This window comes from Sylvia atricapilla, chromosome 16, assembly GCF_009819655.1.
Source record: "Sylvia atricapilla isolate bSylAtr1 chromosome 16, bSylAtr1.pri, whole genome shotgun sequence".
In the NCBI taxonomy this organism is placed as follows: domain Eukaryota; kingdom Metazoa; phylum Chordata; class Aves; order Passeriformes; family Sylviidae; genus Sylvia; species Sylvia atricapilla.
The window spans coordinates 6,500,129-6,736,981 of NC_089155.1; the positions used below are offsets into that span (position 1 = coordinate 6,500,129).

Genomic DNA, 236,853 nt, shown 5'->3' on the forward strand with positions numbered 1-236,853 from the left:
AATCATGCTCTATTTAACCTACTTGCCCCTAGCAATCAAATCCAAGTGTGTGTTAATTATGTACATAAAATAAGTCTTAAGTATGTCACTAGTCTGCAAGTTTTATTATTAAAGGCCACAATATCCTCATATGACATTAGAGTGGACAGATGCCACAGTTGAGGGGAGTCAAAAATGAACTTGTATGCAACTATTCAACCACACAAAGACCACAGACACTTGGAGTTATTTGCATGTGTATACATTTGTTCAAAACTTAGATCCTGATAGATATTGTAGAATGCCACCAGCATTTCAAATAACAGCCAAAAAATTTCCTTTTTTCTGATGGCCCAAAACCCAGCAAAGGGACTCTGACAAACAAATGCTGCACTGTCTTAAGAAGAGAGCAGCTTGTCTTAAGGTAGGGCTCTCAGTGGAAACTTCAAATGCAGCTGCCTGTGTAATTTAACATATTAAAAGCTGGTCCTCTGTAACTCATGTATAAAAATTAAAAATTCTCTTTAATATTGCTTCTATTTGCAAACATTTGTAAAGCAAATGCAATTTCTAAATAGCAATTCTTTGAAAAGTAAGCTCGTCATTCCTGCTTGTTCCAAGCTCGTTCTTTTAATTGAAAAATGTTACCTATATCTGTTTTTACATTTTGTTTTTTTATTTTAACGGATTATGAAAGTTTACATAATCGTCAAACATCTAAATATTCGTATTTTGTGCAGTTTTTATAAGCACTTGAAAACAATGGTTTTTGAAGTATTTTGATTGTTGAATTATTTAAAGGAAAAACAAGTTCTAGTGCAGAATGACCAGCTTTGCTCTCTAACAAACTTCAGACCTACGAATTGTTCTGTGTTCGTTCTCGAAGGGCAATTTCTACAATTTGAGCACTGGACTAGAGATCTCAATAGATTTGTGTAAAGTGTATCTTATGTTCTCCACCTACTTCTGCATGCAATTTATTGAACTGGGGTCATGGTCTCGACTTGGATGTTTCTATATGATAGATATTTAAAATAAACCTCTTTATACCCACATAAAAAGGACATTTATACACATAGGACAAACAATTATCAAATAATTTAAAAAATTATCTATTTCTACTCACTTGAATACTTACCAATAAAATGCCCTTATTGCATAGAATGGCCAAAAGCTTATTTTCCCCTTTTTTTGTGTGTGTGTGGAAAGGAATGGTAATAAGGCCACAAAATTGGTATTTTCCAGCCCGCAGATGCAAAATTGTGTAGGAGTGCAGCATCCCCTAGCGCTCATTTGTGGGACATTCATTACACGACACCCGGAAAGCCACTTCCCCAGTGAGGTCCCCATGGAACATCAGTCCTTGGAAGTGGTGGGAAAGAGGAGCCTCCTGGGGCAAGATCTTTCTCCATCCACATCAAACCCACATCAACAAATCAACATCCACATCAAATAATTTAATTCATTTAATTAATGACTATAAACAAATACAGAGCATTTGAAATAATCACTGGTTCTCAGTCTGGATGTGTTTTGGCCATGTAAGTCACATTTTTATATTAAATATTGTAGCAAATCTCAGTCAGGGTGGCAGAAAAGACACAGGCTAGAAGCAAACGGGGTTTTGTACGGTGCAGCAGCACACAGAAAATCCTGAATAAACTAAGCCTCCTACCCGAATGCACAAAGCAGTCACACACACATAACTCCAATATACACTAAAAAACCTCATCATATTCATGGTAACACCTCAGAGAGAACAGGTGGGCATGTGGGCCCTCAAAATACACCTCTAATTTCATTCCAAATGATGACTGGATATCTTCAAAGTTTTGTCAATACCCAGTGACATTCAGAATGAGTACTCTTGCACAAAGCATGCAATTTCTTTGAGCTTTGATATGTCAGATTAAAATTCAGTTTCCTACAAAGCTCACTAAAAATAAGAAAGGTCTGTTTGAGTTTTGGACCTACGTTTCATTTACATTCAAGTGAGTGGTTACAATCAGAACGTTTTCTGAACTGAATGTATTCCCTTATTAAAAAATTGAAAATAAAATACTTCTTTCAAGTGGTGTGGGAATGGCAGTGTTAGAGTTTTAGAAGTTAATTTCAAACGGAATAAGAGCTTAAGTCAGAGTGTCTGTGTTTCCTGCAGTAACCCCAAACCAAAAGAGCTAATTTACAATTCTCTTCTCAATTCCCTTCTAAACTTTGTGGTTTATCACATTTGTGGTAGCGATAAAGGTCAGTGATGGCTTAAATTCTTTTTAAATGTTTCATCCCATTTCAGGAGACTTACTGCATCGACATCCAAGCACTATCAGAGGGATATGTTGTCACACAGCTACAAACACACTACCTCAGAAAATATCAACAAAAGCATAATAAATATTACTCAATATTCACTTATGCAGAATAAACATCAGATTCCTGAAAAAAAAAAAAAAACAGACAAGAGAGGCTTATCAAGACAGATTTAAAAAAAAAGAGGAACAACACAAGAGGAAAATAAAAAATGTATTTATAGTTTTAAATATTTCCAGTCCTCCGAGAGAAGGGCCAAGGCCAGGGCTGTGGTAATGCCCCTGCCCTGCTCACAGGATGGGCTGAGGAAGCTCCATTTCCCCCCTCAGGTGTGCAGCCAGGGGCTCTCACCCTCCTGAGGCTGCCCCTCTCTCCAGGCACCTAGAGGAGCACAAGGGGCCAAGCACAGCACAGACCCAGCCCTGCACACAGGGAGGTCACCCAGCTCAAAGCCAGGCACACCAGAAGGTGCCCTGGGGATGCCAGGAATGCCTTTGCCCAGAGGACTCTCCTTGTTCAGCTCCGAGCTCTTCTTCCTCACTCTTGCCTCACCATCCCGCTCTTGAGCTCGAAGCCACTGCTCCTCTTACCTCATCATCCCACGGCTTCTGCCAGTGAAGGGTGACACACGTTCCCCTCTGTGACTCCTGTGTCCCCCAGTGACACGTGGGGCACCCCACCATCTCTACATGCACTTCCAGAGGAAAATTTTACTGATATAAACATGCATGCACACAGTGTTAAAGACATTTCTTACCCCAGGTTTCCTTTGGTAGTGTCAGGTATTCAAGTTCAGGGGACGAAATAATTTAGTAATGGAGAGGTACAACAATAGGAACATCTCAGGTTGGTGCCTGCAGATAAAGACCCTGAACAAAGTAATCCCTGGAGGTTTATACCCTTACGTCTATGTACCCCTCTCCAATGGTGATTTTTGTCTCTGGGGCTCTTCAGAGTCGCTGGATGATGGCCTGTCCCCACCCTGGCTGCAGACACAGGGCCTTTGCTAGGCAAAGGGTGGACACCTGCTCCTGGCTCCAGGTGTTTCCAGCACACAGCATGCAGCTTGCACTGGTACCTTGCACAGCCCCCCACCTGAGCTGGGGGATTTCTCCGCACAGGCACAGAGGTGGAAGGCTCTCCTCACACACACACACAGAGTCTTAACAAAAAGGGAGTTTATTAAGCATTGCAAATGGCATAACTTGCTGTTTACTATGAGAAGAGTAAATAGATGCCAGGAACCAAGCCACAGCCCATTTTAATTCAATTCCTGTCTGTACTGGCAGGCCAGGGCTACATTTCTGAAGATATATTAGAAATAAATCATGAAAAGCTCCATTCAGATGAAGTAAAGCATTGAAAATATGAATTAATCTAGTGTGAGGGCCAACAAAGACTGCCCCAAAGTTTCTACGTGCCTTCCTTGTGCAGAGCAATGCATAAAAGCCAGTTTCTTCTTCCATTCCTGTTAATACTACATTAATTGCTTTTGCTTGGAAATCGATGAGAGAACTTACATTAAAAAACAGTTGAGAAGAGTCAAGAAGAGGGGAAGAAAAACGGGGAGGGAGGTACAGCCCCATACATACCACTATATTTAAATGCTTTTGATGATAAGGGTGGCCAGTTATTGGGGTGAGGGGGTGCACCAGCATCCATAGTTGGCCAGCTCTTTCTCCGGCAGCGTTTCGGGGATGCTGTGGCGCTCTCTGGCGCGGCGCGGCCGGCTCATGCCGCCCGGAGCAGCGGAGCCCGGACACGGGGCAGCTGTGCCAAGGTGGGGCCGCTCCCTTCTCCCGGCCAACAGCTGGCGGAACGACAGGCCACGGTCTTCAGCTGGCCCAAGGGAAGTTTAGGTTACATGTCAGAAAAAATCCTTCACTGGAAGAGTGATTGGGCAATGGAATCATCTGCCCAGAGAGATGGTGGCGTCACCGTCCCTGGACGTGTTTAAAAGAAGACTGGACGTGGCAGTCATTGCCATAGTTTATTTGATGAGGAGGTGTTACGTAATAGGTTGGACCTGATGATCTCAAAAGGTCTTTTCCAACCTTGTTCTTTCCACGATTCTGTGACTCTGTGACTCTGGTTCTGTGACTCTGCTGGGCTGCGTCCGGCGCCGAGCCTGCGCCGGCACCTGCAGTACCGCGATCCGGCCGACAGGCGGCAGCAGCGCAGCGCGGGGCCGGGCCCCGAGCCGGGGTCTGGGGACAGCTCTGAGCCGGGGACTGGGGACAGCTCTGAGCCGGGGTCTGGGGACAGCTCTGAGCCCGGGTCTGGGATAGGGGACAGCTCTGAGCCGGGGTCTGGGGACAGCTCTGAGCCGGGGTCTGGGGACAGCTCTGAGCCCGGGTCTGGGATAGGGGACAGCTCTGAGCCGGGGTCTGGGGACAGCTCTGAGCCCGGGTCTGGGGACAGCTCTGAGCCCGGGTCTGGGGACAGCTCTGAGCCCGGGTCTGGGATAGGGGACAGCTCTGAGCCGGGGTCTGGGGACAGCTCTGAGCCCGGGTCTGGGGACAGCTCTGAGCCCGGGTCTGGGATAGGGGACAGCTCTGAGCCCGGGTCTGGGGACAGCTCTGAGCCCGGGTCTGGGGACAGCTCTGAGCCGGGGTCTGGGGACAGCTCTGAGCCCGGGTCTGGGATAGGGGACAGCTCTGAGCCGGGGTCTGGGATAGGGGACAGCTCTGAGCCGGGGTCTGGGGACAGCTCTGAGCCCGGGTCTGGGGACAGCTCTGAGCCCGGGTCTGGGGACAGCTCTGAGCCGGGGTCTGGGGACAGCTCTGAGCCCGGGTCTGGGGACAGCTCTGAGCCCGGGTCTGGGATAGGGGACAGCTCTGAGCCCGGGTCTGGGGACAGCTCTGAGCCCGGGTCTGGGGACAGCTCTGAGCCGGGGTCTGGGGACAGCTCTGAGCCCGGGTCTGGGGACAGCTCTGAGCCCGGGTCTGGGGACAGCTCTGAGCCGGGGTCTGGGGACAGCTCTGAGCCGGGGTCTGGGGACAGCTCTGAGCCCGGGTCTGGGGACAGCTCTGAGCCCGGGTCTGGGATAGGGGACAGCTCTGAGCCCGGGTCTGGGGACAGCTCTGAGCCCGGGTCTGGGGACAGCTCTGAGCCGGGGTCTGGGATCGGGGACAGCTCTGAGCCCGGGTCTGGGGACAGCTCCGAGCCGGGGTCTGGGGACAGCTCTGAGCCCGGGTCTGGGACTGGGGACAGCTCTGAGCCCGGGTCTGGGGACAGCTCTGAGCCGGGGTCTGGGGACAGCTCTGAGCCCGGGTCTGGGAGAGGGGACAGCTCTGAGCCCAGGTCTGGGGACAGCTCTGAGCCGGGGTCTGGGGACAGCTCTGAGCCCGGGTCTGGGATAGGGGACAGCTCTGAGCCCGGGTCTGGGGACAGCTCTGAGCCCGGGTCTGGGGACAGCTCTGAGCCCGGGTCTGGGATAGGGGACAGCTCTGAGCCGGGGTCTGGGGACAGCTCTGAGCCCGGGTCTGGGGACAGCTCTGAGCCGGGGTCTGGGGACAGCCTCGAGCCGGGGTCTGGGGACAGCTCTGAGCCCGGGTCTGGGGACAGCTCCGAGCCGGGGTCTGGGGACAGCCTCGAGCCGGGGTCTGGGGACAGCTCTAAGCCGGAGTTTGGGATCGGGGCCAGCCCCGGGCCGGGGTTTGGGCAGCATGTGCCGACAGCTGGGGGCTTTGAGCGGGGCTGGATGAGCCTTGGCGGTGATCGAAGGTTTGAGCTGTAGCTTAAAGCTCTTTTATGCAGGGTTTGTTCACGTTCTCCTGTCTGCTCGAGCCTTGTGAAGGTCGGCAGACACGAGCCTGCAGTGCTGGTGGCAGTGCGTGGTCATCCCCTGATGCTGTAGGGCTAGCCCCTGAAGAGAGCCTACAAGAAAGATGGAGAGACACTATTTATAAGAACGTGCAGTGACAGGGCAATGGAGAATGGTTTTAAAGTGAAAGGGAATAGGTTTACATTAGGTATTAGGAAGAAGTTCTTTACGGAGAGGATGGTGACACACTGGCACAGGTGTGAATAGCCCAGTGAAGCTGTGACTATTCAAGGTCAAGTTCCAGCTCCATTCCAATCCTTGTAATTTTCCTTGCAGTCTGCTGATACTGGCAAACTTACCTTGCACTGCTGTGAATATTTAAATTCTCCTAAAACTGCTTTAAATTTGAGTTAGGGATAAACAATGTTTATTTGACAAAAAGCTTTAATCTTTCTTCTAACTATCTGTTTTCCCATTTCCCCAGTTACAGTTCCTGGGGTAGCACTAATTGAGCCTTACTGAAATTGATCTCTGAGCTTTATAATTTGGACAGTTCTCCCACTTCCTCTTCTGTAGCCTTGGTCACTTGGCAACCATCCACCTGGGATAATAACTTGGTGCCTTGTAGCTTTTAAAGGCTAATGCCTCATTACACACAAATATATGTGTGTGTGTCATACTCTGTGTTACAATGTACAGATTTGGCAGTACATGCTAGTGAGATTCTCTCCTAATCACCAGAAGAAATTTGGTTTCTCTTGTTTGGAGATGGAGGCAGCTTTCCCTCAGATCTATTTGATTGGATGACTTTAGTTTGATTATGTTTGTCCAGTGTCTTCGACTCCAGCCATGACAATCTAGAAACCAAGCATGGCATCTTTCTGGTTTAACAAATGCAGGTAAGATTACAAACAGAATCATCTGAAGCAAAGCCAAGATAAAAAACAAGTAACAATAGTGGCAGGGTGCAAGTGGGAGACAGAAATAATGAAAAGTTATCCTGAGTAGTTATCAGAGTTAAGGAGGTTGGACCACTTCCTTGTGTAGGAGATTCAGCTGATACAGGGCTGTGCTAAACTTGTTCACAGATCTTTTGTCTGTTACCTTTTAACATTTGCTCTCATTGGCTGTATCCCTGTAACAAACAGATAAGCTTTGAATTTAATTTTAACGGAGATGCTGTTAAAGTTATGTATGTGCTTTTTTTTTTCCTTTAGTATGGTGGTGGATTTTTCCTCTTTTGTTTTGTTTTGGTTTTTTTTCCCTTAAAGGAAAGGTAGTAAAACATCACCCACCATCATGGTGGGTTAAACTAGAGGGTTAAAATTTTGGAAGCATTAAATACACCACCTTTGACTTTTAGACAGGTAGGATCATCATCTTACACTCACCTACAACATTTTGCAAAAAATACTGGTTTTATTCTGTTTCAGTGTTATTCTACTATTGGATATTCTCTCCAACCCTTATATAAATATACCCCACCAGCACTCTCTGTCTTTGGCTGCCTACAATGTGATGTAGGATGATATTTAATGAGCTTCCAGGAACTGCAGGCCATTATTCAACCACAAGCATATCTGTAGCTGAAAGAGCAGTGCAGACCCTCTCAAACAAAGCTACGGGTACCTGAACTCAGAAACTCCTCTTACAAAAGCCTTTACAGCACTGTTGTTATTATTGGGTAACAATGGAGCAATAGTATACAAAAGAGCACTAATGTATTTACACTCATTCCTGAGGTTTCATCTCACTGTCCTCCTTCCAAAAGTGTTCACAGCACTGAGTTTCATAACTAAAAAGCCACCAGGAAACCCCAAGTACCATTCATGCTTTAACAAGTGAGTGAGCTCGTTTACACTGGTGGCCTTCCATTGGAAATGAGTGCTGCTGTCAGAATGACCAGCACGAAGTCCCTCCAAGTTTAACTTCACTGTGAGAGGTACAGTCCTTAGCCCAGGATCCTCTATAACTTGTCACCTTCTTGAGACACTGTATTTCCCTTGTCTAGAAATAAAATTAAAGCCAGCCTTTTTGCAGAACAGGAGACAAAAGGACCGGGAGCCAAACAATAACATTGCTCAATGACTCCCAGACCTGCGTTCCTGAAGGGCACAAAAGGCAATTCCAAAGTTAGCATGTGGTCACCCAGCAAAAAGAACCCAGGAAACCTGATGACTCCCAAACTGACATCCTTTGTCCTCGGTTGCAGCACAAGTAATCCTGGTTGGACTAGCCAGACATACACATTTTAGCCCTTGTTAAAATGCAGGTATGAAAAACAAGGAGGAAAGACTGACTGAATGAAATCTGCAGGAGAATAAGCATGACTGACTGAAATCAGTTTTGTTTAAAATAAAATCACCTTCCCCTTCTATAAACAGTCTCACATTAAGCTTTGCTATGTTCATTTCACATCAGTAGCTGCTCACAGATGATTGTTTAAAAATTTCAAGAAAACATAAAAGTGTGCACTTACAGAAGAATGTCTAAGGAGAGAGAACTATTTAGGGAAGTGAGGACATGGCAGGCTTGAAATGGCTTGTCTTTCTGAGGCAACACTTTTTTCCCCTTTTGCCCAAAGGAAGGGACTTGGCACACTTTCAATTTCTGCTGTTACACCAATAACTTCTTATTTTGCAGTCCACAACGAAGAAATAACTGTTGAAACAAGTTGGTTTCTCAAAACTAGGCCTGAGTATGAAATTACAGGAAATGTCCTAAACATTTGTGTACAGTGACACATGCACTGCTGTAGTAATATGAGCAACCTGAACAGAGAGAGCGCCAGGAAAATGAGTATTTCTGTTTACGTAAGGCTTAGAAACCCAACTTCAAATACACAACAGAAACTGCAAGGCTTAAAGCCCTGAAGATTTCAAGGCTTCTCAAAAAGCATTTTACATTGAATGGGAAAAAAAAAGCCAGAATCAATTGCAATAGTCAATGTTGTCATTGTTGTTGCCAACAGCAGCAGTTTACAAATGGTGATATATCTGGTACCAGTGACCAGTTCTTTCTGTGTGAAGCCACTGGGTCATGCCAATGGTTATACTGCTAAATACAAAGCATAAACTACTGCAGTATCATTTATAAAGTTATTTGCTAAAAAAAAAATTCCAAAGGGAAACATTTTTATAGGACAAAAGGTCTGACAGTAATGCAGTGGGATGGGACTAAGACACACTTCTTACAGTGCCAGATCATGGCACCTATCTTGCCAGTGTGCCCAGCTGTAAAAAGTGAATTCTACTCACTACAGATACTAAGTTTTAGGAGGAAAAAAAAAAAAAAAAGTGCTCAAGGTAATAAAAAAAAAAAAAAAAAGTGCTGATAGTGTTATGAGTACCCTTGCTATGAAATTATTGTTTTCAGGGACACAGAATGGATACTATCAAAGCTATCACATGTGACCTACCTATGCCCCTTCTCCTCTTTCACAGTTGCAAGTGGCTTTAGACTTTCAAAAGTAAATCCTGTCAAAAATAGTAACCTTCAGCTGTTGAACCTGTCTCATGGTTCTGAGAGCTGCCTCCATTCTCTTGCAACGGGAAGCACTCACCTTCTTGTTAGAGAAGTTTCATTTGCCCAAAAGAAACAAACAAGGCAATGAGACTCAACTCTCTGAAATGAAAATACAGGCTAATCTCTTGCCTTGGAAATAATCCTCAGGAAGTGCCTTTGTTTGTTGTGTTTCTGATTTCTCCCCAAATCTTTTTCATTCTTACTCCAGACTAATAGAGTCTAGTGTGGGACCTAAATGGATTATACTCTATTTTAGCCATAGTCATGCATTCCACACTGACCAAATGCTTTCTTCCTGGAGGAACTCAAAGCAAGCACAGGATGTGCTCATAGCTAAGTAAGATGCCAGGTCACTGGTGACCAGAAATGTCTTCAGTCTGATTTGAAACTGAGCAAAGTTGTGTGGCTGTGAGTAAAGATGAGCTACAGAGGCAGCTCCAATGTACAGTGCTGGGTTCTGCAGAACAGGTTTGTGTAGTTCAGGTTAATTCTATGCCAGTGGCTGGGGAGAAAACCTCCTCCAAACCATAACAGAGTGTTTGTAGCCCAGTATACTATGGACAGGACATGTTTCTTGGAACTCATATATTCCAAAGAATTCTCTTTCAGAGTCAGCATTAGGCACAATTATCCACTAAGGAACTACACCATGACCTCCTAACTCAGTACAGCCCTTCTAAATCTGTAAGTGCCTGTCTGATTGCCCCTGCTGCAAGAAAACAGAATAAGGAAAGGAGTGGAGATGCACAATAGAGCTGTGAGAAGTGCCCAGGAGAAAAGGGACCACTGGGTGACAGACCTGTGGGTGGCAACCAATGCTTCTGAGAGAGATATTCCCTGTCCTACAGTAGTTGCACTCCTGGCAGGGTGTGCCCTGCTCGGCGTCAGGAACAACAGTTGGGATTTTCCAACACTCTGACGCAAAAAAAAACCCCGATGGCATCTTGCTGACTCCTCAGCAGCCTCTGTCCTTGGCAGTTTCCTGCTTTGCAGACTGTTAAGAGTCTCAGCAGTCCACTTCCAAGGGAGCTGGGGAATTGTGGAACGTCTCCTAAAACTTCCTAGTTATGCACAGCCACAGCATGTGGTCCTACCTGATTTCCTGCTGAAAGAAGAGAATGCCTAGCCTTGACTCAAAGGCTCTGTTGATAGAGACGCAAGCACTTGGTCCCAGATGAAGTCTTGCTTTAAATTCTCAGCACAGATTTAACATATCCAAAATTCCACAGCTATTCTGGCAGAGCTGTTGCGGTGCCCAAGGTCACACAACAAACAAGATTTGAAGGCTGGAAAAGTTGCTTTTTACACCTGCAGATGCAACTGGAAAACCTGGAAAAGCTATGGGCGTGTTGTGATTTCTTACACAAGGTTTGCTAACTGCTTTAGAGAGCATCTTGAATTTCAGTGAAGTCATTGAAATACAGTATTTATATATATATGCTGATTCTGTACTTCATTACTCACTATCCTCTCCCTTTTCTTCCTTGATTTGGTCCTTGATTCTCTTAAAGCTTCCATTTCCTTTATCCCAGACCCTTTTTCTCTCCCTCATACTCTTGTCCCTCCCCACCATCCCCAGGTGAGGCATTCCCCCAATAACTTCTTCTGATGACATTTTCTCTGACTTCATTCTCCTCTTCCTCAGTTTTACTCTTCTTCCACCCTAATAAATACCAAACCATCATTCTAGTTCAGTTTTCTCCATCTTTAAGTCACCTTTAGCTTCCTTCACCATTTTCATTTTTTCCTCTTGTAGGGGAATATTTCTTCCATGAATAAGATACCAGAATGTCTGGTTTTCTTCTTCCCCATAGCCTAACTTTCTATCTTTAATTTCTCTATTTCTTTTTTATCTCAAATGTATCAACTTTTCATCTTCCTCTCCACTTCTAGCTGTGCTCCATCCCAGTTCCTGATCTTCTTAATTCTGTTCCTTAGTCTTCCACAATTGTTCGACTTCTCTCTAATAACAATATTTTCTTCCATTTCAAACAATTGTTTCCTTTGAATTTCCAGCTATTGCAGAATTTTCCTTATGGTTACCAGCTCCCTGAGCACCCTATTTACAAATCCTGTGCCAGTTCATTTGATACACTCCAATCCTCTCCTTTAACATTATGGAATTCACACATCAGCTTGTTGTGCAACCTCTCTTCACACAATTTCCAATACACAGTTTTATCCATACACACATCTAAACATCTTGTCCAGGCTTGCTATTTTATATCTTCGTATGATATAATTCCTTTATACAAGATGAACAAAGACTGTCTTGTGGGCTAAGCTGAGCAAATGCTGAACTAACAAACAAAAATGGCATTAATAGAGAATAGATCAGGAAATACTAAAAACCATTGTCACCAATTGATTTATAGTGTATTTTCCCTACAGGATGATGTTTCAATTCTTTTTCATTTATATCAAAAAAGCACAGAGAAGAAACTGAATGATTTTCAGAAACGCACAACATATTCAAACTATTGTATCAGCATGAAAAGAGACTGGAAAGTCTGACATTATAGACAAATACGAAGCTCTGAACAATAAAATGAAGCAAAGCCTTGGATACCTTTTAATCCTGACAATGTAAAAACCAGTCGATCTTAAATGAAGAAAGGGAATGTTTAGAACATTATTTACACAACTCATAATTAGCATGTGAAACATATTGCTCAAAGGTATGGAAACCCAATGAACTCTAATGGGTTCTATAAAGGAGGTGGCTTTTCTCTGTGCACACACAAAAGGAGACATGGCTATTTTCAGGTCAGTTCTGTAACTTCCTTCTTTTGGGAACAAGTGACCAAAAAACTGAAGGTGGGACAGACTTTTCCTTCACAAGATAATGGAGAAAGGCTGTGGGGCTTCCAGGAGATGCTTGTGAACTGGCTTGCACTGGCAGATGCAATATTGGATAGACATTGTGCTACCTTCCCTCTTTCTATGCAAAATATTTTATCACTTCTTTGAAATGAGCAGTTCTTAAGATGAATGTTGCATGCAGTCTGCAGGCTTGTGTGTCACAGCAGTTGGGACATCGGTGACCCTTCATTGTAGGACACAATGTGAAGTGTATTCACTGTGGGCAAGTCAGCCAGAGCAACAGAGCAAACCCAAGGCAAATGAGACTGAATTAGCACTGGATGCAGAATGCTTCACTGCCCTGCTGAGGTGCTCTCTACCCCATGCAGTTCACAATAAGCAATGAGGGGGAAAAGTGTCACTGTCACAGCTTTGACATCAAAATAAATGATCTAAGGGCAGCTCAACTACACACATATGTTATCCCTGACAAATATGCATTCAGGCTGCTCTTAATCTCCATGGAAAAAGAAAATTAACATTTTGACAACCTACCCAGAGGGCCTATCTAAACACTTTTCTTCACTGCCAACATTTTTATGTTTCAGTTCAGTGTCTTCAGTCAAAGACTGAAGTTTTTAAGACCATGACTCCTCGGTTGGCCTCCTCTTTCCATAACCACTTTTCATCTTTTTTAAAATCATCGTATCTTTGCAGTTCTCTCTGTTTTACACTGATCCAGCTTGATCCTTCTATTTTTTTAAGCTCTCCATTCTCTGTAGTCTTGACATTATCCAGCTGAGATTAGCCCTGGGCTAGCATAATGCTTCAGCTGAACAACATTAACAACAGAAAAGAGCATATTTAAAATGTCAATGCTCCAAGGCAGCTTTTAATGGCACTCTAAGCCACTATGCCCTTCCAGTTTGATGGTGATCCATTGAAGCAATGCAGCATTTGTTTTTTTAACAACAAGTTATGCAGTTAACTAACAGAAATCTTGTGTAATCAGTGTTTCCAAAGTGTACTTATGAAAATACCCTGTGGGATCTTGTTGCAAATCCAAGTCAGCATGTGGTGATAGATGACACTTCTTTCTTCTCCTGTGCTGAGCTGATGGGCTCAGCTGATTTCTTGGCAAGTCTTAGCTGGCTGTTATTCATCTAGATGCTAAAAAGTTCATCTCTTTCAGTGTTTTCCAGGATTTTGAATCAAACTAGTTGATGTCAACTGTAATTTCTCAGCTTTTTCATGCCTCTTGCCCCATTTTATACATAGATACTGTGCTTGCCCCTTTTTGATCTTATGAAATTTCCGCCCTTCAAGTTCTTCAAGGTAAGCACTAACATTCCTGAGATTGCTTCAGTCTCTTCTCATCATTGTAGATAAGTGAGATGAAGTAATAATGAAGAGACAAAATACCTTGTTCAAGTCTGTGTAAGTGTAAGGAAACAGAAGTTCCTGTATGTAGAGGGCAGAAGAGAGAAAGAGACATCTGGGATGGATTTGCTAGCACTGATGTGGAAGATGAAGGATTAGCCTGAAACAAAAAGAAATATTACGAGGCCATTTTGACAAATTTGTTTCCTTTGTTCCTATAGAATTTCCTGTATGTGCCTGTAGGAGCATCCAATGAAGATATTTTAACATTTATTGTTCTCTCTCTAGAGGCAGAAACTAGATGAGTAACCACCATTGAAACACAAATCGAAGTCATAATTTGTACTTGCTCCAAAATGAGTGTTTTATTTTACGAGGATGAAGTTTCTCTCCATGCAGGGAGAGTTACTGCTCGAGGTCCACTCATCAAAGCTATTCAATGCTCAGTGGTTTGTCAAGTTACTACTAGCTTACACTACATTTACAGCATTCATACCATTAGTATAATTCACAGAGACTCCAAGGAGGGGCTGACACGAAAGCATCACTGTGGTGATCCCCAAAAAAGGACCGACGAGACAAATGAAAAGTTCTGGGGCTTTTTTATGGACTTATGAGTACACTCATAGGGAGGGGACCATATGAATTTGATTATGAATGTATACTTTTATTGTATGAATACTCAACTTTGGATCATACTGGGAAGAGATATTAATTTATACTGACTCAAAAAACATCCCTTGCCGAGTGATGCATCATTACATGTGAAATTCTGGATTCCAGGCATGCAATTAAATGCTCTGCTTTTCTAAGCATCTCATCAAGCTTCTGGATAAATGGCCTGAATTGCACAAGTCCAATGTCTTAAAACCCATGAGCTAATATAGGGTTACTAGGAAGTTTACATGACCACTGGTATGACTTACCTGCCTCACTCACCCAATGTGAATTATAATTGGTTTGAACATAAGGAGAGGTCTAAAGTTTTCCCTATAAATGCTGCAACACAGCCAGAGCTTGAAGTCTTATCATATAGGTCTACAGTTGTTCACAACAATACAAAGTCCACGACACAGAGGAGCAAAGGAGCATGGCTGGTAAGTTAAAAAACAAAAAAAAAAGTCTCTTTGTTCATATGGAATGGGAAAGTGAATAATGTACCATGTGCTAGCTTTCTCTGTGAGGTTGTTTTGTAAAGGGTTCTGAACTGTTGAAGTACAAAACATTTTGAGAATTATGCATATGTTGTTTCAGCGTTTTTCTTTCCTGAATTTTACAAAAGGCTTAAACAAGCAAAAGAGCATTATCCATCCATTGCTATACTGAAGTTAAATATTAAAATATTAAATATTTTAATAAAATTTGTTAATAAAATTGCAAATAGAGCAGAAGAAGTTATAGCAAACTGCAAACTTTATTTTATGAAATGTAATGAATCAAGAGCAGGTCGCGTATGAACGAATCTTGTGTTAATGGAAATACTCATGCAAAGGATTCGCTACGGACTAAATTTCTTCCTGTAGATCCAGAGCCAGTAATGCCATTTTAACTATTTTTTTAAATTAGCTTCAAAGGCAAAGGCACTTTAAAATGCAAACAAAGCAAGCAGAAAGCCAGCAGTGAAGTCTTAGGAGGAAGGAAATTAAATCAGTACCTTTTAGTAACACTGGCCATGTACCCACTTAGACCTGACTTGCTGGCACCTGTATAAAAATGCATGGAATCACAGAATAGTGTGAGTTGGAAGGGATATTTAAAGGCCATCTGCTCCAGCTCCCTGCCATGAGCAGAGACATTTGCAACTAGATCAGGTTGCTCTGGGCCCCATCCACCCTGACCTTGCATTTTTCCAGGAATGGGGTATCTACCACCTCCCTGGGCAACCTGTGCCAGTGCCTCGCCACTCTCGGTGTTAAAAACTTCTTTCTTGGATCTAATCTAAATTGAGTCCTTCAGTTTAAAACCATTACCTCATGTCCTCTTGCAACAGGACCTGCTAAAATTTGTTCCCAACCTTTTCTAGGTCCCCTTCAAAAATACATAAAAAGAGTCCTGAATTTAAGATGATGTGACTTTACCAATTCTAGGCAGAGCACATGCTGTGCCAGCTTTATGTGACTTAGGCTTGAAAAGCTCAGGAAATTAAAAAAAAAACAACCATCCATAGATGTGGATGGCTCAAGTGCAGAAATTGTGTGCATTGTTTTCCCCTCATGCAGTAAGAGAGGCACAGTCATCCCATTCTCACAGTTCTAGGAGAAGTGATTGCACAAATTCTTGGAACACAAGTGTTTGTCCATATATCTATTATTTGAAATAATTCCTGTTATTGTTTTGACCTTTTGCCAGCATCCCTCACAGCATCTGCTGTTTGCCTGGCCTGATGGTGGTTAATTAATGACTATCTCAGTGCAGCTGCTAAGTGTGATACCATCTATATGTTTATTTGTTTAAGAGCAGAACTGAGACTAGGAGGGAATTTGGTCCATGCAATCAGCATAGGACTGTAGATCCCTTAATTAATCTCCTCCTCTGAGCAGAGAGTAAATAAATGCAGAACACAATTTAATAGATGAAGCTTAAATATTGGGCTGAGTAGAAAAATCCTTATTTTTAACAAAAGAACTATACAGTAAGGTGGACAGTTAAAACCTTCAGGTACAGCAATGGGGAAAAAAACCCACAAAACAATTACTTCTGCATTGTAACACTTCCTTTTAAGCAATGATTTGCCAATAACTTAGAACATTTTAGCAGGACTCTCTCTCAAAACTTCCTCTTGAAATTTCACACAGCAGTCTATCCTTCTCAATGACAATTTTCTTATTGCATGAAACTCAAGAAGCATTTAATGCAGCATTTAACAAACAAACAGGTATTTGCTGATCATGATCAGCACTTGCTTGTGAAAAACCCAGGATCCAAGAAATACCCAAGCCCAGGCTCAGCTGGAGATGTCAGAATTGCATGAAGATGCTCAACTTCATGTACTATTTTTATGTAAAAAAACTGGGAGGGTTTGTCTGCAGATGTGTGTGCACTGCGCTGTTTTCACTCCTTCTCTTCCTCTCTCCCTACCCCTCCCATCCCCTGACACACATCCTGCAGACAGACACACCTTTTTCCCCCAGAAAACCTTTATGCATTTGTGAGCAAGTCTCTAATGGACCTGCTTTAACAGAATCCAGAAGGTGTTGCATAAGGAAAAGGGGAAAATACCACAAAAATTCCTCTAAGTTTGCCTGATTTTTAGATGGTTTTGATAGTCTGCAGCACCACTATTGCTACTAAGGATTTGACAACTTGTTTCATAGTCTCACACTGAAAATAATTATCTCATCTTCTTTCTGTCACTTTTAAGCTTCAGTGTCATTACAATTAAGGTGTGAGTTACACCTGCAAGCATCTTGTTTGTGCATTAGCATTGGGAGCGTCTGCCCGCAGAGTGGGACAACGCGCTGGATTCTCAAAGACAGGAGCAGAGCAGGGCACTGGTGGGGGCCTGCACAGGGGTGTTCTTGGATGATGAGTGAGCAGCAGTAGCTGGAAGTCAAAACTTCCAAATAAAGTCTTTATTCCATTCCAATGGAAGGCTCCCATGTGCAGAAGAGGGAGATGTAGGGAAATACATTTAAATATCATAGGCTGCACATCACGGGTGCTGTGTGACTATGTGGGAGCTGTCAGGAGAGCCCAGCAGGGTCTGTGCACTGCCAGTTGGGCTTATTCCTGTGTCCTGGTCCCATGGCAGTTTTTGAAGGTCACATATCAGTGCATGTCACTCCTATGTCAGTGTCAGCCTCCCTTCTGAACATGCCGTCTCATCTGGAATGAGCTGAGGTCTCAAGAGGAGATCTGAGCCCAGCTAACAGGGTACCCTTCTTACACAGACAATGTGGAAAGTGATTGTGCCAAGCTCTGCCATCTTCAAAGGCAGCTGTTAGCAAACCTCAGGAACAGTCAAGAACTTCAGGAAGGCTTCAGGCTGCAGCAGGCTGCAAGCTTCCATTCCAAATGCCCTTGCATGTGAGTGGAAGAGGGAGACAGAAAATGAGAACTATGTCTTGGACAATCTGTAAAGCTCAGAAGAGATCTTGGCCAAATATTTTACCATATGGACCCGACCATCCTCTATCAGGTGGTTCTTGTCCTGCAAAGTGCTGATGTGAGTCAGTCCACACCAGTGTCCCAGGGACCCGGTTTCTCCCTAGTGTGGGTCACAAAGAAGCATTGCTGTAGAAAGCCACTTGAATTCCTGCATCTAGCATAGCAGGAGTCAGAGTTGCTGATGGAATTTCTTGCTTAGTTTTTCAAAACCAGGATGTGATAAGAGATAGAGTAGCACAGACTTCTCAGGATACTGAATCACAGAATCAGGATCATTTAGGTTGAGAAAGACCTGTAAGATCATTGAGTCCACTGAGGCAGTCCCAGTGAGTCATGGCCATGTGGTTGCAGCATGATGCTGTAGGGATATGTTAGAGAAGAGCTGTGCTCAGAAAGAATATAAGAGCAAATAGACTATTATAGGTACTAATTTCCCATCCTGAACAAAAGCACAATTAATAATAGGCGATATTTTATAAATTTCAAGTATCACTGAGGATTCACATAGAGCTGGTGTGAAAGAAAACATTGCAAAGAAGGAGACAAAGGAGTTTACTGAGGGGAATATCTGTTAACAAATATGTCCTTCGCTGTTTAGTGCTGAAACTCTTAGTCCTATATATTCATTTCTTTAACAGTTACTGAGGTGAGGGAAAGAAACCTGGGTGTTACTGGAAAAGGAAGTTTTGAATTATATGACTGGTGCAGTCTGCAAAAGATGACTCTGATACACCTTCTTCTGGGTACATGAAACAATATACTAAGGTGGTTCATAGCTTCAATTCTCTGAGGTCCAAAAGAGTCTTGTCTTGCTATCCACAGCGTTTCAAGCACCTGCCTGTGCAGTCCCTACATTTACAGCCACCATTCCAGCTCTGCAAACACTGCTTGGGGAGGAAGCTTCCTGGGTCAGATGCATTGTGCTTGACTGCATGTTCTGACTAGTGTTAATATTTCTCATTAATTTAACCCTCATTCTCAACCTTTGCCCATAATCTTTAATCCAAAGGTCCAGTATTATGTATCATTCATCTGTTTTACAAACAAAGCACACCAGAGGCCCGCAAGGCAACTTAGGCAGAGCTGGGAATAAACACCAGGAGCTGACACAACAGCCACAACTTGTTCTTCCTGACACGCTGTCTGCCAGCATAAATGGACTGTTGCTCTTTCTCTTTCAACAGTAACTAACCTTCCTATCAAAGAGAAACAGTTTGTTGTGTATCCAAGGATAGCTGAAATCTTAAATTTATTCTGAAAATTATTTGTGTGATATTTAACAGCATTTAAAATTATGGATAGGAGAGTATGTGTAACATCAAAAAACTCCAATCAAATTCTAACATTTTAAACTTAAGAATTAGTCTTATCACTTTAAAATCACAGTTGGGCTTTGCAAGATATAAAACTACAGTCTCTGTTAAGATTAATATAATTAATGAAGAGAGAGTCAAAGTAGCACTCTGACTTATAGCCAGTTAAAAACTGTTTCTTCTAACAACATCATTTATAAGAAACATGAATAACGTGTCTGTATATGAAATGGGTTGAGCAAGTTCCAATTCTAGATTTTCCAAACCTGATCCAAACCAGAAAACAGAACAATTTGGCTACTGCATACTGAGCCCACATAACTAAAATGATGAATTTGGGAACATGTACAGCTGTGCCGAGTCCAGATGGGTATCACTGAGAGGCATCTCTAAGATGTGCATTGACTTCGTCAAATTTTACAGGTAGTTTCATAAAAGTCTCAGAATTAGTCTATCTCTTTCTTAACATAGTGGAGCCACCTGCAAAGCATAAGCAAAATTTACTCTCCTTGAAGTTAAGTGGAAGATTTTTGGGCATAAATTGGCTTTTCCAGTAGCATGGTCAGAGATGTCTTAAGAAAAAATAGTAGAGCACCAGCTGAAAGCAATGATAGATATTTCATCACAGGTCACAAATATACCTACCTGTTACCACTGTAGTGTGACATGGAGTGCTTGCCTATTGAACAGGGTTAAACAGCAATTATGTGATAAATGAAAAATTGGTTCTTTAAATTTGGCCTTGACTGGACCTGGGGCAGAGACAGTAGTTTGGTCATTGTTTTGCAATTACTACAATGCAGAGAGCGGAAAAAAGGCAACTCCAAAACAACAGATTTAGGGAATTAATTTAAAGAAAAAAGTTCCTGTAAATATTGTTCATTTAAAGTTTTGAAGTATTTAAAATTAAAAATAGTGTTTTGCAAGAAGGAGTTGAGCTATTCCTAGAACTTTAGCACTACAACAGAAAGAAAATGAAGCTAAATGAAGTTCTTGTAACTTTAAATACATTAAGAAACTCTTAACAAGTGGCCAGAATAAATACTGTCCAAGCTTATGTTTAGTTGCAAGGAAACAAGATGAAGACTGAGAGAGGGGGAAAAAAAAAAAAAGAAAAAAAAAAAAAAAAAAAAAAAAAAAAAAAAAAAAGAATAAAAAATGAATCCTCAAATCCCACTGGTCAGATCAAGGCTGGGGGCAAAACTACTCAAGTTCCACCTCCAGAGGAAATATTGCAAACAGACTTTAAAGAAGTGAGAGGTACCAGTCATTCCCTGCACTTCCCAGAAGTACAAGAGGCCATTCAGAGGAAGCTTCAGAAGCTGCACACAGAGGACACACAGATCAGATATGGGCCAAGGTGAGCAAGGGGAAAGCCCATCCTGTGATGCTCTCTGTTACTTTCTTACATCCATACTTCATGTTCAGCTCTGTAATGGACACTGAGATGTCACTACTTCTCTAAGGAGTTTTGATGCAAGAAAAAAAGTAGGAGAAAATTCTTCCGTTGAAAGTCAGGAGAAGGATTTTCACAGGAATTGCATTTTTTCACTTATTATGTGCATGGGAGAAGCAAGCTTATCAGAACGAGATTTGGCAGTACAGGTATATTAACTGATATTCAAATGTTGTGTTTGCAAATAGGAAGGGAAAGTCTGCAGCTATTTGGAGTTGTCAGAAAAGTGCAAATTACATACTGACAGATTTGACACAAGAGAAAAAAGCAAAGCAGAACTTTGGGATGTATCATTGCAAAGGCTGAGGAAAGCCACAATGGGCAAAGAAGGCTGAAAACTGAAGCTAAGGCAGAGAGGATACAAAAATTGGGAGGGTCTGGGGTTTGGTGGTTTTTTGGTTTTTTTTTTTTGGTAGTTTCTTTGTTGCTGTGCTGGGTTTTTTGCTCTCATGCTAATATTTATAGATATGCCAACAGACTATTTTAATAGTGATTATAAAGGGTCTCTTGTTGCTTCTCCAACTCCTGCCTTTCTAAAGGCAAAACTCCCTGAGCCCTCAGCTCGCTCTACAATAGATGTGCTTCACTGCTAAATTTCTGAGGATTATTTTTAATAGTAGGTACGTTCTTGAAAAAATAGTTCATGCTTCTTGCCTCAATACTGTAAAAAACCATGTTCCTCTACATTTAGACTGTGACTGCATTGCTAAAACTACCAACATAGTTATTTCAAGGTTTGTCTGAACTTGATAATATTTAAGATCACACTGTAAAAAAATTGTTACATTAAGAAATCTGGTTGAACATAGGATGATGATTTTTTACTCAATAATGGTGCAGGGTAACAATTTCCCACTCCTAAGCACCAGCACCACACTCTTTCCTATGCTCCCTCTTTGCAGGGGAAGAAAAAATCCTTTTTCTTCTGCATTTCTGCACTTCATTTAAACCATCAAGCCATCTCCTCCTAGAAATCCCTCCACAGGCTCTGATGATGTCAGATCCAAACCAGTCTTGGATGTTTATTCTCTGGCCCCTGACTGAAGCCATAGTTCTCATACAAGAGCATTCTATAGCATATTTTAGGAGTGTTCCCTCTCCAATTCTGCCATCTCTCCCACTGCCAAACGACAGCCCAGTGCCCATCAAGGTGTTCCTGTTAGAGGCTTCCAGCAGTGGCACCTGTGTGACACATAATGGGGCTAGAGACCACATCATGGCTTAAAATGCACAAGTGTATCTCAGCTCAGTCAGGTTTATTTCTCATTCAGAGGCAGCAAGGCTGTGCCTCTGTTAGGGTGAGACCATCTCAGAATGGCAGAATTCATTGACTTCAGCCAGATTTTTATCCAAGTAACTGATAAATATTCAATTCTCTCAGGTTTCTCTCCTCTTAGATGTCTTTCTGATTTTCCTGTACTACAGGATATACTATTGCTTCTATATTTAATTATGCAGGTAACCTCTAACAGCCTACGCAAGATGGAGTCTTTAAAAAAAAATGCTCACATATAAATTATTTCTAATTTTGGTGGAAGTTTCATGTGGGTACCAGTTACCTGTAGAAAGTAATAAGCAATCCTCCAGAGTGTGTTTGTGCACCTTCCTCTTTCAATGTACCCTCAAGCTTTTTTTTCTCTTCTCATTTTTTCATAGCTGCAACGCAGCCAAGTACCAACTGGCATCTGAAAGAAAATGCAAGAGAACACCACACAAGTAAATTTTCCAGTGAAGAACTGATTGTGAGGAGAGGACAGGCCTTCACTATAACCTTCAATGGAACAGAACGGCCTGAGCAAAACTTAATATTCATTGCAGAAACAGGTATGGCCCCCAGCTTCTTTCACAGAGAGAGTAATGCTGCCTCTGGACATTCTTCTGGCCCAATATGCACTACAGAGCAGCAAGACAATGCCTCAGAGACAATGTGTTCATTCACATAGCCATGAAACTGTGTGAGGTGTTTGTTGTATTGCTCCTACCTGAGGCAGCAGCCACAGCTTACTTCACTTGCCAATATTCACCTGAGGGGAGGGTTGGGAGGGTTACATCTCTGCTGAGTTTGTTGACGACTAAATCTCTATTTCAGCAAGGCTGAGGAAAAAAATGTTGTTTGTTTTTCTTGAAAGGTCCAAAACCCTCAAAGGCGACTAAGACCCTGGCCACGTTTGATATCTCCAGCACAGTGAGCAAGGAGGGCTGGAGTGCAGTTCTACAGTCCACCAGCTCCAACTCTGTCAGCATCTCCATTTCCAGCCCACATAATGCTGTCATTGGACGTTACAGGCTGAGTGTTCAAAGTGGCAGCTCCTCTCCAGCAAGTCTTGGCACTTTTGTTTTGCTTTTTAACCCTTGGTCATCAGGTATGAATATGTCGAATTCCCTCTAAAGACCTAAGTTGTTTTTAGCTTCCTTAATATTCGCAGCTTCTCCACTTGATCTTTATTATAGCAGCTGAAAATTGACAACAGCATGTATCAGTGACCAAAAAAAGGTGTCTAACAGTTTCTTAGGACCTTCTGGTACATAAAATCAGCTCTGTAGCATGTACATACTGGAGAGCTCCTTGCTCTAAAATATAAGGTTCTGCTTTTGACAGAGCTTCCCTACTTCTGCACAAGTTTAGATGAGTGTCTCTGGCCTCTGTAGAACCAAGAAAAGAGTCATATTTACCATTTTCTCACAGATTTGGCAGTGTCATACCTCCGTCTTCACTCAGACACCTCCCACCCCTTTCTCTAATTGTAGAAGATCCCGAGTTTCACAATCTGTTTATAGCAGCAAGAACAGTAAAGGGTGGATATCTGCAAGCACTCTTATAGATGGAGAGGGAGACTCCTGAGGTTCTGTTTTACTTTGCCTGCTGTATTTGTACATCTCTCTGCATTGGTTTTTCAGGTGATGATGTGTTCATGCCTAACAAGGCTGAGTGTGAGGAATATGTGCTAGAAGAGTTTGGCATCATTTTTGCAGGCAATAAAAATCATATCAGCGGCTTTGGATGGAACTTCGGCCAGGTAAATGTAGCACTGAAACACTAGAGATTGTTTTTGCATGAACTGGGTTATTTGCTTTTTCCAGTTCATTGCAGACATCTCTGAAGAGCAGGACTCTGGTGTTGCAATCAGCATTTGTGCCAAGCCCTGTTTCACTGATCAATATGAGGACTTGTAATTTACTAGTCCCTGTTCCGCCTCACAAGAGCAGCCAGCAGAAACATTAATATCTTTACTAAGACTACGTAGCCTTACCTTAGTAAAGTATTGTAGCAATGCTGAGAGACATGAAGTTCACTGATTCCAAGTTTTGAAAACTCTGTGAGTTCTGATCTTCAGAGTTAGTTGTGGCACATTTTTATATGGCAATGCTTGGCTAAGCTCTGGAGCACTTCAATCGATGATTTAAAAACTCCATTCAACACTAATATGGCTGTCTGCATCCTGATTTTTAGTAATACGTGTTTTCAAAACACTAATTCATTTCTGTACCGCAGTTTCAAGGAGATATCCTCAATATTTGCCTGTCCATACTGGATCGAAGCTTATACTACAGGCAGGATCCTGTCACTGACGTGTCTCACCGACACAGCCCCAGGTACCTGGGCCGTGTTCTCAGTGCCATGGTAAGCAACATGTCCAAAAAGTGCAAACTACTAAGTGTCCTTTAAAGGTAGTCAGTGAAAGCAAATATGAACACATTTCAGAGAGAATTTTAGGCCACTGTCTGTATGCACCAGACAATATGGGTGGTGAAGTATGGGCTTACATGGTTATCTGATCTGAGCCTGACAGATTTCTCTCCTCTGGGATAGTAGTGATGCTTATCACTTTGATAGCCAGTAGTCAAACTGAAAATATAAGACAGTGGTGGTTGAGGGACCAGTTCCTTGGAGGTCTTTAGTCCAGCCATCCATTTGAAGTGGAACTACTGGGTACTAGATCAGCTCAGCCATAGATTTGCTGGGTTGCTTTGAAACTCTCCAAGGAAGGAGGTTTTGTGGCCTCTGTGGGTGACCAGTCCAGAGCTGCCTTACGCTCCTAATGAGGAATTTATCTCTTATGTCAAATATGATTTCCCTTTCTGCTGTTGCCTCTTGGTATATAAAAGAGAAAGGTTAGTTAGAAAACACATTCAAATGGTTGTAAGCTGGCTTTATATTCCCCCCACCCTCCTTAACCAGACAGAACTAGGCCAGTGCTCTCAACTTCTCCCTGTAGACTGTGCGCTGCAGGACCCCTGACCATCTTGCAGCCCTCCCTCCTGGGTCCTCTTCAGTGTCTCAACATCCCCTTGAACTGAGAGACCCAAAACTAGAGACAGGACTCCTGGCACAGCCTTGCTACGGGGTAATTAAAAGGGGGGTAACAACCTCCCTCAACCCCCAGGTCACACTTTCCCCAATGCAGCCTACTGTGAGCTTTCCCTTTTTGATGAGAGAGCATTGTTGGCTCAAATTCAATATGGCATTTGCTGTAACTCCCAGGCCCCTTTCAAACAGGTTGTAAACTCTGAATTTACCTCATCAAAAATTTCGTGAATGTCTTCTCAGGTCAACGCCAATGATGACCAAGGGGTGGTGCTAGGAAACTGGAGTGGAAAATATGAGGGTGGTAAAAATCCCAGCAGCTGGACAGGAAGTGGTGAAATCCTGCAAAGTTGGAAGAAATCAGGATTCAAACCTGTTAAATATGGACAGTGTTGGGTTTTTGCAGCAGTATTGACTACAGGTATGTTTTATGTCATGCACATGACTGACATTGTACAGATTCTATATAAAGAAGCACTATTAATACTTCCTATATGGAAACCTTTGAAGACATTACTAAATGAAATATTGCTTTCTGACTGTGGTTTTCTCTTCGCTCTTTAGTGCTTAGATGTCTGGGGATTCCCACTCGTACAATTACAAACTTCAGTTCTGCCCATGATGCTGATGGAAATCTGCGTGTGGATGAGTATTATGATGCAGATGGAAATCATTTGGAGAAGGGAGCTGACAGCGTATGGTAAGGCTCAATATTTAATAGTAGAGCTTATCAATGCCTGTAGTGTCTCTAGGTGCAGAGCAAAGATTCCAATGACAAATGCTTTATTTTCTTCAAAATTGCCTTAAAAACTACTACACACACAGAGAGGATTAATAAAAAATACTACAAAATAATACTGCAATACTTGGTGCTTTCACTCTTTCTCAATTAAACAAAGAATTGTGCCAGGGCAGGCAAAATTACAGTTATGATGCCACAGATGACTGAAAATTTGCAATATTGTGCTGGATGTATCAAACAGTGGGGACTTAACCTAGTTTGAAACTATTCTTCAAAGCCAGTTCACATTAAACTGTAAAACTTCAACAGAACCAGCTTTCATGCAGCAGCATCATTTGCAGTGAAAGTAATTTAACTACCGCCTCTATAAAGCACCAAATGCAGTTCAAACAAGCTTTCATTCAGCAAAGAGCAGAAGTAGTCTCTCAGTTTTTATCTTGTTTACTCCCCTTCTTGTTCTGGACCCATTCTATCTGCATGTGACATGTTTAACTGTAGCATTGTACCTAAAGCTAAGACTAAGGAAGTGCATGAGCTCAAAGCTTTTGGAGAAGAACAGGCTCAAGGCATTTTGTATAACTTCACAAATTAGTTTTCTGCCATTTATATTTATTCCACAATGCAATTTTCAGCACCTTTCTTGTAAATGAAGTGAGAGTCAGGGTGGAAGTGTGAGTCTCAGATAAGAACTGTGCAAATAAAGGCATTTAATCCATGTAACTAAGATGGCTGATTAAAGGAGGTGGGCAGGAATCCATAAATACATACTAGTGGATTACTTCTGTGTTCATTCTTCCACACAGGAATTTCCATGTCTGGAATGAAAGCTGGTTTATACGCAACGACTTGGGCCCTTCATACAGTGGATGGCAAGTTCTGGATGCAACTCCCCAAGAACAAAGTGGAGGTACACAAATTTTATTTCAGGAATAGTGTTAAAAATTTATAAAGTCAGCCACTTTTTGAGAGAAGGGAAAAAAGTAAAATCACTGTAAAAGCAATTTGTCAACCTGCACAGAAATAGTTGAAGAAGAAAATAATTCATTGGTTGCATTAGAAAAGCTTCAGATCATCTGTGGATGCCAATAAAGAGACTAGAACTCCAAGAGCAGTTTTTACAGCAATTCCTATATTTCCAATGTAGGTATCAAATGCTACTGAAAATTAAGGGATAATATAAAATAAATCATGTATACTTTCAGAATAAACACAAAATACATTGACTGGCCTTGCACGAGGGTTTATGTGGATGAAAGGGCTTGAATGGGACAGCAGCACTGAGCAATTCAGGAGTCAGTGATAAATATGTCTAATAATCTGCTTACTGTCAAAGATTATGCCTAAATTCCTTCTCCTTGATGCTGTAGGAATTTACCAGTGTGGTCCTGCCTCACGGTACGCCATCAAAGAAGGAGAAGTCGATCTGGACTACGATGTCACATTTGTGTTTGCAGAAGTGAATGCAGACTCTATGTACTGGAATTATGACTCTGCAACTGGAAAGAAAACTTTGATATTCTCTAAGTCTACAGAAATTGGTGCCGCCATCAGTACAAAGGCAGTTGGTAGAGATGATCGTGTAGATGTCACCAATGATTATAAATATGAGGAAGGTAAGTAAAACTACTGTTTTTTCTGGTCACATAGCCTCTTCATTCCCAAAAGTACATACATTTTCAGTTAGGAGTCTCTTAGTGCATTTATAAAGTAGGAGTGGAAATTATACTTGATTTATTTAATTTCTACAGAAAAGAGGAGAAAAAATATTGAGTAAAAAAACCCAACTGTTTTGCCCTTACTGGTATGGAGTTGCTTTGTAGGACCTAAATAAGTCGAAGTATCTCATAATAAAGCATTCACTGTTCCATCTGCCTGTTGCTGACATGCACTGTCTCCCTCTACTTAGTGAGAATTTGGCTACAGCCCATTTATTTGTCTGCAGGATAAAAGGCCTGTTGCAGAAACCTGAGCTGGATCAGCACTTAGGCCCAGGAAAAGCAACTCTTTCAAAGGGTGCAAGAGCACAGCACCTTCTCAGTCCTTCGGGTCCGATCATCCCCATATTATGTTTGTCTTTTTCCTTTGCTCATGAGCAGCTTCTGCTTTTCCTGTTAAACTGTCATTGCCTCAATCCATGAGCTTTCTCCCCTCCTAAGGAAAAGGGGAGTGAGGTGCTGGGTGGATGGTTGGCTGCCAGCCAGACTCAACCCACCACACAGTGCCATCAGCCTTTCCCAACATTTGGGGCTTTCTCCGTGCTAGCAAATAAAAAAAATCACTTTTCTAAATGTCATAGCCACAAAAATGGATAGAAATGGGGAAAGTGAAACTTTAGACTTAAGATCTTATATTTAAAAAAATGTTATTAAAAGGACAAGGGGTGTTGCTGACTGCAGATCCAGAAAATTAGGTATGGCTGTGGAAAACAGAGGGCCTGTTTATCTCTTAGCACAGACACTATGTCCTGGCTAGCTTGTCTCTAGCAGCCATGAAAAATAAGAGATTCATGTTAACTGTTGAGGATAATTTTCATGGTTCTCCCTGGCAGGCTCTGCAAAAGAAAGAGATGTTTTTAAAAAAGCCCGTAAGAAGCTGGGACTTGAGGATAAATTTGATCCTACAGCACCAAAAGTAGAGGAAATTGAACAGAAGCCTGACATCTCCGGAAAATTCAAGGTGGCTGGCTCTTTAGAAGTTGGGAAAGACCTCAACCTACTTCTGGTTCTTGAAAATTTACAATCTGATGCTAAGACTGTAAATGTAAATATGACTGCATGGAGTACTTTGTATACTAGCAGACGAGTTAATCAGATCTGGAAGGACTCCATATCTGTCACTCTGGCCCCGAAGGAAGGTAATTTTTCAAATACCTTTTAATCATAATGGTTTTATCAGTAAATGGGCATTAGAGGCTGGTCAGCTTGAGGGGAAAAGCTCTAACAAACTGGAAAGGTTAAAAGGAAAATACTAATGTTAGGTATGAAGCTCTGTGGGCTTTTAAAAGTGTGTACCAATTCCTTTTTTTTTTTTTCTGTCCAGAAAAACAATTTCCCATTAAGATAAAGTATCCTGAATACCAGCAGCAGTTAACTACAGACAAAACAATCCAGGTCACAGCTTTATGTCATGTAGAAGATGGGATTCAAGTGCTCGTGAAAAGAAACATCACCCTGGACAATCCTGCCATCGACGTACAGGTAAATTCCCTTTGCTGTAACTGCAGTGGTAGAAAAAAGGGAAAGTGAAATTTTTGTGAGCACTTTCTTCCCTGAAAGAAATGTTCTGCTCACATTCTGCCATGGTTCATCACAGCCTCTCATAATATCTCCTCTTCAGATGCCTGAAAAGGCTCAGATAGAAAGAACACTGAGAACCTGCCCTCACAAGCATTTTCTTTGCACAGGTACTTGGTGAAGCAAAGGTGAATAAAGAGGTGGTTGTGGAAGTGGCATTCACCAATCCTATTGACACAGAAGTGAAGGACTGTGTGCTGCAGGTGGAGGGCAGTGACTTGCTCCAAGGAATCCTGGAGTTACGGTGAGTACAAGAAATGTCTCCCTTCTGCTGTCCAAGATACATGAGCAAGAATGTGGGCATGGATGAGTTGGAACTGAACTGTGGGATGAGACATCATCTTCTTCTTGCTGTAACCTGGGAGGCCACTCAGTGTAACTTCTCATAACAAAGCACACAGTGATGACCCAGCTCTTCATCTAGGCTGGGCTTTGGCTCCACGGTTTGGGAGGTCAAATAATTGCTGTCATAATTGGACAGAACTTGTTTTCCTGCCTATCTAGCAGGACCACACACTTCCAGAGAAAAAATTCATGCTTACCCAGGCTGTAAATGTTGCTGAGGCTGTCTATCCTGCTACAGGCCAGATGGGTTGCACCTTCTTGTTGTGATCAAAGGCCAACAACAGGATACACGACTATTTCTGTCCATACTTACTCAAATTACAACATAGATCAACCAAGATTTTTTTTCCACTTTAAATGGACTGCAGGTGCCAATCTGAGTGCACAGCATTGTAAACAAATTATTTTTATATCCGACAGGTAGAAATACATGTAAAAAGCAGATACAGCAGTGTCTCAGCTGGGGGAACAAAAATTAATACTGTTTAGACACAGGTTGAGATCTCAAAGGGTGGGACCTCTGAAAAGCACTAACCCAGGTCTGCTCCATGCTCAGCTTTTCCACACACAGCAGATCACATTTGAGTAGGATAGTTTTTGCAGAACAGACTAAATCATGACAAGCAGCTTTTTCCAAAATGAGAGCTATAGGCGCACTAATTTTCAAGCTCTGCTTTCAGAACTCTACAAAATAATTATCTTAGTAGAGTAATAAACAGAGTCAAGAAACCATTTGATGATGCTCAGGTAGTGATTGAGAAGGCTGGAATAAAATACCTTTTTTTACTATAGATCCAATTTCCCTAGTATCTGCTTTGTGATTTTGCATTTTTCTGCCCTTTTGACTTCAGTATTTTATAACTGAAACAGAAAAAATAAATTTCAAGATGTCCCTCTTTTGTACAAACAAGAAATTGCACAAAAGTTTCAACATATCCTCACAAATGCAGTTATTTCTGGAAAAAAACTGGGATATAGGAACATGCTCTTTAGCTGAAGACACAAACAAACACAAACAAACAAACAGCAATTTAACATTGCCATTTGCACTTGAGCTATTAGGAATGGTTCATCCCATCATTTATAAGCTCTCCTGAGGGAATTTACCAGCCTTGTGTTGTCTATCCTATATAATTTTATCCTCAGGCAAGACAAGACAATATGTCAGGGTGAGGGAAAAACATTAACAAGTTTCCAAGAATTACAAATCACACTAGTGTAAAACATTTTAACTTCCATTTGGAATTTCCTGCACTGTAAGCACTGAGGTTTTCTCGGTGCTATAATCCATTCTAATTCAAGAGTTGGTATTAACATTCTTCATGGTCTCAGATTATTCTTTTGCAATGATTCAGTGACGTGTCTTACACCCTCTATTCTGCATGAAATCTTATCTCACATATTATTATGTCCCCCTTTGTGGGCTTATCTGGGTACTGCATAATGAATTTGTGAGAGTCTTTAATGTATGAATTTATACTTATCAGATAGCCAAGCCATGTGTGGTCTTTTCATGGCCATCTTACTTTGAAGTGATGAGTTCTTACTCCAGGTGGAAGATGATTAGTGAAGAAACTGAAGCATGATGCATAAGCCTGTTTTCAACTTATATTTTCCTCTGTTCCCTTTTTCTTTTTTTTTAGCATACCGCCACTGAAAGCCAGTGAGACATCCAGTACCAAGTTTAAACTTATCCCTTCTGAGGCGGGTTCCAAACATCTACTTGTTAATTTCTCCTGTGATAAATTTGCAGATATCAAGACCTTTAAGATGGTAAAGGTGATTAACTAACATGAAGGTATACAAGGAGTGGTCTGTGTGTGTATAAACTGAACAAAATGTGATAAGCAATCTTGTATAGAAAACAATGAGAGAATCAGCAAAACAAATCTTTACTTCTTCTGATAAAAGGTCACCAACATCATATCACTGCAATATTACATTGTAATTTTAAATAAACTGAGGAATGGTTGATTGTTCTTTTACTGTTGTGGGTATCCATGTTATTAAAAAGAACATTTTACCTTCTACTTAGAGACTCTTTGACTCATGTCTGGCTTTCTTTGGAATTAATTCCTCCTGGCTCCAGATGCCTCTGCACACACATTCATAAACTCATTGTTACATATTGAAAGCCTTATCCAGTGGATTTCCAAAGGAGTGTTTCTCCTTACTGGAACTGTGATGTTACAACACAGTGAGGATGACTTGCACTATTTACGCCATTTAGCTTTGTCTTCTTAGGTAAAAACTCTGTCATGACATTTTCCTTTTATATATGTATATATATATATATATATATTTTTTTTTCCTCTCTAAATCACAGTGACCAACTGAGGCATAGGAAATGTTCAACAGGAATTTGGGTGGTGTCCAGTTTCAGAGCCATTCAACAAACACATTGGGGCAATTGCCCAGCTCTGTACATATTTTATCATGTTGGTATTTTGCACTTGCTGAAAGCTTTCTTTGGGAATAAAAGGTAGGGTAATCTTAAGTCTGAGGGTATTTTGATTTGAGAAGAGTTAGGAATTCTTCACCATAGATTATGTGTCAGGAAGTCATCTCTTAGTTTTGAGTTTAGGACTGGTACAGGCTGAATGATGCATTCCAGTGAAGTAGGTGGAGCCCAGTGAATGACTTGGTTTATGGGCAATAACTGTGTGACAGTAAGTCAAGCTCTGACTGAAAATGACTGTGTAGGCAAAGTGGATGGAAAGCCAAGCTGCTGCTCTGGCACTGTTGGGCCAGGAAGCAATAAAATCTTACTATAAATAAATTAACAAACTCTGTGCCCAAACTTCCACCACACTGAACAGGGTACTGTGACTTGTCACGGGGACTTCTCACTGTTGAGGAGCCCAAGCTCAGATTGGTTATAAAGTCTTTTGTCCTTGTAGCAGCAAAATTGCTTTGGAAGGGCACCTGCAACCACTCTGGTTTCCTGCTGGCAGTCACAGGATGTCAGTACAAGACCACACTGGACATTAAATGGGATGCACTAGAGAGAGGCTGTGCAAGGAGCCCAGAGTAATACCTTCTCTGTTCTCCTGGTGCTCCTCAAGGCTTGCCAGAGCCAAGAGCTCTCATTGTGTAAATCACAGATTCATAGAATGGCTTGGGTTGGAAGGGACCTCAAAGATAATGGTTCCAATCCCCCTGTTCTGGGTAGAGGCACTTTTCAGTGGACCAGGTTGCTCAGAGCCCCATTCAAGCTGGTCTGGAACACTTCCAGGGAGAGGGTAGCCACAGATCCTCTGGGCAACCTATGCCAGGGCCTCAGCTCCCTCAGAGGGAAGAATTTTTTCCTAATATCCAATCTAAACCTACTCTGTGACAGTTTGAAGCCATTCCCCTTTGTGCTGTCCCTCCACACTCTTGTAACTAGTCTCTCTGCAGCTTTCTGGTAGGTTCCCTTCAGGTACTGGCAGGACACAATTAGATCACTCAAAAAACTTCTTTTCTAGGCTGAAGAAATCAAATTCCCTCAGATTTCCTCACAGGAGAGAAGCTCCAGCCCTCTGATCATCTTGGTGGCCTCCTCTGGGCTATGGTAAACCACAGCAGAAGTTCAGGCTCAAGCACAGCCTTGAGTTTAGAATGTATATATACACTTAATGACTTTCTACATCTCCTGTGTGTGTAAAACACCCAGACTGTACTAAAGTCAAGAGAATTTCATGAGCAGAAATGAGAGAAACCTTTAAATCAGACTTTACTCAGCAACATTCCCTGCACATGAAGTTAATGTGTTTAAGTAAAAGACAACTCCAATACAGACTTACGGAAGAGATTCTGCAATGAGGATTTTTAATGGAATTTATACTGCTTTCCTCTTGCTAGCAAAAAGTAGTACCAAGACAATTAAGGTGGATTTAGTTACTCTGGAGATATGAACAGTAGACAAAATTATTAAGAACATAAATGAAATCTAAAAGTTTTTCTCTGAAACTTAGCAAATTGAACTGCAATTCCAAGAGTCTGATACAAGGGGAAAAGAGGGACAAAGCATTTTGAACCATTTTGGATGATGGGTGGGTGGAATTGAGCTAGGAAAACACCTGTGACAACGTTCAGCCATTAGTCACTTAGGAACCATGACTGCTGCATTCCAAAGGGATTGCAACAGCAGCTGCTGCTGCTTTGCTGTGGTGAAGTTGAGACTGGCAGGTGCCAGTTTGGGATGTAGGCCAGTCTGAGAGAGGTTCTGGTGGCTCGGTGAGCACCACTGTGGGCGTGCCTTGCAGAGGTAAAGGAGGTGGTTGCAGCCAAGACAGAAAAAGTGTTCTGAGATTTAATTACGTATGTGAGCAGCAAGGAAGAAGAAAGGAAACAGTCAAATGCCAGTGGGAGCAATGTGTAACATCTGAGGCAATCACTGTAAGTACTGAACGCCTGAACTTAAGAACTGGTCGATGCGGTTTGTCACTAGGGCTGTGTGTGAAGACCGGGTAACATCAGAGGCTTGTGGCTCTTATGGTTTCCAAGGAATATGAATTAAGGAAAAGAGAAAAAGACCAACTGAAGTAGCTCTGGACAGCAATCAACCCCATTTGAGGTGATTCCGGGAACAATTCTTGGCAGCCTGAACATCCTGGAAACTTCCAAGGGAAGGAAGAACCGCTGAATTATAATGTAAGTGGAGATGTGCTGTGCCAGAGGTACTGCTGCCTAATGGGAAAAGCTTTAGTGTTTTTCTTTGGGTTAGGGCTAGCATGACTGTCATATCAGTAAGTACTTTTAGTCTTTGTAATAGGAAAACAAAGTTTCTCAAAAAGGTACAAAGAAGCCTGTCTTGTAAAAACAACCTTAGAAACAGCTGCTGGAGTTAACTTTTGCTATTTCAGTTGGTTTTTCTTTGTCTGTAACTTAAAATTCAGACTAATTAATGTTTAAGTCTACTGAGTGCTAAAACATGATCAGAGGGGCTGCAGAACTTTAAGCAGACAATCCTCTTCAAAACTACATAATTTTATTACTCGTACTCTTTTACAAAGTGCTGGTACAAACCCAAAAATAAATATATTCATAAACCCAAAAAAGAAACATAGTCATGGCTGTTAAAACAGGCTTAAAGTTTGTGCTGACAAAAAGTACTCAAAGTTATTAGTTTGTAAATTCTTTTTGAAATAAAACTTTGGGGAAATATTAATATATGGAGCTAACTTAACACATAAACAGATACTAGTGGGAGCTAATAATTTTATTTGTCAGAGGGTATTGGACATAATATTAGACCAAAAAACCCCCTCTGATACCAACCCACAGCTATTGAACAAACCCAGAAGTGATATTAATCAACATGGAAGTTAAGTCATCAGGAAATGCTCCTTTTTCCTTCAGACAGCTTTTACGTCCCACCACACTCCCCATTTCCTCATCCTTAAAGATAACTTATTCACGGCACACCTATTATCTTTGTAGGAAGTTCTCCTTGTCTTGGGATTCAAGAGCATGCATTTCCTCTGAGTAAATAATTTTGGTATCTCCTCCCATAATTACACCCACGTTGAGTAGGAACTCTGGCATTAGACAGATATATATTATAGGAACTAGTTAATTCGTTTGACAACTTTACAGGTATTAATAACAACTGTTAAGTACCTCTCCCTTCTCTCAAATTTCAGCTGACAGCACGAAAAGATTGCTGGGTTTTTTCTTTTTATGATTGATGTGACTTGGACATCCTTGAAGAACAAAGTAGAAGTTGTATGCAATTCTCATAAGCTGAGGGAATGGCAGGTGAGTTCTGCAAGGCATTTGCTTCCCTTCAGCAGGTATTTTACTCAGGGCTGTTTCTTCAGGATTCATGCCCTGTAGGTATCTTGCTCAGATTTCTTATCTGAAGGTAATTTTATATTATAATTTGACCTTGCACTTCATTTTCAATGTTGTTTTTATTAAGAATTGTTTGAGAATAATTTTTGAGCTAAACAGAGGATATTGGGACAGGGAGGAGAAATTTTCATTACTTCAAAAGGCACCTTTTTTTAAATGTTTTGTCAGAGATGTGTTATGCTTGGTATTAACAAAATTTGTGTAATCCATTCTAATGGAGCTGTGAGCATGGAACCTATAGATGGGAATTCAAAGATACATTAAAACTCTACCAAAGGAAAACAGTAATGAGAGTATCTCTGCTTTTTCAAGTTTAAAATGAAGATAATTATTGAGATGGGCAATTGCAAAGCAGGGCTCTTTCTCATTTAATGCCGGAAAAAACATTTATGAATCAGCTTTGCAGGGAGAGCAGCAGCTAACTGCACTTTGCTGTTGCTCATATATTCATGGTAAAAATTCTCCTTTTCAGCCCATCAATACTTTCTCTCATTACCTCTTTTTTATCTTAAATTACCAGAAAAAAAAATCTTCCTTGAATTTAATGATAACAATTTTTTGCATAAATTAGTTTTACTTTTACCTCCTCTTCAAGGATTAGATGCAAATTGTGGTTTAATATGCAGCTATATTGTTTCAGATCTGACCTAGTATTTCACTGATAAACTCTATGGCATAAACCTAGAAGCTTGTTTGAAGATCTCTATAATAATTTTGCATAGGCATTAATCTATCCTTCCCATCCTATTCTTTTTGTTGTTACTATTGTTTTCTTTTGATTTCACTCTAAAATGGTGGTGGTTATGTGCCCCTATCCTGTCCCCATTCCCCTCACCTCCAACCTCATTGCATTTATGACACTGACTTTACTAAAAATTACTTAGAACAGCCTTCACCAAGGTACTTGCCCTGAGCATTTGTCAAAACTTGAAACACAATGCTCCAGGTGTATTTTGTAGAGTCTCCCAAGGGCAGATATAAACACAGAAGGTGCTTCTCAGCATTCCCAAAGACAGCATAACTACTCAGGTTTGAGCACAGCAACAAAGCAGAGAAGGGAAAAATAATCTACGGGGAATATCATATAAATATTTGCTTGCCAAAAAGGAAAGAGTCAGGAACCACTTTATGGGGTTTAAACCACAGACCATAATAAACAGCATACGTGCAGAAGGACACAATATCCGAGAACTCCAAGCACACTGCAAGAATTCTTCTATGACATGAAGTTACTGCCTACTAGAACAGGAACTTCAGTGGTCCAGTTCTCACTTTGAACAGAGACAAATGGATTGATTTATCAAAAGCTTCAGCATGTCCTCAAATACCTCTTGTTCATCCATATAAGACAGATGATCTCTAACTATGCATTTTTCCTTGCATCGAGGCCAAATGGCATCAGGATCTAAGCAAGAAATTAAGATGTCCTAATTGCCATTCCTGTGATCCTGAAAACATGTATGTTGAAAACACTGCGGGGCTACAAGCCACTTTCTTTGGTGTTGCTTGTCAAATGACACCAATTTGCCCCTGTAAATTTCTTTTTAAGTCCAGTGGTAAAAGAGCATCCAATCTTGTATAGGAAGTACTTAAGTACTCTGTATGAGGGCTCTTTAGCAAAACCCAAGGAAAGATTTCCATTAGTGACCAATAGACTTAATTTAATGGGGCATCTGCTTTTTAGTTGTACTTCCTCCCACAAAAGGTAATTGTTCTTAGTAACCTGTTCATGCCACTAAACAGCAGATGACCTCATGCCAGTTGCTTCTTCATGACTTTTCTTGTGTTTTACAGATCTGACCCCAACACACATCAGCTGGCAGCCATCAGTGAACGCAGCCAACCACCACACTGACAGATATGCCAACACCGAGCTGACTGTGAGGCGAGGACAACCCTTCAACATCACCCTGTACTTCAACAGACCCAGGCAGAATGGGGAGAGCCTAGGATTTGTCACTGAAATAGGTAACATTCCCATGGCTTGATCCATGTGCTCGGAGAACTGTAATCTTTATTTCTCGTAGTTCTATCCTTATTCTATTTCAAGACAGCATTTTTCTGCTTCCATTTTTAATGCCCCAATGTTCTCAGTTTCAAGTGTGAGGTTAATGTTGAAACCATACTCTGGAATGGAAACCAGACAGTCCTTCTCTCTGGCAGGACCATCCCCCTCAGAATCTCATCGCACCAGGGCAGCATTTAACCTCTCTGAGGCGGGGGGCAGTGGCTGGAGTGCTGCCCAAGGACCCAGTGACTCTGCAGCCATGAACTTCACAATATCCAGCCCAGCCAACGCTGTCATTGGGAGATACAACCTCTCCCTCCTGGTCACCTCAGGGAACAGGATTGTCTCCAGATACCTGGGCCAGTTTGTGTTACTCTTCAACCCTTGGTGCCCAGGTAGGTGCCAATGCCTTTGCTCTTGAACACAGCTGACCTTGTTGCTTTCCTACCTGCACAGAGCTGCTCCCTCAAGCTGTCTCTCTTTGGGTTCTACAGAGGCTGCAATCTAAGCTCTGTGCTCAGAGATCTGGTTTCACTACATTAAAAAGCTGCTACCACCACCCCACCCCCTTTGTACCCTAACAAAATGTGCTCTATGGGATTATATCACAGACTTTTTGGGACTGAGTAGATCACTTTTTCTGTAGACAAGGGCTTCTCTGGGCAAGCTCTCCCAGTGTATCGCTGCCCTCTGGTAAAGAATTTCTTCCTAACAGCTAATCTGAATCTCTCCCTTTTTAGGTTGTAACAGATCCCCATTGTCCTATCACTCTCAGCCCATGGAAAGCATTGCTCTCCCTCCTTTTTCGGCCCCATGTAGGCATTGGAAGGCTGCAGTGAGGTCTCCCTGGAGCCATCTGTTCCCAGGCTGAGCACCTCCAGCCTGCCTCCAGAGTAGAGGGCTCCAGACCTCAGAGCAGCTCTGTGGCCTCCTCTGGAGGCTCTAACTGGTCCACATCTTCCTTGCGTTGAGAGCCCCAGAACTGGATGCAGTGCTCCAGGTGGTGTCTCACAAAAGAGAGGGGGGAAATCCCCTCTCTCAACCTGCTGCCCACCCCTCTGTTGGTGCAGCCCAGGATGTGGTGGGCATTCTGGGCAATAAGCACACACTGCTGGCTCCTGTCCAATTCCCATCTTCTTCATTTTGGGTTGAAAATGGACATCTCTTGCTGCTCCAGCTTTTTATCTCTGCATTTCTTCTGCAGCATGCTGAGGTGGCAAATTTCTAACCTCATATTTTGAAACTATGCAATAGTCTAGAAACCAAGGTTAGCCTGAAAACATGACAGCCTAGTGTTAAGAGGACTCCTAGCCATCCCAGTGAGTAAACAGGTTATAAAAGAAAAGTAGCCACAATTATCCACTATTTTTTTCCATGACCATATGTTAGTCAAGAGCCACTAAGAAATGCGTCAATAGCCAAGATGAAAAAAGCTGCTAATTAGCTCAGCAAGTCCTGGAAGACAGAAATAATTATACAAATATGTTCAGGAAACTCAGACCATCTTGGTACAGTCCTGAGGGAAAAAACCTCCCCAGAAATCCCTGGAAATAATTTGTGTGTAACTTGTAATTGATGGAAACCACACTGCAGGGACAGCAATATTTGACAGCTCCTGAACTGGAACACCGGTGTGGCAATGGTACTCAAGAGACTAAACTCTTCACAGATGAAAACAGAAAAATTAAGCTGTGCCCATTACAATTTTAACCTAATGATTTTGCAGAAGAGTTCTCCAGATTTCCCAGATGCAATGGCTACTGACAGATAAAAGGGAGTATCCTTAATGCTGAATGAAGGATGCTGCTGAATAAGTTCTGCAGAGTGCAATAGTTCCCTGATCCTGAAAAACAGGAACAGATTCAGTTTGTGAGTATGTCACCACTATTGTAAGTGTCATAGCAGAAGGGAAATGGGAAATCTATTTTCTTGGCAAAGGATGAATTGTAAATCTGGTCTGTAGATATGGTACCAGGTGGAAGATTAGTCCTTAAGCTGAGGAATACAGAAATTAATTCATTTACTGTAATATCAATAAAGAACTACTTATAAGAAAACAGTCAGGACTAGAGATGAAAGAAAAAATACTGCATTGAAGAAAAGCTACAGGAGAGTGGATCCTTAAGTGTCATCTGAAAAAACAATCAGATCAAATAGTTCATCACTGACTTTGACCTTCTGACATTAAACAGCATTGTCCATGCCCAGATGGGCTGGGACAACTGGCTGACCTTAGAGAGTGGAGAAGGTGAGAAGAAATAAGATATAATAATAGGAAATACAAGACCACACCTCTAGGGAGAAATAACAATTATTTCAGTGACAGACTTATCACTTGGAAATCATGAAGAATGCTTTCACAAGCCTTTCTTAATCAAAGAACAAGAACCAAAGTGAAATGGCCCTGAAAAAGGAAAATGCAATCTTAAGCTGTATAAGAGAAAACAGTTAGTCAGATTTAAATGTTAATGCCATTGGATGAGATGACAAGAATTAAACCATGTTCAGTGAAGGGTTACTAGGATAAATGAACACATGAAAAATCTTCTGGACCAAAAAATAATTTTTAAAAAAATCAGCTTAGCAAGCTATAAACGTTTATTGAGCGCACATAAACCTTAGGGAGAAAAAAAATGTTCTTCAAGTGATTATACAAGGACATTTAGATTGCTCAGAATAATAAACTCACAGGGCTAGAAGGATCTTAGAAAGTCATCTACTCCCATACCAGGGCTATAAGACAGGTTCAGTTCAGCATTTAGGTCATTCCTGAGAAGTCTTGAATTCCTTCTTAATGACCAGCCATTAGGGAAGCTCCAGCACTTCCCATGGCAATTCCCTCCAATAAAACACAAGCCTTTCTATTAGATCTTTATCCTATTAACTAACCAAATCTTTCTTGGTTCAACTTCAGTATATAATTTCTCCTCTTATGTATGATAGACACCAAGAATAGATTTTATCTCCCCCTGCCCTATCCTCTTCACAAGACTTTCTGGAATTTATTGCAATGATTGCCCCATTCCTCACCCCCATTTTCTTCCTACCTTAAATAATTCTGAGTTAATTCATACTTCAGATTTTCAGGAATGTTGAGCATTCTTAGTGCTCCTCCCACTTTTTCCAACTGGTCCACATCTTGAAGTGCAGCACCTGAAACTACACACAGGTCTCCATGTCCATGATACCCCAAAACCTCAGGAATCAACAGTGATGATATGCTTTTTAAAAAGTGTGAACAGCAACCACAAAAATTATTTATATCACATGATACAATTTTTAAAATAAACTGCAATACTTATATTTGCAGGAAGGGAAGGATGGGAAGTTCCTATAGGAAGGTAAAGAAGTTGAATCAAAAAAATAGAAAAGCTGATCTTTTTGTATGTATTTCCTGAAATCCTGAACCTTTCAGAAAATATCTTTAAACATTATAGAATTAAAAGCAGAACTAAGCAGATATTGCTAGCTGAAGAATGACCAAAACAACCTAAATATCTCTGGGAACAAATGCTTTCATGGCAGCTAAATACTGTACCATAAACTTGGAAAAACAATGAGGAAGAATGAACTCCAAGTGAATGGCTAAACAGGTTATCCTAATAACATTCCTGATAGGAATGACTTTGGATCAGGCAAGCAAAGGTCGACATTTAGGAATCTTAAAACAAGACAAACACATCTGGAAAAGAGGGAAAAATGTCATTTGTGTGGTTCTTTTCAAATATCTGTTCCACTTCTAACTACCCTGAGAAGACAGACAAGTTTGGTGAGCTAGCCTGGACTTTTGTCTATCTTTGTCACATAGACACAGTGTGCAGACAGGGGACATTTAGATAATACACAAGGCTACACTAAAAGTAGGGGGAAGAAGTTAAGTAATATAATATGGATCCTTTTTTCACCCCCCACACCTTCCCTGACCATATATAAAACCAGATATTGTCTGCACTGAACTGCACCTATTCATGAAGCTGTAACAATTCCTTTTTGCAGATAGAAGTTTTCTCCTTGCTAAATCAGGACAAAAAATGTTTCTGAAAGGTTGCTGGTATTCTCAGCTTTAAGCCTGCCCAACTTGGTTTTCAGGTGATGATGTCTACATGTCCAATGAAAATGAGAGACAAGAATATGTTCTAAATGAAAATGGAATAATCTTTGTGGGCAATGCAAGGTACATTGAAGCAAGAGGGTGGTATTATGGACAGGTAAGTAACAAGGAATTCGTTTGGACTCTCATTCTGCCTCCTACAGCCTTTGTCTTACCATTATTTGCTGCACAAACCTGGGTGGCCTTACTTGTGGTTTGCTCACAGTGTAGCCCACTGTCCTTATCACCTTTGGGCTGGGATATCTCAGAAAGGAGGAACTGCAGTAAAATCTCCTTTAATTCTGTTTGAGAAACCATCCATTTTCTTAAAAAAACATATCTTATCTGATCACAGTTTCAAGACCTTCTAAACATCTGTCTCACCATGCTTGATCTGAGCCTGTACTACCGTCAGGACCCAGCCATGGATGTGTCACGAAGAGGAGATCCTAAATATGTGGGCCGAGTAATCAGTTCTATGGTAAGACATGGACAACTTAACCCCAACCCCACATGAGTCAGCAGAAAGCACCACTGAGACTCAGCCCCCTGCCCTAAGCAATAGAATGAGCTAGGTAAAGTGCATTACAGACATTTAATTTTGTGCTTTCTGTCTACTGGCCTCTTTTTAGATCAATGGGAATGATAACGACAATGGAGTTCTCCTGGGGAAGTGGCAAGGAAGTTTCCACTCGCATGAGAACCCATCCAGATGGGATGGCAGCGTGGTGATCCTCAAGAAATGGCGTCAGGACAACTACAGGCCTGTTCAGTACGGCCAGTGCTGGGTTTTTGCAGGTGTGATGTGTACAGGTAAGCTGTAAGGATAGAGGACTGGGGTGAAATGAGTCATCTGGGACCTCAGGTTTTATCAAAACCACAAAGCAATAATGTCTACACAAGGAACAGCGCTGTGAAGACCACTAATGCTGAAGAATCACAAAATATTTTGACCTTTTGCTTCTCAGATATTTGTAATCGTTGAGCTAAAGCTGTGTGGGTTCTGTTGCATTTCTTGCTTGTTTGTTTTTTTATAAAATGTATTTCAGTTTTGAGGTGTTTGGGGATTCCAACTCGTTTGGTTTCAAATTTTAACTCTGCCCATGACGTGGATAGAAACCTGAGCATCGATAAGTACTATGACAGCTCTGGAAGGAGTCTTAATATCGGCAAGGATTCCACATGGTAAATATAATTTCTTCCATCTCACCAACAACAATGGAGAAGATCTAGGAAACTTAAAAACATGAGCACTAGTAGCACCAAAGAAACAGAGTGGGCAAAATGTAATGCAACCATCTAAATTAACATTGCAGATATCCATTTGGAAAACAAACAACCAAACAACCAAACAAAACAATTGATTTTCTCCCTCCCTGCCCTGAGGTCTATACCTCAAAAGCAGGCAGTACATCTGTCCTTTGAAAGAGGTACTGTAACTTGACAGTTTGTGTCTCAGTTTAGAGTTCAGAATTTTTTTTAAAAATAATCACTACTCTTCTCCAATTGGAAGTTTGCATGACTCTGTATTATCGTGTTTTTTAGACACTGTTCTTTGTCTCCAGGGATTATCATGTCTGGAATGAAAGTTGGTTCATTCGCCCGGACCTGGGAAGATCGTACAGTGGGTGGCAGGTTTTAGATGCAACTCCACAAGAACAAAGCAGAGGTAACAGCCTAGTTTCTCAGCCTGACTTAAGAATCCTTCTCCAAACTGAGCACAACTAATAAAGTTTAACCTTTTTTTTTTTTCCACCACATCTTAGGCATTTTTCAGTGTGGCCCTGCATCTGTCTTAGCCATCAAAGAAGGTGAAGTAGACCTGGATTACGACACCTTGTTTGTGTACTCAGAGGTGAACGCCGACTGCAACAGATGGATTGTGTATAATGATGGGACTAAGAAAAGAGTTTATTGTGATACTGAAATCATTGGCAGGTCCATCAGCACCAAAGCTGTGGGCAGCAATGGCCGTGTGGATGTCACTGCTAACTACAAATATCCAGAAGGTAGAGGAATTAGCACAAATCATCTCCCATTATTGCCTACTGAATCCTTGGTGCTGGGAAGCTACAATGGGTAATGTGCCCAGTTTAAACATCTCTCCCCTGCCTCAGAAAATATTTCTGCCAGTTCAGATTACTTTCTTTATACAATGGGTGTTATATTTCTGGGTTTATGCATTCAGTAGCTTCCTTATTAAGGGACAACACAAGATATACTTTAGTCTCTTACACAGAAGTGCAAAATTTAATGCATACACAAAACAGAGCTATAAAATACATTTTACTACCCAAGGCAGCCAAACCCTCAGGGATTCATTCCTCAGTGTTTTAGTGCAACCATATTTAATATAGAGGCTGGCTGTCATCAGATCAGCAGGGTATCACTTAGCACACTACTGCATGTTTTGACCAGGGAAAAAGAAATCTCACTCCTGAACAAATACAAATGCATCATGTTTCATTTTAGTGATTTATTCACCTTGTAACGGTATATCCCCTGTGAAAAACCTGAATGGAGGCTTAATGAAGATACAGGGAGCTTTTAGGTATGGCATATTTCTGAGTGCTGCTGATACCCTGTATTGGTCTGAAAACCTTTACACAGAGGAAGTGCATTTACAACAAGAGCTGAATTTTACTTAGTTCTCTGCTTCACCCAGGTTCTGCTGAGGAAAGACGAGTCTATAGAAAGGCTTTGGCTAAAATATTGGGAACAAGTGTCTCAGAAGGACACACAGACTCTCCTGCAGGAAGATCTTCAGAGACAATGAGAAACCCTGGGATTGCTGGGAAATTCAAGCTGGCTGAACCTCCTGTTTTTGGCAAAGACATTAACCTAATCCTGGTCCTCAACAACCTCTCCTCTGACCGCAAGAGTGTGAGGGTGGACATGAGTGCCTCCACCATCCTGTACACAAGGAGAGCAGTGGCAGAGATCCTGAAGGCAGCCACTTCTGTGGAACTTGGTCCTAAACAAGGTAACTTTTAGTGTCCCTAGGGAGCCAATATAGCTCTGTTCCTAGCCACAGGAAGCCAAATAGAAGAAAAAAGCATAAGTATCATACCTATATCAGCTTCGTAGTGCATCCTACTCCTTGCACCTCTTAGTAGCATCATTTATGAGTACATTTTACCTTATTTTTTCCCTCTGAAAATTTTCACTAGTTCAAGCATTAATTGGATGTCTCATTAAATGTTACATAGAAGGCTACACTTATGTTATAGCTCCAGAAGCAGCACTAGGTGTGTGTGTCATGGTTTCTATATGTATATATATGTGCATGTGTGTGTGTGGTGATTATTAAATAGGAACACATCTTTCTCTTAAAAAGTAAAAAATGTCTGATGTGTGCCTTCTGGCACTCAACAGGCAACACATGAAAAGAAATCAACTAGCAAAAACTTTAAAAGTTACAGTGAAACTCTGTCTCTCTTTTGAAGAGTCAAGACTATTGAAATTATTATAGAGATCTTTTTCATCCCCAGGGGCTACAAAGATAAACATTTTTCCCATATACAGCAGAAAAGTTGTAGGACTACCATGAGCAGCTGACCAGGTCACTTGAAAAGGAATTCTGTGAAACTTGACCCAAACTTTCTTCTTGACTGAGGTAAAATAAAGAGGATATAAAGAGGGAATAGAGTGAAATGGTTATACCTCTAATAATAAGAAATACAAAAAGTCAGGGATCCAGTGAAATGCAGATGAGCAGACTCCCTCAGTTTCAGGCCAAAATCCTCTATTCAAAACTGTAAGGGTCAAATGAGTTAAAGCAGGCAAGGATCACCAGAAGAGGGAAATACACAATCAGTCTCACAAGAAGGAAATATAAACAAACTCCACTGCCATCTTTTTTCTCTCGAGTAATTAATTATAACTCGTTTTTCTTTAGCTTGCTTTGAAAATGTAATGGTTCCTAAATATACATCTGAATTCTAGGGAAGCATATCCGGGTAAAGATCCCTTATACTCATTATGGAAAATATCTGACTACTGACAAAAGGATCCAAGTTACTGCTTTGTGTGAAGTCATGCGCACAAACGGGCTGAAGCTGCTGGTGGAGAAGACAATCATTTTAGAGGACACAAACATCATCATTAAGGTGAACTATTTTCTCCATGATGTTTTGAACAGATGCTAAAATGTCCTTCTGGAACTCAGATCTTAAGATGAGAATCTGGGGGTAAATGCATTACTTTTAGGCTGCCATTTCAGATGTTGTTCCAAAATTCCTACTTGGATTGAGAATGCAAGGATGTGAGAGGCCAGTTCTGGACCTTGGCCTGGCATCTGCCCCGTTTTTCAGAACAGCTCTGTTATCTTCTTTTTTTCTTCTTTTTTGCCTTATGTTCCACAGCACTTTTTTCATTCCATGTATTGGCAAGTGCTTGTGCTGTCCTTAAAGAACTTTGCCAAAGTACAGATTTAAACCCTTAATTCTAACCACTGTTAGAGCCAGTTCATATTGGTTTAGCACTTTAATCCTAATCAACAATGTGCCGAAAAAGAAAAAAAAGCCACTCAGCAACCAGATCAGACAGGTTTCATGGGGCATGTCTGTGTAGGCAGGGCTCTATTTCATTGAAATTATGTACAAAATATTGCAGACAGCAGGACAGCCCTTGAGCTAAGCCACATCCAGCTTCAAACCTTAGGAAAGCGAATGTTTGTCAGCTAAATGCCACTTGCAGCTGCACTGAATTCTGACTCCAGGAAAGCATAAAGCAGGGAGTGATCAGAGATGTGTTTTGTCCCTCAGCTCCCCCGGAGGGTTGTGGTGAACAAAGCTGTGTCTCTGGAGATCTCCTACGCCAACCCCCTGCCCGAGCCCGTGAGCCGCTGTGTGCTGCTGGTGACGCTGATGAACCAACAGGTCAAGATAAAGTAAGTGCAAGCTGCAGCCAACACTCACTGATTCCAACATGACCAACAGCATGTCTAATGTCTCAAACAGAAAGAAGGAAAGAAAAAACCCCATACCTTACATGTCTTTTTAATATTTTCTATTTATGAAAACAAAAAATGCCACCAAATAGATATGTGATTCCTTAATCATGTGATGTTTTTTCCACATAGAACTACTTCGACAACTCAAACTTAGTACAATTCAAATTCTTTTTCTTGGGAAAGCAAATGCACATGTCAAATTCTTTTGTCTCTCTGCAGCTTATTCTATAGTTTTGCCTTCTGTTTTTGTTTTCATATAAAGTACCCTGATACTACAAAGATAATTAGGCTAAAGCGAACAAGTCAGGCAAGTCCCTTGGTTCAACCCAAACAAAAAGTTGTTCTGTTCTCCTTTAAAGCAGGAAAAAACTTGCCTTTTCAAAACGTAAAAGCAATTTGTTATTTTTACTCCAGACTCTGCTGCTTTATGTATCAGCTCAGAGTTGAGTAATAGTTTCTACTTCCTAAAGCTCTTTCTATTGTAAAAACAGCCTGACTTGCTTTGACTGTGGAACGATTTGGACTTAATTATCCATAAAAACAAAGAAAAACATTATTCTAGTAAAAGACTAAGCCAATTTAGGCCAAAAGGAGATACAAACCAATGCACAATGGCCATTAGAAAAACCATTATTGCCAAAATGGATATGAACCAAGCAAGCATTGGACAGAGCACTGACCTTCGACATCGGAGTTTTTCTATTCTGAGTTTGTGCTGACTATACAAATTTGCATCCAGCCCTAAAGTGGAGCTGTGATATTGCACCTCTCTTTGCCATAATTCCATCTGAGAATGAAGGAAGATGGTACTGTCCTTTCTCATTCCTTAGTCTACACAAAGCTTCAAACCTTAAGTAATTCTCAAAACCCAAGGCTACGTCTCAAGTAACTGCAGCTCTGTTTCTTGGGAATCACATAAATGACAGTGCAAGCCTGAACTAAATTACATCTTTTCTTTTTCTGTTCTTTTTTTTTCAGTTTGGCACGACTGGCACCAAGGGAGAGATCAAAAATTTATTTTGAGTTCACACCTCGGAGGGTTGGGCCCTTACAGCTGCAAGTAGACTTCTCTTGTGACAAATTTTCACATGTCAAGGGATTTGTAACAATTGCAGTAGCACCCGCATAATGTGATGGAATCAACCTTCCATTTCAGCATAAACACAGCAAGACACTCTCCTCTGTATAGGGACAGTGGTGGCAGAAAGGAACTTTGCACTAAATTTGTGACCTCTTACATTGCAATAGAATCAAGACTGCTTTCATGGTGCTTAACTATTTACTCTCTAATTGTATTTCTCTTTTCTCCCACCTCCTGACAAAAGAAAAAAATGAAGCCCCTTCTTTGTAGAAATAGTTTCACTGTTTTCAAATCTCATTCTGTTAAGCTCCCAGTTTTGACTTTTCCCTCAGATAATTAATACAATTTCCTTTCGACCACATTCTAATTGTCAGCAATAAATAAAAATCATTCTCAACTTTATTGTTTTGTAATGATTTATGTATTCCATGGGGATATTATGAGAAATCACAAGACTGAGGAAGAGTTCTTTTTTCTTCATTTCACAAGCCACTAACCCAGAAGAGTGCAACATTTCCTTCATAATTCACCACATTTCTGTATTTGTGACCCTATAGTTCCATGAATGGGGGGCAAAGCCCAAGAAGGCTGGGAAAAGTGATGCTTGGGGTCCAGGGCAGTATTTGTGTAGCCTGTGGGTACAGGCCTGTCACAGAGTGAAGAACACATGTACATATTCAAAACAGTAATTTAATTCCTAAGCAGCCTGATGGAGTCCCAGGCACCACAAAGCAGGGGGAGGGTGTGGCAGCCCAGCAACAAAGGGTAAATAACTCTTCTTTCTCACCAGTGTAAGGTCACTGAGGACAAGGAACACATTTGTCTTCAAAACGTTCCCCGTGGGTCACTCAGGGGCAGCCCAGACCCCACACTTGTCAGTGTCTGCAAGCTGAAGCATCTTTTGTGGGCTCCCAATCTGGCATCTCCAGGCACCAGTCTCCCCTGAAACCCACCTTTAAGTTGCTGTAAGGCTTCCCTCTTCCTGCAGCCTCTCCAGGGCTGCTGTGACAGGTAATGACTGACCAGGTACAGGAGATGCCAGGTCACCTCAGAGCAGGATGTGGGGCAATCGTGGTGAGCAAACAACTCTGCCAAGCCTGAAGAGTTGTATTTGCTGTATGACTTACAAAAAGTTTAAAGCAGACTTAATAAGCCAAAAGAAAGCTGTCAGGAGTTATGGACATGGGCATTTTTGTCTGATCATATTTCAGAGTCTGAAGGGTCCAGATATAATCACAAATTTTTACAGAAAAAAATCTCCACAAGAAACCATAAAAACCCCTTTTAGATTACCTTTTTTAAAAATATATTGAAACTGCAGGCAATTAATTTGCCTTTTTGGTTCCCGGCAGTCTTGATAAGGAAGTGGAAACAAAACAGGAAACAGACCTAAAAAAAAGATACAAGGCAGAATGTAGAGGTGAGGAAAGTAAGAGGTTATCCCTTCTCCTGACACCACTTACTCCTTCTTACATTCCCATGGAAGTCCACGGCAGTCTGCGACCTACTCTTGGGACAAATTGGCAGGACATGTTTTGAGATAAGCTGTCACACAGGATGAGGGAGGAGAAGGCAAGAGGGAGCTGCAGGAGCAGAGAGTGCCTGTAATTACAGTGGGCAGGGCTCACACCAGAAAAGCAGCTCTGTAGCTTCCTCCAGGGCCCAACCAACCTTGCCATGCCAAACAGCTACAGAGAAACTATGTGCATGTATGATGAACACCAAACTACAAAGAAAAAAATATTAGAAGCAGAGGCAGCCATTAAACACTTCTCTTTACTTAACACAAGTCCCCGACCACAGCTGACTGCACAACAATGCCCATTCACTGGCAAGTTCTGCTTCTTACAGAAGAAATGCAGATTACAGGTAATGCCAGAACCAGGTAATGAGAAGGAAGCATTATTACAATAATGTTGTGGCAAAGACAGAGTGAATTATATGCAGTTATGTGGAAGATCTTTGGACAGAAATCTTAAAAAAAAAAAAAAAAGGAAAAAGTGGGGGGGGAAGCTACTGGCAGTAACATTAATTATTATAAATCTACTTAGACTACACCATGTGCCACATAGCTGTGCTGTACCATAGGTATATTAGTCTACACTTACCCTCTGTACATATGGTCCCCAGAAACCTAAACTGACACAAACCAAACCATCTAAAATTAAGTTGCTTCTGTCTACTTAAGATGGTATTTCCTTCACTGGACCCAATTTCGGGCACTTTCCTCTCTAAAATGCCAGAACTGATTATGATTTTTCCTCAGTCATTCACCAGTTTTACATAAGGATAATTGGATTGAAGATTGTGCAATTAAAGCAGTCATCAGTGGATGCTCACGTAGGATATCACTACAAAAACAGTAGCTACCAACCACAGGTCACACCCAGCTTGTATAAACTCCAGGCTAAGTAGCCAAGTCCAGTCCTGAGCCTTTCATTACTGGTGCTGGTGGAAGAGGATTTAGAATGTTCTTGCACACATTTGTAACCGTAAGCTGAACTACGCACAAGTGTGGAAAAGAAGAAAGAATCCTTATGGCAGGTAAGTTCATCCAGCCTGATGGCTCCAGACATCGCTCTTCCAATCCAGATGGGCAATATTTGCTGAAGGAATGAGATAAATTACATCTAGCTGCTCTCTCAGGAACTTTGCTTTTTTAGGTTAAGTGTATTTATTGGTTTTTCTATTAGAATTTATTTTCTTTTTTCTTTTATTATCATGGGTCTTGAACCTTTTTCTTTCCAGTAACAAAGAAAAGTAGAGTAAGAAAATATTTTTTTCTATCATATCAATTAACTGCTCTATCCAGTGCTTTTGCAGCCACCTAATTAACTACTGGCTAGTGATTGTGGCATCAAACTGCTACATGGAAATCCCAGGCTCCAAGATCAAATGAAGTCTGGCCTCAGCCAGGGCCCTTGGTGGCCTCTGGACTCCCAAGAGGGGCTCTGCCAGCTGAGTGCTGAATGTCTGTCTGGGATTGCACTCACTGTGCTCACTCTCATGCTGACTGCAAGGATCTCGAATTAGACACATGTGCCATGGGATACTCACGCACAGACTCTAGAGTTTAGCCTAAACATGTTCTTCTGTTAGAGCTTCAGACAAAGACAAAGAGAGCCCTGTGTGCAGCATGGTGAGCATCTTCAGCAGTGACCACCAGGCTTTTCCTTCTGAGCATGCTCCCAATGTCTGTCCATTACAGGATGGACACCCAAACAAATTTTTGGCCAATTGTACACTGACAGAATTACAGAAAATAAGTTTTCCTCACAGGCACTGAAAGAAGAAAAAGAAATTATAAGATTGAAATTGAAACTGTGAAGATCAAAACAAGGATAAATTTGAGATTCACTTGGACAAAAGACTGGCATCAAGCTTTACTGTGCTCTTGCCCCATATAGGGAACTTTTCTTTCTGATCTCCTGCACATATTCTCTAGAAATGCTTGTGGAGCCATGAACTTCACAAGGCAAATCAAACTATTGATGCAGTAAATTGTTAGAGCAAACCAATGTTAGCCACTGCCTTCTTTATCTTTCCTGCTTCTGCTCACTTCCCCTCTTCCTCTGTTGGACATCTTGTCCTTGCCTGTGACATTCCACTCTGACAGTCTTTAGCAGCACTGTTTAGGTTCCTCAACATCAGAGCCTCACTAATATCAAGCCCATGGTTCGGTTTCCATGAAATCCTCTATGCATGACATTTTTATTTGCAGGTATGCAAAATGCTCTCAGTTTCCTGCATCCATGCACAGCTCTCAACATGTGGTGTTCCCTGTTCCACAGAGCCTGGGCACTCAGGATACACATGGATAAAGTGCAGCAAGACAAACTGACTCCTTTTCAAACCCTGACTCCAAATGACCTCCAGAAACACCTTCTAAATCACTCTTAAATTAGAGGACTTGATATTAGGAATTATGCTTTCCATAGGTCCCTTTCAATTAAACATGTTTAAGCCAGGAAAATGAAGCGATGATGCAAGCAACACTCTTTCCAGGCATGTCACATGATGTGACCCAAACATCACACTCCTGCCAAATTCCTAAAATGTCTCCAGGTGACACTGAAGCAAGACCCTTAACCGAAAACACTCACACTGCTTATACACACAGACTACAAGAAAGTCACTTGGTCCAGGCCTTTACTGTCTGGCATATACATCGGAAATGCACATTTCTTCCAAAAAGCTGAAAAATTAGTAAAAACGAGAAAAATAAGAAAAAAAGGCCTTTATCAAGCCTTCACAAAAATATAACTGTGTGCTGCAAACATAGCAGAAAACTGAAATCTCCCCTTCTCTATTATTATAGTAGAACTCTATGGATTCTCTCAGACAGGAGCCCATTTCTTGGTTCAGTTAAATGATCGAAATGTTGCTTACAGCACCATTATTCTGCACAGAGTTAACAAGCTCTAGTCAGAGCAGGAGGTTTTCTTCACCTGAAGCTCCTCTAGAATATCATACTGGGAAAGGGCACATTCAAAACACCTGTTTTCATAGGGGACTCTGCATTATTCTGCTTTGTTTTTGTTTGTTATTGTGGGAATTTTTTAATTTACCAAGGAAAGAGAAAGCTTGAAGCTTTTGTAATCTGAGCTTCAGTGCCCCATTTTCATAATTGGGCAACCTATCATGATACAATAGAGCGACCCATAGCACTGCCTCGAGACATGCCACTCCTCTGCTTGTAATCTTTTTCCATCAGAGTGTGAATTAACACCCAGCTTCAAGCTACAAGACTGTAAATTAACTTAGAGACAAGATATGTGAGAAGATAACAAGCAAGTTCCACACTTGAAGATACCAACCTTCTAGCCATCATCTGTGAGGCAGTGTTTCCAGAATCAGCCTTGCATTTCCTCATGAGAGTTTTAATACTTCTTTCTGTAAATCTGTAAAGCTTTATGGGAGTTAGATATCACCACAGGAAAAAGAGAAGGAACACAAGGAATAGAACAGTCTCTTCAGACTTTAACAGTCTTACCTAAAAACAAAACTTTGATTTTTTGTTTAAATCAAAGATTAATTATCTGAATTTTTAATTTTTAATGTTTTTTTCTCATTCTGAAATAACCCTACAGAAAAGGGTTCGTCTTTTACCTGTTTGCCTAATTCACTGGCCTTTTTTCAATTTTTAATAACAATGGATTTTTCTTTTTTCCTATAGCACACAATGCCAGCTCTATATAAATATAATAAAATTAGTACAGTAGACACAATGAAAGGGTGTGCAAGCCTGAAGGAAAACGTTTTTAATTAACATGTCTTGTGTCTTTCTAGCCCTAAAAATAGGAAAAGTCAACTGGCAATCCAAACTAAATAAAGCTGCACACCACACCTCTGATTACAGCAGCACAGAAGTAATCTTGAGGAGAGGGCAGCCCTTCAACATCTCTCTGAACCTCAAAACAACTGCGCAATCTTGGGACAACTTCACCTTTATTGCAAGCACAGGTAATCTTCCCATGACAGTCATCTCATATCCAGGTTACTCCAGCTCCAAAATACTGGTGCCTTACAGGTCTACATGACCCATTCTTGAAAAATTAAGCTTTGTTTGTACTGGTTCACTCAGAATTCCTTGTCCTTTTAGGCTTAGCAGTTCCCATTTTAAAGTTTGATCTATACCTTAAGGCAAGAGACAGTCAAGGTAATAATTAAAAGCAGGAGCCATCCTCATTCCAAGGCCAAGGATGTATCTCTGCTCCTAAGGACATCCCTGCAACACTGCACGTTATCTTCATTCTGGTCCCCACACAGAATTCACCTCTACCTCTCACAAACCACCATTCCCAGTTCATTCATTCTCTCTGGCAGGACCATCTCCAGCAGAATCCCAGCAGACCAAGGCCATATTTACCCTTTCTGAGGAGGGTGCCAGTGGCTGGAGTGCAACCCAAGAGCCCAGTGAGCCTCGCTGCCTGAACTTCACCATCCTCAGCCCAGCCGATGCTGTCATCGGACGATACAAACTCCAGCTCCAGGTCCTTGCTGGGAACAAGGTCTCTTCCAAAGTCCTGGGCCAGTTTGTGCTACTCTTCAATCCCTGGTGTCCAGGTATGCTCTGACATATCACATCCTTCAAATAACTCATTGTTTCAGCCTGGAAATCTGGGTGTCACAGTAAAGTCTGCACCTGATGGTCACAGCTACAGGAAGCTGGTTTTTTGCTCAGCATCAAGGATCAAGTTTTTGTCCCTTCTTCAGCACTGCTAGGCATGAAAGACCCAGACTCTTGCTTGTAGGATAAGAAATCAAAGGGAGTAAATATTCCAAATATTCATTCTAGAATTTTTTTTCCTCTGATTTTTCCTCTGATTCTTACATTCAGTTGTAAAACAAGTTACATGTACCAGTAAGACACATACTGCCCTTATTGAAGGGATAGGAACGCAATCAGTTCCCCTGAAAGGAATTTCATGCTTATTTTACTCCCTTTTTAAATGGTTACAGAGATGTAGCAGAGAGTCCTAAGACTGAATGCATGAGCAGCCTCACCTGACTCCTAGCACTGGCCTCTATTTGAGATTTTCAGTTACAGCAAAACAATTTCCTTCCAGCTATCATGTCTCATTCTGCTTGTAGATGATGATGTCTACATGGCTGATGAAAAGGAACGGCAGGAATATGTTCTGAACGACAGTGGAATCATATTTCAGGGAGTGGAGAAAGATATTCAACAAGAAGCTTGGAACTATGGACAGGTAAACAGCACCATCTCTTCCAGAACTTTCAACACAAGAGTAGTGGGTAAATAGGCTCTAGGGGAGGAAAAAATCATTCTCTCATAGTATAAGAGTTCAATATTCCTCACTCACTTCAGATTTTCCTACAGATATGTATCTCATTTATCATTACATTACAGACAGCAGCATCAGGATCATTTCCCCTGTGTAGCATGTGCTTGTCCATAAATAAAAGAAACAAAGAATAATTTTAGTTTTCTTTTGCCTGCTACACAAACTGGTAAAACTGTACCTGGTATTTTTTGGCCCTTGTAGAGAGCAAAGAAAGCCACTGGGTTTTGCAAAGCCAGTGCATGTAAATATTTATGCTGTCTGTTCAGTAATAGGCAGAAGACACCAAAAGGATACCCCAAATGTACTCAACTGAAACAACTCGTGTTGAAATTTTTGAAAATCAGTTTGGCCCTCCAAGTGTAATCACTGCAAACACAGTCAGAACTGCAGCCCATCTCCAGTCACGCAGCCATCCTGCAACTGCCCAGGCCAGCCAGGACCATTCCTGGCCACTTCATGCCCTCCAACTGCACCAGCATTTGCAGACAGCATTTTTTATTGATCCTCCTGATCCCATGGCTGCTTTTACACTGATAAATGAAACAAGGCAAGAGCTCCTTTCCATCTCAGAGCTCAAGGGCTGTTCCTTGTCTGGCCACTTCCATCCAGCCAAGCACTGGGGCATTCTCCAGGCCCAATCAATGTCTAATCCACAATAATTATTTTTGTGGGTTTCTTTCAGTTCAGATCACCTGATATGAGGTGGAGGCAGCCCACGAGAGTAAAGCTTTCAAAACAGACAGGTGTCTGAAGAGGCAGGGCAGGATGTGGGCGGGTGTGACCCCTGCTGAGCCCAGCCCACAGTGGTCTTGTCTGTGCCACCAGGCCACATAATGTCCTTATGAATGCCAGTGGCCACGGCCCCACACTGTGCTGATCTTTAAAATACTATGGAGAGTTGGCAGCTTAATGGTTATGTTTTCTTCTTGGCTCGATTTTCTTTGACAGTACAGAAAGCACCTCTGTTCTCAACATCTTCCTCCCATCATTGGAGAAAGAAATCAGGTGGGGAGTTCATCCTTGGGTTTTCTTATGAAATTACCCTTACTGTATTGCTTGGTTTGATTCCAGTTTGAAGAGGACATCCTTGATATCTCTCTGGCTGTTCTGGATCGGAGCCTGAGCCACCGTGAGGACCCAGCTGTGGATGTCTCCAAGAGGAACAGCCCTGTCTATGTGAGCAGGGTGATCAGTGCCACGGTAAAGTCATCCAGCACCTACAGCTGGAAATGCACCTACCAACAAAACTCCAATCCACACTCATGTTTGAGCACGAATGCTTCAGTGTTTTATAGGTGTAGCCAAGCAAAAAATGGCTACAAAATAGGTAAAATGGAGGTTTATTCTTCTTCCCAAAAGTTTGCTCGCGACTGAAGGAATGTTTCCAAGAACTTCTGAGGAGCATCAAACCTCAGATGTATTTTCCTAACAGATTTTCAGTTCATTAGATCTTTTCACTAATTTGGAAAGCCTTTGTCTATTCTGAAATCACTTGCTAAGTTTTCCAAACACCAAGAGAAGCACAAAATATTTTGGGAAACCAGTGCTGGTCTGGCTGCATTTAATGTCTGAATTTAGCATTCTTTACTTAAGGGTATTTGTTCAGTGAGGTTTTTATCATTTCCTGCAACAAATAGTTACAACTTCTCAGAACATGCCCATCTTCACAAACATATAACTGCACAACTAGGCAGCTGAAAAGTTTACCATTTTATAAACAATACATGCCTCATCACATGCCTTAGCTGAGATTCCTCCTTTATAGCTGTGATATTTTTCAGCCCTTTGACAGCACTCACTTTAGGCATTCTCAGCTCCAACATAAAGTAAATAACTCTAGTCAGACGTACAAAATTACTGTAAGTACAAATAATTAGAGAAAAAAAAACTTAAAAATAACTTACTGCTTCCTGCTTACCACCACACTTGATACTTAAACAGGGCTCTACAGTGGATGTGCACAAATATATGCAACCACATCTAACAAGTTCGGGCAAGCTGTGAGTGCTATCTGCACATTTGCAACAAATGCACATTGTGTGGATTTCTCAAGGTTTCCATAAATCTCTTGAGAATGTGAAGCAGCCTGAATGCACAGTCTTGCAGAGTAATGACATATAAGGAGGTGAGATCAGTAGATGAAACAGAGAAAACTTAAACAGGTGTCAGTCAGCACGATCAGAACCACTTCTACTGAAAACAAGGCAGTTTTGAATCACCAGATTCTACAATCTGGTCTGGGTTTGATCCAGTTGTTGCCTTTGAGCAGACAAAATTCTATCTCAAATATTCTGTCCCACCACGCAGTCAGTGAGAACAGTGCTACCCACACAGCCTCACTTCTAACCATTTCCTTCTCTCTTTTCCTGTAAATACTTTAATTCTCTCATGAGAAAGACTCTTTCAGGTTAACAGCAATGACGAGAAAGGAGTGGTGGAAGGGAAGTGGAGTGGGAAGTTCCGCTCAGGAACAAACCCCCTGCGCTGGAGCGGGAGTGTGACCATCCTTCGGAAGTGGTACCGCGCCCGGTACCGACCCGTCCGCTACGGCCAGTGCTGGGTCTTTGCAGGAGTCACGTGCACAGGTACACAGGAAGGGATGGAAATGACAGAAATGACACCACAGAGCTGGCTCACTATGAGTTCTGCAGTCTGAGCTTTGTGGCAATAACGTTCAAGCTGTTTCAGCTTTGACAGGGAGAGTGAAAAACCTCTTCTCTCCATGTATGAAGGGTTAATCCTTCAGTTTACAGGTTGCAATAGGCATGCCAGCTTTGTGAGTAATCAAAACAAAAACAAAAACAACCAAAAACAAAGGACCTTTCCAAGCTGGGCTGGTGAGAAGAGCAAGGTTTCTTAATTCAAAGCTAGGATTCAAAGAAAACCAGTAGTCTTTTAACTCCATCTCTTCACAGTGCCAGTTTTCTACTGCTGTATCTTACCTGCTGGTGAGGTAATTTACAATTTAAGAGAGCAAGTTACAATTCTGAGGACCTGGAAAGGGAGCTGCAAGTCAGGAAAATATTTTCATCCTAGCAGTGTCCAGTAAGAGCTGCTCTGAGACACAAGAATCTCTTTGGGGAAAATACAAAGGAAAATGGAGAGATGTATCTCTGTAAGTGGAAAAAGAAATAAGGAACAAACAGAGAAAATGGGAGAGAGAACAGGATGAAGAATCAAAGATTAAAATAAATGGCTGAACCAAACTTATTAAAAAGGACATGACAGCTAAGAATGTCATGTCACTCGACATGTCTTTTAAACAATTTTGCACAATGATTGTGACTTGCATCATAGCTGGAAGGAAGTTTCTGAGGGTTTGCTTCACCACTGAAAATATACACTAAACTGTTCGACCAAGAAAAACACTTTCTAAATGTCTGCAAAATAGGTTTACAGAGCTTGTATGGTATTCTGTATTGCAGTGCTGAGATGCTTGGGAATACCTACTCGTGTTATTACAAACTTCAACTCTGCCCATGACAAGAACCTAAATCTGAGTATTGATAAGTACATTGACGTGTCTGGAAACAACCTGCACTTGAGTGAAGACAGTGTGTGGTAAATATATATATTTCTTAAATATTTCTTCCATTATATTCTCCACTAAGTAAAATATCCAGAATCACGTTCCTGAAAAAACACCCCAACCTCAATGCTCTCAGTGATATAAAACTTCACACCAGACCTTTGGCTTTTTGTTCGGGAATGTCCAATATTAAATTATTGACTCTGAAATGAAGTATTCTCCTTTTAACATTTCTTTTTCATAGCATCCCAACTTTTCTCAGAGGTATAACACAAAAAGCTGGCAAAAAGGGGGAAGCAGGTGCTCATGTAAGGAGTACAGCAGCTGCTCTCTCTACAGAGGAGTTTTCATTCACTTAATTAGGATTATTTCTTGCACTGTACGAATCAGATATTCTGTATTCTACCTCCCTTACAGGAATTTCCATGTCTGGAATGAAAGCTGGTTCATTAGAAGAGACCTTGGCTCTTTTTATGATGGATGGCAGGTTTTGGATGCAACACCCCAGGAAAAAAGCAAAGGTAACACTGTTGTAAATATAAAAAAGCCTGTAGATAGTGTTACTCCTAAGGATTGCCAGGGAAATTTCTGGACAATTCTCTTCTATAGAAACTCTGTAGATGTAGCATTTATTTGGGTGCACAAAAAAAGCAATACCCACATCAGTCTCCAGTAGGAGCTTTTCTGTCAGCCTCTGGATTGCTGACCAGCATAACAATTCTTCCTTTTATAATTTCAATTCTCTGCCTCCACAAAAGCCAGCATATCTTAAGCTCACTTATCTCACCCTTGCTTGTTTTAGCTCCTCACATCACACAGCCCCATTCCTCACTACCAGGTTTAACAAATTCAGTTTCCTGGTTCTTCTCAATGAATACCAGCAGTGCTGATTCCCATCTCTTAAGTCTGACTGTACTTCTGACCCGTCTCACAATCCCTCACACCCTCTCCTCTCTTTTCACCTGACAGCTTTGCATGCAGCCTTGCAGCCTTTGGTGGGTGAGAACATTTCTCACGGCACACATCATCAGAAGCTTTAGCTGTCCCTACCAGCCTCCTCTGCAGCCCCACCTTTAGATAGAAAGTGCATGTGGAATCTCTGCACATGCTGTTACCATATTAGATAGACATGAAAACAGAGTACTTGACCCAAATGTGTCTTTGGAGTGGCTGCCTCTCCCTCCTCTTGTCAGCATGAGGATTTATGTTGCTCAACTTCTCCCTCTCTAACACAGGCATCTATCAGTGTGGTCCTGCCTCCACCAAAGCCATTAAAGAAGGGGATGTGAACCTGGATTATGACAGCCCATTTGTGTTTGCAGCAGTGAATGCTGACTGTGTTACTTGGATTCAATATAGCAAGAAAAGAAAAGAGACAATTTATTCTGATACCAGGAAGATTGGAAAATTTATCAGCACCAAAGCAGTGGGGAGCAATTCCCGTGTGGATGTCACTGCTAATTACAAATATCCAGAAGGTAAATTCTTTATTACAATAGTTTTGCCACTGATGATCAGATGTGAAAAGAAGTAAGGCCTTTGTTGGACTGAGCACTGACTTAATTTCTTTACTTCTAGAGCAAATTGTGAATTTTCCACTATTGGGACTCCTTATCTGCTGATACTGATTCAATTGAAACAATAGCCATTCTGGAGAGCTGTTTGGGGAGAATTTCTGCAAAAGGGTTTTTTCACCCTTCTCAGTTTCAGAGGAGATGGCAAGTACTCTACTTTATGCAGAACTGAGCTCTCCCAGAATTACCTTTCTATTGCCCACAGCTTCTAAGAGGTGCCCATGAACAGCCACCTGGAGCTGATGGGCAGGTTTTACTTCCCAGCCTTCATGGCCATGTACATATATTTGCTTTTGTGCCAAAATTCACATTAAGATTAGACCTCACTTTTTCCTCTTGAGTGTCTTTGCCCTTCTAAGCTTCTCTAAATTTCTGACATCAGCCATGGCTCCACTGCACTGTATCCAGTACATGCACAAGATCTCTGACCATGGTACCCTTCGATGCAGGATCCTTGAAAGAAAGGCAGGTGTACAAGAAAGCACTGAAGCTGCTTGGTGTGAGAAGACCTGGAAAAAGAACTAAAATTCCAAGATCCAGAAGACGATTTTCAAGGTCACAGCCTGCACAACCCCCCAGCATCTCAGGGAAGCTGCTTCTTGACGCATCTCCTGTGATTGGCCAGGACATCCTCCTTACCTTGACACTCAGAAACTTGATCTCAGATTTTAAGACCATAAAGGTTAAACTGAAGGCTTTGGCCATTCTCTACACCAGAAAACCCAAGGCAGAGATTTTGCAGTTGCATAGATCTATTAAACTTGGATCTGAAGAAGGTAATTTTAATTTCATTACAGCTTTTATTACTGTACAAGACATAGTTTTCAGTTGTGGTCAGATCCCATGGAAATAAGAATGGCACAAGAAGTGTATGACCTGCAAACAGTTGGAGGTCAAGGTTATTCAGGGGAAAAGAAACACACATATTTTCCCTGTCTTAAGCATTTGCTTTCAGGCACTGACAAAAAGGACACTGAGCAGGGCGACCTTTTGTCTCACCCAGCACAGCCACTGTTGGTGCTACCTTATTACCTTTTTTGCTGAGATAATAACTAAGAAACATACACTGGAGATTAGTGAGCTGCTAGCTCCCCATAAGCAAAGCATAAAGAAGATCAAAGGGGGAAAAGAAAAGCCTATGACTTTCACAGCAGCAGGACAGCAACCACCAACTGCAGGAAGAGCTGTGCCACCTGCAGAGTGGTCTCTGCTCTGCTTTTATAGGGACAGTGCTGAAAAATGAGACGTAGCACAGATGAAGAGAGCTACCCCCTCAAGATAATACATAGCATGTTAGAACTCATTCCACAGTTCCAGTAGTAAAACTCTTTTCTCAGTATACTGAGTTCCATTGCCTTCCTCCCTGGCAGAGAGAGACTGACTGTGCAAGGCAGAGGTTGAACACCTGCATCTGCAAGGGCATTTAAACCAACCCAATTCTTCTGACCTCTGACCTCTTTGCAGGGAAGGAGCAATAAACCCCAGCTTCAGATAAATAAAAAACACCAGCAGGTATTGCCACATACATCCATCCTTGGATCTGTCCAGGTACCAAACTGTACCTGATCATTTAGTGTTTTATGTAAATGTAAGTAGAAGTCACCCATGAGCATCATTCCTGACTATTTGTGTCAACACCCACAAATGTGCAGCCCCAGGGTGATAAGAGTATTGCTCCTTAAAACACAGGTATGTTACAGATAGCTGGTACTCAGGAAAAAGAGAGGGAAAATTTGTTTCTGTTTCTATTCCAGTGAAAGAGATTTCTTTCAAGATCTCATATTCCCAGTACAAAAACTCTCTGGTGGATGACAGGAAGATCCTAGTGACTGCTGTGTGCCAAATCAAACGGGGAGCTTCGCTTCTAGTTGAGAAGGATATTGTACTCCAGGATCCTTTTCTCACCATCAAGGTAAAAGCTAGTCCCTTCTGTGACCCTTGAGAGATGTGCTGAGAAGCAGCAACTAGAATTCCTACTCCATCTATTCCTCATGGGAAGGAGTATGGGAAGTGAAGTCATGTCTGAGGGTGATTGGATCTTGTTGCTGTACTAATTTGCCATATGATACAAATGAAATACACTAAAAAAAGCAAATCTTTCCATGGCATAGCCATGCTGAGATATTCTTGCCAGTTCTTGTTAACGTGGCACTGATAAAGTTCTCAGTGTTATGACAGTTACTTACAACTTAAGTAAGTTTACCTAAGGAGAGACAGACAACAAACAGACAGACAAAGAAATCTCATCCATATTTAGACCTCCCCTTTTGTTAGAAAAGTCTGATCAATATCTACAGTTTATTTACGAAGACTGATTTTCACCAAAGACACCTTCACTGACCAGTTGATAATGTCTGGGCTGTGAGTCTCTCTATTCAAGGAAAGTTCTTTTAACTGTATCACAGTGTCACTGTCTACCTTCTGCAACACCTCCCAAGTGATTAATTAGAACTGGAGGCTTTCTCTTTTCTCCACTTTTAACTGACTTTTAACAAATGTTGTACAATGAATAAAAAGCAGTTCTTAGTGTACAGGAAAGATCCTATACTATGTTTGCCCAGGGGCAGCCCTGGCTTTGCATGGCCCATCACATCCCCATAAACGAGCTGAACTGGTTTTGGATAGCTGATTTAAATGCTGTATAACACATGGGATCAAATGCTATCTGCTCATCTTACTGTAAATAACATAGAGGGAATATGGTAATGTGCAGAGTCCTTCACGGCCTCCAGACTAGATTAGCTGTCCCAAACCACTCTGTCAGTAGCATACAAGAAAGGTAAGGTCACACACAGAAGTAAAGTGTGTTTTTTTGCAGGTCTGGCAATTTCTGAATATCAGGTTCTAGTGAGACTTCATAAAAAGTCTCTGTGCTGTGCAATGCAAATAACAGAGTCAGTTTATGTAGGGCAGGCACCTGGATTAAATTACTTCAATTCAGCGATTAAGTTTTAAGAAGCATTTATATTTCTGTTGATTGAAATGTCCCTATAAACATGGAGACAGTAACAGAGAAATGCAATTAGGCTGATGGACCTTTTGATTATGTTAACTAATATTACATGATTTACAAATATATACCAGATATACCAATTCCACATTATCTCAGCCAAAATAAGGTAATGAATATGTTTATCTGCTAATTTGCATTCTTTTTCCTGAGACACCGCAATTCACTTCTGTCTCACATCTCCCATGTTCTCCAATCCCAAACCTTTCATTTAGCCTAGTTAAAGCTAATTTAAGGTGCCTTCAGTAGTTAACCATATATGCCAATACTTGTATTTTCATTCTGTTCTCACTCTGATGAGTAACATACTCTGTGTTATACATGAAACCATGCACTGACCTAGTTTAAAAAGGGACTAAATGGTAGATTCTATGGCAGTTTGCTGATTCTTAGCCACACTGGATGGCTCATTTAAGGCTGAACTCTGTTGCCCAAAACTATGTACATGAACTAATTCCTGGCTCCTTCCTGCCCAAGTGATGCTAAGAGGGTAAGTGGTTTGCAATGGGAATGAAAGGAGAAAAGCATTAGGAAGACATGAGACTGATGCTGTGGCTGAGCAGAATGTTCTCTCTCTGTAGGTGCTTGGTCCAGCTGTGGTACACCAGCCTGTCAATGTGGAGGTCACATTCACCAACCCTTTGTCTGAGGAGGTGACAGACTGTGTCCTGAGAGCTGAAGGCAGTGGCCTGCTAAAAGAGCAACTCCGAATCCAGTATGTAAATGCTTCTGGCCGGTAACTTGTCCACTCTGGTGGGAAATCTGGAGTACCAGTGGGTTTTTTAAAAAGATTCTGTTAACCTCATGACTTTCATTTGCACCAGCCTTGGACAAAATGCCACTATGTCAGTACTCTCCATACAGCAGATGGAGTTTTTGCAACTCTTTTGCCAAGATCTGAATTATGGAATGCTCACGGAGTGTAGAGATGGCATACAGTCTTAAATTTGGGTACTCAGAAGACTACATAGCAAGAATTCTTCAGCTGCTTTAACTTACAAATTGCATTTTCTCTTTTAGTGTGGAAAGAATGGCCGCCATGGAGACTTCAACAGTGGAATTTGAAATCATTCCCTACAGGAGTGGCACCAGGCAGCTTCAGGTGGACTTGGTTTGCACCCACTTTTCAGACATTAAGGGATTTGTGATGCTTCATGTGGCTCCTGCTCAGTGATATAACCTGTACAACAGTTCAGTTCTGCATGTTTATGAGGCTGGTACAGAGTTCATGCATTCTTATGACTGGAAGCACAGAAATGAGATTACTCAGCCAAAATAAAGTGATGTAATATGAATGGAAACTAATAAAAAGGTACCACAGAGTATACTGCAAAGACAGTGTCACCTTTCTCATTCTCTAGCCTGCTTTATGGGCCTTCACACATACAATTACTAGTGGGAATCATTACATAATTTAACTTGAAGGACAGGATCAAGTGTGATGGTTTGCAGCATTAGGGCCTGTAGCAGTAATAGCAGCTGGATTTCCAAGGAACATAATTTAAAATCACTGGTTTTATAAGCTTCATGGAATGCAATTTAATTACCACAGAATAATAAAATGGCTTGAGTTGGAAGGAGTCTTAGAGCTCATCTTGTTTTAGCTGCCTGCCATGGGCAGGGATACCTTCCACTGTTCCAGGTTGCTTAGACCCCATCCAACCCGGCCTTGGACACTTCCAGGACTGGGGCAGCCACATTTCTCTTGGCAACCTGTGCCAGTGTCTCATAAACTTCACAGGGCAGAGAGACTTCCTAATATCCAATCTAAACCTACCATCCTCCACCTTAAGGCCAGTCCCTCGTGTCCAATCTCCCTATACCCTTGTGAAAAGTCCCTTTCCAGCCTCCTTTTAAGTCCCTTTTAGGCACTGGAAGGGACTATAAGGTGCTCCTGAAACCTTCCCTTCTCCAGCTTTATATCCACTACATATGTTTTATTCAGCAATAGCTATAGTACTATCCAAGTAGCTGACATACTTAAATTCTAGAATTAAATTTATCATTTAATCTTATTGCTAGAAGGAAAATACAGCAATAAGATACGGCAGCATTACAACAGAACTCTCTCTTTATGACTGAAAAAAATGAGAAGCTACAAAAAATAGAAAAGCAAAAAAAGGACATCAGAAAGACATATGAAAATTAACAGCCACTCATCCTCATCCCACAAATCCGCTTAAAGCAGATCACCATTCATGAGGGAGGCATTGTGCCACCCATATCTAAATCCCTAATGTGCCCATTCACTCCTCGCAAAGTTAACAAGCCAATATAGGAAAGATCTGAATTGCCCTATGACACAATTTGATAGTCAGTAATGTCCAGCAATGCAGGACCAGCTTCCCCCAGAAAGAATGTCCCATGCACACAAACTGACCCTATGACACAGATTAAACTGAGGACTCATTTAAATATTTCTTTGATTTAAAGCCAACAAAATCTTCAAAACATGTAAAGTCCTATTTTATTACATCAATTACAATATTTTGCCACCCAGACATATACTTATAATGGATGTGGAAGCTTGGTAAAACTAGTCAGCCCAGAGAGACTGGAATGAAGGTTGAAAAGGACACACACACAGAGGAATTCAGATTTCTCCAGGCAAAGGAGAGGGGAATAGGTAGCTTCGTACCTACCAATTAAGTCTTGCAGGATCTTGGAGAGTCAGGGTATACAATCCTCCACTAGCCTCAGAAAAGCCTTGAGGTAATGATGGTATTTCAGCAAATCTCATTAAATCTTGCAAGAATGCAGACTGACATAACATTTAACACCGTAGTATAACCAAAACATTCAAATTCTTTCAGTATTCCTTCTTAAATACAATCCAGGCAATTATTTCAGACAGTGTCACACGAGCTTGGAACGACCTCATCCTAATTAACTACCTGTAAAGGAAGCCGGCAGTTCAAAGGGAACCAGCGCTAGAGCCTGTGCCAAGTTCTAAGTTTTGCAACACTCGCTGGGTTTTCACAGTGTCAGCATTTTCATCTGCCCTCAGCAACCACACCCAGCTCAGTTTGAGTGTGAAAATGCAGATCTGGCCAGAGCCATGCAGGAGAAACACATTCTTCCTGCATGAGCCGTGAGACAACTGTTCAATTATGCTAATGATTATTACAGAGAAAAACATGTAAGTGCCTGAAGAAGGATTTAAATTGCTTTTGTGAAACCTACAATCTTTACACAGCTCTTGCTCAGATGTCAATAGGAGTCGGTGGAGTAAAATATGGTTAATTGTCAGTATTTCTCTTTATAAATATGCAGTTTAAATAAGAGCATGCCCAAGAGGCTGACCCAGCCAGTCCTCATTCCAGTCTGATCACTCTAAAAAAATTCCAATGAGCACTCTCTGATATGACACATTCATACCATGAATTGGTCTTGAAACTCACTGAAATCAGCCTCCAGGATGGTGAATATTTCTCCCCATCATTCTGTTCTTCTAAGTTTCTTGATTCAGATTTAAAAAATTCACTAGAAATAGTCAAAATTGCTGGTTTCAAATCACATTGCTCTGCCACCAAAGCCTCACTGCTTTACCTCTTGGTCTTTCCCTCTCCTGTACTCAATGTGGAGGGCACTGCTCACTGTAAAAGACAAAACTAAAGGCAAAGTATAAGCATTTCTTATTGCTCTAAAGCAACAAGAAATTCCCGTTAAAATGAAATTCATGGGTATGCCACATCAAAGCTGAAAATATAGACACACTAAAAGGATGTATGTAATTTTTGATCACTACATTCAGAGAAAGAGCCAGTTATCAACAATGCCGACAAAACGGTTTAAGCCTCTATTTCTAAAGGTAATAAAGTTTTTATGGATTTATGTTTGGACCTCTGAAACAAATATCCTTAGACACTACAAGATAATAAAATAATATCCAGGCAGAATGGACACTTTCAAGGATCTTATTTTCCTTTCAAGGATTATTTTTCCTCAAGATTTGTAGGAGCATGTCAGGGATGCAGTGGATAGAGAAGTGACAAAACCAACTAAATTTAACCAAGTGCTGGATTCTGCACCTGGGATGGGGCATCCCTGGATGTAAGGACAGCCTGGGGACAGGGGGCCCATTTTCACCAGATGGAATGCCAGTACAAACACTTGAGAACTACATGCAGAAGTCTTTTTTGTGTGTTAACCTTCTCCATGGGCCTTTTAAGGCCACTTCAGCGTCATGAAAGACACAAAGGGATGATAAGTAGGTCTCTTTTCAGAGTTGAATGCACAGTATGCAGGAAATCCTACTTGCAGTTGCCAATTTGACCAAGAGATGGTAGTGTGTGTATACAGGCATTACAAGGCAGTAATGATGGGGTAAATACCTCCTTGTATCTAAACCATTCTGATTTAGAGGTTCAAAATTCATACATATACTGCAAAGGTGCATTTAAGAACATTGATCATCTAAAGAAGTAGCTTGGGGTCAATGTTGGAGAGCAGCTCTTACATTGCAAGTGCACCCTGTGCATTGTTTAAAGCCACATTAAGATTTGCATTCCCTACTCTGGGGTCCTCAGTGCACAGCTCCTTGAAGGAATTGTCACTGGCTGTCTCTAAACGCTTTGCATCCCGCTGTGGAACTTCACCTCATCTGTAGCCTGACTTCAGTGTGGTCTGAGAGATAAAAGAGCCTTCAACATCTGCACACCAGATAAGCTGGAAAGGTGGCAACACCATGTCCCACCCTGTACAAAGTAATCAAGCAAACAACTTTGCAAGAGGACAGTTTTTAAGACAGCTGGAGGAAGGAGCCACTGCCCACCAGAGCAAGCAGAAGCTGAATATTTTCATGGTACCCAGAGCCAGCCATGGGCCAAGGTAAGCAAAAATAATTTCTGTTAATTCCAAGCATTTGCCAGCTGTGTGTCAGGAAGAGACAACTGTTCTTGCTCCAAGACAATGTTCATGAGGCTTGTGGAAGAGCTGAGCTTGCAGGACAGGAACCAAGTGCTCTAAAGACTGAAGGAGCTCAGTTTGCATAGCAGACTGCACAAAATGGCACAGCAATCAGAAGCTGGTATTGATGTCTGAGAGGAGTCTGAGAAGCAGTTGAGGCAGACAGGTGAGAGTTTGGAAGCAAAGGTAAATGAATCCTCAGCATAGGGAATGGAGGGTGGGAGGAATTAAGGAGACTACACAACTGAAACAGGGAGATGGCCAAGTGTTTGAGTTCTGGAGCAGGGAAATGGTCCAGGTTCCAGGCAACCTTGAAGAAAGTGACAGTAAGATCCATGAAAAGTCACATGATGGAGAGGGACTCCACACCACTCACTATTCTACAAGACAGACAACAGACATCTTCATCACAGAGAAGAAAATAGATGAGGTCAGAGCTGGCTCCATGAGGCCTGAACTGGTGCAGGGCTTTGAACTGGGACAGCCATGATGGGATTTGAAAGCTGGACCAGAATCATTCACTGAAAACATCACATGGAAAAAAAAATATATGGGGAAAAGAGAAACAAAGCCCAGAATCCAGTAAGAGTCCCCAACAATGACAGAAGGGACAACCACAATGGGAGAAGGTATCGATGCAGAGGACAGGACAAGACAAGACATCAGGAGAGAGCAGACCAGTGAAATCTGCAAAGAGAGCAGTTATGGCTTTAGCACAGGAGCAGTCAATTTAAATAGCAGAGAAATGCTCTAAGGATTTTAAATTTTTTAGCTGCAACAGAGGGAGCAGCATGGATCAGCAAGGGAAGGTAGGTGACAGTAATGTCACATAAGCAGCAACAGTTACAACCTACAGGGCCAAGGATCTTAGTGATGAGCTACTAGCCAAGGTGATAAATAAGGTCAGGATGATCCCAAGGCTGAGATAGAACAGAGAGTAACTCAGTGCTTGAAACTGTGACAATTTCTTCTGTCTTCTGGCACTGGACAGAAGCACACATAAGGTGTAGGAGACAGGAGGAGAAGAAGGAAGATCTTTTTCTGTTTCCTGCATCTCTGGATATAGCATTGTCAACTAATGTGGCACAAAGTAGGAAAACTGGTGTTTGATCCAGCTGTGCATCTGAACCAGCAGTGAAGTTTGCACCAGTGCACTTAATGATGTCAGGTATAAGCAAAGGCGGCTCAACAGTCACTCAACACCAAAACAACCAAGTGAAGGTCCCTACCATTACTGGATAGAAAGTCTCAAAGGCAGGAGGAAATGTCTGAGTAGAGAAACACCTAACCAGCTGTTTGTCTGTCCCAGAATGTGGCTCAGGGCCAAACTCCAGGCAGCTCACAACCCCAAACTCATTCTGTATCTTCTCACAATACAGGTCTGAGCATCCAAAAATCTGATTTCATGATCCCAGAGAATAACAAAAACCACCACACGGAAGAAATCAGCACTGAAAGGCTCATAGTGAGGCGGGGACAGCCATTCACCATCACTGTGAACTTCTCAGCTCCAGTACACAACTACCTGCAGCAGATGAAGAAGACCTTCCTCATTGTACAGACAGGTAATGCCATTACAAACCTACCAGAGCTATGCTCCTCCACCTACCTGAAGAACAGAGCTGGGGACAAAAGCCATCTCCAGAGCTGGGCAGGGGTGCCCAAATTTAAATGTGAGGCCAGTGAACTCTTTATGTAAGGCAAAGTAGAGTCTCCTGCTAGTCACAACCAGATCCCTTCCAGAAGAGACACTGCAGAACAATAACCAATATGGGTTCACTATTCCATGATTTCAGAAAACTCATGAATCTCTTCTGGCTTTTGGGGTTAGGAATGTTCAAACCTAGCTGGCCTGTCACAGATTTTTCTGTTAGAGTGTTTTCTAGTGAGATCCCTGAGAAGGGCAGCAGCTTTCATCCCCAGCTTGTTTTACCATATTGTGAGCACTGGGCTGTCACTTCTGTTACAAGACACTAAATTCCAGGAACAGCAGGTCTGCACCATTCCGGCGATTCCTGGTTTCTACAAATCTATGGAAAGCACATCTCATTTTCAAGCATGGAGGCCTGGGTGCAACACTGACCTTAGCAATAATCAGTAGGCATTAAGCTGCTAAAAGGTCATGACCCTCTCACAAGGAGAGCTATGGCTCCAGAGGCAGACAAGGTCCCTGCAGTCTGCACAGGTGAGGAATAAACACAATGTCTGGAATAAACACAAGCAGATTTCTTTGTCTGCAGGACCACTTTCTTCCAAACCAGATGAAATTCAGGCTGAATTTCCCATCTCCAGCCTGGGAGACCAGAAGCAGTGGAGTGCAGCAGTGGAGGAACAAGACCTGAACTTCTGGACCCTGTGTGTGAACACACCTGCCAATGCCCCCATTGGCCAGTACACTCTACTTTTACGTGCCTCCAAATCCCCTCAATTCCTGGGCTACTTCACCCTTCTTTTTAATCCCTGGTGCCGAGGTAGGTACTCAGAAACAGAAAGGCAGGCTGGGATCAGTCACTTCACAAAAGCAACTTTGGAGCTGTGGCACTGCCTCCGTGGAGGGAGGCTGGGGCTGACTCACTTAGTGCTCCTTCCACTCCTGCCCTGCTCCTCACAGCACCTTAGGAGAGTGGCAGGGGCTCATAAAGCCCAAAATTTCCTGCCTCAGCACTTCTGTCTCTTCCCTGGAGTATTCCACTGCAAGAGCCCTGTCCTTCTGCAAAGGGAAAAGTGTTTGATTAAGTGTTTCCTATAATAGAGATTTTAGGATGACTCAAGACTGTAACTGGTCCAGTTAAGGCCACTGCATCTTTCTTAGTATCAGAACTTATCAGCCTGGATAGCAGAAGAGCCAGTGACTGCACAGCCTGGGTCCAGAGGAACTTTTCAGACAAGGAAACAGAGATGACAATGCAATTCTTCTTTCAGGACAGAATGCCAGGGAATGCTGAAGTGCAGTGGAATCTGCTTGATGCATGAGAGATGCAAGTGCATCTGAGACCAGGAATGCTTAATTCCTGATGTTGTTTTTTTTCCTCAAATCTAGATGATGATGTGTTCTTGGCTAATGAGGTACAGCGGCAGGAGTACATTTTAAACCAAGATGGCATCATCTACCAGGGGACTGAAAATGCAATCCTAGCCCAACCCTGGGACTTCAGCCAGGTAAGCAAGAGGTCCAATATGTCTGTGCTCTCTTCCACCACCAGCAGAAGAAAGGTATATATATCTGGATGCTTTGATGAAAGAGTTCTATCCATCTGCATGTTCTCTGCACCCACTACCTCCTGTGCAGGAGAACAGGGACTTGTGTATGAAGCCTTACAACCTGGTGTACTGGATTATGGCTTCAGCACAGGAGCAATCAATTGAGATAGCAGAGAAATGCTCGATGGATTTTAATTCTTTTAGCTGCACTGTAATTTTAGCTTCATTCTCAGGCTGTTCCCTATAAAGGAATGCATTGATCTGTATCTGAGCTTTGTGTGCCTTCCTTTCATCAACAGATATAAAAACATTTAATGGAACTCAATAATAGTCTCTATATAGCAACTAAAGCAAAAAGAAGATCCTTCCATTTGTCCAAGGCCATCTGACACAGCCAGTGATTAGAGTGGGATTCTATTGCACTTTAGTGCCAGCAGATCATAGAAGTACTCTGAGCCAACCTAGAGAGTGCTCCAGAAAAGCATCAATTTCCCTCAATCAGGGGACAGAGTATCATGCTGATGCATTTCCCACCTTCAACGAAGTTGGAGGTCTGTCCTCAGCTTCCCCTGCAAATCTCTGCTGGAGCCCTCCCTCACAGCCCACCTTACCTAAAACTATCAGCAGAAGGGAGAAACAATCTGCACAGTCACAAACCCTTGTAGGGACTCAAGAGAACAAAAGTTCATGGAGTATTTCCTGAAATGATGTGCGTTTTTTTCAGTTTGAGGAGAATATGGTTGACATCTGCTTCATACTGCTGGCTCAAGGGGAGCACTTCCAAAGAGAAAAGGATCCTGCCCAGCGGAAAAACCCCGTCCATGTCTGCCGAGCAGTTGCTGCCATGGTAAGGAGGGCAGAGAGCAGCCCAGACCCATGCAGGGGAACCTTCTCAAGCCCAGCTCAGGCCAAACCACTGACCTAAGAGGAAGTCTGTTCCAAACAACACCTCCTGCCCATCTCCAGCCTGTCCTGATACACCCTTAGCAGACAAGTAGTGCTGCAGGAGTGTGAGTGCACTTACTGAATAAATCTCAGAGGAGACTGCTGCAGCTGTTCTGCTCAGCCATGACCTTCATGCTTTGCACAAAAAAAGTCCTCTTGGTTTCATCTGCTTTAGGAGTAGCTGCCACAAATATGATCAGGGACCTACCAAAGTGAGACAATTCCTTAATACATCTTTCTCTTCTCCTTCTCCGCAGCTGAACAGCAATGAGTTTAGAAGCCTGACAGAATATGACCCTGGGCAACACTATAATGGGACACCCCCTTCCAAGTGGCTGGGAAGCAGCCCCATCCTCCAGCAGTGGATTGCATCAAAATGCCAGCCCGTCCGCTATGGGAGGTGCTGGGTGTTTGCTGCAGTCCTGTGTTCTGGTACAGTACTGCTATAACTTTCAATCTTTAAGTGACAAGCAGATCTTTAGTATCCTCATCAACACTCAGCATCACTGCCTTTGAGATAAGAGTATCAGTATATCCATTCACTGAAATGAAATCTTATTTCCTGAGGGAGCAATGCCTCTTGCGAAGCCCAAACAGCAGACCTGGTGCCATTCCTAACAGGCCTAGCACCAGAAGATAGGTGCAGAGCCACCCTTAGGGCAGGATGCACAACTGATTCACAGCTCTCTCTTCTGCACAGTTCTGAGGTGCCTGGGAATTCCTACCAGGGTGGTCACTGGCTTTACGTGGGCTCACAACACCAAGAGCAGCCTGAGTGTGGATGAGTATTATGATGAAGATGGGACACTGCTTACACAGGACAAGAGTGCTCGTGTCTGGTAAGAACACATGGCAGGGCCCAAGCAAGAATTTGACACAATATTTGGATGTGGGAAATGAAACACAGGGGGAAGAGGTAACATAGCTGCAAGGAGGTGATGGGAGACAGCTCAGCTGAGACCTTGTCTACAAGACCTGCTCTTGACAAACTGCTGCAACCCAAACTCAAGAGTGCCCTATTTCTAGAGCCCACAAAGGAAGAACAATAGCCCAGTCCAGCTGGAGAAACTCCCCTTGTTTCTCCATACAGGACACTGCTCTCCTTAATATGAACCGAACTCATTCAAGGGAGCATTAACTGGCTTGGTTTAGCACAAGCTGTATCTCAGGGCTCAGTCCCTTGATATAAGCTCATGCTGTCACCTCTTGCAGGACCTTCCACGTCTGGAATGAATGCTGGATGGCTCGGACAGACTTGCTACCAGAGTACAGCGGGTGGCAGGCACTGGATGCCACTTGCCAGGAAAAAGGCAAAGGTAAGACATCAGAGATGGGCTTGAGCAAGAACAGGGGGAAGTGAAGCAGGGGAAAATAAAGCCATTCAATATTCCTCCTTTCCCAGCTTCCAGTGGAAGGATGCAAAAGGACATGAATTCATTCACCCTGTTGTGACTTCAGGCACAGAACTATCATTTATCTGTTTGATTTGTGGACCTCATGTAGCTCTAAGAGCTCTATCACTGCTTCCTAACGGCCTCCCAAACTAAATACTTCACCAGTACAGGTCTAAATTAGGGATGGGTTTAGTTGGGAAAGTATCTGAATCTTAACTAGACCACATTTTCTCTTCAGGCCTATCCTTCTGTGGGCCAGCCCCTGTTCATGCCATCAAGGAAGGAGACACACAAGTTGGTTATGATGTCTGCTACTTCTTTGCTGCCATCAACGCCAAGTGTCATGTCTGGATACACAAAGCAGATGACACCCTCAAGCCAGCTTTTGGTGGCACAAAATACACGGGTAACAACATCAGCACCAAGGCTGTTGGCAGTGAACGCTGTGAGGACATCACACAAAACTACAAGTATCCTGAAGGTATGGGGCAGGCACAGGGCTGAGCACATTCCTTGTCACTATTACAAGTGAGGAGTAAAAGACTAGAGCAGAGCCAAACTAGAGCACCAGGATCATCCACTTCTCACTACTTCCCCCTCTTCACTGGCATTAGAACACCCAATTCTCCCTGTCTACAAAGCCAAAGCAGAGGTCATCACCCAAAGTCCACCCTGCTTAATGGCTTTAAAGTCTCTAGAAGACCAGGTGTTTGTTCACCCAAGCACTTTCATGTCTGGAATGCCTTTTCTGATTTCTGTTACCTCTACACTCTGTACATCCACTTTCCATTACCCCTGCAATACAAATATGGATAGATATATTTCAGACTCCAGCTTTCTGAAAAGGACTGTTGTGCTCTTAGACACTGCATAAATCTCTCCCTCAACAAGCAGCTCCCCCTTCAGAATCTGAGTGCTGTTTCCCTGCCCCAACCCTACCACCCCATCTTAACTGTGGCTTGTTGGCTCCATGGCTGTAGGAGACAACTGCAACTTCTTTATACGTGAGAACATGGAATTGTACCTTAGCAACAGCAACAAAAAAGCAGCTGCCTCTTCTACTCTGAGAGATGTTAGCACCAAGGTGTCTTAAAAACGATGACAACTATTCCCAAGTAGAATATGTCAGGCACATCCAATGAATATCCTGACAGCTGAAGTTGTCAAATTGATCCAACCAGAAGCACAAAAGATTATCTCTCTATGCTCTTAGAAACAGTTATCTACAGTACTACCAGGAGAAATCAATGTCATTCTCCTGATGCTTCTCACTAGTAAACAGAAAGGGAGTACCAAAGTATGAATTTTTTTTGGTTTTGTTTTTGTTTTTTGTTTTTTGTTTGTGACAGGTTCTCTCCAGGAAAGAAAAGTACTTGACAAAGCTTACAGAAATATGAAGGACCTTGAGACAACCAGCAGCAGCAGTAGCACACAGTTTATCTTCACTCCTACTGCTCTGGAAGAGCCAGTCAACCTTTTCATCCACCTCCAGTCAAGCAGTTCTTTGCAACTGGGACAAGATATTACACTTTCCATTCAAGTGTTTAACCACAGTGGTAAAGAAAAGGCTACTCATCTGGTAGCTGGGATCCAGGCTCTGCATTATAATGGTGTGCCTATTGCCCAAGTTTGGAAGGAAGAGTTCCATTTTAACCTCCAAAGCAATTCTGGTAAGGACTCTGCTGAGTGCATTTCAGAAAAATCCTCCTAGCCCGAGGTTTACAAAAGGTTGGCTGAATAGCTGATTCTAGGTGATTTCCTGGAGAGATTGTGGAGTGTCCCTAACTGGAGATATTCCAGAATCAACTGGACACAATCCTGTACTATTTGCCCTGGGATGACCCTGCTTGGGCAGGGAGGTTGGACCAGATGATCCACTGTTGTCCATTCCAACCTCACCCATTCTGTGAAACAAAACACTTTGGCAACATCACCTTAAGAGATTTCCAATCTGCAAATCCACTTGGGGTCACTTAAGCATTTAAATGCTGCAGCTTTTAGTACAATGTTGGGCACAGAACAATCCTAGGTGGCATGCAAGAAAAGGGCAGACTGCACTCATCACCTGTTATTTCACCACTCTGTTCCAGTCAATAACCTGAAGGTCTCTGTGCCTTACACATGGTTTGGAAAAGAGCTGGGAGAGAACCACCTGCTCCGGCTGACTGCTGTGCTGAGAGACGAGGACTCCTACATGTACCTGGCACAGGAAGAAATTAGCATTTGTGAGCCCCCTCTCACCATTGAGGTAAGATTGGGCTGTCTTTCTGCCACTGCAGTAGGGAGAAAACAGCTTTCATAGCCATAAGCAGGAAAACAATTCTGCTGGGTTTAGGGGCTCTCTGAGAAACTAGAGCAGAAGAAATTAGGCTGGACTTTGTCTCTTCTGGCAAATGGCAGCTCAGGCACTGAAAAATTACACATCTCCCTTTAATCATAGAAGAGCATCTCTTCCTTCAGTTTCAGCTCATTTGCTTCTTTCAACAGTTCCCAGAAAAGATAGTCCAGTATGAGCCAAGCACAGTAAAGATCACCCTCCAGAACCCCCTCGTGGAACCCCTGGAGCAGTGTGTGATAGCAGTGGCAGGGCGAGGGCTCATCTACAGACAAAGAAATTACAGGTAAGTGCAAACTGATCCAAGAACAACAAATGGAAAAAGAGACACAATACAAGCAAGAGAAACCCTTGCACAGGAAAGGCTGTCCCTAAAAATAACCAGGCAACAACATGGCAGGAAGATATCATTACCGCATGAAAGCCCCAACATCCCATCCTTTATTTACAGATAATGTGGATGACTTTCACACTGAAAAGGGGGAAAGCCAGCTAAGAGAACTTTCAACAGATGTGTAATACATAAGTTGAAGCCAATACAGCACCTGTGAAAGCTTCAACATCAAAGGCATAGACAGCAAAAGGAAAACCTCCTGCCAACAAAAAGGACAACCAGAGAAATGCCACAAGACTTAGTCAGAAACACACATCAAATAAGCCAACAGTTAGAGGTCACTTAAATGAGCTAGGAAATTTAGAAATTATTTGCTGTTGGGAAATCAATTACTTTTTAGTGACCAACTTGAACATCTTTAAGTGGAGTAAAACTGTACGGCTTGTGACATCTTTCCATTACCCACTCTAAACAATAAAGACAGTGGTGTCTTCCCCTTCTCTGCTCAAGAACCAGGCAAATGTTGACGCAGCCAAGACTCACCAAAGGTCCCCTTCACATGATGAAACCCTACATTTGTCTCAAGAAGCTGCATTAGGACAAAGTCCCTTTAGATGTCTCCATGGAGAGTGTCAACTCTCTTGTCCTATCTCCCTCCCAAACTACTGTTAGATGACAATTTCACGGTGGTAGTTCAAGTAACTGCCAGCTTTCTTCTATTTTATTTTTCTTTCCCTCTTTTTGGCACCACATTCCTATCTAGCAAATGCATATCCTAGACCCAGGAAACTAAAAACATAATGAGTGATTCCTGTATAATCCCTTCTCTCCTTTCAGGTTGGGCTCTGTGCAAGCTAAAAGCACTCAAGAGCTGCAAATCCCATTAACCCCCACCCAAGCAGGGCCCAGAAGACTCACTGCACGTCTTACCTGCCTCCAGCTCCAGAACCTGAAGAGCTACAGAACTACCAACATTGCAGCTGCCTGAGGCCCAGCTCAGAACAGGTCCTGCTGTCCCACCTACAAAAGAGTGGCTGGGATCTGTCCCCTGATCATAGGCAAGCATAGATGTTAACAGTTTAATAAAAGTTACATTTAAAACCATGTCCAATTTTGATTATTTGCTCAAACTCAACTCTCTCCCACCTGCCACTATGCCCACTCTCCAGTTTTAGAAGTTGAACCTTACTGTGACAAAGATGGGCTGAACGTTCAAGCTGATGTTGCAGTTCTCACCACACCTGTGCTGAGCCCACCAGTGCTTAAAGTCTTCTGCCCTACCTGTGACAAAGTAAAGGATATCTTGGAACTTTAAAGTGATGACAGATGTGGCATCTCTAGGGATATATATAGGGGGATATTTGCAGATACTTGACATTGGTAAGGCAGTAAACAATATTTTCTGCTGCTTTTTGAGGAAATTAAAAAGCTTGTTCATTGCTCTCCAAGGTTAAACAGGAAACAGCAACAGTGTAGCACATTTTAAAATTATTCACTGGGCTGCTTGCAAAAGAAGCAAGACTCTTTGATTCTGTATATATCCTTTGTCCTCTGAAGACAGATAAAGCAACTAATGTAAATCTAGCAGTATTTTATTTTTCTCTGAACCCCACAGTAGTTGTAATGTCTGAAGAATGGGGCATGTTAAGATGCAGCATTGTATCATCCCAAGAATCCAAGCAAAATGACACCTTCTGCAATGGCAAAGGGCAATCTCCTGGAGAAGTTCTTCCAAGTGGCAGTAAAGTTCTCTCCTACATTGTTCCCATCATTCTCCAAGCAGTTGAAGAACAGCAAAGTTTACTGGAAATGCAGATGCCAGAGCCAGTGGCAGCAACACATGTAGGCACAGAGGAGTTAAAGCTGACCCTGTGTGAAGTTCTTGACTTTGGTCATGTTGTGGTCTACTGCACCAGTTAGAAACTGCACCCAGCCTTCCTCTGATGGTGGACATACATGGCTTGCCCTGCAAAAGTGAAGCAAATTCTTTAGGGAAGCCTCCTGGGTGTGTTATACATCCAGGCACAACACAGGGGTATTGTGAAGTTCTGAATAGCCACAGCAGTAAAACAGGGCTGCTCTAGTGCCACAGGGCTTTGAGCAAGAAGAACCCACACTCATGTCTGCAGTCCCAAACACAAACTAAGGGAACCACTGTCATCCCTAGCATCTTTGTCTTATTCCCATCCTTTTGTGACTAGATAACATCATCATAGTTCTGAAATGCCAGCATCTACTGTCTAGAAATGAATCATCTTTGACATGAGGCAAAGCAGAGAATACACACTTACAAAATTGTAGCTCATACTCACTTTGCAATCTCTAAGACTTTCTTTAATACTGAGGCCAACTTAGCAGCCTAGAAAGAAACAAAAAGGAAATCAGGTGAGCCAAAGGTGAGGAAAAGTAGGGTCTGAACAGTACTGGAAAATAAAGAGGACTATAGGGATGCACAAGAGCCAAGAATGAATAAAACTGCCATGGAGCCTAATACAGAATGAAGCTATCCATCACTGCCATGCTGGAAGTGTCTCCCAACCTAGTCCGGACTGTGACAGGTAAAAAAACCCAAAAGGCTGTTTTTTAAAGCACACATTAAAACACTTTTTTTTAAAGAAAGATAAGCCTAGTAGAAATTAGTAATTGATATTTTTAAAAAAGTTGCAAGTGACTGATGTTAATGCAATTTGGTCTTAAGTAATTAATTTTTACTCCAAAAAATCAAGCTGCTGGCCAAAGGCATGAAACCAAGATTAAGAATTTAAAAAATCCTAGATATGAGAAGATTTGTACTTAATTTATGATGCTAGGAATGTTTCACAGTTCAGTCCGGTTGCCAGAGCATTGCCCAGTCAAGTTTTGAGTGTTGCCAAAGATGTAGACTCCACCGCTTTTCCAAGCAGTTTGTTGTACTGCTTAAATACACTCACCATAAGAGCTTTTAATTTCATAGATAACTTTATTTGAGCAAGGCTGCACTACCCAAAGAAGAAAGTGCATCTGCAGTACATAGACAGCCTTAGACATCACTTTACTGAGGTTCTATCACTGAAAATCTCTATGGATTATAGTTCAGAGCTGAAGTTTCATGTGGTCATGCTCTTCCCTGAAGAGGGACAGATGAAGAATGTGTTTCCATATGAAGGAAGTTAAGTGTGCAAGAACAAAGGGCACTCTCCATCCCAAAGAAATCATTACTGAGGCAGTCACTAATACCCATCTCTGCCTGAAGTCACTTAACCCCTCCAATTTGATTTCCTCTGACTCCCTACAGCCAGGCCACTGTCCCACATGCAGATACTCAGATATCAGTAGTGCAGATACTCACATTAAGTCGCACAGCCAAAGGGTTCACAGGTGGGTACATGCTCAGTGCCAGCTCATCAACACTAGAACAGAAAAGAGGGGACCGAGGAAGAAATGTTCTGATAGCACAACTCACAGATCCTGGTCAAATCCTGCATCCATCCTGAATGCAGGTCAGGAACAACAGTGAGATGTCAATTGTACCTATGAGATGCTTCCCACTGTCTTCTCAGTGACCTGTGTCCCTCTCACTGTGGAGTGTGATGTGGTCACACCTCCAGCCGCTATGTTCCTCTCCTGACCTACACAACTCTCAACAGCTTAACAGCCTTCCCACCCCACCTGCCTCCACCACATGCTCACAACTCCAACATCATAAAGGTTGTTCCTACTTCCCACTTAAGTCCTCAAAAAAAAGGACTGCTCAAGGGGGAAAAGCAGCATGGGGAGAACCCTCCTTACCTTGGGCTGATCTCATTAGCAATGTCTGCCAGGTCATCCAGCTGTGCAATCTGCTCTGGAGAATCAGCTTTGCCATGGGTTTTCACTGCAGCCAAGACCTTCTTCAGGCAAGCTTTAGAAGCCTTCATTAAGCCCATGCAGGAGCTGAGCAGCTGCCGATCAGCCTCTGACCAGTACGTGTCCCTGTTGCCCCGAAAGCCCAGCTCTTCATCCTCCATGATGTCCCCATAAGGATCCTGCCCTTCCACAAGTGCCTGGGAACACAGAGGCACTGAAAACCCAGAGCCTAACATCAATTCCAGCAACTCCCAGGAGGAAAGGGAAAGCATAATCTAGACATCACATAAATAATTAATAGAGAAATCTCAGTTGCTTAATCCCAAAATGACTGGATTATGATAAACTAACCCACCACTCTAATTGTGCAAACAGCAAGAACCTGGTGAATTCTTATGTGATCCTAAATTGCCTTCTCCATCCCCAGTTCAGGACATGGCTTTATGGAAATCTTATACAAAGCAAACCAGGCTTGAGAATAAAAACCCATTGAAATCCATGCATAAAACAATAATCTACGTCATGTAAGAAAAAATTTATATTAAGGCCTGTATGTAAAGTATTTCTTGTATTCCATCACAAGACCACCATAGAGGGTGGTTGGGCACTGGAACAGGCTCCCCAGAGAAATGGTCACAGCCCCAAACCTGCCAGAGTTCAAGGAGCATTTGGACAACTCTCAGGCACGTGGTGGGATTGCTGGGGTTGTCCTGTGCAAGGCCAGGAGCTGGACTCCATGATCCTTGTGTATCCCTTCCAACTCAGAATATTCTGAGTCTGTGAATGCACCACTGCAAGTTCCTCTAAGGTTTAGGGGCTTCCTTACATTTTCCATCTCCTCCACAGCATCCTTGACCACACCTAGACATGCTGCCAGAGCCGACACAACTGCTGCCTGGTTATCTGCAAAAGCAAAAGGATGAAAATTGTACCATCCCACTGTTTCCAAACAGTTTGCAACAACCTTCATTCTAGGCTTTGCAACCACTGTAGGATCAAACTTCTTGCAGAGCTCAGAGCTGCACTGTTGTCAGGTAAAGAATCTGATCCGGTTTCCAAGCTTATACATATCAAAACCAGCGAAGTTTTTGAGCCATTCTCCATTCAGCCTTCATTGCACCAGCTGGAATGCCCTTGCAAAAGCTATTGATATTCCAAGACAATACGTCCTAGTTCTGCTGCTGTGCATTTACAACACTCACCTCGTGGCAGGTTAGACACTTGCTCACAGGCCTCCCACACACCTCCAGTTGATATCAGCTGTTCCTGAGACAAGCTGAAACAAAACAAAACCATCAAGGTTAGCGTCAGTAACAGCACTGCGCTAGACTGTGGTTTCATTTTCTGCACCAAAGATGGTGCACACCAGCAAAAGTCCTGCTGCAAAGATGCCACCAACCAGCTTGTCACTAGTATGCCATGTCTGTGTAAAGCCCTTGCTGCCTCCTAACAAGTATACCTGTAAATTTTTCTTGCCTTTTCCCCCCAAAATTATCACAAAATCATAGAATCATGCAATTGAAAATTACAACCTCTCCTCTGAGGCATTGAGAATTGTGTCTGTGAGTTGGATCATTCCTTCCACTACTTCAGTGGTAGCATCTCGAACCATCTTCCGAAGAGTAGTACCTGGTTGAGATTGAGAAAGAATAAGAAAGTTGGCACAAAGTCAGCACTGACAGAAAGCAAGTGCTGGAGATGAACACACAGACTGCTCTGTTTGTGTGGATACACTGTATAAATGAAGTTACAAGTATTTTGAAGAAAAGCAAAATGCTTCCCAGTTCCAAAAGAAGTCCAGACAAGGATTTCAACACTTCATAAATTTCAATGTTCAATCCACTACACCACTTTCTACATTATCACTCTCCCACAGATGGAAAACTGCAGCAGCAGACAGAAAAGTACGTCACTCATAAACACGTTCAAAGTCTATGGAATAGCTGATAATGGGATACCATGCTAAGGAAAACTTGCTGATAACAGACCTCATTAGGCTCTGAAACACTGGGTTTCTCTATACAGTGGTGACTGCCTTGCTGTCATTATCTCACCTTGGCCCTTGGGTAGCCAGTAGTACACGGTGGCAACTGCAAGAATGGCATTCTGGACATCCTCACTCAGCTTCCGGCAGTCCTGAAAATGGAGAGGTAAAAGGGTCACCCATGAGTAACACATAGCTGCACTACATTTAGAAACCCTCACAAGCAATCACTGGCTTTCAGACTGCTCTGAGAAAAGGGAAGAATAGCAATGACCAGTCTGCTTAAGAAACAAATACAGCACAAGAAGGCACTGTAAGCAAGCCGTATGCATCTTAATCTGCCTCATGATTTAGTAACAAAACACTCCCTGGTGTGGTGGTCATGCAACAGAGAGGAAAAAGTAACTTACATCATTATTCTGAACTGAAAGTCTTTTATTTTCTCTTCTCCAAACATCTGTATGATAAACTTCTCTCAACTGATAGCAAAAATACTGCATATTCTTTGTTAAACCTGAAGTCTGTATTTTACAACAGTCTGTCTCTATCAGCAACTAGTTGTAGCTGTTAAAGACTATAAGAATATTCTTATTTAGTATGTCTGCCTCCCTTACAGAAATTATTTCTCTGGGCAATTCTTGGATTATATTAATACACTCTACGGTACACAGCCCATTTAGTCAAATGAACCAAGAAATACCTGAAGCTTGTATACACACTGCAATTTCATAGTCTGTCAAGGCTTTCTCTCACCTCTGCAGAAGGTAGTGGAGGCCTCGAGAATGCGAGACTCAGCTTTGTAGCTTCCTGTGACGTTACTTGGAATGTCTGACCTAAGAAAAAAATCCAACGGGAGCAAAAGAAGAGAAAGTAAATGAGGTAAACGATAAAAGAACAGAGGAGCTTGATGAGCAGCAGCTCTGATCCTGCTACTTGCTTACCATTACACTCAAGCCATACAAACACATAAACTAAACCCCACCACAAAGAAAAATTCCCTGGTGCATTTGTGCCATGCATGTTGCTTGCGTCCTGTGTCTGCTTCTTCTCCAATTTTTTTTTTTTTTTTCACTTGGCTGGTAGTGATAGCAAGAACCCCAGCCTGCATCCTGGCTCAGGACCTGCTCACCAGGATGTGCCAGGCGGCTTTAACAGAGACCCTTATAAATCTTCTATGAATAGTTCAATATCGGCCTTTGCTTCGCCACACCTTGGAGTGTTTGGCGACCAGAGTTAGGGTGGTCAGGCAGTGGAACAGGCTGACCTGGGAGGTGGTGGAGTCGCTAACCCGGGGGATGTTTAGGAGGCCGGATTGGCACGGATGTGGTTTAGGGTTTACAGAGGTAGCGCTGGGTTAACGGTTGGATTTGATGATTTTAAAGATCTCTCTCTTCCAACCTTGCCGGGTCCGTGACTCCATGAGTGGAGAGCACGCCCCACAGCTGGGGACCGGCCGGGGATAGCAACCCTGCCCCGGCCCGGCCCCGCGGGTACCCGGCCCCGGCCCCGCCAACTCCCGGCCCGGCCGCGCCGCTCCCCTCCCGTACCTAGCGCGTCCCAGAAGCGCGGCAGCTCGAACGGCTCTCGGCCCTCTCCCGGCTCTCCCTCTGCAACGGCACAGACAGAGCTCAGCCCGCGGGGAGCCGGCCCGGCTCGGCCCGACCCCCGCCCGGCCCCGGCCCCGGCCCCGGCCCGCACCCCGCAGCCGCGCCAGCACCGCCCGCAGCGCCCCGCGCACGTCCCGCAGCGGCTCCCGCGCCTCCATCGCTGCGGGGCGGCCCCGGAGAGCCCCGCGCGTCACGTCCGCTCCGGGAGCGGCTGGAACGGCCCCGGCCCGCCCCGGAGAGACAGCTCCGCCTCACGGAGACCGCGCAGCCCGATAGAGACTGCACAGCCCCACAGAGACCACACAGCCCCACAGAGACAGCTCCGCCCCACAGAGACAGCACAGCCCCACAGAGACAGCTCCGCCTCACGGAGACCGCACAGACCGATAGAGACTGCACAGCCCCGCAGAGACTGCACAGCCCCACAGAGACGGCACAGCTCCGCAGAGAGTGCACAGCCCCACAGAGACCGCACAGCCCCGGAGAGACAGCTCCGCCCCACAGAGACCGCACAGCCCCACAGAGACCGCACAGCCCGATAGAGACTGCACAGCCCCATAGAGACTGCACAGCCCCGCAGAGACCGCACAGCCCCACAGAGACCGCACAGCCCGACAGGGACTGCACAGCCCCACAGGGACACCCCCACCCCACAGAGTCGGCACAGCCCCACCGAAACAGCAGTCTCACAGAGACCACAGAGCCCCACAGAGACAGCTCTGCCCCATAGAGACAGCTGTGCCCCACAGAAACGGCACAGCCTCACAGAGACAGCAGAGCCCGGTTCGCAGCGATAAACACTTTATTAGTGAGCAAGCAAAGGGGAAAGCAACGGGGCTGTGTCCCTGTGTGCGCATTGTAAGGAATAAGAGCTTGACTCAGCCAATATATCAAGCAAGAATCAATTTATTAATTCATTAATTCAAACAATAAAGCAGCTCGCTGGGTTCAATGGAGGTTTCCCCTCCAGCTGCACACCAAATGCTGATTTTTGCTGGTATTTATTGAGCATCTTCATAAAGCACTTCTCAGCAGGGATTTTTTTGTGTGTGTGTGATTTCCTCCCAGTTTCTGTTTGTGAAGTCCTATTTCTATACCCCATTGTGATCAGTTCCTATAGGTGACATCGAATTTTTGTACCCTAAGGTTGTAAATCAGTGATGGTGATGTCCAGTTTTTCCACAATCATACATCAGTGATGGTGAGGCCCAGCTCCTCTTTCCAGGGCCGTAAATCAGTGATGGTGATGTCTAGCTTCCTTACATCTAGCTTCCTTACATTTGTGGTGGTGAGGTCCAGTTTTCCTTTCCAGGGCAGTAAATCAGTGAAGATGATGTCTACCTTCCCTTACCAGGATCACGCATCTGTGATGATGGGGTCCAGTTTTCCTTTCCAGGATCCTCAATTTTTTTAGCTTAAGATAAGCTCACTTCCTTCTTTTATTTAGGTGATTAATACTTCATTTATATTCTAAAGCCATAGTTCAAAACCTCTTATTACAAAGCAGCTCAAAGCTTATAACAATCTTGTTTCAAAGCAAATAATAATATGTATGTATTCTTCCATCCTACATGCTAAAGGCCTAAAAAAAGCCCTTAAAACTTATATTGTGAAAACTTTAAAACTCACATTATTCACTTATCAGCATGCAAAATATTTTTCCAAAAAGCCTCTTTCCACGCTTTTTCCTTTGTTTATCAAACCTCATTTTTATAACTGTCCCAGGGCCTCCTTCCACACATTTCACAGAAACTACAATGGCCATTTTTTTTTTTTTTTAACCTGACACAGAACACCACCTCACATTTCACAGTATTATAAACACATTTTATAAAGTTGGCTTTTCGCAAATATTGGAATGAATAGTATAATTGTACTGTATTGTGTTTTGTTAATGAGAGTTTAGAAAGGCGATGAATGTATTTTCTGATTGTGACATGGTGTGAATAGTGCAAAGACTGGGTTTCTTCTTTGTGACTGTGGTCAGCCTGAAACTGACCAGGCCAAGAATTATGGGGGTCATCACCTTGTGGCCCTGCAGGAAGGCTGCTGAATTTCTGGTTTTTTTTTTATCAAAATAAAACCAGCCAAAACCCATATTACAAAGTGGAGCCACCCACAAATAAAACTATCAAATAAGATGATTGAGGAAACTTGAAACAGAAAAGAATGTTTTAATATCTATTTAATATGTAAAACAGCAAATCCTTAAAAACACAGTAATTAAAAGAAAAGGGTGTGCTTTCTGGTGAGGCACCCCAGCTGGAACATTTGCCCTTATGTCTCCTAATTGTCTATTCTATTTTATTCTTTATTAAACTTATAAATTTTTAAAAGAGAGTGGAACTCGTTTTTCACAACAGCATCTGTGATAAGAAGCGAGGCTCACAGCCTCACTACATCAGCCGGCGAAGGTCCTCGAAGTTGAGCATGTTGTTGGCCACATCGGACCAGGCCGCATGGGTTGCCCCATCCATCTCTGAAGCCAGGCTGTTGCTGCTCTCCAGAGCGTGGTTCATGCCACCGATCACTTCGTGGCATTCAGGGCATGTACTCCTCTGCATTGCCCCCCCACATTCTCCGATTACATAGACATGTCCATTTTTGCACTTGAACCAGTGGCCACGGGGACAACCAATAGCACTGACAATCTGCACCCGCTCAGCTTCAGAAATCCCCAGCCCTGACACAGGCAAGCCATCATTGATCTTCTTCAGGTGAGCCTTCACTGCAGCCTCATCCTTCTCTGTGAATTTTTTTGTCCCTTCCAGTATCTCACGTGCACTGTTAATCTCTGCTGCAATGTCTGTGGACATCATCCTATTTGCTTTGCACCTTGCCAAGAGACTCAGCAAGTAAGTCAGTCTCTGGATCTCAGACTGCAGGTCAGTGAGCTCCTGTTCTGTAAAACTGATGCGTTCCTTATCCAACCACTCTTGCACTTCATCCAGCCTCTTTATCAGCCCCTTCCTTTCATTCTCATCAATTTTGTTCATAGAATCAGTTAGGTCTGCTACACGTTTGTAGAAGTTAAGCAGGTTCTCAATTAGTCCGATACTCTTTGTGCAGAGAGCAGAAGCTTTCAGTTTATTTTCCAGCATCTCATACTTACGGCACAGGTTATTCTTCAGAACAATGTTCTGTGCCAGTGCAGCCTGCAGTCTCTGTCTGTTAGACTCGATTTCCTGTGCTGGGCCTTGGATTTTCTGTTTCACCTGTTCTATCTCCTCCACCTGCCTTTTCACGCTGGAGCCATATCTCAGATTCTTTCTGATGGGTGTCTGACACAAAGGACATACCTTCAGCTTAACAACATCATCATCTTCATCCATATAGTGGTCAAGGCCTTGTGACTCAAAGACATGGCCACAGTCTTCAAGCTGCACAAATCGAGCATCTGGATCATCCTCAAAGCCAAAAAAGATCTGAGTGAGCTCCTTGTGGTCACAAACAAGGCACTTCTTTGGGCAGGGCTCTCCACATAATCCAACACAGGGATGACCACAGGGCAGCATCTTAGCACAGGGCACATTGCAGCGAGGCCTGTTGCACGGCTCAGAGCAAAGGTTGGTACACTGGTAGTGCTGGCACTGCCACTCACATGGCTCAGCACAAGGAACACAGCTTTCCCAACATTTCTTTTTGCATTTACTATGAATACAATAGTTCTGACATTCCCTCTGACAAGGAGGACATTCTGTAGTACAAGGCTCTTGACACTTGTGGGAGCAGATCAACACACGCTTGCATGGCCTATCACATGCCTTATGAAATCTTCCTCCAAAGCAAGTATGACAGGAACCTGAACATACATGACCACATTCCAGTGTGACAGAACACTTACTCTGACATTTCACAGTCTCCTCACATCCCGTCCTAGCGACCCAGCAAGAAACTTTCTGCTTGTGGCCACATTTCAGTGTGGCTGTGACCTTTACAGGACAGTACAGTGTGCATTGCTGCCCACAGGAATTCCTGCATGGGTGTCCACAGTTTAAATTCTTCTGGCAAGGTTCTTGGCACTTAAATTCGCACGGTGGCATATGGCATGGCACCATCTGTGTGTGGCCACACTTAGCAATAGTTTTCTCTACCTTCACCATACATTTTCCACAGGGCTCATAACATGACTTTTGGCAGTGGTGCCCATCTGCACAAATTACCTTTTGACAAGGCTTCAGGCACTGGTAGTCTTTGTGCTCTGGGTCATATGGGTGACATGCCCTTGCGCAAACATGTCCACAATTCAACCTAAACTCACAGGGACGAGTACAGCCTCCCTCTGGGACTCTGTTGAAGTCTTCACCTCTAGATACCTGCGTCTTGGTTTCAGGGTGGTTTTGACAGCAAAGCTCCAATGACTGGCCAATGTGACCATTCTTCTCAAGTGTTTGAATGATCTTGCTCCAGAGAGCAACCTTGCCAAGCATTCTCATGTTTCCAATACAGTAGAGACCTTTCTTAGCTCTGGATAATGCCACACATACTCGATTAGGGATCTGCAAGAATCCAGGTCTCTCTGCTTTGTTGCTTCGCACCAGTGACAGCAGAATAATATCATTCTCCTCTCCCTGGTACTTATCTACTACATGAACCCTCACGCCTTCAAATACCTTTGCTGGCATGAGCCTACGCAGACAGAAGAGCTGTCCAGAGTAAGTAGTGAGAATGGTGATCTGAGATGGTTCATAGCCCTGACACAACAAGTATTTGCACAGTTCCACTACAAAGCGGGCCTCGTGTGGGTTCTGGTGGCTTTTCCCTTCCCGGATCTCTTGTTCAGGAACCTCATGTTCCACAAAGAAGACATTAGTTGAGACACCCTGAAACAAGAGGAAGGATGTCAGAGAAAGAATTCTAGTTTCTGTCACCCCAGCCCGTTTCCATGTCCCTGATTATGCACTGTCAGGAGGACTTTTAAGGAGTTGACTACAGTATGCAGGTACTGTGTACTTAGGTGGTTTCCTCTTAGATCTCCATAGGTTATTAATCAAATTCTCATTTCAGCTTATTGGTAATATTTCAGTATCCTAATATGAAATCAGTTCCTGTGGGTGATTTTATTCTCTATCTTTCCAGAGATGTTTCTACTGTACATCTCCAGGTTACACCAAAGAAAACATGAAGCGTTAGTAACTTCTCAAAGCATATTCATGCTGTGAACAATGTCTTGTTATGGTCCTCTGGGAAAAAGATACTAAGTTACCAATGCACAAGGCTGAGCACTTGCCTAAAACATGCCTCCTCTGTTGCTGTAATGAAAACAAAGCAGCAAGGACGAATTCTTTTTCACCAGAAAAAAATCTAGGAATGCTAGCAGTCTGGTAGTCACTTGCCAGCTCATGCTGGGTAGAACTGACTGCTCACCTGTTCTAAAACACTATTTGCCTTGAGTTAGCAAGGGCTTTAATTTTTTTTAGCTATTAACTGGAATTATTCTACCTGTAAGGAATTATTGTTCTGCCTGCCAAAACCCAGAGACTGAATTTAACAGGAAAGAACAGTTTTTGTAGATCATAGATCTCTGGTTTTCCAAGGTATCCATACAGGCAAAGTGTCCAGTTGAGTAGAATTTAATTCAGTCATCACCTATGTTGGTTATTGTACTAGGTAGGAAGATTCAATTTTGATGCCTCTTTGTATCTCAAGTTTGTTTTAAGGCCAGATGAACCACAAGATTCTCTTGAATAGGTTCTTGTAGAAGAAATAGGGTAAATTTTTGTGGTCTCTGAATTTGTGTGTTTTAGGTGATATGTTTCTTGTTTGTTGGGGTTTTGGTTGGCTGGATTTTGGAGGGGGTTTATTTGGGTTTCTAATTTATTTAACTAAATTGTCTTCTACAAAGACTTGATCTGAATTTCAAGATACCAAAAGATGATCTGCCACCTTCCCAGATAGCTTATTCTAATAATTAAATCTTCGTTATTAATTTTCTCTTGTCTGACTTCAGCATTCTGCTATAGTTTTCAGTATGCTTCATTCATCCAGTTAAAGAACTTTTAACTAATTAGTACTGGGGTTTTTTATAAAGACAGATTTACATAGTCTGAGATACTGTTATGCTACTTCTGCAACTGCCTCCAATCTTTCTCCCAGGGTATCCAATGTCTTGTGCTTCACAGATCCAAGGCCATCAGTGTAGAAGTGTAAACTTGGCTCAGACTTCTGGGAAAATAGTTCAGTTGTGACAGACAGCTGTGAGCAAGTCTGCAGAAAAGGGCTATGCAACATATGCAAGGGAAGATTACAGAGAAATAAATTGTTAATGGTTCAAAGATGCAAGAAAAGCATCAACACAGATATATGAAGTTCTGATTAAGGTGAGAAAATACAAATCAGAAAATAGGGAGTGAGTGTTAAGATGGAAACTCAATACCATTTAGGAAGAAGCAAAGACTGACACTCCTGACTGATACCCAAGGCAAGCATTCTAATGACTTACTAAATTCTGGCTGTTTATTGTGCATGTTAGATAATAAGTGATTACTTTATACTTGTAAGCTGCACAGATTTTCTTTGCAGATGTTGTTTATTGGTAAAATGCCCAAACGGAGAAACCAAGGAAAAAGTGTTGCAGTAATCCTGTCACCTATTTTATGTTGGAGTTTCACATATTATGCTTTAAGTCTTTCATTTAAGATTTCTTCCTAGCTTTCAAACTACACGGTTAATTTGTTCCCCCTTCCATTTTTTAATGTTCTTTTAAAGTGATTGCTATTGGATCCATTTCCACTGTCCATCATCACTAATGTCAGAAGAACTACAAATTACTTACCTAATTCTATATTGCACAATTCCTTGATTCAGGTATAAATTTCAACAACTGAATTCGACCTAAGAATTTGAAATCCTTGAACACTGTATTTTACAGAAACTCATTAAGCTAGTAACAGGGGACAAAAGCAACCACTTGTATTGCTGAGAACTCACTTTTATATTCTCATACTTCAGGACAGAGGGATGGTTCTCCAGCTTCTGGTATATATGAGGACTGATAAGTCGGGCAATTTCAGGGCGCATGCGGTGCTGAAACACAAAACAGTTTTATCAGTCTTGAGGAAGGAGCATCCTATTTCCCTGTCAATATTCTTTTGCTCCACTGTACAAACAGTGGCTGAATACAAGACAAGACTTTTCAATAAGAGACAAGGGAGCACTTCCCAATCCCCACTCTCCCTCACTCCATTGCTGACACCACCACCAACTGCAGGAGTGGTAGTAGCAGAGTATTTTAAAAAAAAATCTCTTGGTAAGATTGTTGTACAATAATGCTGGTTTCAGTGCAAATGTAAGCACATTTATAGATAAAAAAAGCCAGCACTTCACCTTAACTACTAAACTACCAGGTGCCTTTAATACAGGACTGCTGGTGGTAGAATTAACTTCCCTGGGCACCAAAATAGATGATTATAGCAATTCAGCAGGAAGCAGCCTGAGAAGAATTGTGCTGTTTCACTCTGCAAAGTTCTGGAAGTTTCAGTTGCCACAATAAACTGTGTTCCTTACACAAAAACATGAGAATCACTGTGCTGTGCACAATATCACTAAATAATTGAAAATATGCTGGAATTCTTGTCTCTGTCAGTTTGACAGCTCCTACCACTCTTTTCAGAAGTAAGATGGTACATTATTTTAGGCTGCTCTTACAGTAGAAATATAAACCTAAGTGTATTACAAACTTAAAACAACCTAAATACAAATGCCATGAAGATTTTTATAGCTCTTTCTTACTTGGTACTTCAGACAGACAAGGGGAAATCCACTTTGATCAGACGTTCAAAGAGAGAGACTTCAAGGTTGAAGTTCTTGGCCAGGTCATATACATTTGCACTAGGCTGCAACTGAAAGAGAAAGGATAGGAGGTCCATGTTTTGGCATTTTTCCTATGTGTAAGCAGGACTTTTCACTCTCATTTTCTGTGACTGGTCGTTCGCTGAAAGGCCTGGATTCTTGCAGAAGTGCTAAATATCAAAGCTAGATACAGTCACAATCAAAGCACATCTAAAGCTGTATCAGTTAAACACCAGTCCTACAGGAGCTCTATTCTAAAACTACAGGAGACAGGGCCTCTGGTATCTGTGGAAGCTGGGGAGCAACAAGCTTTGGCAATTTTCCCAGTGTTCGGTTCATTAACACAGCAGATAGAGATTTTAGTCATGAAAGTTACCTGCTGGTGATCTCCAATAAGGATGAGGTGCTGGCAGTTTTTACTCAGAGTAGTAATGGTGTGAGCCTCAAGCACCTCTGCTGCCTCTTCTACAACGACAATTCGTGGCTCTATGTACTGCAGGATCCGTCGGTATTTTGCAGCACCTGAGAAAGGACAGAAGACAAACCTCAGGATATAACTACATTGAAGCAGTAAGGCAAGACTTTTCACACAGAGGAGTAGGCTCTCTCAGAAAAGAATGGAATTCTTCTCAAGATTCCCCATTTCAAAACTCAGCTTTTTGAATTTTAAAATAGCACCATACCAGGGATGGATTCTATATGAAGAGTCATTAAGGAAGGCAGGTGGGGATTAGTCCTGTGCCTGCCTTTGTCCTTTTTTCAATGCTCTCTTCAGACAGAAGACACACTCAATACATTGTTCTACACACATAAATAAGCCTAATTTGTCTCTCCAAAGGGGCATACTACAATGACCTTGGCGCTACCACCTCCAGAAGGTGCTGTGGGAATAGCAGCACAGGTATTAGCTGTGCCTTACTAAGACACAACTGGTGCAGTTCCCTTAGAAGAATGCTACTCGAGACAGGGGGAGTGCAAAAGGGCTCAGAAGCTGCTCATACCACTAAATTAACAACTCTCACAACAGCCTTGTTTGCAAAGGAAGTCAGAGATTAAAAAGGCTCCAGACTAATGCAGAGCCTGACCCAGGCTGTGAAGCAGCACATGATTCTAATCTTTCAGCAAAAAGGTTCTTTAAACATGACTGGAAGCAATACAATACTGGTCTGCTTCCCAACTGCTCTGCACCTGTAGTTGTCATCCCCACAATACTGGCATTATTGAGAATGCAGAGATCTTGCTCCAGCTTCTGTTCTTCCAGTCTTTCTGCTGCTGCCTGATACTGCCGTTCATGTTCCAGAATGTGCTCTCGAATAAAACGCTGGTAAGCCTTCAGCCAAAACCTGGGAAGAAAGTGCCATTATACACACTGCAAGGAAAAGAGGATGGTGATCCACAGGTTCTGAGTGGATTCAGTTCAAAACTTCCCCCATGTCTTTTGGGAAGCAGATTACCATCTATACTTAGTCCTGACCATGTACAAATGACATTGCTTCTCATGCAGTACAAGGCGAGTAAGAACAACCATGTTCAAACAAGAAGTTGAACAGATACAGGCAGAAACAACATAGCTTGACACAGCTTGCACACTAGAATGATCCTAGGAAAGACCTGCCTGACAAGCCCTTCAAAATAGCTTTGTCACCTGTAAAGCCTCCAGCGGGAGCTCAGGTCAAGTTGCCACACGTCCTGAATAGCATTGGCCTCTAACTCTGTCATTGCGTCCAGTTTAAGAAGTTCAGCCTTAATCTTCTGCTTAATTTTTCTCCTCTGGCTACGAGTTACCTAAAAAAAAAACCAAAACAAAACAAAATGAACCACAAAACAAAATAAAAAAACAAACCCACAAAAAAACGCAGCCCAAAAAGCAGTTACAGAACAAAGACTCTTTTGTATTAGCATCCCCTTCTTATTCTTTACATAGTCATACTAATGCATGCAGTTACCTCCCACTGCATGGTCTCCTGTTGTAGTTGAGCTGTTCCTTCTTCTTGGTCCAGCTTCATAGCCAACATGACTCTGGCTAGTTCATCAGCAGCTCTGTCATCTTCCTTCTTCCTCCTCCAAGAGTTTGGTATCTTTTCATCCTCAATCACTCTCTCAGCTTCAATCAGGTCAGCCATCTCTGCGATCTCCAAAAGCTCCTCTTCTGCTTCATCTTTCCCCTCCTCCTCTCTTTCCTGCTGATCACCTGTGAGAGTCACCAGTCACATGAAGTATGCCACAGCCACTCTATCAGTGCAGCAATCAGATCACTACATGGAAATTAGGGTTAATCTTTCCACTCCCTCACAGATCACACATCATTCTGTGCCTGTTGAGTAGCAGTGTCTCTTTTCTGGCACACTGCTTAGGTAAACACACACACACCTAAGAGAGCACGCATAGAGCATGTGTGGAGGGTGAGTGTCTTTTTGGTGTTTGGTTTTTTGTTTGGTTTGTTTTACCTGGAATTTCAGCCCAAGTATTCTCTGCAGCATTCTGAGCGAAGGCAGATACACCAAGTCCCAGCCACTCCAGAATCACTGAGTGTTGTGAACCAATGTAGTAAAACTCAGCGTCCTCCTGATACAGGGAAAGTCAAGTCAGCCAGGCCTATTGCACTTTAGAGTCTTAGGATGATGCCAAAGCAGCACCTTACAGCAGTGGGAACTAGGACAAGTCCCCCCAAGGCACCCTCCAGAGCTAGAAAGTCCAAGCAGCCCCAGATCTTCAGAAAGGGTACCCCTCCTCCCCTTCAGTTTAAAAGGCTTTCCTTTGGGTACTTGCATTTTTATATTGCTAAAGATCACTTAAAACCTACGCAGTTTAAAGGAACAAAATTCAAAGCCCCTGCTTGCCCTGCCTGTCTAGACTACTGTCATTTGGCACAGCTTGCTGTTCACTCCCTTACTTTCCAAGTAATCAAATGATGCTGAAAAGATGTATGCTGGGGGAACCTCAGGACCATTAGCAGGAAAGGATGGTGAGCATGCACTGGGACTGCTTGACTCAGAAGACCTCTCTTACCAGAACCTTTATCAGGCTGGCCCAGTGCTGGGGCGCCATGTGCTGTTTCAAGTAGCGCTCATGCAGAACTCCGTACGTCGTGCACTCCAACCGCTTCGCTCCTTCAAGGAGCTTCTCCTCAACATCTTTCATCTCAATCACTATCTACTCACAACAAAGAGAAGGGAGGCAGCGTCACACTCAGAGAAACAAAGTGCACGAACAGCAGGACAAAAAACTGACAGAAGAACGAAGAGGCCTAATTCAGCTTAAAGCAAGGTGAAAGGCCAGGTGTGGGGGAGGTTTATTATGTCCTCCAATGCACAGGCAACCCAGCCTCAGCATCTCCCAGGAGGTCTGTACGTACATTTTCATAGTCCCTGGGGCGGTAGCCTGGGAAGTCCAATCTGTAGGCATGCTTCCTCAGCTCCTTCAAGGTAAATCTCTGCAGGGCTGCACTGCTACTCCTGCCCCCAACACGCACTATGCCATTTCTTTGAAATGAGAGTATTCCTGAGAATGAAAGAGAAGTATTACAACTGAAGGGCCAAGTTCAGTTTTCAGCAAGAGGACAAGAGATAGAAAAAACAACCTTTGACTGCAAATCCTACAGTTGTTTGCTCTGAGGGAAGTTTTTTAATTGTGTATCAATGAGGCTAGAGTCACGAAAAATAATCAAACCAAAATGCAGGTTATTATGCCATACAATGAGCAGAGTAAGAGTTATAGTATAGTTTCTAATTACAGGTTCTAACAACAGAGGTTGCCCAGAGAATTTGTGGATGCACTATCACTTGAAGTGTTCAAGGCCAGGCAGGACAGAGCTTGGAGCACCCTGGTCTGGTGAAAGGTGCCCCTGTCCATGGCAGGTGGGTTGGAACTAGATGATCTTTAAGGTCCTTCCAACCCAAACCATTCTATGATTCTACCATTCTGTGATTCTCCATCCTCCTTGTAGGGACTCTTACCTTCTAAGAACTGATCCAGTGCATGGTTAGTGTAGCAGACTATAAGGATGGGACGCTTCGGTTGAGTGGTTTGCCACACGTGATCATTAGTCAAGAGAGCCTGAACAATCTTCAAACCCACATAAGTCTTCCCTGGAAGACAAGCTCAGAATCAGAATAATACGGGTAATACGCAGTCTATGAGTGCCTTGAAACGTAAACCATCAACAACAGATACAAGACTTCTTTCTAGGCTGCCAATCTGGTCTGCACTAAGAGAACTGACCCCAGCCTTAACTAGCTTACAAATGTAGATAAAGTAGCATGACACTGACTTTCTGGCCTGCAGTTGAGCAAGGCCACAGTCTGCAAGAATGTTACTTTCTGGATAATACACCAGACCTGGACACATCCAGTGTATCCCCCAGCCCATTCTGATACTGGCATCATACATGACATTTGGCTGCACATGAAACATCCTCATACTATTGGAATATGAGCACTGATGCTTGTTAAATTCAGGTACCATTCAAAAAAATTACAGTCAATCTTGTAACACTTTATTCACACAATGGATCATGGCTGAATGCTCTCAAAGCTCTAACATTCTGTGAAGACAAGTAGGAGAGTGCTGCACAGCAAGAGGGACCATGTTATCAAAGGGATTGAAAACTTCTTCACCCCAATACACAAGCACAGCCAACACTGCTGTTGGTGTCTACTTGCATCTAGGTGGGCAAAGATCAGACATGGGTATTTGAGGATATTAACTGCCTCCATAGCTCACACTAACTGGTGACTCAAGCATAAATTAGGCACAGGACAAAAATTCTGGAGACAGTACAACTGGCTTTCTCTGAAGTCAATCTCCCTAGATGGGGGAATCAACAAGAACATCTTAAATTACAGAGCCTTTAAGCAAGTATTTCTCACCAGTTCCAGGAGGTCCTTGGATAATAGCCAGCTCCTTGGTTAGTGCAAGATTCAATGCCTGCATCTGAGACTCATCTAATTTCAAAGCTTCCACTGAAAGCCACTGATTGGGATCTAGAATGCAGACACTCTTCAAGTTATCAAGGCACTTCTCTTCACATGAAGTCTTCACCAAGGGTGCAAGGTTGTAGGCAGTATCCTCTGTCAGGTATGCTGGCTCTTTCACCTGTGTATCACATTCCACAATGTACTTCTGGAATGGGATATCTCCTTCCCTCGTTTTCTGCAGCCCTTCTAACACATGCCGATAGGCCTCAAAGTAGGCAGTTGTCTCTACCATGAGAAAAGAGTCTGAGGGCTGAACCTCTGCCAGCAGTGGCTGGCTCTCTGCATCAAAACGCAGCTCCACAATCCCATTGCCAAGTTCTGCAGCATCACGATTAGAAACAGTAGCAAAAGGAATGTTTCAAAGTGATCCTGGGACATGCAGACTAGGGATCCATATAGCAATCGTTTAGAATTCTGCCACTGTACAAACCTCAGTGGTTCTGTGTCAAACTGGACCTTGTAAGCAATACCAGTTGTAGTACAACGTGGGGCAATAATCCGTGCATCAAAGTACATCCTGATATCATCAAATATTTTCTTTCTCAAATTTCTGTCCTGGAGGTTCTGCAAAACCTCCATGATACCTTCCCTTAAAGGCCTTACAAAGTCTTCTCTCAAAAGTCGGAAGTGGGTGTCAAGATAAATACTGGTGCTTTCATATCTTCCAGAAACAAAATTGGGACGTAGAAAGGTTTCTCATTACCATGTATCTCATCATATGTTGGATAAATGCTCATGATACGATAGCTTTCTTCTTGCCCATCTTGAGACTGCATAAATGTACATTTATCAGCCCTCAGTGTGCCTTCACGTCTCTTCTCCTGCAGATGCTGCATGAGCATCTGGACTTTATCGAGATTCTTCTCTGTCTCTTCTGGAAAGGCCACACCAAAAGCTCTCAGGGAATTTATGGATGCTGTCAAGACTGTCAAGAGAATGGAGATTTTCTGCACAGAGCTGGCTGGGAAAGTACTTATCAGGTGCTGAAGAAGTAGAATGATGTTGTTGATATGCTCAGGGTACTCATGGCGTACAGCAGGAACTACTTCTGTTACCATGTCAGACACATACTGTGGCAGACAGATCTTGAGAAAGTTGGACTCCTTCACAACTCCAAGAATGTGTTGAACACTCTGTCTATCCGTTTGGGAACTGCATGCTTTTCGAAGCACCTGGCAAATGAGCTGAACGAAATTGCGGTTCATAGTTGTTTGGAAAAGAAGTTTCTTCAACCCTGAACTGGAAGCAAGCGTGATGACAACTTCTGAGGGGTCTTTCTCAAGGAGACTTTCAAGGAATTTGTAGCTAATCCTTCTGGCTTGCTGAGGCTGCTCACTGTGGCGAGCACCGCCTGGGGTAGCATTCTGGTAGAAATGAGGATTCTCCCGAGGTTGCATCCTCCTTGTGCTACCTTCACTTGCCCACCCACTCCTCAGACCTCTAGCTCCTCCCTGAGCTTGTCCACCTTGATACCTCCTTCCCCTGCCTCCATTTTCTTGCTCATTCCAGGGTCCTCTGGTTCTCTCATGGCCTTGTCCAAGCTGACACCTTCTTCCTCTGAATGCATTTTCTTGCTCATTCCAGGATCCTCTGCCCCTCTCCTGTGTTTTCCCACCTTGATAGCTCATTCTTCTTCCTTCATTCTCCTGTTTAGTCCAGAATCCTGTGGCTTCACTGTTGGCCTGTTGACCTTGGATTCTTGGTTTATTCTTACTTGACTGTGGAACTTTTGAAATACAACCACCAAACCTCTCTTCTCTTTGCCCAAGTAGAAGAGTATGATTATTGTCTTGGAGGTTTTCCTCTAACTGAGGTGCCTGGCCTGGTACATTATTTGTTCTGTTTCTGCCTCTTCCTATAAAGCCAGTGTCCAAACGAAGTGCACGCCCTTAAAAAAAAGAAAAAAAGAAAAAAAGAAAAGAAAAAGAAAAAAAAAAAAAAAGAAAAAAATAAAAAAAGAAAAAAAATTAAAAAAAAATAAAAAAAACAGATTTAAAAAAAGAGAAAGAAAAAAGAAAAGGGCATGCCTTAATTATAAATCAGCCAAGTTTACATAGCTGTGAACAAAGATGAGTGACCATATTGACCTCCTAGTCAGAATATTTCGAGCATTTGACATCAAGTTAAAAAAATATTGTATTTGCACACAGACTTTCAAATTAGTATCTCATTTGTACCCCTTTTTCTAACTGCTAAGAGAGTGCCACGCTTAGAGTTCATTTGTGCTACGAAAACACTAAAAAACAAGACTTCCCTCCACAGAACTGAAAGCAGAAGTAAGGTGAAAGATTAGTTTTTTACACAGGACAGCACTTCCTCCGGAGTTAGTCATAGGTGAAACAACGAGAGGACGCCATAGCTGACTTGAACTGGCCGTACACAGCACCCGCAAAACAGGGAGCCTCTGGCCGAAATCCAGGAGCAGGATTAGCTCGGAGTAGCCCATAGAGCCTTAGTCAGACTTCCCACAGGACGCTCAGAGAAGAATTGACAGCTAGCAGGAACAAATAGCAAGAGGCTGCTTCAACACATCACCGCATCATGGCCCCAAACAGACTCATAGGGCAAAAAAGGAAGTGGTGAAACAGCCTTGAGAGAAAATTTCGCTGTAGGCAAATTTCGTGTAGGCAGGCAGGGGAGTAGCGGATTCCCCCCTGTACCAGCACCACACCCAGCCCTCCTGCCCTGCATTCCCCGGGGTACGCTCACCTCTCGCCCCACCTCGGCGTGTCGGGCGTGAGGCTCCCGACCAGAGCCCTCCATGGCCCGGGCGGGGCTGCTCCGGCTCTGTTCCAGCTCTGCGGGGCGAGGGCAGCGCTGGGGACCGTGGCGCTCCTGCGGCCGAACACGGGCGATGCTGCTGCGCTGCCCGCACAGCCCGGGAACCGCCGCGTCTGCCCCGACACCCCCTGCGCTTCCCCTTCTAGTTCTCCGCAAAGTTTCACTTTTCAGTTCCCGCAAGTCCCGCCCGGTGGGCAGAGCCCCCGCCCGTCGTCACCGGCGGGCAGCGCCCCGAAACTGGAGCTTCTCCTCCTCTCTCCGGCTCCCGCGGCAAGGGCAAGCGAAGAGAAGGAGAGGGTAAGCGCAAATGACGAAAAACGTACCGCACAACCACTTATCCGGCGGCGGCACGGCCGCTTTCGGTTTCCTTTCCCGGCATTGCGGGGCGGAGGCAGGCGCGGCTCTGCCCACCGGCCCGGCCCCCGGCCCGGCGCACGCGTGTCCCGCGGGTTCCGGCTCGGGGCCATGGCCACGCTGGAGAGCCTGGGCCTGGTGGGCACCATCGCCGAGGGGGACGTGGTGCCCGTGGACTCCGAATCTGACGACTCCGAGGATGAGGAGGTGGGGCGGGCAGGCGGGGAGCCGCGGGCCGGGGCGGTGCGGCGGGGTCGGGCCGCGCTCCTTGCTCACGGGTGTTACCGCAGGAGCAGCCCCGGGCTCCCGGCCCCAGGCGGCGGGGACCCTCCCGCGGGGACTTCAGCGTCGACTTCGTGTTCGCGGAGGCGGAGGCCGGCGGGGAGGATGCCTGGACGGCGGCGCTGCGGCAGCTCCGCGGCAAGGTGAGGCCCGAGGCCGGGATGGAGCTGCGGTGCCAGAGGGCACAGCGCCCGCTGCTCTCCTGGCTCCTCTTACAGCTCTCCTGTTGTGGTTTTCTGCCTAGAAAGCAGCTACGACGCTGGATGAGAAGATTGAGAAAGTGAGACAGAAAGGAGCTTCAGGTCAGGGTCTTTGTCGTTGCTGAAAAGACTGGTATGTGTTTGGCCATACCCTCAGCCACGGTGCTCTGGCTGCAGGTCATCACTTGGGCTCGGTTTGCTTCCATATGTGCTGTGCTGCTGAATGGATGAGGTTGCAGAATTATTAGCGATTAAAGTTATGCAAAACCATGGATTTATGAATGGGATCATAATAACAATCACAGACTCACAAAGGAATGGAGTTTCTTTCTCAACCTTTCTTTCTAAAACATTTTCGTGGGGTTTTTTTTGGGTTTTTTTTTTTTTTTTAGGTAAAGGAAGCTAAACAAGCAAAAGTGAAAGACGAGGATGCAGAAGCTGAAGATGACCAAACCAAAAAGGAGTGTGAAGATTGCAGTAGGGATGAAGAAGATGTGGAGTCTGAGTATTCCCTGGATGATGAAAGTACTTCACAAAAGCAGGTATCAGCAGTATACACTGAAATGGACAAGAATATGACACAGAGTTGGCTCACTGGAGAAAAGTCTGAAGTGAAGTCTTGCTGGGAATGGGCAAGAACCTTTTTATATTTTGTTTGCCTTCTCCATCATTCCTTCTGATTTTAATCAAGGTTATTTTGAATGGTAGCCATAATTGAACTCATCCCTGAACAAGATATTTACTTGGCAATTTTACTCCATTACATTCCTCTGCTTGTTTCTGAGGCTTCTGCCTCAGTATCTGAATTGAGAGCACAAAGTACAGGGTTACAAGGCTAAGATAATTCGCAGCATCTTGTTATGCATTTAGCTGTGCTTACTAATTCCTGTCACATTGTTCTTTCTCTGCAGATAAGGTCAAAGTGAAGGAAAAGAAGAGATCAAAAAGGGAGAAGTGGTAAGTGTTAAAAACTAGTCAAATTCCTCCAGAATTTCTTACTGAGGAATTTGCTTCGGTTAACAAATCGTAGCTCTAAAATCAGCCCAGAGCCCTTTGATAACATGTTGTGTTGCTGCAGGTGTTATACCAGTTTTGTTGTTGTTCCTGTTTCTAGGAAGCAGAGATTTTTTTGAAGATGCCTCTCAATATGATGATAACTTGTCATTCCAGGACATGAATCTTTCACGACCTTTGCTAAAGGTATTCACCTAGTTGATTTATTACATATATTCTGAAGAATGTTATACAGCTTCCTTGCCACCAATTAGAACAAATTCTCATTGCTTTGCAACCTCTCTGACAAGGAAATCATTTGGGAGCTAGTGTGATAGTCTTTTAGGAGCTGTATTATAGATTAATGGAACTATTTTTTGCGTCAATCAAAGATTGAATGTGTTAACACATCTTGAGCAAGACTTGTCACAGCGTGGTTGGAAGGAACCTTGGAGGTCATCTTGTCCAACCCTTGCTCAAGCAGGGCCACCTAGAGTGTTCACCAGGGACGTGTCCAGGTGGCTTGAATAGCTCCAGGGCTGGAGGCTGCAACGTCTCTGGTCCCTTGTGCTGGTGCTTTGTCACCCTTGAGGTTGAAAAATTGGTTCCTGGTGTTTAGAGGGAACTAAACTATTTCAGTTTGTGCCATTTCCTCTGTCTCTGGGCATCACTGAACAGAGCCTGGCTCCATCTTCTTTCCACCCTCCCCTAATAGGTAATAATAATAGGTATTTTTGACATTGACAAGATTCCCCCTTGAGGCTTCTCCAGGATGAGCAGTCCCAGCTCTGTCAACCTTTCCCCAAATGTAAGGGGCTCCCAAGCCATTCATAATCTTCATAGCCTGCTGCTTGTCTCTCCAGTACATCCACGTGTCTTGTAGTGATGAGCCCAGCTCTGGGCACAAGCACTCGAGGTGTGGCCGTACCAGAGACAGAGGTTAATTGCTCTCCCTCCTTTGTAGGCAATCACAGCTCTTGGCTTCAAGCAAACCAACCCCGATTCAGAAGGCTTGTATCCCAGTGGGTCTTCTGGGAAAGGATATTTGTGCTTTTGCTGCCACTGGGACAGGTAGGGGGTTGAACAGGACACTAGGAACAGAGAATTAGCTACTCACAAAAATGGTAACCCTTCCTAATTTTTTCTTCAGGTAAAACTCTCAGATACTGCCTAAATCTCTCCCTCAACAAGCAGCTTCCCCTTCAGAATCTGAGTGCTGTTTCCCCGCCCCAACCCTACCACCCCATCTTACCTGTGGCTTGTTGTCTCCATGGCTGTAGGAGACACTGCAACTTCTTTATATGTGAGAACATGGAATTGTACCTTAGCAACAGCAACAAAAAGCAGCTGCCTCCTCTACTCTGAGAGATGTTAGCACCAAGGTGTCTTAAAAACTATGACAACTATTCCAAGTAGGATATGTCAGGTACATCCAATGAATATCCTGACAGCTGAAGTTGTCAAATTGATCCAACCAGAAGCACAAAGGATATCTCTCTACGCTCTTAGAAACAGTTATCTACAGTACTACCAGGAGAAATCAATGTCATTCTCCTGATGCTTCTCACTAGTAAACAGAAAGGGAGTACCAAAGTATGAATTTTTTGTTTTTGTTTTTGTTTTTTGTTTGTGACAGGTTCTCTCCAGGAAAGAAAAGTACTTGACAAAGCCTACAGAAATATGAAGGACCTTGAGACAACCAGCAGCAGCAGTAGCACACAGTTTATCTTCACTCCTACTGCTCTGGAAGAGCCAGTCAAACCTTTTCATCCACCTCCAGTCAAGTAGTTTCTTTGCAACTGGGACAAGATATTACACTTTCCATTCAAGTGTTTAACCACAGTGGTAAAGAAAAGGCTACTCATCTGGTAGCTGGGATCCAGGCTCTGCATTATAATGGTGTGCCTATTGCCCAAGTCTGGAAGGAAGAGTTCCATTTTAACCTCCAAAGCAATTCTGGTAAAGACTCTCCTGAGTGCATTTCAGAAAATCCTCCTAGCCCGAGGTTTAGAAAAGGTTGGCTGAATAGCTGATTCTAGGTGATTTCCTGGAGAGATTGTGGAGTCTCCCTAATTGAGGTATTCCGGAATCAACTGGACACAATCCTGTACTATTTGCCGTGGGATGACCCTGCTTGGGCAGGGAGATTGGACCAGATGATCCACTATTGTCCATTCCAACCCTCACCCATTCTGTGAAACAAAACACTTTGGCAACATCACCTTAAGAGATTTCCAATCTGCAAATCCACTTGGGGTCACTTAAGCATTTAAATGCTGCAGCTTTTAGTACAATGTTGAGCACAGAACAATCCTAGGTGGCATGCAAGAAAAGGGCAGACTGCACTCATCACCTGTTATTTCATCACTCTGCTCCAGTCAATAACCTGAAGGTCTCTGTGCCTTACACATGGTTTGGAAAAGAGCTGGGAGAGAACCACCTGCTCCGGTTGACTGCTGTGCTGAGAGACGAGGACTCCTACATGTACCTGGCACAGGAAGAAATTAGCATTTGTGAGCCCCCTCTCACCATTGAGGTAAGATTGGGCTGTCTTTCTGTCACTGCAGTAGGGAGAAAACCAGCTTTCATAGTCATAAGCAGCAAAACAATTCTGCTGGGTTCAGGGGCTCTCTGAGAAACTAGAGCAGAAGAATTAGGCTGGGACTTTGTCTCTTCTGGCAAATGGCAGCTCAGGCACTGAAAAATTACACATCTCCCTTTAATCATAGAAGAGCATCTCTTCCTTCAGTTTCAGCTCATTTGCTTCTTTCAACAGTTCCCAGAAAAGATAGTCCAGTATGAGCCAAGCACAGTAAAGATCACCCTCCAGAACCCCCTCGTGGAACCCCTGGAGCAGTGTGTGATAGCAGTGGCAGGGCGAGGGCTCATCTACAGACAAAGAAATTACAGGTAAGTGCAAACTGATCCAAGAACAACAAATGGAAAAGAGACACAATACAAGCAAGAGAAACCCTTTGCACAGGAAAGGCTGTCCCTAAAATAACCAGGCAACAACATGGCAGGAAGATATCATTACCGCATGAAAGCCCCAACATCCCATCCTTTATTTACAGATAATGTGGATGACTTTCACACTGAAAAGGGGAAAAGCCAGCTAAGAGAACTTTCAACAGATGTGTAATACATAAGTTGAAGCCAATACAGCACCTGTGAAAGCTTCAACATCAAAGGCATAGACAGCAAAAGGAAAACCACCTGCCAACAAAAAGGACAACCGAGAAATGCCACAAGACTTAGTCAGAAACACACATCAAATAGCCAACAGTTAGAGGTCACTTAAATGAGCTAGGAAATTTAGAACTTATTTGCTGTGGGAAATCAATTACTTTCTAGTGACCAACTTGAACATCTTTAAGTGGAGCAAAACTGTACGGCTTGTGACATCTTTCCATTACCCACTCTAAACAATAAAGACAGTGGTGTCTTCCCCTTCTCTGCTCAAGAACCAGGCAAATGTTGACGCAGCCAAGACCCACCAAAGGTCCCCTTCACATGATGAACACCCTACATTTGTCTCAAGAAGCTGCATTAGGACAAAGTCCCTTTAGATGTCTCCATGGAGAGTGTCAACTCTCTTGTCCATCTCCCTCCCAACTACTGTTAGATGACAATTTCACGGTGGCAGTTCAAGTAACTGCCAGCTTTCTTCTATTTTATTTTTCTTTCCCTCTTTTTGGCACCACATTCCTGTTTAGCAAAGCCATATCCTAGACCCAGGAAAACTAAAAACATAATGAGTGGATTCCTGTATAATCCCTTCTCTCCTTTCAGGTTGGGTCTGTGCAAGCTAAAGCACTCAAGAGCTGCAAATCCCATTAACCCCCACCCAAGCAGGGCCCAGAAGACTCACTGCACGTCTTACCTGCCTCCAGCTCCTTCCCGAACCTGAAGCGCTACAGAACTACCAACATTGCAGCTGCCTGAGGCCCAGCTCAGAACAGGTCCTGCTGTCCCACCTACCAAAGAGTGGCTGGGATCTGTCCCCTGATCATAGGCAAGCATAGATTTAACAGTTTAATAAAAGTTACATTTAAAACCATGTCCAATTTTGATTATTTGCACAAAACTCAACTCTCTCCCACCTGCCACTATGCCACTCTGCAGTTTTAGAAGTTGAACCTTACTGTGACAAAGATGGGCTGAACGTCAAGCTGATGTTGCAGTTCTCACCACACCTGTGCTGAGCCCCACCAGTGCCTTAAGTCTTCTTGCCCTACCGTGTGACAAAGTAAAGGATATCTTGGAAACTTAAAGTGATGACAGATGTGGCATCTCTAGGGATATATATAGGGGATATTTGCAGATAATTGACATTGGTAAGGCAGTAAACAAGATTTTCTGCTGGCTTTTGAGGAAATTAAAAGCTTACTCATTGCTCTCTAAGGTTAGACAGGAAACAGCAGCAGTGTACACATTTTAAAATTATTCACTGGACTGCTTGCAAAAGAAGCAAGACTCTTTGATTCTGTATACATCCTTTGTCCTCTGAAGACAGAAAGCAACTAATGTAAATCTAGCAGTATTTTATTTTTCTCTGAACCCCACAGTAGTTGTAATGTCTGAAGAATGGGGCACGTTAAGATGCAGCATTGTATCATCCCAAGAATCCAAGCAAAATGACACCTTCTGCAATGGCAAAGGGCAATCTCCTGGAGAAGTTCTTGCAAGTGGCAGTAAAGTTCTCTCCTACATTGTTCCCATCATTCTCCAAGCAGTTGAAGAACAGCAAAGTTCACTGGAAATGCAGATGCTAGAACCAGTGGCAGCAACACATGTAGGCACAGAGGAGTTAAAGCTGACCCTGTGTGAAGTTCTTGACTTTGTTCATGTTGTGGTCTACTGCACAGGTCAGAAACTGCACCCAGCCTTCCTCTGATGGTGGACATACATGGCTTGCCCTGCAAAAGTGAAGCAAATTCTTTAGGGAAGCCTCCTGGGTGTGTTATACATCCAGGCACAACACAGGGGTATGTGAAGTTCTGAATAGCCACAGCAGTAAACAGGGCTGCTCTAGCGCCACAGGGCTTTGAGCAAGAAGAACCCACACTCATGTCTGCAGTCCCAAACACAAACCAAGGGAACCACTGTCATCCCTAGCATCTCTGTCTATTCCCATTCCTTTATGACTAGATAACATCATCATAGTTCTGAAATGCCAGCATCTACTGTCTAGAAATGAGTCATCTTTGACATGAGGCAAAGCAGGGAATACACACTCATAAAACTGTAGCTCATACTCACTTTTCTCTAAGACTTTCTTTAACTGAGGCCAACTTAGCAGCCTAGAAAGAAACAAAAGGGAAATCAGGTGAGCCAAAGGTGAGGAAAAGTAGGGTCTGAACAGTACTGGAAAATAAAGAGGACTATAGGGATGCACAAGAGCCAAGAATGTATAAAACTGCCACGGAGCCTAATACAGAATGAAGCTATCCATCACTGCCATGCTGGAAGTGTCTCCCAACCTACTCCTGGCTGAGACAGGTTAAAAAAAAAAAAAAAGGCTTCTTTTTAAGCACACATTAAAATGCCTTTTTTTAAAAAAAGATAAGCCTAGTAGAAATTAGTTATTGATATTTTTAAAAAAGTTGCAAGTGACTGATTTCAATGCAATTTGGTCTTAAGTAATTAATTTTACTCGAAAACATCAAGCCGCGGGCCAAAGGCATGAACCCAAGATAAAGAATTTAAAAAATCCCAGATATAAGAAGATTTGTACTTAATTTATGATGCAAGGAATGTTTCACAGTTCAGTCAGGTTGCCAGAGCATTGCCCAGTCAAGTTTTGAGTGTTACCAAAGATGTAGACTCCACCACTTTTCCAAGCAGTTTGTTGTACTGCTTAAATACACTCACCGTAAGAGCTTTCAATTTCATAGATAACTTTATTTGAGCAAGACTGCACTACCCAAAGAAGAAAGTGCATCTGCAGTACGTAGACAGCCTTAGACATCACTTTACTGAGGTTCTATCATTGAAAATCGCATGGATTATAGTTCAGAGCTGAATTTTCAAGTGGTCATGCTCTTCCCTGAAGAGGGACAGATGAAGAAGGTGTTCCATATGAAGGAAGTTAAGTGTGCAAGAACAAAGGGCACTCTTCATCCCAAAGAAATCATTACTGAGGCAGTCACTAACACCCTCTCTGCCTGAAGTCACTTAACCCCTCCAATTTGATTTCCTCTCACTCCCTACAGCCAGGCCACTGTCCCACATGCAGATACTCAGATATCAGTAGTGCAGATACTCACATTAAGTCGCACAGCCAAAGGGTTCACAGGTGGGTACATGCTCAGTGCCAGCTCATCAACACTAGAACAGAAAAGAGGGGAGCAGGAAGAAATATTCTGATAGCACAACTCACAGATCCTGGTCAAATCCTGCATCCATCCTGAATGCAGGTCAGGAACAACAGTGAGATGTTAATTGTACCTATGAGATGCTTCCATTGTCTTCTCAGTGACCTGTGTCCCTCTCACCGTGGAGTATGATGTGGTCACACCCCCAGCTTCCTCTCCTGACCTACACAACTCTCAACAGCTTAACAGCCTTCCCATCCCACCTGCCTCCACCACATGCTCACAACTCCAACATCAAAGGTTGTTCCTACTTCCCACTTAAGTCCTCAAAAAAAAGGACTGCTCAAGGGGAAAAGCAGCACGGGGAGAACCCTCCTTACCTTGGGCTGATCTCATTAGCAATGTCTGCCAGGTCATCCAGCTGTGCAATCTGCTCTGGAGAATCAGCTTTGCCATGGGTTTTCACTACAGCCAAGACCTTCTTCAGGCAAGCTTTAGAAGCCTTCATTAAGCCCATGCAGGAGCTGAGCAGCTGCCGGTCAGCCTCTGACCAGTACGTGTCCCTGTTGCCCCGAAAGCCCAGCTCTTCATCCTCCATGATGTCCCCATAAGGATCCTGCCCTTCCACAAGTGCCTGGGAACACAGAGGCACTGAAAACCCAGAGCCTAACATCAATTCCAGCAACTCCCAGGAGGAAAGGGAAAGCATAATCTAGACATCACATAAATAATTAATGGAGAAATCTCACTTGCTTAATCCCAAATGACTGGATTATGAAACTAACTCACCACTCTAACAGTGCAAACAGCAAGAACCTGGTGAATTCTTATGTGATCCTAAATCGCCTTCTCCATCCCCAGTTCAGGACATGGCTTTATGGAAATCTTATACAAAGCAAACCAGGCTTGAGAATAAAAACCCATTGAAATCCATGCATAAAACAATAATCTACGTCATGTAAGAAAAATTTATAGTAAGGCCTGTATGTAAATAATTCCTGTATTCCATCACTAAACCACCATAGAGGGTGGTTGGGCACTGGAACAGGCTCCCCAGAGAAATGGTCACAGCCCCAAACCTGCCAGAGTTCAAGGAGCATTTGGACAACTCTCAGGCACGTGGTGGGATTGCTGGGATTGTCCTGTGCAGGGCCAGGAGCTGGACTCCATGATCCTTGTGTATCCCTTCCAACTCAGAATATTCTGAGTCTGTGAATGCACCACTGCAGGCTCCTCTAAGGTTTAGGGGCTTCCTTACATTTTCCATCTCCTCCACAGCATCCTTGACTACACCTAGACATGCTGCCAGAGCCGACACAACTGCTGCCTGGTTATCTGCAAAAGCAAAAGGATGAAAATTGTACCATCCCACTGTTTCCAAACAGTTTGCAACAACCTTCATTCTAGGCTTGCAACCACTGTAGGATCAAACTTCTTGCAGAGCTCAGAGCTGCACTGTTGTCAGGTAAAGAATCTGATCCGGTTTCCAAGCTTATACATATGAAAACCAGCGAAGTTTTTGAGCCATTCTCCATTCAGCCCTCATTGCCAGCTGGAATGCCCTTGCAAAAGCTATTGATATTCCAAGACAATACATCCTAGTTCTGTTGCTGTGCATTTAACACTCACCTCGTGGCAGGTTAGACACTTGCTCACAGGCCTCCCACACCTCCAGTTGGTATCAGCTGTTCCTGAGACAAGCTGAAACAAAACAAAACCATCAAGGTTAGCATCAGTAACAGCACTGTGCTAGACTGTGGTTTCATTTTCTGCACCAAAGATGGTGCACACCAGCAAAAGTCCTGCTGCAAAGATGCCACCAACCAGCTTGTCACTAGTATGCCATGTCTGTGTAAAGCCCTTGCTGCCTCCTAACAAGTATACCTGTAAATTTTTCTTGCCTTTTCCCCCCAAAATTATCACAAAATCATACAATCGTGCAATTGAAAATTACAACCTTTCCTCTGAGGCATTGAGAATTGTGTCTGTGAGTTGGATCATTCCTTCCACTACTTCAGTGGTAGCATCTCGAACCATCTTCCGAAGAGTAGTACCTGGTTGAGATTGAGAAAGAATAAGAAAGTTGGCACAAAGTCAGCACTGACAGAAAGCAAGTGCTGTAGATGAACACACAGACTGCTCTGTTTGTGTGGATACACTGTATAAATGAAGTTACAAGTATTTTGAAGAAAAGCAAAATGCTTCCCAGTTCCAAAAGAAGTCCGGACAAGTATTTCAAGGCTTTATAAATTTCAATGTTCAATCCTCTACCCCGCTTTCTACATTATCACTCTCCCACAGATGGAAAACTGCAGCAGCAGACAGAAAAGTACGTCACTCAAACACGTTCAAAGTCTATGGAATAGCTGATAATGGGATACCATGCTAAAAAACTTGCTGATAACAGACCTCATTAGGCTCTGAAACACTGGGTTTCTCTATACAGTGGTGACTGCCTTGCTGTCATTATCTCACCTTGGCCCTTGGGTAGCCAGTAGTACACGGTGGCAACTGCAAGAATGGCATTCTGGACATCCTCACTCAGCTTCCGGCAGTCCTGAAAATGGAGAGGTAAAAGGGTCACCCATGAGTAACACATAGCTGCACTACACTTAGAAATCCTCACAAGCAATCACTGGCTTTCAGACTGCTCTGAGAAAAGGGAAGAATAGCAATGACCAGTCTGCTTAAGAAACAAATACAGCACGAGAAGAAGGCACTGTAAGCAAGCTGTATGCATCTTAATCTGCCTCAGGATTTAGTAACAAAACACTCCCTGTGTGTGGTGGTCATGCAACAGAGAGGAAAAAGTAACTTACTGTCCTGGGTTGTAGTTTAGGATGTATTCTATCACCATCTTCAGTTAATGGCCCATCAATGCCTTTTGCATGACTCAGAGATAACTCCCTCCGGGCGTTATCTCTCTCTTTAATGGGCCATGAAGGCTCTCTTCCATGACTCATCATCCCATTGTGAGATGCTCCGCCCATGGGAAGAGCCAAGCATTCTCACCTGGATATAAGCTGGGATTGGGACAGTAGAGGCAGCCCTCTCCCACTGGATTCCCAGAGGACCGGAGCTACCAGACCTTTCTACAAGATTTCTGTTTCAAGAAGACCACCTCGTCTGGACTGCCATCACCCTGATCAGGTTGTATTCTGACTCTGTCACTGGTTTTTCTTTTTGTATTTATTTTATTTTATTCTATTTTATTTTCCTTTTCTTCTCATTAAATTTTATTTCTGACTTAGAGCCTCTTACTTGGTTTGTTTTTAAACCACAACACTTACATCATTATTCTGAACTGAAGGTCTTTTATTTTCTCTTCTCCAAACACCTGTATGATAAACTTCTCTCAACTGATAGCAAAAATATTGCATATTCTTTGTTAAACCTGAAGTCTGTATTTTACAACAGTCTGTCTCTATCAGCAACTAGTTGTAGCTGTTAAAGACTATAAGAATATTCTATTTAGTATGTCTGCCTCCCTTACAGAAATTATTTCTCTGGGCAATTCTTGGATTATATTAATACTCTACGTACACAGCCCATTTAGTCAAATGAACCAAGAAATACCTGAAGCTTGTATACACACTGCAATTTTATAGTCTGTCAAGGCTTTCTCTCACCTCTGCAGAAGGTAGTGGAGGCCTCGAGAATGCGAGACTCAGCTTTGTAGCTTCCTGTGACGTTACTTGGAATGTCTGACCTAAGAAAAAAATCCAACGGGAGCAAAAGAAGAGAAAGTAAATGAGGTAAACGATAAAAGAACAGAGGAGCTTGATGAGCAGCAGCTCTCCTGCTACTTGCTTACCATTACACTCAGCCATACAAACACATAAACTAAACCCCACAAAGAAAAATTCCCTGGTGCATTTGTGCCATGCATGTTATCTGTATCCTGTGTCTGCTTTTTCTCCAACTTTTTTTTTTTTTTTGCTTGGCTGGTAGTGATAGCAAGAACCCAGCCTGCATCCTGGCTCAGGACCTGCTCACCAGGATGTGCCAGGCGGCTTTAACAGAGACCCTTATAATCTTCTATGAACAGTTCAATATCGGCCTTTGCTTCGCCACACCTTGGAGTGTTTGGCGGCCAGAGTTAGGGTGGTCAGGCAGTGGAACAGGTTGACCTGGGAGGTGGTGGAGTCGCTAACCCTGGGGATGTTTAGGAGGCTGGATTTGGCACGGATGTGGTTTAGGGTTTACAGAGGTAGCGCTGGGTTAACGGTTGGACTCGATGATCAAAGATCTCTCACGGACCCCTTGCCGGGTCCGTGACTCCATGAGTGGAGGGCACGCCCCACAGCTGGGGACCGGCCGGGGATAGCAACCCTGCCCCGGCCCGGCCCGCGGGTACCCGGCCCCGGCCCCGCCAACTCCCGGCCCGGCCCGGCCGCTCCCCTCCCGTACCTAGCGCGTCCCAGAAGCGCGGCAGCTCGAACGGCTCTCGGCCCTCTCCCGGCTCTCCCTCTGCAACGGCACAGACAGAGCTCAGCCCGCGGGGAGCCGGCCCGGCTCGGCCCGACCCCCGCCCGGCCCCGGCCCCGGCCCCGGCCCGCACCCGCAGCCGCGCCAGCACCGCCCGCAGCGCCCCGCGCACGTCCCGCAGCGGCTCCCGCGCCTCCATCGCTGCGGGGCGGCCCCGGAGAGCCCCGCGCGTCACGTCCGCTCCGGGAGCGGCTGGAACGGCCCCGGCCCGCCCCGGAGAGACAGCTCCGCCTCACGGAGACCGCGCAGCCCGATAGAGACTGCACAGCCCCACAGAGACCACACAGCCCCACAGAGACAGCTCCGCCCCACAGAGACCGCACCAGACACAGAGACCGCCAGCCCGATAGAGACACTGAACAGCCCACAGAGACAGCTCGCCTCACGGAGACCGCACAGCCCGATAGAGACTGCATAGCCCGATAGAGACTGCACAGCCCCCAGAGAGCTCTCGCCTCACGGAGACCGCACAGCCCCACTGAGACTGCACAGCCCCACAGAGACAGCTCCGCCTCACGGAGAGAACAGCCCCGCAGAGAGTGCCAGCCCGATAGGGACTGCACAGCCCCACAGAGACCGCACAGCCCCACAGAGACTGCACAGCCCCACGAGACTGCACAGCCCCACAGAGACTGCACAGCCACACAGTGACAGCACAGCCCCACAGAGCCGCACAGCCCCACAGAGACCGCTCAGCCCCACAGAGACGCTCCGCCTCACGGAGACCGCACAGCCCCATAGAGACTGCACACCCCACAGAACCCCCACCCCACAGAGTCGGCACGCCCCACCGAAACAGCATCTCACAGAGCCACAGAGCCCCACAGAGACAGCTCTGCCCCATAGAGACAGCTGTGCCCCACAGAAACGGCACAGCCTCACAGAGACAGCAGAGCCCGGTTCGCAGCGATAAACACTTTATTAGTGAGCACAAGGGAAAGCACGGGGCTGTGTCCCTGTGTGCACACTGTAAGCAATAAGAGCTTGACTCAGCCAATATATCAAGCAGAATCAATTTATTAATTCATTAATTCAAACAATAAAATATGAGCAAAGCAGCTTGCTGGGTACAATGGAGGTTTCCCTTCCAGCTGCACCCAAATGCTGATTTTTGCTGGTATTTATTGAGCATCTTCATAAAGCGCTTCTTAGCAGGATTTTTTGTGTGTGTGTGTGATTTCCTCCCAGTTTCTGTTTGTGAAGTCCTATTTCTATACCCCATTGTGATCATTCCTATAGGTGACATCGAAGTTTTGTACCCTAAGGTTGTAAATCAGTGATGGTGATGTCCAGTTTTTCCACATCATACATCAGTGATGGTGAGGCCCAGCTCCTCTTTCCAGGGCCGTAATCAGTGATGGTGATGTCTAGCTTCCTTACATCTAGCTTCCTTGCATTTGTGGTGGTGAGGTCCAGTTTTCCTTTCCAGGGTAAATCAGTGAAGATGATGTCTACCTTCCCTTACCAGGATCACGCATCTGTGATGATGGGTCCAGTTTTCCTTTCCAGGATCCTCAATTTTTAGCTTAAGATAAGCTCACTTCCTTCTTTTATTTAGGTGATTAATACTTCATTTTATTCTAAAGCCATAGTTCAAACCTCTTATTACAAGCAGATCAAAGCTTATAATATTTGTTTCAAGCAATAATATATGTATGTATTCTTCCATCCTACATGCTAAAGGCCTAAAAAAGCCCTTAAAACTATATTGTGAAAACTTTAAAACTCACATTATTCACTTAACAGCATGCAAAATATTTTTCCAAAAGTCTCTTTCCATGCTTTTTCCTTTGTTTGTCAAACTCATTTTTAACTGTCCCAGGGCCTCCTTCCACACATTTCACAAAACTACAATGGCCATTTTTTTTTTTTTTTTTTTTACCTGACACAGAACACCACCTCACATTTCACAGTATTATAAACCATTTTATAAAGTTGGCTTTTCACAAATATTGGAACGAATAGTATATGTATAATTGTACTGTATTGTGTTTTGTTAATGAGTTTAGAAAGGCGATGAATGTATTTTCTGGAATTGCTCAGGCCTCTCTCCAAATATAAGTAATGTCCCCGATCTCGGAGAAACTCTGCCACAGCAAACCATCATTGATCTTCTTCAGGTGAGCCTTCACTGCAGCCTCATCCTTCTCTGTGAATTTTTTTGTCCCTTCCAGTATCTCACGTGCACTGTTAATCTCTGCTGCAATGTCTGTGGACATCATCCTATTTGCTTTGCACCTTGCCAAGAGACTCAGCAAGTAAGTCAGTCTCTGGATCTCAGACTGCAGGTCAGTGAGCTCCTGTTTGTAAAATGATGCGTTCCTTATCCAACCACTCTTGCACTTCATCCAGCCTCTTTATCAGCCCCTTCCTTTCATTCTCATCAATTTTGTTCATAGAATCAGTTAGGTCTGCTACACGTTTGTAGAAGTTAAGCAGGTTCTCAATTAGTCCGATACTCTTTGTGCAGAGAGCAGAAGCTTTCAGTTTATTTTCCAGCATCTCATACTTACGGCATAGGTTATTCTTCAGAACAATGTTCTGTGCCAGTGCAGCCTGCAGTCTCTGTCTGTTAGACTCGATTTCCTGTGCTGGGCCTTGGATTTTCTGTTTCACCTGTTCTATCTCCTCCACCTGCCTTTTCACGCTGGAGCCATATCTCAGATTCTTTCTGATGGGTGTCTGACACAAAGGACATACCTTCAGCTTAACAACATCATCATCTTCATCCATATAGTGGTCAAGGCCTTGTGACTCAAAGACATGGCCACAGTCTTCAAGCTGCACAAATCGAGCATCTGGATCATCCTCAAAGCCAAAAAAGATCTGAGTGAGCTCCTCGTGGTCACAAACAAGGCACTTCTTTGGGCAGGGCTCTCCACATAATCCAACACAGGGATGACCACAGGGCAGCATCTTAGCACAGGGCACATTGCAGCGAGGCCTGTTGCACGGCTCAGAGCAAAGGTTGGTACACTGGTAGTGCTGGCACTGCCACTCACATGGCTCAGCACAAGGAACACAGCTTTCCCAACATTTCTTTTTGCATTTACTATGAATACAATAGTTCTGACATTCCCTCTGACAAGGAGGACATTCTGTAGTACAAGGCTCTTGACACTTGTGGGAGCAGATCAACACACGCTTGCATGGCCTATCACATGCCTTATGAAATCTTCCTCCAAAGCAAGTATGACAGGAACCTGAACATACATGACCACATTCCAGTGTGACAGAACACTTTCTGACATTTCACAGTCTCCTCACATCCTCTAGCCCAGCAAGAAACTTTCTGCTTGTGGCCACATTTCAGTGTGGCTGTGACCTTTACAGGACAGTACAGTGTGCATTGCTGCCCACAGGAATTCCTGCATGGGTGTCCACAGTTTAAATTCTTCTGGCAAGGTTCTTGGCACTTAAATTCGCACGGTGGCATATGGCATGGCACCATCTGTGTGTGGCCACACTTAGCAATAGTTTTCTCTACCTTCACCATACATTTTCCACAGGGCATAACATGACTTTTGGCAGTGGTGCCCATCTGCACAAATTACCTTTTGACAAGGCTTCAGGCACTGGTAGTCTTTGTGCTCTGGGTCATATGGGTGACATGCCCTTGCGCAAACATGTCCACAATTCAACCTAAACTCACAGGGACGAGTACAGCCTCCCTCTGGGACTCTGTTGAAGTCTTCACCTCTAGATACCTGCGTCTTGGTTTCAGGGTGGTTTTGACAGCAAAGCTCCAATGACTGGCCAATGTGACCATTCTTCTCAAGTGTTTGAATGATCTTGCTCCAGAGAGCAACCTTGCCAAGCATTCTCATGTTTCCAATACAGTAGAGACCTTTCTTAGCTCTGGATAATGCCACACATACTCGATTAGGGATCTGCAAGAATCCAGGTCTCTCTGCTTTGTTGCTTCGCACCAGTGACAGCAGAATAATATCATTCTCCTCTCCCTGGTACTTATCTACTACATGAACCCTCACGCCTTCAATACCTTTGCTGGCATGAGCCTACGCAGACAGAAGAGCTGTCCAGAGTAAGTAGTGAGAATGGTGATCTGAGATGGTTCATAGCCCTGACACAACAAGTATTTGCACAGTTCCACTACAAAGCGGGCCTCGTGTGGGTTCTGGTGGCTTTTCCCTTCCCGGATCTCTTGTTCAGGAACCTCATGTTCCACAAAGAAGACATTAGTTGAGACACCCTGAAACAAGAGGAAGGATGTCAGAGAAAGAATTCTAGTTTCTGTCACCCCAGCCGTTTCCATGTCCCTGATTATGCACTGTCAGGAGGACTTTTAAGGAGTTGACTACAGTATGCAGGTACTGTGTACTTAGGTGGTTTCCTCTTAGATCTCCATAGGTTATTAATCAAATTCTCATTTCAGCTTATTGGTAATATTTCAGTATCCTAATATGAAATCAGTTCCTGTGGGTGATTTTATTCTCTATCTTTCCAGAGATGTTTCTACTGTACATCTCCAGGTTACACCAAAGAAAACATGAAGCGTTAGTAACTTCTCAAAGCATATTCATGCTGTGAACAATGTCTTGTTATGGTCCTCTGGGAAAAAGATACTAAGTTACCAATGCACAAGGCTGAGCACTTGCCTAAAACATGCCTCCTCTGTTGCTGTAATGAAAACAAAGCAGCAAGGACGAATTCTTTTTCACCAGAAAAAAATCTAGGAATGCTAGCAGTCCGGTAGTCACTTGCCAGCTCATGCTGGGTAGAACTGACTGCTCACCTGTTCTAAAACACTATTTGCCTTGAGTTAGCAAGGGCTTTAATTTTTTTAGCTATTAACTGGAATTATTCTACCTGTAAGAATTATTGTTCTGCCTGCCAAAACCCAGAGACTGAATTTAACAGGAAAGAACAGTTTTTGTAGATCATAGATCTCTGGTTTTCCAAGGTATCCATACAGGCAAAGTGTCCAGTTGAGTAGAATTTAATTCAGTCATCACCTATGTTGGTTATTGTACTAGGTAGGAAGATTCAATTTTGATGCCTCTTTGTATCTCAAGTTTGTTTTAAGGCCAGATGAACCACAAGATTCTCTTGAATAGGTTCTTGTAGAAGAAATAGGGTAAATTTTTGTGGTCTCTGAATTTGTGTGTTTTAGGTGATATGTTTCTTGTTTGTTGGGGTTTTGGTTGGCTGGATTTTGGAGGGGGTTTATTTGGGTTTCTAATTTATTTAACTAAATTGTCTTCTACAAAGACTTGATCTGAATTTCAAGATACCAAAAGATGATCTGCCACCTTCCCAGATAGCTTATTCTAATAATTAAATCTTCGTTAATTTTCTCTTGTCTGACTTCAGCATTCTGCTATAGTTTTCAGTATGCTTCATTCATCCAGTTAAAGAACTTTTAACTAATTAGTACTGGGGTTTTTTAAAGACAGATTTACATAGTCTGAGATACTGTTATGCTACTTCTGCAACTGCCTCCAATCTTTCTCCCAGGGTATCCAATGTCTTGTGCTTCACAGATCCAAGGCCATCAGTGTAAAGCATAAACTTGGCTCAGACTTCTGGGAAACTAGCTCAGTTGTGACAGACAGCTGTGAGCAAGTCTGCAGAAAAGGGCTATGCAACATATGCAAGGGAAGATTACAGAGAAATAAATTGTTAATGGTTCAAAGATGCAAGAAAAGCATCAACACAGATATATGAAGTTCTGATTAAGGTGAGAAAATACAAATCAGAAAATAGGGAGTGAGTGTTAAGATGGAAACTCAATACCATTTAGGAAGAAGCAAAGACTGACACTCCTGACTGATACCCAAGGCAAGCATTCTAATGACTTACTAAATTCTGGCTGTTTTTGGCATGTTAGATAATAAGTGATTACTTTATACTTGTAAGCTGCACAGATTTTCTTTGCAGATGTTGTTTATTGGTAAAATGCCCAAACGGAGAAACCAAGGAAAAAGTGTTGCAGTAATCCTGTCACCTATTTTACGTTGGAGTTTCACATATTATGCTTTAAGTCTTTCATTTAAGATTTCTTCCTAGCTTTCAAACTACACAGTTAATTTGTTCCCCCTTCCATTTTTTAATGTTCTTTTAAAGTGATTGCTATTGGATCCATTTGCACTGTCCATCATCACTAATGTCAGAAGAACTACAAATTACTTACCTAATTCTATATTGCACAATTCCTTGATTCAGGTATAAATTTCAACAACTGAATTCGACCTAAGAGTTTGAAATCCTTGAACACTGTATTTTACAGAAACTCATTAAGCTAGTAACAGGGGACAAAGCAACCACTTGTATTGCTGAGAACTCACTTTTATATTCTCATATTTCAGGACAGAGGGATGGTTCTCCAGCTTCTGGTATATATGAGGACTGATAAGTCGGGCAATTTCAGGGCGCATGCGGTGCTGAAACACAAAACAGTTTTATCAGTCTTGAGGAAGGAGCATCCTATTTCCCTGTCAATATTCTTTTGCTCCACTGTACAAACAGGCTGAATACAAGACTTTTCAATAAGAGACAAGAAGGGAGCACTTCCCAATCCCCACTCTCCCTCACTCCATTGCTGACACCACCACCAACTGCAGGAGTGGTAGTCAGAGTATTTTAAAAAAAAATCTCTTGGTAAGATTGTTGTACAATAATGCTGGTTTCAGTGCAAATGTAAGCACATTTATAGATAACAAAAGCCAGCACTTCACCTTAACTACTAAACTACCAGGTGCCTTTAATACAGGACTGCTGGTGGTAGAATTAACTTCCCTGGGCACCAAAATAGATGATTATAGCAATTCAGCAGGAAGCAGCCTGAGAATTGTGCTGTTTCACTCTGCAAAGTTCTGGAAGTTTCAGTTGCCACAATAAACTGTGTTCCTTACACAAAAACATGAGAATCACTGTGCTGTGGACAATATCACTAAATAATTGAAAATATGCTGGAATTCTTGTCTCTGTCAGTTTGACAGCTCCTACCACTCTTTTCAGAAGTAAGATGGTACATTATTTTAGGCTGCTCTTACAGTAGAAATATAAACCTAAGTGTATTACAAACTTAAAACAACCTAAATACAAATGCCATGAAGATTTTTATAGCTCTTTCTTACTTGGTACTTCAGACAGACAAAGGGGAAATCCACTTTGATCAGACGTTCAAAGAGAGAGACTTCAAGGTTGAAGTTCTTGGCCAGGTCATATACATTTGCACTAGGCTGCAACTGAAAGAGAAAGGATAGGAGGTCCATGTTTTGGCATTTTTCCTATGTGTAAGCAGGACTTTTCACTCTCATTTTCTGTGACTGGTCGTTCGCTGAAAGGCCTGGATTCTTGCAGAAGTGCTAAATATCAAAGCTAGATACAGTCACAATCAAAGCACATCTAAAGCTGTATCAGTTAAACACCAGTCCTACAGGAGCTCTATTCTAAAACTACAGGAGACAGGGCCTCTGGTATCTGTGGAAGCTGGGGAGCAACAAGCTTTGGCAATTTTCCCAGTGTTCGGTTCATTAACACAGCAGATAGAGATTTTAGTCATGAAAGTTACCTGCTGGTGATCTCCAATAAGGATGAGGTGCTGGCAGTTTTTACTCAGAGTAGTAATGGTGTGAGCCTCAAGCACCTCTGCTGCCTCTTCTACAACGACAATTCGTGGCTCTATGTACTGCAGGATCCGTCGGTATTTTGCAGCACCTGAGAAAGGACAGAAGACAAACCTCAGGATATAACTACATTGAAGCAGTAAGGCAAGACTTTTCACACAGAGGAGTAGGCTCTCTCAGAAAAGAATGGAATTCTTCTCAAGATTCCCCATTTCAAAACTCAGCTTTTTGAATTTTAAAATAGCACCATACCAGGGATGGATTCTATATGAAGAGTCATTAAGGAAGGCAGGTGGGGATTAGTCCTGTGCCTGCCTTTGTCCTTTTTTCAATGCTCTCTTCAGACAGAAGACACACTCAATACATTGTTCTACACACATAAATAAGCCTAATTTGTCTCTCCAAAGGGGCATACTACAATGACCTTGGCGCTACCACCTCCAGAAGGTGCTGTGGGAATAGCAGCACAGGTATTAGCTGTGCCTTACTAAGACACAAGTGGTGCAGTTCCCTTAGAAGAATGCTACTCGAGACAGGGGGAGTGCAAAAGGGCTCAGAAGCTGCTCATACCACTAAATTAACAACTCTCACAACAGCCTTGTTTGCAAAGGAAGTCAGAGATTAAAAAGGCTCCAGACTAATGCAGAGCCTGACCCAGGCTGTGAAGCAGCACATGATTCTAATCTTTCAGCAAAAAGGTTCTTTAAACATGACTGGAAGCAATACAATACTGGTCTGCTTCCCACTGCTCTGCACCTGTAGTTGTCATCCCCACAATACTGGCATTATTGAGAATGCAGAGATCTTGCTCCAGCTTCTGTTCTTCCAGTCTTTCTGCTGCTGCCTGATACTGCCGTTCATGTTCCAGAATGTGCTCTCGAATAAAACGCTGGTAAGCCTTCAGCCAAAACCTGGGAAGAAAGTGCCATTATACACACTGCAAGGAAAAGAGGATGGTGATCCACAGGTTCTGAGTGGATTCAGTTCAAAACTTCCCCCATGTCTTTTGGGAAGCAGATTACCATCTATACTTAGTCCTGACCATGTACAAATGACATTGCTTCTCATGCAGTACAAGGCGAGTAAGAACAACCATGTTCAAACAAGAAGTTGAACAGATACAGGCAGAAACAACATAGCTTGACACAGCTTGCACACTAGAATGATCCTAGGAAAGACCTGCCTGACAAGCCCTTCAAAATAGCTTTGTCACCTGTAAAGCCTCCAGCGGGAGCTCAGGTCAAGTTGCCACACGTCCTGAATAGCATTGGCCTCTACTCTGTCATTGCGTCCAGTTTAAGAAGTTCAGCCTTAATCTTCTGCTTAATTTTTCTCCTCTGGCTACGAGTTACCTAAAAAAAAACCAAAACAAAACAAAATGAACCACAAAACAAAATAAAAAAACAAACCCACAAAAAAACGCAGCCCAAAAAGCAGTTACAGAACAAAGACTCTTTTGTATTAGCATCCCCTTCTTATTCTTTACATAGTCATACTAATGCATGCAGTTACCTCCCACTGCATGGTCTCCTGTTGTAGTTGAGCTGTTCCTTCTTCTTGGTCCAGCTTCATAGCCAACATGACTCTGGCTAGTTCATCAGCAGCTCTGTCATCTTCCTTCTTCCTCCTCCAAGAGTTTGGTATCTTTTCATCCTCAATCACTCTCTCAGCTTCAATCAGGTCAGCCATCTCTGCGATCTCCAAAAGCTCCTCTTCTGCTTCATCTTTCCCCCCTCCTCTCTTTCCTGCTGATCACCTGTGAGAGTCACCAGTCACATGAAGTATGCCACAGCCACTCTATCAGTGCAGCAATCAGATCACTACATGGAAATTAGGTTAATCTTTCCACTCCCTCACAGATCACACATCATTCTGTGCCTGTTGAGTAGCAGTGTCTCTTTTCTGGCACACTGCTTAGGTAAACACACACACCTAAGAGAGCATGCATAGAGCATGTGTGGAGGGTGAGTGTCTTTTTGGTGTTTGGTTTTTTGTTTGGTTTTTTACCTGGAATTTCAGCCCAAGTATTCTCTGCAGCATTCTGAGCGAAGGCAGATACACCAAGTCCCAGCCACTCCAGAATCACTGAGTGTTGTGAACCAATGTAGTAAAACTCAGCGTCCTCCTGATACAGGGAAAGTCAAGTCAGCCAGGCCTATTGCACTTTAGAGTCTTAGGATGATGCCAAAGCAGCACCTTACAGCAGTGGGAACTAGGACAAAGTCCCCCCAAGGCACCCTCCAGAGCTAGAAAGTCCAAGCAGCCCCAGATCTTCAGAAAGGGTACCCCTCCTCCCCTTCAGTTTAAAAGGCTTTCCTTTGGGTACTTGCATTTTTATATTGCTAAAGATCACTTAAAACCTACGCAGTTTAAAGGAACAAAATTCAAAGCCCTGCTTGCCCTGCCTGTCTAGACTACTGTCATTTGGCACAGCTTGCTGTTCACTCCCTTACTTTCCAAGTAATCAAATGATGCTGAAAAGATGTATGCTGGGGAACCTCAGGACCATTAGCAGGAAAGGATGGTGAGCATGCACTGGGACTGCTTGACTCAGAAGACCTCTCTTACCAGAACCTTTATCAGGCTGGCCCAGTGCTGGGGCGCCATGTGCTGTTTCAAGTAGCGCTCATGCAGAACTCCGTACGTCGTGCACTCCAACCGCTTCGCTCCTTCAAGGAGCTTCTCCTCAACATCTTTCATCTCAATCACTATCTACTCACAACAAAGAGAAGGGAGGCAGCGTCACACTCAGAGAAACAAAGTGCACGAACAGCAGGACAAAAAACTGACAGAAGAATGAAGAGGCCTAATTCAGCTTAAAGCAAGGTGAAAGGCCAGGTGTGGGGGAGGTTTATTATGTCCTCCAATGCACAGGCAACCCAGCCTCAGCATCTCCCAGGAGGTCTGTACGTACATTTTCATAGTCCCTGGGGCGGTAGCCTGGGAAGTCCAATCTGTAGGCATGCTTCCTCAGCTCCTTCAAGGTAAATCTCTGCAGGGCTGCACTGCTACTCCTGCCCCCAACACGCACTATGCCATTTCTTTGAAATGAGAGTATTCCTGAGAATGAAAGAGAAGTATTACAACTGAAGGGCCAAGTTCAGTTTTCAGCAAGAGGACAAGATAGAAAAAACAACCTTTGACTGCAAATCCTACAGTTGTTTGCTCTGAGGGAAGTTTTTTAATTGTGTATCAATGAGGCTAGAGTCACGAAAAATAATCAAACCAAAATGCAGGTTATTATGCCATACAATGAGCAGAGTAAGAGTTATAGTATAGTTTCTAATTACAGGTTCTAACAACAGAGGTTGCCCAGAGAATTTGTGGATGCACTATCACTTGAAGTGTTCAAGGCCAGGCAGGACAGAGCTTGGAGCACCCTGGTCTGGTGAAAGGTGCCCCTGTCCATGGCAGGTGGGTTGGAACTAGATGACTTTAAGGTCCTTCCAACCCAAACCATTCTATGATTCTACCATTCTGTGATTCTCCATCCTCCTTGTAGGGACTCTTACCTTCTAAGAACTGATCCAGTGCATGGTTAGTGTAGCAGACTATAAGGATGGGACGCTTCGGTTGAGTGGTTTGCCACACGTGATCATTAGTCAAGAGAGCCTGAACAATCTTCAAACCCACATAAGTCTTCCCTGGAAGACAAGCTCAGAATCAGAATAATACGGGTAATACGCAGTCTATGAGTGCCTTGAAACGTAAACCATCAACAACAGATACAAGACTTCTTTCTAGGCTGCCAATCTGGTCTGCACTAAGAGAACTGACCCCAGCCTTAACTAGCTTACAAAATGTAGATAAAGTAGCATGACACTGACTTTCTGGCCTGCAGTTGAGCAAGGCCACAGTCTGCAAGAATGTTACTTTCTGGATAATACACCAGACCTGGACACATCCAGTGTATCCCCCAGCCCATTCTGATACTGGCATCATACATGACATTTGGCTGCACATGAAACATCCTCATACTATTGGAATATGAGCACTGATGCTTGTTAAATTCAGGTACCATTCAAAAAAATTACAGTCAATCTTAACACTTTATTCACACAATGGATCATGGCTGAATGCTCTCAAAGCTCTAACATTCTGTGAAGACAAGTAGGAGAGTGCTGCACAGCAAGAGGGACCATGTTCTCAAAGGGATTGAAAACTCTTCACCCCAATACACAAGCACAGCCAACACTGCTGTTGATGTCTACTTGCATCTAGGTGGGCAAAGATCAGACATGGGTATTTGAGGATATTAACTGCCTCCATAGCTCACACTAACTGGTGACTCAAGCATAAATTAGGCACAGGACAAAAATTTTGGAGACAGTACAACTGGCTTTCTCTGTCAATCTCCCTAGATGGGGGAATCAACAAGAACATCTTAAATTACAGAGCCTTTAAGCAAGTATTTCTCACCAGTTCCAGGAGGTCCTTGGATAATAGCCAGCTCCTTGGTTAGTGCAAGATTCAATGCCTGCATCTGAGACTCATCTAATTTCAAAGCTTCCAATGAAAGCCACTGATTGGGATCTAGAATGCAGACACTCTTCAAGTTATCAAGGCACTTCTCTTCACATGAAGTCTTCACCAAGGGTGCAAGGTTGTAGGCAGTATCCTCTGTCAGGTATGCTGGCTCTTTCACCTGTGTATCACATTCCACAATGTACTTCTGGAATGGGATATCTCCTTCCCTCGTTTTCTGCAGCCCTTCTAACACATGCCGATAGGCCTCAAAGTAGGCAGTTGTCTCTACCATGAGAAAAGAGTCTGAGGGCTGAACCTCTGCCAGCAGTGGCTGGCTCTCTGCATCAAAACGCTCCACAATCCCATTGCCAAGTTCTGCAGCATCACGATTAGAAACAGTAGCAAAAAGGAATGTTTCAAAGTGATCCTGGGACATGCAGACTAGGGATCCATATAGCAATCGTTTAGAATTCTGCCACTGTACAAACCTCAGTGGTTCTGTGTCAAACTGGACCTTGTAAGCAATACCAGTTGTAGTACAACGTGGGGCAATAATCCGTGCATCAAAGTACATCCTGATATCATCAAATATTTTCTTTCTCAAATTTCTGTCCTGGAGGTTCTGCAAAACCTCCATGATACCTTCCCTTAAAGGCCTTACAAAGTCTTCTCTCAAAAGTCGGAAGTGGGTGTCAAGATAAATACTGGTGCTTTCATATCTTCCAGAAACAAAATTGGGACGTAGAAAAGGTTTCTCATTACCATGTATCTCATCATATGTTGGATAAATGCTCATGATACGATAGCTTTCTTCTTGCCCATCTTGAGACTGCATAAATGTACATTTATCAGCCCTCAGTGTGCCTTCACGTCTCTTCTCCTGCAGATGCTGCATGAGCATCTGGACTTTATCGAGATTCTTCTCTGTCTCTTCTGGAAAGGCCACACCAAAAGCTCTTAGGGAATTTATGGATGCTGTCAAGACTGTCAAGAGAATGGAGATTTTCTGCACAGAGCTGGCTGGGAAAGTACTTATCAGGTGCTGAAGAAGTAAAATGATGTTGTTGATATGCTCAGGGTACTCATGGCGTACAGCAGGAACTACTTCTGTTACCATGTCATCACATACTGTGGCAGACAGATCTTGAGAAAGTTGGACTCCTTCACAACTCCAAGAATGTGCTGACACTCTGTCTATCTGTTTGGGAACTGCATGCTTTTCGAAGCACCTGGCAAATGAGCTGAACGAAATTGCGGTTCATAGTTGTTTGGAAAAGAAGTTTCTTCAACCCTGAACTGGAAGCAAGCGTGATGACAACTTCTGAGGGGTCTTTCTCAAGGAGACTTTCAAGGAATTTGTAGCTAATCCTTCTGGCTTGCTGAGGCTGCTCACTGTGGCGAGCAACGCCAGTGCCTTGGGTAGCATTCTGGTAGAACATGAGATTCTACCCCTGAGTTGCATCCTCCTTGTGCTACTTCATTGTGCCCACCCACTCCTCCGACCCTCTAGCTCCTCCCTGACTTGTCCACCTTGATACCTCCTTCCCCTGCCTCCATTTTCTTGCTCATTCCAGGGTCCTCTGGTTCTCTCATGGCCTTGTCCAAGCTGACACCTTCTCCTCTGAATGCATTTTCTTGCTCATTCCAGGGTCCTCTGCCCCTCTCCTGTGTTTTCCCACCTTGATAGCTCATTCTTCTTCCTTCATTCTCCTGTTTAGTCCAGAATCCTGTGGCTTCACTGTTGGCCTGTTGACCTTGGATTCTTGGTTTATTCTTACTTGACTGTGGAACTTTTGAAATACAACCACCAAACCTCTCTTCTCTTTGCCCAAGTAGAAGAGTATGATTATTGTCTTGGAGGTTTTCCTCTAACTGAGGTGCCTGGCCTGGTACATTATTTGTTCTGTTTCTGCCTCTTCCTATAAAGCCAGTGTCCAAACGAAGTGCACGCCCTTAAAAAAAAAAAAAAAGAAAAAAAAAAGAAAAAAAAAAAAAGAAAAAAAAAAGAAAAAATTAAAAAAAAAAAAAAAAAAAAAAAAAGAAAGAAAAAGAAAAGGGCATGCCTTAATTATAAATCAGCCAAATTTACATAGCTGTGAACAAAGATGAGTGACCATATTGACCTCCTAGTCAGAATATTTCGAGCATTTGACATCAAGTTAAAAAAAATATTGTATTTGCACACAGACTTTCAAATTAGTATCTCATTTGTACCCCTTTTTCTAACTGCTAAAGAGAGTGCCACGCTTAGAGTTCATTTGTGCTACGAAAACACTAAAAAACAAACTTCCCTCCACAGAATGAAAGCAGAAGTAAGGTGAAAGATTAAGTTTTTTACACAGGACAGCACTTCCTCCGGAGTTAGTCATAGGTGAAACAACGAGAGGACGCCATAGCTGACTTGAACTGGCCGTACACAGCACCCGCAAAACAGGGAGCCTCTGGCCGAAATCCAGGAGCAGGATTAGCTCGGAGTAGCCCATAGAGCCTTAGTCAGACTTCCCACAGGACGCTCAGAGAAGAATTGACAGCTAGCAGGAACAAATAGCAAGAGGCTGCTTCAACACATCACCGCATCATGGCCCCAAACAGACTCATAGGGCAAAAAAGGAAGTGGTGAAACAGCCTTGAGAGAAAATTTCGCTGTAGGCAAATTTCGTGTAGGCAGGCAGGGGAGTAGCGGATTCCCCCCTGTACCAGCACCACACCCAGCCCTCCTGCCCTGCATTCCCCGGGGTACGCTCACCTCTCGCCCCACCTCGGGCGTGTCGGGCGTGAGGCTCCCGACCAGAGCCCTCCATGGCCCGGGCGGGGCTGCTCCGGCTCTGTTCCAGCTCTGCGGGGCGAGGGCAGCGCTGGGGACCGTGGCGCTCCTGCGGCCGAACACGGCGATGCTGCTGCGCTGCCCGCACAGCCCGGGAACCGCCGCGTCTGCCCCGACACCCCCCTGCGCTTCCCCTTCTAGTTCTCCGCAAAGTTTCACTTTTCAGTTCCCCGCAAGTCCCGCCCGGTGGGCAGAGCCCCCGCCCGTCGTCACCGGCGGGCAGCGCCCCGAAACTGGAGCTTCTCCTCCTCTCTCCGGCTCCCGCGGCAAGGGCAAGCGAAGAGAAGGAAAGGGTAAGCGCAAATGAGGAAAAACGTACCGCACAACCACTTATCCGGCGGCGGCACGGCCGCTTTCGGTTTCCTTTCCCGGCATTGCGGGGCGGAGGCAGGCGCGGCTCTGCCCACCGGCCCGGCCCCCGGCCCGGCGCACGCGTGTCCCGCGGGTTCCGGCTCAGGGCCATGGCCACGCTGGAGAGCCTGGGCCTGGTGGGCACCATCGCCGAGGGGGACGTGGTGCCCGTGGACTCCGAATCTGACGACTCCGAGGATGAGGAGGTGGGGCGGGCAGGCGGGGAGCCGCGGGCCGGGGCGGTGCGGCGGGGTCGGGCCGCGCTCCTTGCTCACGGGTGTTACCGCAGGCAGCCCCGGGCTCCCGGCCCCAGGCGGCGGGGACCCTCCCGCGGGGACTTCAGCGTCGACTTCGTGTTCGCGGAGGCGGAGGCCGGCGGGGAGGATGCCTGGACGGCGGCGCTGCGGCAGCTCCGCGGCAAGGTGAGGCCCGAGGCCGGGATGGAGCTGCGGTGCCAGAGGGCACAGCGCCCGCTGCTCTCCTGGGCTCCTCTTACAGCTCTCCTGTTGTGGTTTTCTGCCTAGAAAGCAGCTACGACGCTGGATGAGAAGATTGAGAAAGTGAGACAGAAAAGGAAGCTTCAGGTCAGGGTCTTTGTCGTTGCTGAAAAGACTGGTATGTGTTTGGCCATACCCTCAGCCACGGTGCTCTGGCTGCAGGTCATCACTTGGGCTCGGTTTGCTTCCATATGTGCTGTGCTGCTGAATGGATGAGGTTGCAGAATTATTAGCGATTAAAGTTATGCAAAACCATGGATTTATGAATGGGATCATAATAACAATCACAGACTCACAAAGGAATGGAGTTTCTTTCTCAACCTTTCTTTCTAAAACATTTTCGTGGTTTTTTTGTTTGTTTTTTTTTTTTTTAGGAAAGGAAGCTAAACAAGCAAAAGTGAAAGACGAGGATGCAGAAGCTGAAGATGACCAAACCAAAAAGGAGTGTGAAGATTGCAGTAGGGATGAAGATGTGGAGTCTGAGTATTCCCTGGATGATGAAAGTATCTTCACAAAAGCAGGTATCAGCAGTATACACTGAAATGGACAAGAATATGACACAGAGTTGGCTCACTGGAGAAAAGTCTGAAGTGAAGTCTTGCTGGGAATGGGCAAGAACCTTTTATATTTTGTTTGCCTTCTCCATCATTCCTTCTGATTTTAATCAAGGTTATTTTGAATGGTAGCCATAATTGAACTCATCCCTGAACAAGGATATTTACTTGGCAATTTTACTCCATTACATTCCTCTGCTTGTTTCTGAGGCTTCTGCCTCAGTATCTGAATTGAGAGCACAAAGTACAGGGTTACAAGGCTAGATAATTCGCAGCATCTTGTTATGCATTTAGCTGTGCTACTAATTCCTGTCACATTGTTCTTTCTCTGCAGATAAGGTCAAAGTGAAGGAAAAGAAGAGATCAAAAAAGGGAGAAGTGGTAAGTGTTAAAAACTAGTCAAATTCCTCCAGAATTTCTTACTGAGGAATTTGCTTCGGTTAACAAATCGTAGCTCTAAAATCAGCCCAGAGCCCTTTGATAACATGTTGTGTTGCTGCAGGTGTTTATCAGTTTTGTTGTTGTTCCTGTTTCTAGGAAGCAGAGAGATTTTTTGAAGATGCCTCTCAATATGATAACTTGTCATTCCAGGACATGAATCTTTCACGACCTTTGCTAAAGGTATTCACCTAGTTGATTTATTACATATTATTCTGAAGAATGTTATACAGCTTCCTTGCCACCAATTAGAACAAATTTCTCATTGCTTTGCAACCTCTCTGACAAGGAAATCATTTGGGAGCTAGGTGATAGTCTTTTAGGAGCTGTTATTATAGATTAATGGAACTATTTTTGCGTCAATCAAAGATTGAATGTGTTAACACCATCTTGAGCAAGCTTGTCACAGCGTGGTTGGAAGGAACCTTGGAGGTCATCTTGTCCAACCCTTGCTCAAGCAGGGCCACCTAGAGTTGTTCCCCAGGGACGTGTCCAGGTGGCTTTGAATAGCTCCAGGGCTGGAGGCTGCAACGTCTCTGGGTCCCTTGTGCTGGTGCTTTGTCACCCTTGAGGTGAAAAATTGGTTCCTGGTGTTTAGAGGGAACTAAACTATTTCAGTTTGTGCCATTTCCTCTGTCTCTGGGCATCACTGAACAGAGCCTGGCTCCATCTTCTTTCCACCCTCCCCTAATAGGTAATAATAAATAGGTATTTATTGACATTGACAAGATTCCCCCTTGAGGCTTCTCCAGGATGAGCAGTCCCAGCTCTGTCAACCTTTCCCCAAATGTAAGGGGCTCCCAAGCCCTTCATAATCTTCATAGCCTGCTGCTTGTCTCTCCAGTACATCCACGTGTCTTGTAGTGATGAGCCCAGCTCTGGGCACAGCACTCGAGGTGTGGCCGTACCAGAGACAGAGGTTAATTGCTCTCCCTCCTTTGTAGGCAATCACAGCTCTTGGCTTCAAGCAACCAACCCCGATTCAGAAGGCTTGTATCCCAGTGGGTCTTCTGGGAAAGGATATTTGTGCTTTTGCTGCCACTGGGACAGGTAGGGGGTTGAACAGGACACTAGGAACAGAGAATTAGCTACTCACAAAAATTGGTAACCCTTCCTAATTTTTTCTTCAGGTAAAACTCTCAGATACTGCCTAAATCTCTCCCTCAACAAGCAGCTTCCCCTTCAGAATCTGAGTGCTGTTTCCCCGCCCCAACCCTACCACCCCATCTTAACCTGTGGCTTGTTGTCTCCATGGCTGTAGGAGACAACTGCAACTTCTTTATATGTGAGAACATGGAATTGTACCTTAGCAACAGCAACAAAAAAGCAGCTGCCTCCTCTACTCTGAGAGATGTTAGCACCAAGGTGTCTTAAAAACTATGACAACTATTCCCAAGTAGGATATGTCAGGTACATCCAATGAATATCCTGACAGCTGAAGTTGTCAAATTGATCCAACCAGAAGCACAAAAGGATATCTCTCTACGCTCTTAGAAACAGTTATCTACAGTACTACCAGGAGAAATCAATGTCATTCTCCTGATGCTTCTCACTAGTAAACAGAAAGGGAGTACCAAAGTATGAATTTTTTTGTTTTTGTTTTTGTTTTTTGTTTGTGACAGGTTCTCTCCAGGAAAGAAAAGTACTTGACAAAGCCTACAGAAATATGAAGGACCTTGAGACAACCAGCAGCAGCAGTAGCACACAGTTTATCTTCACTCCTACTGCTCTGGAAGAGCCAGTCAACCTTTTCATCCACCTCCAGTCAAGTAGTTCTTTGCAACTGGGACAAGATATTACACTTTCCATTCAAGTGTTTAACCACAGTGGTAAAGAAAAGGCTACTCATCTGGTAGCTGGGATCCAGGCTCTGCATTATAATGGTGTGCCTATTGCCCAAGTTGGAAGGAAGAGTTCCATTTTAACCTCCAAAGCAATTCTGGTAAGACTCTCCTGAGTGCATTTCAGAAAAATCCTCCTAGCCCGAGGTTTAGAAAAGGTTGGCTGAATAGCTGATTCTAGGTGATTTCCTGGAGAGATTGTGGAGTCTCCCTAATTGGAGGTATTCCGAATCAACTGGACACAATCCTGTACTATTTGCCCTGTGGATGACCCTGCTTGGGCAGGGAGATTGGACCAGATGATCCACTATTGTCCATTCCAACCTCACCCATTCTGTGAAACAAAACACTTTGGCAACATCACCTTAAGAGATTTCCAATCTGCAAATCCACTTGGGGTCACTTAAGCATTTAAATGCTGCAGCTTTTAGTACAATGTTGGCACAGAACAATCCTAGGTGGCATGCAAGAAAAGGGCAGACTGCACTCATCACCTGTTATTTCACACTCTGTTCCAGTCAATAACCTGAAGGTCTCTGTGCCTTACACATGGTTTGGAAAAGAGCTGGGAGAGAACCACCTGCTCCGGTTGACTGCTGTGCTGAGAGACGAGGACTCCTACATGTACCTGGCACAGGAAGAAATTAGCATTTGTGAGCCCCCTCCACCATTGAGGTAAGATTGGGCTGTCTTTCTGTCACTGCAGTAGGGAGAAAACAGCTTTCATAGTCATAAGCAGCAAAACAATTCTGCTGGGTTCAGGGGCTCTCTGAGAAACTAGAGCAGAAGAAATTAGGCTGGACTTTGTCTCTTCTGGCAAATGGCAGCTCAGGCACTGAAAAATTACACATCTCCCTTTAATCATAGAAGAGCATCTCTTCCTTCAGTTTCAGCTCATTTGCTTCTTTCAACAGTTCCCAGAAAAGATAGTCCAGTATGAGCCAAGCACAGTAAAGATCACCCTCCAGAACCCCCTCGTGGAACCCCTGGAGCAGTGTGTGATAGCAGTGGCAGGGCGAGGGCTCATCTACAGACAAAGAAATTACAGGTAAGTGCAAACTGATCCAAGAACAACAAATGGAAAAAGAGACACAATACAAGCAAGAGAAACCCTTGCACAGGAAAGGCTGTCCCTAAAAATAACCAGGCAACAACATGGCAGGAAGATATCATTACCGCATGAAAGCCCCAACATCCCATCCTTTATTTACAGATAATGTGGATGACTTTCACACTGAAAAGGGGAAAGCCAGCTAAGAGAACTTTCAACAGATGTGTAATACATAAGTTGAAGCCAATACAGCACCTGTGAAAGCTTCAACATCAAAGGCATAGACAGCAAAAGGAAAACCACCTGCCAACAAAAAGGACAACCAGAGAAATGCCACAAGACTTAGTCAGAAACACACATCAAATAAGCCAACAGTTAGAGGTCACTTAAATGAGCTAGGAAATTTAGAAATTATTTGCTGTTGGGAAATCAATTACTTTAGTGACCAACTTGAACATCTTTAAGTGGAGCAAAACTGTACGGCTTGTGACATCTTTCCATTACCCACTCTAAACAATAAAGACAGTGGTGTCTTCCCCTTCTCTGCTCAAGAACCAGGCAAATGTTGACGCAGCCAAGACCCACCAAAGGTCCCCTTCACATGATGAAACCCTACATTTGTCTCAAGAAGCTGCATTAGGACAAAGTCCCTTTAGATGTCTCCATGGAGAGTGTCAACTCTCTTGTCCTATCTCCCTCCCAAACTACTGTTAGATGACAATTTCACGGTGGCAGTTCAAGTAACTGCCAGCTTTCTTCTATTTTATTTTTCTTTCCCTCTTTTTGGCACCACATTCCTGTTAGCAAATGCATATCCTAGACCCAGGAAACTAAAAACATAATGAGTGATTCCTGTATAATCCCTTCTCTCCTTTCAGGTTGGGTCTGTGCAAGCTAAAAGCACTCAAGAGCTGCAAATCCCATTAACCCCCACCCAAGCAGGGCCCAGAAGACTCACTGCACGTCTTACCTGCCTCCAGCTCCAGAACCTGAAGAGCTACAGAACTACCAACATTGCAGCTGCCTGAGGCCCAGCTCAGAACAGGTCCTGCTGTCCCACCTACAAAAGAGTGGCTGGGATCTGTCCCCTGATCATAGGCAAGCATAGATGTTAACAGTTTAATAAAAGTTACATTTAAAACCATGTCCAATTTTGATTATTTGCACAAACTCAACTCTCTCCCACCTGCCACTATGCCCACTCTCAGTTTTAGAAGTTGAACCTTACTGTGACAAAGATGGGCTGAACGTTCAAGCTGATGTTGCAGTTCTCACCACACCTGTGCTGAGCCCACCAGTGCTTAAAGTCTTCTGCCCTACCTGTGACAAAGTAAAGGATATCTTGGAACTTTAAAGTGATGACAGATGTGGCATCTCTAGGGATATATATAGGGGGATATTTGCAGATACTTGACATTGGTAAGGCAGTAAACAATATTTTCTGCTGCTTTTTGAGGAAATTAAAAAGCTTACTCATTGCTCTCCAAGGTTAAACAGGAAACAGCAGCAGTGTAGCACATTTTAAAATTATTCACTGGGCTGCTTGCAAAAGAAGCAAGACTCTTTGATTCTGTATACATCCTTTGTCCTCTGAAGACAGATAAAGCAACTAATGTAAATCTAGCAGTATTTTATTTTTCTCTGAACCCCACAGTAGTTGTAATGTCTGAAGAATGGGGCACGTTAAGATGCAGCATTGTATCATCCCAAGAATCCAAGCAAAATGACACCTTCTGCAATGGCAAAGGGCAATCTCCTGGAGAAGTTCTTGCAAGTGGCAGTAAAGTTCTCTCCTACATTGTTCCCATCATTCTCCAAGCAGTTGAAGAACAGCAAAGTTCACTGGAAATGCAGATGCTAGCCAGTGGCAGCAACACATGTAGGCACAGAGGAGTTAAAGCTGACCCTGTGTGAAGTTCTTGACTTTGTTCATGTTGTGGTCTACTGCACAGTCAGAAACTGCACCCAGCCTTCCTCTGATGGTGGACATACATGGCTTGCCCTGCAAAAGTGAAGCAAATTCTTTAGGGAAGCCTCCTGGGTGTGTTATACATCCAGGCACAACACAGGGGTATTGTGAAGTTCTGAATAGCCACAGCAGTAAAACAGGGCTGCTCTAGCGCCACAGGGCTTTGAGCAAGAAGAACCCACACTCATGTCTGCAGTCCCAAACACAAACCAAGGGAACCACTGTCATCCCTAGCATCTTGTCTTATTCCCATCCTTTATGACTAGATAACATCATCATAGTTCTGAAATGCCAGCATCTACTGTCTAGAAATGAGTCATCTTTGACATGAGGCAAAGCAGGAATACACACTCATAAAACTGTAGCTCATACTCACTTTCTCTAAGACTTTCTTTAATCTGAGGCCAACTTAGCAGCCTAGAAAGAAACAAAAGGGAAATCAGGTGAGCCAAAGGTGAGGAAAAGTAGGGTCTGAACAGTACTGGAAAATAAAGAGGACTATAGGGATGCACAAGAGCCAAGAATGAATAAAACTGCCACGGAGCCTAATACAGAATGAAGCTATCCATCACTGCCATGCTGGAAGTGTCTCCCAACCTACTCCTGGCTGAGACAGGTAAAAAAAAAAAAAAGGCTTCTTTTTAAAGCACACATTAAAATGCCTTTTTTTAAAAAAGATAAGCCTAGTAGAAATTATTGATATTTTTAAAAAAGTTGCAAGTGACTGATTTCAATGCAATTTGGTCTTAAGTAATTAATTTTTACTCGAAAAATCAAGCGGGCCAAAGGCATGAACCAAGATAAAGAATTTAAAAAATCCCAGATATAAGAAGATTTGTACTTAATTTATGATGCAAGGAATGTTTCACAGTTCAGTCAGGTTGCCAGAGCATTGCCCAGTCAAGTTTTGAGTGTTACCAAAGATGTAGACTCCACCACTTTTCCAAGCAGTTTGTTGTACTGCTTAAATACACTCACCGTAAGAGCTTTCAATTTCATAGATAACTTTATTTGAGCAAGACTGCACTACCCAAAGAAGAAAGTGCATCTGCAGTACGTAGACAGCCTTAGACATCACTTTACTGAGGTTCTATCATGAAAATCGCATGGATTATAGTTCAGAGCTGAATTTTCAAGTGGTCATGCTCTTCCCTGAAGAGGGACAGATGAAGAAGTGTTTCCATATGAAGGAAGTTAAGTGTGCAAGAACAAAGGGCACTCTCATCCCAAAGAAATCATTACTGAGGCAGTCACTAACACCCATCTCTGCCTGAAGTCACTTAACCCCTCCAATTTGATTTCCTCTCACTCCCTACAGCCAGGCCACTGTCCCACATGCAGATACTCAGATATCAGTAGTGCAGATACTCACATTAAGTCGCACAGCCAAAGGGTTCACAGGTGGGTACATGCTCAGTGCCAGCTCATCAACACTAGAACAGAAAAGAGGGGACAAGGAAGAAATATTCTGATAGCACAACTCACAGATCCTGGTCAAATCCTGCATCCATCCTGAATGCAGGTCAGGAACAACAGTGAGATGTTAATTGTACCTATGAGATGCTTCCATTGTCTTCTCAGTGACCTGTGTCCCTCTCACCGTGGAGTGATGTGGTCACACCCCCAGCTTCCTCTCCTGACCTACACAACTCTCAACAGCTTAACAGCCTTCCCACCCACCTGCCTCCACCACATGCTCACAACTCCAACATCATAAAGGTTGTTCCTACTTCCCACTTAAGTCCTCAAAAAAAAGGACTGCTCAAGGGGGAAAAGCAGCACGGGGAGAACCCTCCTTACCTTGGGCTGATCTCATTAGCAATGTCTGCCAGGTCATCCAGCTGTGCAATCTGCTCTGGAGAATCAGCTTTGCCATGGGTTTTCACTACAGCCAAGACCTTCTTCAGGCAAGCTTTAGAAGCCTTCATTAAGCCCATGCAGGAGCTGAGCAGCTGCCGGTCAGCCTCTGACCAGTACGTGTCCCTGTTGCCCCGAAAGCCCAGCTCTTCATCCTCCATGATGTCCCCATAAGGATCCTGCCCTTCCACAAGTGCCTGGGAACACAGAGGCACTGAAAACCCAGAGCCTAACATCAATTCCAGCAACTCCCAGGAGGAAAGGGAAAGCATAATCTAGACATCACATAAATAATTAATGGAGAAATCTCACTTGCTTAATCCCAAAATGACTGGATTATGATAAACTAACTCACCACTCTAACAGTGCAAACAGCAAGAACCTGGTGAATTCTTATGTGATCCTAAATCGCCTTCTCCATCCCCAGTTCAGGACATGGCTTTATGGAAATCTTATACAAAGCAAACCAGGCTTGAGAATAAAAACCCATTGAAATCCATGCATAAAACAATAATCTACGTCATGTAAGAAAAAATTTATAGTAAGGCCTGTATGTAAAATAATTCCTGTATTCCATCACTAAACCACCATAGAGGGTGGTTGGGCACTGGAACAGGCTCCCCAGAGAAATGGTCACAGCCCCAAACCTGCCAGAGTTCAAGGAGCATTTGGACAACTCTCAGGCACGTGGTGGGATTGCTGGGATTGTCCTGTGCAGGGCCAGGAGCTGGACTCCATGATCCTTGTGTATCCCTTCCAACTCAGAATATTCTGAGTCTGTGAATGCACCACTGCAGGCTCCTCTAAGGTTTAGGGGCTTCCTTACATTTTCCATCTCCTCCACAGCATCCTTGACTACACCTAGACATGCTGCCAGAGCCGACACAACTGCTGCCTGGTTATCTGCAAAAGCAAAAGGATGAAAATTGTACCATCCCACTGTTTCCAAACAGTTTGCAACAACCTTCATTCTAGGCTTTGCAACCACTGTAGGATCAAACTTCTTGCAGAGCTCAGAGCTGCACTGTTGTCAGGTAAAGAATCTGATCCGGTTTCCAAGCTTATACATATGAAAACCAGCGAAGTTTTTGAGCCATTCTCCATTCAGCCCTCATTGCACCAGCTGGAATGCCCTTGCAAAAGCTATTGATATTCCAAGACAATACATCCTAGTTCTGTTGCTGTGCATTTACAACACTCACCTCGTGGCAGGTTAGACACTTGCTCACAGGCCTCCCACACACCTCCAGTTGGTATCAGCTGTTCCTGAGACAAGCTGAAACAAAACAAAACCATCAAGGTTAGCATCAGTAACAGCACTGTGCTAGACTGTGGTTTCATTTTCTGCACCAAAGATGGTGCACACCAGCAAAAGTCCTGCTGCAAAGATGCCACCAACCAGCTTGTCACTAGTATGCCATGTCTGTGTAAAGCCCTTGCTGCCTCCTAACAAGTATACCTGTAAATTTTTCTTGCCTTTTCCCCCCAAAATTATCACAAAATCATACAATCGCAATTGAAAATTACAACCTTCCTCTGAGGCATTGAGAATTGTGTCTGTGAGTTGGATCATTCCTTCCACTACTTCAGTGGTAGCATCTCGAACCATCTTCCGAAGAGTAGTACCTGGTTGAGATTGAGAAAGAATAAGAAAGTTGGCACAAAGTCAGCACTGACAGAAAGCAAGTGCTGTAGATGAACACACAGACTGCTCTGTTTGTGTGGATACACTGTATAAATGAAGTTACAAGTATTTTGAAGAAAAGCAAAATGCTTCCCAGTTCCAAAAGAAGTCCGGACAAGTATTTCAAGGCTTTATAAATTTCAATGTTCAATCCTCTACCACCCTTTCTACATTATCACTCTCCCACAGATGGAAAACTGCAGCAGCAGACAGAAAAGTACGTCACTCATAAACACGTTCAAAGTCTATGGAATAGCTGATAATGGGATACCATGCTAAGGAAAACTTGCTGATAACAGACCTCATTAGGCTCTGAAACACTGGGTTTCTCTATACAGTGGTGACTGCCTTGCTGTCATTATCTCACCTTGGCCCTTGGGTAGCCAGTAGTACACGGTGGCAACTGCAAGAATGGCATTCTGGACATCCTCACTCAGCTTCCGGCAGTCCTGAAAATGGAGAGGTAAAAGGGTCACCCATGAGTAACACATAGCTGCACTACACTTAGAAATCCTCACAAGCAATCACTGGCTTTCAGACTGCTCTGAGAAAAGGGAAGAATAGCAATGACCAGTCTGCTTAAGAAACAAATACAGCACGAGAAGAAGGCACTGTAAGCAAGCTGTATGCATCTTAATCTGCCTCAGGATTTAGTAACAAAACACTCCCTGGTGTGGTGGTCATGCAACAGAGAGGAAAAAGTAACTTACTGTCCTGGGTTGTAGTTTAGGATGTATTCTATCACCATCTTCAGTTAATGGCCCATCAATGCCTTTTGCATGACTCAGAGATAACTCCCTCCGGGCGTTATCTCTCTCTTTAATGGGCCATGAAGGCTCTCTTCCATGACTCATCATCCCATTGTGAGATGCTCCGCCCATGGGGAAGAGCCAAGCATTCTCACCTGGATATAAGCTGGGATTTGGGACAGTAGAGGCAGCCCTCTCCCACTGGATTCCCAGAGGACCGGAGCTACCAGACCTTTCTACAAGATTTCTGTTTCAAGAAGACCACCTCGTCTGGACTGTTTCCATCACCCTGATCAGGTTGTATTCTGACTCTGTCACTGGTTTTTTTTTTGTATTTATTTTATTTTATTCTATTTTATTTTCCTTTTCTTCTCATTAAATTTTATTTCTGACTTAGAGCCTCTTACTTGGTTTGTTTTTAAACCACAACACTTACATCATTATTCTGAACTGAAGGTCTTTTATTTTCTCTTCTCCAAACACCTGTATGATAAACTTCTCTCAACTGATAGCAAAAATATTGCATATTCTTTGTTAAACCTGAAGTCTGTATTTTACAACAGTCTGTCTCTATCAGCAACTAGTTGTAGCTGTTAAAGACTATAAGAATATTCTTATTTAGTATGTCTGCCTCCCTTACAGAAATTATTTCTCTGGGCAATTCTTGGATTATATTAATACACTCTACGGTACACAGCCCATTTAGTCAAATGAACCAAGAAATACCTGAAGCTTGTATACACACTGCAATTTTATAGTCTGTCAAGGCTTTCTCTCACCTCTGCAGAAGGTAGTGGAGGCCTCGAGAATGCGAGACTCAGCTTTGTAGCTTCCTGTGACGTTACTTGGAATGTCTGACCTAAGAAAAAAATCCAACGGGAGCAAAAGAAGAGAAAGTAAATGAGGTAAACGATAAAAGAACAGAGGAGCTTGATGAGCAGCAGCTCTGATCCTGCTACTTGCTTACCATTACACTCAAGCCATACAACACATAAACTAAACCCCACCACAAAGAAAAATTCCCTGGTGCATTTGTGCCATGCATGTTATCTGTATCCTGTGTCTGCTTTTTCTCCAACTTTTTTTTTTTTTTTTTGCTTGGCTGGTAGTGATAGCAAGAACCCCAGCCTGCATCCTGGCTCAGGACCTGCTCACCAGGATGTGCCAGGCGGCTTTAACAGAGACCCTTATAAATCTTCTATGAACAGTTCAATATCGGCCTTTGCTTCGCCACACCTTGGAGTGTTTGGCGGCCAGAGTTAGGGTGGTCAGGCAGTGGAACAGGTTGACCTGGGAGGTGGTGGAGTCGCTAACCCTGGGGATGTTTAGGAGGCTGGATTTGGCACGGATGTGGTTTAGGGTTTACAGAGGTAGCGCTGGGTTAACGGTTGGACTCGATGATCTTAAAGATCTCTCACGGACCCCTTGCCGGGTCCGTGACTCCATGAGTGGAGGGCACGCCCCACAGCTGGGGACCGGCCGGGGATAGCAACCCTGCCCCGGCCCGGCCCCGCGGGTACCCGGCCCCGGCCCCGCCAACTCCCGGCCCGGCCCGGCCGCTCCCCTCCCGTACCTAGCGCGTCCCAGAAGCGCGGCAGCTCGAACGGCTCTCGGCCCTCTCCCGTCTCCCTCTGCAACGGCACAGACAGAGCTCAGCCCGCGGGGAGCCGGCCCGGCTCGGCCCGACCCCCGCCCGGCCCCGGCCCCGGCCCCGGCCCGCACCCCGCAGCCGCGCCAGCACCGCCCGCAGCGCCCCGCGCACGTCCCGCAGCGGCTCCCGCGCCTCCATCGCTGCGGGGCGGCCCCGGAGAGCCCCGCGCGTCACGTCCGCTCCGGGAGCGGCTGGAACGGCCCCGGCCCGCCCCGGAGAGACAGCTCCGCCTCACGGAGACCGCGCAGCCCGATAGAGACTGCACAGCCCCACAGAGACCACACAGCCCCACAGAGACAGCTCCGCCCCAGAGACCGCACAGACCCACAGAGACCGCACAGCCCGATAGAGACTGAACAGCCCCACAGAGACAGCTCCGCCTCACGGAGACCGCACAGCCCGATAGAGACTGCATAGCCCGATAGAGACTGCACAGCCCCACAGAGACAGCTCCGCCTCACGGAGACCGCACAGCCCCACTGAGACTGCACAGCCCCACAGAGACAGCTCCGCCTCACGGAGACAGAACAGCCCCGCAGAGAGTGCACAGCCCGATAGGGACTGCACAGCCCCACAGAGACCGCACAGCCCCACAGAGACTGCACAGCCCCACAGAGACTGCACAGCCCCACAGAGACTGCACAGCCACACAGTGACAGCACAGCCCCACAGAGACCGCACAGCCCCACAGAGACCGCTCAGCCCCACAGAGACAGCTCCGCCTCACGGAGACCGCACAGCCCCATAGAGACTGCACACCCCACAGGAACACCCCCACCCCACAGAGTCGGCACAGCCCCACCGAAACAGCAGTCTCACAGAGACCACAGAGCCCCACAGAGACAGCTCTGCCCCATAGAGACAGCTGTGCCCCACAGAAACGGCACAGCCTCACAGACAGCAGAGCCCGGTTCGCAGCGATAAACACTTTATTAGTGAGCAAGCAAAGGGGAAAGCAACGGGGCTGTGTCCCTGTGTGCACACTGTAAGCAATAAGAGCTTGACTCAGCCAATATATCAAGCAAGAATCAATTTATTAATTCATTAATTCAAACAATAAAATATGAGCAAAGCAGCTTGCTGGGTACAATGGAGGTTTCCCTTCCAGCTGCACACCAAATGCTGATTTTTGCTGGTATTTATTGAGCATCTTCATAAAGCGCTTCTTAGCAGGGATTTTTTGTGTGTGTGTGATTTCCTCCCAGTTTCTGTTTGTGAAGTCCTATTTCTATACCCCATTGTGATCAGTTCCTATAGGTGACATCGAAGTTTTGTACCCTAAGGTTGTAAATCAGTGATGGTGATGTCCAGTTTTTCCACAATCATACATCAGTGATGGTGAGGCCCAGCTCCTCTTTCCAGGGCCGTAAATCAGTGATGGTGATGTCTAGCTTCCTTACATCTAGCTTCCTTGCATTTGTGGTGGTGAGGTCCAGTTTTCCTTTCCAGGGCAGTAAATCAGTGAAGATGATGTCTACCTTCCCTTACCAGGATCACGCATCTGTGATGATGGGGTCCAGTTTTCCTTTCCAGGATCCTCAATTTTTAGCTTAAGATAAGCTCACTTCCTTCTTTTATTTAGGTGATTAATACTTCATTTATATTCTAAAGCCATAGTTCAAAACCTCTTATTACAAAGCAGATCAAAGCTTATAAAATTTTGTTTCAAAGCAAATAATAATATGTATGTATTCTTCCATCCTACATGCTAAAGGCCTAAAAAAAGCCCTTAAAACTTATATTGTGAAAACTTTAAAACTCACATTATTCACTTAACAGCATGCAAAATATTTTTCCAAAAAGTCTCTTTCCATGCTTTTTCCTTTGTTTGTCAAACCTCATTTTTATAACTGTCCCAGGGCCTCCTTCCACACATTTCACAAAAACTACAATGGCCATTTTTTTTTTTTTTTTTTTTACCTGACACAGAACACCACCTCACATTTCACAGTATTATAAACACATTTATAAAGTTGGCTTTTCACAAATATTGGAACGAATAGTATATGTATAATTGTACTGTATTGTGTTTTGTTAATGAGAGTTTAGAAAGGCGATGAATGTATTTTCTGGAATTGCTCAGGCCTCTCTCCAAATAAAGTAATGTCCCCGATCTCGGAGAAACTCTGCCACAGCAAACCATCATTGATCTTCTTCAGGTGAGCCTTCACTGCAGCCTCATCCTCCTGTGAATTTTTTTGTCCCTTCCAGTATCTCACGTGCACTGTTAATCTCTGCTGCAATGTCTGTGGACATCATCCTATTTGCTTTGCACCTTGCCAAGAGACTCAGCAAGTAAGTCAGTCTCTGGATCTCAGACTGCAGGTCAGTGAGCTCCTGTTTTGTAAAATTGATGCGTTCCTTATCCAACCACTCTTGCACTTCATCCAGCCTCTTTATCAGCCCCTTCCTTTCATTCTCATCAATTTTGTTCATAGAATCAGTTAGGTCTGCTACACGTTGTAGAAGTTAAGCAGGTTCTCAATTAGTCCGATACTCTTTGTGCAGAGAGCAGAAGCTTTCAGTTTATTTTCCAGCATCTCATACTTACGGCATAGGTTATTCTTCAGAACAATGTTCTGTGCCAGTGCAGCCTGCAGTCTCTGTCTGTTAGACTCAATTTCCTGTGCTGGGCCTTGGATTTTCTGTTTCACCTGTTCTATCTCCTCCACCTGCCTTTTCACGCTGGAGCCATATCTCAGATTCTTTCTGATGGGTGTCTGACACAAAGGACATACCTTCAGCTTAACAACATCATCATCTTCATCCATATAGTGGTCAAGGCCTTGTGACTCAAAGACATGGCCACAGTCTTCAAGCTGCACAAATCGAGCATCTGGATCATCCTCAAAGCCAAAAAAGTCTGAGTGAGCTCCTCGTGGTCACAAACAAGGCACTTCTTTGGGCAGGGCTCTCCACATAATCCAACACAGGGATGACCACAGGGCAGCATCTTAGCACAGGGCACATTGCAGCGAGGCCTGTTGCACGGCTCAGAGCAAAGGTTGGTACACTGGTAGTGCTGGCACTGCCACTCACATGGCTCAGCACAAGGAACACAGCTTTCCCAACATTTCTTTTTGCATTTATTATGAATACAATAGTTCTGACATTCCCTCTGACAAGGAGGACATTCTGTAGCACAAGGCTCTTGACACTTGTGGGAGCAGATCAACACACGCTTGCATGGCCTATCACATGCCTTATGAAATCTTCCTCCAAAGCAAGTATGACAGGAACCTGAACATACATGACCACATTCCAGTGTGACAGAACACTTGGTCTGACATTTCACAGTCTCCTCACATCCTATGCTAGTGACCCAGCAAGAAACTTTCTGCTTGTGACCACATTTCAGTGTGGCTGTGACCTTTACAGGACAGTACAGTGTGCATTGCTGCCCACAGGAATTCCTGCATGGGTGTCCACAGTTTAAATTCTTCTGGCAAGGTTCTTGGCACTTAAGTTCGCACGTGGCATATGGCATGGCACCATCTGTGTGTGGCCACACTTAGCAATAGTTTTCTCTACCTTCACCATACATTTTCCACAGGGCTCATAACATGACTTTTGGCAGTGGTGCCCATCTGCACAAATTACCTTTTGACAAGGCTTCAGGCACCGGTAGTCTTTGTGCTCTGGGTCATATGGGTGACATGCCCTTGCGCAAACATGTCCACAATTCAACCTAAACTCACAGGGACGAGTACAGCCTCCCTCTGGGACTCTGTTGAAGTCTTCACCTCTAGATACCTGCGTCTTGGTTTCAGGGTGGTTTTGACAGCAAAGCTCCAATGACTGGCCAATGTGACCATTCTTCTCAGTGTTTGAATGATCTTGCTCCAGAGAGCAACCTTGCCAAGCATTCTCATGTTTCCAATACAGTAGACCTTTCTTAGCTCTGGATAATGCCACACATACCGATTAGGGATCTGCAAGAATCCAGGTCTCTCTTTGTTGCTCGCACCAGTGACAGCAGAATAATATCATTCTCCTCTCCCTGGTACTTATCTACTACATGAACCCTCACGCCTTCAAATACCTTTGCTGGCATGAGCCTACGCAGACAGAAGAGCTGTCCAGAGTAAGTAGTGAGAATGGTGATCTGAGATGGTTCATAGCCCTGACACAACAAGTATTTGCACAGTTCCACTACAAAGCGGGCCTCGTGTGGGTTCTGGTGGCTTTTCCCTTCCCGGATCTCTTGTTCAGGAACCTCATGTTCCACAAAGAAGACATTAGTTGAGACACCCTGAAACAAGAGGAAGGATGTCAGAGAAAGAATTCTAGTTTCTGTCACCCCAGCCTGTTTCCATGTCCCTGATTATGCACTGTCAGGAGGACTTTTAAGGAGTTGACTACAGTATGCAGGTACTGTGTACTTAGGTGGTTTCCTCTTAGATCTCCATAGGTTATAACAAATTCTCATTTCAGCTTATTGGTAATATTTCAGTATCCTAATATGAAATCAGTTCCTGTGGGATTTTATTCTCTATCTTTCCAGAGATATTTCTACTGTACATCTCCAGGTTACACCAAAGAAAACATGAAGCGTTAGTAACTTCTCAAAGCATATTCATGCTGTGAACAATGTCTTGTTATGGTCCTCTGGGAAAAAGATACTAAGTTACCAATGCACAAGGCTGAGCACTTGCCTAAAACATGCCTCCTCTGTTGCTGTAATGAAAACAAAGCAGCAAGGACGAATTCTTTTTCACCAGAAAAAAATCTAGGAATGCTAGCAGTCCGGTAGTCACTTGCCAGCTCATGCTGGGTAGAACTGACTGCTCACCTGTTCTAAAACACTATTTGCCTTGAGTTAGCAAGGGCTTTAATTTTTTTAGCTATTAACTGGAATTATTCTACCTGTAAGAAATTATTGTTCTGCCTGCCAAAACCCAGAGACTGAATTTAACAGGAAAGAACAGTTTTTGTAGATCATAGATCTCTGGTTTTCCAAGGTATCCATACAGGCAAAGTGTCCAGTTGAGTAGAATTTAATTCAGTCATCACCTATGTTGGTTATTGTACTAGGTAGGAAGATTCAATTTTGATGCCTCTTTGTATCTCAAGTTTGTTTTAAGGCCAGATGAACCACAAGATTCTCTTGAATAGGTTCTTGTAGAAGAAATAGGGTAAATTTTTGTGGTCTCTGAATTTGTGTGTTTTAGGTGATATGTTTCTTGTTTGTTGGGGTTTTGGTTGGCTGGATTTTGGAGGGGGTTTATTTGGGTTTCTAATTTATTTAACTAAATTGTCTTCTACAAAGACTTGATCTGAATTTCAAGATACCAAAATGATCTGCCACCTTCCCAGATAGCTTATTCTAATAATTAAATCTTCGTTATTAATTTTCTCTTGTCTGACTTCAGCATTCTGCTATAGTTTTCAGTATGCTTCATTCATCCAGTTAAAGAACTTTTAACTAATTAGTACTGGGGTTTTTTATAAAGACAGATTTACATAGTCTGAGATACTGTTATGCTACTTCTGCAACTGCCTCCAATCTTTCTCCCAGGGTATCCAATGTCTTGTGCTTCACAGATCCAAGGCCATCAGTGTAAAGCATAAACTTGGCTCAGACTTCTGGGAAACTAGCTCAGTTGTGACAGAGAGCTGTGAGCGTCTGCAGAAAAGGGCTATGCAACATATGCAAGGGAAGATTACAGAGAAATAATTGTTAATGGTTCAAAGATGCAAGAAAAGCATCAACACAGATATATGTTCTGATTAAGGTGAGAAAATACAAATCAGAAATAGGGAGTGAGTGTTAAGATGGAAACTCAATACCATTTAGGAAGAAGCAAAGACTGACACTCCTGACTGATACCCAAGGCAAGCATTCTAATGACTTACTAAATTCTGGCTGTTTTGGCATGTTAGATAATAAGTGATTACTTTATACTTGTAAGCTGCACAGATTTTCTTTGCAGATGTTGTTTATTGGTAAAATGCCCAAACGGAGAAACCAAGGAAAAAGTGTTGCAGTAATCCTGTCACCTATTTTACGCTGGAGTTTCACATATTATGCTTTAAGTCTTTCATTTAAGATTTCTTCCTAGCTTTCAAACTACACAGTTAATTTGTTCCCCCTTCCATTTTTTAATGTTCTTTTAAAGTGATTGCTATTGGATCCATTTGCACTGTCCATCATCACTAATGTCAGAAGAACTACAAATTACTTACCTAATTCTATATTGCACAATTCCTTGATTCAGGTATAAATTTCAACAACTGAATTCGACCTAAGAGTTTGAAATCCTTGAACACTGTATTTTACAGAAACTCATTAAGCTAGTAACAGGGGACAAAAACAACCACTTGTATTGCTGAGAACTCACTTTTATATTCTCATATTTCAGGACAGAGGGATGGTTCTCCAGCTTCTGGTATATATGAGGACTGATAAGTCGGGCAATTTCAGGGCGCATGCGGTGCTGAAACACAAAACAGTTTTATCAGTCTTGAGGAAGGAGCATCTATTTCCCTGTCAATATTCTTTTGCTCCACTGTACAAACACTGGCTGAATACAAGACTTTTCAATAAGAGACAAGAAGGGAGCACTTCCCAATCCCCACTCTCCCTCACTCCATTGCTGACACCACCACCAACTGCAGGAGTGGTAGTAGCAGAGTATTTTAAAAAAAAATCTCTTGGTAAGATTGTTGTACAATAATGCTGGTTTCAGTGCAAATGTAAGCACATTTATAGATAAAAAAAGCCAGCACTTCACCTTAACTACTAAACTACCAGGTGCCTTTAATACAGGACTGCTGGTGGTAGAATTAACTTCCCTGGGCACCAAAATAGATGATTATAGCAATTCAGCAGGAAGCAGCCTGAGAATTGTGCTGTTTCACTCTGCAAAGTTCTGGAAGTTTCAGTTGCCACAATAAACTGTGTTCCTTACACAAAAACATGAGAATCACTGTGCTATGGACAATATCACTAAATAATTGAAAATATGCTGGAATTCTTGTCTCTGTCAGTTTGACAGCTCCTACCACTCTTTTCAGAAGTAAGATGGTACATTATTTTAGGCTGCTCTTACAGTAGAAATATAAACCTAAGTGTATTACAAACTTAAAACAACCTAAATACAAATGCCATGAAGTTTTTTATAGCTCTTTCTTACTTGGTACTTCAGACAGACAAAGGGGAAATCCACTTTGATCAGACGTTCAAAGAGAGAGACTTCAAGGTTGAAGTTCTTGGCCAGGTCATATACATTTGCACTAGGCTGCAACTGAAAGAGAAAGGATAGGAGGTCCATGTTTTGGCATTTTTCCTATGTGTAAGTAGGACTTTTCACTCTCATTTTCTGTGACTGGTCGTTCGCTGAAAGGCCTGGATTCTTGCAGAAGTGCTAAATATCAAAGCTAGATACAGTCACAATCAAAGCACATCTAAAGCTGTATCAGTTAAACACCAGTCCTACAGGAGCTCTATTCTAAAACTACAGGAGACAGGGCCTCTGGTATCTGTGGAAGCTGGGGAGCAACAAGCTTGGCAATTTTCCCAGTGTTCGGTTCATTAACAGCAGATAGAGATTTTAGTCATGAAAGTTACCTGCTGGTGATCTCCAATAAGGATGAGGTGCTGGCAGTTTTTACTCAGAGTAGTAATGGTGTGAGCCTCAAGCACCTCTGCTGCCTCTTCTACAACGACAATTCGTGGCTCTATGTACTGCAGGATCCGTCGGTATTTTGCAGCACCTGAGAAAGGACAGAAGACAAACCTCAGGATATAACTACATTGAAGCAGTAAGGCAAGACTTTTCACAGAGAGGAGTAGGCTCTCTCAGAAAAGAATGGAATTCTTCTCAAGATTCCCCATTTCAAAACTCAGCTTTTTGAATTTTAAAATAGCACCATACCAGGGATGGATTCTATATGAAGAGTCATTAAGGAAGGCAGGTGGGGATTAGTCCTGTGCCTGCCTTTGTCCTTTTTTCAATGCTCTCTTCAGACAGAAGACACACTCAATACATTGTTCTACACACATAAATAAGCCTAATTGTCTCTCCAAAGGGGCATACTACAATGACCTTGGCGCTACCACCTCCAGAAGGTGCTGTGGGAATAGCAGCACAGGTATTAGCTGTGCCTTACTAAGACACAAGTGGTGCAGTTCCCTTAGAAGAATGCTACTCGAGACAGGGGGAGTGCAAAAGGGCTCAGAAGCTGCTCATACCACTAAATTAACAACTCTCACAACAGCCTTGTTTGCAAAGGAAGTCAGAGATTAAAAAGGCTCCAGACTAATGCAGAGCCTGACCCAGGCTGTGAAGCAGCACATGATTCTAATCTTTCAGCAAAAAGGTTCTTTAAAATGACTGGAAGCAATACAATACTGGTCTGCTTCCCAACTGCTCTGCACCTGTAGTTGTCATCCCCACAATACTGGCATTATTGAGAATGCAGAGATCTTGCTCCAGCTTCTGTTCTTCCAGTCTTTCTGCTGCTGCCTGATACTGCCGTTCATGTTCCAGAATGTGCTCTCGAATAAACGCTGGTAAGCCTTCAGCCAAAACCTGGGAAGAAAGTGCCATTATACACACTGCAAGGAAAAGAGGATGGTGATCCACAGGTTCTGAGTGGATTCAGTTCAAAACTTCCCCCATGTCTTTTGGGAAGCAGATTACCATCTATACTTAGTCCTGACCATGTACAAATGACATTGCTTCTCATGCAGTACAAGGCGAGTAAGAACAACCATGTTCAAACAAGAAGTTGAACAGATACAGGCAGAAACAACATAGCTTGACACAGCTTGCACACTAGAATGATCCTAGGAAAGACCTGCCTGACAAGCCCTTCAAAATAGCTTTGTCACCTGTAAAGCCTCCAGCGGGAGCTCAGGTCAAGTTGCCACACGTCCTGAATAGCATTGGCCTCTAACTCTGTCATTGCGTCCAGTTTAAGAAGTTCAGCCTTAATCTTCTGCTTAATTTTTCTCCTCTGGCTACGAGTTACCTAAAAAAAACCAAAACAAAACAAAATGAACCACAAAACAAAAAAAAAACAAACCCACAAAAAAACGCAGCCCAAAAAGCAGTTACAGACAAAGACTCTTTTGTATTAGCATCCCCTTCTTATTCTTTACATAGTCATACTAATGCATGCAGTTACCTCCCACTGCATGGTCTCCTGTTGTAGTTGAGCTGTTCCTTCTTCTTGGTCCAGCTTCATAGCCAACATGACTCTGGCTAGTTCATCAGCAGCTCTGTCATCTTCCTCTTCCTCCTCCAAGAGTTTGGTATCTTTTCATCCTCAATCACTCTCTCAGCTTCAATCAGGTCAGCCATCTCTGCGATCTCCAAAAGCTCCTCTTCTGCTTCATCTTTCCCCTCCTCCTCTCTTTCCTGCTGATCACCTGTGAGAGTCACCAGTCACATGAAGTATGCCACAGCCACTCTATCAGTGCAGCAATCAGATCACTACATGGAAATTAGGTTAATCTTTCCACTCCCTCACAGATCACACATCATTCTGTGCCTGTTGAGTAGCAGTGTCTCTTTTCTGGCACACTGCTTAGGTAAACACACACCACCTAAGAGAGCACGCATAGAGCATGTGGGAGGGTGAGTGTCTTTTTGGTGTTTGGTTTTTTGTTTGGTTTGTTTTACCTGGAATTTCAGCCCAAGTATTCTCTGCAGCATTCTGAGCGAAGGCAGATACACCAAGTCCCAGCCACTCCAGAATCACTGAGTGTTGTGAACCAATGTAGTAAAACTCAGCGTCCTCCTGATACAGGGAAAGTCAAGTCAGCCAGGCCTATTGCACTTTAGAGTCTTAGGATGATGCCAAAGCAGCACCTTACAGCAGTGGGAACTAGGACAAAGTCCCCCCAAGGCACCCTCCAGAGCTAGAAAGTCCAAGCAGCCCCAGATCTTCAGAAAGGGTACCCCTCCTCCCCTTCAGTTTAAAAGGCTTTCCTTTGGGTACTTGCATTTTTATATTGCTAAAGATCACTTAAAACCTACGCAGTTTAAAGGAACAAAATTCAAAGCCCTGTTGCCCTGCCTGTCTAGACTACTGTCATTTGGCACAGCTTGCTGTTCACTCCCTTACTTTCCAAGTAATCAAATGATGCTGAAAAGATGTATGCTGGGGAACCTCAGGACCATTAGCAGGAAAGGATGGTGAGCATGCACTGGGACTGCTTGACTCAGAAGACCTCTCTTACCAGAACCTTTATCAGGCTGGCCCAGTGCTGGGGCGCCATGTGCTGTTTCAAGTAGCGCTCATGCAGAACTCCGTACGTCGTGCACTCCAACCGCTTCGCTCCTTCAAGGAGCTTCTCCTCAACATCTTTCATCTCAATCACTATCTACTCACAACAAAGAGAAGGGAGGCAGCGTCACACTCAGAGAAACAAAGTGCACGAACAGCAGGACAAAAACTGACAGAAGAATGAAGAGGCCTAATTCAGCTTAAAGCAAGGTGAAAGGCCAGGTGTGGGGGAGGTTTTATTATGTCCTCCAATGCACAGGCAACCCAGCCTCAGCATCTCCCAGGAGGTCTGTACGTACATTTTCATAGTCCCTGGGGGTAGCCTGGGAAGTCCAATCTGTAGGCATGCTTCCTCAGCTCCTTCAAGGTAAATCTCTGCAGGGCTGCACTGCTACTCCTGCCCCCAACACGCACTATGCCATTTCTTTGAAATGAGAGTATTCCTGAGAATGAAAGAGAAGTATTACAACTGAAGGGCCAAGTTCAGTTTTCAGCAGAGGACAAGATATAGAAAAACAACCTTTGACTGCAAATCCTACAGTTGTTTGCTCTGAGGGAAGTTTTTTAATTGTGTATCAATGAGGCTAGAGTCACGAAAAATAATCAAACCAAAATGCAGGTTATTATGCCATACAATGAGCAGAGTAAGAGTTATAGTATAGTTTCTAATTACAGGTTCTAACAACAGAGGTTGCCCAGAGAATTTGTGGATGCACTATCACTTGAAGTGTTCAAGGCCAGGCAGGACAGAGCTTGGAGCACCCTGGTCTGGTGAAAGGTGCCCCTGTCCATGGCAGGTGGGTTGGAACTAGATGACTTTAAGGTCCTTCCAACCCAAACCATTCTATGATTCTACCATTCTGTGATTCTCCATCCTCCTTGTAGGGACTCTTACCTTCTAAGAACTGATCCAGTGCATGGTTAGTGTAGCAGACTATAAGGATGGGACGCTTCGGTTGAGTGGTTTGCCACACGTGATCATTAGTCAAGAGAGCCTGAACAATCTTCAAACCCACATAAGTCTTCCCTGGAAGACAAGCTCAGAATCAGAATAATACGGGTAATACGCAGTCTATGAGTGCCTTGAAACGTAAACCATCAACAACAGATACAAGACTTCTTTCTAGGCTGCCAATCTGGTCTGCACTAAGAGAACTGACCCCAGCGTTAACTAGCTTACAAAATGTAGATAAAGTAGCATGACACTGACTTTCTGGCCTGCAGTTGAGCAAGGCCACAGTCTGCAAGAATGTTACTTTTGGATAATACCCAGACCTGGACCATCCAGTGTATCCCCCAGCCCATTCTGATACTGGCATCATACATGACATTTGGCTGCACATGAAACATCCTCTACTATTGGAATATGAGCCACTGATGCTTGTTAAATTCAGGTACCATTCAAAAAAATTACAGTCAATCTGTAACACTTTATTCACACAATGGATCATGGCTGAATGCTCTCAAAGCTCTAACATTCTGTGAAGACAAGTAGGAGAGTGCTGCACAGCAAGAGGGACCATGTTCTCAAAGGGATTGAAAACTTCTTCACCCCAATACACAAGCACAGCCAACACTGCTGTTGTGTCTACTTGCATCTAGGTGGGCAAAGATCAGACATGGGTATTTGAGGATATTAACTGCCTCCATAGCTCACACTAACTGGTGACTCAAGCATAAATTAGGCACAGGACAAAAATTTTGGAGACAGTACAACTGGCTTTCTCTAAAGTCAATCTCCCTAGATGGGGGAATCAACAAGAACATCTTAAATTACAGAGCCTTTAAGCAAGTATTTCTCACCAGTTCCAGGAGGTCCTTGGATAATAGCCAGCTCCTTGGTTAGTGCAAGATTCAATGCCTGCATCTGAGACTCATCTAATTTCAAAGCTTCCATGAAAGCCACTGATTGGGATCTAGAATGCAGACACTCTTCAAGTTATCAAGGCACTTCTCTTCACATGAAGTCTTCACCAAGGGTGCAAGGTTGTAGGCAGTATCCTCTGTCAGGTATGCTGGCTCTTTCACCTGTGTATCACATTCCACAATGTACTTCTGGAATGGGATATCTCCTTCCCTCGTTTTCTGCAGCCCTTCTAACACATGCCGATAGGCCTCAAAGTAGGCAGTTGTCTCTACCATGAGAAAAGAGTCTGAGGGCTGAACCTCTGCCAGCAGTGGCTGGCTCTCTGCATCAAAACGCAGCTCCACAATCCCATTGCCAAGTTCTGCAGCATCACGATTAGAAACAGTAGCAAAAAGGAATGTTTCAAAGTGATCCTGGGACATGCAGACTAGGGATCCATATAGCAATCGTTTAGAATTCTGCCACTGTACAAACCTCAGTGGTTCTGTGTCAAACTGGACCTTGTAAGCAATACCAGTTGTAGTACAACGTGGGGCAATAATCCGTGCATCAAAGTACATCCTGATATCATCAAATATTTTCTTTCTCAAATTTCTGTCCTGGAGGTTCTGCAAAACCTCCATGATACCTTCCCTTAAAGGCCTTACAAAGTCTTCTCTCAAAAGTCGGAAGTGGGTGTCAAGATAAATACTGGTGCTTTCATATCTTCCAGAAACAAAATTGGGACGTAGAAAAGGTTTCTCATTACCATGTATCTCATCATATGTTGGATAAATGCTCATGATACGATAGCTTTCTTCTTGCCCATCTTGAGACTGCATAAATGTACATTTATCAGCCCTCAGTGTGCCTTCACGTCTCTTCTCCTGCAGATGCTGCATGAGCATCTGGACTTTATCGAGATTCTTCTCTGTCTCTTCTGGGAAGTCCACACCAAAAGCTCTCAGGGAATTTATGGATGCTGTCAAGACTGTCAAGAGAATGGAGATTTTCTGCACAGAGCTGGCTGGGAAAGTACTTATCAGGTGCTGAAGAAGTAAATGATGTTGTTGATATGCTCAGGGTACTCATGGCGTACAGCAGGAACTACTTCTGTTACCATGTCAGACACATACTGTGGCAGACAGATCTTGAGAAAGTTGGACTCCTTCACAACTCCAAGAATGTTGAACACTCTGTCTATCGTTTGGGAACTGCATGCTTTTCGAAGCACCTGGCAAATGAGCTGAACGAAATTGCGGTTCATAGTTGTTTGGAAAAGAAGTTTCTTCAACCCTGAACTGGAAGCAAGCGTGATGACAACTTCTGAGGGGTCTTTCTCAAGGAGACTTTCAAGGAATTTGTAGCTAATCCTTCTGGCTTGCTGAGGCTGCTCACCTGTGGCGAGCACCGCCTGGGGTAGCATTCTGGTAGAAATGAGGATTCTCCCGAGGTTGCATCCTCCTTGTGCTACCTTCATTTGCCCACCCACTCCTCAGACCTCTAGCTCCTCCCTGAGCTTGTCCACCTGGATACCTCCTTCCCCTGCCTCCATTTTCTTGCTCATTCCAGGGTCCTCTGGTTCTCTCATGGCCTTGTCCAAGCTGACACCTTCTTCCTCTGAATGCATTTTCTTGCTCATTCCAGGATCCTCTGCCCCTCTCCTGTGTTTTCCCCACCTTGATAGCTCATTCTTCTTCCTTCATTCTCCTGTTTAGTCCAGAATCCTGTGGCTTCACTGTTGGCCTGTTGACCTGGATTCTTGGTTTATTCTTACTTGACTGTGGAACTTTTGAATACAACCACCAAACCTCTCTTCTCTTTGCCCAAGTAGACGAGTACGATTATTGTCTTGGAGGTTTTTCCTCTAACTGAGGTGCCCCTGGCCTGGTACATTATTTGTTCTGTTTCTGCCTCTTCCTATAAAGCCAGTGTCCAAACGAAGTGCACGCCCTTAAAAAAAAAAAAAAAGAAAAAAAAAAAAAAAAGAAAAAAAAAAAGAAAAAAAAAATAAAAAAAAAAGAAAAAATTAAAAAGAAAAAAGAAAAATTAAAAAAAAGAGAAAGAAAAAAGAAAAGGGCATGCCTTAATTATAAATCAGCCAAGTTTACATAGCTGTGAACAAAGATGAGTGACCATATGGACCTCCTAGTCAGAATATTTCGAGCATTTGACATCAAGTTAAAAAAATATTGTATTTGCACACAGACTTTCAAATTAGTATCTCATTTGTACCCCTTTTTCTAACTGCTAAAGAGAGTGCCACGCTTAGAGTTCATTTGTGCTACGAAAACACTAAAAAACAAGACTTCCCTCCACAGAACTGAAAGCAGAAGTAAGGTGAAAGATTAAGTTTTTTACACAGGACAGCACTTCCTCCGGAGTTAGTCATAGGTGAAACACCGAGAGGACGCCATAGCTGACTTGAACTGGCCGTAAACAGCACCCGCAAAACAGGGAGCCTCTGGCCGAAATCCAGGAGCAGGATTAGCTCGGAGTAGCCATAGAGCCTTAGTCAGACTTCCCACAAGGACGCTCAGAGAAGAATTCGACAGCTAGCAGGAACAAATAGCAAGAGGCTGGCCTTCAACACATCACCGCATCATGGCCCCAAACAGACTCATAGGGCAAAAAAGGAAGTGGTGAAACAGCCTTGAGAGAAAATTTCGCTGTAGGCAAATTTCGTGTAGGCAGGCAGGGGAGTAGCGGATTCCCCCTGTACCAGCACCCACACCCAGCCCTCCTGCCCTGCATTCCCCGGGGTACGCTCACCTCTCGCCCCACCTCGGGCGTGTCGGGCGTGAGGCTCCCGACCAGAGCCCTCCATGGCCCGGGCGGGGCTGCTCCGGCTTCTGTTCCAGCTCTGCGGGCGAGGGCAGCGCTGGGGACCGTGGCGCTCCTGCGGCCGAACACGGGCGATGCTGCTGCCGCTGCCCCGCACAGCCCGGGAACCGCCGCGTCTGCCCCGACACCCACATGCGCTTCCCCTTCTAGTTCTCCGCAAAGTTTCACTTTCAGTTCCCCGCAAGTCCCGCCCGGTGGGCAGAGCCCCCGCCCTTCGTCACCGGCGGACAGCGCCCCCGAAAACTGGAGCTTCTCCTCCTCTCTCCGGCTCCCGCGGCAAGGGCCAGCGAAAGAGAAGGAGAGGGTAAGCGCAAATGACGAAAAACGTACCGCACAACCACTTATCCGGCGGCGGCACGGCCGCTTCGGTTTCCTTTCCCGGCATTGCGGGGCGGACGGCAGGCGCGGCTCTGCCCACCGGCCCGGCCCCGGCCCGGCGCACGCGTGTCCCGCGGGTTCCGGCTCGGGGCCATGGCCACGCTGGAGAGCCTGGGCCTGGTGGGCACCATCGCCGAGGGGGACGTGGTGCCCGTGGACTCCGAATCTGACGACTCGAGGATGAGGAGGTGGGGCGGGCAGGCGGGGAGCCGCGGGCCGGGGCGGTGCGGCGGGGTCGGGCCGCGCTCCTTGCTCACGGGTGTTACCGCAGGAGCAGCCCCGGGCTCCCGGCCCCAGGCGGCGGGGACCCTCCCGCGGGGACTTCAGCGTCGACTTCGTGTTCGCGGAGGCGGAGGCCGGCGGGAGGATGCCTGGACGGCGGCGCTGCGGCAGCTCCGCGGCAAGGTGAGGCCCGAGGCCGGGATGGAGCTGCGGTGCCAGAGGGCACAGCGCCCGCTGCTCTCCTGGGCTCCTCTTACAGCTCTCCTGTTGTGGTTTTCTGCCTAGAAGCAGCTACGACGCTGGATGAGAAGATTGAGAAAGTGAGACAGAAAAGGAAGCTTCAGGTCAGGGTCTTTGTCGTTGCTGAAAGACTGGTATGTGTTTGGCCATACCCTCAGCCACGGTGCTCTGGCTGCAGGTCATCACTTGGGCTCGGTTTGCTGCCATGGTGTGCTGTGCTGCTGAATGGATGAGGTTGCAGAATTATTAGCGATTAAAGTTACGCAAAACCATGGATTTATGAATGGGATCATAATAACAATCACAGACTCACAAAGGAATGGAGTTTCTTTCTCAACCTTTCTTTCTAAAACATTTTCGTGGTTTTTTCTTTGTTTTGTTTTGTTTTTTTGGTTTTTTTTTTTAGGAAAGGAAGCTAAACAAGCAAAAGTGAAAGATGAGGATGCAGAAGCTGAAGATGACCAAACCAAAAAGGAGTGTGAAGATTGCAGTAGGGATGAAGAAGATGTGGAGTCTGAGTATTCCCTGGATGATGAAAGTATCTTCACAAAAGCAGGTATCAGCAGTATACACTGAAATGGACAAGAATATGACACAGAGTTGGCTTACTGGAGAAAAGTTCTGAAGTGAAGTCTTGCTGGGAATGGGCAAGAACCTTTTTATATTTTGTTTGCCTTCTCCATCATTCCTTCTGATTTTAATCAAGGTTATTTTGAATGGTAGCCATAATTGAACTCATCCCTGAACAAGGATATTTACTTGGCAATTTTACTCCATTACATTCCTCTGCTTGTTTCTGAGGCTTCTGCCTCAATATCTGAATTGAGAACACAAAGTACAGGGTTACAAGGCTGAGATAATTCACAGCATCTTGTTATGCATTTAGCTGTGCATACTAATTCCTGTCACATTGTTCTTTCTCTGCAGATAAGGTCAAAGTGAAGGAAAAGAAGAGATCAAAAAAGGGAGAAGTGGTAAGTGTTAAAACTAGTCAAATTCCTCCAGAATTTCTTACTGAGGAATTTGCTTCGGTTAACAAATCGTAGCTCTAAAATCAGCCAGAGCCCTTTGATAACATGTTGTGTTGCTGCAGGTGTTATATCAGTTTTGTTGTTGTTCCTGTTTCTAGGAAGCAGAGAGATTTTTTGAAGATGCCTCTCAATATGATGATAACTTGTCATTCCAGGACATGAATCTTTCACGACCTTTGCTAAAGGTATTACCTACTTGTTTATTACATATTATTCTGAAGAATGTTATACAGCTTCCTTGCCACCAATTAGAACAAATTTCTCATTGCTTTGCAACCTCTCTGACAAGGAAATCATTTGGGAGCTGGTGTGATAGTCTTTTAGGAGCTGTTATTATAGATTAATGGGAACTATTTTTTGCGTCAATCAAAGATTGAATGTGTTAACACCATCTTGAGCAAGGCTTGTCACAGCGTGGTTGGAAGGAACCTTGGAGGTCATCTTGTCCAACCCTTGCTCAAGCAGGGCCACCTAGAGTTGTTCCCCAGGGACGTGTCCAGGTGGCTTTGAATAGCTCCAGGGCTGGAGGCTGCAACGTCTCTGGGTCCTTTGTGCTGGTGCTTTGTCACCCTTCAGGTGAAAAATTGGTTCCTGGTGTTTAGAGGGAACTAAACTATTTCAGTTTGTGCCATTTCCTCTGTCTCTGGGCATCACTGAACAGAGCCTGGCTCCATCATCTTTCCACCCTCCCCTAATAGGTAATAATAAATAGGTATTTATTGACATTGACAAGATTCCCCCTTGAGGCTTCTCCAGGATGAGCAGTCCCAGCTCTGTCAACCTTTCCCCAAATGTAAGGGGCTCCCAAGCCCTTCATAATCTTCATAGCCTGCTGCTTGTCTCTCCAGTATGTCCGTGTGTCTTGTAGTGATGAGCCCAGCTCTGGGCACAGCACCTGAGGTGTGGCCGTACCAGAGACAGAGGTTAATTGCTCTCCCTCCTTTGTAGGCAATCACAGCTCTTGGCTTCAAGCAACCAACCCCAATTCAGAAGGCTTGTATCCCAGTGGGTCTTCTGGGAAAGGATATTTGTGCTTGTGCTGCCACTGGGACAGGTAGGGGGTTGAGCAGAGCACTAGGAGCAGAGAATTAGCTATTCAAAAAAATTGATAACCCTTCCCAATTTTTTTTTTCAGGTAAAACAGCTGCCTTCATCTTGCCTGTCCTTGAGCGCCTGATTTACAAACCTCGTCAGGCTCCAATAACACGTGTACTGGTTCTGGTGCCAACACGAGAACTGGGTATTCAGGTGCACTCTGTCACAAAACAGCTGGCACAGTTCAGCAATGTCACGACTTGCCTGGCAGTAGGTGAGTGTTAAGTCACTTACGTGAAGCGTACAGCTCATTGTAAACCACATATTCCATGTATATGGAACTGGGAATTCTGTGTTGTAAAACTGGAGGATGTATGGTTATTATGCTTCTAGTAGATATGTTGTGGTTTAAAATCTTGCTTTCCAATGTTGTGCTGTACTTGTTTACTGGTTTCTGAGAAAGAAAATACAGGGTCATTTCTGGTTTTGGATGTCATTTTATCTGAGCTGCTTCCCATTCCTCAGGCAATTGAAGATTGAAATCCCTGTACTCTGCTGCAGTGTGTTCAAGGACTCAGCAGTCTGTATTCCCTCCCTTTCAGGTGGCCTGGATGTGAAGACTCAGGAAGCTGCACTGCGCTCGGGGCCAGACATTCTTATTGCCACTCCTGGGAGACTGATTGATCATCTCCACAACTGCCCTTCTTTCCACCTGAGCAGTGTTGAGGTGCTGATTTTGGATGAAGCAGACAGGTAGAGTATAGCAGGACAGAAATGAAAAACATGGCAGTTTTCTGCTTTCCTTTTTCCAGGCTATCAGGCTGTCCTTGTTGTCCTGCCTGTCTAATGTTTTTTGGCCAGGCCCAGGTGAAGCTGCCTTACCTTGCTGTTTTTCTTCTATGTAGGATGCTGGATGAATACTTTGAGGAACAGATGAAGGAAATAATCAGGTTGTGTTCCCACCACCGTCAGACAATGCTTTTCTCTGCCACAATGACTGAAGAGGTAAGACAAGCTGCTGAGAAAGGCACTGAGGCAGGAAGTCGAACGAGAGTTTGTCACATCTTTTACCAGAAATCATGTGGACTTTTTTTTCTTAACCTGATTTTTTAGGTGAAAGATCTGGCTTCCGTTTCCCTGAAAAATCCCGTGCGAATTTTTGTGAACAGCAACACAGATGTTGCGCCTTTCCTGCGGCAGGAATTTATCCGGATCAGACCCAACCGGGAGGGGGACCGGGAGGCCATTGTAACAGGTCAGTGATGAGCCAAGGCAAGCTGCAGTCAGTGAGTGACTGTGGAGCAGGCTTCTGAGAGGACTTTCTTTCAGCTCTGCTGACACGGACTTTCCAAGACCACGTGATGCTTTTCACCCAGACCAAGAAGCAAGCTCACCGCATGCACATCCTGCTCGGACTGATGGGCCTGCGGGTTGGGGAGCTTCATGGGAACCTCTCTCAGACCCAGCGGCTGGAATCACTCAGGTATTAGCAGGCTTAGTTAGCCAGCCTAGGCTAAAAAGAAGTTCCCAGTTGGAAGTTTCAGGGTGGAAGTAGATGGCTACATTCATTCCTAATGCGTTTGCTTTCTCTGCTCAGGCGTTTTAAGGATGAGCAGATTGATATCCTGGTGGCTACAGATGTGGCTGCTCGTGGGCTCGATATTGAAGGTGTTAAAACAGTGAGTATTTGAAATGCTGAGCTTTTTAATGAGGCCTTTTATGTTGTTTCCCCACTAACACTATTTCTTACAGGTAATCAATTTTACCATGCCTAACACCATCAAACACTATGTCCACCGTGTGGGTAGGACAGCCAGGGCAGGCAAGGCTGGGCGTTCAGTTTCACTTGTGGGTGAGGAAGAGCGCAAGATGCTGAAGGAGATTGTCAAGACTGCTAAAACAGCAGTGAAAGCCAGAATCCTCCCCCAAGGTATGTGGTACCTTTACTGTGGTAAAGAGCTGGAGAGAGTACACAAGGAATATTGTGGTACAGAGGGACACTAAAGGAGGTACTGAAAAACAAGATGGACTTCACATTAGCTGCCTCTGGTGTTCATATGGTATTGTTTTCAGATGTCATACTGAAATTTCGGGAGAAGATTGAGAATCTAGAGAAAGATATCTATGCAGTTCTCTGCTTGGAGCGTGAGGAACGTGAGATGCAGCAGTCAGAGGCCCAGGTAAGCATTTTTTTTAATATCTGGTGTGGTATAGTCCATTATGAGGTTACCCTAACTTACCCTAACAGACTTAAACTGCCTACTTTAGAAAGGGAAGAGAGGAGTATTTTTTAGCTACCATGAGCTCACATCTCTCCTGAATTATCACAGATCAATAAGGCAAAGAAGCAGCTGGAGACAGGAAAAAAAGAGACTGGTAGTGAGAATTTGGAGCGGAGCTGGTTCCAGACCCGTGAGGAGAGGAAGAAAGAGAAATGTGAGTCATGATGCTGTTGCCATGTTAAATTCTGTAGCTGCAGCTGGCCTCTGTGCTTTAAGTGGTTCTTCATTCTGTTTTTTTTCTCTTTCCAGTGGCTAAAGCCCTGCAGGAATTTGACCTAGCATTACGAGGGAAAAAGAAAAGGAAAAAATTTGTACAGGACACACAGAAAAAAGCCCAAATGACTGTGAGTTCATTTATGGACAAGTGGGACCCTGGGCAGACCATCATAGTTTTCCCTTAGCAAAGCTTCACATCACCAAAACTTGTATTTTATCACCTTTCAGCCAGAGGAAAGGTCACAGTTTGAGATCTTGAAATCTCAAATGTATGCTGAGCGGCTGGCAAAGAGGAATCGCCGAGCAAAGAGAGCCAGAGCCTTGCCAGAAGAGGAACCAGCAGCAGCACCAGCAGGTATACTTTTGTTTAACAGCTTACTTTATGGCACTTACTTTACTAGAAATAGGTCAATTATTCTAGTTTGTATAGAGGGAGGCACTGATCTTTGAAGAAAAGGCCACAAGTGCTGGCCCAGGGTCTGTGGCAGCAGTGATTTGCCTCATATGTAAGCTACTTGATGTGTTCAAGAGTACTGTGATGATGCTGTGGCCTTCCATTTACAACCAGTGTTCTGATTATTATTTGTTAGGTCCCAAGAAGAAGAAAAAAGTGTCTGTGTTTGACGAAGAGCTGACCAACACAAGCAGGAAGGCTCTGAAGCAGTACCGTGCTGGGTAAGGTCTAAGCAGGTCTACATTAGCGCAGACTGGAGTAGATGAGAATTTGTTTGTATCTCTGTACTTCCTCAAGGAAAAGGTTCTGAAATTGAGGCAGGGTTCTTTAGAAAACCACCTGTCCTACTGATACAATTCTGTGACATGTCTGACCTCCTCCCTCCCCTCTCTCTCAAAAGCCCATCATTTGAAGATCGAAAACGCTTGGGTATTGCCCAGCGCAGGAAAGGAGGGAACTTCAAATCCAAGTCCAGGTATAGTTCCCTTGACTTTCTTGTTCAAGTTTTGGGGCTTTTTCTCTGTTTTCTTCTTCATCTTGTGATTGTTTAAAGGTCCTTGCTAAAAGGTGTGTTGGTTCTGCTGTACCCTCTTATTGCAGGTCTGATGCTGGGGGTAATCAAGGATAGTGCCTTTAATAACACATTCCTTGGCTTCTGTCTGGGAGATCATTTTGCCTAGAAAATGCTCAGTGCTGCTCCTCATCTCTTACTGAGAGTTGAGCTGATGGAATAATATAATTTCTGTTGTCTTCTCTTTCAGGTATAAGAGAAAGTAAAGTAAGAACTGTTACCAAATGGGTAATTCCAGATGCACTGTACAGGCCCTGGATTTTGTAGTACTGCACAGAGACAACCTCAGTAAAATTGAAGTTTTTCTTCAAGTTGTGAAATAGCTCTGGGATGTTTGTCAATTACCTTGGTTGAAGACTGTGATAACACCTGTACCAACTCATGAAATAAAGGATTATTTTTCTTTTAATATGTTGACTCTTTTATGGATAGCTAGAACAACTGAGAGCTGGAATATGTTACATCTTTCTAGTTCATATAAGTAACGTTTAAGGCAAAAACTGAACAAAGTTTTGCTCATATACTTCTGTGATGTCAAATAATCAATAGAGCTGAAAAAAGATTCTTTTGGTTTAGAACGCATTTCTATAATAGGAAAAAAAAGTTTTTCAAACTACCTGTCACATAGATGGTTTCTTTTTTACCATCTCCACTTTCCCAATGTGGTTTTTTTTATCAGCCTTGTTAAATTTCATTCCTATGCTTTAATTCCTATAAGGAACACAGACCTTAATGTTAATTTCTGTCTATACAAATTAAGCCTTTTTTCTTCAAGCATGCTCTTCTGGGATGACCAAAGTGGAGCAGTAAAAAGTAATGGCTGCACTCTTGACACAAACAGACCAGCACAACAGTGACTCCTAGTACTAGGTTTTCCAGCTTTATTAAAAAGGGCAAACATTACCAGCAGTAGATATAAAATATACATAACAGAGGTCTGACAGGTGGTACTACTCAGTGTATCCCCTTCCTTGGTCTTCTCCCAGTTCAGAGGTACATTACAGAACTCTCACGGCCTTGGGGGGCGCATGCCAGGTGGAGGTGGTCCTGGGAACAAAGGAAAGAGTTGAAGATAAAAAAAGCAGCAACACGAAAAAAGGACATCTTCCACACGATCAAAGTAGCCCTAGGATCCCTTTCTGGCACTAAAGTATTTATGACAACTAGCAGAGCTTGGGAAACACTGAAGTATGTCACTCTTCAAACATTATGTTACAGCTCCTTAGAGCTCCTAGGCAGCTGGGATAACCTCTGCTCACCTCTCATTCCTGGGGGTGGTGGCCTCATGCCTGGGGGGGGCATTCCCATCGGAGCCCCTCGGCCAGGTGGCATTCCCATGGGTGGGCCCATTGGTGGTCTCATGCCTGGAGGAGGTCCCATCATTCCTTAAAAAACAAGCAGGTAAATCCAGCTGAATATCCAAGGTACTAGCTGGGTATCAGGATATCTTCCATAACATGAGATTTTCATCAGAAAAATTTTTATCACAAATTTTGCGACAAAACAGCCCTACAGAGTAATTCCTACCTGGAGGAGGGGCTCCTCTGCTCATGGGTGGGGGAGGACCCCCACGCCCTGGTGTGTATTGAGTTGGGGCTCCTGCTATGCTGGCAGTGGCTGCTGCAGCAGCAGCTGCAACTGTTCCACGACCCTGGGGTGTCATCACCTGTAGACAAAATAAACAGACTCAGAAAAAATAGCACCTGCTTTATCATAATAACTAAGAAGTAACATTGAAATCCCCCTTCAGAAAATTACATCAGTCTTCTCTTGAAGTCTTACTAAATAACACTACAGCCTGTAATACAATTCAACAGACGCCATTTGAATTATGTGTGAATAGCTGCACTTTTCAACCCCCTCCTTCTGTCATATAGGACAATACCTAGGGAGATTTAGTACCAAAAAAAGCCTCACTAGGCTCAAACTTTGGGGAAACAGAAATTAAAATTACAGTTTTTCAACTACACCAATTTCTTGCATCACACTGGTACCAAAAAATAAAAGCCACACGGGTCATAGTATCTCACCTGTTGGGATGGTCCTCCCACTCCTCTGACAGGTCCAGCTAATCCTGCTGGAGCCTGTGGCATGGGAGCACCAGCTGGTACTCCCCTCCCTGCTGCTCTCCCAACACCAGGTCCTCCAGCAGCTCCAGCGAGGGGTACTCGGGCAATCCCAGTCTGAAAACACAGCCCCCAAAAAGAAAGATTTATCAGAAGTCCTCAGATCCAACAGATGCCCACAGCTTTTCTTTGTACAATTAAATGTCCAAGCCCATAAAGGATTTAGAGCTTCCTGCAGTGAAGTTTTCTGGACCTAGTCACAACAGCATCTCTAAGCCTACAAAAATACAATAGCAGCGCTGCCCTGCAAAGAAGCAAATTTATCAGATTTCCCTTCCATTTTTCTTTAGCTCTCTGCTCAGTCTTACATCTTTTGGAGGTGGTCCTTCAACCGTCATGGACACCAGGTTTTCCCCTCTCAGCAACACAAGACCGAGGACTCGTTTCTCTTCCCGCTCTGGCTGTTTTGAATTTTTAGGTCTGGTGAGAAAAAAAAATTGCAAAACAGAAGGAAAAACAGAATGAATGAATGAATGCTCTCTTTGACCTTACATGAGAATATTACGTTGACTAGACTGCTTCTCCAGAGAGGAGCACATTTTTATACGCCTCAAACTAAGTACACAGGGAAGTTTAAACTGCTACAACTGGCATCACATATGTGGGCTATTAAAAAAGCACTGAAACCAAGTGTCCCGCCGGCCTTGGTAGTTCAGGGATTTGACAAACGAGACTAAAGCCATGACTGTTTTTGCAGGAGCCGGCAGCACACGCTGCCCCATCGCTGTCCCAGCTCTCGCCCCGAGGCCCCACCGCTGGGGAGCCGGGCTGGGGGCACCCCGCACCGCTCACTTGATCTTGCGGAACTCGTCGCAGTCGCAGAGGATGAGGTTCATGTGCTTATCGAAGGCCTTGAACGTGCCGATGAAGACGCGCCCATCCTGCAGGATGCACCGCATGCGGTAGTCGATGTGCTGCAGCATCTTGCTGCTCTTCCCCACCGTCTGCAAGAGAGCGCCGCGTTACCCGCGGGCCGGCCCGGAGCGGAGCTCGCCGCCCCGCCAGCCCCCGGCCCGCTCGGCTCACCATGGTTGCGGCTTTCCGTGCTCCCCCCGCTGCTGCTGCCGCTGCTCCCGCCGCGCTCCCTCGCTCCCCGCTCGCCGCCCGCCCCGGCGGAAGCTGCTACGCGAGGCCGCCGCGACTTCCGCCCGCGCTCGGGGGCCCCGCCCGTTCCGGCGCGCCGCGGCCGCGCTTCCCGGGGCGGGGCGGGCCCGGGGGCGGGCGCTGCGCAGAGGTCCGCGGCCCCGCGCTCGCTGTCGGGGCGGAGGGAGCCGAGCGCGGCCGCGGTGCCCCGCGCCAGCCCGAGCGGCCGCCCTGCATGAGCTCCTGCACACCCGGCCCCTGGCGCTCGCAGCCGCTCCCGGAGGCGGGGCACCGTGGGCACGGGGAGCTGACGTGAGCCCCGCCCGCGGCGGCCCCGGAGGCGAGGAGGGGCGCGGGGACGAGGGACGCTCGGTTAGCGGCATTGACTCGGCTGCCGAGGGGGGTGCGCCGGGGCGGCGGGGCCGGCGGGCGGGTCTCCATGGTCCCCGCGGTCTCCATGGCAGCGCGGCGGGCGCATGACGCGCCCAGGGGCGGTGCCAGCGCCTCGGCGAGGCCGCGGTGGGGCCGGGGGAGCGCGGGCGGCGGGCGAGGGCGTGGGCAGGGAGAGGGGTGAGCAGAGGGATGGGGAGCGCAGCGGTCGGCGGAGCGCCTCGACTCTGCTGCTCCCGCTGCGGTGCCGCGCCCACAGCCCTCACTGCCGGCGGCCCAGGCTCGGCTCGGCTCGGCTCGGCATGGCCCGGCTCGGCTCGGCCCGGCCCGGCTCGGTTCGGCCCGGCTCCCGCGGTGCCCTCCGAGGGGCCGCGCCCGTGCCGAGCAGCCGCCGAGAGCCCGAGGGTCCCGCGGGGGCCGGGGTACAGCGCGGACAGTGCTTATAGCAGGAAAATTGTTCAATGCCTTTAACGGGGTTTTGGGCCAAGCTTCAGGGTTTGCCGCCTGGCTGGCGGCTCTGAGGTCACTTGACTGATTTAAAATAATAAAGCAGTTCTCCTTTTGCTTGTTGCTATCACTTTCTGTCTTTGCCAAGAGATGAGCTCTGCCCGTGCCGTGTTGAAGTGTGCATGACCAGGGCCCATAGGCGTGGTGCTTTACAGCCAAAGTGCAGCCGTGGAAGGCCTTTGGAGGAATGTAGGATTCTAGAGGCAGGGAATCTGAGCCATTTGGTTCTCTGGTTTGTCTAGAGAGGGACGTTTCTCATTGCTTGTTGTGTGAGGTAACATAGAAAACTGCACAGCCGACTAATGGGTTGGGCTCTGCTGTCTCTTACCCTTTCATGCTGCTTGGCCAGGGAATGTGTATTCTCTGCCCACCTGTCCTATTAGTCCCTCTGCCAGCGTCACTTCCAGCTTTAGCTTGGCCGTTTGGTACCATCTGGGGACTTGCTGAGGACTGCCCAGGGTGTTTTGTTGCATCTACAGGTTTCAGAAGCTGCAGCTATTTGCTTGTTGACTGGAGGATTCTACCAGGCAGCTTTTCTTTTTCAGGGAATGTTCTTTCATCCTCCTCATTTTCATTCTGTGTGCAGCACACTTTGTTCTCTATCTGTAATGAAAAGAAGATTGAGTTTGTGAATAGGGAAATTCTGCTTAAAATACTCTAGTTGTTTTAGCTTGCAGCTTCTCAGAAGTCTTTTGAATAGTGTGTTTTTAGTGGCTCTGCTAATTTTTCCTTGCCCTGCAGCTACCCTTAGACCACTGCTTTATATGACAGATCTCACTCTGCAGAAGCAGACTGAATTAATTTTTGATGGATTTTAGCTCTCTCTGCACAAGCTGTGAGACATTGTGTACATGCTGTTGAGAAGAATGTGCCATGAGAGCATGCACATAAGTGACTGATAAACACGATTACACAACATCACAGGTCAGTACTTTTTCACAAGAGCTTCTCAACAATTTTATCAGCTCTATCACTGTTGCACTGCAAAATACCCATTGTAAAACCAAACATCTTGACACCTCTCTTGTCTGCAGATGCACAGTGAAATCTTTTCAAAACATGCTTTTGGCAGACAACCATGTTGAGACTGACCTGAAGTACCCTTTGTATTCATGGTCCAGTCTTCCTTGTCCTGTTCTGGAAAGCTGCTTCTGCTGAACCATCAAGCTGTGTTAGTCCTTCAAAGCATTGTTTGACCAAGACTTTTCTAAAAAGTTTCCTACCTTTTTAAACTTTTAATTTCTGCTTCTCTGGGTTCTCCTTAGCCAAATCACTTTGGTGTTCAACTCTCTGCCTTGGTGGAGATACCTGTGGTGTCTGTTCTGTGTTGCTGCTGTGCAAGGAGAAATACCTTGAAGGTATTTTTCAGAGTCTTGGAGCTCTGTTTCTTTCACTGTGTATTTGCTGTGGCTTGAATACTGATGGGAATAGGAAGCATGGTTGCCAGACATGAGTGGGTGCTCATTTATGGAAGAAATTTGGGGCAGAAATAAGTGTTAAATATCGTGGTGAGTTGCTTTGAATTTGAGAGCCTTTTTTTTTTTTTTTTTTTTTTTTTTTTTAGACATACCAAGGTAGTACAATGCAACTTGGTTGGTCCCTGGTTTTGGTATTGAGGATATCAGGGGAGCTGCAGATAGACTGTATGACCTCTGGGTGCTGTGTGCTTCTGCAGTATTTTTTTCAGGGATGTAACAGGACATTTATATGGTTATTAATGATGTGATTTAGTGGTGGAGTTGGCAGTGTTACGTTTATAGTCAGACTTCATGGCGTAAGGGGTGTATTCCAACCTAAATGTTTGATGATTTGTGCAGGATTTCCCCTTATATCAATGTTTCTGTTTTAATGGGCACTTCCCCTCTCTGAATGAGGTGTGTTCTTTAAATGGGAAAAGACAAGTGAGAGATTTGTAAAGGCTTCTACCTCTAGTAATCTGGACATCTTTGTTTTGGCATATAAAGTGCTGTATTTCCTTGTACTTCTCAGTAGCAACTTGCCATTTGCAGTACAGATAAAGACTATGACTGTGCTGCAAGAGGCTGAAGGGAGAAGTGGTAATTAGATGTTAATTACTCATGCATAATTACTCATGGGTAAATTAGCTTAAAAAGTTGCAAATTCAGTTTAGTACTCAGGGACTAATCTTTGAGCCTTGTCTCTTCACTGTGTATTTGTTGTGTCTTGAAACGCTAAATAGATGTAGATGTTTTCTGGTTGTGACTTGGCTCACTGGTAGGAGGGGTAATTACCTGTTCAGTTATTGCAGGCTGGTTACTGGGGATGTTGTGTGTGTGCTTCTGCACAGGACTGACGTTTCTTAGGCTTTCAGTTTAAGCCATCATAGCCTTTAATTGCTGGAGAACAGTGAGTGGAAATCACACACCATTGGGGAACTGCCTGTCTGTTTCTAGATTTAATACGTGGAAACCTGTATACCCTGCAGGTCTGGGGGTGTCATACAAATTGGGCTCTTTGGGGATTACTGCTTGTATACTGGTAATTGCCCTGATTTGGTGCCCTGAGTCTGCTGCTTTTCCAAGGCCAGCTAATGTGTGCTGCTTATCTGAAAGGCTGGAGATGTTATTTTGAACCTAACTTGATTGGCACTTTTCTGCATGAGATGTGTTTAGCTCTACAGTCAATTAATGAGATTTAAGAAAATATAAGCCACTCTTGGGATTGGTGCTCAAGCAGAAAGAGAAGGCCAGGGGTACTGACTTGTAGCCATCTCTCTGAATTGGGGTAGGCTTTCCAGAGTGTCATGAAATTCTGAATCTAGCTTGCCAGATAATTCCCAGGTGGTGAGTGCTGGTAGAGTGGGCCAAGTCTGGCTGTCATAGGAGTACAGGAGGTCAGGTAATCCAGTTTTTTGGGCACAAACCACTGTGTCTGACAAGTGACTGGGACTAAACCCTGGACACAAGTTTATGCTCTGAAAGGCGGATAAAGGAGTGAAAGGTAGACTTCCAGAGCAAATGCTGAGTTATCTTATTTTCTGTGATGGATGCTCATGTTTTGGATTTATGATATTACAGGAAGGGAATAGGATAAAGATAGCTGCTCTTCTTTGCCTTAGAGCCTGTTTGGGTATCCTGAGTGGAACAAGTTATCTAAGAAATTTGGATGGGGCATGAGTAAACACCAGCCCGTGGGAGGGAGGCTACCTGCAGTCTGTTCCTGCTCTCACCTACAGACAGTAGCTGGGCTTAGGGAGCTGCTGATTTAGTAGTCCTGCAGACTGAGCTGCCAGTACAGACAGTGGGTGGCAGATGGGGCTTTGCTGATCAGTGACTCTCCTCCTTGTGAGTTCCCCAACAAGGTCTCAGAAGTATTTCTCAGGTGATAAAGCTGGGCATGTAATTTCAAAACATGCTGTTTGTGTGAGGCCTTGATCTATGCTAATACTGGGTGTTTTTTGTCTCTGTCAGGCCCAGGAAACTATAAGGCTGAGCTTAGGTGTTTGGAAGCTTGGTGTTAAATCCAGTGTACCAAGTGAAATAGGTTTTAGAGAAGATGCTCACTATCCTTTCTCTTAACAGGTGTGGAGGTGTATGCTGTTGTAAAGGCACCTGCAAGAGTCTGGAGCAATGCCACCACCTTCAGACATTGTGAAAGTGGCTGTTGAGTGGCCAGGTGCCAATGCCCAGCTGCTGGAAATAGATCAGGTGAGACCTGGTAACCAGATGGGGGAGGAAAGGCACCCCAGCGTTGATACTGGAATGTGGGAAGCATAGAAATGGGCAGTATTCCTTTCTGGTTGAGAGGAACACGGCTACTGAGGACTCTCTTTCTGTTCTAGAAAAGGCCTCTTGCATCCATCATCAAGGAGGTCTGTGATGGGTGAGTAGTTCTCTGGGAATCCTTGTGGAGAAAGTCTGTCCTGCTGACAAATCTTGCTGGGTTACTGTGGAAGTCTGCTGCTTGTTAATGTGCTACTAGCACAGTCCATGCTGCCTGCTGCTGGTTTTGGCCATGGAATGGGCTGGGGTTTAAACTGTGAAGAAAAGGATCTCCTGGAAAATGGAGGCCTTCCATTTTTATTCCAGTTCTAAGTGTGTGCATTTGTATGCCCTAGGGTCACTTTCTCTGAGGATTGGCCCATCCTGCTGTTCTTGAAGTGTAGGCCTGTTCAGGTGTTCCACAGAGCTGATTTAGAGTAGGCTGAAGTCCCACATTGTCTTCAAGAGGAGTTTGCTCTCCTCTTTGGGAGACCTAATTTCCCCTGCTAAAGCTTTGCTTGAAAGTTCTTTTGCAACTTCCTGGAATCAAGCTCCATTTCCTAATTGACAGCCAGAAGAAAGAGGACGAAGACACTTAATGTATCCTTCTTCTTCCTCTGCCAGGTGGTCGTTGCCAAACCCCGAGTACTACACACTGCGTTATGCTGATGGTCCTCAGCTGTACATCACAGAGCAGGTCAGTGTGAGAGGCAGCAGTTTGCTGATATCCTGGGTGAGAGTCCAGAATGTCTCATGGAACAATACTGGTACTAATCCTTGAGGAGCAGCATCTCTGCTCTCAGAGAGATTCAGAGTCAAATGGTGCCATCCAACAGAGGAGCTTTGCACTGCTCCCTTTGCATGCTTGTAGGTGTGGGCACTCAGGCACTCCAGCTCAGTACCCTCAGTAGGGTTGTGTGGCATAGGAGCTTCTTTATTTGTGCATACAGATGTGCACTGTAGATCCAGCTGGGTTCTTTCCCCCCCTGACTTTTCTACATTTTAAGTTTGGGTTTTCTTTCAGACTCGCTGTGACATCAAGAATGGAACTATCCTACAGCTGGCCGTCTCCCCGGTAAATGCTTCCTCACCTCTCTCTTTCTCAGTAACTCTCCATGGGTGACAGGCTATTTCTTACCTCTTGGCTTTTCTTTCTCCTTCTCCCCAAATTGCAGGGGGGGTTACCTTTGTTGTGGGCCCTTCCACGCAGTGAGGCACTCACTCTTTGTTTTCCATCCTGGCCATGGTGTGTGTCTTTCCTTTGGATGCTCTGCCCTTTTATAGGACTTCCTGTCAATACATCCACTCTGCAGTTTTAATGCATCTCATAGTTGAGGATGCTGTGAAACACCTGACAAATGCATTCTCAATATGAGTCCACTTGGCATGGTCAGTTAGAAAGCAACAGTTCCAGTGATTTAATGCAAAAAATAAAAATGGAGACAAATTTGATGAAAAGGAAGTTGTTCTGCTGAATTCTAGCTGTTGTGCCCTCGAAAGTCATCTTTTGCAGCTTTCTTTTTCTTTAAATTCTTAAACCTTTTCTTATGCAAGTGTCTTGGCATAGAGCTGAGGTTGAGTAGAGCTGGTACTTGGGCAAAGGGGAATTAAGAAGATATCAGTGATCTGTGTGTGAGAAATCTTTCAGAATGTCTTGTGGATATACAAAATGAGATCATGCTTCTCTTTGAATCTATGAGACTTCTACTCAATATTGCATGTTTTTAATGGTGTTGCTCCATATTTCTATACCCACCTCCACTCACCTCAGCGAGGAGAAAAGCAGACATTTGCTCTACCATGCAAAACAGCATTTTACCTCCTGCTTGGCTGTGACTGTTGCTGAGAGAAGCCTTTTTTTAGCCTGCCTTAGACTTGCTGACTGCAGCTACCGAATGTGACTTTGCTGGTGTCTCTACCCTGGCTCTGCTCTCCCTGCCCACCCATGGGCTTCTGACAGAATGCTGATGCTGGCAGCACTCAGGCTGCAGGTGACTGGTCTGTAACTGGCACCATCCCTCTTTCCTGCCAGTCCAGGGCAGCTCGCAAGCTGATGGAGACGATCCAGTCCCACAGCATGGAAGCGCGGCTGGAAGCCATGAAGGAACTGGCAAAACTTTCAGCAGACATCACCTTTGCCACAGAGTTCATCAACATGGAAGGGATTACAGTGCTGACACGGCTTGTGGAGAGTGGGACCAAGCTTCTATCCCAGTAAGTTTCCTTTATGCCAGGACGCTGGGGGAAGGCAAATAATAGGCTTAGTTTGCTTGCTGAAGTGGCATTAAGCAACTAACCTTATAGCAAATGTTGATCTGTGGAGAAAAAGTCTTTCCAATCATTTGCTAAACCTCATGAAGCAGGAGGCAGTCATGAACTGTAACAGCATTTATAGCTCCTCTTATATATTAGCAACTACTAAGTTTTGGCATTTTTCACCATCTTTCCTTCAGTCTCTTTTATCTTTCTGTCTTGTGGTTATGTATTAAATTTTCTACAGTTCGTGCTGTGCCTTCATTTTATTTCAAGTCAAGTCCCAATATTTAGAGGACAATTAACTTCCCTTTTGTTTTTTTCTTTTTTTTTCTGATGTGAAAATGTGTTTCTTTGATTAGCCAAGTACTGATCCAGGTGGTTGTGAGTCTCTGGTGGCAGAACTAGGGACTTACTGCTGCTAATTTTAATTTGTGCTTTTAACCAAGAAAAATAAAATATCTTTCTACAAAACAGTAAAATTATCTGCATAAATGCATACACTTTATTGCTCCCCCAGTGCCAAAATGTGTTATTAGGAGATCATGGTGGCATTTTTCTCTTACCCAGCTTGAGCAGGCTTTTTTTCTTGCCAGCAGATCTCTTGTAACTGAACTCTTCAATTTCTCAGTTATAGTGAGATGTTGGCTTTCACCCTGACTGCCTTCTTGGAGCTCATGGACCATGGTATTGTCTCCTGGGACATGGTCTCAATAACCTTCATCAAACAGGTGAGTTTGGGTGGAGGGGGTGAGTGGATATTATTTCTTTTTGTGCTTTAATGCATCTTCCAGAAAGAGCAGAAGACTCTGAGAAGCTGAGTCTGAGAGCACAGTGCAGCCCCCTTTCTGAGCCCTGTCTCACTCTCTACAAGGTCTCCTGGGTGGGCAGCAGCTGACCTGCTGGTTGCTGTGGTTTCAGATTGCAGGGTACGTCAGTCAGCCCATGGTGGACGTGTCCATCCTGCAGCGCTCCCTGGCCATCCTGGAGAGCATGGTGCTCAACAGCCAGACCCTGTACCAGAAGATTGCAGAGGAGATCACTGTGGGGCAGCTCATTTCCCACCTGCAAGTGTGAGTGTCCACCCAGCAGTGGTGTGATTGATACCAATTTTGTGACTACTTGTTTATTTCAAAATACATCCTCTTACATTTGGAACACTTAAAGATTCTATATTTTTAAGTATTACCAATATGAGAAATTACTTGCACTTTAGGATTTCTGATGGATTATTTTAAAAGTGAGATCCTAGAAAAATACATTCTGTGTTCTGGAAGCACTTGGGAATATGAGTGTTAAACAAAGATATTTACCTTAAAATAACTGCCCAGGTGTGTTCAGTGCTAGGCCCAAACTTGCATTTCACTAGAACAACTTCCCAAAGGTTTTGCATCCAGCTGTTTGTCACTTCTACCCCTCTTTAAATTGACTCCACTAGACTCTGAAAGCTCATTATCCTCTGGGTTTTGTCCTGCATACTAAGGAAGAAAACAATTGCTTTTCTTGCTTGAAGGGATTAAAAATTCCCTTCATCTCCTTACGCTCTTTCCAAACAAACTGGCAAATTAATATCTGTCTCTTAGGGCTGTTTGTCTAGGTCAGTTCTGCTCTTCATTATAAAAAAGCAGCATGTAGTTGTTAGAGCTTTGAGTAGGTTGGGCTTTTTCTAAAGCTTTTTAATCCTGAACATGTGAAAAAGCTCTGTTTGTGAATGTGATTGATACTCTTTAGTCAGTGGACAGTAGTTTAACCCAATTATAGTGCAAACAAAGTATTGCATCAATGTCACTGTGTGCTTGGAATGTTTATACATTTGAATTTGGTTAACTGAAAAGCTCAGCAAGTTCTTCTGTACACTCCAGCAGCTTTGTTCTGCAAAGAGTGTGTGTTTTTTCAGCTTTATGAGTTCTGGTTTAGTCAAACACGGATTTGGTCCTAACATTGAACACACTTGTGCAGTTTTTTTAAGCAAGTTATCTTTATTCAAGACATAAACTTGTGTGCTTAAGTGCTTCCAGAACACAAATGGTCATTTAAGAAATCATCCATGCAGGGAATATTTTGGAAAGGGAGATCAAGAGTGAGTCAGGATTTGCTGGTGGTTTTCTTGGCAAGACTATCAGGAGGGAACAGTTCATAACAGAGGATATGTTCTGGAAGAACATGACCATGGAAACAAGTCCAAAGGAGATGAGTTAGAAGAGGAGAGACTAACCAAAAAAATAGTTCTGCTTTGTCAAAAAGCAAGCAGTGTGGTAAAAAGAGCAACAAACCCTGAAAAGGAGAGCAAAAGTGAATTACTTGAGTTCAGAGACCTGTGCAGCTGGGAGGCCCAAGGAGAACCTGGATGGTGCATGGAGATTTGTATGTTTGAACAGCAGACTGATCAAAACGAAAAAAAATTGCAAGGGAGCAATAGAAGAAAGAATATGGTTATTATCCAGAGATACGTCAAAGTGAAGAAAATAGATATTTAAGTTAAAAGAAGTATTTGCTTTAGATCTTTTATAGAAAAACCTTTTATTTCTACATGTATAGTTAAATAAATTTTTAAAAATAATTCAAAAAGTATATTCACGCACCCAGATTCATTTAGGTGGCACACTGGACTTCTGTTCATCAGAACAAGAGTGCACTGGATATGGCTGAGATGGAGTTCACTTCCCCGGGGCAGCCCTCACACTGCTGTGCTGTGCACTGAGAGCTGGAAAGGTGTTAATAAAGAACCCAGTTTTTGGTTGCTGCTGAGCAGTGCTCCAGCATCAGAACTGTCTCTCCAGTGTTTCCTCCCCTCATCCACTACCCTTGGGCTGGGCAAGGTCTTGGGAGGGGCCATAGCCAGGGCAGCTGACCATATGACATCTGCTCAGAAGCAAAAGCTAAGAGAAAGGAGGGATGAGGGTCATTTACTGCTATGACATTTTGTGTTCCAAAGCAAAAGTGCTGAAGCCCTGCTTCCCAGGAAGTGCCTGGACATCACCTGCTAATGGGAAGTAGAGAATGAATCTTTTGTTTTCCTTTGCTTCCATGCCCAGCCTTTGCTTATGCTTTTTTAAGCTGCCTTTATATTGAGGTTTTCCCATCCTGTTTTCTCCCCTGCCTTGTCCTGCTGAGGAGGGGAAGGAGGGGAGGGATAGAGTGGCTTGGCAGCCAAGGTCTAACCCCCCAGGAAGAGTTAGAGTACTGCAGGAAACAAACCTGCATTTGATAGAATATCAGGATGAGGACAGAAGAATATAATTGGCATTTAGAAGTTTAGTTTTGTGCTGTTTTGAACATGACAGGTACAACTACATGCTGTGTGTGACCTAGGAAGAGGCTAAGCACCTTTTACCTGAAGAAGTTCTTCAGTGAGCATTATTTCCCCTTAGTTCCATTTGCTTTTGGGGGCTTCCATTGGCATAGGGGAGGAAAATAACTGGCTCCATACAAGTTTCAAGCTGTATCCATGTAGCAGACTGTTCCATAACCAAGTTTTACAGAGATGGTTTCAGCATTGAAAACAAACTGTGGTGATGCTGGTCTGCAGTCTTCTCTGTCTCCTGGATAATGGACCTGTCAGTCAGAAATTTCTGTCAGGTTTTTGGAAGTCTTTTGGAGAGTTGGACATCATAAGTGTAGTTTGTATGAGTCCTGCTTGTCTCTTGAAAATGCAAGGCAGCTGTAAGCAGCATTCTCATGGTGCAGGTAAAGCACCAAGCTTTAATACTCTGTACTGCCTGTTGCCTTACAAGCCTCCCTTTTTTGTTTCTGCAGCTCAAACCAAGAGATTCAAACATATGCCATTGCCTTGATCAATGCCCTCTTCCTGAAGGCACCTGAGGACAAGAGACAGGTTTGTTCTTGCCTTTTGACTTTAAACCTGAGTGATGGTTGCTGCCTGGCTGTTTATGCCTCAGAAATCATATTGTCTGGGCAAGGTAGACCTCAGACCTTGCCAAGAACTTAAGTGGCTGTTTCAGTATGGCAACAGAGGAGAAAAAGTACCAGCCCATTAATAATGTCTCCTGGAGCACACATCTATATTTAGGACATCCTCAGAAAGGATTCTGAAAGACCTTCAGAGACAGAAAGTAATCCTCCAGACAGGATGGGAAGGGTTTTTGGTTTTTTTAAGTTAATTGTGTATGGGAGAGGTAGGCTGGGTAGGCTCCTTGGGGCTGTATGTACTTAATAAGAAAACACCCCTCCTCCCTCTCCCCCAAAAAGAGACCTTTCTAAGTCATAGAAGGATATTCCTGCTGGCAAATGTGAGAAATGAAACACTGTCCTGCTCTGAGGAAACTCCCTAGATCTCAGCTACCTGCAAGACGTGCATATGTGTGTATTGTGTAGCTTTGCTGTGTTAAGCCTTTCTTCTCCAGTGCCCTGTATGTGCCTTATTCCTGGACTCCAAGCTAAATCCTGTCTGCTTCTCTTTGTGCCTTTTTTTGCTTTCTGCCAGCAGGACAAGCTGCTTAACCCACTAGACCTGCCCATCACTGTAAGTAACTCAAGCCTGGGGGCTGGTCATGTAGGGGGCCTGTAGGCATGTTAGCTTTTCTCTGTGCCTCCTTGTATCCCAGGGATGATGCCCACAGCCTCAGAGAGTGGATGAACCTAGGGAGAAGGGCGGGAGGACTCCTGGGGATGCACTCAGACTGTGGAGGGGAGAAGATTCAGTAGCAGGAGAAACCCTGAACTGTGCACACAAGGTCATACAGATGGTCATAAAAGGAAACTGATACTGCAAGACTGACCAGGTGAACCAACTGTAAAACTGGATCAAGTCCTTTAGTAATCTGAATCTCCTTAAACTTACTGCAGCATGAGTTTATACCCCAAATCTCACTTGTTTTAATGACAATTTCATATCTAGCTGCATCCTTCTAAAGATAGAGCTGTTTGTCTGTGAAGAGCAGTCATGAAACTTGATGCTGACTGGGGGCTAGAGCATAAATTCTGCCTAATTTGTGACTTCTCCCTGATGGTAATTGTAGTGTAAGAATGGTTTTTGCCCTGTGCTAACTCCAGGGAAATCACCATTCTTGTTAATAGGTTGATTTGGAACCTTCTGTATTGAGATACTGGTAGGTTTCTTGGTTTTCTGCATGGCACAGAGAATGTTCCACTTTTTTCAAAGACGCAGCACCTTCAGAGTGGAAACTGCCATCTCAACAAATGTTACATAATTTCTCAAATTAATGGATATGTTTAATACATGAAAATACAAAAAGTTATACTCCTCTGTTGGTAAATCAGCAAAGATAGTAGACTTCACATGACTTAACATCACTTAACAAAATTCCAAGGGATTTTTCACTTTTTTCCCCCTCCCTTGAATACAATCCCAATGACCACAGAGGGCCATGAAATTGATGAAGGGACTTGGAGTATCTTACATATGAATAGAGCCTGAGACATTTGGGATTGCTCAGCCTTAAGGAGAGAAGACTCAGGGTGGTCTTATATGTTTAAATATCTGATGGAAGGGAATAAAAAAGAGGGAGCCTGACTCCTCTCTGTTGTGTCTACTGACAGGACAAGGAGCAGTGGGCAGAGCTTAAAACCTAGGAAATTCCAGATGAATACGTGCACACCCACACAACATAAATATGAGAGTGTTCAAACACTGGAACAGGTTACCCAGAGAAATTATGGAGTCTCCATCACTAGAGATATTAAAAACCTGACTGGGCACAGTCCTGGACAATGAGATTTTTCTGATGTTGCTTGAACCAGCAGAGTTGGACTAGGTGATCTCAAGACATCCCTTTCAGCATAAATCATTCTGTGTGTTTCTATGACCATCAAACAGCAAAGGGCTTTAACTGGACTCAGTAGAGCATAGATCCCTTAGCAGTGGTTAGACTGTGTGTGTGCTCATGCTTCTTTCTATGCTGTTTAGAATTGTTTGACTGTCTTTGTCCTTCCCACTTTTTATCTGCTTCAGTCACCTGTTAACTCCATCCCATGTACAAACTAATTCCTTCAGAGAAAGGATTCTTTGTGTCGCATGCGTGAGCAAATCCTAACAACAGAACCTTGTCCTATTCACAGTACTACATCTCACAAATAGTAGTAGAAAATAACTCAGAGGGCAGTGTGTTCTCTCTGAAAGCACCTCCTACTTCATTTAGATGCTCCTTAGGTCCCTTCCACTCAAGCACTGGCTCACTTTGGTTGTAACATGAGCGCTGCTGAACTTACAGCCATTACGGCTTGGCTGTCAGTCACTGTCTTGGTTCAGGAGGTTTTTGTCTGGATCAAAAAGTGATAATAGGGACTCTGAACAAGGTTAATGCACACATTTTACCAGACTTCTTACTTTGTCAGGAGTGATATTGATATGAGCAGTTGGAAAGTCTTGCATTGCTCAGAATGTACAGCTGATCGAGTGCAATTGTCTGAGACTCCACATCTGCTCCCAATGCAATTCTCAATATGCATTGCACAGGAATGTGAAGAGATCTCAGACTGTCAGTTATTTTGGACTTCTTCCAGATGATAAAATGCCCAGCAGATTTTTCTTACCCAAAAGATTTTGCTTGCAACAGCAAACTCATGATATCCACCTTGACATTAGCACTTGTGCCATTCTCCTAGCAGGGGTAATGAGGTCACTGGTATGTTAGAAAGTCTTTACAATTTACAAGGAAAGCACAGATTAAGTTTTTGCAGGTACATGTGTAACTGTTGCTGGAACTGAAGGCTTTTTGCACCTGCTGTGAGTGTCATCATGACTTGACATTTGGGAAACCCTCCTCATCTAGAGAAGGAAGCCATGCAGTCAAGAGGGAAACAGGAAGCTTTCCTCTAAGCATGAAAATTATTAGCTTGTATTTTTGTAAATTGAAATGCTTCTTCAAATTGTCCTCAAGCTGACTTCTGAACATCTCTTTAGGAATTGGACAAAAGAAATAAATTTCAGAGGGAGAGTTTTTGAGAGGGAGGAGACCTGAAACCTGCATCCCATAGCTCTTGTTATCTCAGGTGTTTACCTTGGTGTAAGAAGCTGTGAAATGCTAATTGGAAGAAGCTCTTGTAGATGGCAGATTTTTCCTGGGCAATGTACAATATGCTCCCTGCTGCCATAACTCCTAATTCATAGGCTTCTTCCATTTTCTCCTTTCTGCACAGTGTGGGCTTTTTGTTTGTATTTTACTCATGTTATTTCATCTTTAAATTCCACAACAGGAAATGGCTAATGCATTTGCCCAGAAGCACCTGAGGTCTATAATCCTAAATGTAAGTATGTCTGGAATGACAAAGTGCTTCCTAATGTCCTCTCAGTGGAGGTTTCCCTTGTGCATAGTGTAAATTCTGCTGCCCTCAGGGCACTTTCGGAAAAGTAACTCTTTCAAAGGTAAAACTTGTTTAAAAGGGAGTCACCAGGATCCTGCTTTCTGCTCTTACAGAGCATTATAATGATGCTTCTGGTGGAATAGGGAGGTTAAACAATTAAATCTTCATTTAGAGAGATGCACATGCAATCTGACATATGCCTAGGGCTAATACCTCAGCTTTTATTTGCATTCTCTTAATTTCTACCCTCTCCTTTATTTGCAGCATGTGATCAGAGGAAACCGTCCCATTAAAACAGAAATGGCACATCAGCTCTACGTCCTGCAGGTCCTGACCTTTAATCTCCTGGAAGAGAGAATGATGACCAAGATGGATCCCAATGATCAGGTCACTATTAGAGCTGAGTAAGATCTGATAGAATAGGATGTACAATGGGCCTTATTCCTGAGCTCCCTAGTGCTATAGAATTTGCAGTGAATGGTACAGGAAGTTTCAAACTCACCCTTCAATTTGTAAACCTTGAGATTAGGGTATGCTCATGACCATAATACTTTATTTTGTGGAACTCTGAGATGTAAGTGGGCACTGAAAGTCATATACTCCTTTCTTGACCAGTGTGATGCCAGCTATCAAACTGGTTACTTTATGGAAGCCACATAATTTTATCCATTTGCTTGTAGTGTAGGAGGAAAACAGGGCATTTTTAAGGTGTCTATTACTCAGTTGTATTGCAGCCTTTAAGGAAAAATGCCATAGCATTACCTGAATGCCTAGAAATTGCCTGTAACTAAACTTGGAGTTAAAGAAAAATGTGAACAAATATTTTGCATTACCCACTGTACTGAAACTTGCCATTTTGAAATGGATTGCCTCTTTGTGCATAGTGTTAATGGCCTTTGGCATCTCTCCCTGCTTATTGTGTGAGCTCTGAAGAGGGATGTAGGACTGCTTTATGTGAAAATACTGCTATAGTGATTGATCACATCACCATTTCCCTGCCTTCTGTCCTTCAGGCACAGAGAGACATCATATTTGAGTTGAGAAGAATTGCATTTGATGCAGAGTCTGACAGCAACACCGTCCCTGGCAGCGGAACAGAGAAACGCAAAGCCATGTACACCAAGGACTACAAGATGCTGGGATTCACTGTATGCATCCAGACTGTGAACCTTGTGAAGGCAATCTAAGCAACCTCCATAGGATTTGTGGGGAAATAAGGAACAGAAATAGCTGTTTCCTTTACCTTACTTCAATATCTGAGTTTAGAGATTCAGTTACACTCACACTCCTGGGGAAGATTATTATGAACATGCTGATGGATTACATGCAAGGGTTCATTCTCTGGAGGTGTTTCCTTATCATATGCAGCTGTGCTATGAAGAACTTGGAATCAGCCTCTCCTCTAGGAAGTTCAGATAGCACTGTCAGCAGGTGTTCAGGGTTACCTCCTGGATAGATGTGAGGGAGTGCTTGAATGGACAGGTGGTTTAAAATTCACTCAGAAAAGGTTCTATCACAATTCCTTTGAGGTAATTTGTTTGGATTATTTCTACACATTCTTTTCACAGAATCACATCAATCCAGCCATGGATTTTACACAGACTCCTCCTGGGATGCTAGCACTGGACAACATGCTTTACTTGGCCAAATTTCATCAGGACACCTATATCAGGGTATGTGAAGCTGCTGATTTTAACAGATACCAACACCTCAGCAGCTCTTCTAAGTGCGTGTGGCATCCTGTTCTTGTAGATTGTTCTGGAGAACAGCAGTCGAGAGGATAAACATGAGTGTCCCTTTGGGCGCAGTGCCATTGAGCTCACCAGGATGCTTTGTGAGATCCTGCAAGTTGGGGAACTCCGTAAGTATCATTTATTAACCAGCTTTACAGCTGCTGGGTTGATGCTTCTATAAACTGATATTCACAGGCCTTTGTACCTTCATCTTACCTCTGTCATGTAAGGACAGGGCGAGCTTGGAGTTAGCACTGTTGATGTCCGAGTGACAATACCACTATCAAAATAAAGTAAGGAATGTTGGTGTGTGCACTCTGTTTCTCCTGAAAAACTGATACAAGCAGAAAGCTTCAACTTCCCAGAGCTTCAGGAGGGTGCTGTATAAAAAAAAAATAGTTTTGAAACCATCATGAACTTGGGAGAAGTTTATTAGCTCTGACAGTTTCAAAACAGCATTCTGAGAAAATTAACCACTGTAAGAAATCCCACCAGAGGAAGGTGGGAAACACAGCAAACAGTTATTTTGGGGGACCAGGATGAAAAGGGTATGAGTCACAGAGGTTTGCATGGCAAAGTGTGGGGAGAATTGCTGTTGTCAATAAACTGTCTGTGGGGTGACAAAGTATTGAACCTTGTCTTAATCCCGTGGAGTAAAGTACTGTTGCAGACCATCAGTTGTCTGTCACTGTAGTGGACTATAGTTACTCCTAGTACCTTTTGTCCAGGATGCTCACATGGCTGTGCTTTGTTTCTTTCTGAAGCCAATGAAGGTCGGAATGACTATCACCCCATGTTTTTCACCCATGACCGTGCATTTGAGGAACTGTTCGCCATCTGTATCCAGCTGTTGAACAAGACCTGGAAAGAAATGAGGGCAACAGCAGAAGACTTTAATAAGGTCAGGGTGGAGAAGAGATACTTTTGTAAGATCTATTGCAGATCAGCACATGTACACTCATGTACATTTGGTTAAAGAGTGGGGCACAGAAGATGTGACAGGGCATTGGTATGTGCTGTAAGGGAGGATGACAGCTTTTATTTGGAAAGCCTTGAGGTCCTTCTTGGTTCTTCTGGATCTTCAAAGTCACTAGTACGCTGGTGCCCCTGGCCCTGGTTTATCCCATGTCAATTCTTTGCTGCCACTGAGCTGTGCCCTGGTACTCTGCTGCCAACAGGAATGTGTCTTGTTTTTCTTCCTGTCCCACCACTTTAGGTTATGCAGGTTGTTAGGGAACAGATAACAAGGGCTCTCCCCTCTAAACCAAACTCCTTGGACCAGTTCAAGAGCAAACTGCGCAGCCTGAGCTATTCTGAGATTCTGCGGCTACGCCAGTCTGAGAGAATGAGCCAAGATGACTTCCAGTCTCCACCTATTGTGTACGTGTCTAACAAAAGCAGTTGCCTTCTATCCTTGCCATTATCTCTATTTTCTGCTTACTCTTCCATATTTGATTGCCAGGGAGCTGAGAGAGAAAATCCAGCCTGAGATCTTGGAGCTGATAAAGCAACAGCGCCTGAACAGGCTTTGTGAGGGAAGTAGCTTTAGAAAAATTGGAAATCGCAGAAGACAAGGTAAGGTGACAGTATCTACTGTATTTTTTTATGTAAAGAACTGTAGCAAATAAGATCTAATTAATTAATCTGTCAGCAGATTGTTGCCAGAAAGAAAAGCTGGTTACTTGGGCTCTCCATATCAGCCAGTAGTTTGCACAGATGTGCATTTCTAAGAATATGGCCATCTCCTCATGAATAAGAAGCTGTGTTCAGGAACAGGGCGAGCAGATGGATTGGGTGGAGAAGCTGTAACATCGTGGCTGTGAGACCTTATGTGAAGGACCTTGCTCAACTTACTCTATTTGGTGTGTGTTCCAGAAAGATTCTGGTATTGTCGCCTGGCTCTGAATCACAAGGTGCTACACTATGGAGATCTGGAAGATAATGCCCAGGGGGAAGTGACCTTTGAATCTTTACAGGAAAAAAGTAAGTCCTGATTATAGGCTGTGCACTCTTCTGTGTTCTGCTGTCAGATGAAGATAAAAGACCCAAGGCTGAAGCCCTGATTAAGGGGATACCAACTTTTGGTCCTTGCCCAAATTCTTCAAATATTGGAATTATTTGATAGTTCTTTTTTAAAAGCCAGCTGCAGGGATGTCTTACTGGTAATGTGTTTTGGAAAAGTGCACTAATGAGATAAAAACCCAAACCGTGTTCAGTTGCAAAGACAAAACCAAGTTCTATCTTTTCCTGGTTAGGATTGCTTGTTTGGGAGTTTTACTTTTTCACTGTTAGTTCCAGTTGCAGACATCAAAGCCATTGTCACAGGGAAGGACTGTCCACACATGAAGGAGAAAAGTGCACTGAAACAAAATAAGGCAAGTGCTCCCTTTTCGCTGTTACTAATATCTAATGCCATAGTGTTTAAGACTGAAAGTGAGCAACATGAGTGAATGATCTCCCCCACTGCAGGCTGTGTTGTATACAACCCCCATCTCCTGTCTGGGCTCTTTCCTAGTGTTCCTTTGTGACTGCAAGGAGCTGTAAGCATGATTGTGCTGTAGTCTCTTCAGAATTGCTCACAATATCAGTATGGGAAAGTGTACTGAGCTGCAGCAAGGCAGCCTTTGGGGTGGCAGGCAGAAGGTGCTGTGCTTTGTTCGGTTGGTGAAAGTGAAACTGAAAGATTCTTTTCCATTTAGGAAGTGTTAGAATTGGCCTTCTCCATATTATACGATCCCGATGAGACCTTGAACTTCATTGCACCTAATAAATATGAGGTAAGAAACGTAGTGGTTAAGCAACAGAGTATATAGCAATTAACTTCAGAGATTAAGAAGGATTGGTTGCTTCTCATTAGAGACCTCAGCAGGCTGTCTCTCACCAGGTTCATTCCTAGAATTTGTTGGTGATGCTTAGTATGAACCATCCTTTTTTTTTCCTCCCTTACTTATCTTTTTACTGAAAAAAAAAAATCCCACACTAATTTCCCCTAGTCTGGACTGCTACTTTTTTCCTCCCATGATGCCTGTAATAGGTATACTTTTTTCATATGTTGTGCCACAGTAGAAACTCTTGTCCTTCTACTGCAACCATGGGCTCACACTTTCCTCTAAGCTTGCAACTTCCATTGGAAATCTCTGTGGGCACTCTTGTAGGGGATGGGATTTTTTTCCCCTACATATTAACTCCCTCCAGTGTTTCCTGTCTTGAAGTTCTCTAATTTTTGCATGGACTGAAAGATTCAACATAAGGTATCATTTCTGCCTGGAGTCGTGAATGACGCCTTCTTTTCCACAGTACTGTATCTGGATTGATGGGCTTAATGCCCTCTTGGGGAAGGACATGTCCAGTGAGCTGACCAAGAGCGACCTGGACACGCTGCTGAGCATGGAAATGAAGCTGAGGCTCCTGGACTTGGAGAACATCCAGATCCCCGAAGCGCCGCCGCCGATCCCCAAGGAGCCGAGCAGCTACGATTTCGTGTACCACTACGGCTGAGGGGCCCGCACCGAGCCCGCTCGGGCCGTGCGGCCGGGGCCGCCGCTTTCTGCCGTGCCGCGGGCCCGGCCCGGGAGCCCCGGCGCCGCCTGCCTTTTGTATCGGTTCCAATAATAACCAGTAGCGCTCCTCGCCGCCGCCGCCTCCGCCTCTTTCCGCCCTGCGCGGAGCGTCACCGCTGCGCGCCCGCCCCGCTCCGCCACCGTCTCTCGTTCCCCCGCCCCGCCGGGAAACGTCACCGGCGGCCTCGCTTTCCCCGCTCCACGGCCCGCTCAGCATCGCCGTCTCCCCGTCCCGTCCCGCCCTGCCCCGCCGTGCTGCGGCCCCGTCCCCGGCATCCCCCGGTCCCCCGTCCCCGGTCCCCGCTGCTCCCCGCTCCCCCGGCGCGGGGCCGGGCGCATGGCGGCGGGGGCGGGCGGCGCGGCCCTGGGGCGGGCGGCGCTGGCGGCGCCGCTGGTGCTGCTCTACTACGGCTTCTCCATCGGCATCACCTTCTACAACAAGTGGCTGATGAAGGTGCGGGGTGGCGGGGCGGTGCGGGGTGGCGGCGGCGGGAGGGCGGCGGCGGTGACAGCGGCTGTCGGTCCCGCAGAGCTTCCCGTTCCCGCTGTTGGTCACGCTGCTGCACCTGCTGCTCATCTTCGCTCTCGCGGCGCTCGCCCGAGCCCTGGCGCGCTGCCGCTCCGGGCGGCCGCGGGCAGCGCTGTCCTGGGCCGACTGCCTCCGCCGGGCCGCCCCCGCAGGTACGGCCGGGCACGGGACGGGACGGGAGCGGGACACGGGGCTGGGGCACCAACAGTATAAGAAAGACGTTAAGATGTTGGAGAGCGTCCAGAGGAGAGCCACGAGGATGGTGATGGGAGTGGAGGGGAAGCCTTATGAGAGCCGCTGAGGTCACTTGGTGTGTCCAGTATGGCGAAGTGGAGACTGGGGAAGACCTCGTTGTGGTCTTCAGCATCCTCATGAGGGGAGGCAAAGGGACAGGTACTAATCTCTTCACTCTTGTAACCAGTGACAGGATCTATGAAAACATATGAAGCTGAATCGGGAGATTTAGGTTGGATATTAGGGAAATGTTTTCACCCAGAGAGTGGTTGAGCACTAGAATAAGCCCCCCCCCAGGGGAGTGGTCATGGCACCAATACTGAGTTCAAGAAGTATTCAGACAACGCTCTCAGGCACATGGTGGGATTTTTGGGGTATCCTGTGCAGGGCCAGGAGTTGGACTCAATGATCCTGGTGGGTCCCTTCCAACTCAGCATATTCTGGGACTCTGTGAGGCTACTCAGGGGTGCCCATGGCACTGTGGCCACTTCCATCCAGAGCCATTTGTCTGCCTGGGGTGGTCGGGGCCAGTCCCCCGGGGACAGGGTTGAGCTGTAGGGTGCAGCCATTGCTCCAGCCCCTGTGTTTCCCTACCAGGTGTAGGGCAGGTGTAGATGCTACTTATAGCTTCAGCCTGAGACATGCTGCCTTCATTGCTCATTACAAAGTTGTGTGAGAATAGGGAGAGGTCACACAGAACAAGTCTTTGAAGGAGCCACTGGCACATGAGAACAAACAATGAGAACCTTCTGCAGTGCTTTGATAAATTGTCTCTGCAAGTAACATTTTCTCTTTTAACACTGGTATCAAGCCATGGGTTGCATCTTTCTCAGTGTGGAGCTTGGTAGAGAATTCATCATTCATGGCACACAGAACTGTACCTAACACCAACGAGTGAAGCTCCTACTTGGAGCACAGAACTCTAACTACTTCTGCAGTTCTTTGGCTGTGTGTTGTATTGGCTCCCACAAAGCAGCATCTGCAGTATGATCTCTGGCAAGGTTTGCAGTACTTTACATAACATGCCCCATGGTTTCTTGAAAAAGCTTTTTCCACATCTGCAGCAATTTTACCTTTCAGCATGGCCTGCCCTTGGATCAGTAACTCTGTTTCCTGTGGTAAGAAACTTAGGTGGAAGGGAGAATGGACTGTACTAAAAGCTGTGCCAGAGTTAAGGCTGGGTGCTGATAATTGTTGCTTCTTCAGGCTTCTTGCAGTGGCCCTCAGACTTACAAGTTATGCTCTGATACATTCAAGAAAGACTATGCAAATCTGTAACCACTTTCAGTCACAGGGAGGGCAAGAGTTATTTCTGGCTTTTTTGTAATGCATGTTGAGTGAGTGCAATGCTGAGCCCAACTTGAGTCACAGGGAATGGGACAGAAACATGAAGAGCTGAGAATATCTGAGTTATGTTGGTTCTGAAGAACTAACTTGAGGAAAGTTTATTTTTTCCCCTGGGTCTGCTCTGCTATGTTTGTGGCATGAAGCAGGGTTTTGTGGTGGGTTTATTTAATGTCGTGGAAGACAGTTAACTTTGGGACTTCTTCATTGATTCTTTAGCTCTGTCAACTTCCTTGGATATTGGGCTGAGTAACTGGAGCTTCCTGTATGTCACTGTCTCCCTGTGAGTACAAACACCATGTTTCCTTGGAGCCTCTGGTGGGGTTTGAGGGTCCTTTCCCAGAGTCTGTTTTGAACCAATGTTTGGTTACTGGGGTCAGCATGCAGGGTCTGTGATAGCTTGCTGGTAGCAATGTAGAAATGGGTGATTGTTCCTAATAGTTCTCTGATGGGAAGAGCTACATTGAAGGAGTCTGACAGCGTATTTTGGTCCTTACAGCTACACAATGACTAAATCCTCTGCCATTCTCTTCATCCTGCTCTTTTCACTGCTCTTCAAGCTGGAGGAAATGGTAAGGGTCCCACACAGTGCTTTAGGGAGGGAAGTCAGACCTGGGGAAATAGGCAATGCATGTACAAGAAACATGTAAGCAGAGGAATGATGCAATTCTGTGTGTGAATCTGAAAGGAAGGAGGTGCCTATGTCTGTTGTGTTTGCTCTCCTGCAGAGGGTGACATTGCTGCTGGTGGTTCTGCTCATTGCTGGGGGACTCTTCATGTTCACCTACAAGTCCACACAGTTCAATGCACAGGGGTTTGTGCTGGTGCTCTGTGCCTCTTTCCTGGGAGGCATTCGCTGGACTCTCACACAGATACTGATGCAGAAGGCTGAACTGGGTATGTGGGGTGTTAGAAGGGGGAGGTGGTGCTGGGAACAGGGAGGGGAATAAGGAGAGGTGATAGCCCTTGCTGCAGAAACAAAACATCTCATGGAAGGTGTTTGAAACCTTGGGCATGAGATATCTGTTGGTGGGTAATGAAGGTGGCTTGGTGTCTGCAGCAGCACAGGTGTGGGCATCACAGATAAGGTATATGTCTAGGAATGGTGCTAATAAAGGCTTTGGGACCTGTGTTATTCCCTGGTTTGTTGCTGCCTGGTCTGTTACTGATTCTCCTCTTTCAGGGCTCCAGAATCCCATTGATATCATGTTTCACCTGCAGCCGCTCATGTTCCTGGGGCTCTTCCCACTCTTTGCGGTGTTTGAGGGTGCGTGAGTTAATTAGAGAAACCAGGGACAGCTTCGTAGAGTGGTTGGGAGATTGCTTAGCAGTTTGTTGTTCGAGATAGTTCACTTAGATAAGTGAACAGCTATGAACTCTGCAAAGCAGTTAGAGACCTGGATTTATCTTATGCTGGCAGGACATTTAAGAGTGCATAGAAGTAGTAGCCTGCTACACTTGTGCAAGTAAGGGCTGTGGAGAGCTGGCTCCACATCCTCCTGATACTGGAATGTGAGCAGCCCACCCCATTGACCTTATTAAGAGGACTCCTGGGAGGTGGGAGTGGTATTCTGCTACTCATTGTCTTGTTCCTAGGCCTGCCTTTGTCCATATCAGAGAAGCTCTTCCGTTTCCATGAAGCAGGAATGCTGTTCTCTCTGGTAGGGAAGCTGTTCTTGGGTGGAATTCTTGCCTTTGGTCTGGGCTTTTCTGAGTTCCTCTTGGTTTCCAGAACATCTAGCCTCACCCTTTCCATTGCTGGCATTTTTAAGGTAAGGCATTGTTCCTGTGCTAATACTAGAAGGCAAGTACTGAGTCATCCCAATTGGGCTTTATGTGGTGGGAGCTTGCTTAGATCCTATGAAATTATTGCTTGTTATTTTTGTTCTCCTTGCACAGGAGCTTGATGCTTTGCCTTGCAGTCTCTGCAGTGATGTCTCTTGGTTCCTGACAGCAAAGGGCCAGAGACTGGTGGCTGTTCTATAAAAAATACCATTAATGATCAGAGTTTGTTGGAATGTGGGATAGACTAAAACACATTGCCCTCATGAGCACAGATGGTGTGGAAGAGAGAAGGGGTAAGAAGGGCAAGCTCTTGCATCAGACCTGCATATGACCAAACCACTGGTTTGAGCTATCTCTGTAACCTAGTTTGCCACATCCTGCCCTCCTCAGAAGAGTCCAGCACACATACTTCTGAGGTGAATTGTGATATATGAAATCTCTCTGATCCAGAAGTTGCAAGATTTCTCTGTAACTGAGCTATGCAGTCAGATGACTTAAAATCCCACATCCCAGTTTGACAGGTTGTTTGTTTCTAGAAACTGTTTTTAGAACTCTGTGCACATGAAAGAATGTGCTGATAGAAATTTAGCAGCCTGACATCTTGATCTAGGCTTCAGCTGTAAAATGTATCATGCATATCTCCTCAGGTCCTACCCTGTCACTTGTCATGTTTTTTTGTTTCCACAGGAAATCTGCATTTTATTCCTCGCCACACATTTACTGGGAGACCGCCTCAGTCTCTTGAACTGGCTGGGCTTTGCTGTCTGCCTGTTAGGAATTTCCCTTCACGTTGTTCTCAAAGCCATGAATTCCAAAGGTGATAGTTTTAAATCACTTTCTCTTTCTTTGTAGGCTTTCTCATTGCTTCACTAGGAGCTGTGTCTGGTTCCAGCTCCTTGACAGTGCCAGGTTTGGTGGGAACTCCAGCAAGTTTGTCACTAAATGGGCTGTCTGCCTGCAGGTGACAAAGCACTGGAGCCACACAAAGAGGCCAGCTGTGACCCTGACCTGGAGCTGCTGCTGCACCACCCTGAACGTGGTGAGGAAGAGGTTGTTGAAACTCCACAACAGCACTGACTGAACATGAAGCACAAAGCCACCTGCTCTGTTCTTACCAAACCTGCCTGACAGCTATCCAGGAGGAAGGTCCAAAAGCCTCTGTCGCCACCCAAAGCATAGCCAGGGCCTGGTGAGAGAATTCTGCTGTTTTGCTACAGTGTGGATCTGTAGATGCTGCACAAGAAACAGGCAATATCCTATCCACAGGAACTTGGAAGACAAGCCCTGGTTCAGTGGATGTAGAATGACAAAGTGAGACAGGGAAAAGCTGTATGAAGTCCATTCAGGGATCCTGAAGGCTGTTTACTGAGAGTGGACCATGAGCTGTAGAATGAACATTGACATGCACTGCAGGCTGAGTGGTTCAGGAGAGATTTTACTGCTGTTCAGGTTTTGACTTCAAAGGAGAAGGTAGATACACCTTCCCTTTTTTTTTTTAATGTTTCTGCAAATTAGGAACTCCCATTCTGGTGGGGTCACATGACTGCATAAATCTCTAGTTGTCCTAGTGAGAAGGATCCTTTGTGCCTGGGAACCTTCATGTTCTCTGTGCATAGTAAGGGCAGAATTAAATGCTGGTATTTGGGACCAATTGAAAATAATGAACATTTCTAGATGATGTTGGTTGGAGGATAGACAGGGATGCAAGAGTACTTCTGGTGCTACTGGCCAAGAGAAGAATGAGCAGTGTCACAGGAGATCTAACCTGAGCAATAAGCTTATCAGAAAGTATGTGGGATTTTGAGGGGGGGATTTTTTTTTTAATAAACTCTTTTTCTGATTCATTTTCTCTGTACATTCTGCACCTATTCTTCAGCAAGCAGAGGTCATTTGTCTTCTCAACTCCTTTCCTTATAGTCCTCCACTGACCTTGCTACTGCATGCCCATGAGGCCTGGCACACAAAACACTTGCCCAGCTCTCAGTGATCTCTAGAATTAGGGAGATGTTCTGCAGCCTCTCATATTTATGCCAGCCAAGAAAACTTACTGACTGCTCTGCCTTAATGCATCATATCTTAATTTTTGTGGCTTTTTGTGAGATTCTTATTTCTTTGCCCGGTTTGATTGGATCAGGTAGTGCTGCAGTCCAGGGAGGGGGAATAGCAAGATGTCATTTTTGTTGCTGCTAAGCCTCAATGTGGTGTTGGGCAGGTGGCTGGTTTTTTTTGCATGGCAGAATTTCCATATCTTTCAAAGTTTTGTTCAGTGCTAGCTTCTGTAGTTTTTTGGAGTAGAAATAACTTGACAGAGTTTCCCAAAGGGATAACAGTACAATCTTTCTCCTGGCAGTAGCTGGGTATTAAAGTGAACTCGTATTCTGTTTGAGAGCCTGAGCCATTTTGACTAAAACAGTCCCTCTGTTGCTCTTGCTTCTTAGTTTTCAGATATGAAGTCATTCTTGATGACTTTAATCAAGAGCATGTCCTATAAAAACCTTGTTCTGAAGAAAACTTTTATTATTAGTGATCATCTCTGATCACGTTCTGGTTACTGGGTTCATAGCAGACAGCAGGTGGTGCAGCTTCCTCATGTAAAGCTACTGAACCAGCACGTCCACACCAGGCTGGCAGACCAAGGGATTTTGTGCATCAAGTAGAGTGTCTGGAGCTGAGAATGACTTGGTTCTGGCCCCAGCTGTATTTTCAATAACTGGGACTTGTGATGCTTCCAGCAGGATTCACCTTGTTTACCCTGCCAATAGCTGTGAGCTCCAAGCCCCAAATATTCTGTACTTGATGTGAGGCAGTGGCACTTTCTGAACATGTTGAACTGTGTTCAACAGTATCACAGCTGCTCCTTCATTTCACTTTCCACCCTACTACAACTGAGCCTTGGGGATCCTTCTGGTATGTAACTCCCAGACTGAGATTTCATGTTCCTGTAAATCCAAGGTAAAGGCAATTTCATTCTCAGGCCAGAATTTGGACCAGATATGGTGCTTGAAGATGAAATCCAATTGTGCTTGTGACTTGCAGAACCACATAGTCTGTTGCTTCCAGCCTTGTTTCCTTTTTAAGGCAGAGGTGATGCCCTTGAACTTCAATTCTTTCTTGGAGCTCCTGGAACATGGCAAAGTTGTGGGCAAGCTTGGGATGAAGGGGGTGGAACTGTTCTGGTGGAGGGCAGTGCAGCAGAGTGTTAAAGAAGCAGCATAGCTCATCTGTTGAACACTGTCCATCTTGCCTGAATGGGCACTAATATTTAATGAAAGGAGAAAGAACCTTTGCCCAGCCTCTCATATACGGAAAAAAATCCTACTGTGCATTGAAAATGCTGGAAATGAAAAAAGACACAAAGATGAATGCCTTGGAGGAGGGAGACAGGAGTGCTGCAGCAATGGCACAAAATAAATGAGAATCCACAATCCTGTGGACATGAATAAGTAAGATTGGAGGTCAGAGTCTACTGAGGAGGGAGGATGGAAGTATGGACAAGATGGCAATGGAAGCTGGGAGTACCAATAGATCTGTTTGCCTCTGGGTGGCTTTGCAGTGACTTGGCCAGAGATAGTCAAAGCCTCTTGGTGTTGCTGAAGCTGTTTGAGACTTTGATTGATGCAGTGGGTTTGGGATGGGAAACTCTGGGCGCACCCAGCTGTGTGTGCAGGCACTGGGCCTTGTCTCCTGCCTTTAAGAGGTCTCTTGGTGCCACAGTGTGGTCCCTGTGGCTGGCTGAGAGGAGTGGTGCAGCTCACTGCTTGTGCAGACCATTTTCTGACAAGCCCCAGGCCACGGGCCGCTTTAGGGGACAGGGGAAGCAATTTTCAGTACAAACAAACATTGTGTGGCACAGTTTGGTTCTGCCCCCTTCCTTAAAGGAAGTGTGTGAAGGCTGAATGTCCTGGAAGCGCTCTGGAGCAGTGCAGTGCCAGGGACACCCGTGTGCTGCAGCAGCACAGGAGGATGAACCTTTCTCTGGAGAGGGCTCAGGGGTGTTGTCTGTGCTGCCCAGGCCTCCTCTGTCTGTGCCAGCCCCATTCTGACACAGCCACGCTGGCAAGGGAGGGCTGCCATTGAATATTGATGGTGTTTGAAGTAATTAAGCAGCGGAAGCAAAGCTGAACGAGTCTCAGAAGTGCTGCGCTCCTTCCGCAAACTCTGTTCCTGCCTGTAAGACCAGGTGTTTACATGTGTGATGATTCTGCCTCCCTACACATCCCCCTGGGAGACCTTTTTATTTGAAGAACAGATGCTTGGCTTCCTGCTAAAATTTCAATACCGTAAACATCCTGAGGGCAAGGAGAAAGTGTCCCTGCAGACCCCCCTGCACTCCTCTGGTCCTCAGCCCAGCAAACACGGTATGGAACACCACTGGGCTTACTGTGGGGAAGCAAGCCTGGCTCCAAAACACACAGGAATAGCAAGGCAGAGCAGCAACATGGGGCCCAGTGCCAGCAACAGGGCTGCCTCAAGATGTGCTTCATTTCTCACTTCAGCTGAACATCTCTCTAGTATTAATTACATGGTTTGTGGTTGGTGCCTTGTGAGGTGGGGAAGGGGGAGCTCAGGGTGTAGATGGGAGGAATGCTGGTTACTGCCAGCCTTGGGCTTTAAAGGGCTCACATTCATCTGCAGTCTCTGCAGTAGTAAATAATTGCCTCTGACTCTGATACCCCTGCTGCTACTGAGGCTCTCTTGGTTTTTCCTCATTGTTGGGGTATGCAGATCTTGATGTTCGCTGCCTTGGATCTCTACAGGATTTTTCTGGGAATTGCACTTTCCATTGTCCCATCTTGCCATCATTGCCACAGTAGGCCTGCACCATCCCCTTTCCTCACTGCCACATCACCCCAAGAAGGCAAAGAATGGGGGAGGCTTTGAGCAGAGAGGAGAGGGAAAGGCAGCTGGGCAAGAGCAGTGTAGAGATGGCAGAAAACAAATATGAATGGCTGGACATCACGATCACAGCATAGTTCAGGTTGGAAGGGACATTGGAGGTCATCTTGCCCAAGCACTTGCTCAAGCAGAGCCACCTAGAGCTGCTGCCCAGGAATGTGTCCTGATGGCTTTGAATATCCCCAAGGATGGAAACTGCACAACCTTTCTGAGCACCCTGTGCCAGTGCTTGGTTACCCTCGGGGGAAAAAGTGGTTCCTGGTGTTCAGGGGGAACCTCCTGTTCCAGTTTGTGCCCATTGCCTCTGTCTTTGGGCACCACTGAAGAGACCCTGACTTCACTCTCTTTTCACCCTCCCATCAGGTATTTATTGATATTGACAAGTTTCCCCCTGAGCCTTCTGCAGCCTGAGCAGTCCCAGCTCTGTCAGCCCTTCCCCAGATGTGAGGGGCTCCCAGGCCCTTCATAATCTTCATGGCCCTTTGGTGGACTCCAGTATGTCGGTGTGTCTTGTAGTGATGAGCCCAGCTCTGGGCACAGCACTCCAGCTGTGGCCTCACCAGTGCTGCACAAAGGCAGGAATCACCTCCCTTGACCTGCTGGCAGTTCTTTACCTTTAAGGCACCCCAGGATATTGTTCCCTTCTTTGTGGCAAGAGCGCACTGTTCACTCAGGTGAAGATGCAAGTGTGCAGCTAGAGGGCAAGAACCTGCCCAGTCTAACACTGCAAGAGGTTTGCTGGGGCAGAGAGGTGTCCTACAACACCTACAGCAGCATAAGTAGCCCTTCCATCTCATTTTATGCTCTCCAGCCTTGCAGAGCTGTGTAATTGCTGTATCTATCAGTGCTCCTTGCATTAACAGGCAGTAATTGGCACCTGTGTTAAAGAGCCTGGTTTCAATTACTGCTGAATGCAGCTCAAACTCCAGAGCTGGGAGATTACATGGGGGAGGAGCTGTAGTGCTCACGTTTACGCTCTGTTTTTCCACCAGGTGCTCCTCTTTCCCCAGGGATGAAGCTTTTTTTTCTGTTTCTTGCTTGTGCCTCGAATGTGCAGAGCTGCCAGCAAAGGCTGGCTGGGAGGCATGAGGCTGTGCCTCTCAGAAGCGCAGAGCTCAACTCTGTTCTCATGTGGATGTTTCTTGCAGAAGCCTCTACTACAAATCTTGCACTGAATGGTGAGGTTGCTTGCAAGGCGTGGCAGGAAATTCGTCTTTGTAGAAGGTGGTGTTTCCCCAGCCCCATGCAGCAGCAATCCCGGGGGCTTTCCCATTCCCTGCCCTCAGCTACACGTCTCTTCGCTTTCCAATGCATCAGCACTCCCCTGTGTGCTGGGCCCTGCCCACGCCTGCTGCCATTCATCATTTCTGATCCAATAAATTACAGCACCGTAAGAATGCACAGGGAATTGTTTCCTGTGCTATAGAGCCGTGAGCCCTTAAATTTCCATTTGTTTAGTGGTTGATGAATGGACAGTTGTGGCTGGTGCTGGAGCCATGTGGAGTGGTGGGAGAGCTCTGACTACAGCCAGGGCTCAGCACCAGGGGCCTCATCAGCTTGTGACACCGGTCTGGGGCTCCCCTTCCCAGTAAAACTGTTCAGTTCATAACTGGGGTCAAGGGAGGGGTTTGGAGAGGCTAAATCAGAACATTCTGGCTTTGTTCCTACCCTGTGGTGAGAGTTTTATCATGTCCAGGAGGGTATGCCAGGGTAAAAAGCTGTGCTGTAGAAGCAGGACTGGGAGTCTCGGGCTTGTGAGCTCCATGAAGGACTGGTTCAGATAGTGGGTAGGAGCCTTGATATCAGGAAATGGAGATAAATGGAGAAACTTGGCACTGTGTGAGGGCAATAGAGAGGGCTGGGATGGCTGGTACACATGCAGAGGTCTGGCTACAGGCATATGTGGAAAGGTTGTGCTGGCACCCAAGGAATGCTGTGGCTTAGTGACCTCCCAGTGACAGAAGTTCTGCTTGATCCATGCTGCTGTCTTTCTACTCTCCAGTAACCTGGAGGCTGCTCCTGGACCACAATGCTTAAACTGTGAAGATGGGGGACATGTGAGGGGCATGGCCACCACTGCATAGTTTGCTTCCCTTTTTCTCTAGGTGGTTATTTTCCTCCAAATGTGGTTTTAAGTCAGTCTTGCAGCACTTTGGACCTGCCTAATGGTTTTGACACTGGATGTAAACTTAGCTGCATGACTCGTGCCGCAGTCTGAGTCCTGAGTCTGAGTCCTGCCTTAAGCAATAATAAATTCCTGATCTAAGCTGCTCTGCCTGCACTGCTGATGCATGTCATGTTCTCCTCTTCCCTGTCTCTTCAGACTGCAGGCCACTGGGAAGAGCCTGGGAGAGGCCTCCAGCTCTGTGCTCCTGCTCCAGGGGTATAGCACAGCAGTCATTCCACTGCCCTGTGATCCAGCACTTGCATAAGTGGCAGGAGAAGGCACAGAAGGAGTTAAACAGTGCTGGAAAAATTGGTATTTAATCCATTGCTGTCCCTTCTAGCAAACCTAGATGGGAAAATGCCTCCCTGTTGGAAACAGTGCCTCTCAAAAATGGAAATGCAGGATGGCTGGGGATTAGGGTGCCTATCACTGAAAATGGGTTTCTTATCATCTCTCTGAGCTGAATTGGTGGGACAGCATCTGAAAATTGAATTGCCTTCCCTGTTTTGGTCTCTGCCATTGCATCCCTCCTGTTCTCCAGCTTTGCACCCACCTTCCCAGCCTCTGGCCTGCCTTGTCCCCATGCCCAGCAGAGCCTCTGAGGGGGTCTGTGTCTGTGGAGCTGCAAGGTGGACAGGACTGGCTACATCTGGGAAGATTTATCCTTTGGATTCTCACGGCCAGGAGGATGTAGTTCCTCTTTCCAAACTTCCCTTTGACATTGCAAAGGCAGTGGCGGCCTGGCAGAGCCCAGTTTAGGTCAGCATGAGGGAAGGTGAAATGATCAGAAGACATCAGGCACTGCTGGAAATCAGATCTGGTGATGAGGAGCTGGGTCCAGGATAGATGAGGCAGAGATGAGGGAGCTGTAAGAGCTCAAGGAGGGACCACACTGAACACATCAGAGCAGGAATGAGTGATTTTAAGACTTGGGGCAGCCTGAGCTCCCGTCTGTGCTGTGCCAGGAGGAGGCATCTCTCCCAACAGCACTCAGTCTCTGTTCTGGGATGGCCAAAGAGTCTCTTTCTGTTCCTCAGAGTCTCTGCACACCCCAATCACCAGCCAGCCTGTCCCCAGCTCTGTCCCCACAAAACCTCGGGGGCTCACTGTTCCTCTATCTCATAGTGGGTGAGGCTGAAAGCTGATCAAACCCTTTCTCATGATGCAAACTGCAGGCCCCAGCCCAGGTGTGTCCAGGTGTGCCAACAATGATGTGCAGGCACAGGGAAGATACTCCTTAAAAGGTCTTTTTTTCCAATGTTTGGTTTGAGAATAATTGTCTTTTACTGAGCTGTATTTTACCATAGGTTGCCAGTGACTAATTTCATCCTTATCTCTGTCACAGTATGGTTTTTTTTTTGAGGAATTTCCCATCCTCTGTTAGAATTAAATGTGAGCCATAGGCACAAGAGCTGCTGAGTGTCCACCTGTCTATGGCTTTTCAATTCACCAACCTGCAATCATGCTGCTCCAACACACAGTTGGTGCCCTTGATTCTTTGTCTGCCAGAACACATTGAGTTTGAAAGTAAAAATTATTTAGAACTAATTGGGGAATTTTTTTATACTCTAACGGAGCTACCATCCGTAGTTAATGGAAGCTGAAGCAGATCTCTCTCTCAGAACAGCCCCTCTGCCCTGAGCTGGAGCACATTAAGTAATGCTTTATGTCAGGGAAAAGCACTAACCAAGGGCTGTGCTCAGGTTGCAGAGTCTTGCTGTCTGCCCTGAGAAAGAAGAGAAGTCTTCTCTTCTTGCTAGGGTCCTCTTCTCGCCCTCTGCTGAAGGACTGACTCAGATTGCTGACAAATAATTGAAAAAAGGTTACCTTTAATCATCAAAGTGCCTCCTTATGTGCTGAGGGACAACTGTGGTCATAACAGCATGAGAGGGGTGGGAAGTTTTTATCTCTGCAGCAGAGAAATTATGGCCAAAGGCTTTAAGCTATTTGAGGGCCCTGTTACAAAGCCCATTCCTGGAGTGAAATGCAGGTTTGCATCAAATGCTTGTTGATCCCTAGCAGCATCCACACCTGCATGGGAGAACACACAGCTTTGTTATGTATGACACAGGCTCAGCCTGCAGTGGTGGCCTGGAAAGGAGGGACAGGGATGGCGACAGACCAGTGGCAGGCACAGAACAATCCTTAATGCAATTTTGCAAAGTTTCCTTGTTGCCAGCCCCACATGCACTGGAATGGGCTGCCCAGGGAAGTGATGGAATCACCATCCCTGGAAGCATTTAAGAAGTGGCTCAATGTGGCACTTAGGGTATAGTTTAATTGATGTGGTGGTTTTTGGTGAAAGGTTGGACTTGATGATGTTGGAGGTTTTTTCCAACCTTAGTGATTCTATGATTCTGTACTTCTTCACAGCCTCTGCCCTGCACCAGAGCCTGCGGAATGGACCCATGGAGTTATCCCAGGTGTATTTTGCAAGGAGGTTGTTTCCCCAGCCCTTGGTTCAGCTCCACCTCCACTCAGTGGGGGCCAGCACAGAGCTCCCCCTGTGTCATCTGTTGATGTGAAGGGTCACCAGCTGGGCACAGGTGCCCCAGGGGGCCATCACAGACTCCTGGTCATCTGTCATGTGTGGTCATGTTTCTAACAGTTTGTCCAAAGCAACTAACTATTTCATTTTGGGTTAAAACTGATAAATCAAGGTGACTTTGGGGAGAGAAATAATTCCTTTTGCAGGATTTGCATAATCCTGGCTGGTGATATGATAATGGTGTTTGTTAAAGACAGAACACAATGAATTAATACTGTTAAGTTGCTGCTGCAAAATGCAAAGCAGGTAATTTACAGAGGGTGCAAGCAGGAGTATGAGTACAGCAGGCTTGGCAGTGGAAGCATCAAGCCCAGAAGGCTCCTTGCCACAGCCAGGGTCTGACACAGAGTCTGCAACAGGTACCCCCTGCACTTGGCTTGGCCCTGGCTAAAGGCTGTGCTTGGCTTCCTTGGCTTTCCCAGGGGAGGATTTCCTCTTTTCCCTCTCTCCCTGTGGGACTGGGACCTGCTTTGTCCCCTGGCTCATTCTGGAGAGCCAGCCATGCAGGGCCACTGCCTGCTGGAGGAGGGACAAGGGAGCTGAGGGTGACATACACCATGCTGGTTCTGAAGGGCTCTCTGGGCACAGGGATGCCCTGGTAAGGAGTCGGACCCTGGCACTGGCCTTGATGCCATCTTGGTCACCCCCAGGAGGCTCTGGAGGCCACTCATTCCTCCCACAGCAAAGATGAAGCCCCTGGGGTGGGTACAGCAGCCTGGGGACCTGCCAGCTCTGGCCTCAGCCCTCAGCTCCCACCTTGCCCAGCCAGGCTCAGCTGGAGGAGTGGTGCTGCAGGCTGAGTGAGGTGAAGAGCTGGTGTGAGGCAGAGGTGAAGGGAGGTGTTTGGGAGAGGTACAAGAGTGTCTCACCCATTCCCTGGGCTGGCGCTGCACTTCCAAAGCCATCCTTCCTGCCAGACCCCACTGGAATCCTAATGCACTGTTTATCTCTGCAGCTCCACAGCTCTGTGAGAGGGAGATGCTGTGCAGGAGCCAGCGCAGGATTTCAAGCTAATTGGATTCTGTGTCTCTGTGGTTTCCCGTGTAGGCAGGCGACTGGGATTAGTGCAGTGTTTCTGAGGAATGGAGGAGAGCAAGGATGACCTGCATAGGGATTTCCTCCTGCACAGCCTCTGCTGCTACCTTCAAGTAAGGAACTGAGCAGGAAAGGGTTTGAACAGGCCATCTAGGTGGAAGAGCCCAGAGTAGCATGTCCCCACCATCCAAATCGTTTCTGTTCTTCCTAAATCTTTCAGCCAGGTGCAATTCCCTTCCCAGGGAAGGAAACAGCTCGAATACCTCCTGAGCCTGAGCCAGCCTGACACTGGATTGATCTCTCTTGCTGACTCCTTGTCAGGGAACCAGAAAGGGAAATCAAAGAGCCAGTGGCTCCTGTGCTCCAGCAGCCACCTGCCTGGCCTTGCTTCCCTTTCCCTCCCTGGCTGCTGGCTGGGAGCAGCACACATTTGAACCTTCTCCCTTCTCCCATGTTCCTTGCTGTGTCTCAGAGCCTGTCAGGGCAGGATCCAGCTCATTAACACAGATTTATTCCTGTATAAACATTTCATTCCTTTAATTGCGCGGCAGTCACGCCGCCGGCAGCGCTGGAACAGCTCCGGGTGCTCCAGGTGTGCGCCCGCAGCCGGGACACGTGGCTGAGCACTCACACCCCAGTGACACACACCGAGGAGCCCACGGGGGGAAATCTGAGCTGTGCAACGCAGGATGGGCCGGCCTGGGGGAGTGTGTGCCCCCAAGCACCGTCTTATGGGATGGTAGCAGGTCTGTGGGGTCATAGAATCACAGAATCCTAAAACAGCTTGGGTTGGAAAGGGTCTTAAAGATGGTCTCGTTTCAACAGCCTGTCATGGGCAGGGGCACCTTCTGCTATTCCTGGTTGCTCCAAGCCCTGTCTACCCTGGCTTTGAAAACTCCCAGGGATGGGGCAGTCACAGCTGCTCTGGGCAATCTGTGCCAGGGCCTCCCCACCCTCACGGGGAAAAATTTCTTCCTAATATCCTATCTAACCCTCCTCTCTGTCACTGGGAACCATTCCCCTTTATTCCGTCACTTCATACCCTCGTACAAAGTTATTTTCATCTGTCTTAGAGCCCCTTCAGGGACTGGAAAGGGCTCTAAGGCTTCCTCAGAAATTTATCTTGTCCAGGCTGAACAACCTTAGCTTTCAGAGGTGCTCCAGCATCTCCCTGGCCACAATTCTGTGGTGGGACTGGAGTATTTTCTTTGCTGTGCAGAGGAAGGGCAGAGGCCCAGAAGTGCTCATCCTCTGGCTTTACAGGCAGTGTAGTAGAACACTGAATGAACCCCTGTGTCAGCTGCTGTGCACTCTGAAAACTGCTGGGATGCTGGGTGTCCAGTGTCTCTGCTGTGCCAAGGGACAACTCTTGGGCACCTGGAGAGTGAGATGGAGCCTTGACAGGGTGCTTGTCCCACAGCACACACTGAGCTCTTCCATGCAGGAGACTGAGGGTGGAGAGAGAGCCTGAGCCACTGTGAGAGTCAGGGAGGGGTCCTCTAAGGAGATCTAGGATGTGGCTTGTTCCTGCCCTTTGCCACTTACTCCCCATGCCACTACCAAAATGCTGCCATCTCCCAAAAGCTTCCTGGCAATCCCTTTCTGGCAATGGAGCACCTCTGGAGCCCCACTGGGTCAGGCATTGGTGCAGGAGGGTGCACCCAGTCGACAGTGCCTGCTGGGCTCTGAATGCAGGGCTGGCAGGTACTTGCAGACCTGCTGCTGCAGCTCATGGTCTCTTCTCTCACATCCTCATTCAAATGTTAATTTTATGGACGCCTTTATAAATCTTGCGGCTTTCCCCTGTCCATGAGCTGCGTAGATTTCATCTTGTTGAGAGGTGACATTTCTGGCCTTTGGTACCAGGCGATCAATTTAATATTCTGAGAGTAGTAAAAACCATGGGATCATATTAACTCATGATTCCTGTGTTGCTCCTTCCTGTAACTCTTTCTATGCCATCCAAAATGCCAGGAAGATGAATAGGTGCTTTAGCTGCTGGCAGAGCCACAGGCATGGGCCAGCACCAGCCAGAGCCAGCCTCCTAGCTGGAGCAGCTGCCTGGTGTCCAAATTGTGAGCTGCTATTCTTCTGCTTGCCAAGAAGACACAGGTTTTTGCCCACCTCTTTGTTAGACCTGGCAGTGTGGAGAAATGCTTGGACCTTACCTTTGAGGCCCTTCCATGTGTTCTGAGCTGGGGACACCTGCAAGTCTGCCAGCCACCCAGCACATTAATTTGCCAGGCTGAAAGGAAAAGGCATCCCTCTGCTCACTGTGAGGCAGCCTTGCTGCTCACCAGCCTGGGAAAACATGTTTGGGTCATTCCATCAATGTAGAGGCTAAATGTTTAACTGCAGCTATTGAAAACAAAGCAACAGCAGCAACAACAGCAGCAGAGGAACTAGATGCCTTATCAATGTCTGGAATTAAGATCTGCACCTAAGCACCCACCAGGTACAGTGCACTGAGGCCCTGCCCTGTGTTGGGAGTGTTGCCTCTCAGCACTTTGCAGAGCTGCCCAGAGGTGACAACAGCTCAGCCCCACTTCATCCCAGCTGACAGCCTTGCAAAATGGATTCTGGGACTCTTATTTTCACTTGGGAAATTTGAATAAGCACCTGATGTGCTCTCTCTGCTGATAAAGAGGGCTTCTTTATGTTGTATCCTTACTTTTTTTTTGAGCCGCTCAACCTCTGTGAGTATGCCAGTGAGAGTTACTTGAATACAGGTCCTTTGTTAAGTAAATATGGACCTGGAGGTGTCATTGTTTTCCTATCCTGCACATCTCCTCCTTCAGTAAATCAGTAGATTTCTCATATATTTAACTCTTGTTTTTTTGCAGAAAAAGTCTTTATATTTTAGCATCATAGAGCAGGTTGTCATTTGGAAAACGTGGCTCACAGCTTTCATGGCTCCATTGCAAGTTGCAATATGCATATTAGTAAAAGGAAAATCTAAAACCCCGTCATGATGCAATATATCCAAGGGTCCCATAGTGCCCAAATTCCCTCTTCCTGTCACATTTGTGAGCATGTCACAGCAACTGTCCTGCTGCCAGACCGTTGTGGGATCACCCTTTGTAGTCATGTGCCTGGTCAATCTGCAGAGTCCAAGGCAGAATCCAGGAGACACAGGCAGGGGTCCTGCTCCATGGGTGCTCCTCCCTGTGCTCTCTCTCTCTATGCCTGTTCTTGTCACCCTGTCTCCTCAGGAATGATGTTCTTCCAAGCTCTTGCTGGCACAGTAACCCTGTGATGGGGCCCTTTGGGTCTGAGCTATGATCCGCTGCAATCCACAAGCAGCCGGCCCTGCTGACAGCAGACTGATCCTTTGGGGGGCTTTATCAAAAGGCTGCGTGGGAGCAGCTCTGTGACTCTGCTGGCTCCTGAATGGAGCTCTGGTGGGATGCCCTGGCCCCACGTGCTGCTGGGCATCAGCCCAGCCACAGCCTTCAGCCAAATGAGGCTGCTCTGGGGTGCAGGGGCACAGTGAGCACCCAGATCTTTGCTGGGCTGTCACCTGAGGAGCAACAGCAGATGGATGTGGAAAGCCTTTAAATTCAGCACATGATCAATACTAAACTGATCTTCTGGAGTCTCTTATAATATTACCCCAGCCTCATGCATCCAATTGCAAAAAAATCACTCAGCACACTAGGGAGATGTGAGAAATGCTGCAGCCCCCATTTAGGATGCATAGAGCCAGAGTAAGTGACTTCACAATTGTTTATTGCAGTAAATAATTCATCCACTTTACATTTGGTTTTGTTGCTACCCCCATGCCCCTGCCTCAGCTCTTTTCTCTCAATCCTAAAATTCCCATGCTGGGTGATTTCTGTGGTCATGATCCCCAAACACACACAAACAAACACAAATCTATCTCAGTCCAACTTTCCCTGAGTGCCATAGTGGGGAGAGCAGTGCTGAGGGAGGGACAATGCTGGTTCACTGCTTGGCTCAGCCCATGCCCAGGCCAGGCTTTGCTGCCTTGGTCTCTGCCCCAGTTGTGCTTTCACACGGTGCCAGTGCACAGAAATGTTTGGAATGCATTAACATTGCTAATAGTGTTTCTGTACTAATTAATAATGACAGTTGAACAAACTAACACAAATTATCAGCTGGCCCAGTGTGGAGTGAGGGTTGCAGCTGAGATGGAGCAGTGGTGAAGGGGCAGGTGCTGCTTTGGAGAGAGACCTGGCTGGGGCCAGGGGCACCTCACCTGGCGCCTGTCTGGAAGCCCTGGGCTTCCCCAAGGCCAGAGCCAGGAGGAACAAGGCAGCTGGATGGGAGCTGCTGTGGGGGTCATGCAGCCTCTGGGCTGGGGTGCCTGCAGGGCTCTGCCCATCCTGGTCACACACACCTGCCAGGGTGGATCCTGGTGGGCTTGCTGAGCCTGACAGCTCCTATGTCAGTGCAGGAGTGTTTTGTTTCAGCTGCTAAAAACAGATTGATGAGAGTCCCTGCCATGGGATGAAGCTTTTCGAGTCCTGTCAACTGAAACAAGACTGTTATATACATCTCTGAAGCCCTTGGCAGCATGCTAGCTCCTGCTTCTGGATAGTTTTGTCAAAAAGACCAAGTACAAATTGGCACGTGTCTCTTTGAATTGAAAATTGTTGGAGTCTGGAAGAATGTTACTTAGAGCATCGCACCAGTGTGCTCAAGGCTCCTCTGGAGACACAACACAGGCTAGGAGAACTCTTGGGACAGATTTTGCTCCTCCCTGTGGAAACCATCTTGACAGTCTGTGCCTTGGAGCCCTGCAGACACTGTCCTGGGACTGCTCTCGTTTGCACAGGTGGGTGCTGAAGCTCTTCTGATCCCACCTCTGGTTCTGTCCCCCCCTGACCACTGTGAAGGGCTGGAGAGCTGAGATCATGGTGGCTGTGGTCCTGAACTGCATCTTCAGGGATGGATCCTCCTTTACAGGCATTGCCCAGCCATCTCCACTGGCTCTTCTAACACTTCATCCAGCAAGGCAGCAGGTGACCTTTTGGAGCAAAATGATCCCAGCATCCATATGCTATTTTGCATGCTGTCTCCTTGGGATCTGTTAGTAGAGGCCAAATCAGTGTTATTCTCATCTACAGCTTTCAGATGTGCCAGTGAGATTTTGCCATCTGGGATACAGTCACTGCTCTGGGTGATTTTTTTTTCTCCAGGACAGAATCCCTGAAACACCTCAGGGTCATTTCTTGATGTAGCCCCTTGGAGCCCTTCCTGGGGCCTGGTTTTTGGGGTGCTGGGGCACCTCAGGCATCAGCTGCTTTGCCATTTTGTGATTCCTGCTGCTTCTTGTGCCAGAATCTGGCTGCACAGGGATTGTCACCCCTCCTCAAGGTGTCAGTCCAAGGCCCCCTGTGCCTTGGGCATGCAGAGCATTACATTCCCAGAAGCTCAGGTAGGCACCTGCACACCACCAGTGATGTCCCCAGGAGTGACCTCTAAGCTGTGCAAAGGCTTCTCCAGCTGACCTTGGCCTGAGGTTGTCCATTATGTCACATCAGGAAAGCCTGAGTCCTAATCTGGAGTTCTAACCAGGGAGGTGTGAGGAGGTATGTGCACAGCCCTGCCAGACCCTCACCCCTCTGCAGGCTGCCAGCAAGTGAAGGGGGATGGAGGAGCACAAGGAGGGTGCCCAGCATCTCTGCTCTCCCTGGGCCAGTCCCTGGAGCAGAGCACTCTAGATACCCCTGCAGATGGCAGCTGGTGGCACTCAGCACCTCTGGAGCCATTCTTAAGGCTCTGAGCTTGTTTCCATTAAAGGTGTGTGCCTTGGCTCAAGCCCACGTGCTTCCCATGGGTTTTGGCAGGCTGTGCCCATGGGGCTGGCTGCTGCCAGTCCTCCTGTGCCAGCAGACAGCAGCTGGGCCTGGGGCTGCACTCGGCCGCGTCAGGCTGAGCTGACAGGCCTGGTGTGAAACAAGATGAATGGGCTGAAGTTGGTGAAAATTATTCTAATTTATAATCTGCTGCTTTGTGGAGCTCCCCAATTAATTCTTTCTAGATACATAAGTAGGCCACATGTTTGCTTTGCTTCAAATGTAATAAACATTACACTCTGTCCCCTCCTTTTGGTGCTGGTTCCTGTCAGAGCATTAGCCCCTGTAGCTAATTCCTCACACCTGTCTCCGAGGCTCCTGGGACCTCGGCTGAGCACGGGGCGGAAACGCCAGGCTCCAGGAAACTTGTGGCATGGAGAGATAAATTGCTGATCAAAGGGCTAGTGCACAGTGCCTCTGAATATTTAGTCATAGCAAGGCAGCCCAGCCCGCTTGGGAGAGGGCTTTGTTCCTGACGGCGCAGCGAGCAGCCAGGGTGGGATGGGGTGCTGGGATCTGGGCAACCCCAGGCCACAAAGAGTGGGGCCCGTGGGGTGCAGGGTCTGCGGGGAGCTGCTCTTCACAGCTCTGCTGGGGTCTGGATGTCAGCACGGGGCTGCTGCTGCGCAGAGGCTCCAGCCCAGGGCAGGAACATCAGCCTCTCTGGCTGGTGCAGAGGTGACCCCTGCACCCCTCCTCGGGGAAGGAGATTGCTGCTCCTGCCCTCCACGGGCTGCAGAGCAGGATCTGAGCACAGCCATGGCTGTGGAGTCAGACCAGGAGCTGCAGCTTTATTGACCAGAAATCCTGGAAAAGCCAGGAAGAGGTGGGGAGGTTCCAGCAAGTAGGACCCAGTGGTTTCAGGATGACCCTGGGACATTCACAGCCCTAAAGTCCCAGGATGCCCAAGGAAAGGCCCACACTGCCTCTGCAGCCAAGGACAGGACAGACCCAGGGTTTGGGTACTGCTGGTCCAGGCAGTGCTAGTCCTGCTGTCAGAGGGAAACAGAGGTGATGGGCAGTTCCTCGTTCCTTCTATATATTTAAAAATAGAACCAATTTTACAATGCCTTGCTGAACCCTGTCACCTCCTTCCCTGTATGCAGGGGATGGAGGCTGATTCTGGATTTGCTGATAACAAGGGCGCAGAGAGATTTGCAGGAGCAAAAGCCAAGTGCTGGGTGTTGGGCTTTATTTTCTGTTTTGAGTGTCACATGACTAATCAGAGACATCACTCTCTGCCTTGATTTTCTGCCTCATCTCCTGGTAGCTCCATTGTGGTCTCTTCACCTTCCTAACCAGTTAAGACCATCTCACAGGCCTTGAGTGTAAAAATGTGTTGAAAAGCCCAGGTTTTATCATTGCCATCATATCCATCCTCCTCCTAATTTCCAAGAACTGCCAGCACTGAGGCAGCAAGCTGTGATGCAGATGCATGCATGAACTTTTGCTGAACTAGAAGTGATCCTGCTGTTTCTCCTGTTGCCAGTGGTTTCCATGGTCCCACTGAATCTGGAGGCTTTTCCCAAGGCTTCCTCTCCCTTCCACACACAGAAAACCTCCTCCATCCTTACCTACTTTTCCCCATCTTGCTCAGCACCCTGGCCTTGCTCTGGTGCTGTGATGTTTCTACAGGTGAAGCAGGGTAGAGCTGCTTGTCTTGCTGAGATGCCTTTGGTGGAGGGTGAATGAATTGGGGCTGGTGCCTGCTGGTGAAGGTGCCCACTTCCACCTGGTTTGATGCAGTGATGGTTTCTTGTTTGCTGTGCAGAAAAGTGGGGGCAGATTACTTGGCACTTTGTTTGCACCATCTGCAGAAGAAAGAGAGTTTTAAAAATAAGTTTAGAATGTAGTTTAATAGTGGAATTCAGCACTCCTGCTACAAGCACTGCCTTGTTCTTTTATCTGGCTTTAACCTTCACATGAACAGCTTCTCTGCAGGCATCCACAAAGCAGATCCATGCCCTTCAGTGAGTCTTGGGCAGGGACAAATTCCTTGAGCCCTGCTAGGATGAGGTGCTGGCTTTGCACTATGAGCCCCAGCACACAGTTCTCTGTGTGCCATAAGCACAAGGAGCCTGGCCCAGCATCTACCAAGTGTCTGAGCACACCAAGGGGATGCACTTCCCCCCTACCCTTCACCATGGGGGTGAGCATTCACTCTGCACTCCCTGGGGATGTTCCAGCAGGGGAAGGTGTGTTGGGGGCTCTTGTGAGCAGAGATGCCAGCCTGGCCTTGGAGCACGCAGCTCCCCCAGTTCCTGGAGTGCCAGACACAGGCACTTGTGTACCCCGTGCAGGCCTGCCAGGGAGGGAAGCCAAGCAGCCGCCGTTATCAGACTCACACAGACCTTTCCCATCTGGCTGCTCTTCTGAGGAGTGATCCGTACTCCCTGCAGGGGCCAGCAGCCATCACCATCACGGGAGGTGCAGCCAAGGCAGGAGGTGCAGCTGATCTGCTTGCAGGGTCTCAGGGTGCCTCCTCTGATCTGGGTTGGTGCAGCCTCTGCAGCACCTGCAGCCCCTTTTCTCACCTCAGTTACACAGAGCTGACAGGGAGTCCTGAGATTTGAGTCGGCTCAGGCAGCTCGAGCTGTGTTGCAAAAGGCTGGAGACAAAGTTCAGTCTGGGTCTGCATCTGGGTCCAGGTCTGAGTCCAGAGCACAGAGGATGGAGAGCTGGTGTGCAGTGACAAGAGGATGCACGGGATCCTTGAGACTCTAAAGCCACCAGTTCTCTCAACTGCTGTGAGGGCCAGTCTTCTCTGAGTCCTCCCCCCAGCCCTGCTGGGGTCTGCCAGAGCACTGAACACCCAGGGCAGGCATCTCCTGGCAGACATTGTCTGTGTCAGCACTGATGCTCTTTGCCCTCACCACAGCCATTTGCAATGTGCCACCAGCAGCACATGGAGGTGGAGAGCTGCCGACCAGCCTGGATGGAGCTCAGAATGAACACCTTCCCTGTGTTCAAGCTCTGTGTCTGCAGAGCCACTGAGGCTGAGCCAGGACATCGTCATCTCCCCTGTGTCTCCCAAAGCTATTCCCCAGCTTCTGGGAAGGGCTGAGCTAAGTGGGTGCCCACCGCCCTGTTGCCAGACCCTCTTGCAGAGATGTGGGGTTTGGGCTGGCTGTGCTGGGGAGGTTGAGCTGGGCTGCAGCCATGGCACTGCCTGCAGACACTCCTGCATGGCACAGGGAAGCAACAATCCCTCGAGTGCCTGCAGCTTGCTCAGTCCCTGGGAGATGGGGAGGGGTGCTGGCTCCTGGGGAGCTGTGCCAGGACACAGTTCCAGGCCTGAGATGGGAGTGTTTCTCCCTGATGGATGCAGTTTGTTTCAGAGGTGATGGAGCACTTGCTGCAGGAGCAGACCAAAGCTGGTGGGCAAAGGGGCAGCCAGGTTGGTGAAGCGAAACATTTTAAATGCTTTTCATTCCAGCTCTCCACAGCCCATGCCTTGCCAGGGGCTGCTCTCTGTTTTCAGTTAACATGGTAACTGCATCAGGACCAAGTAAACAAGCTTTCCAAGTATGCTTCAGGAGCCAAGACAGCTCTGGGCATCTTGGCCATGTCCCCGGGGACAGTGCTGCTGAGTGTGGCTGACATTGTGACACACCTGCTCCCATACCCTGACTTTGGGCATCCTCAAAACCTTCCTTAGGGAGACTGAGCCAGGGGTCTGGTGTGGAGAGGGCATCCCCCAAATACCTCCTTGGAGAGCAGGGCTCTGCTCTCAGTCTGGGCTGGACACTCCAGCAGGGTTCCACACGTGTTTCCTGCCCTTTTCTCCTTCCATCTTCACCACAGACACAGGACAAAGCATCGTGAGGAGGTAGAAGATGTAACAGAGCTGAACACTCAGAACCCCCAAGCCCTGTCTTTCATGACACCCCACTATTCAGAGAGCAGCAAGTGTCACTCCCTCAGCTTCCCTATCCCGGTCTGGCTCCTGTCCTGAATATATTTTTACATTTTGTGACTCTCAGAGGTTTTTAAATTTAATGGGTTCCTCTTTTTTCTTTCCTTCTTCTTACCACCTGAGCTGGATCCTCTCTGAGCTGCTGCCAGCTCCAGGGATTACAAGTGAATAATTTACGTCTGATGGCACGTTTGAAGTTTAAGAAAAGGAAATGGCAAGTGTAGCCTGCTCCTCATCCCTGCCCCAGAGCCATGGTGCAGGCTGCTGCTGTTTCCCCAAAGGCAATTCCCAGGATTCCCTGAAGAGCCGTATTCTGCACGTGGCATGGCCCCACTTGGCCATGGCCATCCAGATCCTGGCAGCCTGGAGCTGAGGGCTCCCAGGGCACCACAGGAGCAAGGGGCCCATTTTCACCCAGCTGCCCTTCCAGGCTTCTGCTGTGCCCAGGAGGCAGCCCCCAGTAGGATCCTCCCAGCAGGAGGATCACGGTGTGTGTGAGGGACAGGGGCCAGGTGCCAGGAGCCGTCCCCTGCCAAACCAGGATGTGTCCTGCAGCACGGAGGAAGGCAAGGGGTGATCATGCCCTGCTGGGTGCTGCCTCGAGGGTCACCAGGCTGTTGTGTGCAGGGGCTGGTGGAGGAAGGAGACCTGTAAAGCTCCCCCAGCTTTGCTGAGCACAGCACACGGCTCTGCCCGACCCGCACAGCCTCTGCCCGGGGCAGAGAATCCCTCCAGCCCCCAGGCGCTGTGCTGCCGCCGCGGATGGGCTCTGGGCTGGGCGCTCAGAATGCCGAGCTCGTTGCTAATTCTCAGAACCGGGGCCACAGAAAGATACTCCGGGAAATTATTTTTAACTCCCTGCGATTCACTCTTCAGAGCTAAGTCACTTTTATCAGCGCTGGTTCAGCCCCAGTGAAGGCAATCTTTCCTCATACATACACTTCTCTCTGCAAGGTGGCTCTGACAAAATTTAAATATGAACTTTAGTGGTTTCCAGGAGCTCTTGGAAGAACTAACAAGCGTATCACAGGGTCCAGCATTAAATCCTTCCCTGCTGGGATGCAGTAGAGAACGGAAACTGTCAGGCAGTTTGAGATCCACTTAGCAATTAGTGCAGATGAAAGAAGCACTAACGTGAAAGCCCTGGTCTCTGTGCTGCTGGTGGGAGGAGGGAAGGAACGTGTAAGAGAAACATAACAAAATGCAACTGTGTATCCCACAAAACAATGAATCATTTTAACATTTCCAATCCTTTTCAAGCAAGCAGAAATAGTCGATCAATATGTGACAGAATTAAAGGCCTGCAGTAAAACCTCAGAGCTGAGGATCTGTGAGAATTGTGAACAGAGACTAATCTGCGAAATTCTGCATATGGCAATAGCACACCAGGAAAGACCAGCATATGCACAAGAGCCAGAAGCTGCAACAGTGAAAGTCTGCTGGGCAAGAAGGCTCCTCTGCCCACCCAGAGGAACGCCCACTGCAGGGGAAAAATCATCACTGGCAACAGATATGCAGCAGCTACAGAAAGCAGGAGTATTTCCCAGAAAACTCAAAGTTACAACAAACGTGGCCCTAAGCCATATCCTTGTAAAAGCCTGTGAAAATGTGATTCAGAATGTGTATTCATAAAAGCTGCAGCCATAGCCATGGCTCTGGAGGATTTGGGGCCAGTAAGAGCATCTCATTGCCTTTACACTCTGAAGTGGTGAAAACAGCCAAGAGATGCCATTCCATGAGTGTGCCACAGCTAACTTCAGGAAAACAACAATTCCAGGGTGGGTTACTAGGACGGTATGCCTGGGAAAAGGAAAGACAGGCATACTACAGCTAAACAGGTTGTATGCTTAGTTATGTGCTCAAGGGACATGAGGGATTGTATTTGAATCTATTCTAAAAATATCTATACTGGACCATTTAAAATGTAGTAGGGAAGACACAAGTACACAGTTTGAAAATACTAATATTTTTAGAAAGTTAGGGTCATTCTTTGGATCCCAGTAATTGAGTGAGCATAGGAGCCCCACGTGATGCACTCACAACATTTCTTTGGCAGGTTCAGGTTCCTGCAGGTGCACTTTGGAAAAGCTGAAGAACCCTGTGATATACTCCCAGAAACCTGCTAGTCACAACACCAGGACAAAAAATGGCACAAGGAAAGTGTAACTTTAAACTCAGCGCAGTGGGACTGCCACAGGATGAAGGAGGCCAGGGGACTGACTGCATGCACATGTATAGCCAGTTAATTTACCAGTGGTGGTGGCTGAGCAGGATTTGAGTCAGAGGGAACAGGGCATGATGAAAGATAAGCAGAGCTGGGGCTGATGCTGCTCCTCCAAGATGTAGGCACTGAACCAATGCCCTTGGGTACAGGAGGGCTTTGCTAGTCCTTCCCAGCCACATTAGGGTCGTCTTCCCAGCCCAGACTGCATATCCTTCACAGGACTCAGCACTGCTGTACTCCAGCAGTGCTCACACATCGCTCTTCCTTTCTGGAGGAGAGTCCAAAGACCATCCTAGTAACAGAAATAAACAACTGTTTTCCAGCTTACAGCCTCTCCACTGCTTTTTGAAGCCAGACTGTGACTGTCGCTACACCACAGTTCTCCTGTCCTTATTACAGGAAGATTTCAATTGCTTTGAACCCCATTTTTCTCTGCCCTTGGGTGACCTCGGGGCTACAGAAGAGTGTGTATGAGAGAGTGTGTGTGCCTGCATGTGTGTGGACTAGGGAGAGAAGGACAAAGGGAGGCTCCATCATGGTCCTCCCTGCCATGGTTAGCCCTTTCCATCTAGCTTGGATGCAGCCCAGACTTGATGGCCCCAACCTCTGCCTTTCCTCATTTTCTTTGCCCTGTCTTTTTCATATTGCATATCTAGGGCACAGCTTCAATTACCCTTTCTCTTACAATGCCTAGCTGGTGAGCTGTGCATCTAGATGTAAGTCTTGGGAGCAAACAACTTGGAATAAGTCGCTGTGCCACTGAAGGGAGGGCACTTTATGAACACATCCCACAGCAGGGGTAACTCATCTGCCTGCCCATTAGCAGAGCCAAGTACTTGTCACTGGGCTTTCTTCAGTCTGGGCCTGGACCAGTAAAGCAAATGTTGAATGACTGCTACAAATAACTGCCCCTACCACCAATTTTTATAGGCAGAGTGGCAGCATTTCACGCTGGGCACAACAAGCAGCAGAGATGAAAGCTCAAAGCCAAATAGACATCACAGAGCCAGTACAGATGTGATTTATTAAAGAAATATCTGGATTGCAGAGGAAGCAGAAAGGTGTATCTTAAAAGGAACCTTTAACGCCTATAAGTGAAAAGGAACAAGGGCTGGGAAGCAAGGGAAGCTGCCAGGGGCAAAAGCTAATGGGCCTGGGCCTGGGGTGTGCTGTCAGCAGGGGACATGTGGCTGGGAGCCAAAGGGTAAGCTGTGCTGCTTCATCTGTAGCTATAAAAGCAAGAGCTGAGTAAAAGGGCTGCCCAAGCTGAGATGAGAGGCAGGAGAGTGCTGCTGGGGAAGGCAATAACCCCAGGCTCCCACAGGGGACTGAAATTCTTTACTGTGGTTTGTATGGAGAAACCAATAACCACACGCCCTGTGTCAGCAGGGCACGTTGCATTCTGCACCTTCCCAGGGACTCCAGCTCCCACCTGGTTGTCCAGATCCAGTGCCTGAGCTGCCAGTTCTGACCAGACTCTCCATCCATCCCTCCTTTCCAGAGTGCCAACACAGCTGCTCCAGGCTGGTTCCAGGCCTTGTGTCCCCCATCACTTCAAACAGACCTGCCCTGTGCAGGGACAAGTGTCCAGCTCCCAGCAGCTGACCAGCCCTTCCCGCTGGGCACGCTCAGGCCAGGCTGAGGTGCTTGTAGGGGGAATCTTAGGCCTTCCCTTTCCCATGCTGTAGCCCTCAACTGCCCAGCCTGTCCCCCCGTGCCAGCGCATGGCAGGGACAGTGCCAGCACATGCTGTCCCCAGCCCTGGAGCCACTCTGAGCAGCAGAATCTGCTGCATTAGGTCGATTTCAAGAGCCCCTCCAGGTCAGTTAGCAATTACCTGCACCAGATACACTCTTGGAAAGGAGCTTCTGATCTCTTCAATGCACTCGTTTTCCTCTTTCAATTTCAAATTCGCCTCACTGGAAATAGGCACTTCAGCCTCTTTTACAGACCATGGTGAATTAGGATTTCGTCCAGTTCTGTTGGTTTTGCTGATATAGATGTTTTCCTGTGCAGAGCGCTGCCATGGCCAATCCGAGGTGTGTCCAGACCCCTCCTGTTCAGCCACTTCCAGCTGAGCCTGCGGGTGATGTCATGGTACTGAGTGTTCCTGCACACACCACTGGCCCTTGCATGTGCTGAGCAGCCTCTCCTGGGATGGGCACCCCGGGTCCAAAGCTCCTGTTATCAATTCAGACTGGTGCCCCATGCTCTTGAGACATGGCCAGTGAGGAATACCCTCCCCTGAAGAGTCAGCTGAAGTGCAGGTTCCCACCTGCATACTCCAGGCTTGTCCAGGAAGGCACTGGAAAAAAGAAAATCCAGGGTCTTTGCATCTGTCCTTATCTTTGTGCTGAAACCTGACTGCCATCCACTTGTCACAAAGACATTTTCCACAGTGACATCCTTCATGCTGAGCTCTTCCAGCACTGCACTGGTCACACCGTGGGAATGCTCCAGCTGGTTCATTCTGCTGCTCAGCTGAGGGAGACACGTCTCCTGCCTGTGCCCGAGGACACGTTCCCAAGGGAAGGGATGCTCAGCGCAATCCTGCAGCTGGTGCATCTGCAGCAGTCTCTGGGGCCAGTGTGCAGCCATCCCCTCGTGGTCCCCTCCCAGGCTCAGCTGAGGCACCAGGGCCAGCTGGTTGCAAGCAGGCACAGGCTGCTGGGAGGGGGTCTGGCAGTTTTCTGCTTGCCTCATCAAAAGGCACCCAGAGCCCGACGGGGTCATGCAGCGCCCTCTCCCAAAACTGGGGTTCAGTGCTCAGAGGCAGAAGCAATTTTACATAAAGTTCAATTAAATATTTGCTTTATAATTGCGAAACAAATTATTCATAAAGGCATTGGAATCTAATCACAAGGCTGACACCGTGGAGTCTGCAAATGACACAGTACTCGGAGAGAATAAAGATGGGGGGGAGCTGCCAGGCTGTGGTGACTGGCAATGCCTGAATCTCTGGGGCACTGGGAATGCTCCCAGAAGAAGACCCACAGCAGCACAGAAGAACCTCAGCAAGTCAGGGTCGTTTGGCTGACTGAGCAAATAGGGTAGCATGTGAGAAATGGCTCTGGGCAAGAGTTTGGGGTGTTTGGCTCAGGTGTGCCCAGCAAACAGGGCAATGCTGGGCTGTGACCCTCCCAACCACGTTTTGTCACCTCCATCTTAGTGTCAACATGCCCTGTGTTGTGTTACAGAGTGTCCCCAGTTCTGCAGGACTTGTGTAAGCACAGGACTGCTGCCTTCAGCTCATGCCCTTATCTCTAGCAGGAATCATGGTGCTGGACCTTTTAAGGGGTGCAGAAGCTCTCCCACAGCCATGGGCTATGAAGAAAGCCACGTGGTACAACCTGCCTGTAGTGTCCATCCTAAACTGGAATAGCATCCAGGCAAAGGCAGGAGGCAACCTGGGCATGTAACATGTAACAGGACATCCCACACTGCAGCCTCCAGAGACAGGCAGTGTGAGACAAGGATGAGCAGCTGGCAAGAGGTAGCTGAAAAGCACAATGGGAGCAAATGTGACCTCCCAGGGACCTTCTGGAGGGAGTGTGTCAGGGGGACTTGCCCCCATGCATCTTCATGGCATCCTGAGCTGCAGCTCTGTGAGCAAAGCCCTCTCTGCCAGTCCTGATACCCAGGGTTCAGCTCCTTTCAAGGTAAATTTTGGAGGGCATCAGACTGAATCCTGCCCCCAGGAAGAGCAAGGCTGTGGTTCTGAGCTATGTGCATCTCTGTTGTTCTGCTGAGATGAGGTGGGTGTGGTCAGGGAATGAACACAGCTCTGCTGGACAGGTGCTGAGCCCAGCAGCCACTGCAGCCAGGGATCGCTTTGCCTAACAAGTGCCCATCCATCCCAGATTCTGTCCCCTGCTGTCATTCTGGGCCATGGGCTGTAGGCTGCCCTTGTCCTGCCAGGGAGAAGCCCTGCAGGGCACCCAGTGTTAGGAAAGCTCTGACTGACAGGGGAGCTGGATCCTGGACAGAGCTGGACTGGAGATGGATTGCCTGCCTGCCAAATGTGGACATTAGACAGGGAGTTAGATTAATGGGAGATGGCTCTGCCAACAGAGAGGTGAGTCACAAAGCTTGTCCTGTGCTGAATCTGTTTCTCCAATAGGGAAGGAGTAGGAGGATTTAGCAAGATTAATCTCTCATAGAGTTGTGAGAATAGCCAAGATTCATGGGCTTCTCAGCAACAAATTTCCAAGTAAGCAGACAGCACTTGGGCTTGCTCCATGTGACACAGCACAGAGCTGTACTGGGAACTCTGGAGTTTCCTGCCACTGGTCACAGACTGACCATACTCCTGTGCTCACACCTGAGTGCTGCAAAGCACAGAAGCACCAAGGAAAGTGATGAAAGCATCAATTCCCTGAATTTCCCTGAAGTGGTCTGCAGCTGCTATACCCAAAACAATGTGGGACCTTGCACAGAACACAAGAAGGAGCTAAGAAAGAACTCCTTTTGGCAGCTGAGAGGAGCTGGTGACACATCAGCTGGGAGAGTTTGCCAGGTCTCTACCATCTTTGCATGAAGGAAGGGTAGGAGCAGGGTTGGACAAGAGCCAGAGCACTTTTCCTGGTGTGACCAGCACTTCCCTCTGGATAGCAGTTTGTGAACAGCACTGACACACCTGGCAGGATCTGTTAGAGATGGGGAAGGGAGAGCAGGCTGGTCACAGCTACTTTTTGGCAGATGATAGGGAGCTCTCAGGCAGCCCTGTGTCTACCCCCTCCAGAACTGAAGTCTCCAGGAGGGAGGATGAGGCCAGGAAAATGAAATCTTGGTAAGTGGGTTTTATATTGTGGTAAGTGGGGTTTATGTTGTGTTTTAAGGAGCTGTGGAGAGAAAAATCTCAGTGCTAGTGAAACAGAAATATTTTTTTTTTTTGGAAAAGGAAGATTTCCATTCCATGTTGGGAGTCCTGTTTCTTTCTGATATTTCTTTAGTTGTTCGTGTCATGGCTCTTCAGTCTGAGCAGTTTTACAAATGTGTTGTGGAGATGAAAGCACCAGGGAAAGCTGCTCAGGATCAAGTTGGAAAAGCTTTTAACTTTCAACTCCTTACAGACAAAGGCACTGAGAGGAAGGGGGGAAGTGCAAAGACTGGGAAAAGGAAGAGGAAGAAGCAAAAAGAGATAAGGAGAATAGATGAGTTAAAGGGACAGAGCAGAGAAGACAAATCACAACAAGAAAAGGAACAAGGCACCAGCAGAAAGAAAGGAGAGATAGGGAGAGAACAAAGCAAAGAGGCCTAGAGCTCAATGAGATGGGGAGAGTATAACGGAGTAAGGGAACAGTGCTGCAGGTAGAGGAGAGCTAAAAAATACAAAAGAGCTATTTAAACTCGGGGGTAAAGCAGTGATGAGAATAAGAGGAAAAGGGAAGCCAGATGGGGACTAAATTCTCATGGAGATAAAGGGGATGGTAGCAAAGTCAAAGGATAACCTGTCCATCCTTCTGTCATTGCAAATACAGGACATGATATTAAAGTGACATGTCAGCTTCTCAGAGGGGCTGAGACACAGCTGTGGAGGATACATTCAGTGTTCATGGGGAGCCACAGGAGTGATTATGTCATGGGTGGTCCTTAGCTCTCCTGCTTTGCATCCTCCATCATTCCCTCCCTGTGGTGTCTCCTGCCCATGTGACCTGGGCTCACTGAAGCACCACAGATTTCAGGTGTCGTGGAAGGACTGCCATAAAGTGCCTTGTCATGGTGTTCTCCAGGGCTTGTCCAGGAGCTGGGTGGGACAGGCTGCCTGGCTTTATCAGCACCTGCATGGCAGCAGCAAGAGGGCATGGAATCATACAGTCATAGAATGCTTCGGGTTGGAAGGCACCTTTAAATTTCATCCAGTCCAACCCATGTGTGATAAGCAGGGACTTCTTCAACTACACCAGGCATGGAGCTGCTGTGCCACAGGGGAGGGGGCAATGGTAGGAGAGACAAATCTTCTGTGTCTTCAGAACAAGGGGGTCTTAGCAAAAACAGGCTGGAAAAGGGCACCATGACTACAGACAAGTGCTGGGACCGTCTCCTCCCAGTATCACACCAGCTTGTTGGATGCTTTTAGCCAGCTGGGCTCAACTCCACCTGCACTGTGCGAGGTGGCCCCTTGGCTGTCCCAGGGACAGGATAGGGGTGCTCCCAGTGCCAGTGTCATAGCTGGCACAGGAGCCTTGCAGCTGTCCCAGGGCTAGATTGGCATTGAGCACACGGTCTCTGTTTGCAGACTGTGTTAGCAGTGGAGCAGCTGTGCTGCAGGCTTTGCTCCTTTCCCTACAAGAGCATCAGGCTCAAGTGGGATCTACTTTGGCAGCAGTGCTTGCAGCTGGGAGGTCTCTCAGCCTCACGCTGGGATTGAGGACATTTCTAGATGCTTCTGTGTCTGAAGGGGCTGATATGGAGCATTTCCTAGGATGTCTTCAGGGCCCCCTTGGCCTTTGAGGGTGGGAGTCATGCAGCAGCAGAATGGTGGGAAGCCTTGTGCCAGCCAGTGCAAAGGTGGGAAATAAAGCTGCCAGAGCCTGCTTCTGGATCTGCATCCTGCTCACCTTTTGGTCCTGGAAAGGAAGAGCTACTCCTCTTGGATCCATGCTGTAGTTACAAGCCTCTCTTTTGCTTTCCACTCACCTCTCCCTCACCTGCAGAGCACCTGCCTAAACAGGAAGCACCAGATCCAGCTTTGTGGATAACCTGCTACCGGGTTACTGCTATTTCTTCACCAAATTAGCCAAGCAGAGGATTTTTTAGCCTTGTACACAAGGTGCTGTACAAATGGAGCAACTCCGCATTCCCTCCTCTGATGTTCTCTTGTGTTCCTTTCAGGGCCAAACTCCAAGGGCAAATAACAGAGAGTGCTGTGGACACAGGAGAGCATTTTCTCCAGGTAAGATGTGAGTCTCTGGGCAGTGGAGACTGGAAAATGTGCCACTGGAGTCTGTTTGCCTCAGCTGTGACTAAAACCTGACTTGCAAGAGCAGATTTATCTGTCCCCAAATACAATACTGCAGTCTCACCAGCCTTGAGCTTCTTCCCTGCTTCCATCTTCCCCTGGCCCTGATAATGCCCAAGGTGGTCTGTACACCCAGCATCCTGCTGCTGGTGTGTGACTCTACTGCAGGCAGCAAGCTTTGTTGCCACTTCTGCCCCTGCACCCTCAAAACGCTGCTGGGCCAGGACAGTGCCCACCATGCTTCGAGCAAGACTCGAGAAGGCACCAAAGAGCTGAGGTGGGTTCTGAGGATGCCTACAACCATGGCCACCCCACTGCACAGCGAGAGGGGGTCTGACAGCCCCAGCCTCAGCGCTAGAGATGCCCAGAGCCCCTGAGAGAGCTCCTGCCACAATGCCACTGGGCCGTCAATGTCTGGCACCATTCAAAGGCAGTGGAAGCATGGGCTGGGGTCTCTGTCCCTGACCTGTCTGATGCCCTGGCACCCCGGCTCAGTCCTGCGCTCCATGCACAGAGTTAGTTCTCAGCACCGGGCACCGGAGGGTTGCCAGTGACCTGCGGGCGGCCAGGTCTGCCCCTGCCCCTGTCCGCGCCCCGCTCCCGCCCCCGGCGCGGCCGGCAAGGCGCTGGGGCGGCGGAGACGATGCGGGCGCCCGGGGCGGGGGCACCGCGGGGCGGGCAGCGGAGCCGAGCCGCGGGCAGAGCCTCAGCGCCCCGCCGGGGGCCGCGCCAGCCCGAGGGGCTGCGGAGCCGCTGCCCGGACCGGGCGGGATCCCCTGGGCGGGTCCCTGGGGGAGGCCCCGGGGCCAGTCCGGGGCGCGGACCCGGCGCTGCATTCTCAGAGTCTCCAGCAGAGGCTGGGCTGGGCCGGGCCGGGCAGGGCTGGGCAGGGCTGGGCTGGGCTGGCGGGGAAGGAGGGGAGGCAGGCAGGGAGCGAGGGGGAGGAAGGCGGCTCTCGCCGCACATGCAGCCCCCGCCGCGCTCCCGCCGCCCGCGCCCCGCCTCGCGCCCTGCCCGCCCGGTGCCGGCAGCCGGCTCCGCTCGCCGCCGCCGCCGCTCGGGGCTCCGCGCTGCTGCCGGGGCTGCGATCCGCTCCGTGCCGGGGCGCAGGGGCTCCGCTCCGCTCCGTGCCCGGCTGCCCGGGCTGCGATCCGCTCCTTGCCCGGCTGCCGAGGCTGAGATCCGCTCCGTGCCCGGTTGCCGCGGCTCCGCTCCGCTCCGTGCCGGGGCGCCGGGGCTGCGCTCCGCTCCGTGCCCGGCTGCGGGGGCTGCGCTCCGCTCCGCGCCGGGGCCGCGCCGGCGGGTGCCGCGCAGGATGCCGCGGGAGGCCGAGCGCCCGGCGCGGGGGAGCCGCCGCGGCCGCCGCCCCAGGTAAGAGCCGGCGCGGGCGGGGGCTCGGGGGCGGCGGGGCGGGCACGGCGGGGGAGCCCAACTTCGCCGTCCCTCGCCGCGCCGCAAACTTTGCCGCCGCTCGGCGGGGCTGCGGCGGGCGCTCCCCGTGGGTGAACGCGGGCTCGGCCCGGCCCCGGGGTCGCCGCCGTCCCGGGCCGTGCAGTCCCGCGCCCCGGGGTGCCCCGGTCTCCTTGGTGTCGGCGGGCGAAGCCAGAGGTTTGGTGCCTCCGGCGCGGCCCCGCCAGCTGCGGGTCCGAGTACACCTTCTATTTACAACAGTCCGGTGCTTGAAGAGCTGCGGCTCCTTTTTTAACCGGTTGTATCTTAAAACGTCCTCTTCGGGCTCCTTCCTACCCAAGAGCCGTCTCCCCATATCTCTCGCTGAGACCAGAGCCTCCGTGCCCATTCCGCACGGAATTTGCTTTGGGCGCATGTGGATGGGTGGCTGCTATGCCTGAGGAACCCAGCGGGAGCCCTTGGAGCCGGCCGGGCAACATCTCTCTTCACAGAGCCACATTTTTTTTTCTAACAACAAACTAAAAATAACTGTTCTAAAACTAGCACTTTCCTCATTTAAAATGTGGTTCCCAAGTGGCTGTGCACAGGCCTTCTGGGAGCAAGAGCTGCAGCCGCATCTGCTCCCTGGCGTGCCCTGGCCCAGTGCTGCCACGGCAGGTGCCTGTCACCGGGCAGCCGGGGAACCCACCCTGTGGCATCTGGGCTCCTGCGGGCACTGGGCCTGGGAATGGAGGGATGCAGTCGATGCCTCTTCATTTTTATTTGATTTCTGACAGTTTTAACATCCTGTACAGTCCGGGGGAATCTGCCCTGTCTTCTCATCTGGGCTCGTTTTATGCATGAACAAGACCGGTTACAGGGGTGATGGTGTAGACAGCGGCAAGGAGGGGCAGGCTCGGGAGTTCAGACATAACTTCATAAGACAGTGCAGTGCACCTCAGGGAAGCCTTTGGACCTGAGAGGGCTGCGAAGGATGGGTGGCTCTGCCAGAGCGCTGGTCCTCCAGAGCCTGCTTTCATGGCCTGAGGAAATAAACGGGGGGATGTGCCTCTCTGCTCCTGCTGCTAGGTTGGTACTTGCGCTGTTAAGGTGCCGTGTGTTGCAATACAGTCTTGCATACCACTGATGAAATCTCAGCTCATGACTGTTTCTTTGGGACCTGTTTCTGCTGTCTCTTCAGAGTACCCAATGCACCGAGCATGGCTGAAGCCTGCAGTCTCTGTACTCATAGATTGCATGCCCGGCTTAGAACCTGGGCTCTGCCAGGTTTTCCCTATGAGGCTGATGGATGCTCTCTACTTCTTTTAAGAGCACTGGGTAAGGAGTATTTGCGACAAACAGTTATCAGGGTTGGAGATCACTGTCCTGGTACATCAGTTTTCAAATGCTGAAAATAAATTGTTTCCCTGGCTTTGAGTCTGAAACGGTTTCTCTGTGCTGGTGCTGTGTTTGTTTGTGTTCAAGGCCAAAAGGTGGTTGTGCTGCTCACTGATGAATTCCCTGAAATGTTGACAGTGCCGTGAGAGTAGCACAGAGTAGAGCCCACTGAAATCTGAATAAGCTGGCCCAGATTCTGTGCTGACTTTTGTCTCAGGTATGCCTTTGCTCTAGTGAGGTGAGGGTCAGATCAAGTGAGGTTTGGTCTCTGTATGAAATGCCGGTTGCTGAATAACGCAGTGCTGAAATTGGTGGGTTTATGAAAGAAAAAGTATGTGGTGTTTCATAGGTAAAAAAGCCGGTTTTGTTCCTGCCAAAAAAAGAAAAAGCTGCCCTTTGCTTTTTGGTGCATTGACACTTTATAATATGATATGGTGATTTCATACCTATGACAGAGAAGTGGCTACTGGAACAAGGTCAGTTTTAAAACTCTTTTTCAAAAGAAGCTAGCAGGCCTCCAGAATAAAAAAAAAAAAAAAAAGGTTGTCTTTGGGTTAAAAATAACAGTTTAAATCCTATTCTTCCTAGCTCCATACAAAAAAAAAAAGATATTTTCATGATTTAAATGCACTGTCATGTTTGAAAAATTCATAGTTCTTTCCTGTGTGTAAGGATTATGAGAAGAGGGTCACAATTTGCTGTTTGTTGTTTATATTGTCTGGTCAGCTTTTGGAGGTTTTTCTGCACATTAAAAATAATATTGAGCTAGCAAAACATTTTTTGGTAACAAATTTTACTTTAGTGCTCATAGTCACTATCCCATAGCAGTAAAATTTGGCTGCAAATATTGCAGAGGGAATGTTTGTTTATCTGAACCCCTTTTTCAACCCACAGACTTAATTGCACTGGAAGGATTAGATGGTTTGTGAAAGCTTGGAAACAAGACTGGACTTCAGGTGGGATTTAATCTGCTGTTATTCCTTCAAAGTATAATTACGTATTTTTTCAAAGAATTAGTTTTTATATTTTAAAAGCCCACATTTTAAAAGTAAAGGAAAACAGTTTGCAAAAGAAACAGTGTGGTGACACTTGGGTTCTTCCGACATCATGTCGCTAAAGAGTATTCATGCATAAGGATACAGCCATGTAGGAATTTGTGTTATCTTTTAACCATGTGGTTATGCAACTGTGTTTGGGTTTACAAGCAATGACACTTCTCTGCAGATAAGTCCATGCATATCCCGAGGCACAGGCCATTTTGAGTGATTTGCTTTCTTGAAAAATTACATGTAAAGATGAGGTGGGTGTCAATCCCAACCAGATTCCTTGCCCGAGGTTGTAGGTGGACACGGTGTACGGCTCCTTGCTGTTCCCAAGATCTCTTTTGTCTCTACCACCAGTTTATCCCGTGGTGTTTCTTTGTGAAAGGGGTGCCTGATGGGAGGGATGTCACCAGCTTAGCCCCAGACTGTTTGCTGTTCTGGGAATGTCCTGCCCGTGCCCTCAGCACCTGTGTGCTCTTTGCTCTGCGGTGAGCAGGGTCCCCTGTGTCACCTTGGCTCTCAGGGGGGTGTGTGGCTGCCCTGGGCTGCAGGTGAGGGCACAGAGCTCTGTCCTTTGGCTTGGCTACTCCAGCATTCACAGGGCTCATGCCTGCATGTCCCTGTGAGCTGTGTTACTTGTGAAGTCCCTGCTCTACCCCAGCAGAAATGCCAAGTCTTTGTGGCTGGATTTGGGCAGCTAATTGCTGCAGTCTTGGAGTATGGAGTTGGACTTGGGCTCAGCTGTTCACCCAACATGAGCTGGGTGTGCGCTACCTGCTCAGCTCTGTGGGACATCTGTCCCTGCAGTTGTGTCCAGTTTGTGAGTTAGTTTCTGCTCTAGAGGGCTCAGGCCTGGGGCTCTCTGCTCCTGCTGGCAGCCACTGCAGAGACCCATCCTCCCAGTTCACAATTTCTTTTTCGTTTAGTCATCACTTTCTATTATTTGCAAAGTCCATAAAAGGAATACAGCACATTACAGTAATTTTCAATTTTATCCTTTGCAACAACTCTGGCTTCAGAGACTAGTCCAGACTTTACTTTAGCCTGGCTCTATATCTCTTGCATTTTTCTTTCTTTTTACTGTCCTTTGTGCTGTGGCAGGAAGAAGGGAGTTCTGTTTTATCCTGTTGAGGAATGGTTGTTGGATGGCATTTTTGTACTGGTTCTGCAAGACAATGTCTAGGTAGCAAAACTGGGTCTTTCTCCAGCAGTGTCTGCCTTCCACTGTCCCACAGGGCTGACTGGGATGCCTCAGACATCCCTGCTAGCCGTGGGTCTTCTTGGTGATGCTGTTCCTCAGACCCTCTTGCAGTGTTTGAATTCTTCTCGCAAATGGATGTCCCAGCTCTTTGACAGCATTACAGCACCTTCTTTTGAGGGCCTGTGGGACACTGTGGAGCAGAGCAGGCAGCTGGCAGCCAGGTGTGGGGCCTATGGCAGCCTGAGAAATCCTTTAGCTGTTGATGTTTCCTGGTGCATGTGCAGCAAACGGGGATACAGGACTCTGCTGGGAGGTGGGAGCACAAGGAGAGACTGTTCACAGCATTTGGGTTGTCTGGGATGCCTGTGCCTCAGTGGCTGGGCATGGCTTTTGTCTTCAAACAGGTTTCCAAGTGCTGCCTCAGCTGCTTCCACACTGTGGTGCTGACCCAGCCTTGGTGGTGGTGAGGGTGCACAGCAGTGTCCTAGATGGCATCTTTGCCATCTAGGCGGGGGACAGACCCTGCTAAGCTGAGGCTCCTGCATTTTTCTTCTTGAAAAGAGGTGTAGTTGTGCCCTTGGGCATTGGAGAGGCAGCCAGCCCAAAGCTGCTCCATCTGCTCCAGCCCAGGGGCCAAGTTTGACTGGATCATTCACTGCTGCTACACCTACAAGGCTGAAAATCAAGGTGATTTTCAGAAAGTGTCTCCTTTCTGCTGCGTGCCCCATCTCGGGATAGCTCACTACACACAAGGCAAGGTTGCAATACTCATTGCAGGAAGGGCAGCACTTCTGTGTTCCCAGTCCTGCCCTCCTGCCCTTGTCTGGGAAATCTGCATTTGCCTCCTCTCTGCCTGCTGTGCCCTGTTCTGCTGTCCTGCTGTTACTCACTGCCTTGCCCCTCTGGCCATCCATGAGCCTGGAGAAAAAAAAAAAAAAAACAACAGAACTCATTCAGTTTTGACTCTACTCAGTGCTGCACTTCCTGATTTTGGATCTCTTGTGAGAGAGACATGCCTTAGCTCACACCCCTCAGAGGCTCTGGGCTAAGTGCCTGCTAGCACTGCTATCACACTGTTGTGAGCAAGGTCTGCTACCCAGACAAAGCCACCTTGCTTGTCTCACACTGTCACTACTGTCATATTTGCTGATTTTGGCCCTGCCTGGCCCATGATGGAAGCTATGGCTGTGATGGAGGTGATGGCTGGGTCTGGTGCTTCCCAGAAGCACCCATGGATTTGTGCCTGCCCTGTAGGAGCATTTAGTGAGGTGCTCCATAGGAGCAGAGCTGGGAGCATCCTGACTTTGGCTAGGGCAGTGGTGTGTCATGGCCAGTCACTGCATGGGCTGAAGTGGTCCTGTGCTTTGGTTATGGCAGTTCTGGGAGCTTTGCTGGTTGGGAAATCCTTCAAGGAGTCATGAAAGCAGAATTTTTTGTCCAATACCCTTTTGCAGACACCCTCTGCCCCTCTTTGTTGCTCCTCCCTGCTGCAAGACTTGAGGGAACACCAAGGGGAAGATGTGGGCTTACTCCTCTGACACTGCCTTGCTTACTATTGCCTCTTCAGGTGGGGTTTTGTTAATCTCTTCCCAACTGGCTGTAGCCAGTGGCATTAACAGCTGCAGGTGACTTGAAGCTTGAGGCCCTCAACTCACCTGAAGCTGCTGATGGCCAGAAGCTTTCCTCAGCCAATGATGGGATGTGAAGGTAGTCGCCATAGAAACATCTTGGGCAAATGGAGCCTTGAAAGCCCTGAATGCCTTTTGGCAGGAGCCCATGTGTGACCGTGGGCACAGGTAGTAGTGTTCAACCTTGCAGACCAAGGCTGTGAGTGAGATACTTGGAAACAGCAGCTGTAGGACCAAGTACAGGATCTGAACGCTGCTTTGGTAAGCTGGCACTTCCCTGAGGCTTTGATGGCAAAACAGAGTCAGAGCAGGAGGGTGTGATGTGGTCACAACACTGGCCTGGCAGGAGAGAGCTCATTCCCACAGATAAGGTGTCCAGTTCTGTGCAGCAAACAGCCCCTCCTGGGTGCTGCAGCCACAGGTTTGGGGCAGCTTCATGCCCAGTGCTGTGCACAGGAGCACCTGGGGACTCAGCACAGCCTCTGTAGGTAACAACCTTCTGTCTCTGGGCTCCTTCTTGAGCACTGCTGCCCATCCCTGTGCTCTGGCACTTGAGAGCTGTGTGCAGGCAGATTCCAGCCTAGGAAGGGCTCCATGCCCTCCTGAGAGGTAGAACTGGGTACCTGGGGCCTGTCTCCCCTTGGCCTGGCCTGGCTCTGCCCCCTCAGTGCCCCTCTGCTGCTCTGGCTGGCTTGTTGCTCACAGGGCACTGGCCAGGGAGCCTGATCATCTTGTTGGCAGCCTGTGGGGCAGATGGAGCCTCTGGCTTTGACCAGAGTCAGCGAAGACAGATAAAGGTTTGGCTGGTTCAGAGAAACCATTCTGGTCTGGCCATCCCAGGAGGGAAGAGAGCTGGAAACTGTCAGGCCCTTGTTCTGCCAGCCTCCTGCTCTGGCATGGATATTCCCTTGTGCCAGATAGTAACTTCTGTGTGTGCCTGGGGAAGCTGCACTCCCTTCTCCAGTCCTGCTTCCTTGCGTCTCTGTCTGTCACACTGGGATTATCTCCCTCTGCTCCTACTGCAGCTGCTTCCCAGAATCCCAAATCCCCAAAATGCTGTTTCTCCAATAATCCTTGTCATTAAAAGTGGCTCCTAAGCTCCAAGCACCTCCTCCTGTCCTCATCACCCTCTCTAGACAGAATCAGTTTGAGTCGTGCACATAATAACAGTGAGCAAAATCATCTTGTTCACCTGGGACAGGACACTCTTTTGTGCCCTCTTGCCACTACCAAACTCCAGAGTTGCCCTTGGATCTTTCTGTATTTTCACTATTCAGTGTTTTTAGCTGTGTAAAACTGTGTTCTTTGCTATTGTTATGGCCCTAAGTATGCTATTGTTATGGCCCTAAGTAGGCATGTGGCTGTTGCTGACAGCGTTGTGCCTGTGTGGGAGAGGGAATTGTTTTCTCTGCCACCGGAGTCTGGAAGGTCGAGGATGGACAGGTGAGGGAAGGGGCTGCTTTGAGAGCTGGACTTCACCAGCTTTCTGAGCTTGGCTGCCTTCCCACTTATGAAATACAGCTAAACCTTTTGATGGCAGGTAGGAATAGCTGAGCATCAGCAGTGTCCTCAAGAAATTACATCCCTGCTTAAACTTTCAAAAGTCAGCTGAACACACGTTTGCTACAGCCCTCCCGGGCTGTTTCCCAGTGGCAGGGTATTTTTTCCGCAAATAACTCCTGCTGCAGTAATACTGTCCCAAGGCAGGGCACCCCATTCACGGTGCCGCGGGAGACGGGAATTCTTGCCGTGGCAGCTCTGGGATGTGGTGGCGGTGGAGGTGAGCCGGGGATGGAGCGGGCGGGGGGCTCCTCCTCGGGCCGGTGCCGGCAGAGGGAGCCATCCTTCCTCCTTTCTGTGCACAGCCCGCCGTGCCAATTAGCCAATTAATCCGAAAGGTGCTGCGAGGGTTGAGCTGAGAATTAGGATCCTCCATTGGGCAGTGGCTCTCTGCTCGTCTCGCTGAGGCTGAGAAGTGACTGTGTCTTTCCCAAATCCCTCTTTACTGGTTTGTCGCCCAGGTTCATCTCTCTGGTGAGCCCTTGGGTGGGTTTGATGTGGCCATGTGAGACAGGAGCAGGTTCCGTGGCAGGTATGGCAGGGGCTGATGGCAGCGTCTTGGCCAGCTGGGTGTGTGGGCAGGGGACAAACCCCAAGTGTGCAAAGGACTGGGGCTGCCACAAGAGTCCCCATGGCCCGAGTGACCAGGGGCTGTGGCTGACCCTGCAGATGAAGCCATGGCCTTGCCTTGCCCAGGAGTTGGCAATGGATCAGTGAAGGCAGACCAGGAGTTTTGAGCTGGAGCTGTGAAGTCCTGCTTAGAGGACTGACTGTTGTGCTGGCAGGTGATGCTGCTCCTTGTCCTTGGTACCACAAAGCAATGAATGCAATGGATGCGGAATGAATGGAGTGAATGCAAGCACTGAACCTTCTCCAGCTGGAGTAGCCGCCACAGGTGAGCATTTATGGATTTTTCTCTGAAAAAGCTGTTTACGTTTTTGTGCAATTGGAGGCTCGTGTGTGGCTGGGAAGGACGCTGGAACCATCAGTTGAGGCTTTAATTGGTTTTGCACCTGGAGTGCTAATGTATTTTAGTGGATTAGATGGGAAGTGGGGTGGTGCTTGGCTGCTCCAGAACTGGAGATGTGAGCTCACGTCACAGGACTGAGAGGCTCGAAGCATTGTGCAAGGGGAATGGCAGCTTCTCACTCTGCCACGGCTGCTGCTTTCTGGTTAATGCAATTGGAAGGGTTCCGTGTGATTTCCTCTGCTCTGGCTGTGAACGTGGTCTGTACTGGTGCTGCCAAGTGTTCTGGGCCTGTTGAGGGATAGCCTTGGTAAGCAGCTAAGCCCCACACAGCCAATTACTCACTCCCTCATTCCCAAGTGGGTCATGGGAAGAGGAAAGGAAAAGTAAAAGCAGGAAAACGTGTGGATTGAGATAAAAATGGTTTAATAAATGAAAATGGAAGAAGAGAAGGAAAGCAAGGGATGCAAAGGCAAACACGCACTGCCTTCTGTGTGTAGATTGATGTCCAGGAGTTCCTGAGCTAAGGGTGGCACCCCGCCCCCGCCCCAGTATCCCTCCTCCCCCCTTTTATTGATGAGTGTGATGTTAAATGGGACAGGGTAGCTTTGTGGTGGATCTGGGTAATCCACTCCCAAACTCTTGTACACCCCCGGTCTGTTTACTGGGGGACATGTGAGAGGCAGAGAAGGCTTTGACACTGCAAACACCATTTGGCAGTAGCTAAAATATCAGCGTGTTACCAGTTTTGTTTTGGCCCCAAACCTAAAACTGAGTGCCAAGTGAAGCTAATTAACTCCCTCCCAGCCACACCCAGTCCAGGACAGTCAAACACCTTTTAGTGCTCATACTGAGGCAGATGCCTTGGCAAGGAGTCCTTGTCAGAACTGGGCAGCAGGAGGTGGGCCCTTTGTCCTGTGGATCTGATGGCCACGGCACACTCAGGCTGACCAGGACAGGAGCATGGCACTGCCTGGGGTGCTGCCAGGCAAGGTGTGTGTTGGGAGAAGCTGGAGAAATAACAGAGTGCTGGAAAGCAATCCTTGGTGAGCAGGACTGTGTGTCAGTGGTGAACTGCTCACTCAGCTGGTGTAAATTGTCCTCAGTCCTTCAGAGTGCTGGAGCCAGCAGGACAGGATCTGACCTGTGACTGCTCAGGGCTGCTGCTCAGCATCTCCCTTCAGTCCCTGGCCACAGGCTCCAGTCAAGTTTGGGGCTTCTAGGGAGGCATTTTCCAAACCTTAAACTGTCCCAGAAGGAGAAAGTCCTGCAGCTGAGCTTGTATTGCTTATAGTAAGTACTGTCAAGGTTGTGAAAAGCTGCTGTGAAATAGAAACGAGAGGGAGGGACTGTGAAGCACCAGGCTGGAAGGCCTTTTCTTTAAACTGCAGCTGAGCTGGGCTTAGGCAGAGGTAGGACACAATGTCTGGTCCTGGTTTCCAGAAGGCAGCACATGCATTTCCCTTGTGAACGATCAAAGGCTGGGACTGAGACTCATCCCTATCTTTTTTATATCTAGTCCATCACTGTGCTATCTGGTGCTTCCCAAGTATATATAGAAATAGCTATTTTTTTTTTTCTTTGTCCTCTTCTAGACAATGCCTGGAGTCTTTGGTAACTTTTTATGTTTTATATGCTTTTGTGTGTGAGGTCTGTCTGCGCCTCTGTACCAGGATGTGGAAAGCTGTTTCATGAGTGAATGCTCTTACTGTCCTCCACCGTGGGGGCCCAAGGACTGCCCAGGTGCAGTGCTTGTGTCTGGTTTGGTCCTGAACCTCTCAAAGGTTTGTAATCAGCCCTGCTCAGGGCAGCTGTGTCTTGTTTTTCTGATTTGGAATCACAATGACTGTGTGTTCAAGGTGTGAGCTTTGGTGTCACGGCGCTGTGAGGTGTGATGGCAGAGGTGAGGGACAAGACACGTACAACTCAGAGGGCTAGAATGGCTTCTTGGCTGGACACTGCTTGTCTTTGGATGCCCAAACTCTGCCTGAGGTTGCTGCCAGCCCAGCGGCCTGAGATAGGTGGTGGTTTGGAGAAGAAGACACAAAGGAACACGTTTTGTCTGCACTGCAGTCCTGGTTTGACACAGTCCAGTGTCCATCTGGAGCAGTGGGGGCCTGGAGGTCGGTGTGGCAGTGCACACATGTGCAGTTTGGGCTTTCAGCACATTTGCAAGTGACTGAATGGGTTGAGCGTGGTGGGCTCTGGACTGGGGGCTTGGGGCTGTGTGAATGAGTTCTGAGTGACTGTCATCAAAGGTGCTAGAAAGGAGTGTGAAGGGAGAAGTGAAGCAGCCCAGAGGACAAAGGGAGTGCAAGCAAGGGTCTGCAGTGTAGTGGACAGAGCAGGATGCAAAGGGTCAACGTGTGTGAGGGTGACAAAGCTGGAGAAAACTGTACAGGAAAGTGGCCGTGTCTGTACTTGTGTCCTGCAGTTCTCCCTCTTTCAAGCACAGAACTGCTTTGGGGAGGGTGGGGAGTGCTCAGAGCCAGCGTCTATCTGTTTCTTTGGTTGTGAGGATCTTTCACGGTCAGAGTGGCTGCTGTACTGAATGGGGAGGGTTGGGTCAGGGGAGTCCTGCGTGTGCCCTGGGCGTTCTCAGGGACATCCCTTGCTGAAGCAGTGCTGGGGTGGGGCAGGAGGACTCGGAGCTGCCAAGGCTGCACCTGCCTATGAGAGTGTCTGTGCCCTCTCCTGCACGCTCACACTCCCACGTGTTCCAGCACAATCCTCCTTGCTCACGTGTATGTCTTATCTCCTTCGCTCCATTCTTTCACATGCACTTTGTCCATTTGCTTTTCTGTCCTCCCTGTTGCTACTGTAATCTCTCTCGTTCTTTCTCCCCTTGTTGCCTGGGCTGCTTTGCTGCTTCTTACTTCACCATGGCCCTCTTTATTCCTTTGATAATAATAACATTAGAACCTACATCCAAGGCCCCAAGGTCCCTGCTTTGTGCAGATGCATGAGGAAAGACCCTTCAAAGCCTGCGTGCTGGGTTCAGAAGATTCTCACAGTCTCACTGTTTCCAGGAGTGTCAGAGGCAAAGGGCTGGGTTGTGAAATCAGGCCTCTACAAAACCTCACGCTGTGTCCTGTGTCCATCCAGGAATGTCAGAAGTGAAGAAGCTGGTCTTGTTTGATGGAGTTTTACACCAAAGCCCTCAACCCCCGTGCCTGATGGAGGAACTGAATGATTAATCTCCCTTTATCAGTTGTGCTGAGCAGAGTGGTTGTTCCCAGGGCTCCCAGTCTGTCCCTTCCTCGTTGTGCTGTTGGTTTGGTAGTGACATTAAAGTGAAGCTACTTGCAGATTCTGTTCCAGTCTGCTGTGTTCACGTGCTTCGAGCTTTCAGAAATGTTCTTCCTTTCAACTGCAATTTGCACATTTGCCCTCTGCTGAGAGGTGATGCTTCAATGGGATGCTGAAGTCTGGTGGTTGGAAAGCAGTGTTTCTAGTGATGCACTGAGCTTTGCATATGTGATAACCACTATATTTCCTGTGCTTGAAGGCTCTGTGTGGCTGCTGGATGCTGGTTCACAGTCTGCAAATACAGCACTGGGGAGGTGGTGGAGGAGGAATCAAATCTTTTTCTTCCCTTGACAAGGTGGTCAGAGATTCTTGCAGAGGGAAGGCTGGTACTGTATCTGCAGAATCATATCCAGAGACCCACTGACATGTCAGAAGGATGTATCTCTGCTGTGCAGGTCCATCAGACCGTAGATAGCGAAGGGCTCTGAAATCAGGAGACATATTTAACACTTTTTGTCCCTCCTAAAGTCCTCCAAGGAATGTACATCCTGTGTGTAGTGGTCTCTTTCAGCCTTCTTCAGCCACACTCCAGTTTTCTGGTGCTTCCACTTCAGCTCTCTTGTAGGTGAACCTTCTGTTATTTATGCCTGTGTCCCGAATCTCCTTGCTGAGAGGTATATTTGGGAAAAGAGCAAGCAGTAAAATCAAAAGCCATCACCTGTTCCTGTGGTTTGCTGCTCTTTGCAGCCCTTTGAGTTTATATACAGCAAATGTCTGTTGCAAAGTCTGTCCCTACAAACAGCAACAGGCTGTTTTGGGATATTTGCTTCCCCTGTGATTTCTCTTTGAGCAGGATGACCTGCAGGCAGCGTCATGACTCAAGAACAGTAGGAGATGGGGGTGGGCTGTAGCAGCAGGACCCTCTGTTCTTGTCTCTGCAGTAAAAGCAGAGGGGCTGTAACACCCGTGCCAGCCTTTTCCTGGGCACTATGGACCACTGTGGAGCCTTTTTGCCAGCACTGACATTGGTCACTTTGTTGGAGCTGGCTCTCAACAGGATCATCTCCTTTCTTTGGGCAAAGTGCCTCAAAGAGCCTGGCACACTTTCTGAGGAGAAACTTGGTCTCTCTTCTGAGCCAGACCTGAGGGGAGATGTCATTTGCAGATTCATTAGGGTTGGCAGCTCTGGGTTTTTGGGAATTCCACCTGGGAGCACCTATGTGTCAGTCGTGGCAGCAGAGAGCAAAGCCAGGGCTTCCCAGAGCAGGTGGCCAAGGTCCCTGTTGATGAGATATCCAGTCCTGTCCCAGCCTGCCCTCCCTACAAGAAGGAAGTGGGTGGTGTTGGCTGTTGCTGCCCTTAGGTCTGCCCCTTGTTGCTGTGCACCTTCCTGAGGAGCTCCGGGGAACCCCTGATAGCTGAAGGTGGAGGAGGAGAGTGATTTCTCCCTGGGGAAGTCATGTTGAAGAAAAATAAACTGGATCTGGCTAGGTGAGATTTTTGAACAGTACCTGTAAGTTCTGCTGGGGCTGCTTCTCCAAGGGTGTGTATTGCTTTGGACTCATCCTGAAGCTGATTGGGATGTGGAGAATGGATCATTCTGCTTACAGGGGGCTTGTGAGAGGTGTAATATTGCTGGCAGAGTAGAGACTATTGGTGTCTGTCCAGCACTTCAGACAGGACAGAAATGGAACAGGACCTTGTCACCTGTTGCAGAATTTACTGGTGTGTGTTGGAAGATCCAGGATCTGCCCTTCCTCGAGGGAAAGAGAAAGGAGCAGCCTTGGAAAAGGCAGTGAGACTGGTGTGTCTCTCTCTCCACTGTCCCATCACTGCTGGTCTGCAAACTCTCCTCCTCTTGCTAGTTAATATTAGTATTCAGTTTGTGGAACGGGCGATGCAATTAACACAAAGGTACAGTCATTCATTCTGACTGGAGGACTCAAGGGATCAGATGTACTGGGGATAGGAAGCGGAGGCTTTCTGCTGGGAAAGAATGTCACAGCACAGCGGACACAGAAATGAAAAGCTATTAATAATGATCCCGGAACTTCACTTCCATCAGCTGTTTATTTAAAGGTGCTCCATATTCAAAGCCTCCTGATTTATGTGGGCAATAACACTCACAGTCCTGGGATCACTTTTTTAAGCAAGGCTAATGGGGTGAAACCATCATACTGCGACAGTAGAGATCAAGCTGGGAAAATGATACTGGAGAGAAAAATAAACTATTGCCTAGATAATCCCTGAGCTACGCTGGGCTGGGAGCTGGTGTGAGCTCCCTGCTCTTCCAGCATTTATTAAGGCTTTTACTTCCTTTTTTTTTCCTTGGTCTTTGTGAACAGAATTTAGTGGGCATGGAAGGATATAAAAATTTGATTCTACCGGACTGGATGCTGAAATGCTTCTCCATTTGCATGCAAGTGACCTGGGACGTGTGGTCTCTCTGTCCCTGTCTTCAGAGTTCCCATCCTGACTTGGTCCATTCCCAAAGGACTGGTTCCTCTGGGGAAAGGTGTCTGTGCTCTCTGCTACATGGGTTTTGCCTCCAAAGTGATGGCACAGGAGTGCCTGGGGGAACACAACTGGGATGTTCTGGGCTGTGGCACAGAGAGGATGAAGGGCTGCTCTGCTCTGGGATTGTCTGGTTTCCATGTGGGTTCTCTTTATGGGGCTGTTTGCCCTTGCAAGGCTTCTTGGTGGGGCCCAAGTTGGGCCATTGACACATGAATTTTGCCCTGAAAGTTTATAGAAACTCAGTGGTTATCTTGTTCTGCAGTTAAACCACAACAGGAGGCTGGGCTCAAAGTGCGAGAAGGGCTCAGAGCAGGGGAAGTGTGAGTGTGGTGCCACTTTCATCTGACTGCAAGTGAGCCCTTGTTGGACTGGAGCTGGTTTCAGCAGCTCCCTCTGGGCATGAAGCAGTGTGAAGGAATGCCAGGTGCTGGCCATCAGAGGGTACATGGCTTGTGGTGTCTGCAGGGCAGTGAGCAGCTTTTGGCAAAGCCTGGATGTTTTCCTGGGGAGGTGAAATAACCCTGAGGCCGCCGAGCTGCGGTTTGAGCTGCTCTGGGCAGAGAGTGACTCCTGGGACAGGACTGTAAGCACTGTTCATTGTCAGGAGCTGGTAGTGGTGATGTGATCAGTAGAATGAAGCAAATGATTCCAAATAAATAATGCATCAATCATTAATGGTTGAATGCAAAATTTAGCCTGTTGCTGTTGTCTGCAAGTTGCTTACAAGGAGGTCAGTCCTTTATTTTTGCGGAAGGCTGTTATCTGCTGCTCGTGGGCAAACGCTGTGCTCTCAGGATTCCTGGCACATCTGCCCCAGGGCGTAGGTCCCTGGCCCAGCAAGAGGCTCTGGTCTCCCCTGGTAGCTCTTTGTGAGGGGGGAGATGGGCTTTGCTGTGAATGAGTGTCTGCCAGGGTGACCACCCAGAGGCTCCTGTGGGGCTGCCATGCCCTGATGCTTGTTCTCCAGAATGCTGCTCACTGCTGACCTGTTTGTGCTGCCTCAGGGTCCCAGGAAGGGACACAGGAGAGCTCTGATCATCTGGGCAGCCCCTCCCCTTGCTGTGCTCCTCTTGGAGACGTTGACTTTCAAACTGACTTGGCCAAAATGTACTACCTGTGTTGGAGACTCAGCTGCCAGAGATTTCTGCCAGCTGTGGTGGAGTGTTCTGCACAGTGCTGCATCTTAGCAAAGCTTGTTTGCTTCCTCTATGGGGGATGAGGCTGTGCACCATTCTGCTTCAGGTTCCTAAATTCCCGTGGTACCCAGATTCTTTTTGTCGTGGCGCTTAGGAATTCCCGGAGATCAGGAAGGTTTGGAGCATCTTCTTCCAAACCAGAAAAGCCTTTCTGTAGGCAGGGCAGTGTTGGAGTTTAGCAGCATGGTGCAGAAACAATTTTCTTACCCATTATACTATCTTGTTTCTAATTTTTATTTAATGAGCTCCTCTGAAAAAAAGAAAATCGTTGTAACAGTTTTCTTAAGTGTGAGAGATCAGGCTGAAATTGGCATTAAGGAGACTAATTACACTCATTCTTCTACCTTTCTAACAGCTGTTTATTGCTGCAGGCTTGTCCTGAGGTGCTGAGGAAGCTGCTTAGCTTGGGCCAAAGGCACCTGAAGAGGTATCTGCAGTAGAAAGTTGGTAAGGGCTTCTAATCTGGGCTTTTCTCAACCAGATGATCTTGTTAACACTGCAGAAAAGTGAAAACTGAAGGTGCACCCCCCAGGTCTTATCCTGTTTTTTTGCTGCTCTTGTCCTCCCTGACAACCTCTCAGCTTCATTGTGGAGGATCCTGTGGGAGCCTGTTCTGAGTCTCAAAATGACATTGTGCTGTCAGGGGAAGGGACTTCCTCGGCCTCATGCCTTCTGTAAAAGAGGGCTTGCAGATCTCCTGTCATGAAGACTGAGGGATTTCCAAGGACAAAATTGCTAAGAGGATTAAGATGTATAGGCAAGAAGAGTGGGCAGCAGCAAGAGACCTTCCTGGAAGTGATGTGTGCCTGCCATAGTATTTATTTCACCAGAGGACTGAGTCTGAACGTGACCTTGAACCTTGAGAAGCAAATTCGAAGGAGGTTTCTTTGAACCTTTCTGACTCAGTATAATACCCACTTGTTATTCTGTGTAGGAATTTGGGGAGTCTTTCACAAGAGGTAGAAAGTTACAGACGGAGCTATGAACATCTTCAATTTTCCATTTAATCACACAATATTGAATGATAAATAATTCATGCATCTGCCAAACATTGGCTTAAAAGAGCCCAATTCCCTCTACATTTGTCAAAGCAGAAGAATTCCATTTTGTACTTTTTTATTTTACTTTGTCCTTTAATTCTTATCCAAATGGCCCGTTGTCTGGGCTATCAGCTTTGATTCCACCTGTCCTGTTTTGGGCTCATTCCTTTCCTTTCTTGTCACTTTTGCTGGTGTTCAGGGCCCAAAGAAGGGGCAAGAGGAGGCAAGGAGAGGAGTGATGGTGGTCCTTGTGTGTCCTTGGGCTGTGCCACAGGTGCAGCTCTGGCCGTGGAGGCTGGTGAAGGTTCTCTGCCCCACTGCATGAGACACTTTTGGTCCTCAGGAGGTGCTGGGGCATAAAAGATGCAGCTCTTTTAGGAATGCAACTTCTGACTTTTTACAGGGTGTTTGTAAGGGAATGACTTTCTGATCCAGCTCTCTGTCTAGATCCTAAAATTAAAGACTTGGTCTGAGCTCTGGAGCTCTCTCACCACAGCAGGAGGAGCTCTGTCCATCTCAGAAGTTGTGACAGAAATGCTGTGATGGTTGCTTCCACCTCCTCTCCGAGACTGTTTTTAAGGACAAATTAAAAGTATTGTATTCACGTAGACAAGGCATGAAAATTCCATATTTGGATAAGAATTGCTGCAGAGCGAGACGGTTATGGCTGTAAAAACCTCTTCCCTAGGGCAAATGTTGAGATTTTCTTTGCAATTAAAATTTCTTTGAAACTTTGGACTAGGGAAGATTTAGAGAGGGGAAAAAAAAAAAAAAAAACTCCTTAACTTTGAAAATACTTTTTTCCAAACAATGCTTGTGTGAGAGCTTTAACAAATACTGTTCCTCACAGTGTGTCTGAGAGCAGAAAGTGACTGAACATGAGAAGTCAAAAGGTTGTGAATAGCTCCTGCTCTGGCAGTTGCCTCATTTTTCTATTATAATTTCTCAAGGCACCATCAAAGGGGACAATAATTAAACTTAAAGCAACTTAAAAAGAAGGGAGAAAGGCATGTTTAGTCATACAGACCTGAGCATTGTGTAGGTACATATTCCTCTGCAAAAACAGCTTTTCTCAACTGTGTGCAAGTTTATCTGAGAAGAAAGGCAGATAAAGGAGTTCCTTGCTGGGAGAACAGTTCCAAGGAAGCAGAAAGAGGAAATCCAGAGATTTACTTCAAGAATAAGCATGACTAAACTTTTACTACGGATAAGGGGGTTTCTGCCTGTTGTCAAAACTGAGGCTAGGTTGACATCAGAGAGAGAACTTGATTTTATCATTGTCTGTCTGTCTCCTGTGCTCTGTATCAGAGCTGAAGACTTGCTGAAAGGCAGATTGCTACTAAATGTTCTGCCTTGCACAGTCTGGACCTGCATTTGGGATATGCTTGTCCAGTAACTGGTTACATGACCCTTTCAATGTGTGAGTAAAGATAAAAGTAATTTAAATATCTTAATTAAAAAACCTCTACAGTTTTGAATCCTTTTGCCACTGATCTCCAGCATTTGTACCCAGTGTGATGCTATGTGCTATCCAGGTTAGTATCTCTTGCCATCTCTCACTTGATAGGCAAAATTTGGTGGTATTCTGGAAAGGACACTGAGTTAGAGCCTGCCTTCTGCAGGATCTATTTCAGCAGAAGGTACAGTGGGGGTTCCAGAGTTTGCAAAAACCTGGCTAGCTTCCAGATGCTCTCTGTGGCACCAGTATTCTGGTACTTTGTCCAGCTTTATCTGAACATTGAGACTTAAATGGCACTGATGGGATCTGCTGTGCAATGGGAACTTGCAGTGCAGTGGCTGTAATCATCATCTGTCTTGATGTGAGTGGGCATCCCACACCTTTTCTCTCATCAGTGCTGCCATCCCTTACAGAATTAGTGATGTGTGTTCATGTTTTCCAGTCAAGGACACTGGTTTGTGGGGGCTGAGCCAGGTTGTGTTGTTGGTCCCTGGTGTTCTAAAACTGCTGAGAATCCCCTCTGGGGCAGAGGGCTCAGTGCCCTGAGCATTCAATTGTCCAGCCCAAAGGAGTAATCCAGAGGAGATTCCTGAATGCTAGAGAGGAGCTGTGGGAGGCTGTGGGGATATGGATGAGTGCTTAGCCAGGGTGCAGTGGTCCAGGCTTGGTGTGGTCTGACATGTCTTGTCAAGAGATAGTGTGTGGGATGTTGGAAGCTTGACTGTGATACAATTGCCTGGCCTGGAGTTGGCAGTATTTTATGTCTGGCAAGATTGCCTCATCTCTCGTCTCTATATTTTGAGGAGAAGTTTATGAAAGGAAAAAAAAAGTATCTTTGCCTCATCTTGTCTTACAATATCCAGTAGAGAAAGTGAGCTCCAGAGAGCCTGAGTTCATGTTTTAGCCCTAGGCCTGGAGATTATGAACCATCTTGAAGCTTTGCAGCAGCCTTGCCATGCTTGTATTACCTCCATACAACAGATCTGGGGAGTGTGCTCTAGCCAGCCTGTTCCTTTTCCCAGGAAGGGGAGTTTAAGTGGATTTGAATCCTGTTTAACAGGAGCAGACGTGGTCACAGCCCCCGTGCTGCACTATAGGCAGAGCTGGAGAAGAATTGCTGTTGGAGTAATTGCAGGCTTTTTCCTGCCCCATCTCCCAGCCAGGGCTGTCTGAGCTGGGCTCAGTGTGCTGCCCACGCTCTCAGATGGGAGGCAGGGGGGCTCCCTGTGAATGCAGACCTCCCGAGGTGTTCTTGTGCTTGCACGTGGCTTCAGCTGTTCCCTTGAGGTGACACAGGTGACACGTGTGGATGGAGCCAGAGCCAGGGCACCCCTCTGAGCTCTCAGGTAAAGGGACAGTGGGGTCAGAAAGAGCTAGGCAGAGAAAGGAGGGGGCTGATTAGTGCTTTGGCCCCACTCTTTAGAAAGGGTCTCCAGATAGGTTTGCATATTCTGGGAACAAGCTGGTGTGAAATTTGTGCTCTTCTTGCTGTTCTAACGGTGGGGCACTTACAGCTGCTTGCAGGGAGTCAGGTCAGAGCTTTTGTCCATCTGACTTCTGTCCTGGGTTGTCTCCGAAGGTGCTGTAGTCCTGCCTGTTTGAGGCAGAGCTGTAAACTATTGACAAAGCTGTGACTGTGCCCTGTCTGCATCTCCAGCCTGCCGCTTATACCTCCCTATGCTCTTCTCTGCAGCCTCCCTTTGAGACAGCTGTGGTCAATGCCAAAGCTGGCAGAACAGTTCTGGGCCTGTGTGGCTTCCTCGTGACTGATCAGAGATACCTGCTCGAGACCTTGGGGATGCAGGCACACCACAGCTCTTCTCATGCTCCCTTTGTCTCTGCATGATCTGCCCTTGGGAGAGCACATTGTGAGAAGCGGCTCTGTGGCAGCATGAGAGTCCACAAGCTCCCAGTTTTCAGCCATGGGGTTGGGATTGTGCGTGCAGGTGCTGGCAGCCACTGCTGTCCCCACCCTGACTACTGTCCTTGCTGTGCTGCTGTCTGCTCCTTCCCTCTCTTTGCTGGGTAGGGGGCTGGAGCCACGTAATGGCTGCTCCCAGTTTGAACTCATTCTGCAGGCAGCTAATCCAGCAGCAAGAGGTCCGTGGGTGTCAGGACTTAGGTATTGTCTCTGTCCAGCAGCTCTCCTACTGCAGCCTTCATTTCCTTGTGTCCTCTGGGGTGTGGAAGGGCTGTGGTAAAGCAGAAGAAAGGCCAAGCTTTAAGGAGCTCCTCTCTTGTGCTTGGTATTCGTGCTGTGGCTCTGCATTCTAGAGGG

At 45.6% G+C, this 236,853-nt stretch overlaps 15 protein-coding genes, 4 long non-coding RNA genes and 1 pseudogene across 25 annotated transcripts; 9 read left to right on the top strand and 11 right to left on the bottom strand.

The window, feature by feature from the left end:
- Positions 1–11,970: 11,970 nt before the first annotated feature.
- Positions 11,971–16,474, bottom strand: LOC136368443 (uncharacterized). Its single transcript, XR_010744849.1, has 2 exons — positions 15,414–16,474; positions 11,971–14,853 (listed from the first exon to the last, which is right to left on the bottom strand). It is a non-coding gene; the product is annotated as an uncharacterized lncRNA (long non-coding RNA).
- Positions 14,765–31,351, top strand: LOC136368439 (protein-glutamine gamma-glutamyltransferase E-like). Of its 3 annotated transcripts, none has more exons than XM_066330645.1 (13): positions 14,765–14,856; positions 22,292–22,459; positions 22,765–22,998; positions 23,534–23,652; positions 24,129–24,257; positions 25,185–25,362; positions 25,506–25,641; positions 26,487–26,590; positions 27,051–27,296; positions 28,232–28,537; positions 28,723–28,880; positions 29,087–29,220; positions 30,965–31,351. In XM_066330645.1, the coding sequence occupies exons 1-13, from the start codon at positions 14,850–14,852 to the stop codon at positions 31,110–31,112; spliced, it is 2,067 nt and encodes a 688-aa protein (XP_066186742.1). In that variant the 5' UTR covers positions 14,765–14,849; the 3' UTR covers positions 31,113–31,351. The 3 variants fall into 3 exon arrangements, with proteins under 3 accessions (XP_066186742.1, XP_066186740.1, XP_066186741.1); XM_066330643.1 differs by lacking the exon at positions 14,765–14,856 and adding an exon at positions 16,880–17,785 and having other exon boundaries at positions 22,201–22,459; XM_066330644.1 differs by lacking the exon at positions 14,765–14,856 and adding an exon at positions 20,425–20,539.
- On the bottom strand, positions 17,961–25,286 carry LOC136368442 (uncharacterized). The gene is made up of 3 exons (XR_010744848.1): positions 25,154–25,286; positions 22,195–22,320; positions 17,961–18,224 (listed from the first exon to the last, which is right to left on the bottom strand). It is a non-coding gene; the product is annotated as an uncharacterized lncRNA (long non-coding RNA).
- Positions 31,352–35,056: 3,705 nt separating the features above from the next.
- LOC136368683 (protein-glutamine gamma-glutamyltransferase 6-like) lies at positions 35,057–48,721 on the top strand. The gene is made up of 13 exons (XM_066331051.1): positions 35,057–35,063; positions 36,954–37,127; positions 37,323–37,562; positions 41,257–41,375; positions 41,613–41,738; positions 41,890–42,070; positions 42,307–42,442; positions 42,823–42,926; positions 43,024–43,266; positions 43,923–44,240; positions 45,203–45,366; positions 46,024–46,148; positions 47,190–48,721. The coding sequence occupies exons 1-13, from the start codon at positions 35,057–35,059 to the stop codon at positions 47,338–47,340; spliced, it is 2,088 nt and encodes a 695-aa protein (XP_066187148.1). The 3' UTR covers positions 47,341–48,721.
- Positions 48,722–51,405: 2,684 nt separating this feature from the next.
- On the top strand, positions 51,406–64,374 carry LOC136368440 (protein-glutamine gamma-glutamyltransferase 6-like). The gene is made up of 12 exons (XM_066330646.1): positions 51,406–52,755; positions 53,119–53,358; positions 53,887–54,005; positions 55,173–55,301; positions 56,509–56,686; positions 57,527–57,662; positions 58,048–58,151; positions 58,866–59,108; positions 59,654–59,980; positions 60,959–61,116; positions 62,796–62,929; positions 63,235–64,374. The coding sequence occupies exons 1-12, from the start codon at positions 52,563–52,565 to the stop codon at positions 63,386–63,388; spliced, it is 2,115 nt and encodes a 704-aa protein (XP_066186743.1). The 5' UTR covers positions 51,406–52,562; the 3' UTR covers positions 63,389–64,374.
- LOC136368441 (uncharacterized) lies at positions 59,010–65,488 on the bottom strand. Its single transcript, XR_010744847.1, has 2 exons — positions 64,857–65,488; positions 59,010–59,713 (listed from the first exon to the last, which is right to left on the bottom strand). It is a non-coding gene; the product is annotated as an uncharacterized lncRNA (long non-coding RNA).
- Positions 65,489–66,890: 1,402 nt separating this feature from the next.
- EPB42 (erythrocyte membrane protein band 4.2) lies at positions 66,891–76,435 on the top strand. The gene is made up of 13 exons (XM_066330649.1): positions 66,891–67,044; positions 68,502–68,687; positions 69,363–69,593; positions 70,163–70,281; positions 71,048–71,170; positions 71,526–71,700; positions 71,969–72,107; positions 72,481–72,584; positions 72,901–73,143; positions 74,012–74,332; positions 74,753–74,910; positions 75,150–75,283; positions 76,169–76,435. Exons 1-13 carry the CDS (start codon positions 67,035–67,037, stop codon positions 76,317–76,319), a joined length of 2,094 nt encoding a protein of 697 aa, XP_066186746.1. The 5' UTR covers positions 66,891–67,034; the 3' UTR covers positions 76,320–76,435.
- Positions 76,436–76,907: 472 nt separating this feature from the next.
- On the bottom strand, positions 76,908–82,991 carry CCNDBP1 (cyclin D1 binding protein 1). The gene is made up of 11 exons (XM_066330650.1): positions 82,839–82,991; positions 82,688–82,747; positions 81,894–81,973; positions 81,211–81,292; positions 80,689–80,785; positions 80,359–80,432; positions 79,983–80,059; positions 79,100–79,353; positions 78,660–78,720; positions 77,644–77,690; positions 76,908–77,297 (listed from the first exon to the last, which is right to left on the bottom strand). The coding sequence occupies exons 1-11, from the start codon at positions 82,903–82,905 to the stop codon at positions 77,189–77,191; spliced, it is 1,008 nt and encodes a 335-aa protein (XP_066186747.1). The 5' UTR covers positions 82,906–82,991; the 3' UTR covers positions 76,908–77,188.
- Positions 82,992–84,901: 1,910 nt separating this feature from the next.
- On the bottom strand, positions 84,902–97,273 carry LOC136368444 (NFX1-type zinc finger-containing protein 1-like). Its single transcript, XM_066330648.1, is given in 15 exon segments — positions 84,902–87,570; positions 89,678–89,773; positions 90,479–90,498; positions 90,501–90,588; positions 90,915–91,060; positions 91,727–91,881; positions 92,184–92,323; positions 92,485–92,729; positions 92,986–93,103; positions 93,548–93,691; positions 93,894–94,039; positions 94,495–94,626; positions 95,407–95,865; positions 95,868–96,200; positions 96,203–97,273. Coding segments are annotated over 15 exon segments (5,589 nt in total). The 5' UTR covers positions 97,143–97,273; the 3' UTR covers positions 84,902–85,143.
- Positions 97,274–98,734: 1,461 nt separating this feature from the next.
- DDX27 (DEAD-box helicase 27) lies at positions 98,735–99,759 on the top strand. Its single transcript, XM_066330427.1, has 4 exons — positions 98,735–98,856; positions 98,940–99,074; positions 99,176–99,264; positions 99,524–99,759. The coding sequence occupies exons 1-3, from the start codon at positions 98,761–98,763 to the stop codon at positions 99,254–99,256; spliced, it is 312 nt and encodes a 103-aa protein (XP_066186524.1). The 5' UTR covers positions 98,735–98,760; the 3' UTR covers positions 99,257–99,264; positions 99,524–99,759.
- Positions 99,760–104,653: 4,894 nt separating this feature from the next.
- On the bottom strand, positions 104,654–111,164 carry LOC136368447 (cyclin-D1-binding protein 1 homolog). The gene is given in 11 exon segments (XM_066330651.1): positions 104,654–105,075; positions 105,410–105,427; positions 106,394–106,454; positions 106,822–107,075; positions 107,700–107,776; positions 108,071–108,108; positions 108,110–108,142; positions 108,399–108,495; positions 108,917–108,998; positions 110,071–110,150; positions 110,852–111,164. Coding segments are annotated over 11 exon segments (1,098 nt in total). The 5' UTR covers positions 111,069–111,164; the 3' UTR covers positions 104,654–104,934.
- Positions 111,165–112,968: 1,804 nt separating this feature from the next.
- Positions 112,969–126,364, bottom strand: LOC136368685 (NFX1-type zinc finger-containing protein 1-like). Its single transcript, XM_066331052.1, is given in 23 exon segments — positions 112,969–113,245; positions 113,247–114,173; positions 114,175–114,441; positions 114,443–114,929; positions 114,932–115,142; positions 117,238–117,333; positions 118,030–118,140; positions 118,467–118,612; positions 119,278–119,432; positions 119,735–119,798; positions 119,801–119,873; positions 120,034–120,254; positions 120,257–120,277; positions 120,529–120,646; positions 121,090–121,233; positions 121,436–121,581; positions 122,034–122,165; positions 122,941–124,110; positions 124,113–124,178; positions 124,181–124,433; positions 124,436–124,605; positions 124,608–124,940; positions 125,735–126,364. Coding segments are annotated over 23 exon segments (6,165 nt in total). The 5' UTR covers positions 126,312–126,364.
- Positions 126,365–130,168: 3,804 nt separating this feature from the next.
- On the top strand, positions 130,169–131,688 carry LOC136368448 (uncharacterized). The gene is made up of 2 exons (XR_010744850.1): positions 130,169–130,541; positions 131,423–131,688. It is a non-coding gene; the product is annotated as an uncharacterized lncRNA (long non-coding RNA).
- A 1,218-nt stretch (positions 131,689–132,906) lies between these two features.
- Positions 132,907–138,592, bottom strand: LOC136368686 (cyclin-D1-binding protein 1 homolog). The gene is made up of 10 exons (XM_066331053.1): positions 138,491–138,592; positions 138,377–138,434; positions 137,583–137,662; positions 136,422–136,503; positions 135,902–135,996; positions 135,573–135,648; positions 135,197–135,273; positions 134,314–134,567; positions 133,886–133,946; positions 132,907–132,930 (listed from the first exon to the last, which is right to left on the bottom strand). The coding sequence occupies exons 1-10, from the start codon at positions 138,590–138,592 to the stop codon at positions 132,907–132,909; spliced, it is 909 nt and encodes a 302-aa protein (XP_066187150.1).
- A 1,941-nt stretch (positions 138,593–140,533) lies between these two features.
- LOC136368687 (NFX1-type zinc finger-containing protein 1-like) lies at positions 140,534–153,379 on the bottom strand (annotated as a pseudogene).
- A 443-nt stretch (positions 153,380–153,822) lies between these two features.
- Positions 153,823–160,218, top strand: LOC136368449 (probable ATP-dependent RNA helicase DDX27). Its single transcript, XM_066330652.1, is given in 23 exon segments — positions 153,823–153,930; positions 153,933–153,946; positions 154,030–154,120; positions 154,123–154,162; positions 154,264–154,330; positions 154,632–154,776; positions 155,148–155,194; positions 155,350–155,436; positions 156,200–156,305; positions 156,387–156,560; positions 156,889–157,039; positions 157,192–157,291; positions 157,400–157,541; positions 157,616–157,769; positions 157,884–157,965; positions 158,039–158,216; positions 158,360–158,466; positions 158,617–158,722; positions 158,818–158,912; positions 159,013–159,139; positions 159,375–159,459; positions 159,639–159,713; positions 160,000–160,218. Coding segments are annotated over 23 exon segments (2,268 nt in total). The 5' UTR covers positions 153,823–153,851; the 3' UTR covers positions 160,016–160,218.
- A 449-nt stretch (positions 160,219–160,667) lies between these two features.
- Positions 160,668–163,068, bottom strand: SNRPB (small nuclear ribonucleoprotein polypeptides B and B1). Its single transcript, XM_066330653.1, has 7 exons — positions 162,962–163,068; positions 162,728–162,879; positions 162,244–162,355; positions 161,840–161,992; positions 161,337–161,475; positions 161,069–161,194; positions 160,668–160,856 (listed from the first exon to the last, which is right to left on the bottom strand). Exons 1-7 carry the CDS (start codon positions 162,962–162,964, stop codon positions 160,819–160,821), a joined length of 723 nt encoding a protein of 240 aa, XP_066186750.1. The 5' UTR covers positions 162,965–163,068; the 3' UTR covers positions 160,668–160,818.
- Positions 163,069–163,137: 69 nt separating this feature from the next.
- Positions 163,138–182,540, top strand: ELMO2 (engulfment and cell motility 2). 3 transcript variants are annotated; one of them, XM_066330656.1, is made up of 22 exons: positions 163,138–163,421; positions 167,458–167,583; positions 167,718–167,758; positions 168,262–168,334; positions 168,662–168,712; positions 169,670–169,851; positions 170,522–170,621; positions 170,812–170,963; positions 173,647–173,725; positions 174,338–174,373; positions 177,067–177,117; positions 177,439–177,561; positions 178,188–178,322; positions 178,743–178,847; positions 178,927–179,035; positions 179,672–179,808; positions 180,124–180,287; positions 180,370–180,482; positions 180,783–180,890; positions 181,200–181,286; positions 181,611–181,684; positions 182,205–182,540. In XM_066330656.1, exons 2-22 carry the CDS (start codon positions 167,506–167,508, stop codon positions 182,403–182,405), a joined length of 2,199 nt encoding a protein of 732 aa, XP_066186753.1. In that variant the 5' UTR covers positions 163,138–163,421; positions 167,458–167,505; the 3' UTR covers positions 182,406–182,540. The 3 variants fall into 3 exon arrangements, with proteins under 3 accessions (XP_066186753.1, XP_066186752.1, XP_066186754.1); XM_066330655.1 differs by having other exon boundaries at positions 163,138–163,390; XM_066330657.1 differs by lacking the exon at positions 174,338–174,373 and having other exon boundaries at positions 163,138–163,390.
- A 133-nt stretch (positions 182,541–182,673) lies between these two features.
- Positions 182,674–188,199, top strand: SLC35C2 (solute carrier family 35 member C2). Of its 3 annotated transcripts, none has more exons than XM_066330658.1 (9): positions 182,674–182,921; positions 182,998–183,148; positions 184,794–184,857; positions 185,074–185,146; positions 185,303–185,471; positions 185,758–185,841; positions 186,171–186,346; positions 187,047–187,176; positions 187,321–188,199. In XM_066330658.1, the coding sequence occupies exons 1-9, from the start codon at positions 182,805–182,807 to the stop codon at positions 187,434–187,436; spliced, it is 1,080 nt and encodes a 359-aa protein (XP_066186755.1). In that variant the 5' UTR covers positions 182,674–182,804; the 3' UTR covers positions 187,437–188,199. The 3 variants fall into 3 exon arrangements, with proteins under 3 accessions (XP_066186755.1, XP_066186757.1, XP_066186756.1); XM_066330660.1 differs by having other exon boundaries at positions 186,171–186,235; XM_066330659.1 differs by lacking the exon at positions 185,758–185,841.
- A 28,245-nt stretch (positions 188,200–216,444) lies between these two features.
- Positions 216,445–217,726, bottom strand: LOC136368688 (basic salivary proline-rich protein 1-like). Its single transcript, XM_066331055.1, has 2 exons — positions 217,675–217,726; positions 216,445–217,565 (listed from the first exon to the last, which is right to left on the bottom strand). The coding sequence occupies exons 1-2, from the start codon at positions 217,724–217,726 to the stop codon at positions 216,445–216,447; spliced, it is 1,173 nt and encodes a 390-aa protein (XP_066187152.1).
- Between the last annotated feature and the right edge of the window lie 19,127 nt (positions 217,727–236,853).

Excerpts from the sequence above, each read along its gene's own strand:
- LOC136368439 (XM_066330643.1), top strand. Across the intron at positions 22,460-22,764 it reads AATATTCATTGCAGAAACAG|GTCCAAAACCCTCAAAGGCG; the intron begins GTATGGCCCCCA and ends TTTTCTTGAAAG. Across the intron at positions 22,999-23,533 it reads TTTTAACCCTTGGTCATCAG|GTGATGATGTGTTCATGCCT; the intron begins GTATGAATATGT and ends TTGGTTTTTCAG.
- LOC136368683 (XM_066331051.1), top strand. Across the intron at positions 41,739-41,889 it reads GCCGAGTAATCAGTTCTATG|ATCAATGGGAATGATAACGA; the intron begins GTAAGACATGGA and ends GCCTCTTTTTAG. Across the intron at positions 42,927-43,023 it reads TCCACAAGAACAAAGCAGAG|GCATTTTTCAGTGTGGCCCT; the intron begins GTAACAGCCTAG and ends ACCACATCTTAG.
- LOC136368440 (XM_066330646.1), top strand. The coding sequence starts at position 52,563 with ATGTCTTGTGTCTTTCTAGCCCTAAAAATAGGAAAAGTCAACTGGCAA. Across the intron at positions 59,109-59,653 it reads TAATTACAAATATCCAGAAG|GATCCTTGAAAGAAAGGCAG; the intron begins GTAAATTCTTTA and ends CCTTCGATGCAG. Across the intron at positions 62,930-63,234 it reads AAAGAGCAACTCCGAATCCA|TGTGGAAAGAATGGCCGCCA; the intron begins GTATGTAAATGC and ends TTTCTCTTTTAG.
- EPB42 (XM_066330649.1), top strand. Across the intron at positions 68,688-69,362 it reads CTTCCTCATTGTACAGACAG|GACCACTTTCTTCCAAACCA; the intron begins GTAATGCCATTA and ends CTTTGTCTGCAG. Across the intron at positions 74,911-75,149 it reads AGCCCCCTCTCACCATTGAG|TTCCCAGAAAAGATAGTCCA; the intron begins GTAAGATTGGGC and ends TTCTTTCAACAG.
- CCNDBP1 (XM_066330650.1), bottom strand. The coding sequence starts at position 82,905 with ATGGAGGCGCGGGAGCCGCTGCGGGACGTGCGCGGGGCGCTGCGGGCG. Across the intron at positions 81,974-82,687 it reads GCGCTTCTGGGACGCGCTAG|GTCAGACATTCCAAGTAACG; the intron begins GTACGGGAGGGG and ends TTTTTTTCTTAG. Across the intron at positions 80,786-81,210 it reads CTGGCTACCCAAGGGCCAAG|GTACTACTCTTCGGAAGATG; the intron begins GTGAGATAATGA and ends AATCTCAACCAG.
- DDX27 (XM_066330427.1), top strand. The coding sequence starts at position 98,761 with ATGGCCACGCTGGAGAGCCTGGGCCTGGTGGGCACCATCGCCGAGGGG. Across the intron at positions 98,857-98,939 it reads ACGACTCCGAGGATGAGGAG|GAGCAGCCCCGGGCTCCCGG; the intron begins GTGGGGCGGGCA and ends GTGTTACCGCAG. Across the intron at positions 99,075-99,175 it reads TGCGGCAGCTCCGCGGCAAG|AAAGCAGCTACGACGCTGGA; the intron begins GTGAGGCCCGAG and ends TTTTCTGCCTAG.
- LOC136368686 (XM_066331053.1), bottom strand. The coding sequence starts at position 138,592 with ATGGAGGCGCGGGAGCCGCTGCGGGACGTGCGCGGGGCGCTGCGGGCG. Across the intron at positions 138,435-138,490 it reads GGGGCCGGGGCCGGGCGGGG|AGGGAGACGGGAGAGGGCCG; the intron begins GTCGGGCCGAGC and ends GTGCCGTTGCAG. Across the intron at positions 135,997-136,421 it reads CTGGCTACCCAAGGGCCAAG|GTACTACTCTTCGGAAGATG; the intron begins GTGAGATAATGA and ends AATCTCAACCAG.
- SNRPB (XM_066330653.1), bottom strand. Across the intron at positions 161,476-161,839 it reads TGGGAGGACCATCCCAACAG|GTGATGACACCCCAGGGTCG; the intron begins GTGAGATACTAT and ends TTTTGTCTACAG. Across the intron at positions 160,857-161,068 it reads ACCACCCCCAGGAATGAGAG|GACCACCTCCACCTGGCATG; the intron begins GTGAGCAGAGGT and ends CTTTGTTCCCAG.
- ELMO2 (XM_066330656.1), top strand. The coding sequence starts at position 167,506 with ATGCCACCACCTTCAGACATTGTGAAAGTGGCTGTTGAGTGGCCAGGT. Across the intron at positions 169,852-170,521 it reads GGGACCAAGCTTCTATCCCA|TTATAGTGAGATGTTGGCTT; the intron begins GTAAGTTTCCTT and ends TCAATTTCTCAG. Across the intron at positions 180,288-180,369 it reads TTCCAGTCTCCACCTATTGT|GGAGCTGAGAGAGAAAATCC; the intron begins GTACGTGTCTAA and ends TTTGATTGCCAG.
- SLC35C2 (XM_066330658.1), top strand. The coding sequence starts at position 182,805 with ATGGCGGCGGGGGCGGGCGGCGCGGCCCTGGGGCGGGCGGCGCTGGCG. Across the intron at positions 184,858-185,073 it reads CTGTATGTCACTGTCTCCCT|CTACACAATGACTAAATCCT; the intron begins GTGAGTACAAAC and ends TGGTCCTTACAG. Across the intron at positions 187,177-187,320 it reads CAAAGCCATGAATTCCAAAG|GTGACAAAGCACTGGAGCCA; the intron begins GTGATAGTTTTA and ends GTCTGCCTGCAG.
- LOC136368688 (XM_066331055.1), bottom strand. The coding sequence starts at position 217,726 with ATGGGCACGGAGGCTCTGGTCTCAGCGAGAGATATGGGGAGACGGCTC. Across the intron at positions 217,566-217,674 it reads TATGGGGAGACGGCTCTTGG|CTGGCGGGGCCGCGCCGGAG; the intron begins GTAGGAAGGAGC and ends TCGGACCCGCAG.